Source organism: Schistocerca americana, chromosome 8, assembly GCF_021461395.2.
Source record: "Schistocerca americana isolate TAMUIC-IGC-003095 chromosome 8, iqSchAmer2.1, whole genome shotgun sequence".
Taxonomy (NCBI): Eukaryota; Metazoa; Arthropoda; class Insecta; order Orthoptera; family Acrididae; genus Schistocerca; species Schistocerca americana.
Genome location: NC_060126.1, coordinates 121,816,702 through 122,105,059, shown reverse-complemented (window position 1 = coordinate 122,105,059; position 288,358 = coordinate 121,816,702). Strand labels below are relative to the sequence as shown.

The following is a 288,358-nucleotide window of genomic DNA, read 5'->3' as shown; positions in this document are numbered from 1 at the left end:
TTTTCACTCAGTAGATTAAAAGGAGATGCTACTTTTCTGTTTATGCCGTTAATGTAGTTTTCTTGCTGTTGTGTAATGTATATCTTTATGAAAGGGTCAGTGGACTTAACTGCTACACAATGAATGTGTTTGATCCCAGGTATGGTTAAAAACTTTTCCACAGGGGAGGACTGGAACAAGATACAGTCAGTATCATAAAAATTAAGGCTGGCGTTCATGGTCAGGAGAGAGGTGTGCAAAAATTAGGATTCAAACATCCATTTATGATGTAAGATGGCATATACAGCAGTCATCAGTTGGGTTTGCACAATTCTCTGAACCTGATACAGAATTTGTTCAATAGAAACAGCTGGTAAGTAGGCATTGTTATGTTTTGAATAGTGTTACTATTGAGCATGTCCATATCCTTGTTGGATGAATGTAATTATTTCTCTAAATATAGCAATTTATTTTGTTATGAACCTCTTGACATATGGTACTAAGTGGCAAATGCAATCACAGGAGTCATATAGCAAACAAAAATTTTGTAAAAATCATGCTGTAACATAAAAACATACCATTTTTGTTGTAAAAAACTCTGAACGTATCTGTATGATGGTGACCTGCAAACTGACCCGTTATGATATCACGGAATTCTCGAACCATTACTATATATTTCCTATTATGTTTTTGGTGAAACCAGTGGATTCCAGGTATTGCAAGTCCACTTTCAAAGACACCAGGTGGTACAGACATAATAAGGTAAACCTGAAAAAGATGACAATGTTCAACCCTATATGTATAATAGACCAATATGAAATATATGACACATAAGATGTACAATTGTAACATTATCTGTGAACTAGTAACATTCTGTTAAAGTGCTGAAAGGAGTTTGTACTGAATACTGTCATCAATAATTTGCTCCCACTCCACATATGGTTGCACCTGAATTTGTCCCATGTAATAAATAGGTGGTCTCAGCTGACTTGTGTGTGAGTGAGATGCATAAAAGAATTTCACTCTGTGAATTCAGACTGTCACTTCAAAATGGTAGACAAGAAGACAGTACAGGTAAATGAGCTAATGACAGGGGTGGCCTGACCATGGAAAACACTATTAATGCCAAAAGTGGTCCTCTAGATCTGGATACCATGAAATGTATTACCATTCATTCATTTTGCAAGAAGACAAACTGGTTAGTATGACTGAAATTTTTTTTTCATCCTTTCTAATGTATAGCCACCTCCAAGCCATGTGGCAAGCTATTCTGACTCTCACCCTGCAGTGGTACTTTTTATGATAGCAACATGTCTCACTTACTACTACAGTGACAAAAGATTTTCATGGAGACATTTGATTTTTGTTAGTAGTACAGAGAGTAATGTCTACTGTGTACATGTTTCTTTTTTAATTTATGTGCAGATATGAAAGGAGAAATGTGAACACTGTCCATCAACAAGACATGATGATGAGTGAGTATCTTTACTTGTGCTGGAGAAGTCATTTACACTTTGCCATCATGGCTTGGGAATGATGTGAATTCCTGAGAAGAAGAGCTCTGGACTACAATGATCTCATGCAGGAACAAAAGAAGCATGTCATAAGGCATGTTATTATGTGGAACACGTGGATTCAATTTCTGGTACTGCCAGGGATTTTTCCTTAGTGGGAGGACTATAACATAGTGCACTCAACCTCACGATGCCAGTTAAGGAACTACTTGAGTGAGAAGTAGTGGCTCCAAGATCTGAAATCTGAAAGTTGACTATAGTTGGGACCCCATTTATGTCCATACCGCACCTGCATGATGCCACATGGCAGACGATTACGTGGTGACTGATCAGCTTCATGTGGTCTTCATGGACTGATCACTGAGTTTAGTTTTAATTTTCTAATGTACAAAATTGTCTCTCAATAATCAGTCATTTCACTTTATCAAGAATTGCATATGCAGAAAATGTCTGGTAAAAACGTAAAGCTGCACATGATGTTTGCCAGTCCCTCCATGTAGCTCCAACAGAGTTCTACACAAACTCGCAGAACTGTGTACCAAGTGCACTGAACTGAATGGAAACTGTAGAAGAATGATAGAGATAAGTACCTGTAGTGATATCTTGTATTATGTATTCCAATTTCTCTATTTTTTAAAGAGCTATGGTAAACAAGAATTTTGGGTTTTATGAAATAATGGTTGAGAGATTATGAACCATGAGAAAACAAGGAAAATGTAAATGACACTTCCATTTCATTTTGCTTTCCTCATTTTATTAAACTACTAGTTTATTACTAGCTTTATAATTCTTGAAAGTATTTAGAGAAATACTGAAGCAAAGCCTCAAGTAATTACAGTTTAATTTAGGAGTGTGACAAAAGTTCAGTACTTGATGGAGAGCCTGTTTTTGTTTTTGGTATTTGAAGCAACAGCATTTTGAGGAAGCATCCAAGTAAGCTTTGTGATGAAGCATGTCCCTGGCATTAAGTTACATTATTTGCTCTGCAGTGGGATACTGAGTGTTGCTGTAAAGAAAGAGTTTGTTGGTGGCTGCACATTCAAATGATAGATGAGCAGTAGTCATGCCAGGCTAAAACCATCAACAAAACTTAGAAGTTAGTTTGTGAATCATCTGTGTGGTCCTTCTCCATTCAATTCTGTTTTGCTAGTGTGTGGAGTCAGAATATGTAATGTTAATAGGACACATGAAGTATGTTGAACAGTGATGCAGTATGTGGGCAGGGCTGCGGCAACATTTGACACAAATAAAGCTAACACAGAGCCCAACAAGTTTAACACAGAAATTGTATCAAGATCAGAACATCACCTTTTGAGATGTTAGGAAGACTTTAGACATTGCCAATCTCATTTCTGTGAACAAATTAAAGAAAATGTACCCTCAAGGTAGAATCTGATTATAAGTTTTTTTCTGCCTTTAATTGTCCAGTAACAAGGTACTCTAAAATACATATACAGACATACTCATGTGACAATTTACTAGAATGTGAATGGCATAAAAGGCTAGGCAATGGGAGTGCCAATGAGTATCTCACTCTTAGAAACATAGTGAAAGACAGTCAACTAGTTAACTACAGAAAACACACACACCAACAAAATATTACACATCAAGTTCTTTTTCATGAAGAAATTGATATAGGAGTCTATCACTCACATGTTCAGTGAGAAGGACACTTACAGCAAATGTGTCATAGCAGTAGACCTTTGTGGGTACCTTCTTTTTATTTCTGTTATAAGGCGATTAGAAAGTTCCATACATTTTGTCATGTGTTATGGTTACCCTTTGAATGTTGACATTTTGTCACTTCTTTGCTTATTAGTCATGGCTAGTAAAGTTTCTGAGACACACTCAAGTGAGCACAGGTGATAATCAACTGTGTCCAAATCCAAGTACAATGCAGCTGCCATTATTGGTAGTGCAAGTAAATAGGCCAAAGAGGAGCATGCTCAAAAGCCAGTAATGTAGCGCAGTTCAATTCGCAGCAATGTCAGCTGTACTACAATACTTGAAGCAGGTAAGATGCAATGACAATGAGACATGAAGGGGCTGTAGCTGCATAAAGCCACACTTGTATGCAGCTGCACATGAGTTGTGGCACCTAGGGGCCATGCAGTACCTGGAGACCCTGTGCAAACTCTTTATTGTTTTCACATGCTGCAGGTACTAATATTAGCCTGGGAATGCTCTTGCAATTGTGGTTGACAGTTTCCAAAACTGACTTCATGTTTTTATATATTGTACATTGTTATCATAGTCATGTTCTAGAACTACCTTCATGTTGATGTCTTTAATTTCCAGTTGGAATCCATGAAATTCAATGAGATATTTGGAATGCCTACACTCTAAATCTGTCCCCCTTTCTCTTTTTCTCTCCTCCTCATTAAGTTTCTTGCTTTTCACATACATTTCTTTGTACAGCATATTCTATCTCCCTCCCCCCCCCCCCCCCCCCCCTTCTGCCACTCATGCACCTCGACACCCCATCATTTTTCTAAAAGGTCCTTCTCAAATGTATTTTGATTTTGTAAATTATTTAGTAGTAAAGGTAACTACTTACTGAATAGCAGAGGCACTGAATCATCAAAAGGCACATAAACAAGACTGAAAACTTTGATAGCATTTGTAAAAACCTTATTTTGAATTGAAGTACACACACTCACACCTCTATGGTTACATTGTGTCAGGGTGCGATTTGTGCTTTTACCAGTGGGGGGGGGGGGGGGGGGGGATGTCTTAGGGGGTTAGTAGAACTATGTATGTTACTAGCTTGGACCGTGGTGTTACGCATGGTTAAACAGCTATTTATAAATAGATGTTAATGCCGAAACTCACTACTGGCGCGTATGCACTATCAGAAAAGCCATCCCTTGTTATATCTTTAAAAGTACATTATAAGTAAAGCTTATTTACAAATTCATCAACATACGGGTACAGATATATGAGGGGAATTCAAAAAGTGGAGGCACATTTGTGAAAAGTTGTACTTATTCTGATGATAGAAAACTGAAACATATTAATAGTATTAATAGTAAGACTTATTAAAAACTTTCAGTGTTCGGCTCCACAAATTAAAATTATATGTAAAGTTTTACTCCAGTGCGTGGGAAATAAACATCCCAGGTAGGGATGCATAAACTAAAACCAGAGGAGGGGATGTTCTGATACAGAGGGGGGGAAATCCCCCCAATCCCCCCCCCTGCAAATCACACACTGCATTGTGTCAGCAGAATATGCTGTGCTGCAGCAATTCTACAATCTGCTGTTTGCAGCCATGCCATCCAACAAGCTAATCAACACCACGACCAAACCGAAATGTTCCTATCAACACCAAGATGTAGCAACACATCATACCAAGAGCTGGGTGAAAACTGCAACAGCCAGATGAGCAAGGCATTTCTCCACATAAAATCTGGTCCCCAAGAACACTGAACCACAATAAGCCTCCAGTTGCAAATACCAGCAGTGGACAAGGTACATCAATATGGAAATTGAAAGACTACACGTAACTAAAACTGAATTTCTTTTGTGAACTGCTAATCTGTATGTTTATTTTTGTTATCTCTTTCATTATTCATTTTATGCCTTTGCTGTGTCAATGTGTGAAAAAATTTCCACTGAACAAATTTAAAATGTTGAATTAACTATGTAAATTTATAAGATTACAATTAATGTTACTTAAAAAACTGTATTGAGGAGTCATGTCAGGTCGAAGGGGCAAGAGGAGAAAGGACTAAGGGAGTGGCAGGGGGGGGGGGGGGGGGGGGGGGCTGGTGAACAGGGTCTGATGGTCTGATCACTGGGATGGAATCAGTTGGTGCATGAATAGGAATGGAGGAGGAAGAGAATGTGCATGGGATAGGAATGTGACTAGGGCTCTGGCACTGGTGACTGGTGAGTATAATAATACAGGAGTTGATAGGAAGGGAGGCTGTAGAGAAGAGAGTGTGGGTGCAGGATGAGTTAAGACTCTGCAGCAGAGTTAAGGTGGGTGGGGGGCAAGGCACTAGTGAAGACTGGAGCCCAGTGAATTACAGGAGCAAAGGACCTATTGTGAGAACAACCTCTGTGTATGTAGTTCAGAGAAGCTGGTATTTGGGTAATCGATACAGATGATATGGGTTGTGAAGAAGTCATTGAAATTGAGCATTTGTGCTCAGCAACATGCTCAATCTGTGGATGGTCAACTCTGCTCTTGGTCACAGTTTGGTTATGACCATTCATTCAGATGAACAGCTGGTTGGTCACATAAATGCTGTGCAAAAGTTACAGCAGGACTAGTATAGCACATGACTACATTCACAAGTGGCCCTGTCTCTGATGAGGTAAGTCAGCCTGTGATGGGACTAGAGAAGGATGTGATTAGTGGGTATACTGGACATGTCTTGTACCTGTAAGGAGTGGCAAGGAGTTAGGAGTGTGTGTGGCATGAGGATGGATCAGGAAATTGTATAGATTGGGTAGACAGCAAAATACAATTTTGGGAGGGGAGGGAAGGATTGTGCATAGGATGCTCCTCATTTCTGGGTATCTTGCTAAGTAGTTGAAGTCCTGTTAAAGGGTATGCTTCACAGTTCTACTCTGGAATCATATTGGTAATTATGGTGGTGCTATTTTGCATTAGGTTCAAGGGTGTTGTTGGAGGATTAGGGATTTGTGAGGGAATGGCATGGGAAATCTGTCATTGTACTACATTTGGAGAATAGTGCCTTAGCGAGATGTTCAGGGTAGTAGGGAATGGAAGTCTCATCACTGCATATGCACCTTCCTTGGGTGGTTTGACTATATGGGGATGATTTTTTTTTTCATGTAGGTTGGATGACAGCTATCAAAATTCAAATACTGTTGATAGTCAGTTGGTCTCGTATGGAGAGAGGTATGGATGGAGGCACGAGAGAGGTGGAGCTCAATGTCCAGAAGCTTGAATTTGGGCAGAGAATGACCAAATGAAGATGATAAGATGTTGAGGCTGTGTAGGAATGATGACAGAATGTTTTTTCTCTGGCTTCAGATCATGAAGATGTCATCAATGAACTTGAGCCAGACAAGAGGTTTGGGGTTATGGGTGTCTAGAAAAGTTTCCTCTAGACAGTCCATAGATACATTGGCGTAGGCTGGTGGCATGTGGGTCATATGAGAAATCAATGATGGCCTGTACCAGCCCTGCTGCAATTTCTGCACACATCCAAATCTACTCTGCTCAGCACCATAACTTTCCTCATCCTGTACCCACAACCTCATTCCATGGTCTTCCCCTTCCTCTATTCTGACACCCTCTGCCTATCGACTCCTCCATATCATTGCCATCATATGCTGCAGGAACTCTTGCTCACATCACATACCTACCCTAGGCTCCTGCAGCCTCTCTTTTTCATATTTCTGTCCTAAGCACTTACTGCCTACCTCAGCCTCCTCTTTTCAAGCCTCCTTCCTGCTCCTTTCTTCCTTTCTCCCTTGCTCACTCCTCCTGACACAGTCCCTAACCACAGTCAAGCAACAGAATTGCAGACCCAGCACATGTGTGCAGATGTTACATCATTCTCACTATAGGTGCCTATCTCTCACCCTAGTACCTGAGTGCATTTTATTCCTTTTTAACCTTCACAAGTGGAAGATCAGCTGTTGTGGAACACACTGTGCAGCCAAAAGACCACTAGATCTGATTTGATAAGACTGAGGTACTGGCAGCCATAAGTGGAATGTATGAAGGGCTTCAGGAGAGGCTATAGAGAGTGCAAAGTACCTCACTAATTTTAATCTGAAACACGAGTGTGTGAAACTAAATGTTGTCTGGATTCTGGCACTGGAGAAGATGTGGCTTCATGCTTATGCATGGGAGTGTGCAGAAACGGAATTTTACTTCAGTCAGTAGCAAGCCACGGTGTCCATCAGACCTTCAAAAATGGTTCAATGTCCTTTGCAGATGGGGACAAAATACTGGGTTTCAACAAGAAATTCATCTGACCACAGCATAATAGCCCAGAATATTTTAATAAGTATCTTAGTAATTTTATACTTCCTTTTTCATCTTCTGAAGGGAAGTACTAGCCAGCAGTTCTGAATTTTCCTAAGGTATTACAAAATAAGTTTAAGACTTAAACTCACAAAGATCCATATTATATCAGTTAAAAATGCTGTTACCAGAAGTTATATTAAATGCTAAATAGATAGCAAAGCTAAATATGAAAGTAATCCAAATAATTTCTCTGTGTAGCTCCTATTTCACAGAAGAAATTTATATAAAAGTTTGTAGTTTATCTTGTATTAAAGTCTTACATACTTACTTTCACAGATTCTGTTTTTCTGTGGGAACTTATCTGTATATGGCCGATATAAAGCCACTATTAAATACAAACTAAGCTGATAACCTTTAAGCTCACTTGCTTCATATCACTGAGATACATCATGCAAGTAATCTGTGAAACAGTAAACAGCTAGCTGACAGACATTATCCAAGTCACAACAACACAAGTAAAAGTTTTATACAGTAAGTCCAAAAGTTGAGCTGTGATGCATTTACATTCCTTGATCAATGATGCAACCACATCTCTATTATTCTTCGTGATACATTGAATGTGAAAGATATACATTTTAATTATCAACATATTTCAAGGGCAACTTCATTTATGGAGATTTACCTTCAAATCTTTTTCTCTTGCTTTCAGGAGTTCCATTCTAAGCCAGCTCCAAATTCCTAAAGGATCATCTTCCAAGGCAGCTTCATTTCCTTCTGCAACGAGGTTGCTATTAAAAATCACAAGGACCAGCCTCAGGGTATTATGGACTTCAGAATAACAGCCTGTCTTAGAGAATAGCTTCATTGACTGAAAAAAATGAATAAAAAGTAATGTTATTTTCTATTTTTGTTGTCAACAGTTATGGAAAAAAGAAGTATAAGCAGTACAACATCACTGTAGGTACTGTACCAAAACTAAGAAATTAGTAATTACATTGAAATGGAGAATACAAATTTTTGCAGTGCAAATATACTGATATAGTATTATGTGGCTGTTCAGTGACAGCATTTCACTTGTGATGGAACTAAAAGATCCAGGGATTGAATCCCAGTCAGATCACAGATTTTTGGTTGGTTGGCTGATGTGGGGGAGGGGACCAAACAGCCAAGTCATCGGGTACATTAGATTAGGGAAGGATGTGGAAGGAAGTCAGCCATGCTCCTTCATAGGAACTATACCAGCATTTTCCTGAAGCAATTTATGGAAATTACAGGAAAACCTAAATCAGGATGGCTGGATGTGGGTTTGAACCATCATCCTCCTGAACATAAATCGAGTTTGCTAACCACTGAGTGACCTCACTCAGTGTGGATTTTTCAGTCTTCACTTGTACCTATGACTGACCTCTCAAAGACATGGCACTTCACCAAGAATGACATGTGGTTGAGTTTCCATATTAAATTGTAAGATCCCTTCCACAAATTGGATAACTAGATCAGTTAGGAACATGCAAGTCATAGGCATCCAATTTAAAGACACACACCAGGCTACTGAGTCTCACAAATTTATTATTTTTGCTTTTAATGTGCTCTTTCATATTTTTTATTTACATCTTTGTGTCAGGTGAAAATGTAATAATGGTTCCAAATTCATATTTTTCCAAATTCACATTTGCCAGAATTGTTGAAAATTTTGGAAAAGGTAATATTCAAGCAGCATCTTAACCATCTGGCTACAAAGTATACACTGTTGAAATCACAGTTTGGGTTTCTAAAGGTCCATTTTTGGGAAAGCAATTTAGAGTTACAGCAATACTGTGCCTAATTCGTTTGACAACAAATTGCAGCCTGCGAGTATATTCAGTGATCTTTCAAGGCATTTGATTGTATGAATAACAATTGCTGGACAATTTATTTAAAATATTATGTTATTACAGAAGCTTCAATGAAATTGTTCAAGTCATATCTGTCTAACAGGAAACAAAGTGTATCAATAGGAATAGCCCTATATTAAAGTATCAGTCATTACTCAAGTGTGAACTAATTTCATGTGGTATTCCACGAGGTTCCACCTTTGGGCACTTATTAATTCGTGTATTTATTAATAACCTAGCTTCTGTAACAGAGCCAAATGCTAAGTTTATTTTGTTTGTGGATTCATACAAACATTACAATAAGAATAAAACATGGTAATAAATGTAATATGTTAGTTATCAGGAGTAAACAAACTTTTAAGTTTAAAGAGGGACCTAATTAACATATTCCAAGGCCAAATAAGGGTATCTGTTAAGAAAATGTGCTCACTTTTTTCATAAAAAAGGTAAAAGAGCTATATGTAATGAATACAAGGGCTCCACAACTACGCATGCAACTGACAACTCAAAAAGCTAACTGACCCATAAGACCAACAGTTAACCACATTAATAGCCTCAGATACAAGTTAAGCTTACACAATAACATTTTGCAAATGAAGAATGTGTTCAGGTATCTGTTTATGGTATGCAATACACAAAAATTAGTACAGAAAATGAAAAATGTCCAGATTCCAATAAATCCAAAATGAGTCTCACTTGATTATAACCAATTTGTATATAAGACTATTGAAATCATATTGAAACTATTAAAATCACATAAAAAAATCTCCTCCAACAGGTGATATGATTGCTGTGTAGGTGGCTGATTTTATTCTCGTGTTAAATTTGGTGCTGCCATACAAATATTTTTAGTTCCGGCAGGAATATTACAATCAGCCTAACACTTCGTTATTGGTTGTTGCCATGGAGGAGCATAAGCAAATATTTTCATTAGTCATTTAGAACAATACATCTTTTCCAGATAGCACAGAACAGTGTGGCATGTTATTTACTACTTTCAGTATATCAATGACACACTAATTCTCTATGAAGACACAGAGGACAGTTTTGAAAATGTCCTAAACCTGTTTAACAGCATGACCAGAAGATAACTTTCACCAGTGAAAAAGAGAATGACCAAAGAATGAACTTGGACATTACAATTTCTAAGTAGCATGGTAAACATTGATTTGCAATTTTTTTTAAATCAACTACTACTGATGCCATTGTTACCACTGACTCAGAGCACACTAAAAAGTATTACCAAGCATTTTTGTAGTATGATCAATAGATTAATAAAACTCCTACTTGAATATGAAGAAAGACAACATGAATGACAAACCTCAAAAGAAATTTCTTGGCACAATGGATGCTCTACTGTTAGTTGTAGACAGTATTCATAGGATAGTGATGGGGAAACCAAGCAACAGAAATAATGAGATTGCACTTATAAATATGTGATGGGCAAAAGTATACAGTTTATGGTAGTATAACATTTTTTAGATCATACCTGTTTAGGAAGTTTAAAGTGTATATAATGTTCAGGGATAATTATACCGTGTTACACAGCAGAAATGTATTATGGACAAATGTAAAATTTTCCCAAAGTTCTCTCTAGCCAGCATGAACTAGGGGCAACCAAGGCCAATCCCCCATGTTGCAGTCAACATGACAAACAGGCAGAAGGTCAACATTGCCAAAACTGGAAAAAATCCAGAGGACATTGCCTCACCTCACACAAGTGAGAAGTCAGAATTGTAAAATCAGGAAAATGACCTCAGCAAGGAGAGGGCATTGTGTCATTCTAACAGCATAGCTTGTTTTCATAAAAAAGAGTAAGAGTTTAATGAGAACATTTATCAGCCTCTGAAATGAAGTTTTCACACTGCAGACTGAAAATTTCATTCCGGAAACATCTCCCAGGCTGTGGCTAAGCCACATCTCCACAACTTCCTTTTTTTCTGGAGTGCTAGTTATCCAAAGTTCATAGGACAGCTTCTGTAAAGTTTGGAAGGTAGGAGATGAGGTACTGGCAGAGTTGAGGCTGTGAGGGCAGGTCATGAGTTGTACGTGGGTAGTTCCATCAGTAGAGCACTTGCTCGTGAAAGGCAAATGTACTGAGTTTCAGTCTTGGTCCGACACACAATTTTAATCTGTTAGGAAGTTTCACTTCTCAGCTGGCTGAAATGGCAGAAAGGCAACAAGCTGAAGCCCTGGAAGTCATTCTTATGAGATAGAGGGGTGCTGAAGAGTGCTGATGAGCCTGGAAAAATAGGTCACTTTCAGTCATTACTGGCCAGGCATAACATCATTAACTTGGACAAGTAGTAATAAATACTCACACTTCTGAAACTTGACGTATTTGCGTTGCAGTACACCAACAGTGAAGCTGAAGCTGTCATACATGAAACTGTTTGTCAAGATGTCTTCTGTCTTCAAGACACTACCTTTCTGTACTCTAGGGTGTCCATTTCATTTTCATTGAAAAAGAGAAAAACTTGGGACAATGAAGAAAAAAAACGGAACATAAATATTGTACTGACTAAATTTAATACACATGCAAGTTTACCTTTAGAACGTGGACTCAGATGATCCCAAATAACTTCTTATAATTATTCTGCCACACTATCACCGTACTTTTCACTTTTATGTACTTTATCAAGAAGTGCATTTTTGTTTGAAATTGTATCATAAAAGTCAGTACACGATTCACCATTAAAGTGTTTTTTGACAATGAGTAAGGTCCTCACTGTTTCAACTTACATTCTGGGTTTTTTTTTCCTCTCCATCTGACCAGAAAGAATTCACTAACAAAAACACACGTTCCACAGCAGCATTTGACCCAGGAATTGTCAGACAAAATTCCACCAAATAATCGTGTTTTTCATGTTTATGTTTTTACTTTTGAAATAAGCAAATATTTTACAGCCACTTTGTAGGGAATTGTCAACCACATGTGCTGGACAGCCAACACCTACTACATTATTCACTGTGTTCTGTTGCAGTTTATAGAACAAATTGTTTTTTCCTTTCCTCTGGTTACCACCAAAATTGGTGTTAGTGTTGTCTGCAGAAACTGCAATCACCTTTCCCTCAAGATCATATTTCTTTAAAACCTCCAGCACGTAATTCTGAAGTAAATCTACTACAGTATTTCTAATGCACACTAACAGCTGTGGTCCAAGACTAATAATTGCAAGCAGTCATCAACATCTCCAACCTTCCTTGGTGGAAAGACTATGCTTTGGCTCATCTCCACATCATTCAGAGCTGCTGAGAGATTACCTGAGCACACCCCTTTAATGGTCATGAGAATGCTCTGGTAATATACAGTCAATGTCCTTGGCAGTAAGCCCACTGTACAGGCTATGCCAGCTGTCAGCAATGTCTACCAGCCACTAAAAGCTTGTTTACGTGAACCATACGCTACTGGATGATGCTCTCTGCACTTGTTGAGATGGCATCAGCATGTTACAAGACAGAATGCTACAGTGCCACTGACCTTGGAGCCAACAGACAGAAGAATACATGATTGTAAACTTTTATGTGACAGATTCTTGTTCTGCTAATGTTGTACCATTAATACCTAGCGCATTGACTGGCCTCTTCATTTGCACTCCATGGTTCATCATGCCAACAGCACTAGGTGCCTCAACCCAGATCCCTACAACAGGGTGATTATAATTAAAGTTTCAGTTCCAAAATGCTGTAAAAAAGGAACCATTCCTCAGAACAATGTCAAATTTGCACTTAATATTATCAAAGAAGTGAGAAGTATTATGGAAACAAAACAAACCTAATGAAAATTTCCCCACTAGATGACAATGTAAACATCATAATGTAAATGGGTTCAGTCACAAATGACAGAAGAATCTTAATATGACAGCTATGATGTGAGTTGTACATTAAACCAACCATACTGTGCACTGTGCATGACCACACTAGTTTGACATTTGATAGCTGTGTCACAACATTTCAATCCCACATTTCACTGTCAGGTAAGGCCACCCACCATTGCAAGGTTGTACTGCACTGGATGGAAAAAAATGGTTTTTAATTGCCCTGTGGCCAAAAAACATATAAAAATAACAAAAACTAGTTTTTAACCTTTAACTCCTGAAATGTGATCTTTCAGTCGATGCACAAATTTTCCAACTTGCTCTATGTATTCAATTCAGGTAGAATGCTTCTATACTTCCCCAATTCTCTTTAAACTGCCAACTCACACTGTTTTGTTGTCAGCTGCATTATCACCTTCTTTGTCAGTTGTTGATAAATGTTATCAACATGTGATGGTGTTTTCCTTGGTCTCACCTCGTGAACCACATACCTGTTTTCTTCAGTGTAATACAAAATGTATTTACAGGAATGTGCAAATGTTAATGGTCCTAAGTTTGAGCAAATTGTTAGTCAGTGGACGGAGGAAGATGGCAGTTATATAGATCAAGAAATATACAAAAAAGATGACCTTTTTTAATAAAAAACAGTGATTGCAGTTCTTTTAGTGAACAAGAGGGACATTCAGATGAAGAACTTGAAGACAAGTTTAATGGGGATCTTTCTGTTTCTCCAATAAAACACTTAAACTGTTAGTTAAAATTAAATGTGTACTGAGCGTAATACAGAAAAATGTAGACACCAGTAATGAATGTCAGTTTTGCTGACTTTCTTTTTGTACCTATTAAGTGCAATTTTTATGTGATGGTGTAAACCCTGGAATTTAATTTTATATGGAAATTTACTTGCTACAGAGATACTACAATTTTACAGGATTTATAACTCAGTTCTCTGACAGTATGTTTATGTGTACTATTTAAAAAAAACTGTACAAAAGTATTTGAATTTGTGTGATCAAAAGTAAAATGCTGCAGGCATTATTTAGTGCAATAAGTTCAACAAGTAGTCCTTAAATAACACTGACATAATTGTAAAAATAAATGCTATGTAACTTCAGTTAAAATTTTCATATGATTTGCACCTTAAAACTCAGTTTAAACATAGAAGTCTCATGGACCCCACCTTGTAATATATATTACAGGAAAGTCACCTCATTAATCAAGGGTTAACACACTGAAACCGATGGATGTACTAGATACATTCACTATGTTTTAACCATAAAATCCGACGGACGTATGTCATACATTTGTGGAGCCAATGAGGTCAACACCAGCATCGATATGCGTTCGTCTTTGGACTGTGAGCATTGTCTTTGGGCTGTTCCACCATGTTCAGTTCTTTGTGAGCCTTGAATGCGTATAGGTGAATAAATGAACTACTGCAAAATGGGTGTTGTTTGGTGTAACCTACCCGAACCTTCCCCTCACAGGTGACCCCGAGTTGTAACGTCTCCTGTTTTCGCCATTTTACTGTGTCCCCAACCTCCACGTCGGTTATTTTCGCGTGTATTACATCGACACAGCATTCAAACAATGACTTCGGCCCAGCGCCTAACGCTGGATTTTGTGATCGACATGCATCATGTTGTGGGCAATGTACACCCACCAGGACTGCAAACAATGCGTCTCACTCGACGATTATGCCAATTTCACCAGACGTTTTCGAGCCTGCAACAATAAGTGAGGTTAGGAGTGTGCATGACTCTGGCTATCAAACAAATTTGTTCCCACCACATGTGCCCTCCCTCATTGAATGTGCAGTTACCTCTTACGTATCTCCGTGCAGTGCGGAGCCAATGCCGATTTCTGCAAATGCTTCGGTGGATAACCTACTACCACCAGGACAACAATTTGCCATGCCGCAATCCGTGCAGTACCACGCGGATACCCACCACATGGCTGGAACTACTTCGTTCACAGGTCTACCTCCTCAGTATCCAACCACGCCCGCGCCTGCCTTGGTCCAACATTAGTACATGCCTTCCTACTTTCAAACCTTGGCCTGCAACAGGAACAATAACTTGTTATCTGTGCCTGACCTCCTTCTCTGTGCCACTGCTACGCCTCAGTGTTTTGTGCCACGACATTCACCTTATCCGCACACCATTTTGAGTGGAGCAACTAAGAACAGTGAACACTCACACATTCCATCCCACATTTGACATCATTTCCCACACTGTGCTTCTGGACAGCCCGCACCTCCACAGCCTCCCTGCAACACAGCTGGCTCCAGCTCTGATCATACATCGAGCTTTCCACGGATTAACACGTGTTCTCAAACTTTGAACATTTTCTCACCTGTCGCCCCCGCACTGGCTCCAGTCGAGCTTCCACTACCATTCTCGACACATCTCGGTGCCTCATCCACGTTGGTCTTCCACAACACACCAATCTGAACACACCTGCAATGTGTCGAGCTTCCGCAACCGCAATCGACACATTACGGTGTCTCACCTGCGTCGGCCTTCACGACGGATCACGCTCAACCACAATGTATCACCTTCATGCTGTCACCCAAACAGCCATTGTTGCCACATTCCCTGGAGGCACAATCTCCTAGAATATTACAGCAACAACAGCTCGATTCAGGCAGTGCCCTGACGAACACAACTCATCCTGTTCACGCTCACTGATGCTGCCGCCATTTAATCCCAACCTCGTTCAAAATTGTGGATGAAGTGTTCGACCATTACAAACTTGACGAGCCAACCAGGTTTCTATGGACTTGATTGCTGACCTGGTCGACGCCCCGGACTCATCTACATGGTACACTCTAGCCAAAAAGAAAAAGACAGTTCTACGTTGGATTGCTCAACTGAGGCAGCAATACGGCAAGTGCTCCACATTGAGCAACTAGGCAACGACAAACCTTCCCAGCTCTGGAGATGGCTACGTGCCCTGGTCAGTGCCGATCTATTCTCTGACGCAACTCTCCTTGCCATCTGGTCAGATAAACTACCTCCTCAGATTCACTTTGCTCTGGCTCAAAGGTCTCCTGAACCTGTTGAGCAAACACTGACAATTGCTGACAAACTACACAATGCATCACTGCTCTATTTCGCCAGCAACTGCCTACCTGACAAGTCTCAGGTTCAGGCTCATTGCCCTGCAGCCAGACGCGGCCGGGGCCATACTGTGCCGACCGTTCTGCTCACTCTGGGAAGCAGTAAGCTAGCAACTGGGGCGTCACCGGCTCTGCCCACCGTCATGCCCCCTCCTGCAACCGAACCTGATGTGGCTACCAAACCTCGGCCACCGCCACTGGCAATGAAGTTTTCGTAGGAAATGCAGCCACACTACTGGTACTGTTACTTCCACACACGGTTTGGTGAGGCGGCACGGAATTGCAGACCACGCCGCTACTGCCCAAACGCCAATCGCAGGTAGGTCCAGGTGCCGCCTCCTGCGCACAACATGACAGGTATCCCCCAGTGCTCCATTCTGTCCAGGAATGACCGGATAATTGCAGACGACTTTACATTAAAGACATTTAGTCGGGATACCTTTTCCTAGTGGACACAGGCGCCGATGTTTCACTGCTGCCTACGTCCTTAGTGTCGTCGAACATCCACCCTGATCATACTTCACTGTAAGCTGTGAATTCAACTAAACTACAATGCTCGGGTTCAACTTCCCATGTCGTCTCACTCTCTGCAAACTGCAAACTCCAAACTCGAGAGGACTTTTTTAGTGTGGGAAATTGACAAACCTATACTAGGCATTGGCTTCTTGCGACACCACAAACTTTCACCTGACCTAGTGCGAAACACAGTGTTTCATCATCCGTCCAAGACTCACTTCCCCTGTGCTCTGTCGAGCAACCCCTCCCTTGATGCATCGGTCCAGGCTCATCTCATCCGTACATGCTCGTCTCTGTCTACAACATTACAAGAAACCACGCACAAGTGCCTTGTTGAGCTTGAACACGTCACTCGCCGACACAAGGAAAACTTCAAGCTCTCCCTCTGGCTCCAAGAAACACAGCTCCAGCTCTCTGATGCAGCAAAGGAATTACAGACCTACAGCAAGGACAAAGCAAGCTCAGTAAGTGCACCAAATCTGCTTGCAATCCCAGCAATAGAGCCTCTGTGTGTTTACCTCCTGCTACCCCTCGCAACTGTGCTATCAAGACTGCCATAATGTGTACTGATAGTTCTGCACGGCCACACCCCCCCTAACATGGCAGCGTTTAACACTCGGCCGGACACAAGTGTGCATGCGCGACGAGCATCACATGTTCCCGAACTGACGGCTCCTACCCTGCCCCTCGCGGACAGCACCTCAAACTATGCAACTTCGGCTCCTGCGCACCACCGTGCGACCGCCACTGACAACACGAACAGTGCACTTGCGCCAAGTGTTTCGCCCACGACCGTGCTGCCACATGCCGCACCCTCAGACAATCAACTCACTAACATCTCACAAGCTCTACCGAGCTCACCCAACCACCGTGTCACTGCTTTGGGCTGGCGGCCATCTTGTCACATCAACAAGGACTGCCAGCAATGGGCACGCTCCTGCGTCGCGTGCCAACGCTGCAAAGTACACAAGCACACTTCACCCCCCTCGGTGCCTTTTCGATCCCTCCTGGGCGTTTCCAGCATATTCATATTGACATTGTCAGCTCTCTCTTCCCCTCTAATGGCTTTCGTTATGTTCTCTCGTCTATCGACCGAACAACAAGCTGGGTCGAGGCTGTCCCCCTCCCCAATATTACGGCAGAAACCGTTGCTCGAGCTTTCGTCGTGTCATGGATATCGCGTTTCGGATGTCCAGCTATTATTACAACTGACCAGGGCAGACAATTTGAGTTGGCCCTGTTCAATGAGATTTGTAATATTTGCGGCATCCGACACATCCATACCACAGCATATCACCTGCAAAGTAACGAGCTAGTTAAGTGCTGGCACCGGCTCTTCGATGTCACGACTCTCTATGGACAGAGGCCCTTCCCCTTGTGCTACTCAGCATTCGTGCAATCTATAAGGAAGACCTCAAAGGCACAATAGCCGAGTTCATATACAGGCAGAACATTGTTCTCCCTGGCGAACTTGTGAGCCCTTCCGCTTCTCTCCCTCAGTCTGACTTACCTTCCTTCGTGGACCGCGTCAGACGCCACTCCATCAACCTCCATATCCCTCCGCCCTCCAGTCATTCCCACCCTAAGGATCATGTCCCAAAATCTCTGGACAATTGCGAGTACATCATGCTTCGAGATGACACTATCCGTGCTCTCCTCCAACCTCCATATACCGGCCCGTATCGAGTTCTCCAGCGCTCAGCCAACATCTATGACATCCAGATGAAAGATTCAGCTGTTACAGTCTCTCTCAACAGACTTAAGCCTGCTCATGTCGAGCCTTCTTCTACCCCCCTTCAGGCCACGGCCACACCGCTCACTGTCGTGGCTAATGACACTCCGACCACTCCTTCCACGTTGGACTTATACACTCGATCGAGTGACTTTCAGCTCCAATCGTCGAGTTCTCCTCCAACCTCACCCTCTACTCTGGTCTCACGCACTCCGTCGAGTGACCACAGGCTCCCCACGTCAGACCCTTCGCCGGTCCCTTTGAACTCTCCATCGTCGCCTGCCTCGTCCTGTCGAGGTTTCTCACCCCACCCATCTTGAACGTGCCCTCACTCAAGGTGTATGTGTCTGTCCCCCTGAACATAATCCACGACATCTCAATAATACTGCATAATGATACACTGTTTGTTGTGTGTTTCTCCTCATCCAGTGCTCATGACACAACCTCCACCATTCCCTGCCACCTGGTGAAGTGTGTTCCCCTCCCACCCGACGTCAACCTGGACATGCTTTGTGTGTTTGCCACACCCACTGGAGACATCATCATTGTTGCTCCATTCCACTCGCAAACCATCGGCCTACCTGTCACCACATGACCAGCACGCCCAGTGTGACACCCGGCTCGCTTCAACAACTTCCAGGTTCAGTGGCCGAACCTTCCTTCACGACATCTACCCACACAGTTCCCTGACGATGCTGTTGAGGTGACTGTGGTTTGGCTCCTGTGGACTACCCCTGCCGATGCCTTAGTCACCCCCCCCCCTCTTCCTCATCGGCCTCTCTAGAGTACTCTGTACTGCAGGAGGGAGGGCTATGTGGTGCCAAGGTGCCAATGAGGTCGACACCAGCATCGATATGCGTTCGTCTTTGGACTGTGAGCATCATCTTTGGACTCTCAGCACTGTCTTTGGGCTGTTCCGCCATGTTAAGTTCTTTGTGAGCCTTGAATGCGTTTAGGTGAATAAATGAACTACTGCAAAATGGGTGTTGTTTGGTGTAACCTACCTGAACCTTCCCCTCACATTCTTCACTTCCTTCCAACTTATTTATTTGTGATTTAAACGTATGTTTTACATTTGAAAGTGGCAAGATTAATTGTTTGGCTGTCGTAAGTGCATTGTTGATGGCTAGCATGCACCAGTCTCTCGTAAATGGTACCAGTGTTACATGAACTACACGCGCTCTCAGAATATTGTTAAAGGTTGTTTTGTTCTATGTTGGCTGTCATGTTGTGCTATTGTGTGCCTCCTTTCCATGTGTAAAAACATATAAATAGTGAATATGGCTAACAGACATTGCTTGTCAAACTTAAAGATTGAAGAACTCTTGAACAATGGCTCAGAAATTGATGATCTTTTAGATGACATCAGCAATTTTTCAGAAGACGACGATGATTCACGTGAGCTGGAGAGTGAAACCTGTGCTGCTGATAGAAACGATGGTAGTGAGAATGAAGAAGCTACTGCACAAGTTTCTATTAGTTAGGTTTGTCATTCAGTTCAGCAACCTGCCCCTCATAACGAATGGTGCCATTTTGATGCACTCCCTGAATTACCTCTATTTGAAGAAATGAGTGGAATTCAGGTTCCTGTTGATGCATTATCAACAGAGCTAGACTGTTTACTGGAATTTTTTGATCACAGCATGTTTGTAAAAGTAAAGTCACAGGCAAATTTATATGCTACTGATTCTATTTCTGAACTTCATTGTCAGAACAGAATCAAACCAAAATCTTTATGGAAGAAATGGAGAGCAGTGAGGATACATGAAGTATATCAATTTTTTGCAATTGTTTTGCATATGTGTGTTGTAAAGAAACTGAAACTTAGGGATTATTGGTCTGAAGACCCTGTGCTTGCTTCATCATTTTCTTCTCAGCTAATGCCATGAGACAGACTTTTGCCATATTCAGAATGCTGCATGTGAACAATAACATGTTATAGATACTGCAACAAGAACCAGGCCATGGCTCTTTGCATAAAATAAGACCTGTTTGAGACTTTTTCACAGAAAGATGCAGAAAAGTCTTATCCACCATGAAATGTGACGTCCTTTTTGAGGAAGAATTGGATTCCATGTTCATATGAAAGACAAACCAGGGAAATACAGGATAAAACTGTATGTTGTAAGTGATGCTCAAACATGTCACATGTGCAATACTGAAGTTTATACTTGGGGAAAAGGAAATACTGAGAATTCTGCCAAATCTCTGCTGCTGAGACTATGTTCCTCTTACTTGGGAAAAGGACATATAGTATACTTGGACAGTTTTTATACAAGTCCTGCAGTCCTTGAAGAGCTATGGGAAAGAAATACATTGGAAGTTGGAACTGTGATGAAGAAAAGGATAGGTTTGCCTAGAGACCTGATAAATCAAAAACTAAAGATAGGAGAAATGATATTTCATCACAAAGGACACCTTTTCTGCTTGAAATGGAAAGACAAACATGGAGCAAACATGTTGCCAACACAGCATAAGATGACTGCTTTACATGTCAGTGTAAAATCCAGGATATGTTGAGGTAGTAAAGCCAGACGACAACTTGTCTAAAACAGGTGTTGACAGAGGAGACTAGCTGATCAGTTACTATCCCTTGTAGTGAAAGACTGTAAAATGATGGAAAAAGATTTTCTTCCATATTTTTGTGAGGGCAGTTGTGAATGCCAACATTATTTACAATATCAAAAAATTGTGCATTAGCAGATTTCATCTGTATATTAGCAAAGCAATTGGCTCAAAAAGGAGGAGCAGAACTAAATAAAGACATACATTCAGCATTTGGAGTTGCAAGTGCAAACAGACTCACAGCACATCATTTTCCTGAGAAAGTGCCACCAACAGAAAAGAAAACATGCACAGCTAGAAGATGGAAGATTTGTTGGGAACAAGGGAAAGCTGCAGGAAAGGTAGTGAGGAAAGAGACAGATGCTGTAGGCCATGTAACACAGGCCTTTGTGTTCCGAGTGTTTTTATGGATTTCATACCCAAGTGAAGTTCTCTAATTTGTAAGAATGAGAAAAAATTCACACTAAAACACATTACCTATAAATGAAGCATTTGGTATTTCCTTCTGACAAGTGATTTTAAATCAACAGTCTACAATTCCCTATGACTTACAAAAATTTTGTTCACTTCGGCGAAAAATAAAAATGCTGAAAAACAGTATCTTTAGAGTAATATCTACAAATCCCTTTATAATTCATTTGTGCTAAATGTATACATATTCATAAAGAGGAAGGATGGAAGGTTAAGCTGATGTGCTGAATAAGAGGTAAGTCGATTAGTAAATTTATTAAAACAATGAAAATTGTAGCAAATTTCCTCAGGGTCTGGGTATTAACTGGATTGCTGACCCATTAGGCTCCAATGTGTTAAGTGCCCTGAGGCCAAAAATTGCATAAAAAGCAACAATGAAATCAGTTTTTTGTCATGATACTGGCACAAGTCATATTCAATATGCTGTCTCTCATTTTCTATCATACATTGAAATCGAGAAACAGGATGTTCCACAACAGGTTCGAGTGTCTCTGAGTTCACATTCAGAATGTGTTGTGCAACGCATGCCTTCAGTTCAGCTACATTTGTAATTGGAGTGCTGCACATAGCATCTTTCAGATAACACTAGAGCCGGAAGTCACATGGATTAAATCAGATGATCTGGATGGCCAGGCTGTAGGGAAATGATGACTGATAATTCTAGCATTTCCAAAATGCATCTGCAGCAGCTGCTGTGCAATCCACAGAAGAGCACCATCTTGCAGAAAAATTGTTCTCTCCACACATCAACACTACTGAAGGGTTGGAATAACATTCATGTGCAAAAGACTTTCATATTGTTCACCAGTGACAGTACTGGTAACAGGACTCACAGGCCTCACCTTCTTGAAAAAATATGGGCCCGCAATAAACAGTGCCATCAACCCGCACCACACAGCTACCTTTGCAGAATGAAATGGTATCATTTGTTGTGTGAGTGGATTTTCCATTGCACATATTCTGCTTCTGTGTATTGACACATCCTTGGAGATGAAAATAGGTTTAGTCTGTTCACAGAATGTTCCATGGCCATTCATTGTCTGCCTCTAAGTGAGCAAGAAATTCTACAATAAATGTTTGTCTGCCTTGGAGGTCAGCATGAAGTGATTCCTGAACAATGGTAATTTTGTATTGGTAGCAGTGCAGGATGTTTTGTAAAAATCCTCACAGAAATGTACAAAGTTTGGGAAAATCCCCATCACTGCATGTTTTGCACACCACCACTCACCCCTCCTGCAACACTGTTGCTATATCTTCTACTAATAACAGATCAATTGTTTTCCTCCCTTTACCACATTCCACTTCTAAAGAAACTGTCTTTGAATTTGTAATCATTTTCCCCAGATACTTGGCATCAGAGCAAAATCTTTTTTCATACCCTTGTGGGTCTGTAACTTCTGCAGAACTACTGGCACTCAGTCACCAGTCAGCAGTAAATGATGCTCATTGAGACAGTCATATCGACTATCTGAGATGCCACCAACTGAGGAACAGAAATGTAGTGTTTGTCTTTTACTCTGCATATTCTGCTGTCTACTACCCCTTCCTTTGCCCCCCCCCCCCCCCCCTCTGCCTCACTCAACATTATCCCCTTTTTCAATAATATTCTGTTGAAATTTGACATCATGCTGAGTAGCTGTTCATATTTGTTTACAGCATTTGATATTGGAACTTTAATTATAATCACCCTGTATACTGAATCATTCAGTGCAGAAAATGTCTCCCTTACTATGTTCTGTCGTATATAGAGTGCAATGTGTTGATTGCAGTATGAGATACATTAGCCAGATTAGGTTCAATGAACTTGTGAAATTAAATATAGTAAACATTCCATTTTCAAACAGCTGCCAAATGTTAAAAGTAACATGGAGGTTTTAATGTCACAGACAAAGGAGCAACTTCGAACATCCTTGAAAAATTAGAAATATTCATGCAGTCCCTGTGAAATCCACATTTACTGATAAAATATTGAACATAATTAAAAATAGAGGATTCTTTAATCTGTTTACAAATATGAATGGAGAACGGCAATATCCTACACCTTAAACCTGAATTATGTCAGCAGGTGACATACGCCGACAGAAAAAAAAAAAAAAAAAAAGAAAAGAAAAGAAAAGAAAAGAAAAAGAAAATAAAAAAGAAATTGCAACACCAGAAGGAGTAGAGTGACATAAATCAATGTTGGTAGGTGTGTTTCTACATCTGAAAGATTATGTCTATTCAGATTTTGTGCCAATTGCATAAGAGTGGCGATAGTAGCACCACTATGAAGAAGCCAGTCAGGCTGCTTTAAATACATACTGTAACAGTCATGAGCATTAGTTACCTTTGAGACTGGTTGCACTGAGTTGACATTATTCAAGAATTCCTTTAAGAAGACAAAGGCACTATCAGCATCTCACTGAGTTTGAACAAGATTGTGTAATAGGACTAAAAGAAGCTGAACGACCCTTCTGTGATATTGCAGAAAGACTTGGAAGGAATGTAGTCACTGTACATGACTGCTGGCAGTGGTGGTCACTGGAATGTATGGTCACAAGAAGACCGAGCTCCTGACAGCCACATAACACTAATGAGAGGGAAGACAATTGTGTGTGGCATATGGTTTTGGCACATCATACTGGATCAGCTCTAGCATTTTGAGCAGCAGTTGGCACCACAGTGACACAACGAACTGTTATTAGTTACTTGAAGGACACCTCAGAGCCAGATGATCTTTAGTGTACATTCCACTGTCCGTAAGCCACCGCCATTTGTGACTTCAGTGGTGTCAATCAAGAGGTCATTGGAGGCCAAGGTGGAGGTCTGTTGTGTTTTCTGATGAAAGTTGGTTCTAGCTTGGTGTCAGTGACGGCCATGTGTTGGTTAAAGGAGGTCAGTTGAGGACCTGCAAACAACATGTCTGCTTGTTAGACACACTGGACATACACACGGATTAATGTTCTAACTTTTTCACGGGATAACATTAAATGCAGACAGATGGGGTACACAAAATTTAGTCAAGGAATGTAAATTTTATTCAAAAGACTGTGTTATAGAAATAGTTACATACTAAATTAGTAGATTAAAATCATCCTATTGTTAGTTCACATCTTATTTTGTCAAAAAATACATTTGTTCAAAAGTGATTGGTGTTAGAACAGGTTTTCTGGAAACTTCTTCTAACCCAAAAATGCAATTTTTTAAAAAAATTACTATTGTTGCTGTTTAAAAAACGGAAAATCCAGGTTGTAATGTAACAATATTATGAAAGGAAAGTCGCCACTCCCCATACAGTGGAAATGCTGAGTTGCAGATAGTCACAACAAAATGACTGCCACAAATAAAGCTTTCAGCCCATGAGGCCTCCATCAAAAATAGATCACACACACACACACACACACACACACACACACACACAACTCACACACACATTACTGCACTGTCAGGCAACTGTAGCCACAATGCGAGCAGCAACACCAGCGCACAGTGTATGATGGGAGTGGTGATTGGGTGGAGGTAAGGAGGAGGCTGGGGCATGGAGGGGGAGGGATAGTAGGTTATGGGTGGCAGACAGTGATGTGCTGTTGGGGAGCACACAGAGAAAAAGTGGAAAGAGGGTAGGGTAGTTATGTGCAGTTGAGTTAGGTGAGGGGCAGCAGAAATGTGGGAAGGGGGCAGGGAGGCGGAAGCAGAAAACGGAGAGCAGTAAAAAGACAGGATGCAATGGCAGAATAAGAGCTGTGTAGTGCTGAAATGGAAACAGAGAAGGGGCTGGATGGAAGAGAAGAGGACAATGACTAACAAAGGTTGATGGCAGGAAGGTTACGGGAAAGTAGGATATATTGCAGAAAATGTTGCCACCTGCACAATTCAGGAAAGCTGGTGTTGGTGGGAAGGATCCATAAGGCACAGGCTGTGAAGCTGTCATTGAAATGAAGTATGTCATGTTTCGCAGTGTGCTCAGCACCTGGGTGGTCCACTTGTTTCTTGGGCACATTTTGTTGGTGGCCATTCATGTAGACATAAAGCTTGTTGGTTGTCATGCCCACATAGAATGCAGCACAGTGGGTGCAGCTTAGCTTGTAGATCAAATGACTGGTTTCACAGGGAGTCCTGCCTTTGATGATATAGGTGATGTTTGTGACCAGATTGGAATAGGTGGTGGGGGAGAATATATGGGACAGGTCCTGCACCTAGGTCTATTATAGGGGCATGAGCCACAAGGTAAGGCATTGGGGTCAGGGGTTGGGTAGGGTTGGATGAGTATACTGTGTAGGTTTGGTGGATGGTGGAAGGCCACTGTGGGAGGGGTGGGAAGCATCGTGAGCAGGACATTTCCCATTTCTGGGCATGATGAGAGATAGTCAAAACCCTTGCGGAGAATGTAAGTCAGTTGCTCCAGGCCTGGGTGACACTGTGTTATGAGGGGGACCTTTCTCTGTGGCCAGACAGAGGGTCTTTGGGAGGTGGTGGGAGGCTGCGTAGGTAAGGCACAGGAGATTTGTTTTTGTACGAGGTTGGGAGAATTATTACGGTCTGTGAAGGCTTCAGTGAGACCCACAGTATATTTTGAGAGGGACTGCTCCTCACTGCAGATGTGATGACCATGAGTGGCTAAACTGTATGGAAGGGACTTCTTGGTGTGGAATGGGTGGCAGCTGTCAAAGTGGAGATTCTGGAGGAATGTGGATAGAGTGTCCTCACCCTCGATCCAGATTGCAAAGATGTCATCGATGAATATGAAGCAGGTGAGGTATTTAGGATTCTGGGTATATAGGAAGGATTCCTCTAAATGGCCCATGTATAGGTTGGCATAAGATGGTGCCATGCAGGTGCCAATAGCTGTACCCAGATTTGTTTGTAGGTAATGCCTTCAAAGGAGAAGTAATTATGGGTGAGGATATAGTTGGTCATGATGATTAGGAAAGAGGTTATTGGTTTGGAATCTGTTGGGCATTGAAAAAGGTGGTGTTCAATAGCAGTAAGGCCATAGGCATTAGGTATGGTAGTGTAAAGGGAGGCGGTATCGACAGTGATGAGCAGGGCACCATGTGGTAAAGGGACAGGAACTGTGGAGAGTCAGTGGAGGAAATGGTTGGTATCATTTATATAGGAGAGTAGGTTCTGGGTAATAGGTTGAAGGTGTTGGTCTACAGGGGCAGAGATTGTCTCTGTGGGGGCACAGTAACTGGCAACAATTGGGTATCTCTGGGTAGTTGGGTTTATGGACTTCAGGAAGCATGTAGAAGGTAGGAGTGCGGGGAGTGATAGCGGTAAGCACAGAGATGGATTCTGGGGAGAGATTCTGGGATGGGCCTGAGGATTTGAGGAAGGACTGAAGATCCTGCTGGATTTCTGGAATGGTGTCACTGTGGCAAGGTTTGTAGGTGGATGTATCTGACAGCCAGTGGAGTTCTTCTGCCAGGTAATCCTTGTTGTTTAAAACAACAGTGGTGTAGCCTTTATCTGCAGGTAGAATTACAAGGTTAGGATCAGTTTTTGGATGGTGGACTGTGGTTCTCTCTGCAGATGTAAGATTAATTTGCATGTTGAGGGATTTAGGGAATGATGGTGAGGCAAGGTCTGAGGTTAAGAAATTCTGGAAAGTTAACAGGTGGGGATTTGGGAGGAGTGGGTGTGAATCACAGTTGGATGGAGGAGTGAACTGAGTTGAGTAGGGTTCAACATTGGTCTATGGCTGAGTCTGGTTGGTAGGGTTGGTGGCAAAAAAATGTGTCCACTACAGGGACCAGCAGGAGGACATTCTATGCTACATCTTATGCATCTGCAGCTTAAAACAATAAGTCAAGTGCATTTAAAAAATCATGGAGCTAGGGATCCTGTCATCTTAAATTAATCTTTACATCAATAATTCAAAACATAGTAACAGTGGAATACATTAGACTAAATATCATACACTTTATGTAATAATACAGTATAGAGTATTAACTGAATGAAACAGTTTTTTCTAGTCTTGTTTCACAAACTTTATTATTGCTATATGACCTAGGTTTCAGGTTATAAGCTAATTTTTAGTACCCAATGTATCCTATGGGAAACAAGCAAGAAAAATACATCAACTTCTCAACATATTGATTCTCGAATTAAATTGTTAAAGGTATCTCTGTAGATAATTTTGACACAACTCAAAAACTGGTAGGTTAAAAAGATGACATATGTATCTTTACATCTATACTTGCATCTACATATGTATGCTGAAAACCACTATGAGGTGCATGGTAGAGGGTACAGCCCATTGTATCAGTTATTTAAGTTTCTTCCCATCCCGTTCATAAATGGAGAGTGGGAAGAATGATTTTTTGAATGTCTCTGCATACAGTAATTATTCTAATCTTAACATCATGATCCCTATGGGAGTCATATATAGGGGATTGTAGTATATTCCTACAGTCATCAATTAAAGCCAGTTCTTGAAGCTTTGTCAACAGACGTTCTCAAAATAGTTTACACCTATCTTCGAGAGTCTTACTTTTCAGTCCCTTCAGCATCTCTGTGGCACTCTCCCCTGGGTAAAAAAAACCTGTAGTTCAATATACTCTGTTAGTCCTATTTGGTATGGGTCTCACATACTGGGTCAGTATTCCATAACCAGTCGCACAAGTGTTTGTAAGGAATCTCTTTTGTAGACTGACTGCACTTCCCCGGTATTCTACCAATAAACTGAAGTCTACCACTTGCTTTACCCAGGACTGAGCCTAGGTGATTATTTCATTTCATATCCCTACAAAGTTTCATTTCATATCCCTAGACTCAGATATTAGTATAAGTTGGTAAATTCAAACAGTAGCTTATTGATATTACAGTTCTATGACATTTTTTTGTTTTGTGAAGTGCATAATATTACATTTTTGAACATTTAAAGCAAGTTGCCAATCTTTGCACCATTTTGAAATCTTATCAAGATCTAGCTGAATATTTATGCAGCTTCATTGTAGATAACTGTATCATCTGCATCTGAGGTTACTATCAACATTGTCTTTAATGTCATTAATATACAGCAAAGACCCCAACACATTTCCCTCAGGAAAACCTAAAGCTACTTCTTCATCTGATGATGACTCTCCATCCATGATAACATGTTGCATCCTCCCCATCAAAATGTCCTCAAACTAGTCACAAATTTCACTTGATATACCATATGATCGTACTTTTGACAATAAGTGTAGCTGTGGAACTCAGTCAGATGCTTTTCAGAACTCAAGAAATACTGCATCTACCTGACTATATAGATCCAAAGCTTTCAGTATGCCATGTGAGAAAAGTGAGAGTTGGGTTTCACACAATCGATGTTTTTAGAATCCATGCCGGATGGCATTGTGGAGGTCATTCTGTTCAACATATCTCATTATGTTTGAGTTAAGAATATGTCCTAAGATTCTACAACAAATTGATATCAAGGATATTGGATGGTGACCTATGCCTTTTCCAAGAACAGGGCATAATTTTTTGTTCAAGAGGTCTACAATAGATTATAGTTGTAAGAGAGGCTAACTCAACTGCAAATTCAGTATAGAATCAGGCAGGGTTTCCATTGGTCCCTGGAGCGTTGTTCAATTTTAATGATTTCAGCTGTTTCTTACCACCACTGATACAATTACTTCTTTCATTCATGTGTTAAGTGGTATGAGGATTAAACTGGGCCAACTCTCCCAGGTTTTCGTTTGTAAGGGAACATTTGAAAATGAAGTTAAGCATTTCAGCTTTTGCTTTGCTACCATCAGTTTCATTTCCTGTCTCATTTGCTATGGACTGGACACAAATGTTGGTGCCACTAAGAGCCCTTTCATACAACAAGAATTACTTTGTGTTTTGCGAAATAAAATTTGACAGTATTCTGCTACAGTAGACACTGAAGGCATCAACTCTTTGCTCTCTTGACAGCCAAATATTTTTCATGCAGTATCTCTCTATCTATGTCCCTAAGCTTTGTGTTACACCTATTATGTAGTAATCTCTGTTTCTTTAGAAGTTTCTTTACTGTGACTGTATACCATGGAGGTTCCCTCCCATTATGAACAGTTCTATTGGATAGATATCTAGTGCATGGTCAACTATTCATTTAAAATTGAGCCAGAGGTCTTCAAATGCTCCTGCCCTTTGCTAAAAGTTTAAAGTTCCTCAATGAAATGGAATTGAGCATTTGACGTCATTGGCCAGGAGCCCCCTTACGGGGCAGGTCCGGCTGCCTTGGTGCAGGTCTTATTAAATTTGAGGCCACATTGGGTGACCTGGGCGCCAAATGGGGATGAAATGATGATGAAGACAACGCAGCACGCAGTCCTCGAGTGGAGAAAATCCCTCACCCAGCCGGGAATCAAACCCGGGGCCGTAGGACGGCAATCCGTCACACTGACCACTCAGCCATCGGGGCGGACTGTTCCTCATTGAGATAAGTCACTACTGAATTTTTATCTAGTTTACTGAACGTATATATATTATTACTGCTTGTTGAAGTTGTCCTTTATACTGTGGTAATCATTGTTGCCACAACCACATCATGGTCACTGATACAATTTTGATGTGGACGTCTTCAGAGAGGTCAGATCTATTTGTTGCCATTAGATCCAACATATTTCCATCATGAGTTAGGTTCCTATCTTTTATAGGTAGTTTTCAGAGAAGGCTTTTAGTAAAGTTTCACAGGATGTCTTATCACACCCACTGCTAACAAAACTTTAATTTTTTCCAATTAATTGTAGGATGTTGATTAAAGTCTCCACCTCTGATTACAGTATGACTAGGGAACTTATGTACAGGTGAACTAATGTTTTGTCTGAAGTTTTTGGTTACATAGTAAGTGAGTCTTGTGTGTGACATAAGGATCAAATTATCATTTTATGCTCTTCCTCTATACTGCATCTTGCCCAAAAAATCTCACATACACCTTCAGTTTCTATCAAGGTGGATTTGAGTTTGCTGTTTACTATGACAATACACTACTTACATTCCCCATTTGCCTTTTCTTTCCATATACACTGAAACTTTCCTAAAAAATCTCATGGCTATCAACTTCAGGTTTCAACCAACTTTTCGTACCTGTTATTATGTTAGCTTCACTGCTTTTCATAAGTACTGGTACTTTGTTTGAATGCCTTGGCAGTTAACCACTAGGACTTTAATACTCTCATCTGTGGGAGGCTGTTTTCTTTTCTTATAATTGATAGTCCTAGGTTTCCTACAGCTATCATTATCTGGATCGGATGGAGAGTTGCCTAATCTAAAAAACCAATGTGTGCACTTCACACACAGTAAGCTGCCTGAGTAGCAGCCTCTGATGTGAAGTGCACACTAAGCCCATTTAGAGAGATGCTACAGTTCTCAAGCCTATGGCACAAGTCCAAGAAGTCACACCACAACTTCTCACAGAACCTTCAAAGTCTCTAGTTCTGTCCTTCCATTTGAATCAGAACCAAAGGACTACTATCAATTCTGGGGATAATGCTACAAATTTTGAGTTTTTTTGAAACTCCATGCACAAGCCTGGCCTTGTCAATCTTCTCTGCCAGCCACTGGAACATTCCTAGTATGACCTTAGAGTCCACACAAAAGGCATAATTTGTTCCAGTGTTCACCATAATCTGCAGTTGCTTGCACCCTGTTCCCTCAATGGCTGTTGGAATAGCCTCAACATCTTGAATAAGGTCCCCAGGCATACACATTGAGATCACTTGGTGTCCTTTGTTGACCCTTGCTGCCATTACCCTTAGGGACACTATCATTCACAGTATGTTTGGACTACCAACAATTATTGGACCCCTATCCCATTGTGTTTGCCTCCTCCTGATGCCAGACAAAGCAGGTTTCCCAAAACAGCCAAAGTGAGTCCCATTGGCTCACCTCCAGTTTCAGTGAAAGACAGCACCTCGAACTTGTTGGTTAGGGGGAGTGGTGCAACACCCACAGTCCTCACTGGTCCCTGTTGACACGCCACTCACAGCCAAGTGGACAAGTGATCACAGATCCTGTACTTTCTGCAGATGACACAGGATCCACAGGAGAAGATAGTACTTGAAGTATTTCTGATACTAGTATCACAGGTACACAACTCTTGCAGCAATTGCCAATCATTTGATTGTAGTCAGGGTACTTTCCAGCTGCTTACTAATGTCAATCAACTCATTCTGTGTTTGACAACAGCATTCAGAGTGGAGCTGCATTTTAGCTGGTGCAATGTATTACAGGACAGTGAACAAACAACTAAATTAAGCTTGTTGATAACTTTTAATCTGCTGAGCTAAAAAGTTGCAAATTCCCTATAAGAACTAATACAAACACACAAAATGAGAATCCTATTGAAGCAACACATCAATCTGTGGTAATAAATACCAGTTTTCTAAAATATTTTGAGGTTAATTGTCATTGTTAGCTAACTCAAAAACTGAGTTAATTTATGATAAATGAGCATAATGTATGGGGCTACTCCTCTTTAAGAGGAAACTAGGTGCAACACAGTATCTTACTTAGAATATCTGCTACAGTAACTGAATCACAAATGCTGATTTACTACTAGTTGTGTATAGATTATGCAAAGGACAATGGTAGTTTCCAAAAATTCTCAAAAATGCACATTTATTTGTGTTTATATACAATGAAATTCAGGGGTACTGTATTCTTTGGCAGAACTGTGAACCACAAACTCTAAAATACGTTATGTGTCTAAAACACTCATACTGGTAAATTTTGAAATATAGTTTTGTAAGTTTTACAACTACGTCTATACTCTGAAAACCACCATGAGGCGCATGTCAAATCACGTGTCACATTGTACCAGTTATTAGAGATTCTTCCTGTTCCATTCATGTATGGAATGTGGGAAGAATGATCATCTGAATGCCTCTGTGCATTCAGTAATTATTCTAATCTTATCCTCATGATCCCTATGTGAGTGAAGCGTGGGGGAGGGTTGAAGTATATTCGTAGAGTAATGATTTAAAGCTGGTTCATGAAACTTTGTTAATATACTCTCTTGGGATAGTTTACATCTTTCTTCAAGAGTCTTACTTTTCAGTTCCTTCACTATATCTGTGACAATATCACATGGATTAAAGAAACCTGTGACATCTAGTGCTACCTTTCTCTGCATATATTCAAAATCCCCTGTTAGTGCTATATGGTATGGTTCCACTCACTTGAGCAATATTCTAGAACCGGTTGCATGAGTAGTTTGTAGACTGATGCACTTCCCCAGTATTCTACCAATAAACTGAAGTCTACTATCTGCTTTACCCACAACTGAACCTATGAGATCATTCCATTTCATATTCCTACAAAATGTTACACCCAGGTTTTTGTACAAGTTGGCCAATTCAAACAGTGACTCATTAATATTACCATCAGAGGAAATTTTCTTGTTTTGTGAGGTGCGCAATTTTACATTTCTGAGCATTTAAAGCAAGTTACCAAGCTTCACACCACTTTTAAATCTTATCAAGATCTGACTGAATATTTATAGAGCTTCTATCAGATAGTACTTAATTATACATAACTGCAAAAAGTCAGAGGTTACTACTATTAATATTATCTGTAAGGTCATTAACATACAACATGAACAGTATGGACCCAAACACACTCCCCTGGGGCACACCCAGAATTACTTCTACATCTGAAAAAGATAACATGCAGTCCTCCCTCCAAACAAGTCCTCAATCCAAATTTCACTTGATATCCAACATGATTGTACTTTTGACAATAAGTGTAGCTATGGAACACAGTCAAATGTTTTTCAGAAGTCAATAAATACTGTATCTAGCTGGTTGGCTTTATCCAGAACTTCCAGTACGTCATGTGAGAAATGTGCAAGTTGGGTATCACATAATTGATGTTTTCAGAATACACGCTGGTTGGCATTGAGGAAGTCAATCTGTTCAAGATATCTCATTATGATTGAGCTAAGAATACTTTCTAAGATTCTACAACAACTAAATATCAAGGATACTGAACGGTAATTTTGCAGATGACTTCTACTACCCTACTTGTAGACAGGTGTGATCTGTGCCTTTTTCTAATAACTTCGCAAGGTTTTTTGTTCAAGGGATCTAAATAGATTATAGTTATAAGAGGGGTTAACTCAGTGGCAAATTCAGTATAGATTCAGGGAGGGATTCCATTGGGCCCTGGAGTTTTGTTTGATTTTAACCATTTCAGCTGTTTCTCAACACCACTGACACTATTACTTCTTTCATTCATCTGTTCAGTGGTACAAGGATTAAATTGGGGCAATTCTCCCACGTTTTTGTTTGTAAAGGAACATTTGGAAATTGAGTTCAATATTTCAGCTTTTTCTTTGCTACCCTCAATTTCATTTCCTGTCTCATTCACTAGGGATTGGACACAAACCTTGGTGCCACAACAAGCCATTTCATACAACTAGAATTTCTTTGTGGAATAACATTTGACAATATTCTGCTGCAGTAGTTACTGAAGGCATCACTCTTTGCTCTCTTGACAGCCTAATGCACTTCATGGTTTTTTTTTTACACCTATTATGCAGTAATCTCTGTTTATTTAGATGTTTGTTTACAGGGTCTGAATACTATGGAGGTTTGCTCACATTATGAATTTAAACTTGAGCCAGATTACCTCTACACGCTCCTACCCTGTGATGAAAATTTAAAGTTACTCATTGAGAAATTTCATTAGCAAATCTTTATCTAGTTTACTGAACACACACACGCACACACACACACACACACACACACACACACACACACACACAACCTTGTTTAACCCTGTTTTAGTTGTCCTTTGTACTTTGGTAATCATTGTTGCCACAACTACATCATGGTCACTGATACCATTTTTGATGTGGACATCCTCAAAGAGGTCAGGAATATTTGTTGCCATTAGATCCAACATATTTCCATCATGAGTAGGGTTCCTAACTATCTGTTGTAGGCAGTTTTCTGAGAAGGCTTTTAGTAAAGTTTCACAGGATGTCTTATCATGCCCACCACTATCAATGCTTTAATTTTTTCCATTTAATTGTTGCATGGTTAAAGTCTCCACCAATGATTACAGTACAATTGGGGAACTTATGTACAAGTAAACTGACGTTTTGTCTAAAGTTTTCGGTAATGTCAGGAGATGAGTGTTGTGGGTGACAGAAGGGTAAAATTATCATTTTATGCCTATCCTTGATATTGAGTCTTGCCCAAACAATCTCATATGCAGCTTCAATTGCAATCTTGGTGGATTTGAGTTTCCTGTCTACTGTAACAAATACACCACCTCCATTTCCCATTTGTCTATCCTCTCCATACACATTTATATTTTCCCCAAAAAATCTCCCTATCAATTTCATATTTGAACCAGTTTTCTGTACCTAGTATATGTAAGCTTCACTGCTTTTTATGAGCGCTTCTGACTCTGGAAATTTGTTGCAAATGCTTTGCAGTTTACCATTAGGATTTTAATACTCTCACCTGTAGGAGGCATTTCTTTTGATTTTACGCTGCTGGGTTTCCTACAGCCATAATTACCTGGATTGGAGGGAGAGTCACCTAATCTTAAAAAAAACCTTGTGTGCTCCCCACACACAGTCAGTTACTTGAGTAGCAGCCTCTGATGTGCAGTACATGCCTAATCTGTTTAGGGGACTCTTACGGTACTCAATCCTGTGGAGCAAGATCCAGGAAGCCACAGCCTAACTGCTCACAGAACCTTTGAAGTCTCTTGTTCTGTCCTTCCCCTTTCCTCAGAACCAAAGGGCCACAATCAATACTGGGGACAATGCTGCAATTGTGAGCTTTGTTGACTCTCCAAATGCAAGGCTAGTCTTCTAAATCCTCTCTGCCAGTCACTGGAATGACCCTAGTATGATCTCAGAGCCCAGATGACAGGTATCACTTATTCCAACATGTGCCACAATCTGAAATTGGTTGCACCCTGTTCCCTCAATACAAATTGGTGTTGATACAGTCAGTGAAAATATGTGAATCTAGAACTTCAAACAGTAAACAAAAGTTGTACATGCAGTCTCACACAAAAGAAAATTCTGAAGTTGGCTTTTATATATAAATAAACATGCATATTGCACAGATTTTACATTTAGCTGTCTGTGTGTGTCCACTTCTACACTGGCATGCCATAGGAGAACATTTTGCTTGGTTCCTATCTTTGGAATCAGTTGTGTACTAGAAAATGGACTTATAACCCAAAACACATGCCATACAGTAATAAAAAAGTATGTGAAAAAAGCCTAAAAAGTGTGTGTTTAGTTAATACAATGCACTGAATTTCACCAAGAACCCACAGTGGAGTTAATTAAAATGTTATATAGCTTATTTTGCTAAGGGTAGGAGGAAGGGAAGGGGATGGGTGAAGGGGAAGAGCTAAGTAAATGACATAGGGGAAGGAGCAACAGATAAAACTTTGGAAGTATAGTCAAAGATTGAAAGTTAGAGTGGAGGGGAAGTGTGATACAAGACAAAGGAAAATTGTGAAATTTTGCATATTGTCCCTAAGGGCCTGATGATGAACAGCTTAGAGGGGATGCAAATGTGTACTCATATGAATGGACAAACAAGTTAGTTACTCGGTGATCAGACAGAAATTAGAAAAATGCAATTCCTAGAATTATCTACTGAATGGATGTAAGGTTGCCTCATCAGGTTATTTGCTGGATAAACTTCTGATACATGGTTTAAGGATCTTGTCAGCAATCCTTCCCTCCCTCCCTAACTTTTAATCAATAAATCTTCTACACAAGGGATAGTGCAGTAAAAGATTTATTGAATGAATGTGGCATTCATTCATCACTTAGATTGTTATTTCTTTATTTTCACTACAAGTTTTAGCATGTCAAGCCATTGTCTATTGAATACCTCTTAAATTTTTGAAATATCCAAACAGGTGGAATTTTCAAAATATGTATCTCAATTTATATAGGTTTACAACTGTTCTAGGTGTTTTGACAGTTTTGGCATCTATTTTGTGACTATAGGATGGTAAATATGTGCACGTATCTGTGAAAATTTCCTGCTTTATATACACAAAATAAATGTCAAAACACCTCGACCAGTCTGTAAACCAATACAAATTGAGACACAGATTGTGAACACACAGGCAATTTAAACATTTGGAAAATTTAAAATATATTTTGCCTTCATAAGGCAAAATCAACAGAGAAAATAAATTATAGCCTAAGTGAAAAATAAGTGTTCCACTCATTTAATCTTAGACTATATTTGTAAAGTTTTATATGTCTGTCTTTTCCCTATGTCATTTATTCCACTGATTACTATGTTTTAAATTATTGACATAAAGACTGATTTTAAGATGATGATGTTTTATAAGCACTTGACTTGCTGTTTTAAGCTGCAAATGCACAAGGTAACTGTGGACATAAAGTGGTCTCCTCACTTTTAGTCACAGAGCCCCACCAGGTTTAGAACATAAGAGTTGCATTAAAGTGGCACAATAGGATAACATTCATAGCATGATATGTTCGTTTTGTGGCTGTACTTGTGCTGGCATAAGCTGGCAGCAGCACACTGGTCGCCAAAGAGGTTGCAAGATGATCAATAACAGGCACTGAATCAAATGAACCTTCAGGAAAGAGGCCAAAGACAGACTCAGAAGCAATGCACCGCTAATGCACTCTCAACTGCCAGCATTTAAATTGCCACTGTGGACCGGAGGGCACAGTCAGTCATCCAGTGAGTCACTGAGTTGAGTCATCTGTTGCAGCCCAATCACTTGCAGTCACAGGCATGATCAGAGTCTTAATCTCAGGCAGCACATAATGGCCAGAGTTGGGTGCATAGTGGGACTTGTACTTCACCAGAAGTTAGGCTAATGTGGACTATTATAGAAGAGCTCGTACAACAACACGTGGACCAGCTTAAGACAGGTAGCTTCTTGTTCTGTTAATAAAGAACCCAGTTAATATATGTGTGCAGTTTGTGTTGTAGAACAAGGATACTGGCCACCAAACAACATCTTCTCCTTGCTTCGCACTGTACAAACCTACAGCGCCAATGGGACGACACAAAAGTGTCGAGTATAATTCAGTGCAGATTTTGCTTGCTTCTCTTGTGTCTTAGCTTGCAGGGGTGCTCATTTCTCTTTACCAACGTGTTGTTGTGTTCTTGCGTGTATTCCAGGAGGGGAGCCACAGAACTAATCAAAATTCTCTTTTAAAAGGCTTTGCTTGCTTTTTGCTATAACGTATTTGTGTAAACCATGGCTACCCCACCCCCTCCATTCCCTGCCCCTACGCCTCAGCCACAGACAGCCAATGTGATCGATCTAACACAGGCTTTTCAGTTTCAGACCAACAGACTGCGACCTTGCTGATGACAGTACAGCAACTACTGGCTGCACAAGCTGTGTCAGTCTCTTAACAAACAAACCAACCAGCCCAACAAGTGCCACCAACTGGCAAACCAATGCTCAGGTAATTTAATGACACAGAAGAGAAATGGCTTGAATACCTGTCACAGTTTCAAGCACATTGTCAAGTTCATCATGTTGAAGGTACTGTAAAGCTACAATATTTTCTTTTGATTGTGGGAACCCCAGGGTTGAGGTTAATACCAAAAGTATTCCCAGCTGCATCTCCCAACAAACTCAGTTATGATCAAGTAATTGCCACATTAACTCAATATTATGAGCAGCGAGTCCAAGTAGCTGCAGCCAGATATCAGTTTTCTTGCTTGCATAAAAAGCTGGAAGAGATGTACCATCAGTGGTACACAGGCATGACCAGGAAGTGTAAATTTAAGTGTAGTTATGGTAACTTTTACAGTGATTTAATGATTAAAGATGCAATAACACCCAGTGTCCCAGATATTAGAATATGATCCTAAAGTAATCTGATTCGTCACTTCCCTAAGTATTTATTTTTTATTTATATATTTATCCACCTGTAGGCAATAAATATTGTATGGATGTTGTCCAAAATTACATGTAAATTTATGGAAAACAATTTATGGAAAAGGAACATACAAAGTTTTATATTGAGTTGTGCAAGGAATAATACATACAAAATTGTACAAAAAAAGTAAAAAGGATAATACTTGGTCATACAAGACACAGTAAGACTACTTTTTATACATGTATTCTAACAACATTGTAACTGCATAGACTGTTTGCCCTAAGGCTTTATTTTTGTCTTCCCTAAACAGGAAGCCCTTATATTCACTACAATGATTCAGTAAAGATTTTACCACACTCAACAGCTGTCCGTCAGATATACAAAGTTAACAGAAAGGGAATGAAAGACAGTGTTTTCAGTTTTGCCTTAATATAAACATTATAAGAATTATTTATTGCCCTAAATAGTAATTTACCAAGTAAAAACATTGTTCAAATAGAAATTCTTTACATTCTCCTTTAAATCTGTTTTCGTCCTTTAACATTCTGATGTTGGCTGGTAGTCTGTTGTAGTGTTTTGTACCAATATGGCTCACATGCCTTTGTGTGTGTGTTCTTTTTGTTTGCTGAGTATGGAGTGCTATGCTATTTTGGCTATTGTAGTTATGCAAGTCAAGGTATTGTTAGAACTTTAAGCTTGATAAATAAGGGTTTTCATTGTGTCTGTGGATGACTGTGTTATAATTCGGATAGCCCTCTCCTTCTTCTGTAACAGAAAGATTTGTTTTAGACAGCAAGTGGTGGAAACCCAAAATATTATTTCTTATGTTGCAAGACATAGAAAATAGCCAAAATATGCCATCCTGGCACCCTCTGCAGTACAAATATTTGCAATAATTCTAAGAGCAAAACAGGCTAAATTGAGTTTCTGCACAAGTTTCATTACATGGTCATTAAAATTAAGATTTTCATCTACATGAATCCCCAGCAATTTTGTTGATGCCACTCTGTCTATGGCCTTGTCACCCAACAACAGATCAAGATTTACATTTTGATTTATTTTCCCAAACTGCATATAATTTGTTTTATTTGCAATTAATGTCAACCAGTTTCCACTGAAACAAGTGTGGAGATCCTTTATTACTTGATCAATAGTTGTTTTGCAGCATTTGCTTTGGTGAACCTATTGTCACACTAGTATCATCTGTGAATAGTATGGCCTTTGGTGCTCCATGTGAGGTGTGAATGTCATTTATGTAGACAAGGAAGAATAAGGGACCTAGAATGCTGCCTTGCGGCACTCCTATTTCACATTTTTTGCATCTGATATTAAATTTATTTTGTGGTTGGAGTAATCTGACATCAGTCCTACAATCTGTGTTCTGTTTTGTTGGTCTGATTCAAATCACTTTTTCCCAGTCCCATTAATACCTAACACTTCCAGTTTTTCTAAAAGATTTTTATGATCGACAGTGTCCAATGTTTTGAAAAGATCTACATTTATTCCTACTACACAACTGTCTTTTTCTAGATTTTTGATTATTTGTTCAATGTAGCACACTTCTGCTCTTTCTGTATTTTTATCTGCCTGGAAGCCATGCTGATTTCTATTTAGTAACTTATGGCCATTTAAATATTTGTTGATTCCATGCTTCATTAATTTTTCTATTATTTTGGAAAATGCTTGAAGGAGGGATATTGGCCAATAGTTTTCTACCTCTTGCTTGTCACGATTTTTTAATAATGGCTTCACTTCTGACATTTTTATCCTTTCTGAGAACACTCCTTCACTAAATGATAAGTTGGCTACGTATGCCAAGGGCCTTGTGATTTGTGCAGCTGTGATTGTTATGATATAAACAGGCACCTCATCTACTCCTGCTGACATTTTAGGTTTTGAGCTTTTTATTACTTTCAACACTTCATATTCATCTGATGGATCCATCCTCATGCTACAAGCAGCTTTTGGAAATTCTGGTTTTTCTTGGTTTGTAAATTTTGAGCTTATTGCAGATCTTATAGTAACATGATTTGGGTGCCATGGCAGCCAGTAAGTTTGACCAGACCTCGGTTTGTCCAGTCAAGTCACCCCTTGCTCATGACTGCCCCAAGCAGCGACAACAACGAGCGCATACACAGCCATGTGAACAGCCACATAGACATGTAAGCAGACCTGTTAACTTAGTGAAGTCTTTCCCTAGATGTTTTGCTCACCATAAAAGACAGGATTCCTCTCACATAATGCAATGTGTTACATGCCTGGAAAAAAGGCCATGTCCAAGCAGTTTCTTTGCAATGGCACAAAAAGGCAATTTTGCCCGCTCCCATAAGAAACGGTCTCATGCAAATGCAGCGAACATTTTGTTTTCCAAACCTACACCAGGTTCTGACAAAAGTAGGGTTAAGGTTGTGTGCCTCCATCTCACCCTAGTGCTGTGGAATAATGTTATAACCAATTTTTTGTCTCGTTAGTCATTGCTGGCCATTGTGTGAACTTTCAGTTAGGCACAGGTGCCTCACTAACTTTGCTGAACTGTGCCATGTATGAACAGGTAGGCTCACCATGCCTTTCTAAATAGCAAGCACTTCACTGCTTACAATGGACAGGAAATTCCAGTGCTCGGACAACATAGTTTGCCTGACACTTACTATTCTCACACTAGGACAGTGAATTTCACTGTGCTGAAGTCACATGACAGTGAAAACATTTTTGGTTTAGAAGCCTTTGATTTGTTTGGACTTAGCATCCACGAGAATGTACTTTCCATATTAGCTTTTGGATCAAAAGACAGTGTCACTAGCTATCTTAAAGAATTTCCTGAACTATTTTCAGAAGGAATGGGAAAAGCTAATAACTTTGTAGCTCATGTTATGTTACATTGAAAGACAATGCACAGCCTAAGTTGTTCCAGGCCTGCCCCATTCCATTTGCTGTAAGAGACAAAGTTGCCAGTAAATGGAAAGAATTGCAAAATAATGGTGTAACTGCTTCCATTCAAGCTAGTCAATGGGCAAGTCTTCTCATTTTGTTGCCTAAGCCTTCTGGTTGCATTCACATTTGTGTTGACTTCAAGTCTACAGTCAACCCACAGACAGTAGTTGACACCTATCCATTACCTCACATTGCAGTACTCATGGACAAGCCTGATGCAGGACGTTGCTTTTCTAAGATAGATTTGTGTGATGTCTACTTGCAAATTCCATTGGATGAAGAATCACAGAAAGTTTTTGTCATAAATACACACTTAAGACTGTTCAAGTATTTGCATTTGCCCTTTGTCAGTGCTTCCCACACCCACCATTTTAATGTTACTTGGAACAGCTGACTACAAAAGTGCCATTTTGTTCAAACTACCTTGATGATATTGTCATCTGAGGTCATACACCAGAGGAACACATTGTCAATTTGCATACTCTTTTCTGAGTGTTGTTAGAAGCAGGATTCAAGTGTCATCTCAAAAAATGTGACTTTTTTCAAACTGAACTACAGTACTTAGGTCATGTTATAAACAGTCAGGGTGTGCACCCCTCTCCAATCTCATCTACTTGTGATCCATGACCTGCCTCTTTTTTGCACTGTGTCTGAACTGCAGTTAGTACTAGGCAAGATGACACGTACTTCGTACCTAGTGCCTCTCAGATCATGGCTCCATTGCATCACCTGCATGCAAAAACGTGCCTTTTGTGTGGGCTAAAGACTGTCAAGATGCACTTCAGAAACTCAAAAATGCTTTGCTTAGTGACAGATGTTTAGTGCATTTTGACTCTGCCAAGCCAGTAGTTTTGCAAGATGACGCTGCTTCTTATGGAATTGCCACTGTGCTTTCACACAGAATTGGTGCACAAGACAGATCTACTGCTTTTGCCTCATAGTTGATAACTGAAACTCAGTGCAATTATTCTCAAACAGAAAAAGAGGCTCTTGCTATTGTGTATGGTGTTACCAAATACCACCACTATTTAGTTCTATTTAGTGACAGATCACAAGCCTTTGCAATCCTTGTTTCATCCATCAAAGCCAGTTCCTACATGCATCACTTAAAAATTGCAATGCTGGGCTTTGTTGCTTTCACAGTATCAGTATGAAATTGTGTACAGACCTATGACAAGGTATGGCAATGCAGATGTCCTACCTACACTTCTTATTGGTCCAGACTTAGATTTTGATGCATCTGCCACATCTTGTTGATAAACTGATGTGCAGGACTCAGAATTTCTGGGATTTTCTCCCATACACTACAGAAAAATTCCACAGCCCACATAAACAGACCCTAGACATCAAGATTTTGTTGCATAACATTCACATGTCTCGGCCTCATTCATTGAACAGTATCCAGAACTCAGTTGTGTGCCAATACTTTGCTCGTCGACATAACCTTTCAGTACAACAGGTTGTGGTTTAGTTCAAAATGACAGTGGACAATCATGTGTGCTTATTCCCAAAGTGTTCCAAAAGGTGTGCTGTGATTGCACCACCAAGGACATTGAGGAATTGTTTGCACTAAACATTTAGTTCACCAGCTCTGTACTTGACAGGGCACGGACACACACATTGAAAAAATGACATCACAGTGTTGCACATGCGCAGAAAACCAATCTGCTCTGCCACAAACATTCTCGTCTTGGCCTAAGACTCAATTTCCATGGCAATAAGTGCACATAGACTTTGCAGCACCATTTTGGAACACTCGTTGGCTCATAGTGATAGACTCTTTTAGCAAGTTCCCATTTGTGGTGCCTATGAACTCCACTACATCATGTAACAGCATTCAAGCATTGTACTCAATATTTTGTGTAGAAGGTTTGCCAGAAGTACTTGTGTCAGACAATGGACCACAGTTCACTTCACATCATTTTGAACAGTTTTGTGAATGTAATGGCATTCATCATCTCAAAAGTGCTTTGTTTCACCCACAGTCCAATGGAGAAACAGAACACTTCGTACACACTTTCAAATAACACATGGCTAAGTGTCACACCACCTACACACAGGAACAGGTGCTGTGACTCTTTCTCATCTCCTACTGCTCCCACCCACAAGATGGACCATCACCAACAGAACTTGTGCACGGCCGCTGCCATCAGACACTGCTACACTTGCTACACCAACCGCAGCATCCCGTGCTGCCAATGGACCACAAGTATTGCTTTACACCACATGGTCTTGTTCTTTTCAGGGTTTATAGCAACTATGGGCACTGGAAAAGAGACATGATCCAGGAACGCATAGGCTTTTATATGTATTTGATTGCATGTCTCGATGGCGTGCAGCACCGCCAGCAGGACCAAATTTGCTCATGTCATTTGCCCCGTCATTCTCCCAGTTTTCTTCCCCCAGATTCACAGCCTCACTGGAGCGCATTGCCTTCACAGCTGCCCACTGGTGTTGCCAGGCCACCCCAGGATGAGTGGATGGACGATGCGCCCTCGCCCCCACTGTTCCCACTAGCCGACCCAATGGACCTGGACCTGCCATTGCCATCACCATTGCTGTCGTCACTCCATGACATGCCCTCAGGCTTGGATGTATGCCCTGGCAGCAGTTTTCTGGAGGATGTTCCTATTGCCTTGCAAGCCAGATGGCGGGGTACAGTCAGAAGTACACCTTCCTCCACAGTCACGGCTCCCAGCTCATCTCTACATCAGCATCCTGCCTCCCTCCCCATTGTCATTCGCAGCCTCACTACATGACAATGGTGTGGCATTTCAGAGGAGAGGAATGGGCTGGCGCAAGGTGTTGCCAGCACACCGGTTGGCAAAGAGGTTGCAAGAAGATTGTAATAGGTAATAGGTGCTGAATTAAGTGAGCCTATCATGAGAGATGCCAAAGACAGACTCAGAAGCAGCACATTACCAATGCCCTCTCAACCACCAGTATTTAGACTGCTGCCATGGACTGGAGGGTCCAGTCAGTCATCCAGTGAGTCAACGAATTGAGTCATCAGTCTCATCCCAGTCACTTTCAGTTGCTGAAAGTCACAGGTGCAGTCAGAGTCTCAGTCTCAGGCAGCACATAGTGACCAGAGTAGGATGAATAATGGGACTTGTACTTCACCAGCAGTGAGGCTAACATGGACTATTACAGAAGAGCTCATACCAAAACACATGCACTAACTTAAGATGAGTAGCTTCTTGTTTTGTTAATAAAGGACACTGTTAATATATGTGTGCAGTTTGTGTTGAAGAAAGAGGGTGCCAGCCACCAAACAACATCCTCTCCTGGCTTCCCATGGTACAAGCCTATAGTGACAACAAGACAACACAAAACTATTAGTGTTGTAGTCCTTTGTGGTCTTCCTCTGATACCAATGCCCGTCAATGCAGCAACTCACAACTGCATGTTATCTATGGGGAATGATTAGCATGGTTGTAGTGGGTTGTTGAACTGTGGCATGCTATGGAGGAAGCACAATGCACCACCACCAAGAGCCCCAGCATATACATGGACACTGCTTGAAGAAACATAACTGTAAATATGGCCAAAGACTGTCGACTGACCGTTGCAGACTAACACATAGCCACACTGCACAACTATTCCCTCTGTATGATGGACATATTTTCAATAAAAACAGTTTTTTGTTTTATATATAATGCTTTTATTATGATGACACTCACCTGATCAAAAGAATTATAGCCAGATCAATATGTTAGTAATAAAGATAATGAATGTTAATAATGGTGATTGTTTTATTTAAAAAGCTTTAAGAGTTTTCACACAAAAATTTCAGAGGCATTACTTTCCAGCACACCCTCATAATGTCTTAAATTTCATATTTTATGCTGCTTTTATTCTTAGACGTCTTTTACATTTTTGTTTGAGGAAAAATGAAATCTGTACATAGGAAGTGCTCTTACCAGTGTTGGCCCCAATTTGCATCTTTGTAAAGTTAAGGGAAGGGGAGACCTACACATTTAAAGATTGCACTCTGTGCCATGTGATTGCTATCCTAGAGAAAAAATAAATATTTTGTAAATGTCTCTTACTTTATTATTTTCGCTGTGTACTGGGATTATTTGATTATACAATGGCCTGAGGATGGTAATATGTACCAGAACTGGTAATCAGTAAGCAAAATAGAAATTTGCAACTATAGACTGAAAGATATATTTTTGGGGGGTAGAAAGGGTCAAACATGAATAAATCCTTCAGAAATCTCTTTAACTGAATTTTACTAGTAGTTAAATTTTTTATGGCATGGAGTCAGCACACTGTTGCCACATCAGTTTTTGTGACCTGGAGCCACTAATTCTTAGTCAAGTAGCTCCTCAGCTAGAATCATGAGGCTGCAAGCAACCTGTTCCAGTCTTCCTACCAATGAAAAATCCCTGGCAGTACTGGGAATCAAACTCAGGTCCTCCTTATGGCAGTCAACTGCACTGGCCATTCAGCCATAGAGGAGGACCTGGACCAAAGTAAATGGTAAATATTTATGAATATAATTCTTATTCCTAGTATTGATCCTATGAACTGTGCTATTGGTTTGAAAAAGAGATATATATTTAATACCAAACTTCATAAAGGAATAAACATAGTGGGCAGCAGTAGATAGTATCCCTAGTTCCCTAAACGGGCTTCTGTAAGATGTTCTTGAGTTCATACCATTAATTTCTTACTAAATGTGTTTGGATTCAGAAAACTTTAGCTTGGATTGATGAGTTACCCCAAAAATCATCCTGTATGACATTATGGAACAAAAGTAAGCAAAGTATGTTAGCTTTTTTACTTTTATATCACCTATGTCTGACAACAGTCGTATTGCAAATAGCTGTTCTGTGGTGTGCTTCTCCAAGCTGAATTTGTCATTAACCTGTAATCCAAAGAATTTAAAACTGCCAACTTCTTCTATCTGACTGTTATATACTTTACATGTATACTGGCAGGAAACCTGATATTCTACACTGCATCTTCATGTAGTGTGCTTTGTAAAAGTTTAGTGACAGAGAACTGGCTAGGAACCATTTATTAATGTTCATTAAAAAATTGTTAGCCAAACTTCCTAAGACTATATTTAATTTGCTATTTATTGCAATGTTTTCATTACCTGCATACAAAACAAACTTGACATCTGGTAATTTTACATATTTTATTTATTTATCAAATGCTTTCTACAGAGTTAATTTCATAATTCAGGTGTAACATAATTTTGTACTCAGAATTATACAAAGTTGTCAGAAGATGTGTATTATAAACAAAATGCAAACGATACTGAATGTTTAATGGTGATTACAATATTTAAACATTAATTATGGTCTAGTTTCTATAGCACTTAATTTTCAGTGTGTATCTGCTACAGTGTGATGTCCAGTGTGTTCAGCCATTCAATTGCTCCAGTGGTTGTTTTTAGCAGACATAGGGTGTGAAGAAGTGTAATCAACCACCAAAATGACAAAGATGAAAGGCCATTGACACACAAAAGAAAATATATGAACCTTAAGATGGAATATTGTGGGACACCACATGTAATTAGTCACCAATTGGATGATGCCTGTTAGCTTAATGGGCTACATGTATCTTTCCTTTTGTTTCCAGACAGATATATAGGATATGAATCATTTTGCAGCATTTCCTGTTGTATTCCTATATTCTAATTTACATAAAATTATATAGGCATTTATGCAGTCAGATGCCTTTGGCAATTATAAAATATACCAGGAGCCTGCACTTTATTGTCTAATGTGTCAAGTTCATTATCATTGTATAAGTAGAGCCTTCTCAATTCCAGGACCCTTTAAAAATCCAAATAGTGACTCTGATGGTACATTATTTGCTGTCAGATCTGTATATTACCTGGAAACGATCACACATCATACGTCATGATCACAGTGTAGACACTTTTATTGTTCCAAGGGGGAGGCGTTGGAGAGAAACTACAATGATATAGAATATAAAAAACTTAATGTACCATATGTAATGTGTCATAAAACTGCCATGTTACATTACATGTAGCCAAAGTGTAAAAGGCACTCTCCAAGTATACATATCTTGATAAAAATCCAGTTGGTTAAATGCACACAGTTGATAAAATGCATATGGTTGATAAAATGCATCCAGTTGATAAAATGCCAACAGCTGAAAAAATCCTGATACCATCCACGCATGCTCATGGTGACTATGACTCTCACATGCTTGCTACAGAGCACTATGCTTCCAGCGGAGTGTTGACACAGAGGCAGCGGGCACACTAAAAAGTTACCTACCTTGCTGTTGGATGGCATGTGTAATACAAGCTAAATGATCACATGATGTGCTTACAAGCAATGAATAGTGATGCATCAGAAATAAAGGCAGATTTTTCAAAGTGCCCAATATAACAATTATAATATCACCTGACCATATGTATAAAATTACCTTGGGCTTATGCACCATATAAAATCTGTAGTACTTACATACTGCGTGATCACTGACAGTGAGGAAACATCAGAAAAAAGTAACCTATATGTTTAATTAACAAAGCAATGTGACACAAAAAGAAAACCACGCTGGTGCAAGCACAAATGCTAAACCAGGCAGACCTGGAGGGGTCTTGCCAATTATTGCTCATGGATGGGGGAGGGGGGTACTCAAAAGTGGATCTGTCACCTCTATATTAGCACTCTGCTGTTAGCTTAGTGCTATGTGGCATGCCTGTGACAGTAATGTTCTCTGCCAACGTGCATAGATGGTATGAGGATTTTATCACCTGAGTGCATTTAATCAACTGAATTTTTATCGAGATACGTATATGTGGGAAGCACCTTATATGCTTTGACTTCATGTAATGTAACACGGCAATTTTTTATCAATAGGGTATTTAAAGTGTGCTGATTTTTTTAAAAAAAATCTGTGCTGCTTTCAGTTACTTGGAACCATGTTACACTAGATTAATTATGGAATTATCAGTGCTTCTTGAGCTATTTTATATACCTCCCCACACAGAATTTCTTCATCCTTATCAGTAATAAATTTTTATCCTTATATTTTTATATCTATTCCATATACCTATGTTTAAGTAGTACAAGATACAATAAATAACTTAGAAGGTCATGTGTGATTACTGTAAAAACCAAAATGCCTGAAGATGAATCAGTAAGGTCTAAAATGTCATCATGTAAAATTTAAAATAAAGTTATTTTTGTACTGGGGGCAAAATTTATATATACATTCAAATATTTACTCAAGAGAAGGGTAACTTAAGTATGAAACTGGCTGACTCAGTCAGTGAACCACCAACAGGTATAAACACTGATAAAAGCAGGACAATAAATACTATGATTAAGATCAGATAGAGCATGTTTCATTATTGATAGCAAACGGTGCCATTAAATGATGTGTAATGAATGGGCAGCATCAACAAGCAATAGTAATGTGTGAGACGAGATGCTGTGGATGCTGGGCAGTCCATGATCTAAACTGCTGTTAGTGATATCATAAGTGAAAACAGAGTTGTTTGCTGAATAGTGTAACATATCTGTCAGATTTCTGTTAGTGAATTGTGTCCTGGATGGAAGCTTCAGCTGGTGGCTAAGTAAAACAAGTGAAGTACTATGAGTCAAGGTGGTTGGGTTATTCCTACTGATTTTCACTGCAAGAAATTGCTGTTTACAATATGATGAGTGCAAACAGTATGACCTTTTTGCTGGTGAAAAATGCAGAAGAGAGGAATGGAGCCACAAGCTGAAATTTCCAAGACCATTATTAGGGCTTTGCTATTGGAAATCAATGCTAATGTCTTTTGTTGTCAAATTGGAGCCGGATGCATTTCATTAGATAGATGATATCATGCTTTGATTATATCTCATTTTCATTATCACTGTCACTGGGAAATACCATGTATTGTTACTATAAGTTTATAGAATTATGTAAATAAGTTGAACTGTAGACTCATTTTAATATTTTATTTTGTTCATGTCTATGCTTACATTATTATTTTCTTCATACACAACCAAACTTGGCTGGACTTTTTGTAGAATATTTCTTATTTCTGATACACTGTCTCTTAGTATCAAATTAAAGTGATGCAATATTTGATGCTTTCCACTAGACTGTTATTTCTTTAAATAAAAATAGACAGAAATGGTGGTCCTTTTCTGTAATAAAGATAAGTGAGTGCCTTGAGATTAGACTGCAGCAATGAGAAAAAATTTGCAGTCATACAATCTCAGCTAAGTTTTGCACCTACTTTGGCCTGGATTCTGATTCTAATGTTACACTGGTCTTAAGTCTAGATCAGAACCAGCAGGTGGTGCTTCTCTACTACTCAAAGGTAGGCAATACATCTGTTTTGCATTGCCAATGGGATGACACTTGCATATAATAAATGAGAGGTGAGAAAAGAGTCAATGAATTTCTGGTGCTGAAATAGAAAGCATTCTGTTCTTTGCTGTAGTCACACTGACTGTTATTCTTTTCCAAATATCTCATGAATTAGAATGCTGGGCTCAGTAGGGACTTGATAGCATAGCTTCAGTTGCAGCATCTACATATTTGTGACATGCAAGGCTACAAACTTCCCTGTGCAGCCAGGAAACATATAATCTTGCTCATCACAAATATTAATCTTGCTCGTCACAAATACTTGTCAATTTTCTCTTTTATATGAATATGTTGTGATTTCCAAGGGTGTGGTTAGGCTGGGACCCAAAGGCAAAGACTAAATTATAATGTTCATTGCTATAAAGATGCTCTAAAAAAAAAATGCACTGTGAATGAGTGCAATTAGGTCTCCTATTTATATTAATACAGGTATTGATGGAAAATTCAGAACTGTAAACTTTGGTGGCTGATGGATGAATGTGTAATGCTGCAATGTAACTTCATCCACAACTAGTATGGATAGTCAAGTGGTAACATGTTTATACGAGGTGTAATGGGACACACTCTGCCCTCTGCTAACATTATATATACGGGGTGTCCCAGCTATCTTGTCCACCCAAAATATCTCTGGAACAATAACAGCTATTGGGAAACGACTTTCACCGGTATCAATGTAGGGCTGGGGCCAATGAATGTACATATTTGGAAACATTCTAAAACGAAAGCACATGTGTTTTTTAACACAAACTTATGTTTTTTTAAATGGACCTCCTATATTTTTTCTTCAGCAATCCATAGCATGACAAAGCACATACACAATGGCGTTGATTGCATTGCAATATTCCCATTACATCCTGCGATATTGAGACGTGAAGTTGACGCTTGAAACACCCGACATGTGCTGCTAGCGCACGTCTGGAGGCTCAGGCGTGAACCCCATGCTGCCCGTAATCGCGATGTGATTGACATTCGTAATCACACTTCCATACTTATCAAGAGGTCCAAAGCACATAATGGTTTCCCTCTTCCACGTTTTACGTATCTACGTACACAACATGAACCAGTACCGATCGGTGTACACCCGTCAGGTTGTCTTATTTATCCTGCACACCCAAAATAAGGTTTATCTAATGCGTTATATGACACATTGTGCCTGTCGTGCAGGGCCTGGCTCTACCTAGTCAAGTGTCCAACGTAGTTCCCAAGTAAGTTGGCATACGAGGGGGCCATCCTGGTACCCATAGCTGTTCCCTTTAATTGTTGGTATGTCTGGCCTTCAAAAGTGAAGAAGTTGTGTGTTATGATGAAGCTGGCTAAGGTAATGAGGAAAGAGCTTTTAGGTAGGGTAGCAGGTGATCGACGTGAAAGTAAGTGCTCCATCGTAGCGAGGCCCTGTACGTGTGGGATATTTGTGTATAAGGAAGTGGCAGCAATGGTTACAAGGACAGTTTCCAGTGGCAACAGATTGGGTAAGGATTCCAGGCATTCGAGAAAGTTGTTGGTGTCTATGATGAAGGATGGGAGACTGCATATAATGGGTTGAAGATGTTGATCCACGTAGACAGAGATACGTTCTGTGGGGGCTTGGTAACCAGCTACAATTAGGCAGCCGGGAATTTTAGGAAGTAGGTAGAAGGTAGGGGTGCAGGATGTTGGTGAGGTCAGGAGGTTGATGGAGTCAGGTGAAAGGTTTTGAAAGGGGCCTAATGTTCTGAGGATTCCTTGAAGCTCTGCCTGGACATCAGGAATGGGATTACCTTGGCAAACTTTGTATGTAGTGTTGTCTGAAAGCTGACGCAGTCCCTCAGCCACGATGACCAAGTACCACAGTCGTGGAACCCTTGTCAGCAGGAAGAATGACGATGGATTGGTCAGCCTTCAGATCATGGATAGATAGGAAGTTTGGTGTTATACCAAACGAAAGTGTTGGTATGTTGATAGAGACACTAACAAACACAAAAACACACACAAAATTCAAGCTTTCGCAACCAATGGTTGCTTCATCAGGAAAGAGGGAAGGAGAGGGAAAGATGAATTTTTAGATATATTTTTCCCATGTGGAATGTTTCCATATATATATATATATATATATATATATAAAAAAACAAAGATGATGTGACTTACCAAATGAAAGTGCTGGCAGGTCGACAGACACACAAACAAACACAAACATACACACAAAACTGTTGCCTCATCAAGAAAGATGGAAGGAGAGGGAAAGACGAAAGGATGTGGGTTTTAAGGGAGAGGGTAAGGAGTCATTCCAATCCCGGGAGCGGAAAGACTTACCTTAGGGGGAAAAAAGGACGGGTATACACTCGCACACACACACATATCCATCCACACATATACAGACACAAGCAGACTTGCTTGTTTCATATATATATATATATATATATATATATATATATATGATGGTAGTGTGTGGGATGTCTGGTATTGCAGACGTTTCTTTGGCCGATTACATCATATGGAAGAATCTGATAACACTGCTGCACAAGACATTTAAGTACGCTACTGGCCCAGATCTAGACTTTTACCCTACTCTGTTATTTACCCATTGTTATTTTTACTAGTATACTGATACTCCTCTTCTTTAGGCAAGTGGCTCTGCTCTGTATTTCCAGATAATGTCAAGAATGAAATACAGAAAAACCTCTAAAAGGGCAGAAATAATGCTTGACTCATTTATAATCCTTGACAATGCTGAGACTTCAAAGTGATCCACTGCATTCCATTAACTGTACTCTACTCTATTCCCAGCTGGAGCTTATCACCACTAAACTGACAAAAACAGTCTACAACTGACAGACAGTTTTTTTTTTTTTTAAAAAAAAACAGCGTTTGAGATATCTCAGAACTGTTCTACAAAAGACCACATGCATAAAAATTAAATTGATTTTCCAGATCTATTTTAAAAATGCAGGCAGCCTTTCTTACTTCATTTGTCAATGAGTCTTTAAATAGTGGTGCAATATTTGAATAGAATTTCTGCTCAGTTATATTACTAGTATTATTCCATATGACTGTAAAATCTTTCCAACCAAGAGCAGGGTAGATTTTCACGTGTTTTAAATGTGCAAGCTCACGGTAGATATATTCCAGTGATTGAAATACTCCAGATAAGGTGATATCTTCATCTGATGAACCACTGCTGCTGCAATAGAGTGATAGAAATATTGTAGCAAATTTTGAACACCATTATCTTCATGCAGTGCAGAAGATAACAAACAAAGACATAGAATTTTGGGACAGAATTGCTGGTCAGGCCTTACCTTCAGACCCCTTTCCTTCATCCCAGGTGGGTCCCTCTCCCCCTTCAATCCAAGTGACCTGCCCTTCCTTTTTAACCTTTCCTGACCTGTGCCTCTCTCCTCCTCACAGAAGGAACTATTGGTTACTTTGCTAAAGCTAAGACAGTGTATGTAATTTTATGAGTGTCTATCAACAGTACTGAATTTCTCCTGACCAGCAATTCTGTCTCATGATTTTCTTTTTGATAAAACTATTCAAACAGAATCATTATGTTTGTGGAGCACTAATGTCAATGAATAATGCAGCTTCTTTCAATAGAAATTACACAATAAAAACAATCTATCATTAACTTTTACACTAATCTTTTAGTATCTGAATTTGTCAGATAGTTTCAGTAAACTCTCTTACAGCAAGCCTCCACGTAGTCATTTTAAGGATATAGGTCACATAACAGCATCATCCTAGCACCCTCACTTTTTTAAATAAAAGATCACTGATTGTAAACTGAATAAATATTACAACACTAAAACTAAATTAATAACAGGAATAAAAATTCTGGAGAAAATGTAAAACAGAGTAGTTACTACAAATACAATATAAAAAATCTGCGAAATGAAAGATATTGTATGGTCACACAATGAGAGTTAGTGGGTTAGAAAAACTGCTAATTTCAATCCTTAGAATTTTAGGGATGACATTATGGGCAAACATTCATACACAGTTTTGCATGGTTTATTTCATAACCTGAAACAGAAAGTAAGTCACCATTCAAATGACTGATTACTCTAACAGAAGTCAGCTGAAAGAAGTGCTGCTCTACAACATAACCAAAATCATCACACCTTGGTGACTCCTTTTTGCTGAGAAGGAACTCATGCCTCTATGGCAGAAGCAAATTCTGAGGTATATGTACAATATATCTTGGAAAATCACAGGAGCAAATCAGACAAATCAAATTGACCATATGTTCATCACAAACCAGAGGGTGACTTTTGCTAAAAATGGGGATATTTTTTGAGAAGCTAATGGTAACTTTGACCACTGTCTAGTGGGTGGAAATCAGAAACTATCTGCAGTACTTAAAAGAAAGACTGTCAGCACAAAGAAATACAATGTGAACAAACTTAAGGATAAATTTGTACTACGGTGATACTGACAAATGTTGGCACAAATGCTACATCATCAGGAAGTAGGAAAATAATACATAGATAAGGAATGGAGATACATTAATGACTGTCTTAGTGACCATGTAGGTAGTGGGGAGCAAGTGTGGTAATTGCAACGCTAAATAATCACTCGCACTCCCGCCACTTACTATGGATACTTTTATTCTTGCAATGTATACACAATACATGTAGCATAGAGTGCAAACTACAGAGAACTGATCTAGCAAAGACACAGTTGTTCTTGCTGTGGTATGGCAGTGATGTTATTGGGATTAGAGCCAGTGGTTCTATGCCTCCACAAACACTCAAACAATATTCAACAATGGGTTCCACAAGTGTTCTATAGGCAGACTCCTTTGCAGAATGAAAAGAAGACTGAAGTAGCAATAATGTCAGACAGTAGAAAAGAAAAAGAGAACTACTAACAAGGCAGACAGAGGAGATACCAGAGAATTATCACAGTAATGAAATTGGTAAGTCCTATAAGAAGTTAAGAGAAACAACCCAAGAATGACGACAAGGTAACAGTGAATAAGGATAGTTATGAAATCCAAGTATCAAGGGTTAACTGAAAAACAGCAAGAACACTTCAAAGTTGTTCAGATGGCAAAAATATTCCAATAATATTTCAAGGAGATCCTCAAAGTGATAGCTGGGAGGACAAAAAAAACTTCTGCACTTCATAGCAGAAACACAGACTGGTGAACTATGCTCCAAGAAATGCAAAGGATCATCTCATGTTTGAAAAAAAATTGGTCAGGTGTGTGTAGGACTGAGGGTTCCATAGAAGCTTAATTATGTTTAATATATAGGCAGTTCATCCATGCTGGGAATCAGATACTGGCTATATGCCACTCCCAAGAATCCCAAGACTTTAGAAAATGTTTTAATTTTAATTCTGAACTTGAATAACAAATACCAAAAAATATATTTTTTTCACACCACATGGCAGAGTGAGAACACACATACAAAAGATATTACATATGCAAGTTCTCAGAGCTTTTATGTATATGTTCTCCTGCTACCACTCGGAGAATAGATTTTTTATCCATCCAATTATATCATACTTTCAAATTTGTGCTGAAATATTTTTTCATGCAATGTAATTACAAATTAAAGAATGTAAATTCCAGGTAGGAATATCGACAATGTAGAACCAGCTCTTAGTCACAGTGATATAACAGGCTTTGTGGAGAACGGCTTCTATCAACTAATACAGTAAAGGCTGACATGGGGACACTGCTCAACTTACATTACTGGCCATTAAAATTGCTACACCATGAAGATGAGGTGCTTGTTGTTGTTGTTGTTGTGGTCTTCAGTCCTGAGACTGGTTTGATGCAGCTCTCCATGCTACTTGATGCTGTGCAAGCTCCTTCATCTCCCAGTACCTACTGCAACCTACATCCTTGTGAATCTGCTTAGTGTATTCATCTCTTGGTCTCCCTCTACGATTTTTACCCTCCACGCTGCCCCCCAATGCTAAATTTGTGATCCCTTGATGCCTCAGGGCATGTCCTACCAACCGATCCCTTCTTCTAGTCAAGTTGTGCCACAAACTTCTCTTCTCCCCAATCCTGTTCAATACCTCCTCATTAGTTACGTGATCTACCCACCTAATCTTCAACATTTTTCTGTAGCACCACATTTCGAAAGCTTCTATTCTCTTCTTGTCCAAAGTATTTATTGTCCATGTTTCACTTCCATACATGGCTACACTTCATACAAATACTTTCAGAAACGACTTCCTGACACTTAAATCTATACTCGATGTTAACAAATTTCTCTTCTTCAGAAACGCTTTCCTTGCCATTGCCGGTCTACATTTTATATCCTCTCTACTTCGACCATCATCAGTTATTTTGCTCTCCAAATAACAGAACTCCTTTACCACTTTAAGTGTCTCATTTCCTAATCTGATTCCCTCAACATCACCCCGACTTAATTCGACTGCATTCCATTATCGTCGTTTTGCTTTTGTTGATGTTCATCTTACACCCTCCTTTCAAGACACTGTCCATTCTGTTCAACTGCTCTTCCAAGTCTTTTGCTGTCTCTGACAGAATTACAATGTCATCGGCGAACCTCAAAGTTTTTACTTCTTCTCCATGAATTTTAATGCCTACTCCGAATTTTTCTTTTGTTTCCTTTACTGCTTGCTCAATATACAGATTGAATAACATCGGAGAGAGGCTACAACCCTGTCTCACTCCTTTTCCAACCACTGCTTCCATTTCATGCCCCTCGACTCTTATAACTGCCATCTGGTTTCTGTACAAATTGTAAATAGCCTTTTGCTCCCTGTATTTAACCCCTGCCACCTTTAGGTGTGGTGCTACAGATACGAAATTTAAGTGACAGGAAGAAGATTCTGTGATATGCAAATGATTAGCTTTTCAGACCATTCACACAAGGTTTGTGCCTGTGGCGACACTTACAACGTGCTGACATGAGAAAAGTTTCCAACTGATTTCTCATACACTAACAGCAGTTGGCCGGCATTGGCTGGTGAAACGTTGTTGTGATGCCTAGTGTAAGGAGGAGAAATACGTACCATCACGTTTGCGACTTTGATAATGGTTGGATTGTAGCCTTTCGCGATCGCAGTTTATCATATCGCAACATTGCTGCTCGTGTTGGTTGAGATCCAATGACTGTTAGCAGAATATGGAACTGGTGGGTTCAGGAGGGTAATATGGAATGCTGTGCTGGATCCCAACAGCCTCGTATCATTAGCAGTCGAGATGACAGGCATCTTATCTGCATGGCTATAGCGGATCGTGCTGCCACATCTCGATCCCTGAGTCAACAGATGGGGATGTTTGCAAGACAACAACCACCTGCACGAACAGTTCGACGATGTTTGCAGCAGCATGGATTATCAGCTCGAAGACCATGGCTGCGGTTACCCTTAATGCCGCATCACAGGCAGGAGCGCCTGCAATGGTGTACTCAATGACGAACCTGGGTGCACAAATGGCAAAACTTCATTTTTTCGGATGAATCAGGTTTTGTTTACAGCATCATGATGGTTGCATTTGTGTTTGGCGACATTGCGGTGAACGCACAATGGAAGCGTGTATTCTTCATCGCCATACTGGTGTATCACCCAGCATGATGGTATGGGGAGCTATTGGTTACACGTCTCAGTCAGCTCTTGTTCACATTGACGGCACTTTGAACAGTGGACGTTACATTTCAGATGTGTTACGACCCGTGGCTCTACCCTTCATTCGATCCCTGCGAAACCCTACATTTCAGCAGGATAATAACACGACCGCATGTTGCAGGTCCTGTAGGGGGTAGGGGCCTTTCTGGATACAGAAAATGTTCAACTGCTGCCCTGGCCAGCACATTCTCCAGATCTCTCACCAACTGAAAACGTGTGGTCAGTAGTGGCCGAGCAACTGGCTCGTCACAATACGCCAGTCACTACTCTTGATGAACTGTGGTATCGTGTTGAAGTTGCTTGGGCAGCTGTACCTGTACACACCATCCAAGCTCTGTATGACTCAATGCCCAGGCGAATCAAGGCCGTTTTACGGCCAGAGGCGGTTGTTCTGGGTACTGATTTCTTAGGATCTATGCACCTAAATTGCGTGAAAATGTAGTCACATGTCAGTTCTAGTATAATATATTGGTCCAATGAATACCCGTTTATCATCTGCATTTCTTCTTGGTGTAAAATTTTACTGGCCAGTAGTGTACTTTTGACACTTGTTTAGAAGATCTTTTTTAAGCAAGTGATGTACTACAGTCAAACCTGGAAGTCAATATACTTCGATTATGATAATTATCTTCACTTAAAAGATGATTTTTAATTACTATTAATTAACTAAAACATTGGTAAGGATGTATCAATAACTTTTACAATACTCTGTCTAGACAAAACCCAATTCAGCTTTGCAATTGTCTGATCAAATGCTATCATTTGATTTACACCACAATATCTTCCTTTTTGCTGATATTTTGGTATTTCAGTGACTTTTGTCTTTGTATATTTCTATCCCTTCCAACCCCTTTCAACTTTGTCAAATCTAAACATTACAAACACAATTTATATGTGACCAGAACTGGCAATCTGTGACAGATTCCCAGTGTCATTCAGATGCACTGAATTATCTACATTATTAGCCACAATGCTTAATTTGTCATATGACACATGATTCTGACATCACTAGCCACTACAATAAAAGCAATAGCCTCAGCTGAAGAGAGGTATCTTATGCAGTAGCACTTGTGTGGACTCTTACTGTTGTTGCAAGTCTTGACAGACACTTTTGCAGATAAAAGATGTGTGTATGTTTCCAAGATGGGGCTGCATTGTATTTGCCTAGGGTGAAGGTGCTGATTCATGTATATTGTCTGTAAATAACCACACATAAATATTCAGGTCAACCCTGTGTGGCAAACATATTGTAGGAAGGTATGATCATCTCAATAAGTTAACAGAAAATTGAAGATTAGAACAGCAATTATTTTATGTACCTCATTTGTTTTTTCACAGATCTCAGTGTCTGTTGGTCTTTTGGGCAAGTGCAAGAAAGACGTATGTAATTGTGATCTCTCAGTAATGTGTTAAGTAAAAGTTATAATATGCAGAAGTTGTAAGTTTTCATTCTACAACTGAGCTACGTCCTAATTTCCTTCCTCAATGTGACAAGGACTTGCCTTCTTAAATGAAATACTTTGAGAGATGAAGTCAACATGAAGAGAGAATAGACCTACACTAGGACATTGCCATCAAGAGAGAGTTAGCACATGTATAATAATTTAAAATAAATATTATTGTTGTTGTTGTTGTTGTTGTTGTGGTCTTCAGTCCTGAGACTGGTTTGATGCAGCTCTCCATGCCACTCTATCCTGTGCAAGCCTCTTCATCTCCCAGTACCTGCTGCAACCTACATCCTTGTGAATCTGCTTAGTTTATTCATCTCTTGGTCTCCCTTTACGATTTTTACCCTCCACGCTGCCCTCCAATACTAAACTGGTGATCCCTTGATGCCTCAGGACATGTCCTACCAACCGATCTCTTCTTCTTGTCAAATTGTGCTACAAACTCCTCTTCTCCCCAATCCTATTCAATACCTCCTCATTAGTTATATGATCTACCCATCTAATCTTCAGCATTCTTCTGTAGCACCACATTTTGAAAGCTCAATATTTTCTTCTTCTCCAAACTAGTTATTATCCATGTTTCACTTCCATACATGGCTACACTCCATACAAATACTTTCAAAAACGACTTCCTGACACATAAATCTATACTCGACGTTAACAAATTTCGCTTCTTCAGAAACGCTTTCCTTGCCATTGCCAGTCTACATTTTATATCCTCTCTACTTTGACCATCATCGGTTATTTTGCTCGCCAAATAGCAAAACTCCTTTACTACTTTAAGTGTCTCATTTCCTAATCTAATTCCCTCAGCATCACCCGACTTAATTCGACTACATTCCATTATCCTCATTTTGCTTTTGTCGATGTTCATCTTATACCCTCCTTTCAAGACACTGTCCATTCCGTTCAACTGCTCTTCCAAGTTCTTTGCTGTCTTTGACAGAATTACAATGTCATCGGCAAACCTCAAAGTTTTTATTTCTTCTCCATGGATTTTAATACCTACTCCAAATTTTTCTTTTGTTTCCTTTACTGCTCGCTCAATATACAGATTGAATAACATCGGGGAGAGGCTGGAACCCTGTCTCACTTCCCTTTCATGCCCCTTGACTCTTATAACTGCCATCTGGTTTCTGTACAAATTGTAAATAGCCTTTCGCACCCAGTATTTTACCCCTGCCACCTTTAGAATTTGAAAGAGGGTATTCCAGTCAACATTGTCAAAAGCTTTCTCTAAGTCTACAAATGCTAGAAATGTAGGTTTGCCTTTCCTTAATCTATTTTCTAAGATATGTCGTAGGGTCAGTATTGCTTCACGTGTTCCAACATTTCTACGGAATCCAAACTGATCTTCCCCGAGGTCGGCTTCTACCAGTTTTTCCATTCGTCTGTAAAGAATTCGTGTTAGTATTTTGCAGCCGTGGCTTATTAAACTGATAGTTGGCGTGACTCAAATTTTTCGAATTTTCTCCTCGTGGTCAATACGTGAGATGTATGTGGGGGGAAGTAATATGTTGTCTAACTCCTCAGTGTATTCTGGCATCTGCATCTGGAGCAAATCTCGGAGATGACAGGATTCCATAGATTCTTTTTTAATGGAGTCCCAAAAAAAAAAACATGTTGCTTCGGCCAAAATTAATTATCTGTCATACCACATTGAATGTCTATTGGAGATACAATACAATTGAAGACTTGCTGGGTTGCAGGAGATGAGTTCAACATTTATGTTCCATGCAACATTCTTCCACTATGTGTGTGTGTGTGTTTGTCCTATACAGGCAATACCACAAAGGCAAGATGTTTTGTAAATTCCCACCATCTGCAAAAACAATTTATCTTTCCCTGATGCCAGTAGGTCCAAAATCTTATGGTGGGCAGAAAATCACTTTCACCTGAAAATTATTAAGGAGTCTAGCTATTTTGAGGGAAATATTTCCAAAGAAGGGAAGAAAAGCTAAGTACTTTTCTGGTGCGTTCTCCTCTTTATCCACTTTCTGGTTCTTGGTTTCAGCTGAGAATGCCCTGTTAATTCGCCGGATTGAGTATACAGTGTCTCTGCACACTATCCTTAGATGTGTTTCACACAAACCTTTGACCATTTATGCTGCCCTTCTCTGTGTATGTTCAATATCCCCTGTTAGTCCTATCAGTTTCGGGTCCCACACATTTGAGCAATATTCTAGAACTCATTACAAGAGAGATTTGTAAGCAATCTCCTTTGTAGACAGATTGCACTTCGCCAGTATTCTACCAATAAACTGAAATTTACCACCTGCGTTACCCACAACTGAAACTATGTTATAATTACATTTCATATCCCTCCAAAGTGTTACACCCAAGTATTTGTATGAGTTGGCCAATTCCAAACAGTGACTCTTTGACATTATAGTCATAGAATACTATGTTTTTTTAGAACAAGTTGCCAATCTCTGCATCATGTTGAAATTTTATCAGGATCTGTCTGAATGTTTATTCAGCATCTCTCAGATAGTACACACATCAAAAAAAAGTTTTGCTCACCCTGGTTCCCAGAACTCCAGAAGGTAGATGTTGACTGTGGGTACTGTATCACAGACACAGTCCCTTCAACTGTTCAGAGATGTCACTAAACCAACCCAAAGATGTAAACAGCCATGCACGAGCAGCACCTATTAGATGGAGGGGGTCTGACAGCTGATCAGTTCCAGTCATTCCACCAGGAAGGACGTACACAGCTCGTGTTGTCTGTAGTTCAATCACGCCTAGACAGTCAATACTGCAGTTCTATCACATCCACATTGTTACTTTGTGCCAGGAAGGACACGTCCAGGCATCTCAGAGTGAACCAAAGTGGTGGTGTTCAGACAAGGAGGGGATGCAAAGAGACAGGAACTATTGATGACATGCCTCGCTCAGGCCGCCCAAGGGCTACTACTGCAGTGGATGACCACTACCTACAGATTATGGGCAATGCCACCATGCTCAATAATGCTTTTCATGTAACCACAGGATGTTGTGTTACAACTCAAAAAGTTACTATAGGCTGCGTGATGCGCAACTTCACTCCCAGCATCCATGGCGAGGTCCATCTTTGCAACCACGATACCATTGTTGTACAGATGGGTCCAACAACATGCTGAATGGACCGCTCAGGATTGAAATCACTTTCTTTTCACCGATGAGTGTCGCATATGCCTTCAACCAGACAACTGTCGGAGACGTGTTTGGAGGCAACCCGGTCATGCTGAACGCCTTAGACACACTGTCCAGTGAATGTAGCAAGGTGGAGGTTCCCTGCTGTTTTGCGATGTCATTATGAGGGGACAACGAACGCCGCTAGTGATCATGGAAGGTGCATGTGTACAATACGTGAATGCCATCCTCCGACCCATAGTGTAATCATATCAGCAGCATATTGGCGAGGCACTCGTCTTCGTGAACAATTCTCACCCTCATTGTGCGGATCTTATGAATGACTTCCTTCAGGATAACAACATCGCTTGACGAGAGTGGCCAGCATGTTCTCCAGACATGAACCCTATCAAACAGGCCTGGGATAGATTGAAAAGTGCTGTTTATGGAACATGTGACCCACCAACCACTCTCAGGGATCTACACCGAATCGCCATTGACGAGTGGGACAATCTGGACCAACAATGCCTTGATGAACTTGTGGATAGTATGCCACGACGAATACAAGCGTGCATCAGTGCAAGAGGATGTGCTACTGGGTATTAGAGGTAGTGGTGTGTACAGCAATCTGGACCACTGAAGATCTCGCTGTATGGTGGTACAACATGCAATGTGTGGTTTTCCTGAGCAATGAAATGGGCGGAAATGATGTTTATGTTGACCTCTATTCCAGTTTTCTGTACAGGTTCTGAAACTCCCAGAACTGAGGTGATGCAAAACTTTTTTTGATGTGTGTACTTCAGTATACATAACTGAACCATCTGCAACAAGCCTGATTTTACTATTAATATTGTCTGCAAGGTCATTAATACACAACATGAACAGCAAGGGTCCCTGGGCCATACCAGAAGTTACTTCTACACCTGATGATGACTTTCCATCCAAGATATCATTCTGTTTTCTCCCTACCAAAAAATCCTCAATCCAGTCACAAATTTCACTTGATATCCCATATGATTGTACTTTTGACAATAAGTGTACATATGGTACTAAGTCAAATGCTTTTAGGAAACCAAGAAATCCTACATCTACTTGACTGCCTTGACCCAAAGCTTTCAGCATGTCATGCGAGAAAAGTGCAAATTATGTTTCACATGATTGATGTGTTCAGAATCCACGCTGGCTGTCATTGAGGAGGTCACTATGTCCAAGATACCTCATTATGTTTGAGCTCAAAGTAAGCTCCAAGATTCTATAACAAATTGATGTCAAGGATACTGGACAGTAGTTTTATGGATCACTTCTACTACCGTTCGCGTAGATGGGCGTGACTTGTGCTTTTTTCCAAGAACTGGGAACGGTTCTTTGTTGAAGGGATCTGTGATATATTGTAATCAGTAAAGGGGCTAACGCAGCCGCAAATTTAGTACAGGATCTGACAGTACAGGACCAAGCCCTGGATCTATGGTCAATTTTAATGATTTCAGCAGTTTCTCAACACCACTGACACTAATACTTATTTCAATCATCTTTTTAATGGCATGAGGATGAAATTGTGGTAATTATCCTGGGTTTTCCTTCGTGAAGGAACATTTGAAAATGGAGTTAAGCATTTCAGTTTTTGCTCAGATACCCTCAACTTCAGTTCCTGTCTCATTTGCAAGCAACTGGACAACAACTTTGTTACCACTAAAGGCCTTTACACAGAGTCAGAATTTCTTTGAGTTTTGTGAAATATCATTTGACAATATTCTGCTGCAGTATTCATTGAATTCGAGAGAGACTGTTCTGAATGTCCAGTTTGAAAATTACTTCAAGACAGTTAAGGAACCAATGCATGAGGACAATGTCTTAGACCTTCTAGTAACTAAGAGACCCAAATTTTCAAATCTGTTAATCTCAAGGAGGGAATCAGTGATCATCAGACTAAGATCCATCAATGTCTATGGGAATTACAAGGAATGTTAAAAAGGTTAGGAAAATATTTCTGGTTAATATGAGTGACCAGAGACAAATTACAAAGTCACAATCCATGTAGTCAACATTGAACATTCACCTCTGAGGATAAGATACGGAGCACAAATAGAGTGTAATAAGCCTTATACAAGTATGTGCTGAGCAGCATTGTGAGGGATGGAAAAGACTCACTGTGGTTCAAGAGCCGTGTTAAAAAGTTGCTGCAAAAGGAAAGAGAGATTCATCTCTGATATAAGTTAACTCAAAGACTGGTAATAAACAGAAGCTGAATGAAGCCAAAATGTGTGTAAGCAGAGCTATATGAGAAGCTTTCAATTAATTTTAAAGTAAGCTTTTGTTAAACAATCTTTAAAAAATCGTAAGAAGTTTCAGTCTTATGTAAAGTCAGCATGTGGATCAAAATCATCTATTCTATTGCTATGTGACCTTACTGGCACCAAAGCAAAGGATGACAGTACAAAGGTTGAAATAGTGAATTAAACCATCAGAAATTGTTTCACCACAGAAGACCATAACATGATTCTTCCTCTCAATCATCACACAAATTCTGAAACACCAGTTATTGAGGTAAGTAATTGTGGAATAGGAAAACAGTTATAGCAGCTCAACAGTTGAAAGGCAATTGGACTGGATGAGAGATCTGTGATGTTGCATAGATTTTGTAAAAGAACTGGCTCTCCTTCTAGTTTATCATAGGCTACAGGAGCAGTGAAGTGTACTTAGCAATTGGAAAAAAAGTGCAGGTGATTCCTATTTTCAGGTAAGTCCATCACACAAGTGCACATTATACGGCTGTATCTACAGCTACACAAATATTCTGCAAACCACCATGAGGTGCACAACAGAGGGTATGTCCCGTTGTATCAGTTATTAGGGTTTCTTCATGTTCCATTCACATACAGTGGTGTGCTAAGAATGAATGTTTGAATGCCTCTGTGAGTGCAGAAATTATTCTAATCTTATCCTCATAATCTCTATGTGAGCAATATGCAGGGGGTGTTAGTATGTTCCTAGAGTAATCATTTAAAGCCGGTTCTTGAAACTTTGTCAACAGGCTTACTCAGGATAGTTCATGTCTATCTTCAGGAATCTTCCACTTCAGTTCCTTCATTATTTCTATGAAACTTTCCCACAGATTGAACAAACCTGTGACCATTCATGCTGCCCTTCTCTGTATACATTCAACATCCTCTGTTAACCCTATCCGGATTGGGTCCCACACACTTGAGCAATATTCTAGAATGTTTCACACATACGATTTGAAAGCAACCTCCTTTGTAGACTGAATGCCCTTCCCCAGTATTCTACTAATAAACCGAAGTCTAGCATCTGTTTTACCCACAACTGAACCTATGGGATCATTCCATTTCATATCCCCACAAAGTGTTATATGCAGGTATATGTATTTCCAACTGTAACTTGATGATATTATAGTCAAAGGATACTATGTTTATTTCGTTTTGTGAATTCCCAATTATACATTTCTGAACATTTAGAGCAAGTTGCCAATCTCTGCGCCACTTTTAAATCTGATCAAAGATCTGACTGGATATTTATTTCACTATAGATAACTGCATCATCTGCAGAAAGTCTGAGATTACTATTAATACTGTCTGCGAGGCCATAAAATACAACATGAACAGCAAGGGTTGCAACACTCTTCCCTGGAGCACAGCTGAAGTTACTTCTACATCTGACGATGACTCTCCATCCAGGACAACATACTGTGTCCTCCCTACCTGTTAGTCCTCAATCCAGGCACAAATTTCACTTGATACCCATAAGATTGTACTTCTGACAATAAGTGTAGGTGCAGTATTGAGTCAAATGCTTTTCAGAAATCATGAAATACTGCATCTATCTGGTTGTCTTAATCCAAAGCTTTCAGTATATCATATGAGAAAAGTGCAAGTTGGGTTTCCATGATCGATCTTTTTGAAATACAGGCTGGTTGGCATAAAGGAGGTCACTCTGTTCAAAATACCTCACTATACTTGAGATCAGAATATTTTCTAAGATTCTACAACAGATCTATGTCATGGATATTGGACGATAGTTTTGAGGATCGCTTCTACTACCCTTCTTGGAGGTGGATGTGAACTGTGCCTTTTTCCAAGAACTGGGCACGGTTTTTTGTTAGTTACAAGACAGGCTAACTCAGCAATGAATTCAATATAGACTCTGGCAGGGATTCCATCAGGCCATCGAGCTTTGTTCAGTTTTATCAATTTCGGCTGTTTCTCAACACCACTGACACTAATACGCATTTCATTCATCTCTCTATGATTCGGGGATTACCAGGTGTAGAAGTATGAAATCAGAATTTGGTTGCAATAATTACATGTCTGTTGTTTGAAACTGATAAACAATATTTTATGCAAAATAAACTTCATTGCTATTTACACATTTCTCCAGCAGGCTAGGAATGCCACGCCAAAAAATAAACAGTTCTTCTTTTGAAGTGAATCACTCAGCGAGCCATTTTTGTACAATTTCATATGAATTGAAGCATTGTTCAACAAGAGCGTGTCCCAGTGATGCAAATACATGATAATTGGATGGAGCCCAGTCTGGAGAATAAGCTGCATGCCCTAGTATTTTCCAACCAAATGCCTCGATCATTTCCCTAACCCATTTTGCTGTGTGCGATGGGGCATTATCATGTAGCAATATGACTTTGTGTTGTCTTTTTCCATATTCTGGTCATTAGTCACATAGTGCTCAATTTAAATTGATCATTTGCTGTTGCTAGTGATCAGTGTTATCGGTTTCACCACGGTTTAGCAGCTAATAATATATGACACCTTTCTGATCCCACCAAACACAGCGATTTGGTCTTGCAGTGGATGTTGATGGTTTCACCCATGATTTACAATGCTTAGGGTTCCCAAAATACATACATTTTTCATCACCTGTCACTATTTGGTGGAGAAAGGACTTTCTTTTGCATCTGGCGAACAGCATTTCACATGTGGTCTTTCGATTTGCTTTCTTTCATTTAGTTCACGCAGAACACATTTTCCCATTTTCTGCACCTTTCCCTATATCTTTCAACCAAAGAGAAATGGCTTTCTGCATCACATTCAATAGATCCATGAGCTACTGTTGAGTTTGAATATCATCTTCATCCATTAAGGCTGTAATTCGTTGTCTTCAAACTTTTTCAGTGGTTTCCCATGCACGTCATTTCTCACGTCAAAATCACCACTTTTGAATTTTTTGAACCACTCAAAACACTGTGTTTTCCCAAGAACATGTTTTCGCCAAAAGCTTCAACAAGCACTTGATGCAATTCTGCAGCAGTTTTCTCCAAATGATAACAGAAAATCAATGCTGTCCACAAACCCTAGTTTGTAGGCACAAAACTCAACATGTTTACAGGTTTGCAACAGATATTGATGTAAGGAACTTGTGTTACTGTGTGCTGACATTCATCGTCAGCCACTGCAGGAAGCAGATACAGTTGCATGGGCCCTACACTGATTGCTAGCACCATCTATAGGGAAATTCTGGTTTCACGCATCTACACTGCGGCAATTCTCCTGGGTTTTCCTTTGTAAAGGAACATGTTAAAATGTAGTTAGCATTTTATCTTTTGCTCTGCTATCCTCAATTTCAGTTCCTGTCTCATTCGCTAGAGACTGGACACTAACTTTGGTGCCTCCAACAGCCTTTCCATACAACCAGAATTTCATTGGATTCTGTGGATATCGCTGACATTAATCTGTGATAGTATTGTGAAACATATTTATGCTCATACATAGGATGTTCTTTGAGAACAAAAATCTCCTCTATAAAACCATGGTGCACTTTTTCACAGAATTGTGTACTCATGAAAGTATTAACAGAGATGCTAAATAAACTAAATTGGTAGACACTCCAAGAGAGATGTTGTGCATCATGGAGAAATTTTATGTTTAAATTTTGAGAGCTTGTCTTCCAAGCCAACATACACTACTGGCCATTAAAACTGCTACACCACGAAGATGACGTGCTACAGACGCGAAATTTAACCGACAGGAAGAAGATGCTGTGATATGCAAATGATTAGCTTTTCAGAGCATTCACACAAGGTTGGCACCAGCGGCGACACCTACAACGTACTGACATGGGGAAAGTTTCCAACCGATTTCTCATACACAAACAGCAGTTGACAGCGTTGCCTAGTGAAACGTTGTTGTGATGCCTCGTGTAAGGAGGAGAAATACGTACCATCACGTTTCCGACTTTGATAAAGGTCGGATTGTAGCCTATCGCGGTTGTGGTTTATCGTATCGCAACATTGTTGCTCGCGTTGGTCGAGATCCAATGACTGTTAGCAGAATATGGAATTGGTGGGTTCAGGAGGGTAATACGGAATGCTGTGCTGGATCCCAACAGCCTCGTATCATTAGCAGTCGAGATGACAGGCATCTTATCTGCATGGCTATAGCGGATCGTGCTGCCACACCTCGATCCCTGAGTCAACAGATGGGGATGTTTGCAAGACAACAACCACCTGCACGAACAGTTCGACGATGTTTGCAGCAGCATGGACTATCAGCTCGAAGACCATGGCTGCGGTTACCCTTAATGCCGCATCACAGGCAGGAGCGCCTGCAATGGTGTACTCAATGACGAACCTGGGTGCACAAATGGCAAAACTTCATTTTTTCGGATGAATCAGGTTCTGTTTACAGCATCATGATGGTTGCATTTGTGTTTGGCGACATTGCGGTGAACGCACAATGGAAGCGTGTATTCTTCATCGCCATACTGGTGTATCACCCAGCATGATGGTATGGGGAGCTATTGGTTACACGTCTCAGTCAGCTCTTGTTCACATTGACGGCACTTTGAACAGTGGACGTTACATTTCAGATGTGTTACGACCCGTGGCTCTACCCTTCATTCGATCCCTGCGAAACCCTACATTTCAGCAGGATAATAACACGACCGCATGTTGCAGGTCCTGTAGGGGCCTTTCTGGATACAGAAAATGTTCAACTGCTGCCCTGGCCAGCACATTCTCCAGATCTCTCACCAATTGAAAACGTCTGGTCAGTGGTGGGCGAGCAACTGGCTCATCACAATATGCCAGTCACTACTCTTGATGAACTGTGGTATCATGCTGAAGCTGCATGGGCAGCTGTACCTGTACACGCCATCCAAGCTCTGTTTGACTCAATGCCCAGGCGTATCAAGGCCGTTATTACAGACAGAGGTGGTTGTTCTGGGTACTGATTTCTCAGGATCTATGCACCCAAATTGCGTGAAAATGTAATCACATGTCAGTCCTAGTATAATAAATTTGTCCAATGAATACCCATTTATCGTCTGCATTACTTCTTGGTTTATCAATTTTAATGGCCAGTAGCGTATTACTTCCTTCCACATCTCATGAAACTTACATAGTTTGAGAGCAAATTCAAAATTATGAAGTGGCTTTCCTCAAATCGAAGTGCTCTTTGTACTCCCTTCATACACTGGTACCCGAAAAGCCTAGTGCCTGCTTAACTTTGGGGATGGGAGTGGTTTGATTGGCACTCAAAATATCGTCATGACAACAGAGGCACTGCTTCTCCTACTAAGCAGTTATCTCCAAGTCATTTACTAGTGACTGTAATTATTACTTAACTATGTTCGTATTGATGTATCCTTATCTATGTCAACAGTGAATGAAGTTGTGTTACTAGGTACAGGAAAGCTCCTGCAGCTGTTAAAAAAAAGTTCACTAAGTAACAAAACACAGACAAAATATGGAATCATTTAAAAAATAATACTAAACCATCATGTTCAGGTTGGAATTGATATCTTTACAATCATACAGTAACATACTGGATAACAGGAAGAGTAAGAAATACTGTGTTTTCTCTTCATTTATTCTCTGTAGGTGTTGCATCTCAGAAGTTTGTAATGGCAGTGACATACATATATTTAGGTTAATGCCAGCAGGTAAATTTTAGAAATCCTAGTCCACAGTTAAAGTTTTATTACAGTATGTCTATTCCTGAAACTCAGTACTATGGGGAGTTTTCTAACAACACAACGTACAAAATATATGCATCCCTAGCTGACCCACACAATTCTTATATACAGTACCTGAGAGCACAGGTTTAAAGATGGCTACTTACGAATGTAAATGCCCACAATATTCAATAAAACTTTTTTCTTGCATCAATACAGAACCACACCACGAAGCTACAAAATAATTAAACTTATTAGGTAGACCTGATACTTGATATTTTAAAATATTTGGTCTAAAAAAATTGGCTTCCTAGAGTTTTAAAAAGATTAAGTAGAACTTCAAAAGATCTATCAGAGAACAAAATGAGTTGTAGTTTTGTTTAGCCAAAATTACCATAAATTATTAACAAAAGCTTCAGTTCAGAAACAAAGTGCAAAATCTTTGATATCAGCATTAAGTGCTATGCTGAACTACAAAATAAAAGTGTTTGGCTGGCTGTTATTGCATGAACCCCATCATGAAAGCTATCAAGACATTATTGTTTCTGCATCAACCACCACAGTTTCTTAAAAATCATAGTTTAACTGAAGCATTATGGACGGAGTTATATAGGCAGAATGAAGGCAACTGCAGTATAATGTAAAAAGTGATGTAAACCAATGTGGTTGGCAATGTCAGCAATCTTACTCGTGATAATTATTTATGAAGAAACAGTCACGATCACAAAATCTCAGTTATTTGGTTGGTTGGTTGGTCGATTTGGGGGAGAGGACCAAACAATGAGGTCATTGGTCCCATCGGATTAGGTATGGTTGGGGAAGGAAGTCGGCCATGCCCTTTCAAAGGGACCATCCCGGCATTTGCCTGAAGCGATTTAGGGAAATCATGGAAAACCTAAATCAGGATGGCCGGACATGGGATCGAACAGTTGTGCTCCTGAATGCGAGTCCAGAGTAATAATCACTGTGCCATCTTGCACAATATCATTTTTTAAAAAAATGACCGGTTTTGGCACATACAGTAGGCCATCTACAAATTGACAACACCATTTGCTGGACCTAGTGACGTACTGAGCAGCTGTGTGCTGTCAAGATTATAACAGAGCAGTTATCATCTTGACAACACACAGCTGCTCGCTCATTAAGTCGCCAGCTTCAGTAAATTATGCAAGTAGCCTGTAGATGGCCTACTGCATGTGGAAACCAGTCATTTAAATAAATGATATTTTCTAATTGTGACTTTTTCTTCATAAGTACTTGTAAAAAGTATATTTCAGAATGAAAAGAAGCTATAGCAGCAACACTATGTACCCAGTCCATATAACAAAATCTGCATGTTGCTTCTGTGACATCATGAAATGCACCAAGCTGTTAATTAGCTGCAAGGATGAGCCACATACATATTCTCCAAAAATATGGGTATTCACGTAATCAGAGCTCATCTTACGACAACCTAAAGGAAAATAAAAAAGTATACTAAGCACATTAACTTGTGTTTAATGCCACGAGTAAAAAGATATTTACAGGCTACATTTTTTACATAGAACAAACTAAAGTATTTGAAAAATTGAACTAAGCTTTCATGTAAAGTAGAAATAACAAAAACTAAGGAACACATTAATAAAGAATGAGATATTCACTCTTCAGCGGAGTGTGCGCTGATATGAAACTTCCTGGCAGATTAAAACTGTGTGCCCGACCGAGACTCGAACTCGGGACCTTTGCCTTTCGCGGGCAGAAGTAAAGCTGTGAGTACCAGGCGTGAGTCGTGCTTCGGTAGCTCAGTTGGTAGAGCACTTGCCCGCGAAAGGCAAAGGTCCTGAGTTCGAGTCTCAGTCGGGCACACAGTTTTAATCTGCCAGGAAGTTTCACAATAATAAAGCCTTCAAGGAAAATGTACTTCTGTTGATTCAGGTATACAACACTGCAAACATCTCAGCAGCATTTTTCAAGAAATATGTTGGGGAAGAGGAGGAAGAAAGACTTGCTAGGTTAAAAGTTGGGTTACGTAAAGAGAGCAAAAGAATGAATACAGAACTTAGCTTTTCAAGACTTTTTAACAAACAGAAGTGAAGGGAGATGAAATATACTGTTTTCTTCCATAAATAACTTTTCTGATAATACAATACAAATTTAAGGGTTAATCTATTTAAGCATACTCACTTCAGTATACATAGTAAACATTTCAGTACTCACGATAATTGATATCACCATGCAAAGAAAAGTGAGGATCATAATGAAAGTCCGTCAAGTGCCAAAAGTAGCCTGTAGTAATCAGAAAAGATATAGTAAATATCACAGAAGGTAATAATAGTTGTACTACAACAATAAACGAGTTCCCTATATCTCTCACAATTACAGATGGGACAAAAATGTGGACAAGTGAGGAAAATACTGAATTTCCAAAACACACAGGAAATATTGATAATGTATTCTAATGGAACATTGAAATTAACTGAAATGACAAGGGTTGGTGTACTGTTTTCATCTACGATCTTTTGTTTTATGTATACTGTGAGTAACAAATGTAATTGCAAATACAAAATAAAACACTTTTTCTACAATGAAACTGTTTAAAGGAGATTGCAGACCAAACAATACAAAAATAGTTCTGTCACACCACTGCAATACTTACCTATATCTCTTGCAAATATAGACAGGACCAGATGATGCAAAAGTGAGAAAAACACTAAATATCTTAAATGCATAAGAAATACTCAGAATGTTTACTAAAGGAGCACAATAGTTCACTGAAATGACAATGCCTGCTGTATCATTTTAATCTTCCATCTTTTGTTTTATGCATTTCACAACTAACAAATGAAAGTATAAATAAATGACAAAATAACTTTGCATAATTCACATTTAAAAAAGAATCACATTTAAGAAAATGTTACATAGCTTGTCTTGGAGAAAAACAATTTTTTTTATTTATGTTAGCATATCTTTCCATACACATTGGTGTAATTGCCTGAGCACTCATATAATCATAGAACATAGATGAACAATTATTTGTTTCATGTACATGACAAAATGGCAGTGATACATTGCATAGCACTTCTGTTTCTTTACTGAATTGACATCATCTAGAAAAGTTCCACTCCAAGAAAATAAACATGGCTTTCCACTTTTATATACATAGTTATATAATTTTTGTAATATTTTAAAGTAACTTTACATAATTAATGAATTTTCACTCTGATGGCAGGTTGTACAGGATTTGAAACTTCCTGGCAGTTATAACACGGTGCTGGGATGGAACTCAAAAATGGATCCTTTGAAAAGGTCCCAGGTCTGAGTCCTGGCCCAGCATGCTGTTTTAATCTGTCAGGAAATTCCTATTTATATAATTCTGTCAAGTCTGTCTCTGCATAGAGTATGCAGCAATTATATTTAATGGCAAAGGAACAGTGATTAAACTTCCCATGTGATTTAATAAATCAGTTTAGCTTGTTTTATTGTTTTGGGAACTCTACATAGATTTACTATATGTCCACAATTAACCTGGACAGTTCTGGTTTTTAGTGCTGTCCAGAGTAACAGGGGCTGCAAAAATCTTTGGGGTTTGAGAATTTCGTGACTAGTTTGATTTTTTTTTTTTTTTTTTTAACTTATATGTTCGACATCACATTTTTAAATATCCTCTTACGACTGTGCCTCTCTCAGCCAACATCGGATCGAGAGCTGTTTTTGTCTCATTGTTTAGCAATGGGCAAAAAAAAGTGCATGTTTAATTTTAATCTGCAGCAGGAACATATTTTTTTTTTAAATTGTGTAATGACAGTAACAATGAACGTGTTTATTGTACACTATGTACTGGAGAATTTTCTGTTGTACATAAAGAAAATGGTGATATTAAAAATCATGTAGACAACTAAACATAGGAGTGCTAGTACTGCTTGACGAAGCATAAGAGAAAGTTCAAAGAAGGGCAATGTGTTTTGCATTATTGAGAAATAGGAGGGAGAGTATTATGGACATGATACAAAATTTGCGCTGGAAATCATTAAAACAAAGGTGTTTTTCACTATAGCGGGATCTTCTCACCAAATTTCAATCACTAACTTTCTCCTCCAAATGCAAAAATATTTTGTTGATGCTGACCTGCAAAGGGAGAAACAACAATCATAATAAAGTAAGGGAAATTAGAGCTCACATGGAAAGATATAGGTGTTCGTTTTTCTGTGCATTGTTTGAGAGTGGAATAATAGAGAATTAGTGTGAAGGTGATTTGATGAACCCTCTGCCAAGGTACTCAAGTGTGATTTGCAGAGTACTCGTGTAGATGTAGATATGAAAAGGTTTTTTTAAAGAGAAATGTGGGAATATTACTTATGCAGAGTGTGCTGCTAAAGAGGCTACTACACTGCTACACATGAACTCAGTCTCTAAGTATCATACTGCACGCCCAACCTAGTTAAAAAATTATATGATCCTAAATTTTCTTTTGCTAGAAGCAAAACTTAAAATAATTATTGTTGATGTAATTTCGGCATTTGTTCCTGATGATGTGTTGCATTCTTTAGAAAACATTAATTATGGAACAGTAATGACAGATAACTCAAACAAAAGTGTTGCAGAATTTGTTCCTGTTGTTGAAAGATGTTTCAGTCTCAAGGAAGGAAGTTAAACTTCATAATTTTGTTGAAGAGTCAGATGAAACTGCTCAAATTTTGACTCAGCATCTTTTGCAGTCTGTAAAAAATACAAACTTAAAAGAACATTGGTTTTTATACTGCTCAGATGAATTCAATAAGAGGACAGTGCATGAATGCCGACAACAACAAACCTTCAGTAGTTCTTTCCTTTTCCTTCCACTGTACTAAACATAATTAGCCACATCCCTGGAAATGCTGGTAAATGTCAGCATTAAATACCAACCTCCACTCCTGAAGTTCCATGACAACAACTTCATCAATACTGAGGACCTACTACTAACAAGGATACTGTATTGTTGGACAAGTGCAAGAACACCCACGCAATATCCTCTTAGTACAAAAGACCTGCAGAAGAGCTTCGTCGCACTGACCCAAATCAATGGCATGAACATCATACCACAATGACCACACAACCAGTACAACAGCATAATCGTCACCAGACCAAGTCATTATATCATCTCAGACTCACTGCTGGACAACATTCAAATGTATACTGTAGAAACTTCACAGTACTGCACCACCTCTGTGCATGTTCTGCCAGACAAGCAGTAGTTCTTTAATGAACCTGATGGTGATAGTTACCATGAGGTCATGATAGTTACCATGAGGTCATGATGGGTGGCTTCAGCTGCCACTACAAACCTTGGCTTTAACAGGAGACAAACAACAGAGTTCCAAAGGATACTCATCAGTGAACTACCCTCCTCCCTTTACTGATGATAATGGAGGAAAGAGTATTATTTTAGTAACATTTTTGTCTGTTTGGGGATGCAACACAGAGTCAGAAATATTTTGTTAACCAGTCTCTCCCAGACCACACAGATTGATTAAGAGTACTGTGGTGCAAGTGTGAAAATCACATTCTTAAACAGGCATTCACTGTAACTGATATGGAGCTGGTCATTTGTGAATAGTGCCAATGAACTGAGGGCCAAACAAATTAAAAACTTGGGCCAACACACATGGAAATGGCTGTTGTAATTGATGAACATCTCTATAGTCAAACTACAGATTCTGAAAACATAGAGAAAGGCTAGATACATGAAAAGGAATCAAAGACTTGTTAATTAGCACACCACAAACATTATGCTCATTCAACACAAATATTAATTTTCAGAATAAAATTCATTCTTGAGCTGTACAATTACAAAACAGGAAATATTACAACAACACACTATTCAATGGAATTCTTCAACCATTTGTTTTAAAATATGAATATTTGCACCACTTAAGCTAGTTCAGTTCCTCACCAGGCACTAAATCAAATTGGAAAAATCCAATAATATGAATTCATACAGCAACTAGCTTCTAGTAAATCTTGCACAAACCAGGTCCTATATGTGGTGGAGTATTAAGGATGGCTTTCAGCAAAAGATCACTGGACTGTCTTTTAACTCCATCAATCACAGGCTAATTAGTAACTGAAACCAGCAGCACAAAAAGTAATTTTTGTTAAGTAAATCTTGTGAATGACGTGTGTAATGGTTTTGTTCAATCTTTCCAATAGGTGCAGCATACTGTTGTCTGTCTGGAGTGGTAGTACATGACTGGTGTCACGAATAAACAAATATGAGCAAATATATCCACATTAAATTTTTATTTACAAAAAATGGACTGAAAAAAAAGACAATGAGAGAAGTTCATGGTTCTACTAACTTAGTACTCAAGATCTTCTACTACAGTAAAAATTGATCTGAATATACTTGTTTCAATTCTGAAGATTTGGTATATTCTGGGCACACACTATGTTTCTTTTAAAGAATTTGTTGACAAAATTTACAGTACTGTCATAGAAGATTATCAAATCACCTTTCATGAAATGATTCAAATCTTATATGAACTGGTAGATGAAGTCTGGAATAAAGCTCAGTGTTTAATTTGCACCTCATTTGTTGACTCCAAATCAAAAATGATCAAGTGAGGACAGCTAAAATGATGTTTGGAGAAAGTGAAACAATCCGAAGGACTTCTGGTGTCATTGTGAGACTATACATTAAAACTTGGCTCCATTATTACACCCCATAGGAAACTTGCAGCCAAAGCAGAAGATGTTAATGGTGAAAAGGAATAATGAAAAACAAAACTGAATGTGTCATAAATAAAAGTTATAATGACTATTTTTTGGAACTCTCAGAGCATTATCATGGTTGATTATTTTGGTTAAAAATACTTCTATTTCACTATTCAATTGTGTGCAATGACAGATGTCATGACTTATTCCAACTTGATAGATGAGACTTGAGGATGTATGTAAATCATGTAATTAGAATTCACTATTTAAATTTAAAGGCTTACTTGTTCTTAAAAAGACTTGTGGATTTTAGGCAATAACTGGTGTTGATGTGAGAGCTCTTTTAAAAGCTGAACAAAATACATCATCTGAGCCTTCCCACAATAAATGAAAATCGATGTGAAATATCCTTACAATTAAGTGTTCAATATGTATGTGCACACTAATTTGACCAAACTTCAAAAGGAAGTAGTTCTCTTTGCTTATGGAACTAAAGGTTTCTTTTCAGCTAGTTTCTGGGAAAATACAACAAAACATAGTGTACAAGTAGGGGCAATAATACCAATCCTGTACAAAATTGGGTCACAGGCACAGACTCCAGGTAAAAAATGTACAGAAAATGTAACAACTAAAGTTTTGGTACACTTAATAATTTGCTTAACTTATTTAGCTAGTCAAAGGTTATCAGCAAAGAACAAGAAACTAGATAAAATTGTTTGGTGCTGAAATAAATGTAAGGTAAATGAGGTTGTAACTCAACATATATGCAGAGAGTTTTGAAGTTCAGTATCTTCTTGTCTGAAACATGAAACGCATGTGGCAACATAATGCAAACAAACAGCAGACACTGCAAAAATAGCCAGCACATTGGACCAGATATCTGTTGCACACTTTTTGAAGAGTAAACACAAAAACAAACCTATTGCAATATTTTGCATAATGGAAGAACTGTATGGTGATTCCTACTTGTTTCTGCAGTAGGTTGGATAAGATGTACTTTTCCTTGTATAGATCCTCAGTGAGGAGATCCTCAATGATATACAAAATGACATATTTACGAAAACAAAACAAAAAGAGGTATGCTAATGGCTCTTCCACAGATCCTACATGAAATGTTCCTCCTGAATGAGCAGTAATTCAGAAAACTGTAAACATGTTTTGAACAATATGGAAAGGACAGATTTGTTACTCGCCACACAGAGGTGGCACTGAGTTGCTGAAAGGCACAATGGAAAGAATACTAGAAATATATCAGCTCTCAGACAAAGTCCCTTCTCAGAAGCAGAACTCTAGATTCTATACACATTTCCATTCAACGAGTAATAAAAAAATGAGTGTGAAGTATAGGAATCTCATCATTGTGAGGCAAACACCCCATAGTTATCCCATATACACTGGGCCAGAAAACATATCAGTGCTGGAATACACTTTAAAAGAAAATCATTGTATAAGTGTGATGAGAAATATATACAAATACAGGTACTGAAGTTGGATCATCAGTCCTCATAATGTGGTGTAATTCCAACTTTTTCCTGCGCTTATGTGCAATTTGTAAATTGACAGTAGAATTTAGTGTCAGGTCCTGCAAAAAGTTAAAAGTTTTCTACACCCACCCTCGGCATCAAATCTCATTTCTAGTAATTATTATGATTTTAAGTCTTTCAAACAGGAGTTGAGATGTAGGCATTCCAAATCAAGAAGCAGGTGATAATTACATGACCGAAGGTTTACAATAGCAAGTCTCAATTTCTTTCGTATGTCCCACCTCCAGGGCATACACACATCAGGTCAATTACATAGAAAGGTTTATACTACTTATTTATGGAATAACTGGTCAAATAAAATGTATTTGATGTTATATTTGAACTACTCTATAATAACTATTATAAACATAAAATGAGGACATTCTACAATTAGTCTATTTTCTTTCTTTCTTTCATGTTCCATTTTCTTGCCTGCCTATTCATTCGTGTACACAATTTGTGTGCTTTTATGCATGTTTCTGTACATAACAAACAATATTTTTACATCTTCCCTGAGGAATCTACAATTTGATTTGATATCTAATGCTAGACTGATCAATTTCACAACAGGTTTCATTTTGCTCTGTGTATTGTGTTTTCTCAACACAGGACTCAAAAGGCTCAACTATTTTTCTCTTATATGACTTTTCCTTCCATGTGTTTTCCATTAACTTCAACTACAAATAAAGGAATGCCAAGATCTTGATGATTCTTAAGTTAAATAGGTGCATTATTTCCAACCATTATTATGTTTTACAATTTAACTTTGCACATAAGAAAATCTTTACATCTTACAATCCGAGCACATTTTGAAACAACAGAGCAGTATCCTCAGAAGGGCATCAGAGTGGGTTAAATACTGGAGAAATATACTCTGGCCGGGAATAAACAACGAAACATTAATTTAAATGTTAGAAATTAGTTATGCAACTCACAGCGTGTTGTTCTGCTGTTAATTCAGAAATAAGTATTAACATCATGCCTGAAATTGTTGTATAAGACTGCAACTGCTATCCAAGATGGGGATATGGCGAGTTAGTTCACATTTTGTGTTTACTTACTGTACAGTTTGTGAAACTTATCTATGCATGTATGTAAAATCAGATGCCACTGTTAAAACACAATAAATTAGTTCTGCCTAACAGTATAATAAAGCATGCACAACTATAATATAAATATCTATACACAGAGTTGGCTATTATTATTATTATTATTGATATTATTACTTGAGCGTCACAAAACAGGACATGCCTACTAGCCAGACACAAGAGTTGGGACATATGTCATTTCCTGCCCTATATTATAACATACAATACATTACTGTTTGTACTGCACTAAAGTTCTGTACAAATTAGAATTTATGGCTCTAAATTACAGAAATGAATCCATTCTACATTGCAGCAAATATTATATGTTTTGTTTTTTGACCCCTCCAGCAAACATTAGAAGACTGTGGGCTAGTAGCCCTTTTTCTCCCATCATTGTCAATCTTTGCAATCAAACACAGAAATTGTATCTGCATTGCAAGACAAAAAAGCGAAGCACCCAGAAGACTTGCTGGATGTCAATGTGCGCACAGCATCAGTGGGTTTGTAAAAGATTATAGAGCTGCAGTTCTGTGTAGCTGGTAGAACGGCCACCTGAGGGCATTATTCATGTTTAGTGTTGTTACCATGGTGTGGTAGGGGGTATAAGGGGCACAAACAGCATCAGATGTTGAGCAATCACTATGAAGGACAATGAGATGTTACATACTTGTGTCAGACAGCATTATCAGACCCTACAGAGTATGAAAGATGCCTCGTTGTTGGTCTCCATTTGGCCAGCTGGTGGAATTGAGGACTATTCAAATTTGTGGGGCATTCAGATGTGACAGTGGCTTGATGTTGGGCTGCATAGGAACATGAGACCAGGTGTACTTGTCTAGGTTCCAATCGAGCATGTCTGACAACTACAAGGGAGGATCCAAGAACAAGTAATGGACTCCTTGAACCATAATTAATCAGAGACTGGCAGCACCCAGACTATGAAACTACAGTTCTATACATAGGCTGCCATTAACACCACAACATATAACTGCTGCCTTTTGAGTGATGTCATTACCAGGAAGCATGGATTGTTGATGGATGACAACATATTGTTCTCATCAATGTATTTCAATTCTTCACGACTCTGGATGACTATCATCGGTGAGTATGGTGGCTACCTGGGTACGGGTCCCATTCTTTCAATGTTTTGGAGAGGCACAACAGTGTTTGTCCTAGCATCATGATGTGGCAAGCCACTGTATATTACTTCAGATGTGGCTGGCAATGATTGAAGGAACTGACAGCACCACTGTATGTCACCGGCATCTTGTATTTTCAAGTATTCTCCCTCGTGGTGACATTTTTGAAAAGGATAATGCTTGTTCACAGGGGGCATGTTTCTGTATTAAATGTCCTCATGATGTTGAGGTATTCCCGTGGCCAACAAGATACCCATATCTGTCCCCCACAGAATGTGTGGGACAAGCTTCGATATCAGCTCCATCCTAGTGTCACTATCAATGTCAAGGACCAGTTAGAACATTTGTGATGTAACATGCCTCAGGTGAGGATGCAAAGGCTTTATGATACCCTTCCCAATCAGATCAGTGCATGCTTCAAGGCCAGAGGGGGTGCAACATCATACTTGTAAGTGGATTCGTGCTCTGAAGTTCTTTATAAATTTGACTCTATAGTCATTGAAGTAACACCACATAGCTTCTCAACCCAAGTTTTGTTTTGTTGGTTTTGGGTGCTTCACTTCTTTTTGTCAAGCATTGTATATTGTAGCAATATATATATATATATAATCACTAAGTGTGTCAGCGTACAAATCAATTTTAGTTTGATAACACATTTAAGCATTTGTTAACTCTTTGTGTCACTTTCATCTTCGTAAATGCTGAGTATGAAATATGAAGCTTAAGTCCTATTTATACTGCGGGTTTCATTGCATGAGACGGCAAGAGCTTACTCCATTTACACTGCTCCTCTCTTTACAACATGAGGGCAGGACTTCCTTCCTACACTAACGAAAGCTAAAGATTTAAAAATATTTTTAAATTTGTTAGCATATCAGATCTGTTCCAATTATTGTTGTTATGGCATATCACATGCAGAAAAGAATGGAAGGAAGGAAAGATAAAAAGAAAAGGAAGGAAGGAAGATTAAAGTTTAACAGAGATGGAGCACATGCTCAAATTGGAAAAGGATGAGAAAGGAAACTGACTATGTTCTTTGCAAAAAATCACTTACCCAAACTGATTTAGAGAAACAACAGAAAATCTAAATCTGGACAGCTTGATTGGGATTTGAATCCTGCTCCTCTTGGACACGACTCAATTATACTGCCAGTGTTGGCAAGTAGGTATTTCTTTTCAGACACTAAGGTTATTCATTTTATTGAGATATAGCTCATAATGATGAAAACAAAATTGAGTTAAGACAACTACTCACTTGTTGTTGATTTATATGACCTCTTTCTTTCTTTCTCTCTCTCTCTCTCTCTCTCTCAATGCACCCACTTCTGGTCATGGTGACACACTATAGAGTGGTTATGTATGAAAGAACATGTACTGAAACTTTAACAGTGACAGCTCAACAGTTAATTGTACTTATTTGTATGCCCCATGCATCAAGAACTACAGATGAAATGTTGCCTTTCCTCACTTTAGTTTATTGTTCCAATCCTGGTATTTCTATTATCATAGCATAATGACAAATATTTATGATTCAACTTTGTCTGTAAACACTAATATTCTACAGTAATGAATATCGGAATTTACATCATGAACAATTGGCATTATAAGTACTGTCTAATTTAGGGATGACAGTCAATTTTACATATTCCAGAATGAGATGTTCACTCTGCAGCGGAGTGTGCGCTGATATGAAACTTCCTGGCAGATTAAAACTGTGTGCCCGACCGAGACTCGAACTCAGGACCTTTGCCTTTCGCGGGCAAGTGCTCTACCAACTGAGCTACCGAAGCACGACTCACGCCCGGTACTCACAGCTTTACTTCTGCCAGCACTTGCCCGCGAAAGGCAAAGGTCTCGAGTTCGAGTCTCGGTCGGGCACACAGTTTTAATCTGCCAGGAAGTTTCAATTTTATATATTGTTCATAAAATGAAGTACTTGTCCATTAGTGCCTTATGGTGAATGAGGATGACTTGGACTCAAGAAAGGCTAAATTGCTAGTCCTGTACCAATGTGTACATTAGTTCACCATCTGTAATAGTGATAAAGTTTTATAGTTGCCTGTTTCTCTGCAGGAGTCATTTAAAATGAATGCTGCACTTCCAAACACCATTAGATTTGTTCCCTGAGAGATAATACTATTTTTTTCCTCAAGAAAACCATCACAGATGTTCCTGTTTATCACAAAATTTGTGCTATTTATGGAAAGAGTACAATTTTCAATGTGATAAGAGTCCGCAGCTGCAATGAATTTTTTGGATGATTCCTTGAAGCCTTCAGCTGCCATTTTCTTTATTTCCTGTACGATTGTTCAATTTCGGCCTTAGGCCAACACAGAACAATCATACAAGAAACAAAGAAAATGGCAGCGGAAGGCTTCAAGAAATCATTCAAAAATAAAGAGTATGACATGCGAAGGTGTTGTGCAGCAGTGTAATCACTTGTTTAAAAATGGAAGAACAAATGTTGAGGTGGCTGGCCGTTTCATTACTCATCATGTAGTCAGTGATGAGTTCATACAGAAATGTGACAAAGGTTGAAGAAAATGGCTGAGTCATAATATCTCAACTTTTGTAGCAATTTTCACCTTTTTTTTTCCAATGTTTTGCTTGAGGTCACCATAGAAAAATAAAGCTGTCACTGTTACAATGACAAGAAAGCATCCTAACTTTGTGGAAAGAAAGTGCGTGGTCTCTCGCTTCATTTTATGAAATATAACAGCCAAGACAAAATAACAATAAATTACTAATGGGAGTCCTTAGTACCATACTGTACAAAGCAATAAAGTTTAGTCTTTGATGAAAAGTTACTGATTTTGCAAATTCCACCACACGAAAATGTGGAATAAATGCAAATGCTCAAACTTAGCCTGAAAGGAAACTGAGACGGCCCATCTAAAACACAAACTCTGCAGAATGTTGATTTCTGGCATTGCTGTTATATTGTAAAGATGTTGTTCATGGACTTTTAATTAATTTGGAATCGATGTGGACCTTAAGATGCTATCTCTTGTTGCCAGCCACATCAAGGGACAGAATGAAGATAGCAGTCTTCAAAATTGTTAAATAATGTGACAAATGTTTAAATGTATGATATATGACAGTCACATGGAAAGAAAGTAAAAACTTGTAATTTTGATTGTCAAATATTACCAATTCATTTATGTCATCTCATGTCATTATAAACTATCACTAGAAGATGATTGCAGGAAGTGCTCCACTTATGAACAAACACAGAACTTCAAATTGAATGAAATACTTATTCATCAAATCACTTAGGTATGAAGCAATTACTCAAATTTTATCAGTATTAAAATGTGAATCATAATTTACACCAATGAATGAAAAAATACAGTAATTTACTTTCCTTTTAAATAATAATCCAGAATGAAACACAATCACAGCCACTGCTACACATTTTGCATTTCAAATTGCAATAAAGCTATTTAATGTTGTGTACATTTAAATAAAATCTTAAAAAATTGTTGAACGAATGTTTTAAATAAAATCAATTATTCCTTCAAGGTACACACTCCTGTAACATACAGTTTTATACAATAAACTCAGATCAAATTATCCATCCATTCAGATTCAAATATCACTTGCACATTCAAACAAATCTCACTTGCACATTCAAACAAATCTCACTTGCACATTCACACATGCATAAGAATGTGAATGCAGAAAAACATTACTTACAGAAAACAATTACCAATTACATTTATTTGGTGAGAAATCAGTTATTATTATTGTCTCTTTGTAAAAGATAATGCGCATATGCTCTATAATGATGAAGAGCTGTGTATAAAATCAACACAAAAAGACTATTTTACAGGGTTTCTAAAGAGTTTTATACTGACTAACAACAGCTGAATTTTGAACAATTTCTCAATAGGAGTCTTTTGTGTGCATACACCAAAGAAAAAAATTCTACAGAATGAAGTTATGCATAAAATAATAAAAAGTAGAATGACAAATTTAGCTGACATGGCTTGGTCCTCAGAAGAAAAGAACCAGTTATTATTCACATTTGTTATTAAAAGTAATTGAATGAACACAGTTGTAGTTGAATAACTTTTCAGCATTCATGAATTGATGAATATCAATTATTTTCATTCGCTACATGAGGCAGAGGAATGTATCAGCTAGAACTAGGACTTGTAACAAACACATTTTCTTAAATTAAGTTTAAAATCAAGACACTAGTACTCCCATTTATGTCAGTCTTTTTGTAATGATAAGTCATACACACAATAATCAACTATTTCAGAATTATTTTGCAGATTAATTTCACAGAAACTAAGTTAACTGAACTTCATCAAACAATTAAATAACATGTGAAAACTTTACAAAAGACACAAATAACCTAAATAAATATGTGATGACTATCCATGTTTTACATGACTAACAATACTGCCTTTAAACACAAAAATAACACACTGCCTTTAAATGAATAAACAACACAGAGCAATGACAAGCATTACAATTTTTATATGAAGCTCTTTGAAAAATCTTGTTTGCATTTTCTTGTTTTATTATAAAACAATGTTTTATTTACAGTTGAATGTTGTGAGGGTAGCAGTCTTTCAAAGTAACATATCTTTTTCTGAGAATGTTATGTGATGAATACTGATAACGTAAGATGTTGCTTATTAAAATATACTGATTTTCTTATCACTTAACAGCAGAACAAATAAGAACAGGTACAAACACACACAAAATAACAAATAATAATTTGTTGCCTGAGGTGGGACACTAGTGTTCTACATGGCAGTGAAGTTTGCTTACTGAACACATTGCTCATGTCTCCATATGAATCATGTTTGAATATCTCTAACTTTGTGGTGACAGTAAGACAGAAAAATATTCATCACTGACACCACAATGTTGTTTAGCATCATACTCCACAGAACAGCAGTAATACTAAGTATAATTTTATTTAAAAGTACTATTTAAAAAATAAGATAAACATTTTGTCATTAGGCAAGTCACCTCACAAAATTGCACCTGTATTACACAACTTTTCACGACATTCTGTGTAATGAAAACACTTTATGGTAACCTTCTCACTGCTTTTCCATTCCATTAAATAACTGAGCAGATTGTTCTAATTGTGTGAGCTGGTCACTATATTCAACAAGAAGTCTCTGCAATCTGAGATTCGTGCCCATCAGAGAAAGTATCTCTCTTAGCAGAACGTGCTTTGAAAACCCCTGGAACACAGAACAAAATCATGAAGATGGACTATTACTGGTAAAACACCCACAAGTCCAGATATTGTACTCACCATAATTGTGTTTTCCCAAGATTTGCTTTGATTTGAATGGCTGTGTGTGGGACCCAGCAGATCATTACAGATTAGCCGTAATTTGGACTCCAGACCTTTAAAGCAGAGCAAAACCATCACAGGAAATTTCTTGCAAAGTTTTTTTAACAGTAAATGAAAATTAATCATATGCAAGACTCAAGAAGAACATATATAACCCTGTAGCCAAAGAAGAAAGAAATAAAGCACGGTTGTTACACACATAAGTTAGAAAGCATGATTGACCGTCTACGTCTTGGAATTTTTAAGTATTCCCTCAGCAGAAAGAGAAAGAAAGATGAGGAATAAGCAAAAGAAAGATGCACATGTTTTAGAGGAGATGTAAAATCATTGAAAATATGGATTAGGACAGAAACACAACAGGAAAAGTGTCAGTGTCATCTGAGATAGATCACAATTTTAGTTGGAGCGTTGGTCAAGCAAAAGGTCATATCTGTAATGATACTATCCTAAATATGGTCTAGAGGAGAAAACCTAAATATGGTTGAATGGATGGGGATTGAGCCCCATGCCTGTTAATTAAGAGTTCTATGTCATTCGATGTACCATCTCAGTCTTCAGACAAACGGAGTAAGGTAAGAACTGTTAATAATAATAAGAATGTCAAGGATTAACATAAAACCTGTAAGAAATTGCAAGATGATAATGGAAACAAAACAAGAAAACCAGAGAAGTGCAAGTAGGACTTGCACTTTGAGGGTTCAGTACAAGCTTAATTACGTACATAGATATTTCCTCTATAGGTTTTGATGAGTGAGTTTTTATCAAAACAGACGACATAAATGGTTATATCTTTTGATTACATCGACTCAGAAACTTAAATGTTTTACACCACCAAGGAACCATAGTCTTTAGTATCAGACATAAATTTCAATTTGATACAGCTACCCATTCCTGAAAAAAAAAAGTCTCTCTTCATAGAGAGATGGACATCAAAGTAAATCTGTAAGGGTTCTTTTTTTATTGAATGAGGCACAGAGTTCTAAAAAATATAAGAGGAAAAGTAAAAGTTCATATTGATAAGGAACACAAAATAAAGAAAGAGAAAGAAGAGTCATTAATGGCAAGATGCATATAGAAGATGGGGAGCTTGTTTCCCATCTTGAGTTCACAATGAGAAAGGGGCTCAAACAATGCAGTACTTTCTGTTTTCTCTGGCATCTATTTATATCTTTGGTCTTTTCAATCTATCTTTCTTTGTTGTCACCCCTCCCATCTTTGAACCAGTCAGAATTGGCTTCTCTTTTGCCACAAAACTGGAATCTTAATTTCTACTGTCAGTCCCTCTGTATGTTTTGAGAGAGGCTGTTTATTGCAGTAGACGTGGCTTTCCTGAGAAGCAATGCAGTAGGGAAAGGACATATTGATCTGAAGAGGTTTCTTTTAAAGAGCCAGATCACAATTCAATATCTTGCCCATTTGGTTCACAGACAAATCTCCTATAGTTTATTCTTAAGCTCAATACTCCCACAAGTATAATGGGCAGTAGGACAAAAACAGTCTCCCAGTTACACAGTTCTGATGTAACAAGTCACATGTCTAAAGACTCTTATGTTTTTAATAAAAAATTCTTAATTAGTATGTCCCATGCAAATGGACTTTGTTTAGCAACTGCGACTTTTTTAGCTACACCACCTCTTTTTATCATAAATTCTTCACGACTTTATCAGTTATTTTGGTTTCCATTTATCCTTACCAGTGTTTCTACAAGAGCTTTCCCTATTTAGTGAATGTTGGTGTGAGATTGAGCCCATTAATCTTCATTAGAAAGGAACCTCATTGTGAAAACTGCTTCTAGGCTCAGTGTGAGTTTTGGGAAATTTATACACCACTGAAAGTCGTCTTTATCAACTGCTGAGTAACTGGAAGCTGCTGAAAGTTGGTGTATTGGAAGATTGCCCAGAGAAACATACTTGAAGTTCCAGAAGAACTTTCGTTACTGTTCACTCCTGTATATACCACTTCTCCAAAAATGACTGGCCTGTAAACCATCTGTTCATTTGTCTGTGACATCAGGATCCCTTCAAAAAAAAATGTGTCTGAAATTGATACTGAATCTGGGCCACTACAAAATTCTTCTCCCATGCCATGTTATGGCAGATGCAGAAGAGGAGAGTTTCACTGAACATAGGACAGTTATCAACAGTTGGAAAATATCACACATAACACTTATTAGAGAGCAGAGCTGACACACGAAATTAACATTCTGCATTATTCACCTCTACAGTGATGAACCAAAATATTATGCCCACTTGCTACTGCTAGACTGAATGCAGCCTGGTGACACTGAGGCATCTGAGATAAGGGAATTATATAGACAGAGTAGATATGAAAGTGGAATAATTGTAGTGATTATATGGCTGCAAATGAGGAAATCATCTGGCATAATGGACTCTGTCCCAGTGCCTGGAAATGAGCATCTCAGAATCTGCAAAGCTAGTCAACTGTTCACATGCTACTGTTGCACTCATCTATGGAAAATCATTTTAAAGATGGCGGAATCCCAAGTAGGTGACATGGTATTGGACATTCAAGCCCATCACAGCATGTGAAGGTCAGGTGCTAGTCCACTACAACATACAGAATATGCTATGATCTGTGGCAGATCTAACCACAAAGCACAATGCTTGTGCAGGCACAAGAGTTTAGGATCCCACCGTTCAACACATATTGCTGAGCATGGAACTCGACAACAGATAACCCCTACGTGTTTTCATGTTGATTCAAAACTACTGTCAACTATGACTGCAGCAGGCATGAGAGTATCTGCATTGGACCATGGATTAATAGAAACTTATTGCTTGGATTGATGTACAGACATGCAGTCATCCAGGCAAACAGCAGCTCGAAACACACACCACGACACAGATACAGGGATGTTGGGAGCAGTATCAAGCTACAGAGAAAATTCACAGGGACTTCCTTGGGATCTGAGATAATGATTGAAGACAACATGACAGCCATGGACTACAATAAAATTATTACAGAACACCAGCACCCCCTCATGCTTGATGTCTTTCCCAACATCAATGGCATCTTTCTGTTCAAGAATGTGTGTAGCAGATGGGTACTGATAAACCTGACAACCAATGCAAAATAAATTGCTTCAGAGCAGCAGTGACATTTCTGCAGCAGAACCATGATGACTGTGACGAGTTCCTCGACAGGATCATAATAGGTGATGAGATGTGGGTTTGAAAAGTCATTTTGAAAGTCATATCACAGTTGTTGAGTGCATCCACATTCCTAATGGAAGATAACCCAAGATTTGGGTTGTTGACTTTACTCTGGAATCAAAGCAACATTACCGGTTTCACGATGGGATCAGTCAACTTCACAGTGGGATCAGTTAACTCACACAAGTACTTGGGTGTAACAATTTGTGGGGATATGAAATGATACATGGTCGAGTGTCAGGAAGCTGATGAAAGAACTGAATTCACAGATGCAAACTGGCATGAGAAATCCTACTTAGAATGTTTCTAGAAGCAAATATAAGTGATGAATCCTGGAATATCTTACAACCCAAACATAGTGCTCCCACAGGGATCACGAAGGCAAGATTAGACAAGTGGTGTGTAAGCAATCATTCTGCCCTTACTCTATACATGAATGGAACAGGAAAAAGCACTGATAACTGGTACAATGGAACACACCCTCTGCCATTACTTCACAGTGGTTTGTAGAATAGAGAAGTAGGTCTCCCGTCAAGACGAAGTTCAAGGAGACATTGTTGGTGGGGAAAGTGGGTGCTTGGTGTTCTGGGACAGGAGGGGCATTCTGCCCATTAACTGTCTGCCCAGCAATGAAACAGCAAATGCCTTGCCGCCTGTTACTGTCACTATGAAACATTGTGGAAATTGTGATGAGACATTCCACACAAGAATGCTCAACGCAGGTGTGTTAACCCATGAAAATGCTCACCCACATAAGGACTGCTGCACAACAACTGTTGTGAAAGAGCTTGGCAGGAACTATTTTACCTTCCACCATACAGTTCTTGCTCTCAGCAGTTTCTATCTTTCCTTCACATTCAAGAAATTCCTGTCCTCCAGTCAGCATTTCCACCAAAATGAAGAGCTGGAAATGCCAGTTACATGCGCTGATTTCATTCCCAGCCTCCTCCAACACAGTAATACGACAGTTGGTCTCACAATATGAAAGATGTCTAAATGATAACAAACGATAGCTCAAACTTTCCTGTATTTGTTACCAATAAAGTTTTCAATATAACTATGTTTCCTCTTTAAAACAAATAGAAAAAAGTTGTGATGACAAGCAAAACTGCTACTGTATAGCATTAGAAAGGTGAAGCAACATGCTATAAACAAGTGGTCACAATGTCTTGGCCCTTCAGTGTACTGTATCAAAATTCAAGCAGGAGGAACTATACAGAACAAAATAATCTTTTCCATAGCATCAGCATGGATGCAAAAAATTCTGATCACATGAACCAATTTAATGTTCTTGATAGTCAGTCTTCAAAGTACCATGGACAAGGGTAACAGGATGTACTCTGTGTTGCAGGACTCCCATAAACCTGTTAACCCTTTGATCGCTGTGGACGAGTTAACTCATCATTCCCCGCGCTCCTCATATGCTAAGGACCTGTTTAAATGCAGCCTCCGGGTTTTCCTTAAGCACTACTGATGTGTCTATGCATCCCACTCCATCCATTCTCTAACTCCTGTGAACAAGTTACTTTCTTATCTTCATGACCAAAAAAGTTTTCACCCACATATCACACAATGTATGGTTCATGCTGTCATTTTCTAAAATCCTCATTTTGATATCTTGAACCATTAATGAAATATAACAACTGCTATGAGTACTTTATTCCCAATGTGCAGGGATGGAACTGAACATTCTGTGCATGAACATCCACTGGATATAAAAACCAATGCTTTGACAATGAAGCGAAATATTCTTGTGCTCTCAGTTTTCAAAAGCATTTTGATATTTCATCTACATTTCGAACATACCAATATATGAGCTAAAATCAGCCATATGCAAAGGCTATGCAATTCAAACTCTTTAAAATTTCATGTAATGCTTTACTTTATTTGATGCAGCACAGTAGTTATGACAAATAACAAAAAGAAATTCAGTCCTTTATCAAGTGAAGACATCAGATGGTAATATATGCAAAAATCAAATTTTTTCACCACATAGTTTTCTTAAAACTGTATGATAAGTATTTCATAATGCCTGGAACACCACCTGTTAGCACAGGTACTAGCATTAGGTGAGCAGTAACACTGACAACAAAGCCATGCTCTGCACAGAATGCAGAGAGCACATCTCTAGCAGTCAAAGGGTTAATCAGTATCACACCTGGTTTGTAAGTGGCTTCAAAACATGCACAGAGAGTGGGGGAATTATTATGGTCAATATTGTGCATTAAAATTTAGTAGCCAGTTTTACTAAATATTTAGTTATATCTTTAGAAAATATAAGGCTAGTATAAAAACCAGAAGTTAATTCCTAACAGATATAAATGCACTCCTGCAAATTTACTAAACATAAAAAGTACATGATTAATGAGTCACAATTAGAGTCAGTCATATCACACAAACACCTGAGAGCAACAGTTCCTGGATCCATGAAGTGGATGACCAGATTGACTCATATGCAACTGAAACAAATAATAGGTTTTGATTCACCGAAAGGATACCAGGAAACGTGTTCACCAGCAGAATGCATTGTTTACCACTCTTTTCCCTCACAGTAGCACATTGCTCATGTGTGTGGTATTCATACCAAGTTTCACAAACCAGGACCATGAAAATTTTTAATGCAGTTTTCAAGAAAGACGGTGTTATTAAGCCTTTACATGAGTTCTAAGATAAGTAAATAAGACCACATTAAACTCAGATTTATTAAAGACATATTTAGCCTAACACTGTGAAATGAGTAGTTAATATTTTGAATTGAATACAGTTTTATTCACTAACTGTTTAGCTTCTTACCACCAAATCCCAAATTGTTTAAAAATTCCCATGTATAAAATGTTACAAATGTCTGATTATTTTACATAGAAGTTAATGTGTTGAATATTTTATATTAAGCATTTAAGTGAGAAAAAGCTTGGAAAAGGTCTGATATTATGCTTAAAGTTTGTTGGAAGTCTAAAAAGTATTCTCACTATGAAACACTGGATGAATGCAGCCTGGGTAATCTGCGATCTGTTTTAAGCAAAAACTAGTTTTTCACACATCTCATTGTTTATGACATTATATCGCCTGAACTGTGTGTCAACAATGATATAAGTTTGCAGGTACATTCAAAGGCATGTGTGGATACTATCTACAAACTGTGTTGTGAATAGTTAATAACATAGAAATAAGAAGTTAAAAAATCATATATGATAGCGAAATTTTACTGCATGAACAGTGAAAATGTAGTGAAACTTTTTTCCTTTCTTCACTCTGTGGATGGTATCAGCGAAAAAATGTTTCATTAATGTTTGGAATTATGTGTAAAGTTCACTGAAAATTGCCAAGTGCCCTCATTCTGAAGTACTGGATGAATAAAGTCCGGATATTTATGTGCCACCAGTTACACACACACACACACACACACACACACACACACACACACACTCTCTCTCTCTCTCTCTCTCTCTCTCTCTCTCTCTCTCTCACACACACACACACACACACACACACACACACACAGTTTCTAACTGCAGTACTTGTCTTACTGTTTTAAACTATTAACATAAGAATAAACCTCATAATGAGTAAATTATGCCAGCATACTACATTTTTAAATTCAGTCAATAATTAGACAAAATGTCAAAAATCAAACTTTCATTCCCACTGGAAGCTGTCAAAAGGCAAACTGCAACTGGTACTAGGTTCAAGGATAGTTGCTTAGTAATACCGATTGTCTTTCTGAAAAGGTGGTGCACTGAGGTAACATTGTCACCTCACAGGATTATAGCATTGGAATAGCTCAGGTGATGGAGAGCAGCTGATATGAAACTGTGACATACATATTTCTGTAATTCTATGCATTTTCCCAGATCATGATTCCATGTGGTTTGTTGACAGCTGGTTGTGCCAGACAGTCCAACCATGATGATAGAACACTGTTCACTTCACTTCATGGACTGGTACATGAGGATGTGTCACATTCTTAATCAAATACAGATTTATTTTCAACTGTGCAACCTTAAAAATAGGAAAAGCAGCTACTTATGAAGAGAATGGGATATGTAATTTGGTGTAGCACATTGTTAAAGAAATATACAAATTGGTGACATTTTCTGTATTTGGCATTTTAATTATCTTTACATACTTACTGCTGTAAGGGAAGGCATAATCTTACACATACTATGTGCCAACACAATGGAAGTGTAGTTTTTGATTAATTCATATTCAACAGCCTATTTAATATCTATTGTAGGACTCAGTTTTACAATCCTGTCCTATTACCCTCAAATACAGGAATGGTCTCTTTCATGTTTAGAAAGCAATGTTACAGTGGCAAGAAAATGTTTATCACTTACTTATTCTTGCTGCTGCACTGAAGTCCAGTTTCATAACTTACAACTGTGTGATTATGATATAGCATACATTCATATTACATGGTATATATTGGAGTTATTTCTTGAGAATCATGAACTAATGAAAGACTGTCAAGCTAAAGGCTTAATCTAGGCCCAGCTGAAAATAAATGAGAAGTTTTGAACTGTTAGTGTCCACATATGCACACCTATACCAACTATAAAAAGGACTACCATTTGCAAGGTTATCTGCTGTGACATTAAGCATGGATCATTAGAAGAGTGATTTCTATTATGATGGCTAGGTGTGGGTCACTGTCTTATTAATGCCATAATACAATTAGCATTCACAGGCAAACTTTGACAGCAAGTTAATATGAGTATCTGTACACTAACCACCATATTCCGCACAGAAACAGACTCTAAGGAAAGAAAATCCAAGATTGTTCCACCATAACAAAACTGCATATTAAATACAGTGTACGGATTAATATCAATGTGGAAAGGATGGACTTTTACTCAGCTCATAGAGGAGGCATTAAGTCATAGACATGTACAACGAAAAAGTATGCTGGAAATATTCAGCTTTTGGACAAGGTCCTTCATCAGAAGTAGAAAAGTCTCACACATTCATACAGCCGCAATTCACGCACAAGTGGCCACTGTCATCTCCTGATGCTAGATGCAGTCAGCCCTAGCACCTGGAGATTACAATGGCCTTGTACATGTCAGTTGTGAATGTGTGTGTGTGTGTGTGTGTGTGTGTGTGTGTGTGTGCGCGCGTGCGTTTTTCCCCAATGACTTTGTCTCAAAGCTGAATATTTCTAGCACTTGTTTTCACTGTGCCTGTTTGCGACTAATGCCTCCGATACGTGGAGTAGCAATCTATCCTTTCCATATTGTTGCTATTTTAACCTGGTCTTTCAAAATGCAGTATCTGGCAACATTAACTTTTGATTCTAGGTATTTCTGTATTGATACTGGTATTTCTGCATTGATATAACCACAGACAACATATGTCACCCAAGAGAGGAGGGCTATTTAAAACTGGGGACCTGGACATAAAGTGGGAAGGGAGCCACTTTATTCTTTTTGCTTTAAAGGATAACATTTCATTATTATGTGCTGACATACAAAAAGAATACAACAAGTGTTTTTCTGTTCCTTGTGAACACTGTTGGAAGCTGATTGTTGGTACACAATAATGAGTGTCAATTATTTAAAATTCATTTTCTCTGAATTTATTACAGAAGTAGGAATCACTCATGTGGTATTTTGTCGATCACGTCACAAACTTTTTAAAAACATTGGTAAACTTAGATTATTTTTTCAATGGGAGACATTTTTCAATAAATGTATACACTACTGATCATCTTGTGATTCCCCCCACCACATTTCAACAACTGTTTTCTTCTCTCTTTTTCTCAGTATTTATCCCACATGTATAGGGTCTGCATGTTCACTATATTTCCTTCCACTATTTCACTCTGTTGCTGACATCTTCAAGTGGATAGTGTTAGATAAGAATGGTGGAGGATGGATTAACTATTGAGCCAAGATTATTTCTGATGGGAACATTACCAAGAGAAATCATGTGTATTTCCAATCACTTACAAAAGGACAATGAACTGTAATGTTCAGTGCATAAATGTATTAGTACAATCTCAAAATGATTACTACGGCTAATATGAGAAAAGGGAGGCATAAGGGGGGGAGGGATAAACATGGTAAAAGCTGGTTGTGAGGGGGGAAGGTTATAAAGAGAGAAATGGATAGCAGTAGTGGTGCAAGGTAATATATATTTTTTAAATTGTAATTGCAATTAAAAATATTGCATACAACATTACCTGTGAAAAATAATTACATTGTAACTGTGTTATGAACAGTTACTATGGTATACAGTCCATAAAACTTGTTCTGGCATAACCACAATTGCCGGAACAAAGATGAAGAACGCAAACAAGAGAAGGCAGTGAAACGACGTCAACCAATGGTGCACTGATCAGAACACACTATGACAGGAGTGACCTTTACAAGAAGAGAATATAAGCGCTGCTCCTGCCAGCCTTGGTCGCTCAGTATCGGCTCAGTATTCGGACAGCACTAGCACGACCTAGCAGAGAGTGCTACAATAGCAGTGACATGTGATCCATATCAATTGGTTGCAAGAACACTGTATAGAGCAAAGGACACTTATTTTGCATGTTGCCCATCGCTTGCAACCACTTATAAATACACGTTGAGTATTGTCACTCTTCTCGTTTGTAAGAAAACTATTAATGTGATTTTACATGAATTGTTGCATAGCATTCCGAGAACACAGCATCCTTTAGGCATCCTATGGGAGACAAGTGGGCAAGACCTCACATTTGGCGATGAGTATCTGCCAAACCCAGCGCCTGACGGCCACAGCATTTTCGTTTATATTGTGCTGGTGCCTTAATTCTCTCTTTGTCTTTACTTTGCAGGGGCAATTATTTGCTTTAACAGTTTCTTGTCGTTTTTGCTTATCAGTGTTTACAGGTGGTCGTTGCAGAAATTTTCTTTACTTTCTTTGTTTACTTGCCTTGCCTATTTGTTGCATTTGTGTCGAACAACATGCCCACCCCACCTGTCCCACCCCCTGCTCAGGTGCCGCAGTTGCAAGCATTAGATGCTACAAAGCTAATGCAGGTGTTTCAGTTCCACACTCAACAAATCTCCACATTACTCAACATGTTGTAGCAGCTACTGGCCAAAGCTGTGCGCCCGCCGGAACAAGCACCACCTACTACAGTTGCTACACTAACTTTTTGACAGTTTTGTGAACAAGAAGAGGAATGGCTAGAGTGGTTGTGGTTTGAAGCCCACATCATTGCCCACAATGTACCAGGTATGGTGAAACTTCCATATTTATTATCAACAGTACAAAGTACAGTGTTCAGACTTATCCAGAAGTTGTATCCTCAACACCACTCCAAGTGAACTTAATTATGACCAAGCAATCGCTTCTCTAACTAACTATTATGACCAACGAGCAGAAAGTTGCTGCTCGTAACAACATCCTGCGGAAGCTCGCTGGCAGCGTTTGGGGTGCAGATCCCAAACTACTAAGAACATCAGCCTTGGCCTTGTGTTATTCCGCAGCTGAATACGCATGTCCTGTATGGTACAAGTCATCTCATGCAAAGCAGGTTGATGTGGCCCTGAACGAAACCTGCAGGACAGTAACGGGATGCCTCAAAGCTACACCTATTGATAAACTCCATAAACTAGCAGGTATTGCTCCTCCAGACATAAGGCGTGAAGTCGCAGCCAAACTTGAGAGACATAAAGCAGATCATAACACCGATCACCTGCTACATGGATACCAGCTACCAATTAGTAGACTCAAATCTAGGAGGAGCTTCATGAGAACTACTACACCCCTCACCGGTCGGACTGGAGCAGCCAGACTATCTCAGTGGACAGCAAAATCTGACAGTAACGATTGGATGACTCCTTCTGAGACCCTTCCTCCTGGTGGAAATCAAGTCTGGACAGTGTGGAAGTCTCTAAATCGGCTCAGGAGTGGCGTCGGACGAACTAAGGACAATCTGTTTAAATGGGGCTTCATGAAGGAATCTTCCACCTTGTGTGACTGCGGAGAAGAACAGACAACCAAACATTTAATTAACTGTCCTAGATGTCCTGTATCATGTTCCACACAAGAGCTTGTTGATGTTTCAGACAATGCTGCTGCCGTTGCACAATTTTGGGCTAATACCGTTTAGTTTGTTCTTTTATGATTTGACCTGATTTGTTATATTGTATATATTGTAAATATTGTTGTAATGTTTTTGACTCGAAATAAATAAATAAATAAATGACCAACAAGTGAAAGTGGTAGCAGCTAGATATCAATTCTTTAATTTCAAAAAAGGCCAGATCAAACTTATCGGAAACGGGTAACAGATTTGCAAGGTACGACAAGGAAATGCAAATTCAAATGTACTTGCGGTGTTTTACATTCAGATGTTATGTTGGGTGATGCGATCGTGTATAAAGTACCTGATGTCAAACTCAGAGAACAGATTTTGAAACAGTCCGATCCATCATTTCAGCAGGTAGTGCAAATACTAGATCAGTACGATTCTGGTGCCTTCTTGACTCATTAATTTGAGCAGCCAGCTATCTGCCGGGTTTAGTCCCTTGCTTGCGATCACCTCATTCTGCACCGGCGGCGTGCACTAGCCGCTCTGAGTAAACAACGTTCCACACTGTGTAAGCGGTTCACTAAACAGGCGAACAGAATTAAGTCTTGCCCTCGGTGTTATTCACAGCACAAACGCCAAGACTGCCCCTCCCGACAGGCTCTGTGTTACGCTTGTGGTAGAAAAGGACATGTGCAATCCATATGTTTGTGACAGAACAAAAATAAGAATCTGCCCCACTCACAAAAATCTAGACACAAGGCCCATGTCATAAAAGCAGTACATTCCAAGTCTGCAACTAGCAAGCTGCACCAGTTTCATCAGTGATACATCAGTAAAACAAACTTTTTGTTCATTTACTTATTTGTGGGAAACTTGTGAAATTTCAATTGGAGGTGGGTGCCTATGTCACACTGCTAAATCATCACACATATGAAGTGTTAGGCTCCCCTTGCCTCTCTAAAACTAGCATGCAACTGATGGCTTATAATGAAAAAGACATACCTCTTCTCAGAACATGTACTTTGCCTACCATTTATCACTCACATACACGAACAGTGACTTTTACAGTGTTGCAATCACGCGATTGTGAGAACATATTTGGTTTTGATTCTTATCATTTGTTTGGCTTTAACATTCAAGACAATGTGTTGTCAGCATCTGCATTCAATGCAGAAGACTGCGTAGTTAGCTTGCTAAAAGGATTCCCGGAACTCTTTTCTGAAGTTTTAGGCAAAGCTAACAATTTTGTTGCACATATGGCGCTTAAAGACAATGTTCAGCCAAAATTTTGCTGGGCCAGAACTGTTCCCATTGCACTGCAGGACAAATTCGCTGGTGAACTTAAAAGAAGTGGAATATAATCTAGTTATTGCACCCATATCAGCTAGTCAACGGACAAGTCCACTGGTCTTGCTCCCCAAACCTCCAGGTCGCATTCACTGACTTTATGTCTACAGTCAACTCACAAACTGTTATTGATACTTATCTACTGCCACAGCCAGAGAATTTCAAGGACAGATTAGCTGATGGACACTATTTTTCAAAAACTGGTTTGCGCCATGCATATCTCCAAATACTGCTCGATGAAGAATCTCAAAAAGTGTGTGTAGTAAATACCCATTTGGGTTTATTTTAATATTTGTGTTTGGCTTTTGGCAGTGCTTCCACACCCACCATTTTCCAACAGTATTTGGAACAGATGACTGCAAAAATGGCAAACTATTCAAACTATTTGGATGATATTATCATAGCAGGTCATACACCTGAAGAACATATTGCAAATTTACATGGTTTGTTTTGTGTGTTATCTGAGCCAGGACTAAAGTGTAGACTGGACAAGTGTGACTTTTTTAAACCTAAATTGCAGTATCTTGGTCATGTCAAACAGTCAAGGTGTACATCCACTTCAGTCGCCTTTGTTATCCATATGAGACTTGCCAGTTCCTCACAATATCACAGAATTGCAGTCAGTTTTAGGGAAAATGAACTATTATATTTGGTTCATACCAAATGCTGCACAAATCCCAGCTCCACTGCATCACTTGCATCGCAATAATGTCCCCTTTGTGACTCTTCAAGCTTTCCCGGCAGATATGTTGTAAACAGTCTTCACGGGTTTAATGCTGGATCATGTTGTGCAAATGCCACAATATTTGCTCAGAGCAACTGTCCGACATCTTCAGCTGGTTCAACCTTGCTTGTGGCTAGGTACGACTGATGGTATCCGCACATCGATGTCCCATTTCTAGAACAGGCCCACAAAGAATGCGCAGGCCTGGAAATCGTGCATGTGCAATGATTTGCAGGTAGATAGTGCCATACTCAAACATCCACTGCCGAAAATCAAAGAGTGACTCTCCTGTGCGTGCGCTGTATGCTGCGTTTACTAACAGTACAGACAAACATTACTCACCAAAGACCGTACTAGAACAATGTTATGACGGGTCTGTTATTGAAAAATATTGATTTTCGCATTGTGATTTAATAGCAGCTAATCCAGGGTTCCAGGCTGTGCTCAGTTGAAATCCCACATCCCTGTTGATAAGATTAGCAGCAGTACAGATATGTATTGCTTCCTTTGTGATGCAATCCCGAAATGATGCCGGGGATAAGACTTCCATCTTTTCATAAATCATGCGATGTCCTGTATTCAGACAGTATTCCGCAATTGTCAACTGCTATTAAACCACAACACTAAAATCAAGATTTTTTTGATAACAGACCCGTTATAACATTGGTCTAGTATGGTCTCTGATGAATAATGTCTGGCCATACTGTTAGTAAACGCAGCGTACCGTGCACACGCAGGAGAACCCTCTGCGATTTCCACGTTTTAGTATGGCACCATCCATCTACAAATCACTGTGTATGTGCAGTTTCCGCACGTACACATTCTTCGCACTAGTGTCATGAAACGGGGCCTCAATGTGCAGATACCGTCAGTCGTACTCTAACATTCTGATGGCTTAAAGTGTGAGTGTGGGTTATACTGATTTTTTTCTCCAAACCACATTCCACTTCTTCACGAGGTGACTTGGAATTTTGCATCCCTCTTCTTTAAGAGATAGTTGGCTGCTGGAAAATCTCTTGACTTCCTCTCCATCAAATAGCGATAGGTACAGGAACTTTTAAGCCTCTTACTACTAATAAAATGAGTATACATACAAACTTTCCTTTTCGTCAGTTAATGACGTATTTGACTTTCATGCACAATATAATTCACACTTTCAACATACGTATGTAACTTCCTGTAAGTACCTCGTACCGTCGCACATTGGAAACAAAATGAGTTACAGTTAAAAGAAAGTTGGATCGACTACTATGACTTTCTCAAAATGAATTGGAAAATATGTCTTGCCTCTACCAAGACTGAGCCAAAAGTCTAAAAGAGTACTTTTTCAACTGTTCTTGTTTCACATAACAATAGTCAATGACACAATAAGCAGAGCGGCATAAAAACTCCATGGTTCTTCCTTACACATGCACTAAAACCTCTATGGATTGCCTGACAGGTACTTGTCGGTGCAGTTCGACCGCCGCGTCTACTTTCTTCTCGTGACTGATTTTAAACCTGTACACACAAACATGTGATGCGCAGTAGGCAGGGTTCTACCATCCCACACTCATATCTAGAATATTGTGTGTTCAAGACGGTAGAAGGCTGAGTGGTTCCAGAATTTACACAGAAATTCTCAAATCACTACAGTACCTAGCCACCAGCAAGGTTGAATCACCTGAAGATGTAGGACAGCTGCTCTGAGGAAGTATTGTGGAATTTGCACAACGTGAACTGGTGGCAAACCCATGAAGACTATTTACAATGTCGCTTTTGTTTGGACAAATGATGTGAAGCAGCTCTGCAAATACTAAAAGATGCATTGCTCAGTGATCAATGCTTAGTTCATTTAGATTGCGACAAACCACCAGTTGTATTGCAAGTTGATGCTTCCTCTTACGAAATCGGTGCAGTGCTTTCACACAGAATTGGTAATAAAGAGAGGCCTATTGCTTTCACATCAAAAGCGTTGCCTAAAGCTCAGTGTAACTACTCACAAATTGAAAAAGAGGCTTTGGGTATTGTGTATGGTGTCACCAAATTTCACCACTATTTGTATGGCAGAAAATTTTACTTGGTAATGGATTACAAGCATTTGCAGTCCTTGTTTCATCTGATAAAACTGCTTCCTGTACAAACTGCCCAAAAGTTGCAAAGATGAGTTTTGTTGTTGTCGTCTCAATACCAGTACTAGATTATGTATCATCTGACAGCTCAACATGGTAATGCAGGCGCGCTTTCATGTATTCCAATTGACCCTGGCACAGACTTTGATGCTTCTGCTGCATTTGTTGTCACATCAATGCTCAGGACTCTGAATAGCTTCAATCTTTTTTGCTGAACTATAAGAAAATTGCACAGGCCACGGACGCTGATCCAGATTTTGCTCAACTACATTTGCACATATTGTCCTCTTTCCTTGCATTACATAAAGAACTCTGTGGTGCGCCGATACTTTACACATCAGCATAGCCTCGCTGAAAAGAAAGGTGTGATTCTTGTACAAAATAACAGTGGTCAGTCACATGTATTGATTCCCAAAGCTTTGCAAAAAGAAGTGTTGCAGTTACTTCACACCAAGGACACTGGGGGATTGTCCGTACGAAACAGTTAGCATGTTGACACTGTATTTGGCTGGGTATGGACAGCCAAATCAAACAGATGATATCACAGTGTCACCCATGTGTGGAAAATCAGTCCAATCCACCATAAAAATTCTCTGCTTAGCCTAAGTTGTAATCGCCATGGCTATATGTGCACACACACTTTGCAGGACCTTTTTGGAACAATCGTTGGTTGAGTGTGTTTGACTTGTATAGCAAGTTCCCTTTTGCTGTTCCAGTGAAATCGACAACGGCAGGTTGCACAATTCAGGTGTTTTCAATGATCTTTTGCCTCGAAGGTTTATCTGAAGTAATAGTGTCAGACAACGGCCCTCAGTTCATTTCAAATGAATTTCAAACATTCTGTGAGCACAATGGCATACAGCATCTAACTAGTGCACTGATCCATCCACAGTTGAATGGCAAAGTGGAACATTTTGTGTCAGAACATTGAAGCAGCAGATGGCCAAACTTTGCTCTGCACACACCAGGGATGCAGCTCTTTCTCACCTCATATCGTTCGCACCCACAAGATGGACCATCGATGGCGGAATTACTTCACGGCCACTGCCATCAGACACTGCTCCACCCTCTTCAGCATCCAGCGCCGAAGGAAGGCCACAAGTATCACTTCGTGCCACATGATATTATCTTTTACAGGGTTTTTAGTGGCAGTCTAACAGTTTGGACGACTTAAAGCATTGAAGTATGTATGCAAACTTCCACATCTTTAACGAGATGACTTACTTGAGATGTTCGGCCAACCTTCCTTGCTGATTAGCCTGCCACTGCAAACTCTCTCTCTCCTCTTCTCTGAAATATGTTGCAAGTTACAGGAATTTCTCAAGACTTTTGCCACTTATAAAAATAAGTAGATGTACAAAGTTTCATTTGAGTCAACCAACGCTGTATATTTGAACTTCAGACATTTTACAACATCCTACTCTTCACATAAATAAATACTGGTTAGTAAGTCTCTCACATGTCCAAATGTCAGAAACAAAGTTAATTTACATATAAGAGAAGGTTGGCTTAATAACCATGTCCATTCTCAGATGGTTCAAATGGCTCTGAGCACTATGGGACTTAACTGCTGAGGTCATCAGTCCCCTAGAACTTAGAACTACTTAAACCTAACTAACCTAAGGACATCACACACATCCATGCCCGAGACAGGATTCGAACCTGCGACTGTAGTGGTCATGCGTTTCCAGACTGTAGTGCCTAGAACCGCTCGGCCACTCCGGCCGGCTCCATCCTCAACATGAATCTTAATACACGTCTTCCCCTCACCAAGGCTAAGACAAAAGTTTAAATGGTTCTTTTTCAACTATTCACTTTACTATAACAATGGTCAAAACACAATTAGAACAGGGTAGCATAAACACTCCATGGTTCTTCTGTCCATTTTCACTAAACTTCCATGGATTGACTGACAAGTACTTGTCGGTGCAGTTTAGCTGCCACGTCTACATTCTGCTCATGATTCATTTACAACCTGCACACACAAACATGTGACACGCAGTGGGTAGGATTCCACTTTCTTGCAGTCATATCTAAAATATCATGTGTTCGAGACGGTAGAAGGCCGTGTGGTTCTAGAATTTACGTGATAATTCTCGAATCCCTACATATCCCCCACCCCCGATTGAACACGTTTTTTTTATACACAATCATTACGTACATAATATCACACATAATAACATTTACATTTTAGCAGTATACATTTCTCACATAGGTTTATATAAACATCTTCCACTTCAATAACAACCCTTTGTTTTCTCCAGAGCAATATGAGTGTCTCTTTATTCTATTCTCACTTTATTTTGATATCAAGACCTGAGTATTCATTTGTGATTTAGTAAGCTTGACTAGTATTTAGGAATCGTGAGGACTCTTTCCTTATATCCAGTCGTAAACTTCAGGTGTTCATGTAATGTTGAGTAATCTATTTTCTGTTCTCATTCTTTGTACTACCTTTTTATTAGTACATACTAGTTTTATTATTTTTTGCAGTTTGGAGGAACTCTGAGCAAAAGGAAAGTGTTCTTTTTGACATTTATTTAAGTGAAACACAATAATGTTAATTTTGTATAGAATTAATGCTTTCCAGAATAATCGCTATAAAATGTGTGACTTCTGTCACGATACTGTCCCCTTCTGCTAGGATCAGTACCTATACCTTACTTGAGGGTTGACCTTATGAGTGCTCTTCCACTCTTTCCATTCTGGTAGGTATGTCCCTTTATAAAACATTGCTGTTTTATAGGCCACAGGTCATCCTGTCTCCATGTAGGTAAGCCTGCCCTTTATACTCAGTAAATGCTGGGCACACCCCCCTTATCCTTTCTGAATAGGCCTCACGGTTCATTACCCCAGTGTACACTTCTATGCATAACCTAATTAAGTATTTTCTGGTTAAGATATAAATCTATCTCAGACTTCACATTCACTTCTTAATACATAATCTATTTCCTAGTGTTCTCCTCTACGTCTCAAATTATATACTCTCCATAGATAATATGTCTACATACACTACTTAAGTTCCACTATCCTACAATCCACTGATTTTTCTTAAATGACTTATAACGATTAAGTCCACTCTAGCTTACGTTCTCTTTCTTTGCTCATGCCTCTTTCTTGTCCATCCCCTGCTCACTACTGCTTTATAGTTATTCCACTAACTCACATGCTTTTGTCTCTCTTTGCGCATGAGTTGATCGCCACTATACTTTCTTTATGTACAACTCTTCATGTATACACAACGAGGTAGAACTGTCATAGTTTTTATATATATGTACATATGTTCCTATGTACACACATTCTTTCACCTACAACACCTGGCGGTTCTCACATCGCAACAGGTTTTTAGTCTGTAATTTCAATGTTTGTGTATAAGGTTATTCTTGTGTGTAAGTGGATGTGTGTTCATGTAGTGTGATTCTTTGGTGTTCTTATCTAAAGATAAGATGTAGGTTATTAGAAACCATGGAAACCAGGAAGGACTTCTTCAGCGATAGAAGTTAGTGAATATGGAAAGAGGGAAAAAATAGATAGTTCCTCAATTGAGAAGTAATAAAGGAAAAAAATAGATGTGGTTGCTAAGATCGAAAAAGAGAAAAAAAGATAGCCCCAAGGACGGGAAACCCTTCCCACTCTCCTTCGCCAGGATCCCTACCTCCTACCTCACAGGTACTTGAGTGGGACACCAGAGGTGGTTTGGTGTTAAATCGTCTCCTACCGAACGGACATCCCCAACTTCACCCTTGAGGTCCCCAAAGGAAATCTTAGCAATCCTATGGAAACAGCAAGTGATGAAGAATCAGGCACACTTGTTTGTGAGGGTTGTTTGAAAGTGTGACGTATGTTTTGTGTTCTTGTAAACAATGGTTTTATCTATGTTAACCACCCCTTTCAAAATTGATACAAACACTTCCATTTACATCACCTTTCATAAAAGGTATAAAATATTCTATATAAAATAGGAAATTTATACACTATTGTATAGTTTGTTACATGATATTATATTTTCCACACATATAATACTTCATTCATTTTATTTTTACGGCGATACTGCTTTCCTCCTTATTCTGTGATTCGCCTGGATCATTTTCTGCTTGATTGTCATACCCAGTTTTCTAAGCACTAAAATTATAGGATAGATTTTAGGAATAGATGACAGAATAGTGTAAAATTTTAAAGGAATTTGGTGCAGGAAAACTGTTTTGGAAGAAACACCGAAAACAGCTTGGGATCTGACGGTTGTCACTCCACCCATTAACACAGAATGTTAATGTCCCTGGGGAACGTATACATTGTACTTCCCCTTCTCTAATCCAATTGCCGGATCTACTAAAAATAATGTCTTGGGATGTTTTATCATTAGTACTCGATTGGTCCTTCGTATCTCTGGAAAAATTTATGAGTCTCTTTCTTTAGCGTCGAGCTTTGAAGATGTCATCAACTTCGTATTGACGTTCCACAGCCTTTTCATTATGTTTACGTACTCTTTGTTGTGCTTTTTCAACTAATTTCTTAGAAACTATTTTCTGATTCACTTCGTAATCAATACTTGGTTGTTCAGACCCATTAAAACACTTAATTATAGGTTCACCAATAAATGCTTTACCTATAACGTCTAAAGGTGTCAACCCAGTCAATAAATGTGGTAATTCATTTAAAATAAGTTCAAAATCTTTAATTTTTGTTGCCCACAAAGTATGTTTCTCATGACAGTAAGTATGACACAATTTTCCAGTTTCCTTCATCACTCGTTCACACAGGTTTGATGATGGGTTATAATTAGATATTAGCACCTGATGAATACCTTCCCATGCTAGGAATTCTTTAAATTCATTACTTACAAACTGTGGTCCATTATCTGTAAGAAACCATTTTGGTTTACCTACTTCTAGGAAGTATTGTTGTAAAAAGTATATAACTGTTTGCATATTTGCTTTTTTAATAGGATATAGTCTAACATACTTTTACCAGCACTCTATGATGACCAAAATGTATTATACTCTTCCCTTTCCTTTTGGAACTGGTCCAAAAAATGCTGCCGCTGTGAGATCATGTAACAATAGGAATAATAGGATACATTTTGTATTTTACATGAGTATTATTCTCTTTCACTTTCTCGGAAATTTCACAAGTTCTTATCAAAGATGCTATTCTACGCCCTAGTTTCTTAAAATAATAAAACTTATTCATATGTGTTATTAACTTTTTTATTCCGAAGTGTCCATATCCTGTATGAACATACCACACAAGTGCGTCTTCCATTACCTTCGGAATACATAAGCACCAACGCTGTGATGCGCTCTCTCTAAAATAAGTTATGACCTACATTTTTCCATTTTCCTAATATTCCAGGACGATGGATATTTTCTGTTATTCTTTCGGCCATTTCCTTTACTCTGATGTTCGGATATTCTACTGACATAAAATTAATGGTAAAAATAAAGCTGGGTCCTTCTGTACATTTCAATTCTTTCATTCCTATGGGTAGCCTAAACAAAGCATCAGGTACAATATTCTCAGAATCTTTTACATATCGTATCTTAATATCATACTCCTGTAGGAAAAGCATCCATAGCATTAACCTATTGTGCAATAATTGACTGCTCATTAGAAAGGATAAAGCTTGATTATCTGTATAAACGTGGATTTCAGATCCCCACACTAGCGTTTGAAATTTTTTAATGCCCTATACAATTGCCAATAGTTCCTTTTCCATAGCTGTGTAATTTAATTCATACCTACTTAGCCTATGGCTAGTAAAAGCTATGGTTTGGTGTTCTACATTATTTAAATCCCACTCTCCTTGGAAAAGTTTCGCAGCAATACCGTAATCAGATGCATCTCTTGACAACTTAAAACAGTTTGACCATAACCGGAGGATGTAATATGGGTGATTCTACAAGTGCTCTTTTGATGTTTTCAAATGCATCAGTTGTACCTTGATTCCAAGTCCATGGTACTCCCTTTTTTAATAAACGTAAAATTCTCGGGTCATTTAGTTCTTGCCCTCGTATTTAACGTCAATAGTATCTGGCCATACCTAAAAATCCTTTTAGCTGTCTTACATTTTTGGGGCGTGGACATTCTTCGATAGCTTTTATGCATTCAGGGTTCGGTCTAATCCCTGTATCCCTACAATATGACCTAAGAACTTAAGTTCTTGGCACACAAAATAGATTTCAACAGTTTCACCATAATACCTTTCTCTTTAACCCTTTTCAAAGTCTTGCACAAAGTTAAACAATGTTCTTCGCAAGTAGTTGATATTATCAGGATATCATCTACATATATTATAAATCCTTCAATAACTCTCTGCCTAGTGCCTCATCTAACGCACGTATAAATACAGACACAGAGACATTAAGTCTGAATGGCAGTACATTGAAACGATATGATTTACCATCAAACAGGAATGCTGTATACTTTTTAAGATTCTGTATGTAACTTTATTTGCCAATATCCCACAGTCAGCTCCATCGTGCTAAAGAACCTTGCCTTTTCAAATTTGGATAACAATTCGTCAATATTAATCGGTTTGTCTCTTTCTGTCTCTATATGTCTATTCAATGTACGAGCGTCTAACACTAATCGTACTCCACCTGCAGCTTTTTTCACCATGACCAGAGGATTATTCATGATGCTGGAACTACGTTCTATACTATTATTATCAGTCATCTTATTGATTTCATCTCTAACTGCTTCCTTAAAACTCACAGGTATGGGATATGGCTTACAGAAGAATGGAGTGTCATCTTTGATTCTGAATTTACAAATATAGTCGCTGATGTTACCTGGACAATCGGAAAAAACTACTTCATATTCCATTAAAATTTTATATAAATCTCTCTTTGTTGTTCAGTTAATATTTGGGATTTATTAACTCTATTGTGTATATCAGTTCGATGTGTTCCGGATCTACATTATCGATCTTGGTTACAACTGTGCTGTAGCTGTTAACCACAGACAGACACTGACACTCCGCTGTTTGTTTTTCAATGCAGCTGTTTATCATAAACGGAATCCGACATCTACTATTCCCTTTACCAAAACAAAGATTTTTGTAGAAGTTTAAGATGACCTTAAACTCTAATAACCAATCTAAACTAAACAATACATTCCTGTTAATATTTTCTACTATCAATAGTGTTTGACAAAATAGTATACCTCCAATATGACAGTTCACCTGAGTTTCATATTTCACAATTTTACTTTTCGTTCCAGTTATCCCGACTATATATACTCCAGTTACTGGCAATAATGGTAAGTGATGTTTATTTTGTATCGAGTTAAAGAATTCTTTGGATATGAGTGAAGCTTCACTCCCCAAGTCTATAAATATGTTAATATCGGAAGTCTTCACAGTCCCTGCTATTATAGGTTGTGGGTTATTAGTATCTAAGCATGGTTCTTCAAGCAGCAACCATTCCTTTGTAGGTATTTTGTGGGTAAAGTTAACACACGTATACCAAATGAGGCCTCCTAGTGTATCTCTACAATCTGGGCCCCGGCCCTGAATACAGACTGAACCATGTTTTCCTCATTACCACTCATTACGGGTTGGTTACCGAAACGAGGTACTACATTTCCATTCAACGTTTTGTGGTTACTCGGTACAAATCCTTGGAAGTTACTGGATTTAGATTTGAAGGTGGATGCTTCTTTTGGTAATTGTCGTTACAATGCTGCTTATTGTACTGGTGTACTTTTGCGAGGTTTACTTCATGCTTTTTGAAATTATTTCCATTATTTCTTTTATAGTTCGAAGTTTCCCCTTGGTGTAAAGCTTCATTACGGTCCTTATTTATGGCATCTAGTGCATCAATGAAAGATAACAGTTCCTCTACCGTTTTCCAGCCACTAAATAAGATGTCTTTTCTTGCACAACTGGGTAATCGTCTAATTAAAATTTGCACTAATCCCTCTTCTTCCATTGGCTTATCTAAGTACTTTGCCCATGTTTTTAGATGCCAGTCGAAATATTTCCTCATGGTACCCCAAATATTGTTGTAATATTTTGGGTCCCACAAATGTGATTATTAACTTTTCCTGCGCATTAGCAGACCAGTATTTCTCTTTAAATTTCTTTTGGAAGTCTCCCTAACAAGAAAAATTCTCAGTATATACAGTTCCCCATTCTGAGGCCTCTCCTAGTAGGCACCCCACAGGAGATACGATCTTTTTAGAATCTTCCCAATTCTTTGGCAAAGCTTGATTGAATCTTTTCAAAAATGAGTCGGATGTACATCCTCGTCTGGCTTAAATTTAGGAAATTGCCTGGATAATCCTGAATTAGACCCCCCGCCACCACTGTAGATCAGTCATTACCTTACTAGCTAATACTACATAATGTGAAGTTACTCCTTTGTCTACTTTATTCTGGGTAAGACTGAATTCCCATCACATGTCATCCACAACTTTCTTGGTATCACGAAGTTTAGAAGATAAAAAGGAGATATGTTTCCAGATGTTACTTTCTCGGAAACTTCCCGATCTACAAGTTCTTCCACCTGTTCCTCCAAACTATTAATATTTATGATATCAGAGTTCACCAATTTCTCTTTGAAGTTCCTTTCCACATTATCCACTCTTGTATTAATACCTTAATTTGCGATTCAGTAATTGGCATTAAGTTATCTTGCTTACCGACAATCTCAAAGTACTCAACCCTTGCTTTACAACATTGAATTAAACATTGCACACATTTTCAAAGGATCCCAACTTTTCATTAAGCCCTGATTCTACACTATTACATTTGTCTCCAATATTCAATTCTAACCTTTTTGTCAGATTCTGAAAATTATCATTCTGTTTCTGGCTGAAATAGGTAAACATTTGATTTACATGAATAGTCAAGGAACTAGTCAATTCATCCTTTAAATCTAATTTCAGATCTTCTACTTTACTATTTAAGGCATCAAATTCAGTCTTTACAGCATCCATGCCTTCACATAGTTTACTAAACTCTTTGCTTTGTGAGTCGACTTTGGCATTTAGGAAACATAGGTTTGTCGCTTGACTATTTAGAGTTTCACTCTGGACATTTAGAGTATCCCTCTGAGCATTCAACACTTCACTATGGGTACTTAGTTGAGAATGTACTGAACCTAATTTTTCACTTAAAGTTGCATTTTGAGTATTTGAAGCTTCACTCTGGGCATCTAATTTAGAATTTAAAGTTTTGATCAGGTTTACTAACTCACACCACTCTGGTCCTTCTTTGCTAACTCTCATAGCCATGGGTGGTTCTGAAGATTCCTTGACTTGCTGTATGTTATCCATACAGTTATAGGCTTTAGACCTTGTAAGCATTTAATGCTAATTGTAATTGTATGTTATCCATACTACTATAGGCTTTAGACCTTGTAAGCATTTAATGCTAATTGTAATTATACTAAATACACAGTAACAGTTCACTCCACAGTACTCTGTCACACTTCTTATTACAGTAATTAAGTTCTGTTTCACGCTCACCCAGCATAGAGTTCTCACTGCGTAGGTGAACAGATGTGGAAGCAGGGCAGCACCAGACAGCAACTCGTGCCGGCAAAATCGGATGTTGGTTTCCACGTCTGCGTCCTCGCGATGTGTGTGAGGGCTGTATAATCCCCGCACTGAATCTTCTTTGTCTGACTGTTCTAGGAGTATTTCTTCTTGGTCTAATACAGCGAGATTTTCTCCTTATTATGCTCGGTTACTAAAGCGATACATGATAGATTTTTCTCTTGTTTTCATCTTGAAATTCCTCTTTTCTTCTGTCCTGTCATGGTCATCATGTTCTAATGGTTTGGACGACTTAAAAGTGTTGAAGTATGTATGCAAACTTCCACTTCTCTAAAGAGATGACTTACTTGAGATGTTCGGCCGACCTTCCTTGCTGGTTAGCCTGCCACTGCAAACTCTTTCTCTTCTTCTCCGAAGTATGTTGCTAGTTACAGAAATGTCTCAAGACTTTTGCTACTTATAAAAATAAGTAGACATATAAAGTTTCATTTGATTCAACCAATGCTGTATATTTGAACTTCAGACATTTTACAAATCCCACTCTTCACATAAATAAATACTAGTTAGTAAGTCTCTTGCATGTCCAGATGTCAGAAACAAAGTTAATTTACATATAAGAGAAGGTTGGCTTAATAACCATGTCCATTCTCAACATGAATCTTAATACACGTCTTCCCTTCACCAAGGCTAAGAAAAAAGTTTTTAATGCTTCTTTTTCAACTATACACATTACTATAACAATGGTCAAAACACAATTAGAATAGAGTAGCTTAAACACTCCATGGTTCTTTTGTCCACTTTCACTAAACTTCCATGGATTGGCTGACAAATACTTGTTGGTGCAGTTCGACCGCTGCATCTTCATTCTGCTCGCGACTCATTTCCAACCTGCACGCACAAACATGTGATGCACAGTGGGCAAGATTCCACTTTCTCACACTCACATGTAAAATATCATGTGTTCAAGACGGTAGAAGGCTGAGTGGTTCTAAAATTTACACAGAAATTCTCGAATCACTACAGCAGCAGACGGTGGGTGCAAGGCACTTGCATGTATCTTCTTTAAGGCCCAGTTGGCTTACAGCGCCGCCATCAGTTTCGCATCTGTCATGTACACGATGATCTTTCAGTCTCTCTTCCCCCAGATTCACGGATCCAGAGGACAATGTGGCCACAACAGCCACCAGAGGGTGTCATCACAACACTGCAGGACGGCCCAATGGAGATGGAGCCTTCGCCTCCTCTCATCCTACCGATGGATATGGACCCACCCACATTGCAGCAGTCGCCGCCTTCTTCATATGGTTCATGGCAGCAAGAGGTGGACGCATACCATTCTGGTCATTTTCTGCGGGAACGCTTCCGCCAGACTACAGGCCAGATGGCGGGGTACGGCTGGAACCTTGATGTCCCCTGCAGCCACAGCTTACAGGCCGGCAATGAGCTCACACTCCTGCCTTCCCCACCCTGGTTGCACTCCCTACACAACAATGGTCCGTTACTTTGTGGGGGAGGAATGTTCTGACATAACTGCAAGCACTGGAATGAAGATGAAGAACAAAAGAGAAGAGAAGAGAAGGTAGTGAAACGACATCGGCCAATGGTGTGCTGATCAGGACCGCACCATGACAGGAGCGATCTCTACAAGAGGAGAATATAAGCGCTGCTCCTGCCAGCCTTGGCCGCTCAGTATACAGACAGTATTAGCACATTTGTAATAAAAACTATTACTGTGATTTTGCTTGAATTGTTGTATAGCATTCTGAGAATGCAGCATCCTTTAGGCACCCTATTCGATGTGAGTGGGCAAGACCCCACAAAACTTTTCCTTGGAATTAAAAATGTTATTTCAAGCCTCATAATGGCATTAAAGTATTAATGATATAGCAAATATCATTACTGCTATTATATGATATAAAGGAAGCTATAAACCTAAGCCTGGCTTCCTAGAATGACATACATATGAGCATAAAGTATGCGTTACCAGGGTGTTCACGCGGACAAGAAAAAAAGAATTCCCGGATTTCCCAGTTAAAAACGCACTTTTTCCCATGTGAAAGTACACTTCTTCCTAGGTGATGATAAGTGACAGTATAATTCCCTTCAAGCTGTAAAAATATCAATCCTTTGAATGGTAAAGGTTTTATACATCAGTGTGAAACTTCACAGAATCAAAAACTTCACCAAAAGTTTTGGAAAGCTCTGATGTGCAGCAACAGTTACGCTGCATATTTTCATATTATGATACACTGCATATGTTTGTATTTGTATTATGCTTGTATCGATTCGAAACAGCACGTTAGTTTCCAAAGCACTGAAATTGAGATTGAAATGCTTTTTTGTAAGCTAGTCATACCTCATGTCACATGATTTCACCAGCCAATGACAGCAGATATTCAGAGCATAGGACACATAGCATAGTCAGTCACAACAGCAACATCATTGTTATGTAGAGTAAACACGTAAATAGGAAAAGTTAATGGTTTAAATTACTGTATATAGTGTGGCTACAAGAAAAGTTAAGCTTTCACATATAATATTGGTCTTTATTGCGTGTGTTACACTTTAAGATACGTCACACAAATGTGCCAGTAAAATTTTAAATAATGACATAAAAGTCTGGTCTTCTGTGCTGTAAATTCCTCTAAGTGGCTAGTCCTCAATGTGTTAAGTTTTAAATGAGAATCAAACACTCTGTGATTTTAGAAATTCATTGAACATTCGCAAACGTAACATGAAACATCTTGCGCAAAAGGAAATTTACTTTGAAACTAACACTTTTCAAAACACCATTTTCCTGCAAGCTGTCAGAAATAAGTTTTGTTTTAGCAATTGCTACAGAGTGCCAGAGAACACGTGGGGAGCTACGACAATGTAGGAAGCCCGTATGTTCATACATATATAGTGTTAAGAGCTCTTACACGACATCATAAAAGCAACAGAATACTCCAAGAGCATTGGAATTTCTAATACCATAATAAAATGCACAATTTGGCTTGAAGTGCACATTTTTTTCATATGTCCAGATTCACAATAAATGGGGCCACAACCTGATATTAAGATTTCAGTGTGGTTTTCTGGGTGCAAATTTTCTTGGAATACCAATACTGTATTATCTCCTGTTTGGTTCTTTATTGTGGCATAATGAAATACATGCCAGGAGATGAAAATGTGCACTTGAAATTGAGTGAACAATTGAAACTAGCTAATAGTGCAGAATAAAACACTTTGTTTATAATAAATTGACTGCCTCTGGGGAAAGATTAATAAAAGCCACATTTATATAGCAAATCGAAAAAAATAACTTCACTGTTCTGAAAGTGATTGACTGCCAAAAACATGGAAATGAAATAAGTAAGAAAACTGAAACTAATAACATGTGTTAGCCTTCCATAATTATGTAAATTTCTTTTAATTCATTTGATAGCTTCCAGCCACAGAAATAGGCTTTGTTTTCATTTGATGTGAGAAGCATAAATGAAGAGGAAACATCAAAATCACTATATGTAAGCACGGCTTACGTGGATACCAACCCTCCCCACTACAACCCAGACTGCTATGCGCATGCGGCAATCTGGCAGCTTGGGTGCGCCAAAATATTTTTCAGGGTACCATCTGGCTGCTTGTTGCTAATGATGATGAGTAGATTTTTTATCTATCCAATTAAATAATTTTATCTATAATTTATTGTTTTCACTGTTACATATTACGTACTTCAAGCTCATATGTACATTATTCTAGGAAGACAGTCTTTGGTTTTATAGCTTCCATTAAATCTTAAAATAGCACTGATGATTGTTGCTACATAATTAATACTTCAATGCCACTATGAGGCTTTAAGCAATATTTGTATTTGCGATGGAAAGTTATGTGGACTGTGTACCACAATAACTATTTATAACACAGCTATGACGTAATTATTTTTTACAAACAATATATTGTAAGCATTATTTTTAATTGCAATTAGTATTTAAAAAAAATTATTACCTTACAACACCATTGCTATCCATTTCACCCTTTATAACCCCCCCACCCCCCCTTCCAACCAACTTTTCCTACGTTCCATTCACCTCCCTTCTTTCTCAAATTAGGCTGTAGTAATAACTTTAAGATTGTAATAATAGGTTTATACACTGAGCATTACAGTTCATTGTCCTTTTTTACGTGATTGTAAACACAAATAATTTTACATGGCAATATTTCCACATCATAAATAATCTTGGGTTAGTAGTTAATGTCTCCTTCACCTTCCTGAAATTTTAAATCTACATTTACTACAGCTATACTCTGCAAACCACCATAAGTTGATGGCAGAGGTGCTCACATTATATAGTACGTATCGTAAATATATATATTTACTTTTATGAATCCATTATTACAAAATTTTATGGATATACATTATTACAAAATGAGCACCAGTATTAAGGTTAATCCTACTGGTAATTCATTTCATTTCTTGCACTGTAAATAGTATCACAATGATACTCCATCGATGGACACTATACCATAGCAACTGTTGATAACACAGCTACACTGTACTTACTGTAATTATTTTTTCATAAACAATGCCACCTAGCCTACACTATTATATCAATGTTTATTCACTTGAACAACTGTAATTTCATATTATTCATTTTATTTTATTATCTCATCTATGCAATCCTTTTACAGTTTATCCTGTGTGTTTGTAATTATATTACAAAATGGGGAATGTATACATCAACTACTGTAAATGTTAACCATATGTATGCTGAAATTGTTTTTTACAAGTAAAGCCATCTATCTTGCTGTTAAGTACAGCGCATGTGTGTTAAATAGGGCAGTTAGTTGTTTGAACAATCATAATATGATATCCTACTAGTTTTACTCTTATTTCATTTTTAATCTTTGTGCAATTTATTACACATGTCTATAAAATTACAGTATGTAAATGGTAGATATATTGCTACCCCTGCACTCTCTTGTAGCTGACATCACTTGTGACAACACATAGTACCAGTAATTAATTTGCAGTCATCTGTTGTTCACATGATACCCCGTATGTTTTGTACATGTAGTGATTTTAATATGGAAGGCTTTTATATATGGCAAGAGCTCCCTAGATGCTTCAGTTCTATTGTGGATTCAATGTAACCATTTGTTTACTAATGATACTATGTATATATTCCACTCAGCCTTCGAAAATGATGTGTAATTAACACGTGTAGGGCAGCTTTTCAATAAACAATGTGGCTAGGACAATCTGAAACTTTGAGGGGAACTATCACATTGGAAACGGAAACACTGTGTGGGTAGGGCCTCCCGATGGGGAGACCACTCGCCTGGTGCAAGTCTATCAGTTGACGCCACTTCGGCAACTTGCATGTCGATGGGGATGAAATAATGATGATGATAAGGGCAACACAAAGCCCAGTCCCTGAGAGGAGAAAATCTTCAGCGACTTGCCTGTCGATGGGGATGAAATAATGATGATGATAAGGACAACACAACACCCAGTTCCTGAGAGGAGAAAATCTCTGACCCAGCTGGGAATCGAACCGGGGCTGTTAGGCATGACATTCCGTCTCGTTGACCACTCAACTACCAAGGGCGGACAAAAGAAACATTACTGTTGTTATCAGGTCAGATCAGATAACCATATTAAGTAGAACAGATGTTAAATTTATTCTGTACAACAGCCGAAACAACACAAGTATTTTCTGAGAAATGTACAATAACACTCATCTCTAACATTATGTTTTTATATATGACATCAATGGAAATACCTTCTTGAATGAGAAACCTGGCGAGACACATCAACCAACTGTGGTACTCCTTCGGTGAATTGAGTGCAACACATGCTGAAAGTTGTTGTTCCAGAAAGGTTATTGTGCATAGAGGCCCAACATTTGCTCCATTAAGAAGGCGACTTGCTGTAGACGAAATCCTGTAGAAGGAAAAATGTTTTGGTTGAATGTAGATGTTTTCTTTTTTACCAGAAGACAAAGTACTGTTGATAATGTGAATAACTCGACAGCATCCAGCTTTATAATACATTAATATATGGATAAAGAACAGATATATTACTCCAGATTTAAGATGGAATCAGCAACCATTCTAGTACATTATAATAGTTAATTTTTACTTAACTTCAGTAATGTAGCTATCATGGGGTACATAACAGCTTTTAAGCTCTAGTGTAATGAATGCAAAAGTATAATGGTGAAGGCAGTATCTAAGAAAATAAATTTTCCCATATGATGTGTTACATTAATTACTTTCAGTTAAATCACATAAATAAACTTAACTTAAAAGATAAATTTATGAGAGACTAAAAAATACATCTCACTCTGGCCTATAATGTGAAAATATGATTTATTCACCACTTTTTATCACATTATGGACAAAATTAAAAGCACTTCTTGAATGTGGTGCGACCAAAGTTAGTGTTCAATGATCATGATACGCAGTGGAAAGGAGTTATAATAAGTGGTTAAACAATGGAACTTAAAAATAGGCATTTTCTCTGATTAAAGTATTTGGACAAAGTGCATGGTGTACCTGCATCAGCTGTAAAGGTCATTTACTCACAGGTAATGAATTTTAACTAGGGTGAATATAGACTGAAGATTAAGCACAGCTGGATGTTCAGCTGATGTCAACAGTTTTTGTTGTGGCTTCCTCATAGTCAAATAGATTTTTGGTATTATTTCATAATCACAAATAAAACAAGAACCCAATTCTTTTTGATTTTTCAACTGTAACAATATTCATGTGGTGGATTTTTACCTTGCCAAATTACAAGTAAAAACAATAAATATTCAAAAGCACTTTTGTTTTTACCTGACATAGTCAAATTGGAGATAAGTGATGTATGTTTATTAAAAGTTGTGCAATCAGAAAAATCCTTTATTAGTCAAGATAGCAAGTACAATTTTTTCTTTTATTGGTAAATAGTTTTGGCTATCTTAATTAGCCATCTTCAGATCTGTAATATGTGGGAAACTGAGTCTAAGAAAATAATACAGTGTAAACAATTAATAGAAAAACATTCTAACAGAAAGTGTGTACCAAAACCATTTTTTTATTTAGTGTAAATCACCACTTGGTAAGACATATCATCATAATTTTGTTCCAGCTGCACTGCTAATTATATAATCTGATGCCTGTAAGACAAATTTAAATCATGACACTATATATAATCCAGTATACTAATATGTGAAAAAAAGTACAAGTTAAGATTATGAGTGTTACACAAGTTTACAAGATTTTTGAGTGCCATTTATAACAACAAAATCAAACATTCTCCATATGTGCATAACTGACATCCATACGTTATTTTGAAGGCACAGTATGACGGCGACTATGTTATATGAGACTTCCATATTTACTGTGGAAGTCTATTACTAAGTGCACTCCACATGTGAATGTAAACATCACTGGTTACTCATGACACACGGTATCTGTAAACAGATAAGTACCCATGCCATAGCAGGCAGCAGGAAGAAGACCAGCAGGCACCTTGTGTCAGCGCTTAAAAGGAAGAAAGTTCCACCTGAGGGCACTGTTGACAGGTGTTGAGCATACTTGCCAACAGAACATATTTAGTAACAGACTTACACAGTGATCACAAAAGCCTCATGTAATGGAGTCAACATTACACATTTCATTTGTTCTTGTGCTATGTCTGCAGAGTAACATATGCATGTCAGATATGTTTGCACTATGCACACATGGAGAATGTTTGATTTTATTCCTTTGCATAGCACTCAATGATGTTGTAAACTTAGGTAACAATTGTAATCTAAACTTATACGTTTTTGGCATATTTATGCACTATATCACATACATCATCACAATTTAAAGACATCTGACATAATTACACACCACTGTTCCATTAGATTATATAATAAGGTTATAATAGAGGGAAACATTCCACGTAGGAAATATATATCTAAAAACAAAGATGATGTGACTTACCAAATGAAAGTGCTGGCAGGTCGACAGACACACAAACAAACACAAACATACACACAAAATTCAAGCTTTCGCAACAAACTGTTGCCTCATCAGGAAAGAGGGAAGGAGAGGGAAAGACGAAAGGATGTGGGTTTTAAGGGAGAGGGTAAGGAGTCATTCCAATCCCGGGAGCGGAAAGACTTACCTTAGGGGGAAAAAAGGACGGGTATACACTCACACACACACACACACACACACACATATATCCATCCACACATATGTGTGGATGGATATGTGTGTGTGTGTGTGTGAGTGTATACACGTCCTTTTTTCCCCCTAAGATTATATAATAAGTAACACAGGTTAAACAAAATTATGACAATGTGTCTCGCCATTTGGTGATGTATACTAAACAAAAAATTGAGGTGGAACAAACTTTTCTCAGAATTATTTTATATTAACTGTTTATATAGTATTATTTTCTTAGATGCAATTTTTGTTGTATTGCAGATCTGAAGGTCATTAATTAATGCAGCCAAAAATAGTTGTAGATATAAAAACCTGTACTTGCCACCTTGACTAATAAATGATTTTTTTGAATCCACAGCTTTCAAAAAGCACTTTTACTACCAGGAATTTCAACAATTTTTAATTTATTTATTGGTGGAAGATTTGGAAGTAATCTTCATCACTTATATTTCAGATCAATGCTGAAGAGCTTCAGAGGCATACTACACTTTCTTCTGAAACCAACTGAAAAGTAGAGCTCCATTAAAAGTGATCAAAACTTCATGGAAGAAGTGGTCCACCGCTACAATAAAAACAAAGCTTACATTTCAATTTTGAACAAATCAAAAGTCAGAAAGTTGATGGGAATTACATCTAATTTTGTTCTATTTTTGAAATTTCAGCCCTAAACTGATTTCTCGCTCTTCCTCCACAGTTTCAAGGCCCACAACAAGGAAGAGATTCACTACTGTAAATGTGAACTCCACAGGCTTTACCTGAACATTTTTTAAACTGAAAAAAGTAAAAGAGAAGCTTCAACACCACTGTAATGCTCATGTAGTTGAAGAGAAGCTAAAATAAGAAATATGGTGCACTGCTATAGAAATTAAAATGAAAATTAAAGATTTATAAACATAATAATTGAACAAGTGGTCTAAACAGAGAATCTATAATTTATAAGCAGCTGCACTAGTAAGTTGAGACAACAAATTTCAAATATTGAAGGCAGCTACAAAAATTGTAATCCAAGGTATCAAGTTTGTGTAAAACAGGCTGATAGCAACAAGAAGAGGAAAGAAATAAGAATAGATGATGCAAGGAAGTCCCACCAACCCCTGAAACAGAATAGGTAAAAGTGTATGATAAGTGAAAAGCTGCAACCAATTTAAAAAGCCAAGATTCATATTTAAGAGTACTAATAATAAACTGAAGGTTTTGTGACGGCTCCCAAACCCAAGGTCTTCGGCGGTACTTTTGGGGCAGCCACCACAAATTTTATAAAGCGTGGTTAGTGACCAGGATGTAGCTATGTCTGTTGGCCGAAAAATAATTAATGACAAGAATTGTACCAGCTAGAATGAAGAAATAACTTATCTTTACTTCTGATGAAGCGTACACCAGCAATAAAAGTCCAAGTAATATCCAAGAGTAATCCGTGTACTGAGCCTAGTAGAATACAATAGCAAATATCACACTGCAATGGCTCTGCTATAAGCTCCACGAAAGGCTAGCAATAGACAACCGACAATAGACTGTCCGTCTCAGGGCCAGCGCTCCTCCTCATATGCAAAAGGCAGAGGGCACTGTGGACCCGAGCTCAGCCATGGTGCGACCTCTTCCGTTGGCGGTAACACCCTGAGACGCCGACGGCCACGACAGGAACTGTGGCCAGCGATATCACTGTCAGGGCGCGTGTGCGCGAGTTGGTTGGTTGGTTGGTTGGTTGGTTGGGTCCGTGGATACAACAGAAGGAAAATGAAAAGGGTGAAGAAAATTATTTGAAGTTAAGGTAAAGATGAACTACAGCTAAGTGTTAGCAGAATTCCAAGAGACTATTGTTACCATTAGTCGTATGAGTGGGGTAGGGGTTACAAGGGGTGGGAGTCAAATGTCTTTAATAGTTTCCCAGTTACCTATACCACTGTTTCCACATTACAGTGTGTGGTAAATACGAGACACTGACATCTGTGACTGCAAACAATTTGTAGGTGGCTACTCATCTTTACTGTGTCTTTAGTGGTAGTCACACCAGTACAAAATGCTGAAACTAACTTGCAGCTCAGTTCACAGACAATGTGTATGGTGCATTTTTCTGCAGTGCTTTTGCAGCAATGGGGTCAACTTCTATCTGGAGTATGACTTCTAGTTATGACTGATTTGTGAGCATTCTTAAATCTCTCAAAATGGCTATAGATGCACACACACAGCAGTAACACCCCAGAAAACCATATCTATTCATCACAGGTTGCATTTTGTGAAGGAAACACTGCCCAATTTAGGAAGTGTAGCATTAGGCAAGAGCCTCCACTCTGTACACAGACAGAACTATTATATGCTATTGGACACTGCAGATAAGGCAAACATTTTCACCTTCCCTAGTGAATGAATACGACAGTGTGATATTATGTAGCGGTACTCATCAGAGCATTTATAATGATCTCTGGGCAAGTGCTGCATCCATTCTCTTCTGCCAGCCATATTAGTCTTTGCTCTACTGTTCCATGGAAGTACAGATTGGGAGAGTGGTTCTGCACTTGTGCAACTGCTTTTCCACTGAAATATAGTCATGCACTGGCAACAATCTGGCAAGTATACCAGACATAGAGTTGAGTCCTATTGTGATGACGCACTGGCTGTAAGACAAGCTACTAGTCCACTATCTGCCTGCAGGCTGTCAGAAAAGAGTTGTCACTCCTAGAAAAAGAGTGAGATGGAATGATTGGTTCAGCAGTACATCTTATGACAAATCAGCTCAGCTTAGGAATGTTCTGCTTATTCCAATCCACAGAATGACTTAGGAAAAGTAACAAACACAGTTCATCTTACTTAAATCTGATGGGAAACCAAGACCACTAACAGTCATACAATCAAAAACTATGTCACCATTTTTCAAATTTAGAGACAGTGATCTGGCACTTTCATATCTCGGCAAAGTGTGACAAGCGTTTGTGACAAAGAGAAAAACAGCAGTCATTGGACAAGAACTATCCCAGTTCAACAATATTGCTGCCATCTGTGAGACTTGTATGAAAATAGTACAGAAGTGAGACAGAATCTGAGTGGCTGTATTCACTACTGCAATTTCATCTTAAAAGATCCTCTGGTGTGGTTTGATTTGCAGTTCAAAATAAACTTACCAAACCACTCCTTAAAACTCCCAAGGGAAGTAACGATAGACTGATGACCAAGCATTTTTGCAATGCCAATGCAAAATACTTTTTCTCTTAAAAATTCAAAACTGTTGTCAACCTGATGGTTGGTTTGTATACTAATGAACTTTAAGGCCTGGCCATACAGAACACGGCTTCGTGGTACGGCCTGCAGCCTTGAGCCTCAATGGCCAGGCCGTATTGTTAAGATACCTACTGTTGCATTCTGCTGGTCACACAGAGTATGGCTTTGACACAGTGGCAACTGGCCTGTTGCACTGGTCAGCATTGAGTCGCCTCAGAATACAGATTCGCTGCACACGGGGGGAACCCTGTGTGCACGTGCTAGCACATTTGACTGCTGTGTGGCAGCAGTAGCAGGAGGCAGCTCTGTTGTGTTGCACTACACATACGAGCTGCTAATGAGGTTTTGGCTGCTTTGGCAGTGTGGCGGTTGATGCAACAAGAGCAGTCACTGCGACCAGCTGCTCGTGGTTGATGCAACAAGAGCAGTCACTGCGAACAGCTGCTCTTGTCTGCGTGACATCCCTTGCCATTGAATGCCCTGACCACTTGCAGTGAGGATGAGCTGCACCATCAAGCCATGTTCTATTTCCCAACCAGTTACAGGAGGACCTACAGCTTAAAATGGACTCTGAACCACAGTGAAACTTGGCATTTTTCACATTAACAAACACTGCCACAGGAAAAAGAAGGGACAAGTAACGGAAAAAATTGTAGAACTGACTAGGGATGGAACCGCAGACCTTTGGATCCTTAGTCTGGCATTTAACCACTGAGACACTAACACATTCATTTTATCAGGGCACATGCTTGTAGGCTATCAGAAAATTTTAGTTGATCTTCATTTGACAATGTTACAGTAGTAGCAGACGCACACGTACATCTTATGAGGGTAATACCAAAAGTAAGGTCTCCTATTTTTTTATAAGTACATAGAGCTGTTTATTTCTACAATGGTTTACATCAGTTAACAGCTTGAACATTTAGCTATTTTTCGACATAATCACCATTTCTGTTGATGCATTTTTGTAGATGCTGTGGCAGTTTTTGTATGCACATGTCATACCAGCTCACCGCCATGCTGTTCGAAAGTTATGAACCTCTTCTTTTACCTCATCGTTGGAGCTGAATCGCTGGGACCACAATTAACGCTGACAGGTACTGTGAGACTCTGAAAAAACTCAAACGGGCAACTCAGAACCGGAGAAGTGGAATGTTGGGCAAGGGTGTAGACATTCTCCATGAGAACACTTGCCCACACATCGCTCGTCAAACCGTTACTCTCCTGCAACAGTTACAGTGGAACATAATCACCCACCCATCCTATAGTCCTGACTTGGCACCCAGTGACTATCACCTGTTCCATAGGTTAAAAGAACATTTGGCCGAAAGCGATTCAACTCCGAGGATGAGGTGAAAAACGAGGTTCATATCTTTCTGAACAGCATGGCGGTGAGCTGGTATGACATGGGCATAGTAAAACCGCCACAGCGTCTACAAAAATGCACCGACAGAAATGGTGATTATGTCGAAAAATAGCTAAATGTTCAAGCTGTAAACTGATGTAAACCATTGTAGAAATAAACAGGTCTATGTACTTATAAAAAATAGGAGACCTTACTTTTGGGATTACCCTCATATTAATGTATATGCTCCTTCCTGAGAGCATGAGACGAAGACACACTACAATTTACTCACAATCTACCCGAGTTTTTTCTTAACATTGCTGCCAGCAATGAACTGACTATTTAGTGACTTTTTGTGTTTCTTTTCCTGCTACTAAGACTGGCAGAAGAAATCTTGTGGCCATTTTTCAATACTGTCTCATTCTCCTCCTTAGTAAAATAGAAAATTGTTAAGTGGGTTTATGAAATAATGTATCATATTTTAATGTTCACCAATTTATATCCAATTATGATACAAAGATCCTTTCTATTCCATGGCTACCAGCAGAAGACAAGTTAAGATTTACTTGTTCATTTATTTTGAGAGAAATGAAAATGTGACAACAGCAGAGATGAAATTGTTGAAGTGAGTACCTAAACGATGAGATATGACAAAAATGATACACAACACAACAAAGGTTGACAGAGAGAGTTATGGTGCAGCCAGGGAGGTGTGATATATCTCTCACACACACTAATAAGCGTGCTGGGAGCAGTCAGGGAAGTGCAATATGTTTCATATTCCAGGAAATGAATGCAGGAATGGAATAACCAGAGTCACAGTACTGGAAAGTATAATGCAAATGGAAATGTGCTCCTTACATTGTGGACAGATTTCAATCACCGCTTGAAAAACACATTCCTCAGATTTACTGGAAAATACAAAAAGCTTGTATGCATCCTAGCTCTATGTACTGGCACCTCCTCAATTATGTTATTTAACCTACGAGAGATATTATAGATGTTCAAATAAGTAGGGCTACAAGTGAAGCTGAGGGTTGGGCTAATCAGTGTCTCGATACATCTAAAATGAGGCTAACATATAACCTCCCACAGAGACAATGAAATATGAGCCAACGGAGACTGATAATCTGTAAGCTGCTCAACTGCAGAGGGACCAGTTGTTCATCTACATCTGCATCTACATACATACTCCACAATCCACCGTACGGTGTGTGGCGGAGGGTACCCCGTACCACAACTAACATTTTCTCTCCCCGTTCCACTCCCAAACACAACGAGGGAAAAATGACTGCCTATATATGCCCTAATCTCACCTCGATGCTGAATTTAACACAAATAGATTCTTACACAGAAGGCATCTCAATCAAAGAAAAATATACTATGTGCAGACAGAAAAGTTCTGTCATATATTGTTAATAAATGGCAGTTTCTCTTACTGAATAAATAATTCCCAAAAGCCAATGTAACTTCTGACCTAACAGGGACATGCTGCTATTTCTGTAGTTAAACTAGTTCAAGAGAAAATCATTGAACAGAACATGATATCTACATGTGTTTCATTGATTTAAACAATACATTTGACTACATGCCTGCTGATGTTATGAGAAGCGCCACATCAGTTTTATGATGGCATGTTTGTCTAAATACAGCATGAGAATAGATCAGTTTCATATTCTAAATGGTGTTGTGTACTTGCACTCTATTTCACTGCTGTGAGTGATGCACTCAAGAGCTCCAATCCCCATTTTTTTAAAGAACTGAACTCTTGTGTATCAAACAACTTCAAACATCTGTTTACTTTACAAATGTATTTGATGTCATATCTCCTGAACTGGGCGTCACACAATCATACAATTATGCAGGTGCTTTCAGTGGTATATATGGATACAGTCTGCAGAATGTGTTCTAAATACAGTTAGTAGTAAAGAAGTAATAATTAAAACATCATATCACACCTGATGATGATGAACAGCAAAAATTTAGTAAGTGTTATTTTTTTTTATTTTGTGTGTGTGTGTGTGTGTGTGTGTGTGTGTGTGTGTGTAGGAGCACTTTGCACATGAGTTATGCTACCTCAAGACATACACAGTTTTTAACTTTAATCCAGGACTTATTGTGTTAAATCTTTAATTCGACATCTTACCTCATAATGAATAGATAATGACAGCCTTCTAAATTCTGTCAATAAATATATGATGGGTATCCTTGATAACCTATAGCTTGACAAGAACAAAGCACAGGACATGGGCTGATATTGGGCTGAAAAATGTTAAAATAAAGGTAAAATAATTACAGTATATGAAATACCGAAAACCAAATTTATGTTGCACTTGTAAGCCTTTAGATAGGCATCATGCAACTGTGCTTGGTAGACCACATTAGTCATAATACAGACATTAGATCTGACAAAGGAGTCTTTGACGTCTTCCACTTTTAGTCCAATCAAATGGTGCTCAGAAAGGACAAGTAATTGAAGCTTTTACAGAAGTTTTTGACAAGCTTTGACAAGCTTTCTATATGTTTTTGAGGGTTTTGAATCTGAATTTTGAAAGTTCCACTGAAACTCTGGTCCAGAAATGAGGCAAAAATGGAAAAAATCCACAAAAAATGAAACTTTTTGGGTTTTTACACTTACAACTCAGAAAAGACAAAAATTTCAGTAAATTTGACAATGTACAAAAGTAAAGAGGATAAAATTTCCCACATAACAGTTCATTGTGACTTACAACTGTAAGTGTTTAGTGAATGTTGAAGTTAGCATGATTTCAGAACTGAAGGTGATGGGCCATCTCAGGACCTAGCCCCCTCACACTCCTACCATACTTTGTCGCACATCCCTAGCCAATTTCCATTCTCCAGTAGCGTCATGATGTTATTAGAGTGGTTGGTAGTTGACACTTGCTGAGGGGGAGTGCAAGATGTTTGTGAGCTGGCACTGACCTTTCCTCCTGACAGGTGAGAGGCCAGTCTGTGTATTTTGATTCCTCCTCTGGCGGTTGGAAATTCAGTTTAAATATATAAAACAGTCATACAGAATGAGATGAGGTCAAAGGTGTGTTCCATGTGATGGTGTACTGGATGATGGGAGAAAAGTATCACCATCCAAGCCCGAGATGGCGTTAAAGAATGTTCTCGAAGTAAGTAAGAAGAGGAAGAACGGGATTAGCTGCCCTTTTAAAGAGCAAAACTTTGTTTAAGGTTCGTGAACAATGTTCAAAGAAGTACACTAGCAAAAAACTTAAGGAGGAAGAGCAATTGAGAAGGTCCCACAAACACAGCTTTGTAGAAATAATCTTCAATGAAAGGCGGGTAACACATGTCACAAATTCCTGTCTAATTTGAAGGAGGAGGAATGCTTAATATCAGTTTTAATGGAAAAATTGGACATAGCAGGCATAACTTCCAAGTATGCCATGGAAGATGTCGATACCTTGATCTACAACTATGTCTACACTCTGCAAGCCCCCTTGCTGTATGTGGGTGAGGGTACTTTGTGTACTGCTGTCATTTCCCCTCTTTCCTGTTCTAGTCATAAATAGTTTGTGGAAAGAACGATTGCCAATAAGCCTCTGTGTGGGCTCAATTCCTCCGGTTTTATCTTCATGGTCCTTTTGTGAGATGTACGTAGAAGGGAGCAATATGTTGTTGACTCATTTAGGAACATACTATAACAATAATCCATACTGTGATGCAGAACACCTCTCTTGCAGTGTCTGCCATTGCAATTGGTTGACCATTTCTGTGATGCTTTTGTGCTTACTAAATCAACCTGTAACAAAATGCACTGCTGTTCTTTCAGTCTTCAATATTTCCTCTATCCGTCCAATCTGAAAGGGATCCCATACAGGTGAGCAGTATTTGTCGAACAAGTGTTTTGTAAGCTATTTCCTTTGTTTATAGAGCACATTTCCTGAGGATTCTTCCAATGAATATATCTAGCATCTGTTTTACTCATGATTTATTTTATGTGGTCATTCAATTTCAAATCATTCTATACGATTGTCAACACTGCACATCTCTGGCTTCCACACATTCAACCGTCAGTTTTTGTGGAAGGCAAGGGGGGAGGGGGAGGGAGGGGGGCTTCTCATCATTCTATCCGACTTCTTTCAACAACATAATGCATTAATGATGAAAGCAGGCAAAAAAAAAAATCCCACAGAAGCCTGACTGTTCTCAGGGAATTGGCCACTCTGCTTGAGAGAAAATCTTGTATTTGCATGTAGTCAAGTTGCTGTGACACTACTTCTGCTCTTTACAGTCAGGGAAAAGTGAAACGCATCACTGAAGAAACATCCTGAATTGCAACAGGACATATGAATATTTAAAGATCCAAACATGGACAATGAGGCAGTGGTGGAGTGCAGTAAAAGATCCCTCGTTAAGTTGTATGGTGGTATAAGCAGGTGCCTCTGAACCACATCCAATATGGAAGACCGAGCGGGGTGACGCAGAGGTTAGCACACTGGACTCGCATTCGGGGAGGACGACGGTTCAATCCCGCGTCCAGCCATCCTGATTTAGGTTTTCCGTGATTTCCCTAAATCGCTCCAGGCAAATGCCAGGATGGTTCCTTTCAAAGGGCACGGCCGACTTCCTTCCCCATCCGCCCCTAATCCGATGAGACCGATGACCTCGCTGTCTGGTCTCCTCCCCCAAAAAACCAACCAACAAATATGGAAGCTCCACCAAACCGGCATTCGTAACAACTACCAACATCAATTCTCTGCTACCAACAGAAGATGCTGCTTGCCAGTATATTCTCAGATTGTACAGCCAGATACAACAGTGGCTGTGCAAAAATAAAAATCCTGAGGAGTCAGGTTGGATGAGGTCCAAGGATTGCATATGCTTGAGCTGCCAGCACCCAGTGTTATTCTGACCTATATCTCATGCAAATGCTAAACTTTGGCAACTCTTGTAGTTGCCAAAAGACAGGCCTCCACTGTTCCAAGTTCTGCATCAACTGGGATACAGTTTGTGAGAATGTCAGCCACCTCAATTCGCATGACTTAAAAACAATGACGGAAGTAGAGGAGGAACAGGAGACTGAAATGAGAGTTACTGCAGATGAAGGCACACTGTAATTCATATTATGTCGTTAAACATTCCAACTGTGATATCTCATGACCTCATCATCGTAAAGACACACACAGAGAGAGAGAGAGAGAGAGAGAGAGAGAGAGAGAGAGAGAGAGAGAGAGAGGAGAAGAAGAAGAAGAAGAAGAAAGCTGTACACTGGTTAAAACTCTAATTTATTATAATTATAACAGATAGATAATTATTTACCTATTATTTGGTATGAACTGAAATAAGTCACTCATTATCTCACTTTGCTGTAACACACACACACACACACACACACACACACACACACACATTCTCATTTTGCAGATGGATCACGAAAAGATGAGAGTAGACCTAAACACCATTTCTTCTGCCTCAGTTTGCAAGCTTATTTCATTTCTAAGGGATTTACATTGCTGTATTCCAGCCACTGCCTGAACATTTCTGTACTTCCTTCTTTCATTGATTAATTGAAGTATTTCACCTGTTACCCTACGTTCCTTCACAGTCACCTTCCTTGTACCTATGTTTGTCTGCCCAGCATCTGTTCCCTTTCCAGAGATGTCCACTCCTCTTCAAATGAGCTGCCTACTCTGGTGTTCCTTATCTCAGTATCCACAATAAATGAACTTCAAATGCCTCCCAGCATTCCTCAGTACTTCAGTATCCCACATCTTTCCACAATGATTTTTTCGGATGATTCTCTTAAACTTCAGCCAAACTACAACTTCTGTAAACATTGGTTTGCCTTTCTTCAGGCTATCTTCTAAGATAAGTCATAGTGTCAGTACTGCCTGGTGTGTTTATACATTTCTTGGGAAACAGGCGGGGAGAGGGGGAGGGGGACAGGCGGGGAGAGGGGGAGGGGGACAGGCGGGGAGAGGGGGAGGGGGACAGGCGGGGAGAGGGGGAGGGGGACAGGCGGGGAGAGGGGGCAGACGGGGAGAGGGGGGCAGACGGGGAGAGGGGGGCAGACGGGGAGAGGGGGGCAGACGGGGAGAGGGGGGCAGACGGGGAGAGGGGGGGAGACGGGGAGATGGCTGCATGTGGGGGGGAGTAGTGGGAGAAGGCAGTGTATGAATTGGATGGAAGTGTGATGCCGACAGAAGAGAGAAGGGGAAAGGAAAGGTTAGGCAGTGGAAACACGTTAGAGGAAGTTTGGGCTGATGGGGTTTCAAGAGTGGGGAATATGTTGTCTTTCTAATACATCCTGCACTCCTGAAATCCCCCTGGCCTTAACCTCTGCTAACCTGTTCCCCTTGCCTCACTTTGCCTTTTCTCTTCTGTTGACACCACTCCTTCACCATCTAGATCATGCACTCACTCACTCACTCACTCGCACATGCCTGCCCCTCCCCCTCTCTGCTCTTCCCCTTTCTCAATCCCTCTCCCTTTTCTCTCCCCTCCCTTTCTCCCTCTTCATCTTTAGTTTACTTTCCTTTTCGCCTCTCCCCATTTTTCCCCTCAGTACACCTCTCCCTCTCCCTACAACTCTTTTTGTTATATCCTCTGTATTCTTTACATCTTGTGTGGCCACGAAGTCATCTGTCCAAAGACCAGCCTCTTTCTCGCTACCCATACCTTGTGTTCTTCCCTATCCCATTCGCCATCTCCATCGGCACAAGGAACTGTTTTCAATACTCGAATATCAGTAATCAGTCTTACCGTGGGCATGGGAGTGTGCTTTTGGATGCCTGTGTGGTTGTGCGTGTGAATGTGTGTACCATTGCTTTAAAAAGAACTAGTACTCAAAAGCTAGTGTGAATTGTATTATCTATGTGTAACTGTGCTCCATGCATTGAACTGCTATAGGTGAGTGGTTGTCTTTCTTTTATTTTACATACTGCCTCATCCAGGAATTTCCATTATTGTTTTACCTTCACTCTTTCATCACTCACAGTTTCTGTCTTCTACTTTATTCATTTTCCTTGTTTCAGACAAACATTGCCTAATGCTTCCTCTGAAACTCTCAACAACCTCAAGTTCTTTCAATTTATCCAGTTTATTAAGCCTTAATTTGCTGTTTATAACCAATACATTAAGGCGTGTCTACACCTGACCCAGGAAAAATGTAATAGTTTAACATTTGGTTTTGAAATCTGAAATATTTCAGTGCCATAACATCTCATCCATATATAAAATATTCTTGCATAATACTTAAACCAAGTGTTAGTGACAATCAACATATGCAAAACTTGTGCAAAAATTCTACCGAGCACTTCCCTCTTTCACTCCTTTCCTCCAAACCATGGTCTCCTACTACTTTTTCTTCTCCCCCTCTGGAATACCATCGAGTTCCAGTACCTCATTACAATTAACTTTCTGTCTCCCTTTTTACTTTCATCATACATTCTTTCAATCATTTCATTACCTGTAAAGCAAGTTGACATATAAAGTTGTACTACTGTGGCTTGGGTTGACTGCGATACTTCGTTCACTACACTGTTCATATTAGTTGACGACTTTTCTTACTTTCTTGTTCATTACTGGATGTGCTCCTGCATGATCCCTTCTTGATTTTCTATATATGTATCACTGTGCCAACTTGAACAGAAGTCCTATTCTCCCTGCCACTTCACTTCACTTCACTAATTACCTCCGTATCTAACTTCAACCTACTCATTTCTCATTTTGAATTCTCCACCTACCGATTCAATTAACACATCTAATATGCCATGCTTTACCCCAAATAATGCCAGTTCCGTTTTTCCTGATGACAGCAACTTCTTGAGTAGTTCTGCCTGAAGGACAATATAGGGGACTATTTTACCTCAAGGATATTTTACCCAGGAGGATGTCATCATCATTAAATCAAGAAAAATTATGACTGTAATGTCCCCTCTGTTTTAGTCCTTTGCAGTAACAGCACAACCTTGGGTGATATTACAAAGGCAGATCAGCCAATGATCTAGACTGTTGCCTCTGCCACTACTGAAATGGCTGCTGCCCCTCAGGAAGCACAAGTATGTCTGCTCTCTCCATAAATACCCCTCCATTGTGGTTGAACCAATGGTATGATAAGCTGTATAGATGTGGCACATGAGCCACCACACCTTGGTGAGGTCCATGGTTCACCAAATGAAAGACAAAAACATAGCTTTCAGAATGAAACAACTACTGAGCAAAACTGCTAGAAGAATTTACTCAGTTAAATCAAATATTAACAAAATATGAATGTTATTAGTAACTGAAGTTTACATTTATTTGTTCACAACATACCCTTTAATGTGAGACTGCAAAGAAGCAAGTGGAAGCAATTTGTTTTCTTGTGGCAGCAGCTGAGTGAATGTACGCTGAGCACAAGAGCGCTGGACTGCATCTAAGCTGTCACCCATTAATAACCTGGTGAACAAGACATGGCACACAAATTTTGTCATCATGGATGTATAAAAAAACAACCGAAATAAATATCTGAGATTTCTATTCCTCCTACCAGCAACTTAGATCACTGGAGAACATGAATGCTTTTCCTGTTGATAGTGATATTATAGGGCAGCCTTTCTCTGTTACTGTACAACTCAAAATTGTGACAACAGAGCCTGTAAAGATAGGAAAAAGAATTACTGTAAGATAAGAGCCTAAATAATATTGAGATATAGTAAATGAGGACAACTGCAGAAGCACACATATCAAGCTGAAAGTTTACTTACCTTCATTCCACATACCTTTAACATCAGATGATTGAAACACAAGTAAAACTTTTCATTTTCTTCATGTTTTCTAATTATTCCCCCCACAGTCAATAATTTTTATTTTATATTTATTTATTTTGTTAATTATATTGACTTTTGTCTGGTGACACATGTGGTGGTAAACTGAAAGTGACTCAGCAGTGGAGAATGTGATAATATATCCAAAGTGATAACTATGTGGAAGAAAATATTGGAGTGCTAAACACAGAGATGGTAAATTTATGTCATGAGTCAGCTTTTTCCCATGAAATGCATGGATCCTGCTTTTTCAAGTGGTGATAAATCATTTTAAGAATATTTACAAATTGTGTTAAAAATTATCCAGTGCTGATGTGCTGTTAACCTTTAATTTACCCACTCTCATAGAGCACATAATGTTATGAACTGCAGCCATCTGCTGTCTTCTTTTTCCTTTTAAAGACTTCTTCATAAGCCTTTATTGTTTATTTTCACTACCCTATGACTTATTGGTGGTTCTGTATCACTATAACTCCATAAAATGAAAGAAAATGATCAGTTTTGTAATTTTTTAGTAAATGGAATCCCTTAAAAACGTAAAGAATCGATACTGTTCATCGCAGGTCCAAAACATACTGGCAATGATGAAAAGACTGTGTAATGTTGAGCACCTCAGTTGCAAGGTTTGGAAAAGTCAACTACCAAGTAATTTTAATAAGACCATGGCAGCAATGAACTGATCTCTTCAACACACCAGGCAACATAAAATTAAAAAGAAATTGTAGTGACTGCAAACGATTCTGTGTACCTGGTTCAGAACGCATAATAGGCATCAGCGATTCATTCTTGATGAGGCAACGGCTTTTCTCAAAGTCCCATACACTAATGCAGCCATTGCTTGTGATAACCATAACATGCTGAAGCCCTGAAAGCACCAAACGGGATGGAGCCGCTGACAGCACGAGAGGTGGGAAAGGTCGTCTTCCTGCAACGAAATAAGTATGGATCCACTGCAGGTTTACTATGTTTTACAACAGCTCTGATTTTAGGCTGTGGAAAATGACATCAACATTTAAAAATTGCAAGAGAACATTGAATCTTCTATATAAATGTATCCCTCCTCATATGCTCCTCACTTCTGACAGGACATTTCAAAGTTCGTAATACAAATAGTATAGAGTAAACTTTAATTGTACTTCATCCATTATCACAACTTCACATTAACTTTCATTTCCATATTAGCTATGAAAAAAAGAAAAAGGTGACAAACTGTATTTCACTGAAACATGCAAAAGTAAGTCTAATAACACATAAGAAAATAAGAATGTGAGTGACATAGTATGAACAGCATAGCGAAAGCAGTATCATAGGCGAAATAGGCATGAAGTCAATCCCCACCAAAGTAGTACAAGTTTATTTGCCCATTAGCTCCATAGATGTTAATGAGACAGAAATAGTGTTTGGATAGAGAAAATAAACTATTCAGATAGTTAAAGGAGGCAAAATTGTGATTGTGATGGGAAACTGCGATTTGATAGTAGGAAAAGAAAGAGAAGGAAAAATTGTTTGTTCCAGCCCCTGGCATACAGGCTGCCCATCGTGGTTGCAGTGGTATCGGCCTGCTTTATCAATCTGCTTTGTATGGTGGCCTGTACATCACAGCAAATAAATGATTTTCAAGAAGCTGGTATGTAGTCTGCCCTGCATGAGAGGTGCATTGTGGGAGTAGTTACCAGCCTGCTTTAAAAACTGTACTGCAAGGGGCTACACATGCTAGTGTGCATGCAGGGTACAGATTGAGATGGATAGAGGAAGGAATGGACAAAGCGAGGAGAGGAGGGGATGGACAGAACAAGGAGAGGAGGGAATGGATAGAGAAAGGGGAGGTGGGGAGATGCATGAGACAGGTGGAAGGGGTAGTGGGCAGGTAGAAATAGAAAAATGGGGAGGGGGAGATGAAGAGTGGGGGAGGAAGATATGGTCAGAGGGAGGTGGAGAAAGATATGGGCAGAGGGAGGGGATGGAAGTAATGGACACAGAGAGGGTAAGGAGGAGATGAAGAGATGAGAGAGGAGATAGATAGAGGTGAGACAATGATGTGGACAGACAGAGGGAGGAAGAAGTGAACACAGAGAGGGGCAGGACAACATGTGTCAACATATGTGTCAAATGCTCCTGCAGGTGAAGCTGCTGGGAAGGCTAGTATAACAGAAACGCAGAAATTTTGAAACAGATTTTACACTGCACAACATGTCCAGATGAAGATGTGGGCTATGATAAATTACGAACTGCAAATTACGGTTCATGAGATAAGACTTGAATGAAAAGAGAGAACCATAGATTATTGACAGTTTCAAATGGAGTATTAGGCAATGATAGACTGAAACAGAGGAAAATAATACAATAGAAGACAAGTGGGTAGTTCTGCGAGGTTAAATATGTGCTCTGATTTTGCGCCACAGTTGACGATCCATCCTGCTCAGCAGGTAGTGCCAAACTTCCAGTTTTCTCACTGCAGTGAGGGGACATGGGCGATCTAAGGAGCCGACTATCGGCATCACTGGTGAAAGTCCAGTGGCAACTATGGGTAGTCTGGACTGGAGGAGTAAGATAAACAGAACTTGGAATTAGGTCTGAAGAAGACCAGTTGGCAGCTGAGTGGAAGGTCACCAAGCAGACAGCAATGCCTACTTTACGGAGCACTGATCACTCAATGACTGTGTCTTTGTGCTGTGTGCCCTGCATGACAGACTCCCCACATGAAACTCCCATATTTGACAGCCCTCTTCTTTGTTGTCTATTTGGCATCACACATCAATACCATCCCCACCAGTGGCTCACAGTTGGCTACAGAAATGCACGCTTCTGACAGACGCCAATAGCCATCATGCGGGGCCCGGTGTATCCAATGATGCACGCCTGCCAAGCCATGTCTTCAGTAGCTCCATCTACAAGAGTACCCTACCGTCGTGATATAGGATGGCCGGCAGCAGCTACATGGTTCAGTCTCAATCACAGTCTTCAATGGTCTTCAGTCTTAGACAGCCTCTGATGGTTCATTTATGCATTAGTAGCAGGAGCCTCACACTACACGATGCTCTCTAGCTTCTTCTAATAACTGGGCTTTACTGCTGTTTCTTCATTTGTAAAGTGTCTTCCCAATTCCTGGAGACAGCTACAAGTTATGTAAAACTTCTGTTAACCATATTTAATCATTTCTGCTCTTATCCAGTTTGCCTACAAGGACAGATGTTGCGCTACTCTGTAACCCACCTCTCCTCATCATTGTGTAAGGAATAGTACATAAGTAACCTGGAGACAAGATGTTTTTGTTCCCACATGTCACTGTCTTTTCATTTTACTGTTGTCTTTTTGGTTGCTTTTGTCACTTGTGGGCTTGTATGCTTTGTCCCCTGTGTTTGCTTGCTTGTGCTATTTATGTACCAGGTTCTATGGTTGCTGGTTTTGCCCCCCCCCCCCCCCCCTTTTTCTGTGGAATTTTGTATAGCTTTTTGCATCTTTGTGCATTGCTTGGTTCCAAATGACTACCATGCCACAATTACCTGCTGCGTGAGTCAACGAAGGATGCACATGCTTGAAGTGGTGAATCACTTCCAAGGTGGTGGAGATGGGGTCAAAACTGACGTTGGGAACAATTGCACCACCACCACCATCCACCCGGCTGTGTGTGTGTGTGTGTGTGTGTGTGTGTGTGTGCGTGTGCGCGTGCGCGCGCGCGCGCGCGCGCGCGCGCGCGCGCGCGCGCGCGTGCGCATTGCCATTTTGCGAGTTTGATAAGATGAAGGAAGACTGGAATGCATTCCTTGCACAGTTCAATGTGCACATCACACTGCATCACGTACAAGATACTGACAAACATTCTTAGTCCTTGAATATGGTGGGAGTGACTACTTATAGGCAGTGTGCCAAACTCTTTCCCACTTTGTAAAATATGAAGACCTAATACAGGTGCTTACAAAGAGTTACGAGGATAGGGTACAAGTGGTGGATGCTCGTTACAAACCATTTAGGTTGAGTACGCAACAAGGACAGACATACCGTCACTGCGTGACTGATTTGCAGGGCCTTACTAGACAGTGTAGATTCAAATGTGACTGAGGCAAATACTACAGTGATGCAATGATTTGTGATGCCATCACGTGCAGTATAGCCAACTCAAGAAATTGGGAAAAAATTCTTAAATACCCACACTCTTCGTTGCAACAGATTCTGCTAATTCTTGGCTATTAAGATTCCTGCAAAAGCACAGCAGACAGTTTTGAGGTACCACCTTATCAAATAACGTGATTGGAAAGAGAAACAACATCTACTGCGTGCACTCTTGTACCTGTATGTGGAGATGGTGTGGACTATATATGGACATAAGGTGGCAAAAAACCAGCAACAAAATACAAAAGGAAGTTCGTTGGCTGTGACTGATGAGTTGAGCTTTGTTGGTACACATTTGGAAGGTGCAGTGAACTACTCAGAGCAAGAGTGTCAACACCATTGTCAAGTCTGGAACAAATGAAGACTGTCCTTGAACTGATTTACTCGGAAGATAGACACTGCTTGAAAACTTCATTGTTGTTGAGATTTTTGATAGTCATTATACTGAACATTACAATAAAATGTTTGTTTGATTGAGTTGTTCAAATATAGAAGAATCATTGAAGAAAGGAGTAAATTGCTTTCCCGAAGTTGAAAGATGTTTTGATTAGTGATCAATGCCTTGTTTATTTTGATCCAGCCAAACTGGAGGTCTTGGTTGTGGATACTTCCTCTTATGGTATTAGTGCAGTTCCGTCGCATACATTTGGTCATGTTGACAGGCCACTTATATTTGCTACAAAGTTGTTGTCCAAAGCTCAGTGTAATTACTTGAAAATTGAAAAGGAGGCTCTTACCATTGTATATCATGTAACTACGTTTCACCAGAATCTCCATGGCAGAAAAGTTTACTTGGTGTCTGACCATAACCCTCTTCAATCTTTGTTTAGTCCTTCTCATTCAGTCCAAAATCGCACAGTGCAGAAGCTACAATGGTGGGCTCTTCTTTTGTCAAATTACTAATATGAGATTGTGTATCAGCTCACTTCAAAGCATGCCAACACAGAAGCTTTTCCTCACCTCCCTGTTGGCCCAGATTCAGCATTCAATGAGTCGCACTCTGTCAGCACTGGTTGGCTGCATTCAGCCAAAGATTTGTAGTTATGTGGTTCACTGATACTCTGCCCATCGGCACAAAATTTTCCGTTCATCAAGGTATCAGTTTGATTTGCTTGGATAATGACCATATGTTGTCATTCCCCAGGCTCTCCACTCTGACACACTTCATTTGCTACACCATGCCCACTGCGGCATCATTCGCACCTTGCAGCTGGTGTGGCGTTACTGCACTTGGCACAGAGTCAATGCGCATGTTGAACAGATGACTTCTCAGTGCCAATCCTGTGCTGAACATCAGTCAGCCATGTTTCAGCAGTTCTTTGAATGACCAAACCACAAGCACATTGGTGATTTATGCACTTGGATTTCAGGAGTCCTAACTGGAATACACGTTGGCTCATCTTCGCTAATGATTTCAGCAAATTTCCCTTTGTGGTTCCTATGCTCTCTACTATGACAACTCGCTCCACAATCCAGGCCTTGGCATCAATCTTCTGCCTCGAGTGATTGCCTACCGTGATTACGTCTGACAATGGACCTCAATTTATTTGCACCGAGTGTGAACAGTTTTGCATCACCTCTGGCATCAAATACCATGAGTGCATCATTCCACCCACAATACAACAATGAAGCTGATTGCTGTGTACAAACATCTACGCAATGGATGGACAAACTTCATACCTCTCACACATGGGATCTAACTCTGCTGCTATTCTTTTATTTCTACCATTCCCCATCACACGACAGACAACCACCGGCAGAGTTGGTATGTGGACAGCACCACCACACTTTGCTTTATTTGCTGCACCTGCCACAGCGAGTAATGCCCATTCCACCCACTGAGGCAAAGTATCACACTAATGATATGGTGTTTTACAGATTGTATGGTGCATCGAGGCACTGGTAGCATGGCATCAAAGTATGACTTCTTGGACATTATGTGTTTTTACTGCAAGAACTGAAAGGATTGCTCAGGTGCCACCACAATCAAATTCTTCTATGTAAATTGTTTGATCCTGCAGCAAGCTTTGTGCTTTCACATTCCATGCCCACTTGGATGCAGCAGCCCTCATTGCATCCAGCTCCCAGGGACCCCACGTCATCAGTGCCAGTCCTGGAGCCAATGGAAGTCAATGCCCTTCTATGGACATCACTATCTTGACAGCCACCACTGCCTGGGAATGGGACCCTCTTCCTGGTAGCTGTCCCACATGCCACTACAGAGCCCTTTGCAGTTGTTGAGGTGCTCTGTCTTCATTTGCTGTTCTGCCTCTGGATGTCGGTACATCCTCTCTGCCTGTTTTTTCGGGTGATGTTCCCAGGCAGGCTGGGCATATGCTGGGGCATGGGCAGGTACTCAGCGCCAGCCTTCGGTTTGGCTCCCGTCTCCTCACGTGCAACCAGCCCTCCAGCCAGTTATCATTCGCTCATCCACAGTACACAGAGATGGTTAGGTGGTTTGGGGAGAGGGTTGCGAAACCACATAGTGACACTACACTCCTGGCATCTCACAGTCAGAAACAGAAACACACGTTTTCAACAGATGTCAATAGCAGTTGCATGAGGATCTGTCAGATCCAACGATGTGCATCTGCTGAGCCATGCCTTCAGTGGCTGTGACTAAGAGTATCTTCTGCTGCCATGATATAGGATGGCTGGTGGCAGCTGCCCTGCCCAGTCTCAATCACAGTCTTCAGTGTTAGTCAGCCTTCGAAAGTTCACTTGTGCGTTAGTAACAAGAGGCTCACACTGCACAATGCTTTTTTCTTCTTGTAACAGCTTAGCTGGACTTTACTACTGTTTATTCTTTTGTAAAGTTTCTTCACAACACTTGAAGAAAGTTACAAATTAAGTAGAACATCTTTTTACTGTATTTACATGTTCACTGTTAATTTCTGCTCCTGATGATGATGATGATGATGATGATGATGATGATTCGAGGTGAGGGGCGCTCAACATCATAGTTATCAGCGCCCTGATGAAAAGTCAGCATGCTAATCTCATGGGTGGGGATGAAGGCTGATCCCACATGTGGAGCAGTTTATAATGTATTAAAGTCTGCCTCCCTTCACCACCAATTTAGGGATGAGGCCTGACAGTTCACAAAATTTCACCACAGGAATCGGCATCTGCGAGGATGGTGGGCAGATCTCCATCGAGACAAAGGGCCGCCCTAATATCAGTATACAGGGTGTCCCAGCTATCTTGTCCACCCAAAATATCTCTGGAACAATAACAGCTATTGGAAAACGACTTTCACCGGTATCAATGTAGGGCTGGGGCCAATGAATGTACATATTTGGAAACATTCTAAAACGAAAGCATATGTGTTTTTTAACACAAACTTATGTTTTTTTAAATGTACCTCCTGCATTTTTTCTTCAGCAATCCATAGCATGACAAAGCACATACACAATGGTATTGACTGCATCGCAATATTCCCATTACATCCCGAGATATTACGACGTGAAGTTGACGCTTGAAACACCCGACATGCGCTGCTAGCGCACGTCCTGAGGCTCAAGCGTGAACCCCATGCTGCCCGTAATCGCGATGTGATTGACATACGTAATCACACTTCCATATTTATCAAGAGGTCCGAAACGAATAATACGGTCTGCTGCGCGATTACGGGCAGCATGGGGTTCACGCCTGAGCCTCAGGACGTGCGCTAGCAGCTCATGTCGGGTGTTTCAAGTGGCAACTTCGCGTCTCAATATCTCGGGATGTAATGGGAATATTGCGATGCAATCAACGCCATTGTGTATGTGCTTTGTCATGCTATGGATTGCTGAAGAAAAAATATAGGAGGTCCATTTAAAAAAACATAAGTTTGTGTTAAAAAACACAAATGCTTTCGTTTTAGAATGTTTCCAAATATGTACATTCATTGGCCCCAGCCCTACATTGATACAGGTGAAAGTCGTTTTCCAATAGCTGTTATTGTTCCAGAGATATTTTGGGTGGACAAGATTGCTGGGACACCCTGTATAATACATATGTTGCCAGAATACGCCGAACTGAAAGTGGCATGCCACGAATTTCACAGAGTGGTGGATCCTCCCACTGGAGGAGGAAGCCCTGTGTTAAGGGGCTATGTCCAATCTGCAGTCTGGTAAGCAGAACCTCCTTCCAGTGTTGAGGCTGACAAAGTCTGCCATGCCTGTGTGATCGATTTGAGTGAGTGCAGTTTGTTTTCTGTCACCTGCAACCATTCAGTCTCCCACTGACACAAGATGCGTCTATCAGAAAATGAGATGATAGTGTGCAACTGGATGAGATATTGATGGACAGCACCATGTCGACATGCTTCCTTTGCAGCTTTATCAGCCATGTCGTTTCCCTGTGTCCCAATGTGGCCAGGTACCCAGCAAAAAGATCACCTCCTTGCCATGATGTTGGAGCTGCTGTAAGGAGTCATGGATGAGCTGAATCATATGGTCTACTGGATACATTTGGTGAAGTCCTTGGAGTGCACAAAGTGAGTTGGAACAGACAAGAAAATTTGTACAGTGGTGTCTGTAAACGCTCTCTAGTGCAATTGGAATGCCATATAATTCCGCATCATAATTTGTAAATTCTTCCGGAAGACATACTTTAAAAACTCTATCAGAGAAAACAGCAGAACAACTGAGGACATTCTCTTGCTGGAATCCGTATTTACTCGAATCTAAGCCGCACTTTTTTTCTGGTTTTTGTAATCCAAAAAACCGCCTGCGGCTTAGAATCGAGTGCAAATTAAGCGGAAGTTCTGAAAAATCTTGGTAGGTGCCGCCACAACTAACTTCTGCCGGAACTTTTTTCTCCGCCCCGAGTTTCGACCACTGCATTTTCATTTTCATACATTATCCAACGAAGTAAATACAAATTAAGTATTGTTCATCTTCGAATTTAGCAGCATTTCAATGTACCACAAAAATCCAACTGGCAAGACTGTTTGGGATGTTTGTCAATATGGCCAACTATATGTTCTGAATTTTTTCTTACCTATGAGAAGAGATGGTTGCTAATAGGAACTTTTATGAATTGTGAATCACATGCAATATTCTCTTCACCATAATAATAATACGAATATAAACATTTTGCCATGTATTCTTCCGTGTTTGCTATTATCTCATTAAAAACCTGTCTGCCTAATAAACTACGAAACTAGAGTGAGACAACAGCAAACGCGGAAGAATATACATATCATGTCATGTTTATATTCGTATTATTCTTGTGCCTAATAGTGATACAGCCAGAAATGAAGCACAGTAATTGACTAGATTTTTAAATCTAAGATGACTCTAATTTCAGTGCAGAATGTAATGTACTAAAGAGGCGTCTGCAAAGATTTTCAAACGGAGAAAAATTTTCGCTAAAGTCTCGTTCAGAACATCATCTATCATACGCATTCTATTATTTGGTTCTTGTTGACCATTATCAAAGAAAGCAGCAGTGTAAGTAACAACAAATAGCAGTCTCTTGCCATTGTTTCGCTAATGAGACGATTCTTCTCTCTCTCTCTTTATTTATTTATTTTTTTATTGTAAGCGGCGGTAGCTTGCACAAAAGCAAGCCATGCCACAAGCGGCGACAGGCTGCAAACACAGAATGCAATAAATAATGCATGACACAGTATAGTAATACATTTTTAGCTTAGAGTGACGTAAACACCTATAACAAAGGGAACGGCACTAATCAAATCAAAGAAAAATAAGCAATCAATTCAAACCACACAAAGCACGTGAAAAAGGAAGGGTACCCGAATAAATACGGACAGAGTGCCTGACGCATAGCAATGGCTACCTGGTATAGCTTAACTGCCAAGCTTACGACTCGAACCAAACTACTGTAGCTGTATCGTCATTCATTCGACCTAAATCGTGTCTCATATTACAATAGACCAACATTGTTTCGATTTGGAGGTGCGGCACTAAAACTTTTCTGTCCCCTTGAATTTCGAGTCTCATTTTTCAGGTGCGGCTTAGATTCGAGTAAATACGGTAAACTGTGATGAAACTTTGGTACGTACTTGGAGTGGACAAAAACAAAATTGTAAAAACATAATCTGGAGTACAAGTTTTCTTGTACTGTGTCAAGCTTAAAATCACTTTGGGCCTCTGAAGACACCAAAGCGGCAATGCGTTCCATCCCTGGGTGCGTATTTTGATGCTTGATATCCAGGTCCTTGAGACAGTTTGTAGCATGTTTCCCAAATGGCTTGGTCGCATGGGGCTGATTCCTGAACAGCCATTCAAAGGTGTGTTGGCCCACATCATTAAATGTGAATGACTGAGGTGATTCTGAGATTTTCAGCACCTGCTGAGCCAAAAGGATATGTCACTGAATCCAAGTGGTGGTTCACCAGCCACTGCACACAGACTCTGAAGTGGGCTGGTCTGAAAGGCACCAGTTGGTATCCAAATGTCTTCATGGTGGACAGTGTCTAACATCTTGAAGTAGGAAGTATGGGCTGATCCGTAGACTACGCTGCCATACTCTAAATGTGACTGAACAAATGCGCTATAAAACTTCAAAAGGCAGGACCTGTGGAAGTAAGCAGATGCAGACTGGTTTTTCCTGGACCAGGACCTGTGATTCTTTCAAATGCAAGTGATATCCATTTAAATTCCACTGCAACACAAATGTCCCTGTGGAGGCCACTGTTTAGTGAAGGTTGTTCTTATCTTTCTTCCTCAGAAGTAGTGATTTACAGGGGAGATCAGAGGGAACATTTGCTGGTTCCCGACTCTCTGGTTCCTGTAGCTGGAAATCCATATCCTCAAGAGCAGAGTCCCCCATCAGAGAGGGAGAGAGCTCATCAATTTAAAGGTTTAACTACCACTTTCTTGGATTTGGAACTACTTTTCGAAGGATGTTTTTCTTTACTTATGGGAGGAGCTGTTTGCTTGGGTTGTGGGGATGGCTTAGTTGGCTTCTGATGTGGGGTAGTGGTATGTGGCTTAGGTGGTAAGCCCATTGCTGACAGTTACCAAATGACTTCTGCTTCAAGTGTAGCATTTCCCCACAGGTTAACCGACAAGTGCATGTGCTCATATTGGAATCTGTGGTCTGAGTTTGTGTGAAGGCGTCACACTTAACAATTGGTGTCTTAAGGGCTGATGCAAGAAGCAGCAGCAAAACCCGGAGGTTGCATAGCTTTGATAGCTTTTTTCAACTTCACCATAAGGTATGCGTCTCTTGACCTTCAACTGCTGAATTTTACTCTTCTTGTTGTAAATCTCACTCTTTCTGCTCCATACTGGGTGATTCCCGGAGGAGGTTACACATTTTGGAGGAGGTGTACAAGAATTGCCTGATTTGTGAGCTGAACCACCACAACTGCTACACTTAGCCTGCCCATTACATCTCACAGTGGTATGGCCAAATCGTTGACATTTTTAACATATCATTGGATTAGGAACAAACGGTTGAATGTTAAGATGGATACAGCCTGCAAGGATAAGTTCAAGTAATTCCTGGGTACTATATGTTACAATAAATGTTGCCAATTTTTCCAATTTGCCGTTGACTCTCCTCATATAGTTCTGCACTTCCGTGATGCCCATATTTTTCCATTTAGAACTCCACAGGGTCCACCTCCATTATGTCAGAGCAGGTGCCCGCTCCTTACTAAAGTTAAGGGTGTTATACAACTCCGTCTCAACTGGGTAGTCACCTAAGGCCTTACATCCCAGAAGCTTAAAGCTTAGATATCTGATTTGAATTAGCAGTTTCAACTAGAAGTGTTCCATTACGAAGTTGTCTGGCACTTTTTAGAGACCCAGAAATACCTTCCAATGCCTTGTGAACATACAAAGGGGAGATCTTCTCAAAGGTTCCCTCTGTTCGCTTGATTACAATGAAAGTGTTATGGCACACTAATGCTCTGTTACTACGATTCTGGGACTTCTTTTTAGGAGGACTGACCAACCGAGCTCTCTTGGAGGATTGGGTGTAAGCACTACCTGACGGTACACCTGCCCCGTCAGTAGTAGTAGTTCGATGAGACTGTTCCATAGGATCCCACAAGATGCTATGGTAACAACTGTCAACTCAGGCGGAGCCCTACGTGCCTGAGCAAGCCTTGTACAACTGGGGGAGGGGCAGCAGGTGCCCCAGAGGTTTCCCACTAGAGACTGTTTTACCTCAACATCCATTCACCTCATCAATATGTAGCACACCTTGAGGTTGGGGGGCTTTTTATAAAGGTGTGTATACCTTCCTCATGGTCCAGGCGGTGAATCCGAAACCCCCGTTCTCCGAAACAGACAACATTCCACCACTGCGCCACTCGGTGGTCGCTGAAGCATGCCCAGAGCTCAGGAACCCTGGGGTCGCCTATCCTGTACTCAGCAAATGAATGCTGAGCCCCTATGGAGATTTCTGCTCCTGTCCACGTTCCTAGGACGACAGATGCTGCACCACTCTGTAGCCCATCTCCCCTTACAGTTGTGTATGAAATACTGTACAACAATTTAGAATGAATTGTCTGAATGTGCCTCCCAGCAATGTTATTTATCTTAATTCATAAGTGTGGTTACCAAGCGTGTCAGTTTCATTTCTATCCTCTCCCTTTCTTTCTGAGAATTTTGAGATGTTTACTTCATGGATTTTATTGTAATATACGTATGAAGTGTGATTTAATTCTACTGTTAACTGAAATGACCCCACTCACAGAAGACTTTTGCCCAGTTGATCTGAGAATTTAAAAGGGAAGACATTACAGTTTTTGTGGTTACTATGTCATTTTGATACACATCTTTTTGGGATTGCTTTTATTGATATTTGATAACTGTAACCAAGTAGAAAAGGTTGATGAAAGTTGTGTGACCATTTAAACATATTTGCACCGCCACAATAATCACACACTTCCACTTCTCACACTGTTGCTACTGCTAAACCATCATTTCAAATAGCAGGGGCAGCAGGGGGTCAAACAGTCTAGAGGAGAAAGCACAGTAGAAATCTTTGGGTAACAAATGAGATACTGAAATTAACTGATCAAAGGAGAAAATGGTGCAAACAAAACAGGCAAAAAGGCATACAGACATCTAAAAATTGAGATTGACAGAAAGTGCTAAATGGTAAAACATAAATGGTTAGAAGAGAAATGCTAAGGTTGATACATGTTGCAAAGAGGCTAATTCAGCAGATCCTTGGAGAAAAGAGAAGCACCTGTATGATTATTAAAATCTGACATGGGAAACCAGAACTACGCAAAGAATTGGAGATTGAAAGGTTGAAGGAAAGTTTGAAAGAATGTGTTACAGGAGTTAGGCAATGGAAACAAACTTGAATACAATATTATATATATGAAAGAGGAAGATGAGAAATGATATTGTGAAAAAAATTTGACAGAGCACAACATTTTCTTGGAATTATTAAGATACTTAGGACAGCCAGCCATAGCAACACTATGGGCTTTGTGTCCAAGATATATGAGACAGGCAAAATACCCTCAGATTTCAAGAATAATTTCAGTTCAAAAAATGTTGGTGCTGACAAGTATGAACCATCGGTTTAGAAAGTCATGGTTGCAAAATACTGGCACAGACAATTTACACAAGAATGGCTAATTCTCAGGGAAGATCTGGACAAATATAGGAATATGCAAGGCAATAGTGACCCTATCTATGATTTATCCTACAAGACAAGTTGAAGAAAGGCAAAGCTATACTTATAGCATTTTTGGTTATCTCCAACTTGTACAGAAATCAAAGTCCAGTTATAAGAGTTTAAGGACATGAAAGAGAAGCAGTAGTTGGAAAAAGGAGTGAGACAAGACTGTAGCCTATCCCTGGTGTTATTCAATCTGTACACCGAGCAAATAGTACAGGAAAGCAAGGAGAAATCTGGGGAAGAGAAATGAAGTTCAGTGAGAAGAAATAAAACCTCTTGAGGTCTGTCACTGACATTATAATTCTGTCACAGATGGGAAAGGGCCTGGAAAATCATATGAATGTAATGGGCAGTGTTTTGAACAGGGTTGGTTTGTTTGTTTTGTCTTAGGGCATTGGAACAACTAGGGTCATTCACGCCCCTGTCAAAACTATAGAACAGAGGACACAGAGGAGTTTAAAAGTGACTACACATCAATCTCAATCCATGTAAGAGAAGACAGCTAAAATCAGGAATGTGGAGAAAGGTCTATAAAATAGACCATAAAGAAATGGAGGTTCATGACTAAATTTTAAATGGCCTTCACCATATTGCTATGACGGGTAAAAAAATAAAACATGGTCGACAGCCCATGTGGCGTTTGCTAAAATGCCCGATAACTCAGGTGGGAAACCCAAGTGGGAATATAAATGGTTAAAAATGGGCATTCCATCAGGAAATGATGGACAGGTAAAACTTTGGTGCAATACGTACAAACTAGTGGGGGAGCACCACTTAACAAATGACAATAAAAAGGAGTGCCCAATACACAACCTAGTGAAAGTGACCTCCTCACAGCGGAAAGGCTGAGAGGAGGTCCGTCCAAGCTGCTGGGAGAGGGTTAATAACCTGTAGCTTATTCCCATGAAGGGAGGACCAGTGGCGATGCCAAAGTGACACCACCTCCTGACAGACAGAAACACAGATACCATCGGAGGGAATACAAGAAATAGTGGGCTAAGGCACGAGGACTGCAGCCTTGGCAACAGTGTCAGCAGCCTCGTTTCCTATCAGACTGACATGACCAGGAACCTGTCTGCCATGATCAGGAACCCACATAAATAGCACAGTGAGCAAACGACAGTTTTCCTGGACCTGCTGCATTAAGGTATGGGCAGTGTATAGTGCACACAGGTTTTGAAGGGCTCTGAGAGAGTCTGAGCAGATGACGCAATTGAAAATGCTGTGTCGCCAGATGTACTCCGTGGCTTGATACAGGGCGAACAGCTCTGTTGTAAATACCGAGCAGTGTGCTGGAAGTCAATACCGAAAAACTTCGAAGCCAATGACGATGGCATACCCGGCACCACAGTTAGTCCGAGAGCCATGAGTGTACACAAAGGTACAGTCGCGAAGTTCCATGTGAAGGTTGTGAAATTGAAGGTGATAGAGCAAGGCTGGTGTAGTGTTCTTAGGAAGCGAGTGAAGACCGAGGTGACCACAGGCTGCCGCATGAAGCCAAGGTGGTGACGGGTTCACACCTACCGGGAAAGTTGCAGGGAGTGAGAAGTTAAGCTGCCGGAGTAAGAGCCGAAAGTGAGCTCCAGAAGGTAACAGAGAAGGTCACGCCCCATATGGCGATCAAAGGTGTCATCGAAGGAGGAGGCGTAGGATGGGTGGTCACCCTTGGCAGACAAATGGCATGCATACCTACTGAGGAGAAAGTCACATTGGTAGGACAGCACTAGGTCAGCAGCTACAGCATACAGATTCTCAATCGGGCTACTGTAAAAGGCACCAGTGGCCAAACAGATGCCACGATGGGGGATAGCATTGAGACAGCACAAGAGGGACGGATGTGCAGATGCATAAACAAAGTACCCATAGTCTAGTTTCAAATGGACAAAGGACTGGTACAAATGGAGACACGTGGTTCGATTGGCACCCCAGGAAGTACCATTGGGGACATGTAGGACATTGAGGGACCATGTACAGCGGGCTGCCAGGTAAGACACGTGGGAGGACCAAGAGTGTTTCCTATTGAGCATTAGCCCCAGGAATTTCGTAGTTTCAACGAACAGAAGAGCAACAGGCCCAAGATGTAAAGAGGGTGGGATAAATCAATTGTGCTGCCAGAAATTCATACAAATGGTTTTGTCAGTGGAAAAATGAAAGCTATTGTTGACACTCCATGAGTAAAAGATGATCAAGACATCGCTGAAGACGCCACTCAATGAGACAGGTCCGAGAAGAACTGCAATAGATGGCAAAATTGTCAACAAAAAGGTAGCCGGAGATGACCAATGGGAGACAGGCCATTATATGGTTAGTGACGATAGCAAGGAGGAGGATGCTAAGGGCGGAACCCTGAGACACATTGTTTTCCTGGATAAAGGTGTCCGGCATGGCAGAACCCACACGGACCATGAAAACTCTGTCTCTTAAAAATTTCTTAGGGAAACAGAGCAGGCGGCCATGAAAGGCCCACAGGCAGAGAGTACAGAGGATACCAGTCCTACAGCAAGTGTCGTAGGCTTTCTCCAAATTGAAAAACATGGCCACAGTCTGGGATTTCCACAGAAAACCATTCCATGTCATGTGTGGACAAAGTGGTCAACTGCAGAACGGTGTGCTCAAAGTCCACACTGTGCAGTGGTTAGTAAATTGCGAGACTTGAGCCACCATACCAGCCAGCCATGAATCGTACATTCCATCATCTTGCAAGCACAGCTGGTGAGAGAGATGGGGCGGTAGCTAGAAGGATGGTGTTTGCCCTTACTGGGCTTAGTTATTGGTATCACAGTGGCTTCATACCAGTGTCTGGGAAATGTGCCGACTGCCCATATGCAGTTTTGAAGCAGACAAGTGCTTGTCTGCAAGAGAAAGGTGCTGCAACATCTGAATGTGAAAAGCGTCTAACCCTGGGGCAAAGGATTAGATGAAGTTAGAGCATGTTCTAGCTCCCTCATAGTAAAGGTGGCATTGTAGCACTCACAATTCTGAAAAGAGAATGATAACGCCCAAGCCTCCTCTGATTGTTTCTATAGAGAAAGGTAGTGTGACAGTGGGAAGAGCAAGAAATTTCCACAAAATGGCTGTCCAAGGTGTTGGAGATAGCAATAGGGTCCATGATGACATCATCAGCTACTGTCAGGCCGGAAATTGGAGAATGAATCTTGGTCCCAAAGAGCCGCTGGAGGTTAGCCCACACAACAGGGAGGGAGTGGCACTGTTAAAAGAACTACTGAATGCAATCCAGCTAGCTTTTTGCTATCCCGAATAACACGATAACACTGTGCAAGCATCTGTTTGTAATGAGCCCAGTTTGCCATCATAGGGTGACTGTCAAAAGTGTGGAGAGTAAGTCTGTGCGCGAATCGCATCGTGGCATGCCTCAGTCCACCAAGAAAGCAGGACACACTGTGGTGAAGAGGAAGTGTGGGGATCTGCAGTGGTAAGGATAATGTTTGTAAGGTAGTCCACCTGGTCAACACAACTGCGGAAATGGTGTTTGTAGTAGGTCGCCAGGGAGGAGTACAGCCACCAGTCGGCCTTAGTAAGCTGCCACTTGGGTGTGCATGCAGGTGGGGTAAGTGTAAGAAAACAGACAGCACACGGGAAATGGTCACTCGAGTAGGTGTCAGAAAGAATGGATCACTCGAGAAAATGGGCAAGCTGGGCACTGCTGAAGGATAGGTCCAAATGGGAACAGGTGTGCGAGGAGTCAGAAAGGATTGTGGGTACTCGCATGTTAAGGCAGAAGAGGTTAAACTGATTACGAAGGTCTGCCAAGAGGACATATCCGACAGGTTCTTGGAGATGGTGCGCATTGAAGTCACCGAGAAGCAGAAATGGGTGAGGTAGCTGCCCAATAAGCTGGAGGAATGCTGCCCTGGTGACATCGAATGACGGAAGGATGTAAATGGATCAAACGGAAAATGTCAGGTGAGGAAGGAAAACTGCAACAGCTTGAAGACAGGCAGTCAGGGAGATGGGTTGACTATGAATGTCATCCCATATGAACAGAGTGTGACTCCCACATGAGGTGGAATGTCGACCTCAGGGGGAGGACAAAACAGACTGTCAAGAAACACAAATGATGACACAATTTTGTTTCCTGAAGGCAGAGTACAAGGGGTTGCTGTAATTCTACAAGCAGCTGTAAATCCTCTTTGTTGGATCAAAGGCTGCAAATATTCCATTGGAGGAGATTCGTGAGGAGGAAAAAATGAAGGAGTGAACAGGGTTGCAAGATGAATAACCTGCAGTACACACTTTGTTGTATCACTTTCATAAAGTAGTACAATACCATCCAGATACTGTCTATATTAAATTACTTTATCAAATGTGTATGGATGTATATCAAAACAACTGTCCTCTAGTTCAAAATGTCAGCCAAGGTTGCCCCTGAACTCCGTAAGATTGGTAACAGTAATTGGGACCTGATGACCATTTTAGCCATTTAGTAATATAGATACTGTTTCACACAATACACAATAATTGTGCATTAAATTAGTATGGCTAGATACATAAGTGAGTAAGGCCTTAGAATCAATCCATTATCTTTTACAATGAAGTGAGAGTATTCATGAGTGACTGTTTGGAAACATATTTGATGTTCATTTTCTTCTATCAGCTACTCAATATCATTGCTTATTCAGTTGTATTCCAACTAAGATTTTCCATTATTGTATGAAATCAGCACTAAAAAATTCATACAAATCAGAGCTTACCAATTTTTGTGTGATATTACTGACCACAAAAGATGGTAAATATTTATTTGGAGTGTTCAAAAAACCATTAACACAGATATAATCACAGAAGTCAACTCTAACTATCACAAAAGCTGCAAAGAGCTTGTTTTAGATTAGTTATCCCTAGGAGCCTACCATTTCTGTTCAAAAATAAAGAAATGCAGAAACTGCATAGCGTACTTACAGAAGTAGCGAAGGTCAATGAATATAAGAACAATAGTGTCAAGAACATGTTTAAGTAGTTAAAAGAAAAGAAAGGACCATACTACGAACATAGAAAAAGAAGAAGCAGAAGAAAGAAGGCTCATGACAAAAAGTGCGCTCACTCACACCAAATTGCTAATAGTTAAAAGTGAATTTAGGCTTTGGTAATACAGGAAAATCAGAAGCAGGAATACGACATAAAATCAGCGAGAGACTTAACAAATTTATGGGCAAGTATAAAATTAATTGTCAGGACTGCTACAAATTTTAAGTTGGTGAAACATGCAGAAATTTTGCTGTCCAATTTAAAAAGTACACGTATGAACGGAAATCCTTTCAGTAATCATCTGAGCTCCCTTAAACATAAAGTGGGACAATACATGGCAATTTAGAAATTTTACATAAGGGAACAAACAGGTACACTTTAAACATATTGCAAGGAATGGAAATCTTTGTTCACAGTAAGAGAGAGCCACAACACTCACTGAAAGAACGAAACATCACATTAAACTGGTATTTTGACATCTTTCAAGAAGGCAAATGTGGCAGACCCATGTTGGAGCTGATGCTTACCTATCTTCCATTGGTACCATTTCACCCACAACAGGTATCATGTAGCCATGAGACCACTCTCAATATCCCAAGTAGTAAACATGGTACCATGAGATGACGAAGGCACTACTGTCCAACATTCCTGTTAATTTAAATATCTCAACCCCTCCCTAATTATACAAATAAAAAAAAGTTTTTATGACTGTGTAGTATTCTTATTTTAGGTACATTTAGCTTTTACATTCTGTTGCATAGCAGGTCTGACTCCTGGGGTGTACATACAAATTTTTAAAGTTGTGACTTGACACAGACGGCACATCATCAGAGCTGGCTCATATCTTATGTCACAAGCAGTATCTGGGGCACAGAAGGAATTGTATTGAATCATATTATTCTTTTCTTTTCTTTTCTTTTCTTATATATAAGCTATATGTAAACTGAATGAATTACACACACAGCCAAAAGTAAATTAATGGGTTGTTTTATGCAAGGATAATGTTTTGATACATCGTTCAATACCTGTATGAAACAAAGTAAGAAATATGCTCTTCAATTCATTAATTCATGTATCTTCATCTTTTTGTTTCAGAAAGTGGTAGCATACAGACGTATGCTTGGTTCTGTCGTAGCAGCATCGTTAAAAATGTGTATTTTAACCATTCATTAAAATATTACGATAAATTATTAGAAAAAGAATATTTGCTCACACAGTTAAGAGTTCAAATCCTCTGCTCATCATTTCACTTGCCGCCAAGATCCTGCATCAAGAGATTCGGTGCAGACAACAATAATTCACACAGTATCCGAAAGAGCATTCCTTTATCTAGATGTCACAATCAAGGCTACACACAATGGAATTAATGTGAAGATCAACAATTTCAATGGTTGCAGTGATTATCTGGTACCGCATACTACTGGAAGCAGCAGTATGTAATGCAAATTATGTCTATTGAATGTAATGATATTAAAGGTCTGTTAATATTGTTAAAAGTTAAAGTTTACCCAAGATTATGCACATATTCTAAATTATCTTCAAAGTTTTTCCAATTATTCACACAATTATTAATCCATTTCCACATCTGCACACATACCTATTCAGAATGCACTGTTCCAGAAGACTAGGCACCACATTTCCACACTGAGCCGAGCCATAATTAATACATGCAAATAATGCAGTATGACAGCACCTAATGTGTTACTCTGTGAGTCTTGCAATATGGAGCCATAATATGTAACATCTAAGCTCAGCTTATTCAAGGCATTATTGCACTGAAGAAAAATATGAAGGCAAGGGGAACTGACAATAACTGAGACACCATGTTGGGAGCAAGTCTGCTATCATCTCCAGATAATGAGAGCAAATGACCATATCACCAGCCTTGATGACATTATGTCCAGCTTAAGTACGACCGTTTCAGAAAGCCTCAGTCTCGATGTGTGGTGATCCCACCTGCATCTCTGATTACGACGGAATGACAGTCTCGCTATTTAAAGGAGGACTCAATTGGTGAATCGTAATGTGCTGACTGCTGCCAAAATAAGAGACCACATTCAGACAGCTGCCACTGCGGTATGGTCATTTCTGTGGTACAAGAAGATGTTGGCGAGTCTGAGGCTTCCCCTGGGGAAGGGTTATTCAAGTAACAACAAATTACCACCTACAACATGTTGGGTAACACATTCTCAGATGTTTTTGGACTTCTGCCAGGACTGTGCCACCCAATGGGCACATCTCTCGCAAAGGTCTAAATTATTGTGCACAATGTTCTGCAATGTAGTTAATCTAATATTTAGAGTACCTTCAATGCCACAAATTGTGAGATGAGGATTGTCTCCAATCATTTTCCTCGCAGCATCAGTGTTTTCTTGGATCACTGCCACTGCTAGGTGACCAGGACAAGGTTCATCTTCAGGAGACTCCCAACCTCTTGAAAGCTTATGAAATCAATTTCCAGATTGGCCCTAGACTCACCGTAACGGACAAGGTTGGAGATCTTCTGCATTCAACTTCTTTTTTTGGCCACTGCATGAAAATTGTGGCACGATACAACCATCTCGCACTGTGTCAGACTCGCTCAGCACTGCATGCATCTTCATTCGCCTTCACAACATGGTTTGAAGTCCAGTGGTGGGGGAACTGTTGGGCACATGCTCCAAGGTCGAAAAACAATGCACTTTCAAACTGAAATAATCCCACTGTTGTGCGACTTCCAGTTTCAGAGCTGCTAAAAAACTTTCTGCAAAGCCCTCACAGTACCGTCTTCCTGGCAGTACACTGTGCTGCTGATCTGTGCCTAGGCTTCCTCCTTTAGAATGTCTGCCATTCGTGATATCCTGTTGGCACCTGCTTAAGTGCACAATCATCTTTGAGAGTGCTGGGGTGCACCACACTAATTGCCAGTGAGCCAAAGTAGGCTTGCGCCTACAGATTCCTATTCCAGTTACCTGCCTGACATGGCTACTGGGTCCTGACCTACACAATGGCTGTAACCAAGAAAGCTGTGTGCCTGCATTCCTTGTTGCACTCTGGTATGTGACTCAGCAGGTCTTCCACACCACTAGACAAGACAATCAGTACTGTAAACTCACAAGTAATAAACATGTTTCCAGACACTGCTGTTTCAGTGACACCTTAGGATGCATGACAGCCACCTCCTCCAGTTCCCGAGGTTGACCACCTGCACCACTAGTGTGACCACCTCACATATTTAGCTTCCATGACCATTCTAAATCCTGATCCAAGAGGTAACTGCTACAATACTTAAAAACACTGCTGCTTTTCATAAAATTGTGTCATATTTTAAAGTGGTTCCACTGCCATACTAGTTCACAGAATATTTTATTACATTTATATATTTTGTTTATTTTATAGAATATGACTGTATACCTAATACTAAAACTTTAGATTCTACATTTGAAAGCATTTCTGTTCTAACGCCATTTAACAACCACAGCTAGTTTTACTTCAAGCAGCCTAAATTACTAACAGTGACACTAGTCCATGATACTCCTGTACACTAGAATTTTTGCTAAGTTATTTTGTTTTTGCTGTCCTTTTAATACAGTATGTCTCACTTCTACATACAGGATGGTCCAGGAGGACATCTTTGCTACTTTGAATCATCTCTCCTATTGAATAAGGCTCATAGCTCTTAAGGTACACATTTTAGAACCCATGCTTACTGGACATTTTTTATTGTTTTGGTCCACACTATCACTTCTCAAAATATGGAAAGCAAAGAGTTTGCAGTAGAAGATATTTGTTTTACAGTATTGAAAATAATCAAATGCTCACAGCTCTTCAAGATATGCATCTTTGAGCCCATGTTTACTTGACCTTTTTTGCTTCTAATGATAGTTCTCATCATATTCCCGAATATTTTGTGCTATGTAAGATAACCATTTCACATTGCCCCAGTTTCTGAAGATTTGAGTTTGTGTGTGTGTTTTATGCTAACAGATCCATGTAACTAACTTGGAAACAGCAGCACTTTAAACAATATACATTGCTATTGAAGGGGGAAATTAAATGGAACAAATTATGACAGTTACAATATGCACAAAACCCAATATTACATGATTTTCCCTGCAAGATATTGCTGACAAAATTTTTATAACACATAACTTTAGCTCACAATTGTTACTGTATAGCAGTGGTTTGGAATAATGAACTCCTCTTTCAAAGCACCCTCTTCCTCCTGTAAAGTTCTTATTTATGACAACTGGAATAAACATTGTTCGGAATATGATTATCAGTGGCAGGGGTAAAACACAGGGAGCGAAAAGCTATTTACAATTTTTACAGAAACCAGAAGGCAGTTATAAGAGTCGAGGGACATCAAAGGGAAGCAGTGGTTGGGAAGGGAGTGAGACACGGTTGTAGCCTCTCCCCGATGTTATTCAATCTCTATATTTAGCAAGCAGAGAAGTAATCAAAAGAAAAATTCGGAGTAGGTATTAAAATCCATGGAGAAGAAATAAAAACTTTGAGGTTCGCCAATGACATTGTAATTCTGTCAGAGACAGCAAAGGACTTGGAAGAGCAGCTGAACGGAATGGAAAGTGTCTTGAAAGGAGGGTATAAGATGAACATCAACAAAAGCAAAATGAGGATAATGGAATGTAGTCGAATTAAGTCGAGTGATGCTGAGGGAATTAGATTAGGAAATGAGACACTTAAAGTAGTAAAGGAGTTTTGCTATTTGGGGAGCAAAATAACTGACAATGGTCGAAGTAGAGAGGATATAAAATGTAGACTGGCAATGGCAAGAAAAGCGTTTCTGAAGAAGAGAAATTTGTTAACATCGAGTATTGATTTAAGTGTCAGGAAGTCGTTTCTGAAAATATTTGTATGGAGTGTAGCCCTATATGGAAGTGAAACATGGACGATAAATAGTTTGGACAAGAAGAGAATAGAAGCTTTCGAAATGTGGTGCTACAGAAGAATGCTGAAGATAAGATGGGTAGTTCACATAACTAATGAGGAAGTACTGAATAGGATTGGGGAGAGGAGAAGTTTGTGGCACAACTTGACTAGAAGAAGGGATCGGTTGGTAGGACATGTTCTGAGGCATCAAGGGATCACCAATTTGGTATTGGAGGGCAGCATGGAGGGTAAAAATCGTAGAGGGAGACCAAGAGATGAATACACCAAACAGATACAGGATGTAGGTTGCAGTAGGTACTGGGAGATTAAGAAGCTTGCACAGGATAGAGTAGCATGGAGAGCTGCAACAAACCAGTCTCAGGACTGAAGACCACAACAACAACAAAGATTATCTGAAGTGTTAAACTAAACCATTTTGCAAACAACATTTGTATACCATCAAAAATTCGCCAATGACATTGTAATTCTGTCAGAGACAGCAAAGGACTTGGAAGAGCAGCTGAACGGAATGGAAAGTGTCTTGAAAGGAGGGTATAAGATGAACATCAACAAAAGCAAAATGAGGATAATGGAATGTAGTCGAATTAAGTCGAGTGATGCTGAGGGAATTAGATTAGGAAATGAGACACTTAAAGTAGTAAAGGAGTTTTGCTATTTGGGGAGCAAAATAACTGACGATGGTCGAAGTAGAGAGGATATAAAATGTAGACTGGCAATGGCAAGAAAAGCGTTTCTGAAGAAGAGAAATTTGTTAACATCGAGTATTGATTTAAGTGTCAGGAAGTCGTTTCTGAAAATATTTGTATGGAGTGTAGCCCTATATGGAAGTGAAACATGGACGATAAATAGTTTGGACAAGAAGAGAATAGAAGCTTTCGAAATGTGGTGCTACAGAAGAATGCTGAAGATAAGATGGGTAGTTCACATAACTAATGAGGAAGTACTGAATAGGATTGGGGAGAGGAGAAGTTTGTGGCACAACTTGACTAGAAGAAGGGATCGGTTGGTAGGACATGTTCTGAGGCATCAAGGGATCACCAATTTGGTATTGGAGGGCAGCATGGAGGGTAAAAATCGTAGAGGGAGACCAAGAGATGAATACACCAAACAGATACAGGATGTAGGTTGCAGTAGGTACTGGGAGATTAAGAAGCTTGCACAGGATAGAGTAGCATGGAGAGCTGCAACAAACCAGTCTCAGGACTGAAGACCACAACAACAACAAAGATTATCTGAAGTGTTAAACTAAACCATTTTGCAAACAACATTTGTATACCATCAAAAATTCTCAAAAATATACCTTAAATCACATAGATGGACAAAGAAATTAGGGGTAACAGTTTGTTTGAATGAGGATATCACGTGCAACATTTGTAGAAACACAAAGATAGTATACAACTGATGATACAGTATGAATTCGTGTTCCCAAGTCTTTCACTAAAATTCAAACCACAATGTAAAAACGAGAAAAGTGACAGTAAAACATATTATTTACAAATGGAGAGATTATGGGTAATTAGCCAACTTTTTCTTACAAATTACGAAGATTTTCACTTTCTAGAGAGACATCAAATTCTTAAGTAATAGTGCCCTTAAAATTGTATCAAAAATTATTATGTAACTGATTTGTAATAAACCAAAGTTCTAATCTTGCTGAGGAATGGTAGAATGTCATCATCGAGCACTTTGTGAAATGGTAAGTACATAAGTGCACTGTTAAGTATGAATTATGTCCACAGCTCGTCGTCTTGTGGCTAGCATTGCTCCCTCTGGATCAGGGGGTCCCGGGTTCGATTCCCGGCTGGGTTGGGGATTTTCCTGCCTGGGGACTGGGTGTTTGTGTTGTCCTCATCATTTGATCATCATCATATGTGACTATGGATAGATTGGACTGTGTAAAAAAATTGGACTGTGTAAAAATTGGGACTCTGTATAGGCGCTGATGACCGCGCAGTTGAGTGCGCCAAAAAACCAGTCATCATCATCATCATCATCGTAAGTGTGAATTATACTACTTTTCTTTGCATTCTGGTTGTAATTACACTCATGTTCACAAATTAAGGATAATTGCAGAATGTGGTGCCCCACAACATAGCACTACACAAAACTGGCACTGATAGCATAGGCACATAGGGAACGCACACGACACAGATCTGCAAGTCCACGGTACTGGTGATAAGTTGAGAAAACCGACCCGAAACACATGTGCTACTAGATGCCACTGTTTCCTGCGCATGTACCCCGATATCAGTATGGGATATGATCACCATGCACATGTACTCAGGCCGCACAACAGGTTGGCGTACTCTCGATCAGGTAGTCGAGCAACTGCTGGAGTATAGCCTCCCATTCCTGCACCAGTGCCTGTCGGGGCTCCTGAAGTGTCATAGGGGTTTGAAGACGTGCAGCCATACGTCGACCAAGAGCATCGCAGATGTGCTTGATGTTGGAACAGGCAGGCCACTCCATTCGCCTGATATCTTCTGTTTCAAGGTACTCCTCCATGATGGTAGCTCGGTGAGGCCGTGCATTATCATCCATCAGGAGGAAGGTGAGACCCACTGCACCCCTGAAAAGGTGGACGTACTGGTGCAAAATGACGTCCCGATACACCTGACCCGTTACAGTTTCTCTGTAAAGACATGCAGGGGTTACGTGCACCAATCATAATCCCACCCAACCATCAAACCATGACCTCCAAACATGTCCCTTTCAAGGACATTAAGGAGTTGGTATCTGGTTCTTGCTTCACACCAGATGAAAACCCAGTGGGAATCACTGTTCAGACTATACGTGTACTCGTCCATGAACATAGCCTGGGACCACTGTTTCAATGACCATGTACTGTGTTCTTGATATCAGGGTTTACGGACTCTCCTGTGACCAGGGGTCAGTGGACTGCACCTTGCAGGTCTAGGGGAAAATAAACCATGCCTGTTCCGTCATCTATAAACTGTGTGTCTGAAGACAACTGTTCCAGTGGCTGCAGTAAGGTGCCGAGCAAGGCTACCTGCAGTACTTCGCGGCTATCTGTGGGCACTGATGGTGAGATATCAGTCTTCTTGTGGTGATGTACACTGTGGACATCCCGTACTGTAGAACCTGGACACATTTCCTGTCTACTGGACTCATTGCCATAATCGTGAGATCACACTTTGTGGCACACAGAAGGCCTGTGCTACAACCTGCTGTGTTTGACCAGACTCCAGTCGCCCTAGTATTCTACCCCTCATAATGTCATCAATATGTGCTCTTTGAGCCATTTTCAACACACAGTCACCATTAGCATGTCTGAAAACGTCTGCACACTTACTCGCTGCACCGTACTTTGACATGCACCAACACACCTCTGCGTATGTGAACTCCTGCCAGCACCACCGTGTGATGACCACAGGTCAAATGCACTACACGGTCATACCCTGAGGCGATTTAAACCTGCAAATCGCTCACCAGAGCGTTGTTTCTCCATGTATCAGCATTATCCTTAATTTATGAGCATGAATGTAGATTATCAACCTGTTAGGCTCCACTGTGTGTGTGTGTGTGTGTGTGTGTGTGTGTGTGTGTGTGTGTGTGTGTGTAAAATAATTCCTGAAGACCCCTGAACTTCTTACACTTACTAAGTCAGTTATTTGCCAATGACGATTTCTGAGTTGTGATAATAGTCTGAAGAAGCTTCAAGCCCAAGGAATACAGTGTAGGAGACAAGATGTGTCAACCAATCCTTAATAGTCTGTCGAAACTGGATGTATCACCCAACACTTTATAGTTTCTCAATATTGGTAAATGACACATGGCTCTACTCTGGTTTTTATCACAGAAAGCGACACATTCCTCTGATTTGTGACTTTTTAATGTTTAGTCGAGTCATGATAACTATGAGCAATTCACAAGTAAATTTACTCTCAGACAATGAAAAGACAGCATCAATGTTTTGCCATCACAAAGATAGGATGGAGTTCTTCACATGGAACCCTGCCTCAGAATCTCCACAACAACTCACTGTATTTACTCGAATCTAAGCCGCACTCGAATCTGAGCCGCACCTGAAAAATGAGACTCAAAATGAAGGAAAACAAAAAAAAATTCGCGAATCTAAGCCACACCTGAAATTTGAGACTCGAAATTCAAGGGGAGAGAAAAGTTTTAGGCTGCAGCTCCAATTCGAAACAAAGTTGATCCATTGTAATATGAGACACAATTTAGGTCGAATGAATGACGATACAGCTACAGCAGTTTGGTTCGAGTCGTAAGCTTAGCAGTTAAGCTTTACCAGGTAGCCATTGTTATGCATCAGGTGCTCCATCCGCATTTATACGGGAACTCTTCCTTTTTCACGTACTTCGTCTGGTTTAAATAGATTGCTTATTTTTCTTTGATCTGATAAGTGCCATTCTCTTTGTTATAGGTGTTTACGTCACTCTAAGCTGAAAATGCATTATTGTACTGTGTCATGCACTGTTTGTCGCATTCTGATAATGTGGCTTGGCTTGCTTTTGTACATGCTACCGCCACTTACAATTTAAAAAAAAAAGAGAGAGGAATTGTCTCATTAGCGAAACAATGGCAAGAGACTGCTATTTGTTGTTACTTACACTGCTGCTTTCTTTGATAATGATCAACAAGAACCAAATAATAGACAGCGTATGATAGAAGGTGTTCTGAACGAGAGTTTAGCAAAAATTTTTCTCTGTTTGAAAATCTTGGCAGACACCTCTTTAGTACATTACACTCTGCACTGAAATTAGAGTCATCTTAGATTTAAAAATCTAGTAAATTGCTGTGCTTCATTTCTGACTGTATCACTATTAGGCATAAGAATAATACGAATATAAACATGACATGATATGTATATTCTTCCGCATTTGCTGTTGTCTCACTCTAGTTTCGTAGTTTATTAGGCAGACAGGATTTAAATGAGTTAGCAGCAAACATGAAAGAATACATGGCAAAATGTTTATATTCATATTATTCTCATGGTGAAGAGAATACTGCATGCGATTCACAATTCATAAAAGTTCCTATAAGGAACCATCTTCTCACAGGTAGGATAAAATTCAGAATGTAGAGTTGGCCATATTTTGTCAAACATCCCAAACAGTCTTGCCAGTTGGATTTTCGTAGTACATTGAAATGCTGCTACATTCGAAGATGGACAATACGGAACTTGTATTTACTTCGTTGGATAACGTATGAAAATGCAGTGGTCGAAGGTGCTCGTCTTCCACCTTTTTTTTTTTTGCAGAGAGTTTGGCGCCAGTATTTATCTTTGTGCCTCCAAAGCATGCCTGTGTAGTGCTACATATATCCGACGGCAGAAGTTAGTTGTGGCGGCAACTACCAACATTTTTCAGAACTTCGGCGTACTTCGCACTCGATTCTAAGCCGCAGGTGGTTTTTTGGATTACAAAAACCAGAAAAAAAGTGCAGCTTAGATTCCAGTAAATACGGTACATCTCTGCCCTGAAGAAGTTTTCACACTCTATATTAGCACAAAAGACTCACTTTTTCCCTCGCTAGGACACATCTACACAGGAATTATGTGGTCTTATTTGTGTTTTCAAAGCAGATAGTAGATGAATTGGAGACATAAATCTGGTTAATGTCAGCTCATGTGGCACCAAAACACTGTAGTATTTCAAGTGCAAACTCTCTTTTACTTTAGTTAGGAGTACGATAAGTGCTTCAACAAATCTGACTTTAGCTATTTAGGGGTTTTATCACTCTCTTAACAACTCTAACTTCATTATTTCTTGTTGAGTTAATGGAGAGACATAAGTCATTAATAATGGCACCTTGAACACAAAGTAAGGGAAGCAGAACAGTTGACAGCAACTGTAGCAAGTTTTGACACAACTGTGCAGCTTCTATGAGACCTTGGAGCTCATTCTTAGGGTTCTGTACCGTAATTGGTAGAAACAGAATTCTAAGAGGAGCATTTTGTTGTCCAGCTGTCCGTTAAAACCCCCCTCCTCTCAGGAACAATTAGATGTATCATTTTGAAATTTTATGTCAAATACTAAGGTCTATGGATCCTCCTCTCCTTGACACAGCTAAAAAGAATCAACAAAACTCAAATAGACAAGCAAGCACTCACAAAGAGACTGTGCAAAATGTAACCTCCAACATGTGCAATCCAGTTGTGCAGATTAACTGAGAGTACAGTGAGTGAAAAATAAACCAACACTGAGTCTTTAACCAAATGAATGTCAGACAGTCTATATTACTCCCATCAAAATAATGAGCCCTGACATTGCTTGGATTCTGAGGAACAGTACATTGTGTGTTTTAAATAGTTTTGGTATGCACTAAATGACTAATATTTACCCATGCACATTACAATACAATGAGTTACTGCTAGTACTTGTTACTGAATATCAAATGTTTTTTGGAATATGAACTCCCCTTATATAGCCCCCATTTCCTCCTGTAAAGCCCTTATTTATGACACAACTGGAATAAACATACCTAACTAGATATACGATTATCTTATATGTTTAACTAAACCATTTTTTGGGTAAAGACTTATTTCACGTTCTTCATTTAGTTATAATTTCAATTAACAAATAATATACTTAGAAAATAGTCTTAAGATTGTTCTCAGCCAATCCTCTGCAACTGTAATGAAATATTAATGTGATGCTACGGTACCTGTTTTCAAATCAAGCAGATGGAGCATAGCATCTTGGCACGCAATAGCAATAACCTGGTTATTGGCAGCTACTCCAGCTGCCGGAGAACCCAACACAGCCTCCCAGTCTGGTGGCTGTTCAGTGTCTGCTACACTGCACACACAGACCCGTGTCAGTGGACCATGTGGAGTGTTGAGAGCACCATTCGATACTTCTAATCGTTTACGCCCTCCCAACAGCTGGAAACATAATTGTTAGGTACAGTACAAATAATTAAATGGAATTAAATCTTTATCTCAGACATATGAAAATGCGAATTTATGAACACTTGTCAATGAAAGAGAGATTAAATTAGCAAATTGGGTGTAGAATGAAATTTTGTTTATGATTTCAAGAGTGATGCAGTAAATTCCTTACCAAAAAGATTGAATTACAGGGGAAACTGCCTGAAACAATAAATATGCAGCATTTAAGGATAAAACAGGACCCTCAAGTTTTACACAGAAGTAACTCCATTCTAATTACAAACAATGATTAAATGAGTAAACTCATTATGCTGACTCACATGAAAAATACAAGTATTGTGTACTTAGGCTTTACCACATTAAGCAGCACATATTTCCTGTATCTATCGGCTGAACAGACCATAGCATCCAATTAAAAATGGTTCAAATAATGGATTTGTAGGATGTTGACTAGTGATTTTGGCAAACTGCTCACAGATCCCAATGATTCCCTCACTGCCTTGAAGGGTTCATGACTTTTTCCATGTCTCACATGTAAGTGCTATAGAGACAGAACGTTTAGCAATAGGTGAATATGTTGGACCATATTTGATAAATAGTCGCATGTTATGTTGTATTGTTAGAGGAGACAGACAATCTAAGATAGTCATTCCTTTGACACAGTCCCTTATTTCTTTAAATATTTCCATGAGCGCCTATTGGGAGATCACCTGTTAATACATTATTAGCAATGGTCCCCATATTATATGTTTACCCCACACAGCCACTCCCTTGCTCCTTTCAAATAAACATCTTTATGCCTCAGTTCTATGCGAGGTATTGGTGTGAAAGTACTGAGTCTTTTCTTAATTTGATGATACACCATTTGCCTTTAATCATCTGTTAATGTTATCAGATATTCCATAGGTCGCCTTTTCCCTCAAGGCAATGGCACAATAAAAATTCCTATACTTGCATCCTCAGCAAAATTTTATGTGTGTTTAAGAAACAACAAAGGTCCAAAAATAGAACTCAGTGCTACACCATGCCCAATAGCTTCAAATTCTAAGTGGTTATTATTATGTGATGAATGTGGATGTAATACACACAGCTTACTTTTCCTACAGATACCACGTAAGTGTGCTCTTGAGAGAAATTTTGGAATGAACCACAAATATGTTGCACTCAAGGTCAGTACACAAAGGCTTGGGCATCCGTGTTCGTTATGAAGTCACCATGTAGGGGCTAAAGCTGATGAAACACTGTAATTTTGTTAATGGAGTAAGCAGTTCCTTCTGGACACTCAATGCCACTTTTGGGGGCATATTTTTGAACCAGGAACTGCATTTTTATGTCTACAAATAAATTAAGTACATTATATACTGGGCCAACAGTGTTATTTATTTAGAGGAAAATCATGTCTTCCCAAACACTACAGGTATAATGTAAAAACTATAGGTATAATGTAAAAACTTTCCCACAAAATCTGATGCAATAAAAATAGATCAATGCTAGTATAGCACTCTTGACGAATAACAATTGCATCATTGGTGTATATTACTAATATTGTCTTTCTGTAGAGAAATTTGTACATTCAAACATTACATTGGGGCTACTTGAAGGTGAATAATGTCCAAGATATTGCTAAAAAACATTTTGTGTGTAAAACAGATATTTTTAGGACACTTTAACATTTAGTTCCTCCTAAGCTAACATTATTAGGTCACTTCTATACGGGAGCTGTATTGAGTAAAATTTTACTTCATCAATATTTTTATAGAATAAAGTGTATGCTATAACTTTACAAATAAAGTTATGGAAGCAAGGTAAATAAAATAAATTTTCAGAAATGTCACTTTCTTGAGATCATCTCCTTCACTATGTGCTGCAATTCAATTACATATTCAACTCCTCTAATCACAGTAATTCAAAACGATCCCTATGCATTTGGTTCTTACATGGAATGACTCCACAGCTAGAATTGAGTTACACATAACTCAGTCAGTGACAACGGCATATTTGAGCATTTGTACACATATGGTAGCTTCAGTCAAAAATATATGATTTCGTAGCCTCTTGACAAATTTCACACGCCTTGTGATCCCTTCTAGTGTGAAAAGGCAAAACCTGGCTGCAGATTTCTAGAGCTGCATTTTTAGGACTCCCCTGATAGATCAGGGTTGCGCTACACAAAGGAAGCCGCTACACGCATAGCACAGTACTTGAGGAGTGCACATGAGGTCTTTTTAGACTAGATGGTAGTTTGAGGTGCTCTGATGAATACTCACCAGTCGATATGCAGCAAGAGATGTCATACCGTGTTCAGACTAAAGACACATTGACTGTCAAAATATTATCAGTGAACTGTCAAAGTCTTTGTAATAAAGTTCCTGAATTTACTGCCCCCCTGGAAAGTCTTGTGCTAAAATTATTTTTGGGACCGAGAGCTGGCTGAAACCCGAAGTGGAAAGTTCTGAGATATTTTGCGTGTCATTGAGCGTACATCAGAAAGACAGATTACAGGCCATGGGAGGGAGAATGTTTTTACTGGCCACCCGATTCTGCTGTGACAGTTCTAGAATCATTCAAAGAAAGTCTATGGTCAGTAGTGCGTAAATACCCAGATCATGTAGTACTATTTGAAGGCAACTTTAACTAACCGAGTATATACTGGGATGTATATACTGGGATGTCTAAGGATTCATTGCTAGGGGGGAGGGAGATAGTCATGTGAAATATTTTTGAACACATTTTCTGAAAACTGTCTTGAGCAGGCTATACACAATGGAAATATTTTAGACCTTGTAACTACAAGTAGGCCGGACCTTATCGACAATGTCAGTACAGAAAGGGGGATAGGTAATCATGATGTCATTATAGCAACATGGTTACGGAAATTAATAAATCAGTCTAGAAGGCTAGGGGAGTGTTTCTACTAAATAGCAGGAGACATGCATTTGTTAGCATCTCACTTAGACAGTGAACTGGTATCACTTAGTTCCAGTAAGATAGACACTGAGGAATTATAGACAAAGTTTAAGCAGATTGTAAATTGTTGTCTGGAGATTTATTTGCCTAGGAAGTGGATAAAGTATGGAAAAGACTCACTATGGTTTAATAATGAAATTCGGAAGATGCTGAGGAAGCGGAGGCTGTTGCACTCTTGTTCAAAAGGAAATGCACAAATGACAACAAGCAAAGGTTAGTAGACATTTGTGCATCTATGAAAAGATCTATGCGCAGAGCTTACAACTACCACTATCATAACTTAGCAAAAGATTTGTCACAGAACCTGTGAAAATCCTGGTGCTGTGCAAAATCTTTAATTGGCTCTCAGGATCCTGGATAAAGGTGTCCGACATGGCAGAACCCACACGGACCATGAAAACTCTGTCTCTTAAAAATTTCTTAGGGAAACAGAGCAGGCGGCCATGAAAGGCCCACAGGCAGAGAGTACAGAGGATACCCGTCCTACAGCAAGTGTCGTAGGCTTTCTCCAAATTGAAAAACATGGCCACAGTCTGGGATTTCCACAGAAAACCATTCCATGTCATGTGTGGACAAAGTGGTCACCTGCAGAATGGTGTGCTCAAAGTCCACACTGTGCAGTGGTTAGTAAATTGCGAGACTTGAGCCACCATACCAGCCAGCCATAAATCGTACATTCCATCATCTTGCAAACACAGCTGGTGAGAGAGATGAGGCGGTAGCTAAAAGGATGGTGTTTGCCCTTACTGGGCTTAGTTATTGGTATCACAGTGGCTCCATATCCTTGTTGACCGTCTGGTGTAGCAGTTGAAGACAGCAAAATGAAAGCTGAAGTTTTAAATTTCACATTCAAGAAATCACTCACACAGGAGAACTGTACTAACATCATTTGACCATTGGACAGACTCCAGTATGGACGAAATAGTAACAAGCAACAAGGGCATAGAGAAACAACTGAAAGCAAATAAATCACCAAGTGCAGATGACATCCCAATTTGGTTTTACAAAGAGTACTCTAATGACACTAGCCCCTTGCCTAGCTTGCTTTTATGGTGAATCTCTCACCCAGAGCAAAGTCACAAGCAATTGGAAAAAGGCACAGGTGACTCCAGAATATAAGAAGGAAAAAAGAATGGACCCACTAAATTACAGACCAATATCTCTTACTTCGATTTGCTGCAGAATTCTCAAACATATTCTCAGTTTGAGTATACTTTGTGCAAAACTCAGCTTGCCCTTCTCTCACATGATATACTGCAAATTATGGATGAAGGGCAAAATGGAGATTCCACACTTCTTGATTTCCAGAAAGTATTTGACATTGTGTCCCATTGCAGATTGTTAATGGAAGGACGAGCATATGGAATAAGTTAGCAGATGTGTGAATGGTTCAAAGACTTCTTAAGTTACAGTGTTCGTCAGAGACACGGGTATCGCCATGAGGGCCCCAGGGAACTGTGATAGAACCTCTGTGGTTCGCTATATACATAAATGATTTGGCAGAGGGGCTGGGCAGCAATCTGCAGTTGTTTACTGATTATGCTGTGGTGTACAGTAAGGTGTCGAAGCTGAGTGATTGTAGGAAGATAAAAGATGAAAGAATTTCTAGTTGGTGTGACAAATGGCAGCTAGCTCTAAATGAGGAAAAATGTATGTTAATGTGGAGGAATAGGAAGGACAAACCTATAATGTTTGGATACAGTATTAGGATCGGATACAGTATTAGGAATGTCCTGCTCAACACAGTCAAATCATTTAAATAACTGAGTGTAATGCTGCAAAGCACTATGAAATGGAATGAGCCTGTGAGAAATGTGGTGGGGAAGGCAAATGGTCGACTTTGGTTTATTGCAAGAATCTTACGAAAGGAGACCACATACAGGATGCTGGTACGACCTATTCTTGAGCAATGTCCAAGTGTTTGGGATCCATATCAGATCGAACTGAAGGAAGACATCGAAGCAATTCAGAGGCGTGCTGCTAGATTTGTTACCAGTAGGTCCAAACAACACGCAAGTTTTACAGAAATGCTTTGGGACCCCAAAGGGGAATCACTGGAGGGAAGATAACTTTTTTTTTGAGAAACACTATTGATAAAATTTAGAGAACCAGCATCTGAAGCTGACTGTCAAACACTCCTGCTAGCATACGTTGCGAGTAAGGACCACGAAGAAAAGATACAAGATATCAGGGCTCACAAAGAGGCATATAGACAGCAGTTTTTCCCTCACTCTGTTTGCAAGTGGAACAGGAAAAAGAATGATTAGTAGTGGTATGAGGTATCCTCTGCCATGCACCGATGATAGCTTGTGGAGCAGTTACATAGACACAGGCATAGAACCTCATCCAAGGTACCATCTTCCTTCTTTACAACTGAAATACGGCTGGACAAAAATGTGTCCCGTTACTATATCTCATTCTTAATTTAGTGGTTGATGCTGAGGAATACTCTGCCTCCCTCCCTGTAACTTCCATTTGAAATCTCTAGTTGAGTCCCATTTTTAGGAGCATACACAGAAGTATATTTCATCGCAGGCTGGCTTAGTAATGCAGGACTTTGCCCAGTTTACATGGGACACAGCAAGTACTCAAGATGTCACTCACTACTGACAATTTTACCCCGATGGCCAAGTACCTAATTTGTACACCACACATCTTGTGGTTGGGCTTCTTATACAAGTTTTTGCAATTCTTTTGATCCAATGGTTCTGTCAACATGATACCGTTTTCTGCGTGAAAACATTTTCTTCTCTTTCTGTACAAAACAAACATTACAAAAAGGCTTTAACTTTAGTATTGCCAGCTATTTACACCAGAGACTGTGATCCGTTTGAAGTCAGCATCATGTTGAGCACACAAGTAGCTTGTTGACTACTCTTTCCATGAACAGACTGACTGTTTTCTGTTTTCCTTGGGTATTCCAAACTAACTAAATTAGTTGCCTCAGTAGTATTGTTAGTTAGTTTCATGAACAGATAAAAAAAAAAAAAAAAAATGGCAGAATACGATTTATTAAACCAAAAGTGGATAACTTTGCCTCAGGTGATACTGTTCATTTTGTTCCTGCTAGAAAATGATTCAGACAGCACATTGGAAGGTATGTAGATAAACTTCCCCCACGCAGTTCCAATGGGCAAACACTCTTGCAAAAAATTGTTACCTGAGCTGACTCTGTGACTAGTGTTGTGAGCACCAGTACTGATTATCTGTGTTTCCTGACCTACATTGTCTGCCCACTTTCTACCAGTACAAGAATTTATGACTTGCAACTGATTAGAGGCTTCCTTGTGGTTATCATACTTATACATAGTTCTGGAGCTAGCATTGATGACCACCTACATCTCAAAATTTGTAGTTTTGGACCTATTTCATCTACTTGGTTTAATCATGTGGCAAAAAAAAAAAAAAAAAAAAAACGGTACAGAAAGTAAAAATTATCATTCAGTGATAACAACAGTCAAAAACTGGAAAACTTTGGTAATTATGTTTACAGTTCCATACTATGGTATTCCAGATAAGTGTAGGAAATGTGTGGTATCCTCAAAAACTTCGTTCTGTTGCTTAGTACAAATATATCACAATGAACCTAAATTTCACCAGTACTGACTGATTTTCTCATGCATACCTCGTTCTTTTCAATCTGAAGCAATGCTACTCAGGGCCTCTCTCCTAAGAGTCATCAAGCACATTTTCTCTGGTGTTTTGGCAGATATTTACAATTTTGTTTTTGAATTGTGTATCTGGAGCCAGCACAGCCAAATGCTGTTCATCACATCTTTCATGTCACACCCAGTTTTGATGGGAAGCATCAGTCTGTTTTCTCTTACAAATAAAATTATTTTTTAGGTGGTATTTTATGTGCCTACTGAACAGACAGGCCGAAATTAGTCTAATGCAATATTTGTTTTACAGATGTGTATTAACGCGGACAACAAAACATGAGGAATAATGGGTACTCCTGCAGTGACAGCACCTCCATGGTCTGCGCTGACCGCTATTGCCGTGCAGAAACACGCTGCTCATCAGTCACTGCTGGAGTACCGGTTATTTCTTATGTTTCACTGTTCCCCTTAACACATATCAATGATACAAATATCACTCTAGACTAATCTGGTAATACTCTACTGAATGGGCATGTAAAATTCCAATTTAAAAGTCATTTTGTTTGAAACGGGAAATAAATCGATGCATTTCGTCAAAGCTGGGAATCGTGTGAAAGATGTGATGAGCAGTATTTGTTTGGGCTGACACAAGATACACATTGCAAATATCTGCTGATGAACCAGAGTAAATGTGCCTAAAGAGTCTTTAAGAGAGACACCTGGTACACTGGATGTGTGTGTGAATATTAGTCCACCCTTAGTTCCTATAATCAATCACATTTTTCTCAGTCTTCCAGCTTTATCACTTACTCAATAAAACAGTGCTATTCAGTTATTATTACTTCAATACATTTCCTTTTCCTTGTTTATATTTTTCTTTTGCATCACCAATAAAGTGGTGACAAGTAAGCAAAGCATGCCTTTTTTTGTCAATAAAAAACATTTTATCACACGAAATTGAAAATTTTGCAGAAATGTAAAAGGTCAGATTAGAACTTTAACACTGCATTAATGCAAAGGTTCTTAGCGATGGAAGTCAAGGCTAAAATCTGTAAGTGTGAAGCAGCGAAACTACCACATCCTTTCCAAACAAGTCATTCCAGCAATAACCATTCACTTAGGGAAACTGTGATAAATGCAAATCTCAATGCCCAGAATACGAATTTGAACTCTGTTTGCCCCCTTGCTGCCTGTAAAACTGGAAAAAAACTGAGGAAACTAATGGAAAACACAGACAGGGTGTATACGCGGACAAGGAAAAAAATATTCCCGGATTTCTCCCGGATTTCCCAGTTAAAAATACACTTTCTCCAGGGTGAAAACTTACTTTTTCCCTGTTAACTCTAGGAACTGTATAACTTATCAGTCCTTTGAATGGTTATGGTTTTATAAGTGGGCGTAGAATTTCCCGGCGCTTTAGAAAATGAAACACAGGGGAAAAAACACGTATTGGAAAGATCTTTGATGAGCAGCAACATGTAAGCTGCATATTTTCGTATTACGAAAATACAAATTCAAATTCCACCAAACACCGCATGTTACTTTCTGAAGCATTGAAATCGAGATTGCGATGATCTTTTGTAAGCCAGGCACAGCTCATGTCATGTGACCTCGCCAGCCGATGACAGCGGGTATTCAGAGCTGAGGACATGTGATGTAGTCAGCCAATAGCAGCATCACTGTTAAGAAGCGGGAACACACAAACAGAAAAAGCTAATGGCTTAAATTAATATACATAGTGTTTCTACACGAAAAGCAAAGCTTTCACATTTAATATTGGTCTATAAGATTAATACGCTGCAAGAGAGGCTAAGCTTTCACATATAATGTTGGTCTTTTCTGCGTGTATTACAATGTAAGATATATCACACAAATGTGTCAGTAAAATTTTTAATAACGATATAAATGTCTGATCTTCTGGGCTTGAAATTCATCTAAATAGCTCATCATCAAAGAGTTGATTTCTAAATGAGAGTCAAACACTCTTTGATTTAAGAAATTCATCGTACATTCTCGCACATAGTTCAACTTGGCGTAAAAGGAAATTTACTTTGATAGCAAAGCTTTTCAAACCACCAATCGGAATATTTTCCCACGACCTACTAGAAATAGGTTCGTTTCTGCGGTAGCCCATATGTTCATGTGTGTAAAACTTTAGAAGATCTTACATTATGTCATAAAAGAAACAAGACATCAGAGGATACTCCAAGAGCATCGGAATTTTGTGACCCATACTAAAATGTGCACATTTAAAGTGCACATTCATATATCCAAATTCCCAGTGAAGTAGGCCACGACCTGATATTAAGCTTTTCAATGTAGTTTTCGGGATGTAAAATTACTCGGAGTACCAGTACTATGTTATCTCATGTTTGGTTCTTTATTATGGCATAATGCCATACGTGCTAGAAGTTGAAAACGTGCACTTGAAATGCAGCGAACAGTGTGTGGAATTAAACACTTCATTTCAAATATATTGTCTGCCTCAGCGGAGAAGATTAATAAAAGAAAATTTCTTTAGCAAACTGACAAAATTAACTTCATTGTTCTGGAAGGCAATTAATGCTTGACTGTCAGAAAGGTGGAAATAAAATAAAATCTGCAACTAACAACACATTTTAGCCTTCCGTAATTATGTGAATGTATTTTAATTCACTTGATAGCCCCTGGCCACAGAAAACTATTTTGTTTTCATTTCACATGAGAGCAGTAAATGAAGGGGAAACAGCAAAATCACTAAATGTAAATACGGGTCACGTGGAGACTACCCACTTGCCCACTATAACAGACTGCTCTGCGCATCACCCCTGGATCTACGGTATTTCCGAACCGGGGCTATACCCCGCCACTCCCTCAAGCGTTTCAGACAGGACGTCAATCAGAAAAAAATGGAATTTTCAAAAATATATTCATTTTGTTGTGCAAATCTTTCTGAAGATTCTAATGAATAAAACATATGTGTTCGAGGAAATGTAAGACATGTTATTTGGTCTTAAGTGTGCCAAAGCGCAGCACCACACCTCTTCATACAGCATTCCCCTATCGCACGTCACGGTATTTCGCTCTGTGGAATTGAAACGTGTATTTTGTAATGGATACCATCAAACCATATTCAGGACAGTGGAAATTAAAATGTCCTGTGGCGCCTCGCATGCTTACAGTCGGCCGGTTTGACATCCTGTCCCTCTACTTAGAAAAAAAACTCTTCAGAAAATTTGTATTCTTTATTCCCTATCAGCTAACAACTTGCTGCTTTGTGTGACATAAAATTAAATATAGGATACATAAAACCATTAAAGACATGAAACAAGCAAGACAATACACATCTCTTCAATCCTTAGCTCCAAGAACTTTTTCTCTCTAATCTTGCTACAGCTTTACATGGCGTGCTTTCGTTTCTGTGAAAGAATCTGTTGCCTCATCAAAGTTCTGCAAATGTTTTGCTACATGAAAAATTGAAATGTAGTTGTCTAATACTAATAGCTGTTAATAAAAATAGGGCAAAGGATGGTGGTGTTTCTCGATCTTATTATGTCTATTTTGTCACTCTCTGGTAGATAAAACAAAATAGGCCTTTCTCATACTGCCACAATTGTAACACACACCAAATAAACGAGACTATTTTGGCACAAACAGTCATTTTTAACAACAGAATATAATTCACAAAGAACCAATATCAAATGCCTATTAGGCCTACTACAAGCAAAAGGTTTACTTTAGGAAATAGTTTCACACTTCATTCATACGCTCCAGATTCCCAAAGCATGAGATCGAAAAGTAGTAGTACAAAATTTTTATAGAAACTTAGAATCGTCATATTGTTCCATAGTTTGTGTGGTGTCCCCATTTCTCCTCCTTCCTCATTCTAACAAAGAGTCTTGTTATCACTAATTCTGTAACTATTCCTGTCAATGTCAAAGCTTATTCGCCGGTTAACTTCACTAACTCTACCAGAATCACCAGTTTAGTTATCCCGTGATTATTCTCCGGTTAGGCATTGTTACATGTTCATACAACGCGTTTTCCGTGCTACTTCCAGAATAGTACTCAAAGCGGCTGCTAGTCATGGACTGTACAACTGACCCTTACTAGTATAGCGATCTGGCAAAAAATTTTCTGTCAAAATTTCATTTTCTTGGATACAACGAGAAGGTAATATGTAATCACCGACCGCAGTGGCCAAGCGGCTCTAGGCACTTCAGTCTGGAACCGTGTGACCGCTACAGTCACAGGTTCGAATCCTACCTCGGGCTTGGATGTGTATGTGATGTTCTTAGGTTAGCTAGGTTTCAGTATTTCTACGTTCTAGGGGACTGATGACCTCAGATGTTAAGTCCCATAGTGCTCAGAGTCATTTAAATACGTAATCTATCTTACCTGTTATTCATTTATTTCACTCCAGTAGTCTGAATATATGGATTTCGCTAGTAATTATAACAACGCTCATCATTCGCAAACCCAATCAAACACACAATCATACAGCGGTTGGCATTCATCCATTCGGCCTTACTCCGCTCATGAAAGTTTGTTTCTGACAGAGACATCATGAACACTATGCACATATTCACAAATCAACTTACGATTCATTCAGAAATCAACTTAGAATGTGTTCGAAAATGTTCAAAAACCAACAGGGATGCGTTTCAAAGTCACACTAATAATCGATAGACTAACGTGCACTAGATGCTATGCGCTTTGTGTAACAAAAAATGTTTCTTTTCCTCATGATTATGAATTTGCCCCCCTCCAAGATCTGGGCCTGCTGCGCATGCATGAATCTGGCAGCTTGGGTGCTCCACTAAAATTTTTCCCGGTAACATCTAGCTGCTTGCTGCGACTGCTTACACAGCCAACAGCCACATTTCTGTAGCCAGAAGTGGAAGAAGCTACTACTCACCTGCACATACGCATGATCCTGCTTGTAACTGCTAAAACGAATCTAATGTAAACAGTTGTGACGTCACACTCACCGGAGGCAATTTGTTGTTACGGAGCATTGCATAGTCTTCCTAAGGCCTTTGACATATTTTCCTGTTGGCAGACGCTTGTATGAGCACTGTGTTTTGCTGTTGTATATGGCGCATTTCCTTTGCAGTTTTAAGTTTTGACTAATGACCTCAGCAGTTGAGTCCCATAGTGCTCAGACCCATTTTAAGTTTTATTTTCGTTTTTTCCTTCGTTCATGTTTTATTGCTGCAGTATTATTCTGCAGTAGCGGGATACAGTAATATCCTTCGTTAGAGTATCAGTTCTTACCAGTCAAAATTAATAAAATTTAACTGAGAACAAGAACAATGAAAAATTACCAGGTTTTTCCCGGATCTCCCGGGTCGTATACACCCGGACAGATGGAGTTATTGTGTTCAGTTCAATTTTTTAAGACGATAACGTTTTACTGTAAATAGCCCCTTAACATCGCTCTAATAATAACATGCTATAGGGCAGCATACTGTGTCACATTGTGGTGCCAAATGGAATCCCTTGCTGATATATCAACTCGCTTAAAGTAATCACAATTTTTTCCAGGGCAGATTTGATGTATACAATATCCTTGGCGATTTTTTTGCATTTAACCTGTATAAAGGTCCAAGTTTTCAACATTATCTACAACTGTCTTCAAGAGAAAAGCAACTATTTGGTATCAGTTGCTTTCCTAATGAAGATACTGATGAATATTGTCAAAAGTCTGAATTTTATAAAAATTTTACATGCACAGTTCACTGAAAACATTTTATAGAATTTGCTTCTGCCCTCAGTTTCTACATGCCCCAATACACGTCCAGGTTTTGCATAGGAATTAGACAATATTTTTCCTGTTGCCTATAGTTTCTGAATTGTTAGATCACTTACAGAATTAAAAGTTAACTAAATTTGTACATAGATGAAGTCTCATTTGATCTTGGTGTTTCAGGATGGAATTTTACTAATAATGATGAGAATTCTTTAATCAATATCTTCATTTACAACTTAGAACTATTTTTAAATCAGTGAACAACTCACTGGTACAGATGCCGACTTTGATAGCCGAAGAACAGGCAGAGAAAGAGCCGGATGCTCAGAGGCTGCAGGGGCAGGAGGTGGCACTGGTTGTGGTGCTGGTTTGCTATCAGCTGGTGGTAACAGACGCATCCGCTTCCCCTTCCCTCCCAATGGCTCCCTATCCAGCCGTCTCTTTGCTGCAACTGGTGCACTGCGTTCTACTTTCTGCAGCTCCAGTTTCCTGTAAAATAGAAACACAATGTATCTGTTATGCAATTTATCTATGATACTGAAATCAACCTCACATACTGCTGATTTAATTAGTTTGTGATCTAACACATTGTATGTCTTTATATCAGGGGTTTACTGGGAAACAGCCATAAGTGAAATGCAAAAACTGAATTATGTAGGATTAAAAGTCCAAATTCTTTGTTACTAACTACAGGGAATATGCATTCTTCGCTTTAGTTCAAGCCCTCACTAAGCCTTACAAAGTGAATGTGAAAGACTCTGTCTGTTTTGTACAAAATATTGTCAGAGGAAAAAGATCAAGTCATTTGTGTCTGTAAACAGTTATTTCATCAATGTTGTACTTTATACTATTATATAACATTTCAGAGTCCATGAGCAACATGATAATTTTTATGCTATAGTGTCATTTTGTATTTAATAATTACTATGATCCAGAGACAAGAGTAGTACTGCGTTATATTGAGCAACAGTGGTGCTCTACTTTGTAACAAGCAAATAACAGAATTAAAATTTATAGTTATAAAGAATTCATTAAAATGTGGCTAAACAAATGTAGACAGCAATAAAAATGCCCTACTGTCAAATAAAGCAAGATCAGATTTCTCAGACACAATTAAACTTTTACGGTCATTCACCACAAACCCATCATTTTGGACTAAGTGCCTTTTCCCATTATGTGCATAATTTTGTATTTTGTAGTGAGACAAGCCATCAGTGCATTTCTCACAAATTTTCCTACCAATGATTGATGACCAAGGCATGTTCTAGAGCAAAATTTAATAAAAGATGTTAATGAATCTATTTACTTATCACATTACATGTTGTTGTTGTGAAATGCAATCATATACTTGTGTGTTTAGAATAGATTGTTTCACACAAACACGTCGCACATTAGGGTGAGACATACATGACAATTGTCAATGGTCGCATGTTAAATGTCAGAATTACATTATAATGAACTAACATACAATTTTGGGTAAAACTGAGTCATCATCATATTTTCCTAAGGATAATAACTCATACACAGAGAGGAAAACTTGAACTGATCTAATGCAAGGAGAGTGATGTACACGGTTTGAGTCAATACAACAGATTATTATATTAATATAATGGAAGGAAACATTCCACGTGGGAAAAATTATATATAAAAACAAAGATGAGGTGACTTACCGAACAAAAGCGCTGGCAGGTCGATAGACACACAAACAAACACAAACATACACACAAAATTCAAGCTTTCGCAACAAACTGTTGCCTCATCAGGAAAGAGGGAAGGAGAGGGGAAGACGAAAGGAAGTGGGTTTTAAGGGAGAGGGTAAGGAGTCATTCCAATCCCGGGAGCGGAAAGACTTACCTTAGGGGGAAAAAAGGACAGGTATACACTCGCACTCACGCACATATCCATCCAGGATGGATATGTGCGTGAGTGCGAGTGTATACCTGTCCTTTTTTCCCCCTAAGGTAAGTCTTTCCGCTCCCGGGATTGGAATGACTCCTTACCCTCTCCCTTAAAACCCACTTCCTTTCGTCTTCCCCTCTCCTTCCCTCTTTCCTGATGAGGCAACAGTTTGTTGCGAAAGCTTGAATTTTGTGTGTATGTTTGTGTTTGTTTGTGTGTCTATCGACCTGCCAGCGCTTTTGTTCGGTAAGTCACCTCATCTAGATTATTATATTAAGTACACAACTAATTACTTTTTTTTTAAACAATGAAGGTGTTATCTACATGCAAATAATAGCAACCATTTTGAATGTCCAATGTCCGAACCAAGAAGACAAGATCAACTTTATATCATGAAATCTAACATCTCATTTTGGTGAGTGTAGCTGTCAGGCCTGTGAAGAGGCCGAAGTAAGCAGTGACTGTGAATTAAATAAATAAAAATGAAGACATTAAATTAACTGAAAGAAGAATAAATTAGCTTTTAATGAGAATTTTGCACACTAGATCTGTCAGAGAGTACAGCAGCATGTGAAGAAAATGTTAAGCTGAAATACTGTGAGCAACACACAAATTTGAAGCCACATCAAATATTTGAAGGTTGACAAATCAATAAATTAGAAAAGAAAGTCAAAAGAAGGGATTGATGTTGCTGGTTGCTCAAGGAGACCATACACAGCTAACCAATTTATCAACAGCAGAAAGGAGCAGCTTTAATTGTGCCTACAAATGTGAACTGACATTTTCTGGTGCAGAAGGGTGATACATGGAACAACATCAGCATTCAGGAATGAGTCATACTATCCTTGTGCCAGGAGAAGTTGCAGCAGCTTGTGGGAATATCACCTGGTGCCAACACCACAGCTTTAGCTGCCAACATTGGACCACTCATCTTACTAACAGTGAGATGGCTGATGTTTGCTACTAGAACTTGGACTACTTGTGTTGCATGTGCACACCTTGGACTTACCTTTTCCCATGCCCTTGCCCCTCTGATATTGGACATCTCACGGCATGACTACAATATGACTAGCCAACCTGGGGTACCATAGGCTCATTTAGTTACAGTTTTCCATTTTAAGAAACAGGACTTGGGTACATTTACCGTATTTATTCGAATCTAAGCCGCACTTTTTTTCCAGTTTTTGTAATCCAAAAAACTGCCTGCAGCTTAGAATTGAGTGCAAAGTAAGCGGAAGTTCTAAAAAATTTTGGTAGGTTTCGCCACAACTAACTTCTGTCATCGAATATATGTAGTGCTACACAGGCATGCTTTGCAGGCACAAATATAAACACTGGAACCAAAACCTCTGCGTCAGTAAATAAAGTAAAAGAAAAGGTAGAAGAATGTAAACATTATGCCATGTATTCTTTCTGTTTGCTGCTATCTCATTTAAATCCTGTACGCCTAATAAACTACGAAACTAGAGTGAGACAACGGCAAACGCGGAAGGATATACATATCATGTCATGTTTATATTTGTATTATTCTTATGCTGAACAGTGATAGAGTCAGAAATGAAGCTTGGCAACTGACTAGATTTTTAAATCTAAGATGACTCTAATTGCTGTGCAGAATGTAATGTACTAAAGAGGTGCCTGAAAAGATTTTCAAATGGAGAAAAATTTTCGCTAAATTCTCGTTCAGAACATCTTCTATCATACGCTGTCTATTATTTGGTTCTTGTTGATCATTATCAAAGAAAGTGGCAGCGTAAGTAACAACAAATAGTAGTCTCTTGCCATTGTTTCCCTTATGAGACAATTCCTCTCTTTTTTTTATTGTAGGCCACGGTAGCGCACATAAAAGTGAGTCATGCCGTGAGCGGTGACTGGTTGTAAACACTCATTATCAGACTGCGACAAACAATGCATGACACAGTACAATAATGCATTTTCAGCTTAGAGTGACGTAAACACCTATAACAAAGAGAACGGCACTTGTCAGATCAAAGCAAAATAAGCAATCGATTCAATCCAGATGGAGCACATGAAAAAGGAAGGGTACCCTTATAAATACGGGCGGAACGCCTGACACATAACAATGGCTACTTGTTAAAGGTTAACTGTTAAGCTTACGACTCGAACCAAACTACTGTAGCTGTATCTTCACCCATTCAACTGATATTGTGTCTCATGTTAAAACGGACGAACTTTGCTTCAATTTGGAGGTGCAGTCTAAAACTTTTCTCTCCCCTTGAATATCGAGCCTCAAATTTCAGGTGCGGCTTAGATTCGGGAAATTTTCTTTTTTCCTTCATTTCGAGTTTCATTTTTCAGGTGCGGCTTAGATTCGAGTAAATACGGTATATTGAAGTTGTGGTGAATGACAAGAGTGACAGTACTAGTATAGTGGCAAAAGTGTAGACAGCATTATCATAGCATTTATATTGTAACATCACTCGGAGTCACACTTAGATATTAATCCCTGCTTGAGTTTTCTTTATTAGTATCAACTATGGACGTCCCAAGATTTACTGGTGAAACAGAGAGACAAAATGGAATGAAGTGACAAACTGAAAATAAATTGTGTGTGAAAAAGTTTATTTTCACAGTAATAATTGTAATAAGCAACACTGAATTCTGACAAAGATAGTAAGTCTTGAATAAATTGTGAATATATGCAAATGTTCAATTTGGCCTCCCAGGGAAAGTTTTCTTATGTCATACAGTCATTGGTTGTAAATTTGTTTTCTCAGAGACACTGTAGTCCAATTGTCTGAGTTGTTGATGTATAAATGTGTGTGTGAATTTTTCTAAATGTGATGAAGGACACTGTCCAATAGTTTAATTTCCTTTTAATAAGCCTATTTCTTGTTTTATGACATGGTCAGTATCCTTGAAGATCTCTTCACAATGGTTCTGTGGAATGAAAAATAATCTAATTGTATCCTGAATCAAGAAGATGCAGTCGTATTGGGGTCTCGATGAACTTCAAAACAATACTTTACACTTACTCTCACAGGCAAGAGATAATTAAAGATACACTAACAATTTTCTAAAGTCCAGGAAAAGTTTTCAGATACCCAGAACATACTAACTGAAACTGATGAGTTGTTAATGAGAAATTGTTTCTGGAATTGCACTGATTAATTTGGATGTGGAAGTGACTTATTTTGTCAAACAAAAATTTCCAAAGTCTTGAGTCTTCTATTAACACACCCGATTTGACAATTGGATCCAAGAAAATTACCACAGATAAGAGACATTGGTGGATTTGAGTACCTGCAGAGTACCCTTAATTTGGTATCTGCATGAAAGACATAATCATTTCATATAAATTAGTGAATACATTAAAATTTAATTATTTTAAAAATCTGAATAAATGAGTTGAAACTACAATGAGAACTATGTCAGAGTCACACACTACAGGACATGTCCTATAATCCTACAAAGCATTAATGGTTTAGCCACATTTGATATTTTCATATTAAATCTAAGGGGAAGAGATAATTCATTTATTTATTATTTATTATTTACACATCAAGTTCCATGGGAGCAAATCTCCAAGATCAAGGAACGTGTCACTACATGAAATTACAACGTAAAAGTAATAATAGATAAAAGTAAAATGTTTATGAAACCGAAAAAAGTCATTCCATAAGTTTAAGTAAACGCAGTCAACAATAAAACAATAATCAGCTTAATTTTTCAAGGAACTCCTCGACAGAGTATATTCTAGTGTTGATGGACTGTTGGTCTCAGTACTGTATGTGGTATTTTACCTGATAAAAAATCCCTAATTACAACTGAGGCCACACAGGCTCTTGTTAAAATGGTGTCCAGTTTGTTAGCAATTCATTCATAAAATTTGTACTGTGGGAAAGGCTGAAGCACATGTGTTGTTGTTGTTGTTCTGTTGTGGTCTTCAGTCCTGAGACTGGTTTGATGCAGCTCTACATGCTACTCTATCCTGTGCAAGTTTCTTCATCTCCCAGTACCTACTGCAGCCTATATCCTTCTGAATCTGCTTAGTGTATTCATTTCTTGGTCTCCCTCTACGATTTTTACCCTCCACGCTGCCCTCCAGTACCAAATTGGTGATCCCTTGATGCCTCAGAACATGTCCTACCAACCGATCCCTTCTTCTAGTCACGTTGTGCCACAAACTCCTCTTATCCCCAATTCTATTCAATACCTCCTCATTAGTTATGTGAACTACCCATCTAATCTTCAGCATTCTTCTGTAGCACCACATTTCTATTCTCGTCTTGACCAGACTACTTATTGACCATGTTTCACTTCCATACATGGCTACACTCCATACAAATACTTTCAGAAACAACTTCCTGACACTTAAATCTATACTCCATGTTACAAAATTTCTCTTCTTCAGAAACGCTTTCCTTGCCATTGCCAGTCTACATTTTATATCCTCTCTACTTCGACCGTCATCAGTTATTTTGCTCCCCAAAAAGCAAAACTCCTTTACTACTTTAAGTGTCTCATTTCCTAATCTAATTCCCTCAGCATCACCCGACTTAATTCGACTACATTCCATTATCCTCGTTTTGCTTTTGTTGATATTCATCTTATATTCTCCTTTCAAGACACTGACCACTCCGTTCAACTGCTTGTCCAGGTTCTTTGCTGTCTCTGACAGAATTACAATGTCATCGGCGAACCTCAAAGTTTTTATTTCTTCTCCATGGATTCTAATACCTACTCCGAATTTTTATTTTGTTTCCTTTACTACTTGCTCAATATACAGATTGAATAACATCGGGGAAAGGCTACAACCCTGTCTCACTCCCTTCCCAACAACTGCTTCCCTTTCATGTCCCTCGACTCTTATAATTGCCATCTGGTTTTTGTACAAATTGTAAATAGCCTTTCGCTCCCTGTATTTTACCCCTGCCACCTTCAGAATTTGAAAGAGAGTATTCCAGTCAACATTGTCAAAAGCTTTCTCGAAGTCTACAAATGCTAGAAACGTAGGTTTGCCTTTCCTTAATCTAGCTTCTAAGATAAGTCATAGGGTCAGTATTGCCTCACGTGTTCCAACTTTTCTACAGAATCCAAACTGATCTTCCCCGGTGCCAGCTTCTACCAGTTTTTCCATTCGTCTGTAAAGAATTCGCATTAGTATTTTGCAGCTGTGGCTTATTAAACTGATAGTTCGGTAATTTTCACATCTGTCAACACCTGCTTTCTTTGGGATTGGAATTACTACATTCTTCTTGAAGTCTGAGGGAATTTCGCCTGTCTCATACATCTTACTCACCAGATGGTAGAGTTTTGTCACGACTGGCTCTCCCAAGGCCGTCAGTAGTTCTAATGGAATGTTGTCTACTCCCGGGGCCTTGTTTCGACTTAGGTCTTTCAGTGCTCTGTCAAACTCTTTACGCAGTATCATATCTCCCATTTCATCTTCATCTGCCTCCTCTTCCATTTCCATAATATTGTCCTCAAGAACATCGCCCCTGTATAGACACTTTATATACTCCTTCCACCTTTCTGCTTTCCCTTCTTTCCTTAGAACTGGGTTTCCATCTGAGCTCTTGATATTCATACAAGTGGTTCTCTTTTCTCCAAAGGTCTCTTTAATTTTCCTGTAGGCAATATCTATCTTACCCCTTTTAAGATAAGCCTCTACATCCTTACATTTGTCCTCTAGCCATCCCTGCTTAGCCAATTTGCACTTCCTGTCGATCTCATTTCTGAGACGTTTGTATTCCTTTTTGCCTGCTTCACTTACTGCATTTTTGTATTTTCTCCTTTCATCAAGTAAATTCACTATCTCTTCTGTTACCCAAGGATTTCTACTAGCCCTTGTCTTTTTACCTACTTGATCCTCTGCTGCCTTTACTATTTCATTCCTCAAAGCATTCTTGTCAATTGTTCCCTCTGAAGCACATGTTCATTTCAAAAATTCATCTATAGTCAAACATGGCAGAGTTGAGATGCCTATGTCGCACTTGTTGCTTGGACAAACATATTTGAGGGCTCAGACTGTACCTGAATTTTGGAAGATCTTGAACAAGCTTCTTCATTTGAGTACAAGATTAGCACCTGAAAGTTTATGGATGAGTATTGATAAGATTCTGAAAATGGCCAGATGACACAGAAAGATGGAGGAACAAGGTTTTAAATTGTAAGACATTTCGAGGGGCAGATGTGGCCCCTGGGCACAATTTATTGGTGATGAACTGTAGTTTAAAACTGAAGAAACTGCAAAAAGATAGGAATACTCTGAAAGAACCTGAGATTGTAAAGAGTTTCAGAGGAAGCATTAGAGAATGACTGACAAGGGGGGAAAGGAATAGAATAGAATAGAATAGAATAGAACAAGAATGGATAGCTTTGAGAGATGAAATAGTGAAAGCAGCAGAGGATCAAGTAGGTAAAAAGACAAGTGCTAGCAGAAGTCCTTGGGTAAAATGAGAGATATTGAATTTACTTGATGAATGGAGACAATATAAAAATGCAGTACATGAAGCAGGCAAAAGAGAATACAAATGTCTAAAAACTGAGACTGACAGGAAATGCAAAATGGCTAAGCAGGAACTTTTGCAGAAAAGGGAACTACCTGTGTTACTATCAAGACATCAGATGGAAAACCAGACCTAAGTAAAGATGGGAAAGCAGAAAGGTGGAAGGAGTATATAGAGTGTCAATAGACAGGAAATACACTTGAGGGTAACATTTTGGAAATGGAAGAGGATGTTGATGAAGGTGAGAAGGAAGATATAATACTGCGTGAAGAATTTCACAGAGTACTGAAAGTCCTAAGCCGAAACAAGGCCCCGAGAGTAGACAACATTCTGTTAGAACTACTGAAAACCCAGGGAGAGCCAGCCATGACTAACCTCTTCCATCTGGTGAGCAAGATGTATGAGACAAGCAAAATACTCTCAGACTTCAAGAAGAATATAATATTTCTAATTCCAAAGAAAGCAGGTGCTGACAGGTGAGAAACTATCAGTTTAATAAGTCACGGCTGCAAAATACTAACATGAATTCTTTATAGAAGATTGGGAAAACTGATAGAAGCTGAACTAGGGGAAGTTCAGTTTTGATTCCATAGAAATGTAGGAAGATGTGAGGCAATACTGATCTTACAACTTCTCATAGAAGACAGGTTAAGGAAAGACAAACCTACATTTATATCATCTGTAGAGTTAGACAAAGCTTTTGACAATTTTGACTGGAATATTCTCTTTCAAACTCTTAAGGTGGCAGGCATAAAATACAGGGAGCAGAAGGCTCTTTACAATTTGTACAGAAATCAGATAGCAGTTGTAAGAGTTGAGATGTATGAAAGGGAAGCAGTTACAAGTGGAATGTGTGTGTGATAAAGTACGATATTTTGCTGTCTCAACTCTTTACTTGAGGTTTACATGCCATTTACATAGAGTGAGGCACCATGAGGCTACCATAATAGTGATACAGTCATTTCGTTGCCCTATGATATGGTGCGTGATCAACTCAGGCAGCCAGTACAGGTGCACACCTGCATGTCACGGACAGTGTGAGGTTATCAATCAGCTCTTGAGGGATATTTGACCATTCTTCCACGAGTGCAGTATCCAGCTCTGCAACCATTGTGGGAGGTGCTGATGTGGCTGCAATGTGCCTGCCAAATGCATCCTAGACATGCTCAATTGTGTTGAAATCCAGTGAAAAAGCTAGCCACTCCATTTGTTCAATTCCATCAGCTTCAAGCACATTGTCCACCAGTGCAGCTCTGTATGAAGAGTGTTATCGTCCACCAAAAGGAACCCATCTCCCATGGCACCTGTGTAGGGCACAACAGAAGGTCGCAGGATCTCGTATCTATACCTCTGAGCAGTCAAAGCACCATTCTGAACAGCATAGAGGTCCGTACATCCACCAATACTGACTCCTGCCCACACTATTCGTCAACCACCATGATATGGTGATGTTTCCTGCACAGAAACAGGATTGTTCTGAATTCCACATTCTCTCCAGATAAGGGAATGGCGTTGTCCGGCTGAACACAAAATCTTAGACTCATCTGTGAAAAGTAAGACTCCAATCCTGATGTTCCTTCACCCAGTTTCTGTGGGCTAACTGGTGTCATGGTTTTAATGGGACACACACCATAGGCCTCCATGCGTACAGGCCACATTCCCGAAGGCGATTTTGTCTTGTTGCTGCCTGGAGGGTGCATTGCAGTTGAGGTGCATTCAGCCTCCTGTCTCGACGAGCTATTAACCAGAGATAATTGTCATCTCTTGTTGATGTTACCCACGGATGACCTTGGCCTTGCCTTCTTTTAACGGTTCCTGTTGTCTGAAATTGTGTCCAGGTCCTAGATATTACACTCTGGGACACTCAAATGCCTGCAGCCACCTCTCTCTGTGTCTGTCCCACTTCCATCCGTCCTATGGCTCTCCCTAAATCAACTACTTGTGTAATTCGTTTGGTAGAGTAAACACAAGTCAACACCAATCCCATCTGCAGTACTATCTCAGTGATCGTAATATTGTTGAAAGAGATTTTCCCTCTGCAGCAGAGTGTGTGCTAATATGAAACTTCCTGGCAGATTAAAACTGTGTGCCGGACTGAGACTCGAACTCGGGAACTTTGCCTTTCGTGGCAAGTGCTCTACCATCTGAGCTACCCAAGCACGATTCATGCCCCATCCTCACAGCTTCAGTTCTGCCAGTATCCCGTCTCCTACCTCCCAAACTTCACAGAAGCTCCCCTGCGAACCTTGCAGAATTAGCACTCCAGGAATGCTTCTGTAGTTCAGAGGTAGAGCACTTGCCCATGAAAGGCAAAAGACCCAAGTTTGAGTCTCAGTCCAGCACACAGTTTTAATCTGCCAGAAAGTTTCGTAATGTTGTTGTCTCCACCCCGTAGAACCGACAGAAAGATGTTGAACCATTTTAGTTCATTCTGCCAATGACAATACTTCAGAACCCAGACATCTCAACTGATTCCCTAATTGTTTTGACCAGTGTATTTGAAGGAGTGAGTCACATATGTAAGTGAATATAGTGTTACAGAAGAATGCCAAAGGTTAGATGCTTCGATCATTTGCTAGTGGTCATGCATGCATGATGTGTGCTTTCTTGTCAGGATATGAGATGTTTCCTTTGCTGAAAAAGGCTTTGTCCAAAAGCTATTAATGTGTAACAGGGTTTTCATTGTGTCTGCCTGCAGCTCAACAGGTCATCTTTATGGTAAGTAGCAATCTATCATTTTCCTAATATTACTGATATTCCAACCTAGAGTTGCCATTGTTTAACACATAAATTGCAAGGTGATAACCAAGAACCAACTGCAAATTTTCTAAGATAGCTTGGATACAATTACAGTCAAGAAGAAAGGAAAGAGTACACACAACTTGCTGGAGATATATTTTCATTTATTAACTTACGTTTCTGCATTGCTTGTTGAGCGATGCTTGTTATCAGTTACTCCGATAACTACTTGGGTTCCAGCTAGGCTATTATCTGCCTGAACACCTTTGACAGGTGTACTTCCAGCAGGGCTTGGCGTGCCATCACAAGATTTGCTGGAACCAGGAGTTCCTCCACTGCTACTAACATTTGGCCGCACCACATCATCCCGTTTTTCAATCATAATACGACTTTTGGTCTCAGAGGAACTGCTAAATGTTGGCTGGTGTGCACTACCAGTAATTGCCAACCCAAAAGGGCGAGGCCCATCCCTGTGAGGAAAATACAAAAAATTTATTTTAATAACAATATCACCGAAAATTCGAAAGTAAATCATTGTGATAATATAACATATGATTACTAGCAGCAGCAGCACCACATGTATCAATGGCAACAAGAAAACTGACATACATATTTATACATCTACATCTACATCCATAGTTCACAAGCCACCCGATGGTGTGTGGCAGAGGGTACCTTGAGTACCTCTATCAGTTCTCCCTTCTATTCCAGTCTCGTGTTGTTCGTGGAAAGCAAGATTGTCGGTATGCCTCTGTGTGGGCTCTAATCTCTCTCATTTTATCCTCATGGTCTCTTCATGAGGTATATGTAGGAGGGAGCAATATACTGCTTGACTCCTCGGTGAAAATGTTCTCGAAATTTCAACAAAAGCCCGTACCGAACTACTGAGCGTCTCTCTTGCAGAGTCTTCCACTGGAGTTTATCTATCATCTCCATAATGCTTTCATGATTGCTAAATGATCCTGTAATGAAGCGCACTGCTCTCCGTTGGATCTTCTCTATCTCTTCTATCAACCCTATCTGGTATGGATCCCACACCAGTGAGCAGTATTCAAGCAGTGGGTGAACAAGTGTACTGCAACCTACTCCCTTCGTTTTCGGACTGCATTTCCTTAGGATTCATCCAATGAATCTCAGTCTGGCATCTGCTTTACTGACGATTAATTTTATATGGTCATTCCATTTTAAATCACTCCTAATGCCTACTCCCAGATAATTTACGGAATTAACTGCTTCCAATTGCTGAGCTGCTATATTGTAGCTAAATGATAAATGCTCTTTCTATGTATTCACAGCACATTACACTTGTCTACATTGAGATTCAATTGCCATTCCCCACACCATGCATCAATTCGTTGCAGATCCTCCTGCATTTCAGTACAATTTTCCATTGTTACGACCTCTCGATTTACTACAGCATCATCCACAAAAAGCCTCAGTGAACTTCCGATGTTATCCACAAGGTCATTTATATATATTGTGAATAGCAATGGTCCTACGACATTCCCCTGCGGCATACCTGAAATCACTCTTACTTCGGAGGACTTCTCTCCATTGAGAATGACATGCTGCGTTCTGTTACCTAGGAACTCTTCAATCCAATCACACAATTTGTCTGATAGTCCATATGCTCTTACTTTGTTCATTAAATGACTGTGGGAAACTGTATCAAACACCTTGCGGAAGTCAAGAAACACAGCATCTTCCTGGGAGCGCATGTCTATGGCCCTATGAGTCTCGTGGACAAATAGCGCCAGCTGGATCACACACAATCGTCTTTTTGAAACCCATGCTGATTCCTACAGAGTAGATTTCAAGTCTCCATAAAAGTCATTATACTCGAACATAATATGTGTTCCAAAATTCTACAACTGATCGACGTAAGAAATATAGGTCTATAGTTCTGCACGTCTGTTCGACGTCCCTTCTTGAAAACGGGGATGACCTGTGCCCTTTTCCAATCCTTTGGAACGCTACACTTTTCTAGAGACCTATGATACACCGCTGCAAAAAGGGGGGCAAGTTCCTTCACGTACTCTGTGTAAAATCGAACTGATATCCCATCAGGTCCCACGGCCCTTCCTCTTTTGAGCGATCTTAATTGTTTTTCTATCCCTCTGTCATCTATTTCGATATCTACCATTTTGTCATCTGTGCGACAATCTGGAGAAGGAACTAGAGTGCAGTATTCCTCTGTGAAACAGCTTTGGAGAAAGACACTTAGTATTTCAGCCTTTAGTCTGTCATCCTCTGCTTCAGTACCATTTTGGTCACAGAGTGTCTGGACATTTTGTTTTGATCCACTTACCGCTTTGACATAAGACCAAAATTTCTTAGGATTTTCTGCCAAGTCAGAACATAGAACTTTGCTTTCGAATTCATTGAACACCTCTCACATAGCCCTCCTCACACTACATTTTGCGTCACGTAATTTTTGTTCGTATGCAAGGCTTTGGCTATGTTTATGTTTACTGTGAAGTTCCCTTTGCTTCCGAAGCAGTTTTCTAACTCAGTTGTTGTACCACTGTGGCTCTTTTCCATCTCTTATAGTCTTGCTTGGCACATACTCATCTAATGCATATTGTACGATGGTTTTGAACTTTGTCCACTGATCCTCAACACTATCTGTACATGAGATAATACTTTTGTGGAGCCATCAAGTACTCTGCTTTTTGTCACTTTCACTACACAGAAAAATTTAGCTACCTTTTTTAATATTTATATTTACAGCTGAAATCACTGATGCTGTAACTGCTTTATGATCACTGATTCCCTGTTCTGCGTTAACTGTTTCAAATAGTGCAGGTCTGTTTGTCACCAGAAGGTCTAACATGTTATCGCGAGTCGATTCTCTGTTTAACTGCTCAAGGTAGTTTTCAGATAATGCACTTAAAAAAATTTCACTGGATTCTGGAGTCTATATCTGGTAAATTAAAATCTCCACCCAGAACTATAACATGGTCGGGAAATCTACTCGAAATACTTTTCAAATTTTCCTTCAGGTGTTCTGCCACAACAGATGCTGAGCCAGGGGGCCTATAAAGACATCCAATTACCATGTTTGAGTCTGCTTTAACCGTGATCTTCACCCAAATTATTTCACATTTTGGATCCCTGTCAATTTCCTTTGCTACTATTGCACTTTTTATCGCTATAAACACGCCTCCCCCTTCACTGTCCAGCCTGTCTCTGTGATATACATTCCAATCTGAGTTTAAAATTTCATTGCTGTTTACATCTGGTTTCAGCCAACTTTCCGTCCCTAGTACTATGTGGGCATTGTAACCATTTATTAATGAGAGCAGTTCTGGGATCTTTCTATAGACCCTCCTGCAGTTTACTATTACCACATTAATATTGTCATTCCCTGTGTGTAGTGCATGCCTGACCTATTCAGGGGGACCCTACATTTCCCCACCCGATAGTGGAGGTCAAGAAATTTGCACCCCAGATCTCGGGAGAATCGTCTCAGCCTCTGGTTTAAGCCTTCCAATCGGCTCCAAAGCGGAGGACCGCGATCGGTTCTGGGAACGACACTACAAATAGTTAGTTCAGATTCCACCCCATGAGCGAGACTTTCCACCTTCACCAACTCTGCCAACCGCCTGTATGAACTCAGGATGAACTCTGAACCCAGACAGCAGAACTCATTGCTGTCAACATGAGCAACAATTTGCAGTCAGGTGCACCAACTGCTCTCTATTACCACTGGCAGGGCCTCCTCCACATCTCGGATGAGACCCCCACCGGCAAGCAGACAGAGTGAACACTGGTCTTCTTCCCAGACCTTTCTGCTATTTCCCTTAGGGGCTCCATCACCCACCTAACATTGGAGCTCCCAATCACTAATAAACCCCTCCCCCGTGTGCCTGTTCAGACCTTGCTGAAGGAGCGGCCACATGTCCACTCACTGGCACGGCCAGCCTCCCATTGACCCTCCGCGTCAAGCAACGCGAACGCCGTTGAACCCGCCACTCTCCTTTGGGAGAGGGTGGCCCAACCGGGCCCAGTACCCGCGAAGATGTCTCGAAAGCAGGGACCGTGGGTGAAGCATGTAACACCTGGTGTGTGCCATGTGACGCACCAGATTCCCCATTGCCGCTACACTCTGAGGCAGCACCCTGAAGACAGCTGACCGTGGCCATCAGCATGTTCAGCTGTTCGCAAACAGTGGCCAGCTCCTCCTGCATCCGTACACAGCAGTCACACATCCTATCCATCCTAAGAAATCAACAATTTACTGTAGAGAGTTAAGTAATCAACTTTTAACTAGACTGCTAATTCACTAAAGGTGGCTGATAGCTGACTAAACTGTGGTTACTAGACACTTCTTGTTGGAAACAATGAAAATAAGCACTAACTGTTTCTGGACTGTATTCAAAACAAACACAAAATCTATGGAACACTATTACTAGTACTCGAAAATTAAAGCTTCCAAAAAGTAAAAACACGTGGAAAAAGAAGTAACAAGTACAAAAAACACAGTTAATACTTAAATTTATGTAGCTTGGTGCACCAAAAAATACACATGCACAACTATTTAGGGTATATAAACATTCAGTAGTCCAGACTACAAACAAATGTTGGAAGACTAAGCCCAGTGAAGCACCTTTTCAGATACTTCATGCAGACTCAATACCACTAGGGAAACATCTATTAGGGCACGTATTTACAATGTGGCTTATTGTCTGTACATCACCAAAGACACACATCCTATCAGTGCAAACACGCCATTTGTGCATGGTGTATTTGCACATACCTTCTCCAGTTTGAAATGTATTAAGCTTTACCCAACACCTTTCCAGAATGATGAAAGCCTGGAACTTTAAAAGTTGAGTTGCCAATAAGCTCATGACTCCCGGTTTTCACGGCTTACCACTTACATTTCCATTTAGCATCACAGTTCAACCCAGTGGAGAGCATTTGGATTTCTATTTCATATGCTGGTCTTGTGGATTTGAGGCATTTCCTATGTGGCAAGAGTAAAACTTTGTGAAGGGGGACTGATTCATTTTTAGACTTGCTTGCAAAGATTGTACAGAGCCACCTTTCAACAAAAGCAGACAACACAGATGTTCGATAGTATTCGTAGCCAGCACTGAGTCACTAACGGTTTTCATAGAATCATTCAAGTAATCATCATCTTTTTTTTTTTTACATGTGCGCTGCAGAACCACACTCATGTGCAATATTCTACTGCAGAGTACAGGGTTTATAAAAAAAAGAATCATCTGATTTGGCACATCTATATTTCTGAACTAATAAACGTATACAATGGTTTTTCTATTTTTGATGAACAGGAGACTCAAAAGTCCCCCCAATACCTTTTCATATGTGTAGGTGTTCAATATGGCCCCCCTTGAGATGCATGGCATATGGAAATGTGGTATTCAAATTGTTCCCACACTGCAACAAGCATGTTTGAGTTACAGCTTCCCCAGCTGCTGTTATGCGATGTCTCCGTTCATTCATTGTTGTTGGTAATGGAGGCACATAAATAGAGTTTTTTATAAGCCCCCACAAGAAATAATTACATACACTCAGATCTGGTGACCTTGGAGGCCAGTAATGTATGGCTGAATCATTTCCTCCAGTGCAATCGATCCATTGTTCAGTAATCCTTTGATTTAAAAACTCCCCCACTTCCTGATGACAGTGTGGCGGTTTCCCATCCTGTTGGTAAATGAAGTCATTCGAATCAGTCTCCAACTGTGGGAAAAGAAAGTTCTAAGGAATATCAAGATATGTGCTTCCTGTAACAGTGTTCTTGGCAAAGAAAAATGGACCATACGCCTTTTCTCATGAAACTGCATGAAACACATTAAATTTTGGAAAGCCCTCTCATGTTGTACTGCCTCATGTGGTTGTTCCGTACCCCATATTTTCACATTACAATGGTTCACCTTTCCATTTAAATGGAATGTTGCCCCATCACTAAACACTAAACGTGGAAGAAAACTGTCATCCTCCATCTTGCCCAGAACGAAATTACAGAACATCACACGTTGTTGTTTGCCACTTTCACGAAGAACTTGCCGTAGCTCAATTTTGTATGGTTTCATGTGTAAATGTCGACGCAACACATGCCAGATGCACAGCAGGAGCATGCTGAGCTGTCAAGCTGCACAGCGAACAGGTTTCTGTGGACTCCTTGTGAAATTATGGCAGAGGTGTTCGATGTCTGCTTCAGGGACTCAGGGTTGGTGCAGGGATTTGCCTTTACACAAACAACCTGTTTCTCAGAATCGTTCATGCCATTGTCTAATGCTCTGTGTTGTAGGAGGATCCACACCATACCTAGTACGAAAGTCACACTGTACAGTTATTACTTGCATTGTGCAAAATGTAGAACACAAAATGCTTTCTGTTGTCTTGTCACCATTTTTACTAGAACTGAAGTGGGTGCACACTGCTGCTACCTAGTGGGAACCATGTAAAACTCTAGAGTTTGCTCATTCCAACAGTACATTGTTCACACACAAATAACATAATAATTATGATTTTTTAAAATGCACCCTATATATCAATGCAAGACATGCTCCACGGACAACTGACATGTTTGCTTCCCATATACTACCTACCAACTTCCTCGCCAAGTTCACTCATCTTTGTACTTTCTTAGCTGTGTTGGAAAGGTGTTTATGCTATGTCAGAGTTCTGTCTAATGGGATGCCATGGTAAGTTGGCATATTACTGTGATTGGCAATGCCATAGGGCCAAACTGTGGGTTGATCTTTGCTGCTGCTAAATGATTAGAGAGGTGGAAAAGATTTACTTTTGTTTTAGAAACCTTAGTCTGTCATCACATCCTGTATACTGGAATTCCGGCAGGTCTGCTGTTACATACTGAATAAGGCCAGAGCAAGAACAGAGCCTTGAGGTGAGCCATCATTTGAGTACACATTGTCTGCTCTTCTTTTTAACATGGCGTACTTCACACTGCTCATTTTTGAACATGTTCCTTAAGAGGTTACTTAGTCTTATAAGGTATAGTTATCAGAAATTTCAATATTATACCAGTACGCCACATCATGTCACAAGCTGCTGACATGTGAATGAAAACTATCCTGGTCTTTAATTTCTGGTACCTAGTTTCTGTGTGAGTAGACAAGGAGAGCACTTGCTCACAGCAGCTTCTACAAGGTGTAATCTATCTTGTTCAGTTGGTACCACATAATTAATTTGGTTTGTATTCTGTCTAATATAACTTTTTCCAGGAGTTTGTAACCACAGCTAAATACAAATGTGCTCTGAAGCAGTTCCTTCTTTCCCAGTAATTTTGATAACAATAACTTAAGTGCTCTTAAATTTTGATGGTAATATTCCTTTGTGAAGAATTACATTAAAAAGGTAGGACTGTTGTGCACCAGAATTCCTGAGTAAAGCCCATCTGCACCTGCTTTTCTACATTTCATGTCAGTAAGGACAGTCTTCTGTTCAGTGGTCATAAATTGAGATGAGAATTTTGCACTAGATTCTAGAGATTTCTTGACCTCAGTAAGTTCTCTGTTTACTTGTTGAACACATGTTTTATCTGCTGGAACCTTGGAAACTCTCACTCAATGACTGGCAATTATTTGTGTTGTGGGACAGGTCTTCTCCCAGCTCCCGAATCAGTGTCCCAGCTTTTCCACTGGAATGTGTGAAATCATTCTTTGTGCCAGTTTTCTCTGCTTTGATCAGTCACAGAATTCATTGAATTTGTGGCTGTTTCTTGCTCTCCACCTCCTTTGAATGTATCTCTTTGGATGTACCCTTTACAGCACTCTCTATGTAGGTGTTAAAACTACTAAAACATAAAACTGAATGAAAAGTTACGAGGGAAGCAGGTAACATGTAGGCAAAACTCAGAAACCACTGAAGACATCTCTACCACACTTTGTACATATATAACTCACCATCTTGGGGAAAATATTTTAGGTACAAGATCCCTTACCCAAGCACCACTACAAGGGGGCAGGGAAGTGGGATGCTGGAAGTGTGTAAAAATTACCAACTTTAATATTGATTTCACAGTTTTCAGAGTTGCTAAGCTCAAAGACATTTCCCTCTTAGGAGTGTGAGCAGAAATGGAAAGGGAGTGACAAATATTTTAGGTAATCAAGTTTTGTCTTGAATTAATTTTACAACAAATTTGTAAAGGGCTTAATTTTATAGTTTGTGTATTGTATTTATACTTTTAAAAACAAATAAATACAGTAGGTTTGTTTTATGCTGTACAATAATTTAATTCCTTTTTCTATCTGACATAAGGCTGAGGTAAATAAGTAACTGGGAACACCAGACAATCAGCTAAAACACGATAAAGGATGATGGACAACTAATATTCACCATAATGAACAGGGCACATAATTTGTGAATATTAGATGAGGGAAGATAGGGTAGCAGAAGCAGTTAGTATTTGTGTAAGAAACATCTCACAATATTTGTATTCATCAGCTACATAATGTGACACAGCAAACATGCTTGTCATTATTATAATGGAAATTACTCAGAAAAATGAGTGTGTACAGGCACTAGCCAGTGATAGTCATCTAGGCAAAAGTGTGGGAGAAGATGAAAGGACAGTATAGAGCAGTGTTGAAATATGGGAGGGGGGAGACAGATGGATTTTAGTGACAGCAGTGAAACAAGCCCAAAATAGAAGAGAGAGGGAGGGAGGGAGGGAGGGAGGGAGAGATGAGTGCAGAAGTGAAACATGGTGAGGGGGGCAAAGGTAAGGTTGAATGGAAAAGTGAATGAGATAGAAATGTCCAAGGGTGGAGTTTTAGGTCAGGGAGTTTGCTGGAACAGATGTGTGGGACAGATAGTTACAAACTGATAGTTAAGATGTATATGATATGTTTTGTATTTTGGCTGTTGACATTGTAGTGACACATGGATGATGGTTTGGGATAAGAAGTGGAATACAGTGGTGGGACTAGGATATTAAATAGGTTGGGTGAGTGGTGGAAGCCACAATTTTGTGGCAGGTGTGGGGGGGGGGGGGGGGGGGAGGGGGGGGGGGGTTGCTGTATGAAGGGAGTATTTTGATAGTAAGTATCTGTTAAACCCCATCCTCAGCTATGACAGCTGGCATATGTATTTAGTAAGTCAGAATGAGGCAGAATGGGTGTTTAAACACAGACCAAATTAATGTATATATGGTACAATTGCCAATAATACTAATTTTACAAGCATCACCATGAACTTCTATCCAAATTAGCCACATATCATCAGCACTTCATTTATACAGGCAACAAAAATGTATATACAAAGATTTAGCAACAGAAACAGATACTGTGAACCTTCCTGAATAGGTCCACACAGCTTCAGACAACATTAATGTGTGGTATGCTAAAACATCACAAGGACATATATTACACAAAATAGAAATTCTGTTCATATTATCCTTCTTAATACAACTGAAAGCAATGACATCTCAGTTTCAGCCACCAATCACCTTTACATTACTAAAAGCAAACCAAATTTTCATCCATGAATAACAGCTATATTAATATAGTCGACGTAACATCATAAGAAATTATGATATTATATACTGTAAACAGTTGCGTGCCAGCAGTGAACATAACTGTATGACGAGGAACTATCCTTCAAGACACCTTTGACTTTTATGCACTAAGTGTTGGCCTAAAATATTCCCTGCAGGATGCCAGCTACATAATGTGGGATTGCATTGTGCATGTGTTCATTAAAACTAACGTTGCAATAACAATTAAGATCACTTTTGTTAATATACTTAACAATGTCCCTTTCTTTCTTTACTGACTGAACATCTAACTGTTATTTCCCAAAAACACATAAAATACTTCTTATCAAGAAACTTCAAATAAGCACTGGTACTGTACTAATGGTGACTGGAGGATAATTTTATGGATACAGTAAATCATTGTAGTTTCAAACCTTGTGCATTACAGCTACAAAATCATCCCTGGCAAAATCAGAGTGACCAGGAAAATTAAACCATTACAGTCCAGAGAATGGTCACCTGAATCAAACAAACCACTATTTATTACATTTACTGTTGATGCCCAACACCTGTCAAATACACACCACCTCTCATTGTTTCCCCCTCATATTACAATCCTCTCTCTTCCTAACATTGTATTCTCCCTTGTCACTTTCTCATTTACTAAGTTCTACGTTTTATGATTAATCCAGTCTTTCACCACAGACATACATGCAAGCATGTGACCACAAACACAAATGCACATGCTCTCTCTCTCTATTCATTCACTCCCTCTCCCTTTTGCACTGATAACTCATAGTTTATTTTGGCACTTCTGCAAATGTAATCTCTCTTTCTTCACATTTCATTTATTCAACTAGCTCATTTATCTTTCGCTGTATAATGCATTATCTGGAAGGTTAAACGGAGCATTATCACGGAGGAGTAAATTCCATTTCTAAACATCTGGAGTCAAACATTGAAGAAGACTGACACAAAGAACCCTAGATATAATGCAACAAAAGGTCTTCTTCAGAAATCAATAAGATGCAGCCATAGATGTTTTAAAACTTGCCAGGAGGCCAGCAATTGACGACTGTCTGAATACCAGGCATTGTTACCTCTTTGACATTACACAGGGTACACCACATGGAGATGAACTGCCAAAGGTTCAAAACTTGCCTTTATTTTCTTGAATATTTATATTTCAAACAAGCTAAACACACAATCCAGAAAGTTCACTTATACAGATGACTCAGCCAAAGTTGCACAACATGAATCATTTGAGGCCTCCAAAGACATTTTGATCTCCGACTTAAAGCTGCCAAGCAACTACTTTCATAAATGGAGACTGCAGCTTAACACAACTAAGACAGAAGTATCATGCTTCCACCTTTGTAATGGTCACAAGAAGAGAGCTTAACATTAACTCTGAAGGCGAAGGTCTCAACCATGACAACTACCGTGGACAGAATGCTTGCTTAGAAGGAGCACCTGACAAAGACCACGGGTAAAAGAAGGGCAAGAATTAAAATGATTAATAAACTGTGTAGCATCTATTTGAGCTCCTAGGTAAATATGCTTTGCACATTAGAAGTTGGGCTCATCTATTCGGAGGTGAAACACTGTGCCCCTACAATGATTATCTGCTCACATACGAACAAGATTGGTGTGGCACCAAATGACATTATCCACACTATCAGCAGCACAGTACAATCAACTCCTACTGCATGACTGCCCTCCTTGAGCCATATACGACTACCAGAGATATGGCGTAAAAATGCTTTCCTTAGAGAGTACCATAAAATTAGCAGTATCCCTCAGCTGTTCATACATACTGAAATTGCTGGCCTGACTCACAGAACACTGATATCAAGAAAATAAGCACTATCCACAGCTAAGGAACTGACACACTCAAACTTTGATGTTCACAATGTCTGGAAATAACACTGGAAAGAGCACTGCCGACCAAAATGCCAAAGTTCCTCAGTGACATTCACTGTCCAAATTAAACATTCCCTCCCCCCACCCCCTCCCCTTCTCACCCCATCTGGTAAGTCTCCCATGACCCAAGGTTCTGAGTGACTTTTCTGTACTCTCCTCACTTCCTAAACCTCACAAATCTTTTTTCTTCATCACTCTTCCTTTCCCCTCAACCTTTCTGCCAGAAGAAAGAGCCACTGGCTCCAAAAGCTTGCATATTTCTTTAACCTTCATATACGTTTTCTCCTGCTGCTCCTTGATAAGTAGGTTTTTTATCTGTACAATTACATTATATTTACAGCACAAAACATGACTGATGTGAAGTTAATAGGCACTAGTGCAGGCCCCCAATCAAACTCAATTTAAAATGAACACAATACACATACAACACACAAATACAATTTAAAATTACAGAAAAATTAATCAAGGCTCACCCAGCATCTGGTGCAGGAGGTATGTACATAGGTGTTATTCTTCTCTTTCCATCTGAAGTACGAGTCTCTATCTGTTTATTGATGGGGCCCTTAAGAGGTGTTGAAGGCTGGGATACAGAAGCAGCTGGCCGTTCCAGTGATCCGTTAGTCTGCCCAGCGTCTGCTGCCGCTTTCTCTGCTGCAGCTTTTTCTGCCTTCTCCCGGACAGCAAGCAACTCTGGTGTCTCCACCACACATGCACCTGCACCACCGGCAGCTGATAGTGACTTGCCATACATGCGCTCATGAAGCATTGTCTGTTTCAATTATGACAGGTTCAATATTAGTATCAGGATTTTAAGACGTTACAAATAATGTCATGAACAGGTGCTCCACACTGGCTCCCTTAACACTGTTCACAAGAATACTTACAAAATATTATCAGCTACAGCTCCACTAACATGTTATCAAAATGCAGAAAAAACAAAAACTGCAATCAAGACCACGCTTGGTTTAAATCAAATGAAGCACTGTTTATGTCCATACACACATATCACAGTTGCGTGGTTGTTTGACAGTTTTACTTATGTTTAATGACACAAATCTCATATCTACTTGTGGTGCTATCGATTTGGTCTGCAACCAGTTAAGGAAACAAATCGAGAAATTTATCTTTCAAAATTAAGCAGAGGTTTGGCTATGGAAAATGCAAAGTGCTCACAACATAAACATTAAATTAAAACAGGATTTCTAGTTGAAAATTTTCAATGCCAGTGGCAGCAATATTGAAGAGCAGGTTGGGTTACTGTAGACACAATGTTAACAAGAGAAACACAAAATAGAAGAGAACAAGAGGCTGGGAAGTGGGATAGACTCATTTAAGAACAACATATTCTGTGCTCAAATTTCAACCAGATTCTCAACTAGAATGACCTCCCTGCCAATGAGCACGAATTCTGAAAACTTCAGTCACTTATAACTCAGATTGAGCTTCTCTACCATGACATTTTGAAAGCCACAGATAAAAGCAATCAAGCAGAGGTATTTCTTGACTTTCAAGAAGCATTTGCCTCATCACCACAACAAAGACTGTTAATGAAAGTATGACCCCCCCCCCCCCCCCCCCACACACACACACACAAAATAGTTGGATGAAATGGTTGACATTCATAAGCATCTGGAAATCACCCTGACTACAGTCAAACAATCGGCAGTTGCTGAGAATTGGTGGAGAGCTCCCGAGAGTGACCTGTGACATCTGTACCAGAGGTACCTCATGTACTATTCTCTCCCATGAATCCTGTCTCCTCTGCAGAAAGTATGGGATCTGTCATTAACCATTCACTTTACTGAGAGAGGCGTGTCAATGGTAGATCTAGGCATCTTCTACAGGGTGGACGAGGACCAGGGAGGACTCAGTCCGAGCTGATGTCTTTCACTGAAACTGATCCAGAGGGACTCGCTTCACCTGTTTTAGGAAAATCTGTTTTGTGTGGTGGCAAGATGAGGTGAACACAAAAGGGTAGGAGGTCTATTAATCGTCAGCAGTTGAAATGTACAGCAAATGATGGTAGGAAAATTGCAGCAAGGGACGCGAAAGGACACCAGGTGCACTCAGTGTGTATGCCTGCAGGCCACATTCAACATGTTGAAGAGGCTAATCAAGCAGCCAGTGAGGGAACAGTGTGCAAGCAACTGCAGATTGTGGCACAAGTTGGAACAAAGATGCCTTTCATCTGGGCTCCGAGGCCACTCTTGGGTCATTCCACCAACTGGCAGAGATAGTACAGGAGATCAGCCTTGAGCATGGAGTTTCAATGACTTTTGTCACAATCTGCAGCAATGTCCCCCAGTATACAAGAAACTCAAATCCAGCAAGATAGAAACCGAAGTGGCATGTGAGATTGTTTGGGCAAGACCCAGTATCAGGGGTGGGAATAAAATGATAAATGGATGCTTTTATTGCCCACCAGACTCATCTCCTGATATAAACAAAAACTTTATAGAAAATCTTAGTTCAATTGTACATAAGTTCCCCAATCATAGCATAATCATCAGGGGAGACTTTAATCATCCAACAATTAATTAGGACAATTATAGTTTTGTTGGCTGTTGGTGTTATGAGACATTCTGTGAAGCATTACTAAATGCCTTCTCTGAAAACTGCCTGGAACACATAGTTAAGATCCCCACTCATGATGGAAATATATTGAATTTAATGGCAACAAATAGAGCTGACCTCTTTGAGGATGTCCACATCAAAACTAGTATCAGTGACCATGACACAGTTGTGGCAACAATGATTAGGAAAGTATGCTCAGTAGACTAGATAAAAAATCAGTAGTGACATCTCACAATGGGGAACTTTAAACTTTCAGCACAGGTAAAGAGCAAATCTGGCTCAAGTTTAAAAGAATAGTTGACCATGCACTGGACAGATAAGTACCCAATAGAACAGTTCATAGTGGGAGGGAATCTCCATGGGATACAGTCACTGTAAAAGAACTTCTAACAAAACAGAGATCACTGCATCATAGGTGTGAAACAAAGCGTAGGGCTATAGGGAGAGAGATAATGAGTGAAACGAGTTTGCCTGTCAAGAGAGCAATCTGTGATGCCTTCAATGACTACCTTAGCAGATTACTGTCAAGTGATCTTTCACAGAACCCAAAGAAATTCTGGTCAAATGTAGAAGCTGTTATTGCACCAAAGTTAGTGTCCAGACCCTAGTGAATGAGACATGAAGTGAAATTGAGGATACCAAAGCAAAAGCTGAAATGCTTAACTAAATTTTCAAATGTTCCTTTACAAAAGAAAACCCTGGATAACTGCCACAATTTAATCCTCGTACCACTGAAAAGATGAACAGAATAAGTATTAGTGTCAGTGGCTTTGAGAAACAGCTTAAATCATTAAAATTGAACAAAGATCCAGGACCTGATGGAATCCCTATCATATTCTATACTAAATTTGTGGCCGAGTTTCATCCTCTTGTAACTATAATGTATCACAGATATCTTGAACAAAAAAAAAAAAAAAAAAGCCAAGTCTAGTTCTTGGAAAAAGGCACAGGTCACACCCATCTACAAGAAAGGGAGTACAAGTGATCCACAAAACTACCATCCAACATCCTTGACATCTATTTGTTGTAGAATCTTAGACCATATTTTGAGTTCAAACATAATGAAGTATCTTGAACAGCTAGATGATGTATTTCTTGATTTCCAAAACACATTCGACTCCATATCACACCTATGCTTATTGTCAAAAGTATGATCATATGGGGTATCAAGTGAAATTTATTACTGAATTGAGGACCTTTTGGTAGGGGGACTTATCATGTTACCTTGGATGGAGATTCAACATCAGATGTAAAAGTAACTTCAAGTGTAACCTGTAAAAGTAACTTCAAGTGTAACCCATGGAAGTGTGTAGGGACCCTTGCTGCTCATATCATATGTTAATGATCTTGCAGATGATGCAGTTAGCTATAATGAAGTACTATCTGAAAGAAGCTGCATAAATATTCCGTCAGATCTTTCAAAGTGGTGCAGAGCAGAGACTGGTAACTTGCTTTAAGTGTTCAGAAATTTAAAATTTTGCACTTCGAAAAAAAAAAAAAAAAAAAAAAAAAAAAAAGAAGAAGAAGAAGAAGAGAGAGAGAGAGAATAGTGTCCTATGACTAAGGACTGCAAAAATTTCCCTCAAAATGACAATATGCAAAATTACTTAACAGATGCTGTTCCATAGCGAATTGTATCCAGACAAGTTATTTGTCAGAGACAGGTTCAAATAGCTTTATTTTCTGCATCGAATATCAAAACATAAGCAGTTACTGGCATTGTACATCATCTGGCAAAACCCAGTTAAGAATGATAATGTGCACAAGAACCTACACGGAAAATGAAGTGTACAAACCCAACGATGTATCAGTGTGCTCAATGATCTGGAGCCATGCCAATGTAGGTGGTTGGATGGTCTGTTTAAGTTACACGGCACATAATGCAACACAGTACTCAGCCATGAGACCTAGCATTTTATAAGAAGGAAACGTGCCTGTTTGTTTGTTAGCTAAAGCTTAAAAGATAGTATAACGGGGACAGTTTTAACGTGGGAAATTAGGTGGCAGATGGTTTGAGTTGTATTTGCATATAATACCGCTAGAGGTTGGGCCTTAACTACATCTTTAACAGTAATCTGCTAACTTCATCAAGCCATTGTGCAGTAGCTGTGCCTGAATGCTTTGTGTTGTGCATTGCTCATTTTCTTCTTTTGAAGTGACTAATCCTCGTCCATCACAGATTTTGATTATGACCTTTACAAAACCAGAAGAGGTCAGTGATCCCCTGTGACAATGTGTCAGTTCTTGTGTAGGCTTCTGCTCAGCGAAATGGAGGCAGAGTTTGTTTCTGCGCACTGCTCCTTCCCCTGTGGTGGTCAAAATTCTAGTCTGTTTATGTTCGCAGCCATCTGTGACTATAGCCTATAGCACCATCTCTCTGTGCTATAGTGACTGGAACGCAAAATCTGTAAAGTTTTCTAACAGTGCCGAAATTTTTCTCCTAATGTTAAAATTGAGTTGCCGTACATTCAATTCTACTTCTATGCTAAATGCCTTGTCAGCTCTATCTGCAGTGTTGTCAAGCATGGGTCACATGGCTGTGAATGCCCATGAAAGGTTGAATTTAGTAGTCTGCAGATTTTTTAATCTTCAAATTGGGTGAGAAAAGACAAGTAATGTTCAGAAACATCTTACATTGAAGACACATTCATTTAACTAGAGGGAAAGTGCTGCTGCTTTTCAACAGAACAACCAGTTTTGAAAGCATAAATGCAGCCAAATGAAGAAAAGAAATGCCATTTTGGAAGAAAAAGGTCTTGAAGTTTTTTGCAAAAGCAAACACTCCCATCAAAAAGTTCAATTTCAAAGAACTAGTAATTTGTCTGTCTTCACTCGTGTAGTATGACAATCTTATAAATTTGTGTGTCTAATAATTTACAAACAAAGAAAATATATGCGAATTTCAACTAAACTATATGCGAATTTTGCAAAACACAGATGTGGATTTTACAAAAATATATTTTACCGTCCTTACCTATCAGTATAATATCAATGAGTTAGTAAAATATCAATGAGTTACTGCTGGAATTGGCCAACTCATACAAATACCTGGGTGTAACACTTTTTAGGGCTATGAAATCGAATGTTCACATAGGTTCAGTTGTAAGTACAGCAGGTGGTAGACTTCGGTTTACAGGTAGAATACTGGGGAAGTGCTATCAATCTACACTGGAGATTGCTTACAAATCACTTGTGTGACCCATTCTAGAATATTGCTTAAGTGTACAAGACCCATAGCAGATAGGACTAACAGGGAATATTGAACAAATATGGAGTAGGGCAGCATGAATGGTCAAAGATTTTATAATCCTTGGAAGACAGTCACAAAAATACTGAAGAAACTAAGCTGGAAGACTCTTTAAGATATATGTAAACTATACTGAGAAAATGAAATGATTGCTCCAGGTATGTACTACAGCCCCCTACATATCGCTCACATACTAATCATGAATGTAAGATCAGAATAATTACTGCACATACAGAAGCATTCAAACAATCATTCTTTCCATGCTGCATATGTGAATGGAACAGGAAGAAACCCTTATAACTACTACAATGGGATGTACCCTCTCGCATGAACCTCATGGTTACAGAGTATAGATGTAGATGTAGATGCAGAAATAATGCAAGAAAAACTTTTTAATGCTTACTACATTTTCGTGATTCACGAAGTAAAACTTCAGCATCAGGTATCTCATTTTAATGTATTACAACTGCATTTCTAGCTTATTTGCAACATGTTTTAGAGACAGTATCCACATACGTCACTGAATGTACCTGCAAAATTTTATCATTGTATGACACAGTTCCAGAGATGTGATATTTTAAAACTGCCAGAATCTAAGATGAATCGATTTTGGTTTGGAATTTTTCACCAATCTATGGGTCACTAAGGTGAAACTAGTACATTCTATGAGGGCTATTCAGAAAGTAGGGAACATTTCCATCTGATGCCGCTAGGCACGCACCAATCACGTATATTTTGGTATATGTGTGAGCTCGGCAGCTCAGTTAGCATCCATCCGTGACAGTGGGAACGTCTCTGCACATCTGGTTTTTTCGATATTTGAATTTGAAATGTGTGCTGCATTTCGAAAATTCTGCCAGTTGTGAGCTGCGGTCTGCGACACAGTTTTTATTGGCAAAAAACCTAAAACTTATAGAAATTTATCGTGAACTGTGTGAAGTATACGGAAACAATGTAACGAGTGAATGTTTTGTCCAGGAATGGTGCATTCAGTTTAAAAATGGCTAAACCAATGTTCATGATGAAGAGAAGAGTGGACACCCGAGCATTGTGACTGACAATCTTGTCGCTAAAGCTGATGAAACGATTCGTGAAAATCGTCGCTTCACAATAATGGAGCTTTCACTTTCTTTTCCACAAGTTTCATTGAAATTATTGTTTGAAATTGTCACTCGAAAGCTAGGCTACCACAAATTTTGTGCATGGTGGGTGCCCAAAATGCTTACAGAGCACAATAAAGAACAGCAAATGGAGGCAACATTGACATTTCTGGAGGCCTACCACAAACATGGTGATTCATTATTGGATCAAATCATAACCGGTGACGAGACTTGGGTGAAACACGTCAATTGTGAGACAAAATTACAGTCCATGGAGTGGGGGTCACAAGGTCCTCCCAGAAACAAAGAAAATGTTTGCAAACCTTGTTGGTAAGAAAGCTGTTGGCAACAGTGTTTTGGGATAGGCAGGGTGTGCTTCTTATTGATTTTCTCGAACATGGAGCAACCATAAATTCTGCCCGGTACTGTCAAACTTTGCAGGGCCTTAGAAGAGCAGTTCAAAACAAACGCCGAGGAAAGCTTATGTCCAAAATTTTGTTTTTGCTTGACAATGCCCAACCTCACATGGCAAACCGCACTAAAGAACTCCTAATTCATTCAAATGGGAAATTTTCCCTCATCTGCCCTATAGCCCCGATCCTGCACCAAGCGACTTCCACTTGTTTCCCAATATGAAGAAATGGCTTGCAACGCAGTGCTTTGATGACGATGCAGAACTCCAGGCAGGCTGACTCACTGGCTGAAGTCTCAGGTGGCAGAATTTTACAACAAAGGTTTTTCAAAGCTTGTCCACCGCTATGATAAGTGCCTCAATGTGTTTGGTGACTATGTGGAAAGTAAGTAATTGGGGTTTTGAGTCTTCAAACAGAAAAGTTTACACACTTAATGTAAAATATTTAACACACAAACTCATTTGTAAAGTCAGACATCTGAAGCTCTTTTATACATGGGAGACTGTCTCTTTAAACACTTGGGCTGTGGGGATAACTGGTATTAATAGTATGGATAATCATCAACAGATGTAGAAGTAACTTCAGGCAGGCCACAGGTAACTGCGTTGGGGCTCTTTATTGTTACTGTTGTATACACATGACATTATAGACGACATTAATAATAGCGTCAGTCATTTTGCAGATGATGCAGCAATATCTGGAAAGGGTTGCATTAGTATTCCGTCATGTCAAAGTGGTGCAAAGATTGGAACCTTGTTTTAAATGACGGGTATGTAAAAGTGTACACTTTACAAAATGAGAAAATGTGGTTCCTATGGTTACAATACCAATGACTGACAATTACAGTCAGTCATTTCATACAAACACCTCGGTGTAAAAATTTGTGGGGATATGAAATGGAATGATCACACTGGTTCTGCTGAAAGTAAAGAAGGAAACAAAATGTAATTTAAATGGAGTTATAGTGACAGACTTTCCTAGCAACCTTTTTAAGACAGTATTATTAGAAGGAAAGCTAGCTGAAGTTTCACAGTTTGCAGGGAAAGAAAACAAACAATGACTTTCTTAAAATATTTATGCAGCTAGTTGTAGAACAGTAATTAAATAATAATTATCTGATATAAACTGTGTGTCAAAGAATCAGTGAAATCCTCAAAAGTCAAACCCACTGCAATATGACTTAAGACATGATATCTGTTTGGTGAAAAAATGAAAAATGTCCCTGAATAAGGAAAACCATGAGGTCATCCACATGTGTACAAAAAGAAATCCATTATACTCCAGTTACATGATAAATAATACAACTTTAAGGGTTGTAAATTTAACTAAGTACCTAAGAATTACAATTACGAAGAACTTAAATTGGAATGATCACATAGGTAATGTTGTGGGGAAGGCAAACCAAACACTGCATTTTATAGGTGGAACACTTAGCAGATGCAACAGGTCTGCTAAAAAGACTGTTTACCTACACTTCTCTGTCCTCTGCTAGAGTACTGATTTGCAGTATTGAATCCTCACTGAATAGGAGTGATGGAGGACACTGAAAAAGTTCACAGAAGTGTAGCTCATTCTGTATTACCCAGCAAGAGGGGAAGGAGTATCACAGATACGATAAGTGAGTTGTGGTGGCAGTCATTAACCCTTTCGTGACTATGGGCATACATGTATGTCCAGCAGGTAGAAAAGTCATTGCTATTGGTCTAGATGTACACTCAGCGGGCGGTAACTCCAGACGGCTACTGACGGAAACGGAGGTCCTAAACTACAAATTAAATGGCCTTCGACATATTCGTTTGACACATAAAAAGTAAAATTCGCTCAACAGCCTGCACGTCATTTGCTAAAACAGTCGATAACTCATATGGCAAACCCAAGTGGGAACATAAATGGTTAAAAAATGGGCATTCCATCATGAAATGGCGGGCAGTTAAAACTACGGCACAATGGGTACAAAATGGCAGGGGAGTGCCACTTAACAAATGATGATGGCTAAAACGAAGTTTTCTCATGGAACTTCATCTGTCCACAACATTTCACTTTATTCGCACCATCACGGGACACAATTTATCAGACAAGGAAATTATGGATATTCTTATGAATAGTAGTGACAAAGATTGTAGTGATACTGCGGAACTTTCTTCCAATGAAGAGTTGGATGCGTGTCAATGTACTGCTGAATCCTCGACATCAAGAATAGAAGATTCTACCTCTGAAGACAGAAAAGAAGATGAAGTAAGTGAAACTTCATCAGAAAAAAGAAAGTATGACTGGACGGAGAATCATCCAGTGATGAAACAACGCCATTTTGTGAACACATTTAGTGCATTAAAAGCGGACTTCGAAGAGTCAGCAAGTCATTTAGATATTTTTGTACTTCATGTCCATGGAATTCGTTTCTGCTATCTGTACACAGATCAATAATTATCATAAATTTATTACTGGAAAAATGAAAACAGTACCCAGGAAATTTGCATGCTGGAAGCACGCAGAGCCAGCTTAATTTTATTGCTTCCTACCAAGTTCTCTGTTTATGCCTAGAAGTAAAAAGTTAGAAGCGAATGGATATTGGTTGACATATTCTCTGCTTCAAACACCAATATTCTCTAACATAATGGCCAGGGACTGGTACAAGTTGATCCCGCCTTTATCGCACTTCAGTGACAATTCCACCGCACCTCCAAGACATTCTTGTAAAAATATGTCTCATTGTAGATCACACAAAAAATAAATTCTGCCAGGCATTAGTACCCTTTGAAAACCTAGTGATTGATGAAAGTCTGCTACTTTTCAAAGGAACCATTTTGACATTAAAATTTTTGTCCTTTGTAACGTACAAATCAATTATATTTTGGATTATATTGTCTACACTGGTGCTGCCTCAGAAATAGAATCTAGAAATGCTGATTGGGGAAAATCAGACGATGTTGTTGTGAGTTTGTTATAGCCATACCCCAACAAAGGTCATACCATTTATTTAGACAATTGGTATTCGAGCCTTGAATTATTCCTGTGGCTCCATCATAAATGTACAAACACCACTGGAACGGCATGCAAAAACAGGAAACATCTACCACCATTGCCAGACAGTTTGAAAAACGGGGAAATACAGTCCTAGTCCTGCGGAACATTAATGACATTAAAATGGATGGACAAGAGAGAAGTCTGGATGCCTTCTACCATAAATGAACCAGAGTTTGTGGAGATAGAGAAAAAAGAACATAGAGTGGGCAAAAACAAATTGAAACCTACCTGTGTTGTCAGCTATATTAAGTCAATGGGTGCAGTTGGTAAGACAGACATGCTGTTGTCTTCTGAACAGTTCTTCCGAAAGACAATGAAGTGGTACAAAAAAGTATTCTTTCATATGACTGACTTGTGTGTGTTTAATGCAAAAAGTATTTTTTGAAATGCAAAAGTAACGGAAGATACCACTAGTGAAATACCACTTGGAAACAATCCGTCAGTTGCTTAATGAATTTCATAGTCAAACTTGTAAAAGTGCAATCCTATGAACAACCAAAGAAGAAATCCCTTTCCAACTGCAGAATAAAGAGGGACATTATTCAGGGTTCCTAGATGCAACAGAGAAAAAGGAGATTCCCCGGACACACTATGTAGTATGTACTGCTCATTCACAATGAAAAATTACACACGTAAGATGCAAAAAGTGTGATGTGGTTCTCTGCATGGTGCCATATTTTGAAAAATATCACACACTAAAGATATATTAGTATGTTTTAGTAATTGTGTACATTTCAAGCAAAGGAAAGTAATAAATTAAAATTAAAAAATTTAAAAAAAGTAAATAAAAAGGGTTTTTAATTCAGTCAGTGGCAGTCAAAGCCTGCATCAAAAATGAGAATGGGAAACCATTAAAGGAAACTGTACTGAATGTGACGAGCTGAAAAAGAAAACATTGAGCAAGAAGAAGGTAGGCATTTACTATCTGCCCCGCCCCCCTCCCCCCTTAAACCAACCAATCTTATTGTGGAGAATCGACTTTAGGCTTTAATTACAAACCAAGCCATGGGCCTATTGAAAAATGAATTACCCAGATATATGCTTTGTTTAACTCAGAGTCCGGATATGTGCCATAACTTGGTTTTAAATTCCTGTAATTATTTTTTAATTAAGATAGTAGCAAGAACTGTCCAATATTTGGGCGTTTTCACTACACACTACTCACTTTAACACTATATATCTTGGAACACATTCATTCGATGTTAAGGAAATTTTAATATGTTGTAGGCACACATATCAACGGAATAAGCCTCAAGTTATAGGAATTATTATTAAAAACATTCCTATCATTTTTCTAAACCAACTGTTTATCAGCCCATAATAAACATATAACAGAAAGTGTTACTTAGTTCCAAGCTCTCTTTCGTGGTCATCAGAAACTATGACCACTGAGACAGTACAGCGGTTCTGTATGCACCAGAACATGCGGGATGACAACAGTGGCCATAGCCTACAGCGACCACAGGGCTGAGTCCGCAGTCTACCGGCCAGGCGAATGCTGCATTTCCTCTTATCAGTCGGCCAAGTAGCCAGGACACTTGGCCCTTGTAGCCACAAAAGGGTTAAAACAAAGGCATTTTTCACTGTGGCAAGATATTTTCACAAAATTTCAGCCTCCAACTTCCTCCTCTGAATGTTAAAATATTTTATTGTCACTTACAAGAAAGAAGTGATTGTTGTAATAAAATTTAAAAAATCAGAGCTCATACCAAAAGATTTAAGTGTTCATTTTCCCTATGTGCTGTTTGAGGGTGAACAGTACAGGATGTCTGAAGGTGGTTTGCCACACTAAGTGTGAATTGCAGAAAAGTCATTAGATGTTCCACATTTGGAGCAATTCTGTTACCTTTCAAGAAAACTTTATTTATGACAGTATAAAACAGGGCAGTTGTGTATTTTTTAACAACTGAAACAAAATGGGGGATAGAGAAAAATATAAAATAGCATGAGCAAACCTAATCTTGAATGAATGAAAACCTGCCTGTCGATAAACTACAGCTGATGACGATAACACAATCTACAGGATAAGGATCAGGAAGACATAAAAATTAAAGCAGAATAAATTATTTGCTTACATGCTGTGGTGCTACCAATTATGTAAACCATAAGTGAAACAAAAAGAAAAAAGTAATTAAAAATACACAAATTATAGCGATATGTGAATTCATTATCATATTCAGTAGGTACTATCAAGAAGGGGTACCTCCAATGATGTGGAACAAGTCAAGGTATACACGTAACATATGAGAAAGATATGACAAACTTTTCAACAATAAACTATCACTACACTACTTAATGCTATTCACACTAACGCCATCTAAATTTAATCAAGATAATTAGTAATAAAGTTGTTTCTTTGAAAAATAATGCTGCCTCGTTAGTTTCATCATACAGCTGCTGTTTGTCTGCCATTAATAGCATACTATTTGCTTGATTACAATGGTAGTTTTCAAGAATATGTATACATCTTTAAAAACAAGTCCTATTTATAGTACATTATTACTATACAGCTTCCTATATAAACCCACACTGCTACTGGCCATCTAGCTAACAGAATTCTTAAATATCTAAATCTGGATATTTACATAATTTGTAGAAAAAGTGACTGATGAGGTATGTTTTTAATTTTCTTTTGAATTGGTAGGGAGTCTCTCACTACAATTTCAGAGAGAAAGGAAACATTCATTTATCATTCACAAAAACAGCAACAGGGCTGGCAAACACAAAACGTTAAAGTAATTTCTTTGTCATGGCAAAAAAAAAAGAAGAGGAGACAAGGTTTGTGAGTTTTGGAGTGATGTATAAAAAATACACGACAGAAGATGGGATTCATTTTATCAGCATATCTAACAACTCAGCCTATTTTGTTTGTTTTCAGACAAATAAAATAAAATGCTCCATTTAGTCTTCAAATACTGTTGCCAGTACAGTTTATTATAAATATGCAAAAGAAGACTTTTAAAAAGTGGATAAAGAACTTTAAGTGTGGAACATGAAAGGATCCCTATGAAATGCTACTTCTGTTTAGTGCCAGACCAATGATCAGAAAATTTTTAGTACAACTTCTATCTGAACAGTCACATTTATTCCACGTGGAAAAATATATCTAAAAACAAAGATGATGTAACTTACCAAACGAAAGCGTTGGCATGTTGATAGACACACAAACACAGAGGCAAATGTACTCTGTACTTCCCCCTCGACTGACATCTCTGCCCAAACTCTTTGCCTTTACAAATGTCTGCTTGTGTCTGTATATGTGCAGATGGACGTGTGTGTGTGTGTGTGTGTGTGTGTGTGTGTGTGTGTGTGTGTGTGTGTGTGTGTGTGTGCGCGTGCGAGCGCGAGAGCGCAAGCGCGAGTGTATACCTTCCTTTTTTCCCCCTAAGGTAAGTCTTTCTGCTCCCAGGATTGGAATGACTCCTTACCCTCTCCATTAAAACCCACATCCTTTTGTCTTTCCCTCTTTCCTGATGAAGCACCCATTGGTTGCGAAAGCTTGAATTTTGTGTGTGTGTGTGTGTGTGTGTGTGTGTGTGTGTGTGTGTGTGTGTGTGTCTGTCTATCAACATGCCAACGCTTTCGTTTGGTAAGATACATAATCTATGTTTGTCCCCCCCCCCCCCCGCCCCCAACCCCCCACCCCCACACAAAGTTAAGTTGTGAAAGTAATCCATGTTAGCTTTTCACACTAAGGAACTAACAATTCATGAATAAAACGTAATTCCATCAATGAAGGAGTCAACATTATCTTTCAGTAATTAAAATGAATTACAAATAATATTAATTAAACACACCTTCTCTTCCATTGTAAGTGGCTTCCCAAGTTCATCTTCTGAGAACTCTACAAAAGCAACAGTTCCATCCCATGAACAAGCCATCAACTGCAGACCTGTACAGCTCCATGACAGATCAAGCACAGAATTAGTAAACAACTCGTGCAACACAACAAGAGGTCGTTTGAGTGCTGTAAGCCATACTGATAACGATCGATCTCGAGAACCAATTGCACAACAGCAGTACTGCTGAGGCTTCGATGAAGAACGATATTGTTTCTGCAGAATGTTGGAATTGAAACGCTGAAACAATGAACAATACATTACAACTTCAGAGCAATGCTATATCAAGACAGCCTCTACACATTTTAAAAACAAAATTAATAAGTTTGTGTGATAGATAGATGCCAGTGGTTCGGTTATCATGTGTAATAATGTAATGTGAACAGAAACTTGAAAATTACACAACTTTTCATGAAATTCTAGAATTAAAGATTTGTGTTCAGGAGCACATCCATAAAGGATGAAGGTGTTGTCACACATGCTCTTGTTGTTTTATTATAATTTGGTGATGGGTGCCATCAGTGTCACACTCTAACACTATGCAGGTCAAGCCCAAGCATGGCTCAGGCCACAACTTTGTGTTAAAAAGACCATGCCCCAGTATAGGTCTGGCCGTGATTTCTCAAAGCACGAGCATAAACCACACGAAAACTTGACTTACGGCGTATGAGAACAATGTACGGACATCTCGTTACCTGTCCACTAACTGATGATGCCTTCTGTTGTCAATTTCTAGAATTATGTCGAAAGAAACATTAGTAAACGTAAAAGATGCAGTCGCAATTGCCTGAGCGAATACAATTGCATTGATGTAATTTCAGGCACTTATTTGTTAGGTTTCACAGTTTATTGTAATTCTGCTATAAACACATCATGTTCATTGAGTAAGCAGAAATTTTGGAAGCTCACAAGGAAGAAATTGCTCAACAACTCACCGAGAACCTGTTTTTGGAAGAATAATTTACTTTCCATCATAATTAAATCTTGAAACTTGGTCTTTCCTTAGTACGTGTTACTCTTGAAGATGCATCAATTACATATATGCCAGAAATACTTTGAATAATGGCATAAATGGTTGGTTTCCTAGACCCGATATTCTTCTAAGCAGCTGGTCTCCAACATGTTAAATAGCAAAAATTAGGAATGGTCGAAGGTTATAATCTCATAAAGATAATTTTAAATTCTAGATTATTGTAGATTATAAACCGTCAATCATTCCAACACACACACACACACACACACACACACACACACAGACAGAGAGAGAGAGAGAGAGAGAGAGAGAGAGAGAGAGAGAGAGAGAGAGATACCAATACTTGAATATTGCTCATCAGTATGGCATCCATACCAGATAGGACTGACAGAGGAAATAGAGATGATCCAAAGAAGAGCAATACATTTTGTTACAGGGTCATTTAGTAAACACTAAAGTGTCAACCAACTCCAGTGGCAGACACTGTAAGAGAGACGTTCTGCATCACAGTGAGACTTATTGTTAATGTTCCAAGATCATACGTTCCCAGAAGAGTCAACAAATACACTGAAGTGCCAAAGAAACTGGTACAGGTATGTTGTTGCTGTGGTCTTCAGTCCCAGTATATACCATGTATATAATATGTATATAATATGTATTAATATGTATATACCATGTATATACCATATAGGTATGCATATTCAAATATAGAGATGTGTAAACAGGCAGAATACAGTGCTGCAGTTGGCAACGCCTATATAAGACAAGTGTCTTGGTGCAGTTGTTAGATCAGTTACTGCTGCTACAAAGGCAGGTTATCAAGATTTAAGTGAGTTTGAATGTGCTGTTACAATCGGCGCATGAGCGATGAGACACAGCATCTCTGAGGTAGTAAAGAAGTGGGGCTTTTCCCATGTGACTGTATCACGAGTGTACCATGAATATCAGGAATCCATTAAAACATCAAATCTCTGACATCGCTGCAGCTGGAAAAAGATCCTGCAAGAATGGGACCAATGACAACTGAAGAGAATCATTCAACATGACAGAAGTGCAACCATTCTGCAAACTGCTGCAAATTTCAATGCTGTGCCATCAACAAGTGTCAGCATGTGAACCATTCAAAGAAACATTGATATGGGCTTTCGGAGGTGAAAGCCCACTTGTGTACCCTTGATGACTGCACAACACAAAGCTTTATGCTTCACCTGGGCCCGTCAACAATGACATTGGACTGTTGATGACTGGAAACATGCTGCCTGGTCAGACAAGTCTCGTTTCAACTTGTATCGAGTATTTTGGACATGTACAGGTATGGAGACAACCTCATGAATCCATGGACCTGGCATGTCAGCAGGGGACAGTTCAAGTTGGTGTAGGCTCTCTAATCATGTGGGGCGTGGGCAGTTGGAGTGATATGGGACCCCTGGTACATCTAGATATGACTAACAGGTGACACGTACGTAAGCATCTTATCTGATCACCTGCATCTATTCATGTCCACTGTGCATTCTGATGGACTTGAGCAATTCCAGCAGGACAATGCAATACCAAACATGCCCAGAATTGTTACAGAGTGGCCCCCGGGACACTCTTCCGAGTTTAAACACTTCTACTTTTTTTTTTTTTTTTTTTTTTTTTTATCAGTCTACTGACTGGTTTGATGCGGCCCGCCACGAATTCCTTTCCTGTGCTAACCTCTTCATCTCAGAGTAGCACCTGTAACCTACGTCCTCAATTATTTGCTTGACGTATTCCAATCTCTGTCTTCCTCTACAGTTTTTGCCCTCTACTGCTCCCTCTAGTACCATGGAAGTCATTCCCTCCTGTCTTAGCAGATGTCCTATCATCCTGTCCCTTCTCCTTATCAGTGTTTTCCACATACTCCTTTCCTCTCCGATTCTACGTAGAACCTCCTCATTCCTTACCTTATCAGTCCACCTAATTTTCAACATTCGTCTATAGCACCACATCTCAAATGCTTCGATTCTCTTCTGTTCCGGTTTTCCCACAGTCCATGTTTCACTACCATACAATGCTGTACTCCAGAAGTACATCCTCAGAAATTTCTTCCTCAAATTAAGGCCGGTATTTGATATTAGTAGACTTCTCTTGGCCAGAAATGCCTTTTTTGCCATAGCGAGTCTGCTTTTGATGTCCTCCTTGCTCCGTCCATCATTGGTTATTTTACTGCCTAGGTAGCAGAATTCCTTAACTTCATTGACTTCGTGACCATCAATCCTGATGTTAAGTTTCTCGCTGTTCTCATTTCTACTACTTCTCATTACCTTCGTCTTTCTCCGATTTACTCTCAAACCATACTGTGTACTCATTAGACTGTTCATTCCGTTCAGCATATCATTTAATTCTTCTTCACTTTCACTCAGGATAGCAATGTCATCAGCGAATCGTATCGTTGATATCCTTTCACCTTGTATTTTAATTCCACTCCTGAACCTTTCTTTTATTTCCATCATTGCTTCCTCAATGTACAGATTGAAGAGTAGGGGCGAAAGGCTACAGCCTTGTCTTACACCCTTCTTAATACGAGCACTTCGTTCTGGACCGTCCACTCTTATTATTCCCTCTTGGTTGTTGTACATATTGTATATGACCTGTCTCTCCCTATAGCTTACCCCTACTTTTTCAGAATCTCGAACAGCTTGCACCATTTTATATTGTCAAACACTTTTTCCAGGTCGACAAATCCTATGAAAGTGTCTTGATTTTTCTTTAGCCTTGCTTCTATTATTAGCCATAACGTCAGAATTGCCTCTCTCGTCCCTTTACTTTTCCTAAAGCCAAACTGATCATCACCTAGCGCATTCTCAATTTTCTTTTCCATTCTTCTGTATATTATTCTTGTAAGCAGCTTCGATGCATGAGCTGTTAATCTGATTGTGCAATAATTATCGCACTTGTCAGCTCTTGCTGTCTTCGGAATTGTGTGGATGATACTTTTCCGAAAGTCAGATGGTATGTCGCCAGACTCATATATTCTACACACCAATGTGAATAGTCTTTTTGTTGCCACTTCCCCCACTGATTTTAGAAATTCTGATGGAATATTATCTATCCCTTCTGCCTTATTTGACCGTAAGTCCTCCAAAGCTCTTTTAAATTCCGATTCTAATACTGGATCCCCTATCTCTTCTAAATCGACTCCTGTTTATTCTTCTATCCCATCAGACAAATCTTCACCCTCATAGAGGCTTTCAATGTATTCTTTCCACCTATCTGCTCTCTTCTCTGCATTTAACAGTGGAATTCCCGTTGCACTCTTAATGTTACCACCATTGCTTTTAATGTCACCAAAGGTTGTTTTGACTTTCCTGTATGGTGAGTCTGTCCTTCAGACAATCATATCTTTTTCGATGTCTTCACATTTTTCCTGCAGCCATTTCGTCTTAGCTTCCCTGCACTTCTTATTTATTTCATTCCTCAGTGACTTATATTTCTGTATTCCTGATTTTCCCGGAACATGTTTGTACTTCCTCCTTTCATCAATCAACTGAAGTATTACTTCTGTTACCCATGGTTCCTTCGCAGCTACCTTCTTTGTACCTATGTTTTCCTTCCCAACTTCTGCGATGGCCCTTTTTAGAGATGTCCATTCCTCTTCAACTGTACTGCCTACTGCGCTATTCCTTATTGCTGTATCTATAGCGTTAGAGAACTTCAAACGTATCTCGTCATTCCTTAGTACTTCCGTATCCCACTTCTTTGCGTATTGATTCTTCCTGACTAATGTCTTGAACTTCAGCCTACTCTTCATCACTACTACATTGTGATCTGAGTCTATATCTGCTCCTGGGTACGCCTTACAATCCAGTATCTGATTTTGAAATCTCTGTCTGACCATGATGTAATCTAATTGAAATCTTCCCGTATCTCCCGGCCTTTTCCAAGTATACCTCCTCCTCTTGTGATTCTTGAACAGGGTATTCGCTATTACTAGCTGAAACTTGTTACAGAACTCAATTAGTCTTTCTCCTCTTTCATTCCTCGTCCCAAGTCCATATTCTCCTGTAACCTTTTTTTCTACTCCTTCCCCTACAACTGCATTCCAGTCGCCCATGACTATTAGATTTTCGTCCCCCTTTACATACTGCATTACCCTTTCAATATCCTCATTATTTGGCATATCTGGGATGCCTTGCAACGTGCTGTTCAGAAGAGATCACCACCCTCTCGTACTCTTGCAGATTTATGGACAGCCCTGCAGGATTTATGGTGTAAATTCCCTCCATCCCATCTTCAGACATTAGTCGAGTTCATGCCACATCGTGTTGCGGCACTTCCGCGTGCTCACAGGGGTCCTACACGATATTATGCAGGTGTACCAGTTTCTTTGGCTCTTCAGTGTATATAGCTTCCTTCTATGTATATCTCGTGAAAAGATCGTGAGCATGAATTAGAAACATTGAGCCCACACAAAGCCTTACCAGCAATCTTCCTGTGAATTATTCGTGACTGGTACAGGGAAGAGGCTGTGACAGTGGTACACATAGTACCGTCCACCACACACCATAAGATGGCTTGGTGAGTACAGATGAATAGAGAAAGACATATTTGTCAACAATAAAATAAGTTTTTAATCATGGAGAAAAATAATGTAATATGAACATGATGTTTCTGAATGGAACACTGCTTTAGACATGCAGTAAAACAATGAAAATACATACTACATTCATTGTCCTGTGTGTGTGAAAAAGTGCCTACACCAGCAAGTCACGTGCACTGGCAAACTTTCTCATCACAACATGATGTCATTTGCACATCAATAACGAGAGACCATTGCAGATAGAAATAAAATAAAACCAACAAGGTTTCGTATCACATTCACAATTAGAAATAATGGTTCAAGTACTCATTTCATAAATTGCAGTTTACTTTCTATTCTTTTCCAGGTATATATTTTCTGTCTAATAATTATTATTACCTAACTAGTAAAATAATGTTATTGAGCTGTGACTTCTTGCGATGCTCTTAGCAGGATAGTTTCTCCGTCATGCTTTGTGGTGTCATGGTTGGCTAGCACCGTCTATTTAGGATGGCTGTGGCTCGCGAGGTGAGACTCAGTCGGGGGCAGCAAAGGAGACTCGGTCGGGGCAGTGATGGAGACGTGGTTGGGGACATTGACAGAGGAAAGATAGCGCATGGAGCATCGTGAGTAGTCAGTCGATGCTTAGTGTACTGCAGTGGGCATAGTGTTGACATTCCAGCGCCTGGGTCTGGCGGCGAGCGGAACTGGAGTGCGAAAGCAGTCACCAGTCATCACAGGCTCTGTTTAAGAGTCGTGTCTATCTCGAGTCCTGAGGAGAGCATGGGAATTTACCCAGGTGTGCATGTTAACAGTGAGCTCCTGGACTAACTTTAAGTGATGAGCAATTTTGTGGTGGAACTTTTGGATGTGTAAACCACTTGGATGAGGGTCCACGATACTTGGTATTGCAAGTCCATGAAACTGCACTGTGCCCTGATTCCACTGCATTTATTTTGAATTGCAAGTGTGGCTGATATTCAGTGATTCATTTTTTATTATTATTGTTAATGTATTAAGTGGTAAATTTTATGAATCAAAGTTAATTCTCTACATAAAACTTCAGCTGCTAATTTAAACTAGAATTGCAAACTTCTTCCTTGTTGGCAACTATAATGGTAACGATTTTGCGCCATCAAATGGTGCTTTGGTATTTAAGGTTGTGTGCAGACTGTCTGGTCATTATCACCTTGAGATAGTGGTGATTTATAAATTTATCAGGTGAAATTTCATATCATTGGAGATTGTTTAACAAACTATTGCTTTAATAGTAATTGCGGTTGTCACACTATAACATTTAACATCTCGTCCTGTATTTGTCGCTACCCAGTGCTTCCCAGTTGGCTTTAGTTTTTTGTGAATTGTGTGTTAATACTGGGTTTGTCTGTTATAGAAGCTGTTATTGGTGTGTGCAGGCCCTCCTGCTCATTGTTGTCACTTGAACTCTCGAGCACGGATTTCAGACAAGCGGCCGAAATGAACGCCAAATGTCGACTATCTCACAGGTCTGACAGTCTGAGATCCAAAATATCAGAATGAGACTTCTCTCTGTGTTTTTCCAAGTGGGGCAGTGAACAATGCTGTACCATGACTGATTCTTTTTTTTTAATGGATCGAAATATAGAAAGAAAGATAACAATTTGACATCCTGTACATTACAATATCAAGAAGAATATTTACCTGAAAATGCTGACCAACCTTTGTACAAAAGAGAGTTTTGACATTGAGTTTTATAAACGTTTTCAGTGTGTTGTGTCTTGCAGCTATCAAATATTGACGAAAGACATTTTAACACCAAAGCTGCTGTTTATATACTAAATAACTCATTTAAGGCTCTGCCCATTTTCATAAGTCACATTTATTATCTAGCATGATGTGATCCACATGACAACAATATTTTATACACAATGGAGAATTTGTTCTTATTGGATATTGGGTTACACTGTGTGTCATGCTGGCTTGTTTGGAGTAAGTGCTGTTGTAATTTTGACAGATGACAGATGCGAAAATTATGACATCTACAATAAATGAACCAGCATGACACAGTGTAATCAACAGGACACTCTTGAAGACAGTTTTGTAAGATGCTGTCTACTTGGAAGCATAGTGCCTCTGAGAGTCAAATGTGAGATTGGTCCCACAGGTAGTCTAGACAGGACATTGGCATTAGCAAGTTGTGTTGTCTATCGATAGTAAATAGAATACTTGTAACTGGTGAGGAAGAGGGTCCAACATAAAATATACATAATAATTTATTTTGTCAAGAAATGATTGAAGATCTTAAGTTGGTAGGCCCTTAAATTTTTTCCATGCTTTACATATGTTGTCAATTCAGTTGAAGTCCTTTAAGATTCAACATGTAGATGAAATACTCAACTCGCTTGTGAAAGAGTTCATTCTTTTGTAGGTTACACTTTAGCCCATTCCGTTGAAGTGGTCTGGAATGGCAGACATAAGTTCATAATTTACTACTGTATTGTCCTGATACTTGTCTGATCAGAATGTTTTGACTCATCTGCTCAAAAACACTGGAAAACTGCTGGTGTGCTAGCAATTCTGAAAAGCAATTTATTGTATCTGTGTAATCCAAATGGATAATGATGACCATGAATTTACAGGATTGTCTGTATAGCTGCAACTGTAAATAAGATTAGGATAAACCAATTCTCGAAAAGTACTGTCCACCTGATAGTCTTGACAAGAGCTCTTCTTGCCTTGGGATGAGACTGTACTATTGAGCCTTCAAGGTTTCGTTAGGGTGGTGTTTGTTTTGTTTTATACAGTGATAAAAATGCCACTGAAACACACATGCTGATCCTCTAGTTGCATATGAAAAAATTGGAGACACATGACAACTTACTTTCCAATGTGTTCTGTCAAAAATTATCTCTACCTTCCACTGATAACTCAAAATTTATAAAATAAGAAACCCTTTGACATAATTGTGCAATATGGTTAAAATCTCGTTTTAGGGATAGCAACTAACTATGAATCCAGAAAGGTCTGGGGTCATAGGTTCAATCCTAGTTATTGCTTAAAACTTTGACAGTAATGACAGTGACCTCATTAAAAGAGTGCAAATGAGAGAGTAAAAGTTCAGACCACTCTCTTGCCACTGGGTTGGGAAATGCTCCTAAGGGCAGAAAATTCAACAACAATCAGCAGAATATCGATACAGAAGTTAATGGAAACCACTGCATTAAATACATTTAATATGTATCCACAATATATGCAGTCATCCAAATTAAATATATTGATAATTTTCATTCAAAAACATTCTAGCGGTAAACTATTCTCGCATTTGAATCTTCAAATGACGCTGCTCGGGAAAATAAGAATATATTCTACAAATCGAAGCATTGCATGTAATGTTGTAGGGAAAGAGGATAATCTGAAACAACAGTTCTGTTACTAAGGGTTTGATTTTGCATTGGTTTAGGGTGCAAAAAACAATTGAGGTCATACGTGTCCAAATCAAAACTACAGAACACGAAGACAGAGAGGAGTTAAAAATGACTATATGTCAGTCCCAACTGACATAATAGAAGACAGCTAAAAACAGGCACATGGAAAAAGATGATGATGATTTAGCTACGTCATCAGCGCCCTAGTATTAAAATTATACTGAAGAAGATTTCCATAATCTATGGAAGGAGATCAATAAACTGGAAAACTACGTTTGATCCCACCACAGGAAACGTAAAGCAACACCAGAAATGTGAGGTTCAGAAAAGCCCGTAATAAAACCCCAGTGAGACACAGCGGGATAACTAAACGAAATCATGGAGAAAATACCTGTAAAGACGCTTTTAGGAAAGGGACCAATAAGTGTGGCTGGATGACAACTTAGAAATAATATGTGACACATTAAGATTGCACACCAAGTATTTTGGGAAGAATTCCGGACACAGCACAAAATTTTAAGACACAAACAATATTCGCCTTGTTATCAGTTAAAATAGAGGGAAGATCCTGTGGGATACCCAGTTCAAGCCTCAGGTTGGCAAGAGAACACGATCGGTTAAAAGATGTCAGCTTTGTCCCGCGTCTCTGACATACTGGGGGCTCCTCCCAACGTAAGAGCAAGCCGTGTGTCAGTGGGCAATATGTCCCACTCTAAGCCAAGTAAGGGCTACTTCTTCACACCATCGCAAGCGAAAGGAGGTGATCCATGGTCACACTGAAGTTTAGATGGAACATAGTTTACTGTTCCTCACTTCCAGCCACTGGGACTCCCACCAAAATGTTGCCTTTCTGGTCACAAATGAAGTGACAGCCCACAGAGGGACTGAACAGCTGGCAGGAGGAGGAAGGGAGCAAGCCTCCTTAGCAGTAGCATCAGTGAGTTCATTACCCTGGATGCCTATGTGCCCTGGAACCCAGCACAAAACGATTTCCTTGTTTTGCCTGGGCAAGAGAAGGAGTGTGTCCTGCACTTGTTGCACCATCCAATCTGCTGGGTACATCTGTCCAACAGCGAGAAAGGCACTTTGAGAATTGGAGCAGATGATAAATTTTTTGTCACAGCACTGTCTCATCTGCTCCATCCTCTCAAAAGAGAGGGTTGACTACATGAAGCAGGTGCCTGGAACACTACGGTACCGGGTTGCTCGGAATCAAAGACAATGGAAACAGGCAACCATCCAGCAATGGAAAAAAATCTATGATACATGTTACTTACCATGAGACTTTCAGCCAAGTACTGCGATCACATTACCATAGAAGGCACATATGGATAAATGTGACAACTGTGTCAGATGACAGGTTGGATAAGTCACACTTGTAAACTGCCGAGCAAAATAATGTACATAAGAGTGGAAACTAAAACTGAAGATATACTGGAAAAAGAACAGTTTGGCTTCAGAAAGACAAAATGTATTAGATAAGCAGTTGTGGTGTTGTGCTTAGTAATGGAAGGCAGATGAGTAAAAATAAGGATAGCTTCCTAGCATTTGTGGACCTAGAGGAAGCATTCAAAAATATAAAATGGAATAAGTAGTTCACAATCTTTGGAAGACTGGGGGCTAAAGTAAAGAGATGGGAGCTTTAACTGTAAATGTGCAAAAGTCAAGTGGGAGAAATAAACATGGAATGTCAAGACAGGGAAGTATTAGGGAGTGTGTAAGGCAAGGTTGCAGCTTCTCACAACTGTTCTGCAATTAGTACATCAAAGCAACAATGAAATAGTGACAGACAATTTCAGAAGAGGAATAAAGTCGAAAGAGAACAGATAATGTTATGGTTCGCACACCACCTTACCATAAGCAAGGAAGACTTAGAAGATCTATTGTAAGGAACAGACAGTACAGGAAGCACAGAATATGGCTTTAGGATAAACAAAGCAAATATGAAGTCAATGCAGAGTGGAAGAAGTGATAGAATTCTCCAGTCTAGGAAGTAAGAGTACAGAGACAGGTTGCAGTAAGAAAGATATCAGAAAGAAACTGACAAAGGTGAAGAAGGCTTTCTGCAATAGGAGAGCTCTACAGCACATATTCCATTGGAAACAAAGAAGTTCCTGAATGTGTGTGTCTGGAGCACAACGTGAAATACGTATCATCAGAAATCTGGGGAAGAAGAAATTGGAAGCATTTGAAAAATGGTTCTCTCAAGATGTGTTAAAAATTAAATGGCAAGAGCAAAATGTAAAATGAAGTATTAAAAAGAATAAGTGAGAAACAAATTCTATGAAACAACATTACAAAAATGGACATGTTAGCACAACTGCTACAGAATGCAGAAACAGTTAACTTGGTGCTGGAATGAACAGTAAAGTGGAAAAATAGCAGGAGCAAACATAGACTAGACTGCTGAAAACAGTTTACAGAGGATGTTGAGTGTAGCAGTCATATAAATATATAAAGATCCAGGGAAGATAGGGAAAGATAGAAGACAGCAATGAACCATTAGAAAGAATTATGGAAAAAAGGGCATAAACCTAATTTAAATTCTATTAGTCTTATTACTTTTCTTTCTACATTAGTAAAGTTTACAATATAGTGTTACAATTTGAAGTACGGCAGTCATATTCTGTTCTTTGTTTTCTTTTAATGCATTTAGTGAAAATAAACACATCAGGACCTGTCTATGTGATGGTGCACCACTTATGTGAAAGGTAAAGGTACCCAATAGAAGTGCTGATATACCCTCCTTGTGAAATATCTGTAGGTGTTCCTTGTAACATATTTAGCTACAGAGAATGGGAGCACACATCCTTATTCTTCAGTTTCCAATGGGAGCACACATCCTTATTCTTCAGTTTCCAAACAGTTTATAAAGCTACTCAAAGAAATAGCCAACCTCCAATAATGAAAACATTTGTAAACTAAACTTTTATCGACAATACTACCAACAAAACAAAATTCATACAAGAAAACCAATAAATTATGAGACAGCGTCACTGATGAGTATTTATCTTCACAGACAATATATATAGTACTGCAGTGAAAATGACACACTAATAATTCCTTCCTTGCAGCTGAGAGGAGACAGGTTGGGCAAGGCTCTCAGACCCTAGAATGAGAGAGAGCCAATTGTATTGAGGCTTCAGACAGAGCTTTGTGTACCCTCAACCTCATCAGAGTGTACACGTGGAAAAAGAGAGAGAAAAAAATAATAATTTCCGAATTTTACGGTTAAAAACACACTTTTTCCTGGATGAAAGTACATTTTCTCTGTGTTAAATGGCAACATACATTCCCATGGAACTGCAAAATTCCCATAGAGCTGTAAAACTTATTTATAAATTCTTTGGATGGTAAAGGTTTTGTGCGAACTTCCTGACATTTTAGCAAAAACCTACATATTTTGGAGAGGTGTTCAGGACGCGAAGAGTGCATATTTTAGTATTATGAAAGTATAAACAAGAATTCCACAAAATACAGCACTTCAAAACCACTGAAATTGAGATTTCACTGCCTGGTACACTTTTGTCAGCCAATCGTAGCTCATGTCACATGATCGCCAGCCAATGACAGCAGATATTCGGACCATAAGACACACAATGTCGTCAGCAAATAGCAACATCACTGTTAACTAGTGCAAACACACAAATAGCAAATGTTAATGATTTAAATTGATATATATGCAGTACAGTTACAAGAAAAGCTAAACTCTCACATATAATACTGGTGGTCAAAAATTTTTTGCAGTTTTTTTTATGAGGGTGTGGTTATGCATGATCCTAAAAGCACAGTTTAAATTACAGCTGATGAATTTTTCTGACAAGCAAAATAATAAATTTCACTGATGTGGACCAAACATTTCATGGGTTACCTGGCTGAATACATGTTCCGTCGATCACTTCTATTTTTCCACAGAAAAGCCAATTAAATCTGAAATTGCTCAAGACCTCATCTCATACTTCTTTTTGGAAGGATGATAACTTTATTTGCCATTGACACTGATAATTTGTAATCTATGAAAGAACTAAAATAAATATGAAACACTCACCTTGAAGATTTGTCTTTTTTAGCACGTGTTACCCTTTAAGAAACATCAAACACAAATGTCTCAGATAAATTATAAATAATGGCATAAATCGCTTGTCTTCTGGGTCCAAAACTTTTCCAAGTGACTGGTCCCCATAGTGTTAAGTTTTGAATGTGAGTCAAACATTCTGTGATTTAAGAAATTCATTGCACATCCTCAAACATAACACAATTCATCTTGCTTAAAAGGAAATTTACTTTGAAAACTAAAGCTTCTCACACCACCATTTGTAATATTTTTCCACAAACTTTTAGAATTGCAAACAGTTGTGATGTCATGCTCATCGAAAGCAGTTTGTTGTTACTAAGTACTGCATGGGATTCGTGCTAAAGCTTTTGACACATTTCACTGCCAGCAGAGAAATGTGCATGCACTGTGTTTTGTTGTTGTAAATGGCACATTTTCTATGCAACTTAAGTTTTATTTTGGTGTTATTCTCTCATTTATAGATTCATTGCTGCATTAAGTTCTTACCAGTTAAAAATACAAAAATTTAACTGAGAAATAAAACAATAAAAAATTTCCAGATTTCTAAAAATTCAAGGTTCTTCCTGGATGAAAAAATTCCTGGGTTTTTCCCAAATTTTCCAGTTGTCCCGAAGTGTATAAACCCTGCTCATTATAGATGGTGCCTTTTTACACTGCCTTTTCTATTAAACCTTCTCCCAACCTTCCCTCTCCTCTCCCAAGGAGAAACTTATCTCCTCTCCCAAGGAGAAACTATTAATGCCAAGAGCCAGGTAGTGAGTCACTCTTTTATATGTGTGTATCAGCAGTATTACACATTTCACCTACTGAATGTAAGTAATGGTCAGTAATTCATACTCATAATTTATTACATACTACACTCATGTTCATAAATTAAGGATGATGCTGATACATGCTGATACAACGCTCTGGTGGGTGGTTTGTGGGTTTAAATCACCTCGGGGTATGACCATGCGGTGCATTTGACCTTCGGTCATTGCACGGTGGCGCTGGCAGCAGTCACATATACAGAGGTGTGTTGGTGCATGTAAGAGTATGGTGCACCAAGTAAGTGTGCACACGTTTTCAGGCATGCAAATGGTGACTGTGTCTTGAAAATGGCTCAAAGAACACATATTGATGATGTTATGAGGGGTAGAGTACTAGGGCGACTGTACTCTGGTCAAACACAGGAGGTTGTAGCACAGGCCCTCTGTGTGCCACAAAGTGTGATCTCAAGATTATGGCAATGATTCCAGAAGACAGGAAACGTGCCCAAGCGCTACAGTACGGGATGTCCACAGTGTACAACACCACAAGAAGACTGATATCTCACCATCAGTGCTCACAGATAGCCACAGAGTACTGCAGGTAGCCTTGCTCAGGACCTTACTGCAGCCACTGGGACAGTTGTCTCCAGATGCACAGTCTACAGATGACTGAACAGACATGGTTTATTCACCTGGAGACCTGCAAGGTGCATTCACTGACCCCTGGCCACAGGCTGGTGTCAAGAACACAGTACATGGTCATTGGAACAGTGGTCCCAGGATATGTTCACGGACGAGTCCAGGTATAGTCTGAACAGTGATTCTCACCGGGTTTTCATCTGGCGTGAAGCAGGAACCATATACCAACCCCTTAATGTCCTTGAAAGGGGCCTGTATGGAGGTCGTGGTTTGATGGTGTGGGGTGGGATTATGATTGGTGCATGTAACCCCTGTATGTCTTTCACAGAGGAACTGTAACAGGTCAGGGGTTTTGGGACATCATTTTGCACCAGTATGTCCATCTTTTCAGGGGTGCAGTGGGTCCCACCTTCCTCCTGATTGGTGATAACGCACAGCCCCACCGAGCTGCCATCATGAAGGAGTACCGTGAAACAGAAGATATCGGGCGAATGGAGTGGTCTGCCTGTTCTCCAGACCTAAACACCATCGAGCACGTCTGGGATGCTCTCAGTTGACGTATCGCTGCATGTCTTCAAACCCCTACAACACTTCAGGAGCTCTGACAGGCACGGGTACAAGAATGGGAGGCTATACCCCAGCAGCCGCTTGACCACCTGATCCAGAGTATGCCAACCCATTGCGTGGCCTGTGTAAGTGTGTGTGGTTATCATATCCAATATTGATGTTGGGGTACACGCGCAGGAAACAGTGGCGTTTTGTAGCACATGTGTTTCGGGATGGTTTTCTAAACTTATCACCAATACCGTGGACTTACCAATCTGTGTCGTGTTTGTTCCCTATGTGACTATGCTATTAGTGCCAGTTTTGTGTAGTGCCACATTGTGTGGCACCACACTATGCAATTATCCTTAATTTATGAGCACGAGTGTATAATAAGAAACGAATTATTCCTACTGTAGGAAAATGTAGTAAACTTACAACGCATGTGACAGCCTTTCGGTGTCCAACAAAATCCTTATCTTTCCGCCATCCCTCACGTTCAACAATTTGAGCAGTGGGACCCCCACCGTTCATGGCGTGTGCTGATACTAAGTATTGACCATCTGGTGACCAGCTGAGCCTCAAGACATGTGTTGTACCTCCACACTAAAAATTTAAGAAAAAATACAAATAAATAAAACAAAATTGAACTGACATGTTGTAAGCGCTTTGTAACACTACAATTTACAGTATTATTAGACTAAATATAATATATTAAAATATTTTTTCAGTGATGAGAAAGCAAGAAATAAGATACTAAATACGTACCTCACTGAGAACACCAGTTTATACAGTGGCAAGCAACACAACTTAGCACACAATGAAGTTCTAAGTCTAATACTAAGTTCACTGAAATTTCAGATAATCACTAGGTTCACACCTGTTATCACACTTCCAAGAAACAGAAGCAATAGCAGCTTTTTCAGCTAACCTTTTGTTGTATGTTAGAATTTTGGGTGAATACTAGAAATGGCTATAAGAAGTATGTTATTGTGAGCACAATTTTGTGCCAATACAACTGGTCACTAAATATGTTTTCTCCCCTCACTGACTCAAACACAATAACACAACTGTGTACTGGGACAGAGCAAGTGGGAGCTGCAAATGCACAGACATGTGACAGCAACTGACTGGTGTATCAAATTTATGTTTTCCAGTATTTTCTGTGATATGCAGTTCTCCAGTTCATTAACAAGGGTCAATTCTATGTCAATCTTGTAAATATTTTCTGGGACAGTTTTATTTTGCCCATCCTGTGTAATGGCCAGTGCCAAACCAGTTTGTGGAAGCAGTTTTGTGAAGCAGTTAGGCAGTTCTCTATGATGATCTTTTTTGTGTGTACACTTCTGTACGAAAGTTTTCCTACCTATCTTACTAAACCGTGAAATGCGGCATAACAGGAAGTGTTCACAAGTGGTTAATAAACAAAACATTTATTTAATGACTAAATTACTATAAAAGAAAATCATGAAATGGTCTTAAAATTAACAAATATTCGAGAGAGTCACTGATGTGGTGGCACTAAACAAAGGCATGGCACACTACAACTAGTGAAATCGAACAAAGTCACTATCTCGTCCCTGAGTATTGCCAGTACAACAACAAATTTTTACAATGCAATGCACAGAATTAATTGTCTCTTGCGGAAGACGTGGTCTGGACAGGATTTGAACAATGAGTGTGCCAGCAGTGACAGGCACAACTCGGCATTCTAATAGCACTCATGTGGGTACTAATATGTGCCAATCAGAATGTTCTGTGGTACAAGTCACTAATTTACTCACTGGGCTGTATAGACGATGTAGAGATGGTGTGGTGCGGATGAGTCATGAAACTCAAGCTGAAAGTTTCAGAGCAAAGCACGTTACCACATAGTGTGTTCGGCCCACTGCTGTCGCTGGGCCAAAGTCAATGTGATTCCACGAGGAGAAGGGCAAAACTAAGGGTGGGGCTAGATCAGCGAACACCTTGCTAGGAACTGAGCTACTGTCCTGTAGCCAGCGACTGTAGTAGGAAGGTATCCGGTCACACGACAGAATCGACAGCTTGTTGCGGAAGTATACGCACAAAGAAAGAAACTTGCTGTGTTAGGAGACAGTCATAGTGAAGTAGGAATGTACAGATATGCTAAGACACATGTGCGGGGAAGGACTGCCACACGAAGGCCCACCTGCCCCTCATGAGTGTGGAGCTCAGATGGTGAGCGAGCTGGTGATGGTGAAGGCTGCTACCAATGGTGGGGGATGGGGGGGTGGGGGGGGGGGGTGAGGTGTGAGGACTGTGTACTGTATCAGTGTTGAGGCCATGAGCAGAGCGGTCAACACTGCAGGTCTGCAGTTGTCAGCCATGAAATGGAGGCGGGTGCCAGGTGTTAGGATGCTGGGTGTGAGGTGGGTGGGGTGGCTGGCGATTAAGTGTGCTAGTCCACTCCATGACAGCAAACAGTGGTGCAGTACCATCAATGGGCCCAAGTGGTGAGTAACCTGGTGCAGTGCAGGGTGGAGTGTGTGGGGCCAGCCTGAGCTGTGTTTAGTGCTGTGCTTGCAGCAGTGGCCAGGCGCAAGGCGCAGTTGCCAGCTTGGGGCTGTAGAAGCAAGAGCACAGAGATGTTGCCGGGTAGCTGCGAGGATAGGCTGGCAGGCCGATAGCAGACTCTGGCCATTGACAGCACATGCGCCATGCACTGTGAGCATGAGTGGCTTGGCTGGTGCCTCCAGTACGAGGATGAGCAGCAGCTGAGGATGTGGTGCTGGAAAAGGGTGAAATAACACTATTGTAGAATTTGCATGCAGCATTGATGGTGGCGGTGGGATGGGGGATGGGGGATGGGAGGGTGGGGGGCTGGATGGGGGGATGTTAACCTGCTGTCAAGGCGAAATTGCCGAGTTAGGCGTAGGCTGTAGGACAGGCATAGGAGCAGGGACATCCTACATGTCAAGGGTGCTGATGTCTGTGTTGTCAACGACCAGTGGGTCAGGGACAGGGCCAGCACTGATGTAGCATGGTGGGTTTCCCACAGTGTCCTTGGCCGTAGTGTGGTAGGCTAGCATCTCGAGGTCTTTGGTGGCGGGACACTTGTCATGGTGTCAGCACTGGCATTGGCAGCAGTGGCACCACTGTTGTTGGAAGTGATCGCCTATGAGATTTGCACAGAGATGGTAGATGGTTGGTTGATTCGGGGGAGGGTACGAAATGGCAAGGTCATCGATCCAATCGGATTAGGGAAGGAAGTCAGTTGTGCCCTTTCAAAGGAACCAGCACAACATTTGCAGAGAGTGATTTAGGGAAGTCACAGAAAACCTAAGTCAGGATTGCCGCACGTGTGTTTCAACCATCATCCTCCAGAATGCGAGTCCAGTGTGCTAACCACAACACCACCTCGCCCAGTCAAAGATGGTAGTCAGACTGGGCTGCATGAGATCAGGCAGCATATAGGTGGGCTTCAGTCTATCAATCACACTGCTGGTAGGGGTGCCATGAAGATGTAGGATAAATGTCTTTGAGTCACACTTCACTTCAGGACCTAGTCTGGGCGTGGCAGTGCGTGCGAAGTGGGAGCTGACAAGGGTCAATGCACAGAATAGCACGAGACAAGGTTTCTATGAATGAATCCTTTACATCTGCCATAGTGCTTGCAGACGGACGGGCAGGGGGTTGGCAGCAGATGAGCCATGCAATCCTGCAAGGCAATGACAAACCCGGGGATGACGTCATCCATGAGCCAGTTGGCAGGCTCCAGGAAGTCGTTCAGGACAGCGAGAGGCTAGCTGTAAATGAGGTCGGTAGCTGATGTCTCAAGTTTAGCCCTGTGAAGAACAAGGAGGCTGATAAATACCAGCACCATGACAGTATTCCACTTGCTGTTATGATAGCTGAGTGTATGCTTCAAACTGGTGAAACCGTTCCATCGAGCCATTGGCAGCTAGGTGGTAGCTCAATGTCAGGTGCATTTCAGTCCCACAGAAGTCTGTCAGGCACATGTAAATAGGCACTTGTAGTCCACTGTGACATAGCACGGGCAGCCAAAACGGGCAACCACGTGGAGACAAAGGTGGTGGTTACCATGGTGGTCATGATGTCGAGTATTGGCATTGCCTCAGGGAAGCTGGTGAATCTGTCCACCAGCATGAGAGGCAACGGCAGCAGTCAGAGAAAAGTAGATGGTTGTCAAAGTCCACACGAACATGCACAAAGTCCGGAAAAATGGTAATGTGGACATCTACATGGGGCCAATATTTACGCACTGACAGGTGAGGCGTGTGCAGGTTCAACTCTTACAGTCTCCCTGAATACCTGACTACACAAAATACTGCATCACCAGAGCAACAGACATGTAGACAGTGGAGTGCATCACATTGTCTAACAGGTAGAATGTGGGCTTTCAGAAGGCAGCGGGCAAGAATGGGATTGGTGAGCCAGTGGATACATCACACTAGTTGCTGTTGTTTGAGCGGGGGTGGATGTACACTGAAAGTGGAGTCTGGATGCAGCATCTAGGCAAAGGTGGGTGAGTTTCAGGTCTTGCTCTTGGTCATTGCTAAGTGCCTCTTATTCCAAGGATGAACTGACAGTGCAGATGTGGCTGAGGCAGTTGGCAATGACAATACCAGTCAATATCAGTGACATGGCATATGTCAGTAGTAAATATGGAGTTGAATGACAGCTGCTGGAATTGATGTGGGGAGCACAGATCAGTGTTTTTTTGACAGGGAAGACGTTATAGATTTGTGGTCAATGGTTACCATGAAGTGATGGGCCTTCTCAAACAGCTGGAAATATCTGATTGCCTTGTAGATGGCAAGGAGCTCCCTTTCGTGTGTGCTCCAATGCTGTTGAACAGCAGAGAGCTTGCTGGAGAAGAGAGTGAATGGCTCCTAGATGTAGTCAGTGTGCTCCTGCAGGACAGTGCTGATGAGTGTCTGGCAGGTGTAGACCAAGATGGCAAAGCAGGGCAGTGGATTGGGGGTGGGCGAATGTGTCTGCCAGGTTGCTCTTTGTGGTGTAATTGTCTTCCATTTGCGGTGTCCACTGCACCAGCTTGTTTCCCATTGCTTTGACCACATGAAGGGCAGCACTGAATGAAAATCTCTTGCATATCAGCAGTATTTCTCAGATGGCAGCAGAAGTAGTTTAAAATGCCAAGGAAGCGGCAGAGGTCCTTGAATGTCACCGAGCATAGGAAATCGAGGACAGCTTGTACCTTGTCAGGCAGGGTCACCAGCTGGCGGCGGAGATGATAATACATAGGAATACCACCTCAACTGGCACCACAAATGCACTTTGCTGTTTTGATGATCCTGGAGGCATTCAAAAATACTCCAGAGGTGCTTGTGATGTTCCTCGGGCAACACGGAAAAAACGAGCAAGTTGTCCAAGTAAGCAAAACAGCAGGCAAGCATCAAAAGACACCGTCCACGAATGCTGTAATGTTAGGCAGCATTATGGAGGCCACAGGTCATAAAGATGGTCTCTTAGAGACCAAATGTTGTGATGATGGTGGTCTTTTAAATGTCCTTGGTTGCAACTAGAAATAGGGGTGAAAGCCTAGACACAATTGATTGTGCCAAAAATTGTAGCCCTAACTAGTACTTTGTTGTTGTTGTTACCAATCAGAGATGGTAATCACTGCATAGGTGCCAGGAGCCATTCCCCTTCTTGGTAAGGTGGGGGGTGAACACCCACAGGCTCTTTGCACAATGCAATAGGCCAGCAATGAGTAGCTCATCAAACTTGGCCTTGGTGACCTGGGTGCGGTGGTAGGGGCTTTGACTGGCAGAAGATGGGTGGACCAGGAGAGGTGTTGGTATAGTGGGCAGTTGAAGTTCAGATCTCCCTTGGTGCACTGAATGAGTTTGTGAGAGCAGGAAATTGTGTCGGGGGTCAGCTTATGGGCCAGAATATTCCACATGCTTCACACTAGAGAAAACAGCAGAATGAGTGACACATTTCGTTGACCTCCCAGTATCGCTTCCAATGAGATAGTCGCTGGCTACGGCAGGGAGCAGATGATAGTGCCCGATGAAGTCCACTCAGATAATGGGTCTGTAACAGCAATGTCAGTGAAGGTCCAGGGAAGGTTCTGTTACAGGCCATGGTCTACGATATGACGATATATGCTGTGGCAATGGTGGAGATTTACTGCCATCAGGAGAATAGCTGAGGCAGCACCATTGCCCCATATGAGCTTCTGCAGGAAGCAACTTGGACCTGGTATCTATCAGGAATGGCATGGCAGAGCAACCATTGCAAACAAACAAGTGCTGGGAGACCGAGCAGCAGCTGGGCACACCTTATCCCAGCAGCTGTATGGGTCTTAGTGCCAAGAGTAGGGTTCCCTGTAGTTTGCAGCATCTGGGCTGAAGTGTTCGTGGTATCAGCAGAGGCTGGCCATATTGCTAGAGGTGTCAGCAGAACGGTTAGAGCTGCAGCAGTTGTTGTAGCCGTCACTGCATCTGTGGCTGGGGCTGCGGTGATGGCAGCGGTCAGGGTTGAGGTGAGTCACAGCTGCCTGCAGCATTGCCACGCTGGCACTGAGTCAGGTGAGGTGCACACAGTTGCTAGGCAATGTGTTGCAGGTCAGCTGGTGGTGTCGTTAGCAGCACCTCAGGGATCCTTCTGATGAGGCTGGCAGCGTTGGTGACAGAGCAGTAGGCATGCGATGTCACAGCTGTCTGTGAAACTATATATGATTCCAGAGATCTTTCTAAGTCTCAAGCATCTATAATGTATAGTGCAGACTCAAGTGATGAATGAAAATGTTTACCAAGGCCGGAATTCAAATCCAGGTCTGATGCTCACTAGGCAGGCACAGTGCACAACAGCACAGACTACCCTGGCATGCCTCGCTAGCAATCCACATTCCCATTCATATCTCAGCCATGAATGGCAGTGGCAGTACATGCAGAGGTCTGTGTGGGTATCGGCATGGAGTCTAGTGCTGGGAGCTGGGCCACCAGTGGTCGCATCTCCATGAATTGCACACACTGATTCGTGTTGCAGCATTCAGCTTCGGGAGCATGCAGTCAGCTCGGTGATCATGTCACATGGCTGGAGTGGCAGTAGCATGTGGCAAGGTGCAGGTTGGGCCAGTGATGGAAGCTTGGTGGCTAAATTCGAACTCAAATAGTACTCATTTGGGCATCAACATAGATGGAATTTCCCATGGCGTACATCACAAATTTACACACCGGGCTGTGTAGAAAGTATAAAGACAGCATGGCATGGGGGAGTCTTGAAACTTGTTGATGAGATTCTTGGTGCGAAGTGCATCACCATGTGGAATATTCATAGCGGCATTGTCATGGGGGCTGTAATCGATATTGACTCCACAAGAAAAAGAACAAGACTGAGGGCGATGCCAGGTCAATGGAAGCCTTGCTAGGAACCAAGCTACTGCACCACACCAATGCCAGTGACCATAACAGGCAGCTATCTGCTTGCACAACAGGACCAACAGCTTGGGGTGGAAGTAAGTGCACAAGGAAGAACCTCACTGCCTTAGCAGATGGTCACAGTGAGCTAGGAACATAGGGAAAATCTAAGATAGATGTGCAGTGAAAGGCCACCATGCTTCTAATGATAGAAACAAATAATCAGAAAACAAACTCAAGGAATTATTAGAAAATATTTAGCAGACAGGATTACTACAAAATATTTAGCAGACAATTACAATGGTGTGACTCTCCAATATTAATGTAAAAAGATAAAAATAATAAGATGGCCCAAAGCGACTGGAAAAATACAGAAATTTTAGCAGGGACATTAAACAAGTTACTAAAATGTAAACTACTGCAAATAAACACAGATACTCCTATTAAAACACCAGCAGAAAATATAAACCCATACACAATCCATGAAGTCTACAAAGCTTTGAAAGAGCTCAAAAACTACAAAGCAAGTGGAGAACACCAAATATTAGTGAAACTTTGGAAATATGCAGTAGAATCAGTGAAGATATCGCTACACCAATACACAGAGAAAATCTGCAACAACAAAGAACTATCTGAACATTGGACTGCAGCTATAGTCACTACACAAAAAAGGAGACAAACAAAATCCACACAACTGCAGAGGAATGATAACACATATGAAGTCAATAGAAGAATTTTATATAATCTTTGTAAAGATCAACTTGAACTGGAACTAGGATAATGCCAGAAGAATTTATGTCTTGGAGAAGCTAGCCAGAACAAATAATCAATTTGAAATTGGTAATGGATTATTATAAAGGGAGGAACATATAAAAACAGGAAGTTGTAACCTTGGTAAACTTCAAAAAAGCTTATGATTATATTCACAGGTCTTCAATGATGAAGATACAAAGGAATTTGAGATGCCATCCCAAATTAATAAATATGATAAAATTAACTCAAAAAAACACCAACTCTAAAGTAAAGTTCAGAGGAGAAACATCTGAGCCATTTATGATTAAAATAGGGTTAAGACAGGGAGACAGTTAATCACCATAATGGTACAAGGAAAATGCTCAAAACATAAGAATTGGAACCAAGAAAGACCAAATAAACTTAAACAGCTTGGGATTCACAGATGAGTCGGTGTTCCTAGTTAATAACAGTCAACAAGACAGAAATCCAATAACAAGCCTACAAAATAACAACAATCAATAGGATTCCAGACACCATTCGAAAAGACTGAGCAGATCCACTAGTAATCAACCACATAACAGTAAATAACAGGAAAGTAAAAATAGAGAAATAATTTAAATACCTAGGAGAAATTATAACACACAAAGATGAGAAACCTGGATGGGAAGAAAGAACTAATAAAATGATAACATTTTTTGGGACATTGTCATAGGAAAAACAGTGACCTTTATAATATTATAATTTATTTCAGAACACACACTTGTGCTCACATTTAAGTTGTCTATTTTCGTTGACAAGGTGCAGGTCCACATGCGCTAGCAAGGAGAACACTGCTCAAAAAGCTTAAATTTAACATGATCTACATACAACAAAAAGAGTCTATCAATCAAGGCTTAAAACATTACAGGATGGCGATTCAACAGAAATGAAACTCCTTTCAAAGTCACTTAGAAAAGTAGAATTGACATAATCCCAAAAGCAGGGAAAAAATACCCGGAACGTGTATTAATAAGAAATATCAAAAAGATGGACAATGGCAGATTGCTCCAAATAAAGTGATGTACAATGAATGAGAGCCAATTACAGACACTATATGGGGAAAAAAGAATCTCTCTTTTTTGGTCACAGGTGTGAGGACCCCTGAAAAACATAAAAATATGATTCAAATTAAAAACAGACAAACAATATAAAATACAAGGAGTATTTACAGATGAGGAATGATAAAAAAGGTTGGAGCACATGAAACGGTACTGGGCAATTCGGAAAGAAAACTTATTGATGATGATGATCAGAAAATTTCTGACTGAAGTGGTCCAATGAGGCCACAAAAGCAGAACATGGATACGACACATCAATCTGTGTTTAGTTCTATAGTTTCTATTAAGTCTCAAACCTCTCACTGAGCAATGACAATGTTCCAGCTTCAACAGCTAAATATTTAATAAATTCTACATACTACTCCTGTCATGACCTGACATCTTAAAACGACTTCCTTTAGTTAATAGCAATTTTGAAGCAGTAGGTTTAGATGTGGACAGGAAGGTATGTCAGAAGTATTTTGCAAGTTTTCTCCAGTGCAAGAATAACAGCAATTTGTTATTATTATTATTATTATTATATTATTATTACTAACTTGATTGGCCATGCTGAACCACATTCCATGTTCACTTTCTCTTTGAAGATTGGACTACTTGCTTTTTGTGCACAGTCCAGTATTTTTCATTTGTTCCAAACACAATTTTCTTAACCCGTCTGAAGTATCTACCAGTCTTCTGTACATCATTTCTGCTGAAAATTTATTGTTCATAAGGAGAGTGTTGATTTTGTTTTTGTTCTCTGCATCAGTAATTCTAAGTCCGACTGCTTCAAGATCTTGTTGAATTTCTTTGGCCCACTGTCCTCCTGTCTTCTTTCCGAGACTTCTCATCACTAGTTGTTTTAAAATCCTGTTATCGGGGAGTCATAAGACATGAAAGAAATATGAGATTCTTTTCTTTTTCTTTGTGCTGGTCATTGGGACAGACTTTCACAAGTATAAGTTGCTTCCGGGAGAGTTACAGTTTTGTAATGTTGGATTGTAGTGTCTACTAACGGGCATTTCTTATTATATGTTGACCAGGTTAGAAATTGTGCTTTTTTCATTTTGTTGGTTCTATTTATCCATGTTGCTTTCCACCCAAGTAGTGCAAAATAATTTCTCCAAGATATTTGAACTGTAGAACTATGTTAATTGATTCATCATTTATGAAGATTTTATCTATACATAGAGGTTTCATGGGCATGGTTTCAGATTCCTGTATTTGAAGCAATTTTCTGGAAACTTGTGATCTGAGCATGAACTTCTTCTATGTCACGGGCTTAGAGAGATAAATTGTCAGCAAACCCAGGGTAGTTTGCTCTTATTGCTGATTTTCCTCCAATTTTGATTTTACATGGATTTTCTTTTTGCCAGATTGTCATGATGTAATAGAGGGCCACATTGGAAATCAAAGGGGACAATCCATCACCTTGTCTGAGTCCTGTTTTTATTGTGAAAGCTTTTGACATTTCTCCTCTAAATTTGACCTTTGAATTTGTGTTAGTTAAAGTTAGCTGAATGAGTTTTCCCAGTGTGGGATGGCGGCCATATGATCTAAGGATTTTTAGAAGTGTGGTTCCTATGAACACTATTATACGTTTTTTTTTTCCAAATCTATGAATGGGATGAATAACTGTTTGCTTCTACACTTGTAACACTCCGTTATTAGTTTCAGGCTAAGAATTTGGTCTGCGCACCTTCTGTATGGTCAAAATCATCCTTGGTATTCTCCAAGTTGTTGTTCCATAATGTTTTTCATCCTATTGTAAATTATGCGGGAGAAAATTTTTTATGTGCAGTCCAGAAGGTTTATTCCTCTTTAATTATCTTTAAAAATTAAAAAAAATAAAAAATAAAAAAAAGCTGAATGGATTTGAATTTTAAAATTTTCCCGGCTGCAAGCCCGAAATTTGTTTCAACAATTTATGTATTATTCCTGAGGTCCGGTGCTCTGGAATTTTCTCTGTGATCCACATTTCAATTAGATGTTGGTGGAATTTATGACCGCACATTTTCCAGCATTCTTCCAGATTTCTGCAAATACATAGTCTTCACCACATGCCTTGTAATATTTTTGTTCCTGAATTTCACCTCTACCTCTTTGATAGTTGGAGGGCCTATTAGCTCTGGGGTGGTTAAAATAGGTGCTTCAGTGTCTACTTGAAATGTTTCCAGTGGGCCATCACAATTTAAAAGTTTATTGAAAGTCTCTGCAAGGATCTCTGCATTTTCTTGATTACTATGCCCCAACTTTCCTGACTTATCTCCCAGCAGCAATGTTGGGAACTCATACTTTTTAAGATATCTCCCATAGGTTTTGTAATAATCTCTTGACTGTTTCTTCTGGAAGTGTTCTTCTATCTTCTCTATGGTATTTTAAGATGTTTGTGTTTTGTCTGTCTGATGATTTTATGATTTGACTTTCTTTGCTTCATAAGTTCTAGATGTGATTCTTCAGACTTTTGGACTTGATGCTTTATCCAAGCTTGGTGTCTTCTTTCTAATGCCTTCATTCCACCACTCATGTTTCTTCCTAGGATTTATTGGAGCCAACTCTTCTGCTATGGATTTTAATTTAGTTGTTAATTCTACTAGCGTATTATAGTTGATAGATCCTTCACCTGATTTCCTAGCGTATTTCCTCATTTTTTGTTAAGATGGTTGGGTTGAATTTTCTTCTAGTTTTTTTCTGAGATCTTTTCTTTACCATTGGTGTTAATTTTTTTATTTTGATCTTCAGGACATAGTGGTCTGACCCTGAGTCTTCACCTCTTAAAACTTTGACACTGTAGATTTCACGATGGTGAAATTTACCCCTAAATATATGATCCAGTTGCCATTCCCTCTTATTATTAATAATTAGAACCAAAATTTTTAAGTTCCATATGTATACATATGTTAAAACAAAGAGTCTGGAAGCCACTCACTGAAGATTTTGTAATGCACAATTAGATGACACACTTCTCTCAAGCTCAACTGGAACCTGATTCAACATTTGGGTTTTATCTGAATGCCAAATAGGTATTTTCGACAAAGGCGACACACAGAGTTTATGTAAGGAAATTAAAAGTAGGCATTCGGATTCTGGGGGTCTACAGCAGTGTGCGAAAGATGAGTCAGAGCATCCTGAAACCTACCTTAAGCAAGCAACAAATAATTTGATAAACAAACAGAGAGCTATACTCGAAAACTGAAAAACTAACTGATGTAATGAGGAAGAGGAGGCTGCAGTGTTTTGGACATGTATTCAGAATCAATAAGAACAGACTGACCAAGTGGATATTCACATTACTCAATAGCTACAAATCCAAGCCCGCATAGTTCATAAGAGATTGAAAAGGACATGGAAAATGCTGGAATTGCAACGGACACAATAGAAAACAGAACATATTTCAGAAAGGCAGTTCGAAAGGCAGAATTTCAGGAGAGAAAGAAAACAACTAGACAATATTGGACCCAAGAAGAAAGGGAACAACACTCTTAAAGGATGAAGGAAATTTGGAAACTAAGGAAATCTAATACAACAAAGAGTAGCCAAAGTTGATTCATCGTACCCTCCAAATGGGTTATTTGAAAGAAGAAGAAGAGTTTATGTATGTCCTCTGCAAGAAAACTCAACACTTTAGTTATCAATAGTGGTACAATTTTTTATTACTCAGGGCTTGAAGTGTAGTTGTTATCTTGTAGTGACATTTTATGTATATTATACCAGCACATTGCAATTTTTTTTTAAAGTAATGTTCAAGTACTTACTTCCATATCTCATCATTGACATTGTGGCTGTCAAATAAGACCATGTATCGGATTTGTAGTGCAGAATGAGTTGGTTTTGATTAGATATATTCTTTTCTCAACAAAGGATGTTGTTGCTGAGTAATTTTTGGTTTAAATTTTTGTTTTCTATAAATTTGACAGCTTTCCTTGACAAAGTCGATGATGTTGTATCATTACATATTTATCTTATTCATCTATGGAATTATATAGTGCTTATAGATTCTCTGTGCGGGTTTGTATGAATAGTCTTTCCCTATCATAATATCTATTTTGACAAACCTTTTAATAAAATTTTTATGTTTAAGTTCACTCTGTTCACTTAGGGGTTTTTGTGTGTGTGTTTCTATTTCTTCTAAAAGGGCCATTATTGGATGTTGTTGTTGTTGTTGTTGCTGTTAAGGTCTTCAGTTCAGAGACTGGTTTGATGCAGCTCTCCATGCTACTCTATCCTGTGCAAGCTTCTTCATCTCCCAGTACCTACTGCAACCTACATCCTTTTGAATCAGTTTAGTGTATCCATCTCTTGGTCTCCCTCTACGATTTTTACCCTGCATGCTGCCCTCCAATACTAAATTGGTGATCCCTTGATGCCTAAGAATATGCCCTACCAACCAATCCCTTCTTCTAGTCAAGTTGTGCCACAAATTTTTCTTCTCCCCAATTCCATTCAAAACCTCCTCATTAGTTATGTGATCTACCCATCTTATCTTCAGCATTCTTCTGTAGAACCACATTTCGAAAGCTTCTATTCTCTTCTTGTCTAAACTATTTATCGTCCACATTTCAATTCCATACATGGCTACACTACATACAAAAACTTTCAGAAACGATTTCCTGACACTTAAATCTATACTCAATGTTAACAAATTTCTCTTCTTCAGAAACACTTTCCTCGCAATTTCGAGTCTACATTTAATATCCTCTCTACTTCGACCATCATCAATTATTTTGCTCCCCAAGTAGCAAAACTCATTTACTACTTTAAATGTCTCATTTCCTAATCTAATTCCCTCAGCATCACCCTATTTAATTTAACTACATTCCATTACCTTTGTTTTGCTTCAGTTGATGTTCATCTTATATCCTCCTTTCAAGACACTGTCCATTCTGTTCAGCTGCTCTTCGAGGTCCTTTGCTGTCTCCGACATAATTACAATGTCATTGGTGAACCTCAAAGTTTTTATTTCTTCTCCACGGATTTTAATACCTACTCCGAATTTTTCTTTTGTTTCCTTTACTGCTTGGTCAATATACAGATTGAATAACATTGGGGATAGGCTACAACCCTGTCTCACTCCCTTCCAAACCACTGCTTCCCTTTCATGCCCCTCTACTCTTATAGCCGCACATCTTGTTTCTGTACACATTGTAAATAGCCTTTCGCTCCCTGTATTTTACCCCTGAAAGACAGTATTCCAGTCAACGTTGTCAAAAGCTTTCTCTAAGTCTTCACATGTTTGCCTTTCTTTAATCTATTTTCTAATATAAGTTTTAAGATCAGTATTGCCTCATGTGTTCCAACATTTCTATGGAATTCCCCAAGGTCGGCTTCTACCAGTTTTTCCATTCGTCTGTAAAGAATTCGTGATAGTATTTTGCAGCTGTCACTTATTAAACTGATAGTTCGGTAATTTTCGCATCTGTCAACACCTGCTTTCTTTCGGACTGGAATTATTGTATTCTTCTTCAAGTCTGAGTATATTTTGCCTGTCTCGTACATCTTGCTCACTAGATGGTAGAGTTTTGTTAGGCCTGACTCTCCAAAGCTGTCAGTAGTTCTAATGGAATGTTGTCTACTCCCGGGGCCTTGTTGCAACTTATGTCTTTCAGTGCTCTGTTAAACTCTTCACACAGTAACATATCTCCTATTTCTTCTTCATCTACATCCTCTTCCACTTCCATAAATTTGCCCTCAAGAACATCGCCCTTGTATAGACCCTCTATATACTCCTTCCACCTTTCTGCTTTCCCTTCTTTGCTTAGAACTGGGTTTCCATCTGAGCTCTTGATATTCATGCAAGTGGTTTTCATTTCTCCAAAAATCTCTTTAATTTTCCTGTAGGCAGTATCTATCTTACCCCTCATGAGATAAGCCTCTACATCCTTACATTTGTCCTCTAGCCATCCCTGCTTAGCCATTTTGCACTTCCTGTCGATATCATTTTTGAGACATTTGTATTCCTTTTTGCCTGCGTCACTTACTCCATTTTTATATTTTCTCCTTTCATCAATTAAATGCAATCTCTCTTCTGTTACCCTAGCGATTCTATTAGCCCTTGTCTTTTTACCTATTTGATCCTCTGCTGCCTTCACTACTTCATCCCTCAGAGCTACCCATTCTTCTTCTACTGTATTTCTTTCCCCCATTCTTGTCAATTGTTCCCTTATGCTCTCCCTGAAACTCTATACAACCTCTGGTTTAGTCAGTTTATCCAGGTCCCATCTCCTTAAATTCCCACCTTTTTGCAATTTCTTCAGTTTTAATCTACAGTTCATAACCAATAGACTGTGGTCAGAGTCCACATCTGCCCCTGGAAATGTCTTATAAGTTAAAACCTGGTTCCTGAATCTCTGTCTTACCATTATATACTCTATCTGAGACCTCCCAGAATCTCCAGGCTTCTTCCATGTATACAACGTTCTTTCATGATTCTTGAACCAAGTGTTAGCTATGATTTAGTTATGCTCTGTACAAAATTCTACCAGGATGCTTCCTCTTTCATTCCTTACTTCCATTCCATATTCACCTACTATGCTTCCTTCTCTTCCTTTTCCTACTATCGAGCTCCAGTCACCCATGACTTAAATTTTCATCTCCCTTCACTATCTGAATAATTTCTTTTATCTCATGATACATTTCACCACTTTCTTTGTCATCTGCGGAGCTAGTTGGCATGTAAACTTGTACTACTGTGGTAGGCTTCGTATCTATCTTGGCCACAATAATGCGTTCACTATGCTGTTTGTAGTAGCTTACCCACATTCCTATTATGCTATACATTATTAAGCCTACTCCTACATTACCCCTACTTGATTCTGTATTTATAACCCTGTATTCACCTGACCAGAAGTCTTCTTCCTTCTGCCACCAAACTTCACTAATTCCCACTATATCTAACTTTAACCTTTCCATTTCCCTTTTTAAATTTTCTAACCTACCTGCCCAATTAAGGGATGTGACATTCCACGCTCTGATCCACAGATGGCCAGTTTTCTTTCTTCTTTAGGTATTATATGTAGAATTTTCATTGCATGATAAAATTAGTTATATTATGGTTTTCTGTTTTCAATTGGGCAAAAAAAGTGGAGGGATTTGTATCTCTATTGCTGGACTGCTCTCAATATACAGAAAATTTCATCCTGTCTGGCTTATATAGAATTTTTTGCAATCATTACAACTGATTTTATATTAATGCTGACATAAAACTAACACAAAAAACGCCAAGATGGAAAACCACATACATACATAGGAAATATATCAGACAAATTAAATTCATTACTAAATTCTTAACATAAAACGTCAAGTTACCTCGAATTTATTATTTTAACAGAAACTTAAAATCCCAAGTACAATCAGGCAAGTTAACAAGAGGGCTTTGAAAATATAAGACTCTGCTTATATCTCTTTCAGCACAATAGTTTCATGTTCAACCACTAGAGAGCACCCGGTACTACATTTGTAGCCTGGCTGTCCTGTTTTGGTTGATGTGGTTGCTATAAGATATCATCTTTACTGTGTGCAGCTTTGGATATTTGACAACAAACTTTGCGCTTTCTCCTATATTGTTGTTTAAGCAATGCTTTCAAAAAATATTTGCTATAGCAAGCCTGAATTTGACACTGAGTTTAGCAGCTCAGAAAGTGAAGAAGAATATGATGTTACTTCATTAGAGACTGAAAGTGATGACAGTTCGTCAGCAGGGTGATAAGTGCTCACCAGTGGAACAACATGAAACACATCCATTGTGCTCCATACAACTCCTCCAAAGTTTATGTTCACAGGAAACATTCTGAAATACATGGTTAGATTTCACAGCTATACAAAAACTAAAAAATGAATTCAAGTTTCACTATATTTTAGTCAAAGTTCAGTGCCCAAATATACATGGGATTTTATTATTGGTGATTTTCAAAACTTTGTAACTCATTATTTTGAGCTTTCTAAGTTGTCTTCATATATCTGTAAGTGCTGCCATTCGTTACAGGATGTTTTCATTAATAAAAAAAATAATCATTTTTTGGAACATAATTTTTTTAAAAAATTGGTAAGTTATGGGGTTAAAAAATAATACAGTGAGATAACATAAAAACAAAAATCCAGGCCAGCAAACAAAAACACCAACACACAAGTATCCAGGACTATATTAAATCAATTTTAATGATAGTAAAAATTCTATGTAAACCAAACAGAATGAAATTTTCTGATCAGATATTGAGAACACACCTGAAAGAATGACACAAATCTCTCAAAATTTTTCTGCCATATGAAAACAGAAACCCAAAACATAAAGCAGTCTGAGCACACAATGAAAATCCTACATATAATACCAAAAGGCCCAATAATGACCCTTTTAGAAGAAAGAGAAATAGACACTACACATACAAAAATGCCCAGACAAGATCCTAAACGAATTGACTTAACTCAAGCATAAAAATTTTATTGAAAATTTTGTCAAAATTTTAGGACGTGGTAAAAAATAACATGATATGCAAAGAATACTCATACAGACCTATACAAAGAATATATAACCACCACATAACTGTACCGATAAAAAAATTAATATGTAACCATACAATATAATTGGCTAATGTGAAGTGAAGCTGTTAAAAATTAATAAAAAATGAAAATTTCAACTACAAAATACAATAAGCAGCAAAATTTGACAGCCACAATGTCAATGATGAGATATGAAAATGAGTATTCGACACACTGTTACTAAACCAATCAGATATATAACATAAAAATTGTATATATTAATAGCACATTTTAACTGCAGATCACCTGCAGCCAAAATAAACTTGCCAAAATAAACTTACCACCTAACTACACAACTCTACAATCAAGCTTCAGAAAATAGCAGCAGTATCCTGAAATAATATACATAAAATGTATCTACTTTATTTATCAAATTATTAATGTACTCCAGGAGTAAGGGTTTGAGTATATTCTTGTATTCCTAGTGTTCATTTTATGTATCAGATAACTCTGAGATGATCAAATTCAATTAACAATGTTCCTAAGCCTTGCCAGCAATGCTGTTGCAATATGCAACAGTACAGTTACATTTGACCTTATTTCATTCAAATGGCATGCATTCATTACCTCAATCACAGCACCCCATTTCAAATACCTGTGTCAGTTACATAAACAAAGGGAAAGAAAATATGCCAATCAACAAACAGATTATTCAGAAAGCCACAGTGAAACAATCAACAGGTTTTGAAATCTGACTCCATCCTAAAATGATACCTTCTGGTTTGGTAGAGTTAAAAATTGAATTCCTAGTAGGAGTTTCTTGGACACATTTATGATCTAATACTGTTAATGTTCTACCCTCTCAGATATAAAACAAGGAGCAGTATTTCTACAATGTAATTACTTAAATAAGGACACCAGTACGTTACCAGCCATTGAAGTCAACATTCATATTAACATGAAAATTCGTAGAATAATATTTGCGCAAAATTATAATTTTAAGAGATAAAAACCTCTTCAAATGGTTCAGTGATGACTGAATCCTCTTTCCAGTCTGCTGTTCTCCAAACCCTCAATGTCTTGTCATCAGATTGTGAAGCCATATATTTGCCTACAGGATCCCATGCAACACCCTTCACTAGTCCAGAATGACCTTTCAGTACTGCTACCATTTCTGTAAGAAGATGAAAACTGGGGACTTAATTCATGAAAATATTCTATGCATTCTCTTATTCCTAACATAAGCTGAAGAAGAAACTGCCTTGCTTTAAGTATCATTATCACAGGCAGGAAACTGTTAATCACCACAATTGTGTATCTATTGTTAGCTATACCTTTAACAATTTAAAAAAACAGACAGAAAATACAAAAAAACTATAATAGGCTGTAGGAGTGTGTACTATAATGGACTGAGACTCAAATATTGAAGTATATGATACATATGTTTACGAATCACCTTGATGTACGATATTTAATATATTACTCGATACACTGTATCTTTTATCACATTATCTTATATTTAAACCTAAGTGAAATTATTCCACAGTTATTATTCTTTATTTGATACTATCTGTGATTACTAAATGTCTCACAAATGACAAGTCAGTCATTCTAGTTTATTTACAAAAATACGATACTTTGAATTTTCATGCATGTATCTTCCTGTTTTGTTAGGATGGTAACTCCTAATTCAGAATGATGAATTTTCACTTGGATAATCCAATTTTGTAAAATTAACAAAAATAAAGTCCCAGAAAAAAACACTTAGTAATGTCCGGTCTGATTACTGAAACTGTATAGTGTTCTTTAGATCATGACCTTCAACACAGCTCATAAAATAATTAGGTGCAGTAAATAATTTGACTACAGCATTGAAGCCTCTGTAAATGAGAGTAATTTAAATAATTAAGCACCTTGACAGTAATTTCATGAAGAGATTCATTTCATGAAAGTTTGCACAGAAAATCAAAAAATTTCTCCTTCTTTTTATAAAGCCTAATGTCGCACCAGAATATTTGTGAATACGTAATTTTCATTTTAAGGTAATTAAAGTAACTGTTTTAATAAAACACTTGTAAGCTTGTGTTTGTTACATTAATATACATACTAAAGTGGCTGTGTCAGCGCAGTTAGTTAGTAATTGTTGAAGATATACGATGGCAGTAGTTGTATGAAGTTATGCTGAATATATTGTATGTTGAAATATCTTTGAGGAAACGACCAGATGCCAAACTTGAACTCCTACAACTGTTAGCTTCCAAAAAATTATGTAATAATGTATGTACAACAGCAAATTATTGACAATTTTAAAATGTTGCTGAAAATAATATTAATATAATAGAGGGAAACATTCCACGTGGGAAAAATATATCTAAAAACAAAGATGATGAGACTTACCAAACAAAAGCGCTGGCAGGTCGATAGACACACAAACAAACACACAAAATTCTAGCTTTCGCAACCAACGGTTGCTTCGTCAGGAAAGAAGGTAGGAGAGGGAAAGATGAAAGGATGTGGGTTTTAAGGGAGAGGGTAAGGAGTCATTCCAATCCCGGGAGCGGAAAGACTTACCTTAGGGGGAAAAAAGGATGGGTATACACACTCGCACACACACACATATCCATCCGCACATACACAGACACAAGCAGACATTTGTAAAGGCAAAGAGTTTGGGCAGAGATGTCTCGACTGACATCTCTGCCCAAACTCTTTGCCTTTACAAATGTCTGCTTGTGTCTGTGTATGTGCGGATGGATATGTGTGTGTGTGCACGCGAGTTTATACCCGTCCTTTTTTCCCCCTAAGGTAAGTCTTTCCGCTCCCGGGATTGGAATGACTCCTTACCCTCTCCCTTAAAACCCACATTCTTTCGTCTTTCCCTCTCCTTCCCTCTTTCCTGACGAAGCAACCGTTGGTTGCGAAAGCTAGAATTTTGTGTGTATGTTTGTGTTTGTTTGTGTGAAAATAATATTAATGATATGAATATAATAGGGAAACATTCCACGCGGGAAAAATATACAAATATATGAAAATAATATTAATGGAACAGTGAAAACCTCTTTCCTCATCACCTTAGCCAGCTTCATCCTGACCCACAACTTCTTCACTTTTGAGGGCCAGACATACCAACAATTAAAGGGAACAGCCATGGGCACCAGGATGGCCCCCTCGTACGCCAACCTATTCATGGGTCGCTTAGAGGAAGCCTTCTTGGTTACCCAAGTCTGCCAACCCAAAGTTTGGTACAGATTTATTGATGACATCTTCATGATCTGGACTCACAGTGAAGAAGAACTCCAGAACTTCCTCTCCAACCTCAACTCCTTTGGTTCCATCAGTTTCACCTGGTCCTACTCCAAATCCCATGCCACTTTCCTTGACGTTGACCTCCACCTGTCCAATGGCCAACTTCACACGTCCGTCCACATCAAACCCACCAACAAGCAACAGTACCTCCATTATGACAGCTGCCACCCATTCCACATCAAACGGTCCCTTCCCTACAGCCTAGGTCTTCGTGGCAAACGAATCTGCTCCAGTCCGGAATCCCTGAATCATTACACCAACAACCTGAAAACAGCTTTCGCATCCCGCAACTACCCTCCCGACCTGGTACAGAAGCAAATAACCAGAGCCACTTCCTCGTCCCCTCAAACCCAGAATCCCCCACAGAAGAACCACAAAAGTGCCCCACTTGTGACAGGATACTTTCCGGGACTGGACCAGACTCTGAATGTGGCTCTCCAGCAGGGATACGACTTCCTCAAATCCTGCCCTGAAATGAGATCCATCCTTCATGAAATCCTCCCCACTCCGCCAAGAGTGTCTTTCCGCCGTCCACCTAACCTTCGTAACCTGTTAGTTCATCCCTATGAAATCCCCAAACCACCTTCCCTACCCTCTGGCTCCTATCCTTGTAACCGCCCCCGATGCAAAACCTGTCCCATGCACCCTCCCACCACCACCTACTCCAGTCCTGTAACCCGGAAGGTGTACACGATCAGAGGCAGAGCCACGTGTGAAAGCACCCACGTGATTTACCAACTGACCTGCCTACACTGTGATGCATTCTATGTGGGAATGACCAGCAACAAACTGTCCATTCGCATGAATGGACACAGGCAGACAGTGTTTGTTGGTAATGAGGATCACCCTGTGGCTAAACATGCCTTGGTGCACAGCCAGCACATCTTGGCACAGTGTTACACCGTCCGGGTTATCTGGATACTTCCCACCAACACCAACCTATCCGAACTCCGGAGATGGGAACTTGCCCTTCAGTATATCCTCTCTTCTCGTCATCCGCCAGGCCTCAATCTCCGCTAATTTCAAGTTGCCGCCACTCATACCTCACCTGTCTTTCAACAACTTCTTTGCCTCTACACTTCTGCCTCGACTGACATCTCTGCCCAAACTCTTTGTCTTTAAATATGTCTGCTTGTGTCTGTATGTGTGGATGGATATGTGCGTGTGTGCGAGTGTATACCTGTCCTTTTTCCCCCTAAGGTAAGTCTTTCCGCTCCCGGGATTGGAATGACTCCTTACCCTCTCCCTTAAAACCCACTTCCTTTCGTCTTCCCCTCTCCTTCCCTCTTTCCTGATGAGGCAACAGTTTGTTGCGAAAGCTTGAATTTTGTGTGTGTGTTTGTGTTTGTTTGTGTGTCTATCGACCTGCCAGCACTTTTGTTCGGTAAGTCACCTCATCTTTGTTTTTATATATGAAAATAATATTAAGTTGACATATGTCCCTACAACATCAGGACATGTACTGATGAAGGGAATAAGCTGAAATAAGCTAATATATTAAAATAAAATATCAAGCAGCACATTGTTTTCCAGTTCTCTGCATAATACTGTATGAAGATGGCTGTAAAATCAAGATTTGAAATTGGATTGATCTGCAAAAGCAAATCAAAGTTTGTTAAAATTTGTTAATCTGTCCGCTGGGCTGGAAAGAAATAAGTGGGAAGTCATACACAAATGTTGTCAGGATTTTATTTATGTCTAAGAGCACAGGACCCCTTTATTCAACAACAAAGTGAAGAATTCACATTATAGTGAAGACGCTGAGTTGCAGATAGGCACAACGTAAAGACTCTCCGGAAGTGAGCCTTCATCAGAAATAAATAAAACACACACACACACACACACACAAATGCAACTCACAACTCACACACACATGAATATAGAGACTGTTGTCAGGTGTGTGTGTGTGTGTGTGTGTGTGTGTGTGTGTGTGTGTGTGTGTGTGTGTGTGTGTGTTTTCTGATGAAGGCTTAGTTGGCTGAAAGCTCACTTCCTGACAGTCTTTTTGTTGAGCCTACTTGCGAGTCAGCATTTCTGCTACATGGTGAGTAGAGCAAATATCCTTTTCATGTTATTGTTACATTCCATTCAGGATTTTCCATTGGTTGAATTCACGTTATCTTATTCTCACTATTATCTGATAAAATACTGACTCTAGATAATATGTACTGAATTAGAGTTCCAACTAATTCATCTGCAAAATAAATAAAAGTCAAATAATAACTTCTTATTTAAACCAGCAGAGCGTGATGTTAAGAGTACCTGTGGCATTATCAATACAAGATATTGCTTATTTTTAAATAACACAATCAAATAAATGGTCCACTGAAGGTGCAATAATGTGCTGAAACACGTACAGGTGCAGAAAAAACAAACTAATGATGTCTTACACAAGGCAGAACTATAGTACAACTTTTTAACCATTAATTTCCACTATATATAAGACAAATGCCATTAATATTTATTCTTCACGAGCAAAAATTATTTTCTGTTGCTTATGATATGATCAGGTTTTCATCTGTTTTAACATGCCACGCTTTTCAGAACACATATTTGTAGGACCAACTCTCATCTGAGCACTACCTTATAAACAAGAAATTGCCTATCATCTGACAATTGTGTGCTTCTGTAATGCCACAAAAATCTGCATATTATTCAATATTCTAAGATTATTTGTTTGTGAACTACATTTAATTCAGGAGACTGGATTTACTAAAACAAAAAACAACCTTAATAAGAGGAACTCCTCTAAGTTGGTTTATTTTCATCTAATTTGTTTTCCAAAAGCCTATGAGGTACCTTTACAGATATTTATCACAAACGATAGTTCAAGTAGTTGCCTATTTATGAAGCAACGGACTGCTTCGTGTTTCAAAACTTTATGTATGAAATGTATAAATCATTGTTATTACCTGGCATCTTAAGAGCATTCCACACAATCACTGTGTTGTCAACAGAACAAGACGCAAGCCACGCATCATGTGGAGACCATGCCATATCCAGGACATCACCATTATGTCCACGCAAAGTCATGCAGCAACGCCAACTCTCGACATTTACTTTCCCAACACTTCCAAAAACATTTGTTGCACCTGCAATGTTACAATGCTTTCTGAAGAAAAGTTATCATGTATATGATATAGGAAAAACCAAATACTGTAAAATGTGACTAACAAGAGTCCCACAAAAGAATTACAACACACTTATCAAATAGGGTTGGGGCTACAAGACACAGAGTGAATATCTAAAACAATGGAAAATCCAGGATGGAATAACGACAATATTATAAAAAGGATAGATTTCATCTTACCATAAAGTAGAAATGTTGAGGCGCAACAAAATACTGCTAAACAAGTAAGCTACACACAGCACACGCACATTCACGCAAATGCAACTCTTCATACAGTTTTGCCTTAGCAGCCAGAGACAGTGGACAGTGGTCGTGTGCAGTTGCATGAATATGTGTGTGTGCTTTTTGTGTAATTCAAGAGAAGGCTTTTTGGCTGAGGTGAAAGTTCACTTGTTTAGCAGTCTTTTTGTTGTGTCTGTCCAACAGTGAACATATACATGCACAGAGGGGGAGAAAAACAACCAGATAGTCATTTCTGAGCAGGGGGACTTCAAATTCTACAAAATTTCTCAAATAATCGAAGGTCAGAAATGTACCATTATGGTGCCACAGCCACAAAATGACAGCCGATCGGTGACAAGCATGTGCATGTGTGCGCATTTAAACTATCGTGCCACAGCAAATACCTGTTATGCTAAGTAGTGCAGTTAATAATCAACTTAGCTGAAGATAATGGTTTCAAGTGAACAGTCATAGCTAGGTAAATTTTAAATTCTCATCCAAGAGTGTTTACGTTTCATTCACATTTTCTTTGATGTTTCATGACTAGTAAATCAGTTACTTGTATGCATAACTACCATATCACCTTAAAATTATTAAGATAATTAGCTGCGCTGCATTGTTAGGCATATCCAAGCACCATCACTTAACAGGATGTCATTTTATGGCTATAGTTCCACAACGAATCACTTCCAAGCTACAGTTATTTTGAAAATTTTATAGGTATAAGTTAACATGAACCATGGACCTTGCCCTTGGTGGGGAGGCTTGCATGCCTTAGTGATACGGATAGCCACACCATAGGTGCAACCATAATGGAGGGATATCTGTTGAGAGGCCAGACAAACATGTGGTTCCTGAAGAGGGGCAGCAGCATTTTTAGTAGTTGCAGGGACAACAGTCTGGATGATTGACTGATCTGGCCTTGTAACATTATTCAAAATGGCTGAAAGCAAGAGGAAACTACAGCGTTATTTTTCCAAGGTCATGCAGCTCTACTGTATGATTAAATTATGATGACATTCTCTTGTGTAAAAAATTCCAGAGGTAAAATAGTCCCCCATACGGATCCCCGGGCGGTGACTACTTAGGACGTCATTATCAGGTGAAACAAAACTGGTGTTCTATGGATCAGAGTGTGGAATGTCAGTAGGTTAGAAAATTTAAAAAGGGAAATGGATAGGTTAAAGCTAGATATAGTGGGAATTAGTGAAGTTCAGTGGCAGGAGGAACAAGACTTTTGGTCAGGTGAATACAGGATTATAAATACAAAATCAAATATGGGTTATGCAGGAGTAGCTAAAATAATGAATAAAAAAATAGGAATATGGATAAGCTATAATGACCAGCATACTGAACGTATTATTGTAGCCAAGATAGATACGAAGCACACACCCACTACAGTAGTACAAGATTAATATGCCAACTAGCTCTGCAGATGAGGACGGCATGGACGAAATGTATGGTGAGATAAAAGAAATTATTCAGATAGTTAATGGAGATGAAAATTTAATAGTCATGGGGGACTGGAATTCGATAGTAGGAAAAGGAAGAGAAGGAAAAGTAGTAGGTGAATATGGACTGAGATAAAGAAATGAAAGAGGAAGCAACCTGGTAGAAGATTGCACAGAGCATAATTTAATCACTGCTAACACTTGGTTTAAGAATCATAAAAGAAGGTTCTATATGTGGAAGAGACCTGGAGATACTGGAAGGTTCCAGATTGATTATATTATGGTAAGACAGAGATTTCATAACCAGGTTTTAAATAGTAAGACATTTCAGGTGCAGATGTGGACTCTTACTACAATTTATTGATTATGAATTGCAGATTAAAACTGAAGAAACAGCAAACTAGAATGTTTCAGAGGGAGCATTAGAGAATGACTGACAAGAACAGGGGAAAGGAATACTGTAGAAGAAGAATGGGTAGCTTTGAGAGATGAAAGAGTGAATGCAGCAGAGGATCAAGTACGTAAAAAGAGGAGCAATAGTAGAAATCCTTGGGTAACACAAGAGAGATTGAATTTAATCGATGACAGAAGAAAATATATTGTGTCTCATAACATACATGATCAAAATCATTTGATTCAGGTACAGGAGACACTTCAAAGTTTGGTAAAATTTACCATAGACATAGAAAGTTGAAGTCTACATTTGTTGTTGTTGTGGTCTTCAGTCCTGAGATTGGTTTGATGCAGCTCTCCATGCTACTCTATCCTGCGTAAGCTCCCTCATCTCCCAGTACCTACTGCAACCTACATCCTTCTGCATCTGTTTAGTGTATTCATCTCTTGGTCTCCCTCTATGATTTTTACCCTCCACGCTGCCCTCCAATGCTAAATTTGTGATCCCTTGATGCCTCAGGACATATCCTACCAACCGATCCCTTCTTCAAGTCAAGTTGTGCCACAAACTTCTCTTCTCCCCAATCCTATTCAATACCTCCTCATTAGTTGTGTGATCTACCCACCTAATCTTCAACATTCTTCTGTAGCACCACATTTTGAAACCTTCTATTCTCTTCTTGCCCAAACTATTTATCGACCATGTTTCACTTCCATACATGGCTACACTCCATACAAATACTTTCAGAAACGACTTCCTAACACTTAAATCTATACTGATTGTTAACAAATTTCTCCTCTTCAGAAACGCTTTCCTTGCCATTGCCAGTCTACATTTTATATCCTCTCTACCTCGACCGTCATCAGTTATTTTGCTCCCCAAATAGCAAAACTCCTTTACTACTTTAAGCGTCTCATTTCCTAATCTAATTCCCTCAGCATCACTTGACTTAATTCGACTACATTCCGCTATCCTCGTTTTGCTTTTGTTGACATTCATCTTATATCCTCCTTTCAAGAGACTGTCCATTCCATTCAACTGCTTGTCCAGGTTCTTTGCTGTCTCTGACAGAATTACAATGTCACCGGCGAACCTCAAGGTTTTTATTTCTTCTCCAAGGATATTAATACCTACTCCGAATTTTTCTTTTGTTTCCTTCACTGCTTGCTCAATATACAGATTGAATAACATCGGGGAAAGGATACAACCCTGTCTCACTCCCTTCCAAATCACTGCTTCCCTTTCATGCCCCTCTACTCTTATAGCCGCCATCTTGTTTCTGTACACATTGTAAATAGCCTTTCGCTCCCTGTATTTTACCCCTGAAAGACAGTATTCTAGTCAACATTGTCAAAAGCTTTCTCTAAGTCTACACATGTTTGCCTTTCTTTAATCTATTTTCTAAGATAAGTTGTAAGGTCAGTATTGCCTCATGTGTTCCAAGATTTCTATGGAATCTAAACTGATCTTCCCCGAGGTTGGCTTCTACCAGTTTTTCCATTCATCTGTAAATAATTCGCGTTAGTATTTTGCAGCAGTGACTTATTAAACTGATAGTTCAGTAATTTTCACATCTGTCAACACCTGCTTTCTTTGGAATTGGAATTATTATATTCTGCTTCAAATCTGAGGGTATTTCACCTGTCTCATACATCTTGCTCACCAGATGGTAGAGTTTTGTCAGGACTGGCTCTCCCAAGGCCGTCAGTAGTTCTAATGGAATGTTGTCTACTCCCAGGGCCTTGTTTCAACTCAGGTCTTTCAGTGCTCTGTCAAACTCTACACGCAGTATCATATCTCCCATTTCATCTTCATCTACATCCTCTTCCACTTCCATTACATTGTCCTCAAGTACATCACCCTTGTATAGACACTCTATATACTCCTTCCACCTTTCTGCTTTCCCTTCTTTGCTTAGAACTGGGTTTCCATCTGAGCTCTTGATATTCATACAAGTGGCTCTCTTTTCTCCAAAGGTCTCTTTAATTTTCCTGTAGGCAGTATCTACCTTACCCCTAGTGAGATAAGCCTCTACATCCTTACATTTGTCCTCTAGCCATGCCTTCTTAGCCATTTTGCACTTCCTGTCGATCTCATTTTTGAGACGTTTGTATTCCTTTTTGCCTACTTCATTTACTGCATTGATATATTTTCTCCTTTCATCAATTAAATTCAATATTTCTTCTGTTACCCAAGGATTTCTACTAGCCCTCGTCTTTTTACCTACTTAATCCTCTGCTGCCTTCCCTCAGAGCTAACCATTCTTCTTCTATTGTATTTTTCCCCCAATTCCTGTCAATTGTTCCTGTATGCTCTTCCTGAAACTCTGTACAATCTCTGGTTTGGTCAGTTTATCCAGGTCTCATCTCCTTAAATTCCCACCTTTTTGCAGTTTCTTCAGTTCTAATCTACAGTTCATAACCAATAGATTGTGGTCAGAGTCCGCATCTGACCCTGGAAGTGTCTTACAAGTTTCCCTTCAGTACCTGAATAATTTCTTTTATCTCATCATACATTTCATCAATTTCTTCATCATCTGCAGAGCTAGTTGGCATATAAACTTGTACTACTGTAGTAGGTGTGGGCTTCATGTCTATCTTGGCCACACTAATGCAATCACTATGCTGTTTGTAGTAGCTTATCCGCACTTCTATTTTTTTATTCATTATTAAACCGACTCCTGCATTACCCTTATTTGATTTAGTATTTATAACCCTGTACTCGCCTGACCAGAAGTGATAATAATAATAATAATAATAATAATAATAATAATAATAACAATTATAAAAATAACATCTAAAAATCTAACACTAAATTACCCTAGCTCAAATTATCATGTCATCCTCTAAAAATTCTTCTATCAAATAGTAACATGTCTCCCACAGAATCTGACGTACTCTTATTTTCAGGATCTCTGGCTTAACATTAAATATATTTTTGCCCATTAATTTGTTATTATTGTCATCCCAAATACTGTGGAGCCTGTTCATATAATTTCAATTTGTGTGTGGGAAGCATAAAATTATTTTTATTTCTTGTGTTGTGTACGTGGATAAATTGATTTTCCTCAAATAATTTTTGCCTGCTATGTAGGAAGATAATAATTTCATAAATGTATATCGAGGCTACAGTTAGGATTTGCAGTTGTCGCAATAATGGGCGACAAGATTCTTTTTTGTGTACGGTACACATGTATCTGATAATTTTTTTCTGAAGTTTCAGCATACGAGATACTTTACTTGAACTTCCCCAGAAAATTACACCATACCTAATTACAGATTCAAAATAACTATGGTATGCTATTGTTCGTGTACTCATGTCTGTAGAATTTGCAAGTATCTGCATTGCAAATGCAAAACTGCTTAGTTTATTTGATAATGAGTCAATATGTGTGTTCCAGTTCAAGAACTTTTCCACATTTAGTCCTAGAAATTTGACAGTGTCAACTTCTTCTATAAGTTGATTATTGCATTGTATTTTAAGCTCTCCACATTTTGAGTGTTTGGTTTGGAAATGTCCCATATGGGTTTTTGCAATGCTCAGTTTCAACCCATTTAACTGGAACCAGTTCTCTAGGGTATCCAGTGTGCTCACAATGAAGCTTGGAATTTTTTCTGCATCACCATCTTCAATTAAAACCCAAGTACTGATGGCAAACAGAACTGATGGGGAATTGATATTTGTGAATAAGTCATTTACATAGAATAGGAACAAGTTAGACCCAAATTGGAGCCTTGAGGCACACCTTGTGATACAGAACTCCACTTCGAAAAATAATTCACCACATTTGAAGTGATAGTTACCCTTTGTTTTCTGTTCTGCAGGTACAATGTAAGCCATTCGAGAGTACTGCCCTTAAACCCATACTTATCTAATTTGCAGATAAGCAAGGCATGGTTTACAGAGTCGAAAGCTTTAGTAAGATCACAGAAAATACCAGCAACTTTGCTCCTCTGGTCCAGTGCTTTGCATATCTTTTCAATAAAGTTATTTGCTGTATCGAGGGTGTTTTTTCCTGGTTGGAATCCAAATTGATTATTTATAGTAATATCATTTTGCACAATAAAATTTTGTATCTGGTTTGCAGCTACTCTCTCAAACACTTTCGACAAGATTGGAAGAATAGAAATAGGATGATAGTTTCCCATGTGTTCCCTCGACCCTTTCTTGAACAGAAATCTGACTTCGGCATACTTCAACACATCAGGAAAGCATCCCTGTTGAAAAGATTGATTAATTATTTTAGTTAGTGGAGGTGCTGTTATGTGATACACAGCTTTAATCACTTTAGTCAGAATCTCATTCCACCCAGCTGAGTTTTTATTTTTTAATCATAATATAATATTTTGCACATGCTTTATTGAGACTTTTTTAAAATCTGTGACATACTCAGCTCCTTGCTGGAATCCAAAGGGGTTTACTTTACTCTGATTCTCTACTATATCGACATCTGACTTTGCCACATTTATAAAGAATTCATTTAAACACTCCGATATTTGAGCTGGGTTTACAATAAGGCTATCATTTACTTTAATTCTAGATATTTCATTTCTATTAATTCTGACACCTACCTCTGATTTGACAACAGACCACACTGCCTTTGTTTTGCTTTTATGTTGTGAAATGAACTAATTGTTTGGCATTTGTTTGGTTGCTTTCACAACTTTTTTTGAAGGTAGCTTTATAAAGTCTAACATATTCAGTAAAATACCTATTTTTATTAAATATTTCAGTTCATTATGTAGTTGCCTCTTCCTAGCACCAGAAATTTTTATACCCAGAGTTATCTATTTAACTTTAGCAGTGATGCAATAAATGAAGCACACAAAAGGGAATATAAACTTCTAAAAAATGAGATCAAAAGGAAGTGCTAAATGTCTAAACAGGAATGGCTAGAGGACAAATGTAAGGATGTAGAGGCATATATCACTAGGGGTGAGATAAATGCTGTCTATAGGAAAATCAAAGAGACCTTTGGAGAAAAGAGAACCACCTATATGAATATCAAGAGCTAAGACAGAAAACCAGTCCTAAGCAAAGAAGGGAAAGCAGAAAGATGGAAGGAGTAGTTAGAGAGTCAGTACACAGCATATATACTTGAGGGAAATATTTTCGAAATGAAAGAGGATGTTGATGAAAATGAGAAGGAAGATATAATATTGCATGAAGAATTTGACATAGCACTGAGAGACCTAAGTCGAAACAAGGCCCAGGGAGTAGACAACATTCTGTTAGAGCTACTGATAGCCTTGCGAGGCCCAGCCATGACAAAACTTTTCCGTCTGGTGAGCAAGGTGTTTGAAACACCCAGACTTCAAGAAGAATACAATAATTTCAATTCCAAAGAAAGCAGCTGTTGACAGGTGTGAAAATTACCGAACTATCAGTTTAATAAGTCACGGCTGCAAAATACTAACATGAATCCTTTACGGAAGAATGGAAAAACTGGTATAAGTCGACGGAAAAACTGGTATAAGTCGACCTCAGGGGAGACCAGTTTGGATTCCATAGAAATGTAGAGATGTGAGGCAATACTGACTTTACGACTTCCAATAGAAGACAGGTTAAGGAAAAGCAAACCTACATTTATAGCATTTGTAGACTTAAAGAAAGCTTTTGACAATGTTGACTGGAATACTCTTTTCATATCTAAAGGTGGCAGGGCTAAAATACAGGGAGAGAAAGGCTATTTAAAATTTGTACAGAAACCAGATGACAGTCATAAGAGTTGAGGGGCACGAAAGGGAAGCAGTGGTTGAGAAGGCAGAGAGATAGGGCTGTAGCCTATCCCAAATGTTATTCAATCTGTATATTGACCAAGCAGTAAAGAAAACAAAACAGGGAGAAGAAATAAAAACTTTGAGGTTTGGCACCGACATTGCAATTCTGTCAGAGACAGCAAAGGACTTGGAAGAACAGCTGAACACAATGGGCAGTGTCGTGAAAGGAGGGTATAAGACAAACATCAACAAAAGCAAAACAAAGATAATGGAATTTAGTCTAATTATATCAGGTGATGCAGGGGGAATTAGACCAGGAAATGAGACTCTTAAAGTAGTAGATGACTTTCACTATTTGTGAAGCAAAATAACTGATGATGGTTGAAGTTAGGAGGATATAATTGCAGACTGGCAGTGTCAAGAAAAGCATTTCAAAAGAAAAAATGAAATGAATATATGGCATTTATTGGCCGGGATATCCCTTCCGGGGTTCAGCCGCTGTATTGCAAGTCTTTTTAGTTGAAGCCACTTCGGTGACTTGCGTGTCAGTGATGATGAAATGATCATGAACACACAACACCAAGTCCCCTGCCGGGAATCGAACCCGGGCCCCCTAGCGTGGTAGGCGGTAAAGTTACTGCTGTGCTAAGGAGGCGGACATTTCAAAAGAAGAGAAATATAGTAACATCAAGTACAGATTTAACGGTCAGGAAGCCCTTTCGTAGAGTATTTGTATGGAGCATAGCCATGTATTGAAGTGAAACATGGATGATGAAGAGTCTAGACAAAAAGAGACTAGAAGCATTTGAAATGTGGTGCAACAGAAGACTGCTGAAGATTAGATGGATAGACCATATAACTAACAATGAGGTACTGAATAAAATTGGAGAGAAAAGGAATTTCTGGTACAACGTGACTAGAAGAAGGGATCAGTTGGTAGTATACAGTTAGAGACGTCAAGGGATCATCATTTTAGTACTGGAGGGAATCGTACAGGGAGACAAAGAGATGAATACAGCAAGCAGATTCAGAAGGGTATAAGTTGCTGTAGTTCCTTGGAGATGAAGAGGCTTGCACAAGATAGAGTAGCATGGAGAGTTGCATCAAACCAGTCTTTGGACTGAAGACCACCACCACCACCACCACCACCACCACCACCACCACCGACAACAACACCAAATTAATATGCAAGAATCTCTAGAGGAGGTTATTGCATTTACAATCAAACTTTTTCTTTCTTGGCACATTTTAAAATCATCCCTTCTTGTAAGAAGGTAATAATAATACAAATATTTCTATTAAAAGGTTGGTAGCTTTTTCAATGGTGGATCATTTTAAGTTTCTGGTATCTCACAGCATATAGCAAGTATCTGGAAAGTAATGATGTAAAATATTAACCCTGCATTGCATGGTGTTGTCATGCAGCAAAAAACTGTAAACTTACATATAATGTTAAGAAAAACACTTGTATATGCATGATGTACACATCTGGCAACACACACAGTCTGGATGCATCGACCCAGACTGTGTTTAGCGGCAATCTTTGGTGAAGGTCGAGCTGTAGTGGTACTGTGAACGGCTGAAAGCAAGGGGAAACTACAGCTGTAATTTTTCCAGAGGGCATATAGCTTTACTGTATGGTTAAATGATGATGGCGTCCTCTTGGGTAAAATATTCTGGAGGTAAAATAGTCCCCCATTCGGATCTCCAGGCAGGGGCTACTCAAGAGGACGTCGTTATCAGGAGAAAGAAAACTAGCATTCTACAGATCGGAGCATGGAATGTCAGATCCCTTAATCTGGCAGGTAGGTTAGAAAACTTAAAAAGGGAAATGGATAGGTTAAGGTTAGATATAGTGGGAATTAGTGAAGTGTGAAATCAGCTGCCAGCTAGATCACATCTAAATTGTTTTTGAAGGTATATAAAATGATAGCCTCTCAACAGAGAGGCAGTCCGGATGATTGACTGATCTGGCCTTGTAACACTAACCAAAATGCCCTTGCTGTGCTAGTACTATGAACGGCTGAAAGCATGGGGAAACTACAGCTGTAATTTTTCCAGAGGGCATACAGCTTTACTGTATGGTTAAATGATGATGGCGTACTCTTGGGTAAAATATTCCAGAGGTAAAATAGTCCCCCATTCGGATCTCCGGGCAGGGACTACTCAAGAGGACATCGTTATCAGGAGAAAGAAAACTGGCATTCTACGGATCGGAGCGTGGAATGTCAGATCCCTTAATCTGGCAGGTAGGTTAGAAAACTTAAAAAGGGAAATGGATAGGTTAAGGTTAGATATAGTGGGAATTAGTGAAGTTCGGTGGCGGGAGGAACAAGACTTCTGGTCAGGCGAGTACAGGATTATAAATACCAAATCAAATAAGGGTAATGCAGGAGTCTGTTTGATAATGAATAAAAAAATAGAAGTGCGGGTAAGCTACTACAAACAGCATAGTGATTGCATTAGTGTGGCCAAGATAGACATGAAGCCCACACCTACTACAGTAGTAGTACCAGTTTATATGCCAACTAGCTCTGCAGATGATGAAGAAATTGATGAAATGTATGATGAGATAAAAGAAATTATTCAGGTAGTGAAGGGAGACGAAAATTTAATAGTCATGAGTGACTGGAATTCGAGAGTAGGAAAAGGGAGAGAAGGAAACATAGTAGGTGAATATGGATTGGGGGTAAGAAATGAAAGAGGAAGCCGTCTGGCAGAATTTTGCGCAGAGCACAACTTAATCATAGCTAACACTTGGTTCAAGAATCATAAAAGAAGGTTGTACACATGGAAGAATCCCTGGAGATACTAGAAGGTATCAGATAGATCATATAATGGTAAGACAGAGATTCAGGAACCAGGTTTTAACTTGTAAGACACCTCCAGGGTCAGATGCGGACTCTGACCACAATCTATTGGTTATGTACTGTAGATTAGAACTGAAGAAACTGCAAAAAGGTGGGAATTTAAGGAGATGGGACCTGGATAAACTGACTAAACCAGAGGTTGTACAGAGTTTCAGGGAGAACATACAGGAACAATTGACAGGAATGGGGGAAAAATACAGTAGAAGAAGAATGGTTAGCTCTGAGGGAAGGCAGCAGAGGATCAAGTAGGTAAAAAGACGAGGGCTAGTAGAAATCCTTGGGTAACAGAAGAAATATTGAATTTAATTGATGAAAGGAGAAAATATAAAAATGCAGTAAATGAAGCAGGCAAAAAGGAATACAAACGTCTCAAAAATGAGATAAACAGGAAGTGCAAATTGGCTAAGCAAGGATGGCTAGAGGTCAAATGCAAGGATGTAGAGGCACATATCACTAGGGGTAAGATAGATACTGCCTACAGGAAAATTAAAGAGGCCTTTGGAGAAATGAAAACCACTTCCATGAATATCAAGAGCTCAGATGGAAACCCAGTTTTAAGCAAAGAAGGGAAAGCAGAAAGGTGGAAGGAGTATATAGAGGGTCTATACAAGGGCGATGTTCTTGAGGACAATATTATGGAAATGGAAGACGATGTAGATGAAGATGAAATGGGAGATATGATACTGCGTGAAGAGTTTGACAGAGCACTGAAAGATCTAAGTCGAAACAAGGCCCCGGGAGTAGACAACATTCCATTAGAACTACTGACAGCCTTGCGAGAGCCAGTCCTGACAAAACTCTACCACCTGGTGAGCAAGATGTACGAGACAGGCGAAATACCCTCAGACTTGAAGAAGAATATAATAATTCCAATCCCAAAGAAAGCAGGTGTTGACAGATGTGAAAATTACCGAACTATCAGTTTAATAAGTCACAGATGCAAAATACTAACGCGAATTGTTTACAGACGAATGGAAAAACTGGTAAAAGCTGACTTCGGGGAAGATCAGTTTGGATTCTGTAGAAATGTTCAAACACGTGAGGCAATACTGATCTTATGGCTTATCTTAGAAGAAAGATTAAGGAAAGGCAAACCTACGTTTCTAGCATTTGTAGACTTAGAGAAAGCTTTTGACTATGTTGACTGGAATACTATCTTTCAAATTCTAAAGGTGGCAGGGGTAAAATACAGGGTGCGAAGGCTATTTACAATTTGTACAGAAACCAGATGGCAGTTATAAGAGTTGAGGGGCATGAATGGGAAGCAGTGGTTTGGAAGGGAGTGAGACAGGGTTGTAGCATATCCCCGATGTTATTCAATCTGTATATTGAGCAAGTAGTAAAGGAAACAAAAGAAAAATTCGGAGTAGGTATTAAAATCCATGGAGAAGAAATAAAAACTTTGAGGTTCGCCGATGACATTGTAATTCTGTCAGAGACAGCAAAGAACCTGGACAAGCAGTTGAACAGAATGGACAGTGTCTTGAAAGGAGAATATAAGATGAATATCAACAAAAGCAAAATGAGGATAATGGAATGTAGTTGAATTAAGTCGGGTGATGCTGAGGGAATTAGATTAGGAAATGAGACACTTAAAGTAGTAAAGGAGTTTTGCTTTTTGGGGAGCAAAATAACTGATGATGGTCGAAGTAGAGAAGATATAAAATGCAGACTGGCAATGGCAAAGAAAGCGTTTCTGAAGAAGAGAAATTTCGTAACATGGAGTATAGATTTAAGTGTCAGGAAGTCGTATCTGAAAGTATTTGTATGGAGTGTAGCCATGTATGGAAGTGAAACATGGTCGATAAATAGTCTGGACAAGACGAGAATAGAAATGTGGTGCTACAGAAGAATGCTGAAGATTAGATGGGTAGTTCACATAACTAATGAGGAGGTATTGAATAGAATTGGGGATAAGAGGAGTTTGTGGCACAACGTGACTAGAAGAAGGGGTCGGTTGGTAGGACATGTTCTGAGGCATCAGGGGATCACCAATTTAGAATTGGAGGGCTGCGTGGAGGGTAAAAATCGAAGAGGGAGACCAAGAGATGAATACACTAAGCAGATTCAGAAGGATGTAGGTTGCAGTAAGTACTGGGAGATGAAGAAGCTTGCACAGGATAGAGTAGCATGGGGAGCTGCATCAAACCAGTCTCAGGACTGAAGGCCACAATAACAACAACAACAACATAAAATGATGCTTTATGGTAACACACATTATGTTTCCACTTCCCTGTAACGGAACAATTAATATTTAATGAATATTTTCAGTTTGTTACCATATGACAACAAACCTAAAACATAGAATAAATCAAAATTTCTGTGTTTGACCTGTTATATAGTATTTTGTGTGTTGGTCCCTACCACCAGATGGTCTTTCATTGAAATCAGTTTCCTAAAAAAATTCATGCAACAGAGCAGTAAAAAATGGAAGAAAAGTAATTTTTTGGAGTTGTCAATATTGTATTTTCTTCTAATATTCACGCAAGAAGCCCTAAATTATCAGACACCAATTTTAGCACTCATGTGCATAAAAAGTAACTTCTAAAGTATGGCATCAATTAAAAGTCTCAACAAATGCAATCATCAGACTGAGAATAATTTTCTATACAAAGATGACAAAAAGGCTTTTAAAATGTATCAGCATATGATTTCTTTTTATGCTGAAAATTTCCCAACAGGTGAAGCATACAAAAACTGTAGTGACTAATGAAATCATATAACCACCCAAGGAAAGATCCAAGCATAACTCATCAATTAAGTTCATGAAAAATATCTAGGCATATCAAGAACTAATCTTAATAAAGTGGTCACAGACAGATGAGGCTACTGGAAACTGTGCCTACTATGACTGGCAAAAACAAGTGATGAAACTTGTGTTCATCATGACACATTCATCATCATAGAAAATCTCTAGATTTCCAACATAATACCAAAGTATACAGTCAGTGATATTTTGGTACAATGAAGGGTCACTACTAGCATAGTTTTAGCATTTTTGCCTTGAGAACACACTACCAATACTAATGTTTACTATGGAATGTCAAACCATCAGGCTACAATGCTAACATTGAAAAGACAACACCCATTCACACTGCACATGATACAGAGAAATGACTGCTGCATTTAGAAAGTAAAGTTTTGATGTACCATTAATCATATGCAGTTGATGTTCCTGAGACATATTGAGTCTCATCCTTATCAATAATAATGATGTAGGCTGAAGCAATGAATCAAAATCTATACCAACGTTGAGACTAATAAGCAGGAGACACGGGTTTGAATAATGGTGCTGGTAATAATTTTAATTCATTGCTTTGGCCTACATCATTATTTTGATGTACCAATGCCATTCCTTTCCAAAGCTGAAGGAATAAGAGCATAGAAAAACTCTGGCACACAATGTTATAAGTGAAGAGGAAGCAAATAAGTTAACTGGCAGAACAAGCAGTGCACTTCCATGGTGTTGGAATAAAAGAGTTTGTAGCTAAACTGGAACGTATGTGTATTTTTGGCAATTAAGATTTCTACTGAAAATGATGAGCTGAATAACTTACATCAAGTCAGCATCATTTGGCTGTTGGCCTTCTGTAACTGCCCATTTTTTAAAATAAGGGAACATATGAAATGAAATGACTGTATGGCACATTGATGGCTGGCGAGTTGCAAGTCTTTTCAGTTGATGCCACTGTGGGCAATGTGCATGTCAATGATGATGAAATGATGAGGACAACACAACACCCAGTCCTTGAACAGGGTAAATCTCTGAGCTGGCTGGAAATCGAACCAAAGTCTGCCGCACGACTGTCAGACGCACTGACAATTCAACAAAGGGAGCAGATATAAGGTCACAACAAGTACTAGTCAATGTTACACTGTCATTTGATGAGAATCATTATAATCACCACCACCACCACCACCACCATAATCATCAGGCACATCATCAAGCTCTCGGAGGCAGTGGTCATCTTTCAAATGGTAGTTTACACAGTAGCTACTGGCAAAATCCTCTCTATGTTATTTGCTGTTACAGTGCAGGAGCAGATATGGTACCATTATTCCCACTGTGTTGATACAGCATTCAAGTAAGGGCTGCTCCTCCACAATGTAGCCATTAAAAGGTGTAGCAATAAGGTGTTACACCATTGTCCTCTCTTGAAAAGCTGTGTCACGCTTGCAACTGAAAGGGAAGTTTGGATGCTGTTTCCATGAGATGGCAATTGGCAAACAGGTCGGTCCCCCCTCCCCCCCACCACATACACACACACACACACACACACACACACACACACACACACACACATCGCTGGAATCTGTGGCATCAGCTGGAACATCTACAAACAAGTTTTCTCAGTCTCGCAATCAATGGTGTTTCCATGGAGTTCTACGTTGACATATGGGCAGTCGGTATAAACATGAAAATATACCAGTGCAATTGGCCCACTGCCACTACTGCAACCACAGTGGCAAGTCATCATCCCCAGTAAATAGCTGGCTCACTGAGAGGCCAAACTATGCTATAAGTATAAAAAGGTACTACATAAACTAATCTTTGTTGCAGTTGATTCCTTTGTATTAAATTTGAGTTTCTCATGGCATATAAAATGTTCAAACAAATTAAAGGAATGTAGCTGAGCGACATCTCCAACAACCGGCAATATTTCGACAGGCGAACATGCTGTCATTTTCACGGTATAAACGTAACGAGATAGCACTGTGCACAGAAATTTAACACCTCTGTAAGTGGAGCTACACCTACCAAGAACCATAATATAGTTTATTCAGAAAAACACAATACACGCACACACAACACACTGTAAACAACTAGAACATCACACAACCAAAGATGCCTAGTATCAGAAGTTATTACTAGTGAATATTAATTACCAACCAGTTAGAATGTTGCATCAACTTAGGCTGTCCATTGTTTAATCGTAGTGAGCACTATTCCAAGCAGAGTATTTTGAAGATGAGGGATTAAAACTGTGATCCAAATACAAGGGTTCCCCAGAAAGTAATACACTGCATTTGTTTTCTTCGACAATTTTTTATGGAACAAAATGAGAATTACACACAGAAGAGTGGTGTTCTATCTATACACCCTATTTTTCAGTGTAATTTCCATTCTGTTCTATGGTCTTCCTCCAGTGAGAAACAAGGGCATATATACCCTGTCGGTACCAATCCTTGTCCTGGTGGTAGAGCCAATGCTTCACTGTGTGAATCACCTCCCCATCGTCCTCAAAATGTCTTCCACAATTGGCATCCTTTAACAGCCCAAACGAGGAAGTCTGAGGGGAGCTAGGTCAGGGCTGTCAGTTGTGACAGCCAAGGATGCCCTAACCACAACCACTGGAGCTCCACTGAACTGCACTCTGATGATCTCACCCACCGTGCCCAGTGACTAACTGCACTTCTGTTGACAGCAGATGCTCCATACACTTTGCACATGTGCTTGTGAATATTCCCCATAGTTTGTTTATCTGCAGTGAGAAATTCACTGACACCACGTTGCTTGTAATGTGGTACATCACCTACAGATGCCATTTTGAAACTGTCCTGCAGCTATGCTATCTGTCAAATGTGACAGAAGCTTGGTGCACCCACTCAGGAGATTTCATATAATACATACATAATGTTTCCCACTCTAAGCATTGTTTTCAGCTGAGAAAAAAAATGTGGTGTATTACTTTCTGGGCAACCTTTGTAACTATGAAATAGCCATCACTTCAACCATTCACTATATTCTTTGGTACTATCTACAACAGATAATTTATTTAGCCAGTGTTCCAGATCCATAGTAAAAACCAATGGTTAATCAAATACTGAAATCTGCAAAAATTAGCTGTGGCCAAACACTGTCCTATGGATATGCACAACATGTTGTATGAACCAATAACAATTCCGGCCCACACTCCAAATTACAATAACTCAATTAAGATGGGCATTTTAAAAATCAGAATGCATGTCAACAACTTTAAACAGAGATGGGGTAAGGACCCAACAATGCACAAAAGTAGATCAGCAATTTTGTGTGTGTGTGTGTGTGTGTGTGTGTGTGTGTGTGTGTGTGTGTGTGTGTGTGTGTGTGAGTGTGTGTGTTCTAGCTTGTAAAACAATTCGTCCAAAAGCTACCAAATTCTTCATTTTTCTTTGCGCGTCTGTAAACGACTCAATTCTTTTACTGTTTGGTGAGTTTTCTCCTTTACTCCTAAATTATTTACATTCTGCAGAACTTTACCTGCCTTATTTATAACACTTCAAGATAACAGAAAAGAATGCTCCATAATTATATTTCTGATGGGAATCACGACATTGTGGGTCAAATGGTATACCTGGAACAACCTTTGGTTTCAGGGACATTGGTACGGCATTCACATCTGTGGATTCCTGGGATTTCATTATAATTTCATCAATACTGGGTTTCTCCTTTAGAAAAAAATAGCTTCCATCAGGATTTTTGACTATCTGTTTCTCTTCCTACTGATGACAATGGGGGTAATTGCTAGAAGTTTGAAATTTTTTACAAATATGATGCACATTACTCTGGATCAGTTCTGCATCAACAAGAAGCTCCATTACCATGGCACAATAATAGTTTGTAACTATTTTCCCTCTCTTTCTTAATGTCAGTGATACACAGGAAGAAAAGAAAAGTTAACATCACTCTCGGTAATCCCCAATATTTAGGAAACACTTAGAATTAAGAAAACAAAAGCTAAAGTACAGAAATAATATACAAAGGGAACTGGCTGTTATTAATTGGGATCAAATGTAAACATCTTGAGAACTACAGCACAGCCACTGGTGTATCCTGTCATTGAAAGCTTTCTTGTGTTTGAGGTGGACATAGCCACGTCAATAAAATAGATATTCATCTAAAGAACAGAATGAGAATTGGGATAGGAACTCTTAAATCCACACCAATACCATGACACCATAGTGTAGGAAATTCCATGCGGCTTTTCGCGGATGATGCTGTAGTATACAGAGAAGTTGCAGCATCAGAAAATTGTATCGAAATGCAGGAAGATCTGCTGCGGATAGGCACTTGGTGCAGAGAGTGGCAACTGACCCTTAACATAGATAAATGTAATGTATTGCGAATACATAGAAAGAAGGATCCTTTATTGTAAGATTATATGATAGCGGAACAAACACTGGTAGCAGTTACTTCTGTAAAATATCCGGGAGTATGTGTGCGGAACGATTTGAAGTGGAATGATCACATAAAATTAATTGTTGGTAAGGCGGGTACCAGGTTGAGATTCATTGGGAAAGTCCTTAGAAAATGCAGTCCATCAACAAAGGAGGTGGCTTACAAAACACTCGTTTGACCTATACTTGAGTATTGCTCATCAGTGTGGGATCCGTACCAGATCGGGTTGACGGAGGAGATAGAGAAGATCCAAAGAAGAGCGGCGCGTTTCGTCACAGGGTTATTTGGTAACCGTCGTAGCGTTACAGAGATGTTTAGCAAACTCAAGTGGTAGACTCTGCAAGAGAGGAGCTCTGCATCGCGGTGTAGCTTGCTCGCCAGGTTTCAAGAGGGTACGTTTCTGGATGAGGTATCGAATATATTGCTTCCCCCTACTTATACCTCCCGAGGAGATCACGAATGTAAAATTAGAGAGATTCGAGTGCGCACAGAGGCTTTCAGACAGTTGTTCTTCCCGCGAACCATATGCGACTGGAACAGAAAAGGGAGGTAATGACAGTGGCACGTAAAGTGCCCTCCGCCACACACCGTTGGGTGGCTTGCGGAGTGTAAATGTAGATGTAGATGTAGACTGTCAGTACTTGCTACTATTGCCCCATCAAATCTCCAATGAGAAGCATCACACATGAACAGACAGAACTCAAAAGGTCCAGAGACTTAACAATTCATGAAACACTGAACAATTTATCACACTCACAACTAAAATCTAGAGAACCAATCTGGGTAAACAATGACATACTCATGCCAGGCAGCTATGATCCAGAATGGAGAAATCAACAGATGTTCTTCCATGGTCATCAGACTATAGGTATAAAATAGATCTGACCAGCCAATTCTTGGGAACCACCACACAAAGAAAAATATGGAGCTACCTCAATCATATAAGAACTGGCCATCCTGTGACTAAAGCAACACTTCATAAGGAAGGAATGACCAATGTCACTGGAACATCACTGAGCCACATTTTGCATAATTGCCCAAAAGGAAAATTCACTGGTACCTGGAAAGACTTTGGAGAGGATACATCTCAAGAAATCAACTAGCTGGAATCTTCCAATATCCAACTATTTTTTTGGGGAATGGCTATCTGAACCTCTTAACTACCGGTAGTGACAGCTCTCCAGTTTTCAGCACAGTTTGTATCTTGAGGTACAGTTCACATTTTTAAATAAAATTTTTCTAACTTTACAACACTCAATTTTAATAATTTATGAGATTTGTGACAGTAATCATTTAGGTAACGATGTATTTACATCCTGAATACAAGAATCACACTTATCAACATGATATATATACTACTACCAGACCTATCAATCTATATTCAAACAATTGTTTCAATGCATTTTTTAAAAAGAAGCATTTCAAAGGAAACTAGCAAAACACAAAACCTATCAGCCCACTGACAGTACATTAGTAGACAAATAAGAAGAAAGGTAAAAACAAAAAACAGAAAAAAATGAAGGATACCTTACTAAAACAGACAGAGGAAATATTCGTACCTGTGTATTTACTAATTTTCCATATCATTATAAGCTTGTCATCACCACCAGATGCCAAAAATTTTCCTGAGAAACTCCACCGGACACAATTCACACACGCTGCAACAATGAAGAAAAATCTTATTTAAAAAAAATTGTACAATAAAGGAGAAAATTCTGCTATTAACAAAAAAAGAAATATATTTTCAGAAGATTTAAAGTAATGATTGCATTATTTACTAAAAGTTTTGGGAAGACCATGATTGGACATGTTACTGCGTAAGATAGAAGATTCAGATACAATAGTAACTACAATAAAAGTTGTTACAAATCCATCAATAGCAGTTCAGACTGACTCACAAGTTGCATGTAATAATGTTGCTACTAACTTCACCATAGATTTAAGTGTCAGGAAGTCGTTTCTGAATGTCTTTGTATGGAGTGTAGCCATGTATGGAAGTGAAACATGGACGATAAATAGTTTAGACAAGAAGAGAATAGAAGCTTTCAAAATGTGATGCTACAGAAGAATGCTGAAGATTAGATGGGTAGATCACATAACTAATGAGGAGGTATTGAATAGAATTGGGGAGAAGAGGAGCTTGTGGCACAACTTGACTAGAAGAAGGGATCAGTTGGTAGGACATGTTCTGAGGCATCAAGGGATCACTAATTTAGTACTGGAGGGCAGCGTGGAGGGTAAAAATCACAGAGGGAGACCAAGAGATGAATACACTAAGCAGATTCAGAAGGATGCAGGCTGCAGTAGGTACTGGGAGATGAAGAAGCTTGCACAGGATAGAGTAGCATGGAGAGCTGCATCAAACCAGTCTCAGGACTGAAGACCACAACAACAACAACAACACTTTCACCATGACTAAAAGTTGGGATCAGTTGTGTTAAATTTATTTAGAAATTCTTGAAATAGATTATGCCAGATGTATTGGATCTCAAATGCCTCTCCTCACTTATATAGTGCAGTTTTTCCTTGATCTCTTGGAACTTGTCTTCTGATTGGATTTTAAATAAATCCTCTGCAGCTGACATCAACTTTGAGCCTCTATGAAGTTCCTGAGATTCATGCAAGCTGTAGAGCAGTGTGTGTATAAAATATTTATACTGCTTTCAGACAAGATGATGGGTGCGTTTTTCACAATCAGAAGACAAGATCCAAGATATCAAGAAACACTGCAATGTGTTGCTGCTAAGACACTACACAAGCCCAACATAATAAACTATTTTCACAATTAATTATCAATTGTTTTCAGAATAACATTTGAAGATGGGCGTATAAGAGCACAAAACCGGTCGTGTTCTAAATAAAAGAACCTTACAACTGTAGCGGTATTTTCAACCTCTGGTATAAAGTTCAGTTGCGGATGTTCCTCTGGCAGGTTTATTTGCAATTAAAAGAAAAAAAACTCTGTGGAGGCAATGTTGGCTGTTTTAGTCACCACAACCTTCTCGAGATTAATGGGATCTGCAGAGCACTTTATACATGGGAAAAAGGGGGTTTTAAGCAAACTGGTCTCACTAAAGATCAAAACCACACCCAAAGGCCACAAAAACCTAATTTGCACACACCTAGGTCAAACTGATACAAGATAGCTGTGAATAGGGTACAGGTCTATACAGAGTATGATGGTTTGTAGAGTAAACATTTAGATGTAGATTATGTGCTTGCTTTTGGTATAACATCTGCATACCCGCACAATGAAAAATTCATAGTATTTAAAATCTATTCTACATCTCTCTGAAACACCAGGAATCTCAATGATGCATGTTCTGTGCACTCCAATTATACTAATCACAGCAGAGTGTCAAATGGGAAACCATTCACAGTGTTCTGGAGTTCTGAGTTTAATACTTTCATGGTTTTTTTGAAAGTAACTGAATCAGAAACTCTCCTTGTAGTATGCGATATCCTTCTCCATCCTGTTGATGACGGCAAATCTCACAAAGAACTGGAAGCTAAAAAGAGCCATGCCAGTCTGCAACTATACAAAAAGACCCACAACTTGCATGTCAACAACATCCCAGATTTGCTTAACAATACTGTGGTCAATAGTTCCAGACAGCCCTGCCATGCATCTCATGATGGTTCACACAGTACAGATGTAGATATGAATGTTACCCAACATCCCTCAGCACCATTTGAAGTGGTAGTGAGGCATATTGTCTTGCTTAATGTCTATATCTCCTGTGGTGCTACAAGTGAGCAAAAGAAGGTACATGATCTCTGTACTTTTAGATACAGTCCACATTTTAGAGACAAGAGGTGAAACAAGTAATTTTAATCTTTTGTTTTGAAAGTTCTTATCTCTCCTCAAAACTGGCTATTTTTGGACTTATTGCACCCAGTTTCAAAAACTCATGAGAGATATGTTACATTTCCAGCTACATCAGATGTTTCCTTTTTTATTGTTTTTTTTACATATATAATTGTCTGCTTGTGTTTGTATATGTGTGGATGGATGCGCGCGAGCGAGTGTATACCTGTCCTTTTTTCCCCCTAAGGTAAGTCTTTCCGCTCCCGGGATTGGAATGACCCCTTACCCTCTCCCTTAAAACCCACATCCTTTCGTCTTTCCCGCTTTCCTGATGAAGCAAGCGTGGGTTGCGAAAGCTTGAATTGTGTGTGTGTGTGTGTGTGTGTTTGTTTGTGTCTCTATCAACATACCAACGCTTTCGGTTGGTAAGTTACATCATCTTTTTTTTTTTAGATATAATTTCTTAAAAATTGTCATATCTAGAAAGTTCTTACTTTGGCAGCATTGGTGCCTGTTGTCACACAATGGAGTGCTCAACTACCTGTTGCAGTGAGTCAGACCACCATATGGAGTAGCTCTTCCTGTGAAAACATCGTGTGTTACAGTCAGGTCACCCACAGATGTATGAATTAGTTATTTATGAATAGTGAGTACATACACAACAACCAAACCCAACACTGTATAATGCTCCTGATGATAATTTGCACAGTGAAGCTTGTTCAGTCAATAGTTGGCTCTTATTTTAGCTACACCACCTGTAGTAATCTATTAGGCCTGTTGTTTGAATAAGCTGTATTTTTTCACATTTCTTTATTAATTAAACCTGATCACATAAACATGCACAAGTTTCATGAAATTTCCTGAATATGACTTGCTCTAATTAATGGTTTAATTGGCATTTTGTTACTATCCTTATACATTCCAATGCCTATTTGCCATAAGAAAAGTAAAAAAAAAAAGTATGAAATTTTCAACTTTATTCTTAGACTTCGAGGACAGAAGAATTAAACAAATGCAACTAGGCTTTGCCCAACTGTTGGTGATTTACAAGAATTTTAAGGGAAAATGCAAATTCTATGAATGGTTGGTTCCCTGTTCCACACACTCTTGAAACAATTGTTACAAGCACGGCCTCTGGAAGGTAGTCAAGAAAGATGACAGAGCCTAATGCTGGGGTGGTATCTTCAAACACACACTGAAAACTAAATTTATTTTCATTCTTAAATGCTACATCCATTTGCTAAAAACATAACAAGAAGCGTATTTAACACCTGTTGCCAGGTTTTTAGCTAAATAGATCTGGCATTAACAATTATTCTAGTTCACCCCAGAATTGTTAAAGTCATTTCAAATATGGGTTCTGAAGAGGCACACACAGAAAATATGTATGACCTTTCTTCTTTTTTTAACAAAGATGGGGTCCTACTTGCTTTGTAGGCAAGACCTTTATTGTGTTAATACACAAAACAGTTGCTACAATGTAGGAAGAATGTCATTGGCTTCAATATTATCAAATATTCCTGCATTATTTTGCCAATTAATCAGAAGTAATGATCTGAGACAAAACAAAGAAAAATAGACATGGGCTGTCACACTTCTTCCAACAAATTTCACTTTCATATTGCCCTATTCATCAAGGATCCACCTGTCCACCCTTTGTCATCTATGTGCTTCATAATTTATCATTACCCAACACTCCATGAAAATATCTACCGCGATGCTGTCGACAAGAGATAGTGGTGTTGCTATCACCGTAAGTAACGTGCATTATTTCTTATTGTCTCACTTCTAGGAAGTGATAGAGCTATGGAAACCAGTCTCTAGTGCATCTCAACTGGCTTTATTGTTTGCTGACCTCTATATGTAAGTTGTGATGGAGAACATCTGCAGTTAATGGTATGGATGTTAGTATGTCTGAGTTCAGCAACACCCACAAGAGTCACCTCTACAGAAACTAGTTGTTTGCCCCAATTTTTGATATTTACAACATCTTACAGCATTCAGTATACAAGACATAATTTTTATATAACATGTACATTAGGGTAAGATTACTTCCACTCCAAATATAAAGAGTGCTAAACAGTGGACACCCAAACATAAAAGATGGAAGATTTTTTGGATTCTGGGCAAAGTTCATCGTAAGAGATAACTAATGAACAATTCACACACCAACTGTAGTGTAGAGCTGTTGCTGCATGAACTGTGCAAGCAGCAATCCCAGCTGTGGCGGATATTGGGGAAAAGGGTGGAGCATGAAGTGGAGAAGAAAAAACAAGAAGACTTGAATGCACTGGGAAAGACTGTGTTGGAGTGCAACATGTAGATGAAAGACACGCCAGGATACTGGTGCACAAGGAGGAATGTTGAGAGAAAAAGGGAAAAATACAAATAGAAGGTATTATGTTTGAGTTCCAGCAGAAATAAAATAATTTTTCTCACAAGACTGCATTTTATTTCGAAAAAACTTTTATACTTACAATTTTCCAATTCCACGGAGAAGAGACTGTGAAGCAGCTACTGAAGTCTATTACATTTTTTTAACAGGATGTTTCATTACTGAGTGAAACTGTTGGCCTTAGGCTGTAGCTTGGCAGCGGCAGTTCATATGGTTGGCTATTTCATATTTGGTCACATGTGAGTTTAAGGTGAGGTGCCCAACTGGACCATTTTAGGGCAATACAAGCAATTTATGTTTTAAAACAAATGTCCTGCTCTTTTTCAGCACAGTATTTATTTTCCTGATGATGTTCTTGGCATCTCTGACAGCTACATTAGCCCACTTTCTCTGCAGTCACGCCACTTCTAATCGCCTAATTTCCAAACATTTTCCTGCTCAAGCATCACAGATTTTGATGAAATTTTGTGTGAATATTTGCACATAACCCCAACAATAACTGGCAAAGTTTAATGTTCGTCAAAGAAACACTGGCAGAGATATAGCCAGTCAACTTGTTTGGCTCCACACACAAGTTTGCACAGACTGTGAATTTCTGACGGCATTGAGCTGTTATATATTGGGTAATATTTTGTTGAAAATAATCAAATTTGGCCATCTTGTACACCTTTTATGCATTCTCTTAAGGATATCAATGAAAATAATATTATGAGCCATATTCAGCCAGAAATTTTAGACAGAATCACCTGAGAAAAATTTCAGAGATTGGCTTCTTATATCTCAGGAACTAAAGTTATGACAAATGTGAAATTAGGCATATAGTAATCTGACAACACAAGGTTCTCATATATAAAGTTTCATTTACTACCACTTTCCAATGCCGAATAAATTACGGGGAAAATTGACCTAATTTTGCAAAAAACTGTGTTCTTTAAAACTCCCCACGCTGGGCTGATTAGGAAGACTGTGGCTTTAACCACAAGACAATGTGTATTTGATAATCCAATGTGGGCTAGTGATGACAGATAATTTGAATCAAAGTTGGGTGCAAAAATTGCAGTATGAATAAAATGTAAACTTTGGATTCTTGTATTTCATAGAGTAAATGCATGCTGGACATGAAACTTAATATGGAATGGTTCAAGTGGCTCATTAGCATAAGGATACGGCAAACAAAATTTCATCCCCTTACTATTTTCCAGTAATCTACAAATTTGGAAAAGAAGGGAGAATGACGTTTGTGAAAAGGTGTAAATTGGTGTACTGAGCACTTCTACAAATACCATTTTTAAAGCATGAAGACCAGTCTCATTTGAAACAATATGGTTTAAGATCCCCGCACCCCCCAAAAACAGTGGGTGTAATTTCCAACATGGGATAACAAAGCTACATAAATTGAGGCAAAGTGGACGGAAAAATCGTGATGCGAATAAAGTTTTAACTTTGTCTTCAGGTATCTCATTGATTAAAGGCACGATAAACATGAAACGTTGGGCACAACAACTTAGCAACATTAAGTATTTTATAGGATAACCAAATTTCTATAAAATCAGTTCAAACCTGATTTTCATAAAAATTACAAAAATAGATCTCATTCAACATGTTTTTAGAAAGTTAGTTTTCCAGAGGGAAAATCTGCATGCTACTTTACACCATTTTGTAGCTTATTACATCAACAAGGGAATGTTGCAATCTGTTAACTGTTGCACTATTTCAGGTCAATGCAAAATGTTACGGTATCTGTACAGGCGTTTATTCAAAAACTGATCAACTTTTTGTGAACTCAAACAAAAAAACATTATTTAAGTGCCATCTCAGCTGCACAATGTAAAAATTATAAGAATTTTGTCAATCTGTGTAGCCACAAAATTGATTTCAACACTGATGCAGAATGGAACTTTTTTGTCACCAGCTACGGAAAATCTGCAGGGAGTGATGGGATTGATAGCACAAGCAACTGGTTATATGCACAAGCCTACAAAGGCCATCAACCAATCGAATACTGAAGACAAAAGAACTATTCATCTTTTGTGACATATCTGTGTGTGTGTGTGTGTGTGTGTGTGTGTGTGTGTGTGTGTGTGTGTTTTACAAAACAAGAAATGTAAGAAAGCAAAAAGTTTGAAGAAATAAGATGGCAAGAAAGCAGCACAGTTCCCAGTATGAGAGAGCATCATCAATTCGTATCAGCAAAGTTTCTACTGACATGATAAATTTTCTATTTTGTTGCCAGAGTATCTAGTGCAGCCATGCTCACCCTGAAATGGATAGGAGTTGATACTCTCAGTCATTATATTGCCTGTAAATATGATACTGAATGGTGGATTGGTAACATTATTGAAAAATTAATGAAACACAATTATATCCTGATAAAATTTATGCATGCTTAAGGCCCAGCTCATTCATTTTATTGGCCATAATGTTTGTTGGGTACCAGATCAAGACCCCATCATGCTCTATTTTCCTTCAATATAATCATCTAACTGACAGTATCAATTTCCAGAAAACGAACTGCAGAAAGTGGTTCAAATATTATAAAAAAATGTAAACTGAAATGTTGTCAAATTTAAAATCTGCCTATGTTGGATAGTCGTCCTGGTACCACGCACCGCGGGTTTTGAATCTGCGCCAGACGGCATGGACGTCGAAGACCACTAGAGGTCTCTGCACCGTCACACCATAAGCCATGGCGGGGCGGGGCGCGCCTCCTGGCCCATGTATAATGTGAGGGCACCACGGTGGAACACGTGGTCCCAGAGGCCAATAGCGACGTCCCCAATCATGTATTTAAGCGCCTGCCTTTCGCTCAGCCAGTCAGTCAGTCTGATCTTTGTTTGTGTCTATCAACATCTCGCCTACAGACAGCGTGTTTACGTTAATTTGTTCCATGTACGAGTGGATGTGGTTGATTGGTGAGGTTTTCTTGTGACTCTGTTGCTTCTTGTGTGTTGTTGTGCATAAGGTCTTGCTCAGTTGTCCTTCATTGTTCGTTTCTGTCCTTTCCTGTTTGTGTTGCTGTTCATGGGCTGCTCCATGGGTCTCACCGAGCTCTCCTTCACTACAACCCCGCAACCTTTCTGGTCACAGTTACAACAGTCCTACAGAACTGAGATTTGGGGATTAGGTACTTAGGAAATGGCTTAGTAAGCAGACCATTGTGACTATAGCAATATCATCTGCATAACATAGCAAGTCTATCTACTGCCCATTAATTTTGATCCCCACCTCAGTAGGTTCTCGAACTTGGTCTATAGCTTCCTGGACGTAAGCATTGAATATAAGAGGAGAGAGAGCACATCCTTGTTTTACCCCTTTTCTAATGTTTGCTTCTTGTTCCTGGTGACAGTTTCTAATCACTGCTACCTCATTCTTATAGAAACCGACTTTCACAGGGATGTCTTTGTACTTTATTCCACTTTTCCTCAGCACTCTGAACATCTCTTGCCAGATAATGTTATCACATGCCTTTTCTGTGTCTACAAAGTCAACATAAGTAGATTTATTTTTCTGTAATTGCTTTTCGATAATGAGTCTCAATGCCAGAACTGCCTCTCTTGTTCCCAATCCCCTTCTGAAACCAAACTGATCTTCACTCATATCCTTCACCTTCTTTTCAGCTCTCTTCAGGACTATTTTTATAAGAATTTTTGATGCATGTGATATTAGGCTTAGAGTTCGGTACTGTTCACATTTTGTAGCTGCTGCCTTCTTTGGTGTAGGAACAATGATACATATCTGGAAGTCCGTCAGTATCTCTTCTGTGTTATAGATGGACCCAATAAGTTTAAGCAGCATCATTTTCAAGCTGTCACCAGCATTCTTTATTAGTTCTGCAGTTTTTTTTAATTAGTTTATTGATTCTCAGTGTCCATTGAGAAGTTCAGGCAGGCAGGTGCTAAAGAGGTCCGAAACTCACAAAATTCTCACAAGAGGAAAGTAAATAATAATGTTACCATTTTTCACCAAAATATTCTGGGATTGAAGAATAAAGTAGATGAGCTCCTTGTTTGTTTAGATGACATTGAATCTGGTAATGTAATAGATATACTATGCCTGTCTGAGCATCACATTGTGTCTGATATGGAAAAGGAAAATGTCAGTGGTTATAAACTAGCTGCACATATGAGTAGAGAGAATAAGGTGAGAGGAGGAATTGCCATGTATGTCAAAAGTTATCACTGTGTAAAAAGCTTAGATACAAAAAAGTTTTGTCTAGAGCAACATATAGAAGCATGTCCCTGTCAACTTAAACTGAAGGAGGGCTCTTTTATAATTGTAACAGTATGTAAGTCCCCTTCAGGAAACTTTCATTTATTCCTGGAAAACTTGGATTTCTTGTTGTGCTATCTGTCAGATAGGGGAAAGCAAATTATTGTTTGTGGGGACTTCAATATTGATTCACTGAAAGAGTGTAATAGGAAGAATGACCTGGAAGTCTTGCTCGGTTCTTTCAATTTGACATCTGTCATTAATTTTCCTACTCGGATAGTAAAGGACAGCAGCACATTGATAGATAACACTTTTATAGACCAAGATAGGTTTAAAAACAAAAATTCTTGTCCTGTTGAGAACGGCCTTTTTGATCGTGATGCTCAGCTAGTTACAGTATATGACACAGCTCCATTCAGTAATTCAAAACTACCCTCCAAAGCTGTGCGTTCAATTAATGACTCAACAATTAGAAATTTCAGAGAAAATCTTTAGCAGTTATACTGGGATCAGGTGTACAAGGAACCCGATGCTAATTTAAAATATAACTTATTTCATGATACACTGGTAAGAGAATTTGAAAACTGTTTCCCCAGGAAAGTAGTTAAATATAATTATAAGAAACCACGCAAAAAAACCTTGGCTTACTAAAGGAATAAAAATCTCTTGTAACCACAAAAGGGAACTGTATCTAACAACAAGAAAGAGTAATGACCCAGAAGCAGTCAAATATTATAAAAACTACTGTGCTACATTAAGAAAGGTTATTAAAAAGTCCAAAAGTATGTGCATCATGTCTGAGATTAATACCTCTGATAACAAAACCAAAACAATTTGGAATATTATTACAAGGGAGACAGGGCAACCAAGAGTACAGGATGATGGCATCACCATCAAAGCGAATGGAAACTTGAGAAACAACAAGCCGGAAGTCGAAAACATTTTGAATAATCATTTTTTAGATGTTATAGAGAAAATAGGATCTAAATGTTCATTAGAAGAAGCAAGGCAGTTAATGGAAGAGGCCTTACCCACACCATTTGATACAATTGAAATTCCACCCACCTCTCTTTCTGAAATTAGGAAGATAATAAACTCTCTTAAGAATAAATGCTCACATGGAATTGATGGCATTTCCAGCAGGATAATAAAAGCTTGTTCCCAAGAAATAAGTGGGATTCTTAGCCACATATGTAATAGCTCTCTGAAGTAAGGTAGACTGAAGTGTGCCATTGTTAAACCACTGCATAAAAAAGGGGATACGTCTGATGTCAACAACTACTGCCCAATCTCTCTTCTGACTGCTTTATCCAAAATTCTTGAAAAAGTAATGTAATGTAGAGTAGCTTCACACCTTTGTAAAAATAAAGTTTTAACAAAATGTCAGTTTGATTTCCCGAAGGGTTTTTCAACGGAAAATGCTATATATACTTTCACTAATGAAATATTAAATGCTCTGAGTAACCAGAAGTCACCCGTTGGAATTTTTTGTGATCTATCAAAGGCTTTTGATTGTGTAAATCATGGAATGCTTCTAGATAAGCTCAAGTACTGTGGTATGAATGGGACAGTGCTCAAATGGAAGAGTGCTTAAAGTTGAAATAAGCAGTTCACATAATATGCAAAAAACTGGTGATTTCTCAAACTGGGAAACAATCAAGAATGGGGTGCCACAAGGTTCGGTCTTCAGTCCTCTGCTGTGCTTAATATATATTAATGACTTGCCATTCTATATTCACGAAGATGCAAAGCTGGTACTTTCTGCTGATGATACAAATATAGCTATCACACCCAACAGACAAGAATTAACCGGTGAAATTGTAAACGATGTTTTTCAGAAAATCATTAAGTGGTTCTCTGGAAATGGGCTATCATTAAACTTTGACAAAACACAGTATATACAGTTCCACACAGTAAATGGAATGACACCATTAATAAATATAGACTTCGACCAGAAACCGGTAGAATATTCAAAATTCTAGGTGTATGCATTGATGAGGGTTTGAACTGAAAAAAAAAAAAAAAAAAAAAAAAAAAAACGCACACTGAGGATCTGCTGAAACGTTTGAGTTCAGCTACTTATGCTATTAGGGTTGTTGCAAATTTTGGCGATGTACATCTGAGTAAATTAGCTTACCACGCCTACTTTCATTCTCTGTTTTCGTATGGCATCATACTCTGGGGCTGCACAAAAGTATGTAACTGGAGCTCATCCAAGATCATCCTGCAGACACTTATTTAAAGAGCTATAAATATTCACTGTAGCCTCACAATATATATATTCAATTATGAAATTTGTTATTAACAATCCGAACGAATTCAAAAGTAATAGCAGTGTACATGGCTACAACACTAAGAGTAAGGATGATCTTCACTACTCAAGGTTACATCTAACTTTGGCTCAGAAGGGGGTAAATTATGCTGCCACAAAAGTCTTTGGTCACTTACCTAATAGCATCAAAAGTCTGACAGATAGCCACATAGCCACGTTCCATTACGAAGTGTCGTATTCATGATATATGGAACTAGTACTAATCTAATCTAATCAACACCCGTTACTTTGTTGTCCCGTAGTTCTTTTAGAGCTCTGTCAAATTCTTGTTGCAGAATGTCACATCCCTTGTCATCTTCGTCTACTTGCTCTTCTCTTCCTATTACTTCCTCCGAAAGAGGTGTTCCGGCATGTCTAAGTGGGAGATATTCTAATTTTCACTGTTGGTAGCTAAATAGTGCTCACGAACTGTTAGGAAAAAAAAAAAAAACGAGCTGTCCCATGTATCAGCAGCTGCCATGAAGGAGCATGTTGCATTTGCATTGACAATGATTTTAGAAAAAAGTCTTACCTTGATTATAAAAATTTATAACAGAAAAACTGTTTGACATAATAAGTTATATTTGATGCCGTTACATAGGTTACTGTTAATAGTTTTTTTTTTTTTTTTTTTAAGACCACTTATGTTAGTGAACCTCAACATGTGCACCCTTGGTATCTCGAGTAATGTCGAGGTGGTATTCCAATTCCCACCAGGTGTTTCGTAACATGTGTTCCGTCACAATACTTACAGCAGCTTGTATCCTAGCCTTCAGTTCATTGACGTCAGCAACTGGTGTGACGACGACTCTGTCATGGTATAGCACTCCTTCCAATCCACCAGTACTGACATTACTCCCCTCTCCAGACATAACGCCCCTTGACTTTTTTTTCTGGGGCTATATCAAGGACAGTCTTTGTCACACCAGTTGCTGACGATGACAAACTGAAGGCTAGGATACAAGCTGCTGTGGGTACTGTGACAGAACACATGTTACGAAACACCTTGCGGGAACTGGAATACCGCCTCAACATTCTCCGAGCTACCAAGGGAGTACCTGTTGAGGTTTACTAACATAAGTGGTCTTAAAAAAAAAAAACTAGTAACACTAACCTAAGTAACAGCATAAAATGTAAATCATTATGTCAAACGGTTATTATTACAATCAGGGCAAGACTTTGTGCTCACTCTGTACATTTAAGTCTCATAAAAGAGTAACACATTTTACATTAGTACACCTTGTATCCATACAGCCTATGAAGTGAAGTATTAAGAGAAGCTGATTTTCACCCATGGGCAGAGTTCTACAAGGGGCCAATATCCGCGACTACTACCATATTGACATTTTCGCATCTCCTAGGTCAACATGAGGCTGCGAACAGTACACAACACAAAATAGCAACCTAGTTTTTCAAGACAATATAATGAATGATACAACTGAGTCAGGGGAAGAAGAGGAAAGGGGGGGGGGGAGGGGTGTAAGCTGAGTAACTTGATTAATTTATGTAGGCATATGTATTGACGGCATTTTAGTTCGTTAGCCGACTGAGCACCAAGTAATTTTACACATGCTATTTCACCTTGCACATGATCATTAGTATCTATTTCTGGTACCAGAAGATTCTTTTTTACTCATTTGAAATTTCAGAACATGACCAAGCGAGGTGGCACAGTGGTTAGCACACTGGACTTGCATTTGAGAGGATGACAGTTCAATCCTGTGTCCGCCCATTCTGATTTAGGTTTCTCATGATTTCCCTAAATTGCTTCAGGCAAATGCCGGGATGGTTCCTCCCTAATCCGATGAGACCAATGACCTCGCAGTTTGGTCTCCTCCCCCCACATCAACCCAACTCAGAACATGAAATTTTTTTTAGTGTGAACCTGCAGTAGGCCTATTCAACAGTCTCCTGAAATACGTATGCTATAGTCGAAGCTGCCTTTTGATGAACATGCTAATCTCTTCAAGAAGAATTAAGAGTTTTTGAACACTCCATTGAGGTCAATGTTAGATCATTTAGGTGGATTAAACTCTGAAATAGATGTAGCACTGAACCTTCATGGATTTTATGTTTACTACTATCTTGTTCTGAGTTTAGTTTTATTCCTGTACTACTGTCGCTAGGTGTCTTCTTTCTCTTATGAACCTAAGATTCCATTTATCTCCGTGTTGATCCTGAACTTTTAAGCATGTTCACTAAACAAACAACTCATGAAGCGAAAAGTTTTTAAAATATTATTTCTTGTCACTCCAGGTCTTGATTCATATATAGATGAAAGCTACACAGACTGATAGTGTTATGAGGACCCTGTCACTGAACAGGTACAACAGTTCAAGATACTTTATTCTGGACTGGTATTTAGCACCTGCCCTTCTGTCTATAGTAGTATTTGTGTGATCAATTCAGCAGAAATCTCCAAAAGATAACACAAAACTAGAAAAAAATGAATTATGTTGCAATTAATCATGGAGCTTTCATTTAAATAATACCTGATGTCTGTCCTCTATGTACAGTATTCCATAACATTGAAATTGTTTACTTTGAGCACTATCTGCTGTGATCTGGAACAAGCATTTAGTCTTAATGGCATATGTAACAAATTTCTTGTAACACTTTTTTAAAAGCAAGACTATTGCAACCTACATCCTTCTGAACCTGCTTAGTGTATTCATCTCTTGGTCTCCCCCTATGATTTTCACCCTCCACACTTGCCTCCAATACTAAATTAGTGATCCCTTGATGCCTCAGAATGTGTCCTACCAACCGATCCCTTCTTTTAGTCAGGTTGTGCCACAAATTCCTCTTCTCCCCAATTCTATTCAGTACATCCTCATTTTACTTGATCTACCCATCCAATCTTCAGCATTTTTCTCTAACACCACATTTTGAAAGCTTCTATTCTCTTCTTGTCTAAACTATTTATTGTCCATGTTTCACTAACATGCATGGTTACAGTCCATACAAATACTTTCTAAAAGGACTTTCTGACACTTAAATCTATACTTGATATTAAAAAATTTCTCTTCTTCAGAAACAGTTGCCTTACCAGAGACCATCTACATTTTATATCCTCTCTACTTCGACAATCCTCAGTTATTTTGCTCTAAACAACCGCTCTTCCAGGTCCTTTGCTGTCTCTGACAGAATTACAATGCCGTTGGCAAACCTCAAAGTTTCCATTTCTTTCCCATGGATTTTAATTCCTACTCCAAATTTTTCTTTTGTTTCCTTCACTGCCTGCTCAATATACAGATTGAATAACATCGGGGATAGGTTACAACCCTGTCTCACTCCCTTTTCAATCGCTGCTTCCCTTTCGCACTGCTCGACTCTTGTAGTAATAATTGCTGTCTGGTTTCTGTAAAAATTGTGAATAGCCTTTCTCTCCTTTTATTTTACCCCAGTCAACATTGTCAAAAGCTTTCAGTGAGTCTACAAATGTTAGAAACGTATGTTCGCCTTTCCTTAATCTATCTTCTAAGATAAGTCATTGGGTCAGTATTGCCTCGCGTGTTCGAACATTTCTATGGAATCCAAACTGATCTTTCCTGAGGTCGGCTTCTACGACTTTTTCCATTCCTCTGCAAATAATGTGTGTCAGTATTTTGAAGCCATGATTTATTAAACTGATAGTTCAGTAATTTTCACACCTGTCGACACCTGCTTTCTTTGGGATTGGAATTACATAATCATCAGTATTATCAAATTTATCCTTGTATGCAGCAAACACTTTTCATTCATGTTCTTTGTTTTATAGGCTATCACTTTGCATTGTTCAAATTATTCTAACTGCTATAGGCCTTTACTCTACATAATAGACAAATCACCAATGAAAATTTTGGAAGAATTGCATGCAGAAACAAAGGAAGTGTGGGGATGTGCGCACTAAATAACCCTTACCAAGAACTAGGAAGGACACAGCCTGTAGCAAAGACACCTGTAAAGTTACAGAATGTTTCGGTTACTCACCGGAATGTCTTCCTTTAATAATTTCTTTACTTCACTTAAAATTGTTGTGAGGCACAATTATAGTAAAAAAGACATTGCCTCACATCTTGTTTTGATTGTAATGCACCATTACCCCAATGAAATTTCATCCGTTGGGGAAACAAAAGGCAAAAGCTAATGTAAAACGTGAACTAGCCATCTGAAGATGAATCTGTCAGTTCATAATCAATAACGGTGCTGTTTAAATAAATAAATAAATAGCACTGTAAAAAGTGGCTGGTTGCTGTAATCTACTGTGTAAGAGTCAACCCATAGGAAGTTTCAATCTATGATGTACAGAGTGCAGAACAAACCAAGCTTCATGTATATATGAGCAGTCACTTAAAATGAACCACCTGCAGTTATTGCAGTGAAAATTTGAGAAACCATGTGATCATTACAGTTTATGTTAATCTGAAATTTTGTTGTAAGAAATAGCTCCTTAAAAAAAAATGAAAGAAACAAATAGGTGTAGGCTGTAAGCATACCTAGGTGATTATCCATTTGGCACAACATTTTCGGTATATTTTCATCATTTTCAATTTCTGGACTAACAACTGGAGCCATATTCCAAATAACAATTCTTCCAGAATCTCCACCTGCAAAAAGATGAAATACATGGGTAACATGCTGTTGTACACAAAGCTGGTGTAATAGTCCACAAATTGCGATTTCCGTCAATTGATCATAAAGCACATAGAAATAAACTAACGGCAAAGCCAACTACTGGTAGCACTGTCATGGACCAAATGTGTCAAACTAAAAACCATCTTGACAACTGTGATATTCAAAAGGTCTATGTTCTGAGAGTCAAATTTTTTGTTAACAGTTCACAGTGGCCGATGACTGTAGCAGTGTAGTCCCTTCAATCCCACAAACCAACCAACAGTTCACAATTTCTTAATCCATTTATTCTTTTGGACATAGTTCTGCATAGTTGATAAATCAAATAGCTTCAAACTGTTCATTTCTGGTTCCCTTATGCACCATAGTTTTATGCAGTGGCTAATACATTCTTAGTCCTTTGTGATCTATATGTATACAATTAATATACTGTGCATTTGCTGCTGAATGCACACACAAAATTTTTTTAATGGGCTATAACAGAGACAAATATGTGCATTCGATTGTACTCAAGGGTGAATAAATCTATTCTATTCTTGGTGCAGATCTTTACGAAAACACACTGATGCTACTACATCTTTCTTGTACACTTGCACCGTGGAAGTGGTGTCCTGTTCATATAAATAAATGCTTTTGGTCAAACACAAGATTTACATTAAGTTCACAAACATATTATACCAAATACATCACATAATAGTACCTTGTCCTCCTGTTGCAAACCTGGATCCATCAGGATGGATGTCAACGGAGAAAATTGGAAGTTCTGAAAAAAATTATTAATTATACAATGATAATTTTTTGTCGTAGTTCATTGTGGAGCTCATAATTTTCTATGTATTGAAAAAACGTTCATATTGAGAACTCACCATCGTGGCTAACCCAAGTAGGCTTTAATAGCTTCATTGCGTATCCTAGTGTCTCGTTGCATGTAAGGGTTCCTTAGGGTTTCGGAGCTACGGGCTACGTGTTGTTAGCATGTAATGCTCTGAGTAAACAGTAATGCGCCAGATAATGTATAAGACGAATAATAATTTACTTCGGCTAACCTTGACGACCTATAGTTTGCCGTATCAGGAGACTTCAATCCTTATCACATTATCATAGCTAATTTCCTTATGTAAATAGGAAATTTCACTTCATCAGACAGAATCTATAATGCTAAAAGAAAGGGAACCCATTACAATTAATGTTACGCCATGGAAACTCGCTTCCACTGGGCTAATTTCACGGTGGTTCCTCATATTGCGGTTATTTCCTAAAACTATGACACATTTATTCCGGCGGTTTTGTATATAGGCGAAGTTTCAGACACAAAAGGGAACTACTATTCGAATTCATTTGAGCTAAGCCGCCAAACAATATCCATATCCGCTGATTATCAGATCACTGTACTACCCAGTGCAACGGAAAATACGTCTCCTATCTTCAAATCGTCAGAGAACTACGTGCCGCAAATTATTTTTTTATTTACTGAAAAGCAATAGCCGCAAACGTTCACACCATCAATACAGGAACGAACGAGTGTCTTGTCATCAGAGGAGTACAAAAAGCGCGTCAACTTGTATGCTGTGTAAAATATGGATTGCGTCTAGTTTCCAACTAAACTTCAGGTGATTTGATGCACACGGAGTTAAGATGTACAAATATCTGCAGTAGGCGTCATCCCCTAGCACTCTATGTTGTTAGAACACAATCGCTGATGCCTAATTTTTATTTTCAGTATTGTAGGATGCTCGTGGAGAATGTCAGTTTTGAAGACATTTTACACGGAAAAAATACCACAAAAACAATTCTGTTTACAGCGAAGTATGAGCAAACATTGGTAACAAATGGAAATAGCAGTTCTGTAACTTCAGATACAAACGGGATTCGAAGCCGTGGCCCCCGTTCGTTTGTCTGCTGTTGAATCATTTGCCCAATCATTATTGGCATGTAAGAAAGTGATGTGGGAAGAAAACCCTTTAGTCATCTGGAACCTCCGTAAAAGGATAAATCTGCTTTATACACAATTATTTATTCTTGCAACGCATCCAAGAGGTTATGATAAAGAAAAAAATATGATATTGAAAAGTGAATAAAATGGTAAAAACCACATTCACCAACTTAATAAATATTAAATAACATTCTGATCCCATAAAAATCGTTCACAGTTTCAAAAATTTTATCAAAATCATATAGAAGACAACATGGTGCACACGTAAGATCTTTGCATCTCAGAGATATTATTTCCTTTGTACTTCCTAGTTTGTACCGTGGAGAGAATTGGTCAGTGGCTCAGTGATTGACTCTCATTGGTAGCAATGGCAAATGATGTGAAGCACGAAAACAGGGATTCCACACTGTTCCATTTAAGATATTCAATAACGTTATAGCATCGATCATAGTATAGCTCAGAAGTCATGAATAGTTTGAAATCCTCCTAGAAACGCCGATTTCCATCGTGCGTTGTCATCAAGAGAATAGGTTATGGATACCGAATTTTTAATAAAGTGCGTAAAAATGTTTAAGCATAACAAACGTGTGGAAAACCTACATATTTTCAGTCACAAGATATTTCCTGTATTGGTATTATACTGAACGGATTATCAATTGTGTAATTTTACAATAGAGCTGTATTGGTAAATAAATGAAAATTTTATATTGTATTATAGGCGAAACAATGTTTTCGTAGTTAAGAGACCAACGGCGGCGTAAGAAGCCCATTAGCCGAGAACTAAATAACAATATACCATTTCATCAGATCCAAAATATTGTGAAAAAGTTTGGTGAACGCCATGAGGTAATGAAGGGAAAATTAAACCGGTTAGCTGATTCGCACACTCCGTTGCAGCAGTCTAAATAAAACTGCAGAAAATCAGCAG

General features: G+C 39.2%; 1 protein-coding gene across 2 annotated transcripts; it reads right to left on the bottom strand.

The window, feature by feature from the left end:
- Positions 1-81,976: 81,976 nt before the first annotated feature.
- Positions 81,977-287,357, bottom strand: LOC124544946 (protein HIRA-like). Of its 2 annotated transcripts, XM_047123692.1 has the most exons (18): positions 286,364-287,357; positions 286,198-286,260; positions 285,362-285,472; positions 269,720-269,818; positions 250,127-250,306; positions 244,922-245,082; positions 226,694-226,861; positions 211,288-211,569; positions 197,606-197,901; positions 185,917-186,210; positions 174,899-175,118; positions 162,104-162,323; positions 132,612-132,788; positions 131,587-131,692; positions 131,373-131,495; positions 116,104-116,264; positions 85,433-85,527; positions 81,977-85,358 (listed from the first exon to the last, which is right to left on the bottom strand). In XM_047123692.1, exons 1-18 carry the CDS (start codon positions 286,398-286,400, stop codon positions 85,212-85,214), a joined length of 2,940 nt encoding a protein of 979 aa, XP_046979648.1. In that variant the 5' UTR covers positions 286,401-287,357; the 3' UTR covers positions 81,977-85,211. The 2 variants fall into 2 exon arrangements, with proteins under 2 accessions (XP_046979648.1, XP_046979649.1); XM_047123693.1 differs by lacking the exons at positions 285,362-285,472; positions 286,198-286,260; positions 286,364-287,357 and adding an exon at positions 272,463-272,507.
- Positions 287,358-288,358: the final 1,001 nt, after the last annotated feature.

Bases quoted from the DNA above. Each gene is read 5' to 3' on its own strand.
- LOC124544946 (XM_047123692.1), bottom strand. From the start codon at position 286,400: ATGAAGCTATTAAAGCCTACTTGGGTTAGCCACGATG. The intron at 269,819-285,361 runs GTATGCTTACAG...TCATTGTTGCAG, and splicing joins CCAAATGGATAATCACCTAG to CGTGTGTGAATTGTGTCCGG. The intron at 131,496-131,586 runs GTAGGAGGAATA...CTTGTTCACCAG, and splicing joins TCCAGTGATCTAAGTTGCTG to GTTATTAATGGGTGACAGCT.